This window comes from Polypterus senegalus, chromosome 11 (genome assembly GCF_016835505.1).
Source record: "Polypterus senegalus isolate Bchr_013 chromosome 11, ASM1683550v1, whole genome shotgun sequence".
Lineage (NCBI taxonomy): Eukaryota > Metazoa > Chordata > Cladistia > Polypteriformes > Polypteridae > Polypterus > Polypterus senegalus.
In genome coordinates, this window is record NC_053164.1 from 80,946,645 (window position 1) to 81,159,056 (window position 212,412).

At 38.0% G+C, this 212,412-nt stretch overlaps 3 protein-coding genes and 1 long non-coding RNA gene across 8 annotated transcripts in view; 2 read left to right on the forward strand and 2 right to left on the reverse strand.

The window, feature by feature from the left end:
- Positions 1-5,098: 5,098 nt before the first annotated feature.
- Positions 5,099-25,605, reverse strand: LOC120539259. Its single transcript, XR_005635579.1, has 3 exons — positions 25,329-25,605; positions 18,684-18,756; positions 5,099-5,358 (listed from the first exon to the last, which is right to left on the reverse strand). It is a non-coding gene; the product is annotated as an uncharacterized LOC120539259 (long non-coding RNA).
- Positions 23,369-73,776, forward strand: LOC120539257 (equilibrative nucleoside transporter 2-like). 5 transcript variants are annotated; one of them, XM_039769162.1, is made up of 13 exons: positions 23,369-23,437; positions 48,754-48,821; positions 53,411-53,492; positions 57,480-57,646; positions 57,742-57,881; positions 61,127-61,261; positions 62,633-62,730; positions 63,480-63,555; positions 65,081-65,202; positions 65,931-66,033; positions 67,227-67,312; positions 69,957-70,156; positions 71,465-73,776. In XM_039769162.1, exons 2-13 carry the CDS (start codon positions 48,793-48,795, stop codon positions 71,574-71,576), a joined length of 1,350 nt encoding a protein of 449 aa, XP_039625096.1. In that variant the 5' UTR covers positions 23,369-23,437; positions 48,754-48,792; the 3' UTR covers positions 71,577-73,776. The 5 variants fall into 5 exon arrangements, with proteins under 5 accessions (XP_039625096.1, XP_039625098.1, XP_039625094.1 ...); XM_039769164.1 differs by lacking the exon at positions 23,369-23,437 and adding an exon at positions 25,110-25,256; XM_039769160.1 differs by lacking the exon at positions 23,369-23,437 and adding an exon at positions 32,522-33,005.
- A 7,547-nt stretch (positions 73,777-81,323) lies between these two features.
- Positions 81,324-130,865, reverse strand: LOC120539258 (serine/threonine-protein phosphatase PP1-beta catalytic subunit). The gene is made up of 8 exons (XM_039769165.1): positions 130,590-130,865; positions 95,338-95,469; positions 91,867-92,097; positions 91,449-91,553; positions 90,900-90,971; positions 83,630-83,781; positions 83,405-83,539; positions 81,324-82,334 (listed from the first exon to the last, which is right to left on the reverse strand). The coding sequence occupies exons 1-8, from the start codon at positions 130,639-130,641 to the stop codon at positions 82,230-82,232; spliced, it is 984 nt and encodes a 327-aa protein (XP_039625099.1). The 5' UTR covers positions 130,642-130,865; the 3' UTR covers positions 81,324-82,229.
- Positions 130,866-167,896: 37,031 nt separating this feature from the next.
- Positions 167,897-212,412, forward strand: part of LOC120539260 (putative transcription factor p65 homolog) — a 79,060-nt gene continuing 34,544 nt past the window's right edge. Inside the window, exon 1 of the mRNA XM_039769166.1 lies at positions 167,897-168,087. Within this exon, the coding sequence (XP_039625100.1) occupies positions 168,081-168,087 (7 nt within the window). The 5' untranslated portion in view covers positions 167,897-168,080. The remainder of the gene's footprint in view (positions 168,088-212,412) is intronic.

Below are 212,412 nucleotides of genomic sequence, written 5' to 3' on the forward strand. Positions count from 1 at the left end.
AAAATACTGGTTCTTTAATGACACTTTATGGTTCTTTACTGGGTGTGTGGTTCCTTTTGGAGCTATTGCTTGACCAAGTTTCATTTCATTCTGGGACAGGTTCTTTGCATATGACGTTAGTTCTTTGTGCTTTGAAAAACTTCTTTATGTAGAAAAAATCAATATTTAATATTTGGTAGGCTACCTAGCAGGGCATAAACAGATTAAGAAAACCCAGACTTAGCCTGTGTTACTTTATGCAGCAAGAGTCCTTTTGAATTAACAACCCAACAGTATTACACACATCTGTTACCATCTATTCACGGCTATGCTGTATGGAGCCTGTTACGGATCTAAATAACTGGATGTTCTTTCTGGAACCTTCATGTGGAACCAAATACAGGTCCCCTATGGCAGTGCCATGAAGAACCTTACTCTGGCACCTTTTAGTTCGAAGAGTGTAAACTTTTTTTTCTTTTTTCTTTCAGTTGGTCTGTAATCCAGGTTTAAGCTTGGAAACTGCATTCCTGTCAGGATCAGAACATAATGAGCTCTTTTACTGAGGAAAAAAAAACAGTAAATGCTGATGCAGAACTTAAAAAAAAAAAAAAAAAGTCCCAGGCTGCTGTCTAGACTGTTTTTATAAAAAAAAAAAAAAAATGTTGTCTGATCCTTCTTTACTCCTTCCAGCTAAATGTTTGCCTACCCTCTCCAGTTTCGGTTTGCATCACATCCTCACTGAGATGTTAGTAACTGCTGTCAGACATTTGTTTTTGGGATTTCCGATGCGTTTGCAAAGCCCTAGGTGGCAGCCTGAGAGCTGCAGGGCTAATCACAGCTCGGCCGCCATCCGTGTGGTGTTTGCACGTTTCACCTGTGCTTGAGTGGAGTGTCCTTCCCAAGAAGGACTGCAGTGGGACCCATCCTTTGTAGGGTTTGGTCTTTTTTGTTTATTGACATATTACACAACCAATGAAACGCATCCTTCTATATTCTTGGCCATCTTAATCACAAAGGACCAGGCGTAACTTATAAAAACAATATAAATAAGGAAAAGTAAATATAAATAACAAAGAATTAAAAGTCATTCATTTTCTAACCTACTTAGACCTGAACAGGATTGTGGGAAATGCTGGAGCCTTTCCCAGCTAGCATAGGGCACAAGGCCGTAACAAACCCTGAACAGACCATTGCAAGATGAACACACACACACAGACACAGACACACACACACTATTTAGTATGGCCAATGTCTTTGGACTGTGGGAGGAAACCCACATAGACACGGGGAGAACAGGCAAACTCCATGCAGGGATGACCTGTAACACAAATGCTGGTCTCCTTACTGTGAGGCAGCAGCCCAACCACTGCACCACCCTAGAATTAAAAGTCGTAAAATACAACAAATTATTTAAGGATAAACATTCATTAAAACATATTTCTTAATTCAATTTACCAGTGCTTCAGCAGCTCTTTTCTTCACATACTTCTAGGCAGAGAAATGAGCATTCAAGTCATTTAAAAATCTAAAAAAGAATGAGTAACTTTAAGATACTTACAGTTATGATTTAAAAATCCATCCATCCATTTCCTAACCCGCTGAATCCGAATACAGGGTCACGGGGGTCTGCTGGAGCCAATCCCAGCCAACACAGGGCACAAGGCAGGAACCAACCCTGGGCAGGGTGCCAACCCACCACAGGACACACACAAACACACCCACACACCAAGCACACACTAGGGCCAATTTAGAATCGCCAATCCACCTAACCTGCATGTCTTTGGATTGTGGGAGGAAACCGGAGCGCCCGGAGGAAACCCACGCAGACACGGGAGAACATGCAAACTCCACGCAGGGAGGACCCGGGAAGTGAACCCGGGTCTCCTAACTGCGAGGCAGCAGCGCTACCACCGTGCCGCCCGATTTAAAAATTTGACCTAAAATAATAAAAACATTACCTAAAATGGCCATCTTGTTTGTTTTCTAACATAATCTCTAGAGAAACTGTCAACGTATCACATTTTTTGATATAACCGTTTCTCATACCAGAACTATTTGGAGTAAGTACAAAAGAAAGATAAATGATTGGTTGTTTCAATATCAATACAATATTTCACAATTATTTGCTGTCTTAAAAGTCCCTTACAAGAGTATGTACCTTTTTAAAAGTTTAAATGAATTTGTTTAGATTTTGGAAGAACGGGTAAGTTTGTGAAATATTTCATTTTTAAATGATGCACACTGTTCTCCAGTTAACACAGTGATACAGGATTCTAATTTTAATAAGCCGGACATAATATGTTGTTAATAGGACTGCGCATGAGTTTATCTGACAACAGAATTGCAAATCAAGTCCTGAACTAATAATGAAGGAAGAAAGCAAATTACCTCAACAGAATTTGAAGAAGCACTCGGTGTCATCCTTAGAACTGCAGATGGAATAGCCTTTATAATCAAATCATGTTTGTTTTGACTAACATTACATTTATATTTTGAATTCCTTGAAAAGGCTTAAGATTTCCTTTGTTATCCAGTATTTGCACAAATTCACAGTTCCTTCCAAATATTGTTGTACGACTGTTTGTTTCAGATTATAAACCACCTTTTATTCCAAATTGGGGTATTGTGCCATCCAGAAATGTGAACATACAATGGTTTCCAGTATAATCACGCTTGCTGGTAAAAAGAAGACATGTTAAGAATTAGTCTGTGTATGTTAAAGTCACAAGATAAAAGAAACTGAATTCCTGCAGATTTAGCAAATATTTCTCGGGGAATGTGATACCAAAATGATTCCTGTTAAAAAGCCACTCCATCTTACTTGCACTATTTAGGCATTCAAAGTCTATAGCTGGTAGACCACCATCTTTAAAATCTTTTGATTATTTTTCTTTTCTTTACTCACATAATGCATTTTTCCTCCAAACAATGTTAAATTGAACTTAATTCATTTTTCAAATATTTTTTTGTGAACTAGCTACTAAGTAAGATGCATAGACACATTTTAAGAGGCTTTCTTAAGTAAGTTTGATTTGCTGTGCTATCGATAATAAATCCCTCTGCAACCGAGGATTAAGCTGAGATTTCTGTTTATCAAGTGGACTGCACGTAGTTAATCCTTTGCTCGAATTGGCGTCTTTGGTTTTTATGTACTCCGAGATACTTTATTTTAAAGTGGGTTTCATCAGAATGTTGTAAGCACTGATTCATTCACATTTCATAACATTTCAATTTTTTTTCTTTTCTAATGTTGCTTTAATATGTCTTATGCTGAGGGGTCACAGGGTATTCTTGTCACATGTACATTTATATTATACTGTAGAACACTCTTAAAAATTAACGTGCCAGAGTGATTCTTCAGAGGAGAACCATTTTTGAATGTCAAGAAGACCCATCCACATGAAGGTTCCAGAAAGAACCTTTACATTTGTAACAGCCTCCATACAGGATAGCCATGAATAGATTGTAACAGAATTTTAAAGTATCACTGGGTTGCCGATTTTAAAAGGACTCTTGCTGCATACAGTAACACGGGCTATGTCTGGGTTTTGTTCATCTATTAATGTCCTTCTAGGTATCCTACCAAACAAAGATTTCAGTTTTTTGTACATATTAGGAAGTTTTTCAAAGCACAAAGACCCAACTTCATATGCAGAGAACCCTTCCCAGAAGCAAATTGTGCTTTGTCAATCAATAATTTGAAGAGGAACCACTCAACCCGGTAAAGAACCACAGAGTACCATCAGAGAACCAGTATTTTTAGACATGTGTAGTTTTTTTACCTGTCTTGCTCTTGTCCTGTGTTTTATGAACATGTTGCACATACAACACATTGCTGTTGCCCAGTGCCATGATTAATGAGTTTAACTGCCTTACCCCGAAACTTCTATCTTTCGTCAAAGTTGGAATTATAACAGAATGAAGTGAAAGTATTTCACTGTTGTTTGGTTTTTCCATCAATGTTGAATGTTCTTTGCTCTTTTAAAAAGTGTTTAAATGTCTTTCAGCATTTTTTTTGTTGTGCCTCTTATCTAATCCTTTAGATATGGTGCTCAGGTGGGGCTGGGATTTTCTTAGATCCAAGTGATGTATCATCCAGTCTTCCATCCATTACAAACCCACTTCATTTAACTGAAGATCATGGAAGGCTGCAGCCCATTTGAAGGCAGGGACCAACTCTGGCTGCACATGATCTGATTCCAGAAGTTCTGACCCTGGTAATACTGAAGCACATTTACATGGACATTTTACCCCACACCCCATACAGCAGTGGAGTGAAGGAGAGCTACTTGCTTTTCAGTCAGTTGTCCAGGTCTTGAAAGATTGTCGTAAAAATTCTTGATGTATTCCCACTTGTCGATGGATTGGTTGAGTAAAGTCTTTCATGTTTTATTGTTGGATGGTGTGATAAATAACAGTCACAACACGTTGCAAAGGTTTGGGGTTTAGCCCTGTATAATCTCGGGTATCCAAATTGGTCAAATTGTACTGAAAAAAATACTTCAAACATTAGACCTCAACCATGGTGTGAGGCTCGTTTTTATACAGAGGGCAAAATGGCTACAGGAAATGATGTGGCAGGAAGTTAGCTGCAACCGGAAGTGACGTCATTATAGTGCAGGGGTGGGCAAAGTCATTCCTGGAGGGCCGCAGTGGCTGCAGGATTTTGTTCCAACCCAGTTGCTTATCAAGAAGCATTTTTTGCTTAAGTAAGTCTTCTGTTTCATTTTAGTTGCCTCGCTCATTAGGATTTTGAACCTTTATTGCTTATTTTAGTCTTAAACAGCTGTTCTCTTGGTTTCTAATGGCTTTTTATTAGCTAAGATTCTAATGACAAAAGAAAGCAGCATTTCTCCATTTTGCTTGTTTCAATTTACACCTATGTGTATTGTGCACTATTTAGTTTAATTAAATACTTGGGAGGAAAGTGAAGAGAAAAAAGTGAAAAATAGAATATTATTCATACATTTTAGACTTCATATCATTTAGATGATATCATTAGAAAGAAATAAAAATCTAGGATATGAGAATGGCCTGACATGGCAGAGTTAAAACACTAACAAGCCATGAAATTGAATTATTGGCAAGGATTGTTTTCTAATTAAGGGCTGTTGCAAAAACCTGCAGCCACTGCGGCCCTCCAGGAATGACTTTGCCCACCCCTGTTATAGCGGGACCGGACGTGTTGTCATTGGGATTGGCCAGAAGTGACATCATCAGTGTTGACCGGAAGTCACATCATCCTCACGGGACTGGAAGTGACGTCATCTGCAGAAGACGGAAGTGGTAATGAATCTGAAGGAGTTGTTGTTTTGGAGCCCTTTTCGAGTATTGTTATTGTTGATGGTGATTGTGTGTTATTATTTGTCCTCTTTGGTTCTGTAAAAGTAGAGAAAGAGGCATCAGTACCACAATTTAACCCACTGTCGGACAATGTATCACTCACCACTGGGCTTGTTGACTGCCTCCTAAGCGCACGTGTGTGACAATGGATAATTAGTTTTGGGTTAGTAGGTTCATTTGACTGTACATTTTTCTTTATTGTGCCTGTTATCTCATTCTTTAGATATGGAGCTGGTGTTGGGGTCCTAATCCTGCATGTATGCTGCCATTAGTGTCTGCACTACTGGCTTCTTTGTTTACACAGTAGTCTCTTCTCGGGTTGTTCAGTTCTTTGCTCTTTGTCTTTGGTACAAATTTTTCAGAGTCTGTCCATTAATATTGTAAGTTTGATTAAGTCTGGTTATTATAAAAGTATTTCTTAGTGTTCAAGTATGGGCTTTTGGTTTGAGGATCCCCCATCCCACTTTCGGAGCAGCCTTATCTATTGTTATTCATAGTTTATATTTTTGAAGGTTCAGCTTTATGTTTTGCTTAAAAAATGTTTCCCCTTTTGTACTGCAGTTATGAAAAGTCTATTGGGCTCTTTTACACTTTAAGGGCATTAGATTTTTGCTTTTCTTTTTTGGATTTGTTTTCTTTTTTTAAACTACTCTTTTTGTCAGTTTCTCCTGTAAATTGTGAGACGATGTTTTACTAATGGATAGACAGATTGATTAATTCCTAGCATCATTTGGTATCTGATTGATGGGTTACATACATTTATTTTTAAAATCTTTACAGGTTATGTTAAAGTTTCAAGAGGATTATGAAACTCTAAATCGGTGGGTACCTCTTAGTGTGCCCTGCGCTGGCCTGGTCCCCTGGCCTATGCGGTATGGTTTCTATCACACAGCACAGCTCATGATTACTACATACGCTCACATCGTAGTTACACCAAGTTCCTGCCTATGAAGTGGTGCTGCTGGAGTTTGTAATGGTGTGTGTATTTTGGTCAACTCACTGAATTCCCCTATGAGCCCTTTGACCTCTAAACCTAACAAGGAGATCTGCTCCTTTACTACTCTTTGTCCTCCTCCAAAATGCAAGTGGTCTGACTGGGCAACTAACCAGTAAAGTTCTCTTTTGTTTTGGATGTTTTAGTACAGGGGTGTCCAACTCTGGTCCTGGTGGGCCACAGTGGCTGCAGGTTTTCATTCTAACCATCTTCTTAATTAGTGAGCTGTTTTTGCTGTTGATTAATTTGTTTTGCCTTAATTTTAATTGACGTGACTCAGACCCCTTAGTTGTTTCTTGTTCCTTAATGAGCAGCCAAACAATAATGAGACACAACAGCTGCCATATGACCAGCTAACCTTGAAAATAAAGAAGGATAAAGGTTTTGGTCATGTTGGTCTGCTTAGGTCACCAAAAGTTATATTTCATAGTTTTCTTTTAAACTTTTTTGTATTTTTTTTAATTTAGAACTTTTTGTTTCATGTATTATTAATTTATTTGGTATATACAGTATGTTAGTTTTTATCAAGTGTTATGAATCTTTTTTGTGCTTTTATTTCTTTTGTCCCTTTTCTCTAACATATCTTTGGCCTCCTGTCTTGACAAGGCCTTTTACACTATCCAACTGTGCTACCCTTGATTTATCCTACACTGTGTCAGAACTGGCCTCATGTGCCATCACATGTTTGTATCAACCTGGCAGTGTGTCTCGATAATGAATATTATATAGTACTACTGAGGTGGGCTACCCTTTGAGTGAGATCCTACAGTGTGGCAGAACTGGCCTAAGCTGCCATGGCATATTTCTGATTGCATGTCTCAAGGCAATTCACACAATTTAGATACACCACCCAGTAGCTGACATTTATGGATCACTTGTAATTATGTCTTTTATTAAAATTCACTTGACAGCATTTCCTGATAAAGAAAAATGTGAAAGCTGTCAAGTTTTATTAGATGAATTGATGAAAAATACTATATCATTTATTTAGAAGCATTTTCATATAAAATAAAAAGACCCATCGATTTCTGTTAACTATTAACGCGGCACAAATTGTGGTATCATTTGTTAATACAGTACCACAGACTGACAGATGTAACTATCGATCTGTGCTGCGGTAGGACAATTCAACAAAGCAGGACGAATCGATAGAACACCTGATTAAATCGTGTCCTCCTGTAGAGATTTAAAAAATGGGGACACAAACATGAAAGGAGACTGAAACTCCATTGCAAACAACTGAAAGTGGCAAGCTACAAGAAGTTCAGCCTGCAGAACTCTGAGTCAGACATTTCAGAGGAAACAAAGCTACCTGGATTATCTGAGGTGTGACATGACCGTGATATTTCACCTCATCAAAAATATAGCCTGTACAGCCAGAAATGGCATTTTTGTAGTTGAATTACATTTGTAGCGGCGTGACATGGGACACATTTAGTATGTTTTATTTGCCCTTTTTTCACCAAATAAATTGTTTATCTTAATTGCTGTAGCAAATCAACTGCAACCTCACATTTCTTCCAACAATCTGACCAGACGTTCAAGTGACCTCACTGAATTGGGACAATGAAATGTCACATGTCAGAGCGCCAGACTGAACCATTTCTTGGTAGCAACATCTGCTGTCCTCTAGAGGTGACTTAAGTAAGGAATCAACTTCCAATGGATTAAAACTGTCCTAGGAGTAACTAGAATATCATAGTAATACTAAACAAAATATTAAAAATAAACTTAAAGGGATCATTTACTACAGTTCCTCAGATGACTGTCTCTTCCAGGTCTAGAAGTTGTGTTCCAATCCTAACTGAGTAGAATCACAGGGTCCAGCAGGAAGGAAGATGGTGGAGCCTATCAAATAGTACTTGCACCCAAAGACGGAGAAATTGAGAACCTGAGAAAGTCCTGAAAATTAAGCAAAAAGTCTAAAGAAATGCTGTGAAGCTTGGAAGAGCAATCATTTTTTCCCCCCAAGTTTTTTCTAGAAGATTAACTTCAAATTCTGTTATTGTTTTACAAAAACATTAAAAAATCTGACAAACGACACGTCCATTCAGTCCATCAAGCTTGTTTTTTTGGCTAATCGCTAAGCTGTTCCAATTTCTTATCCAGATACTTCTTTAAGGTTGTTAAGGTTTCTGCTTCTATTACATGTCTTGGTAGTTTGTTCCTGGCTCCCACAACTCTTTAATAATTCTTTGCAGTTATATAGTGCTTTTCTCACTACTCAATGCGCTAAGCAATTGCAGGTTAAGGGCCTTGTTCAAGGGCCCAGCAGAGCATTTTCGGGATTCAAACCAGCAAACTTCTGATTGCCAGTGCAGATCCCTAGCCTCAGTGCCACCGCTCTTTGTGTAAAAAAGTGCTTTTTGGCTTCAGTCTTAAGTGTACTTCACACAGGACTATTAATATCATGTGTAAAGTGAAATTCTTACTTGAATGTGATAAGTCAACATGACATGTTACATAAATATAAAAGTGTTTACTGATTGTTTGTTGGAGTCTTTTGTAACAGTTTAGTAATAATGATGTGTTTGCTTGTTCGTCTGGATTATGTTATTGAACAAAGGAAGTAAAAGCTCTAATAATAATACAGGGATGGCCAATTGCAAACCCATCACTTGGTTCCTGTTTGTTTTGTGACTAAGTCCATTTGAACATCTTGTTAGTTACTATCTTTCACCCTAAATGCAGTTAAGTTAAAATGTAACATTCATTTGCATAATTAGGTTAACAATAAACACAAGACAGGCAAACTTATTAAATTATATATTAATGTGGCCTCTGTTTCAGCTTATGAATCACAGGAATTGAAAAGTTCTGATGGACGCTTTCTTGCAGTTCAGGCTCATTAGTACAACAATAGCAGCTGAGACCTTAGATCTGGATTTAGCGCATTTTCAGCTCAGCACATTTTTTTGCTGCAAATTAATTTCAGAGCCTGAGTTGATCTTCAGGAATACTGTACTAACTAACCCACCACTGTCAACAAGCTTCAGCCGATCCCATGTGCCACTCATTTGTTGCTGTTCAGTGCTCTCCATAATGTTTGGGACACAGACATGTTTTTTTCCTCATTTACTCCTCTATTCCACAGTTTAAAATTACAAGTCAAAACAATTCAGATAGGAGAAAACTGCACATTGCAGCCTTTTAGTTAAGGGTATTTCCATCCATTTTGGTCACACCATGTAGAAGTGACAACACTTTTTCTACACAGTCCCCCCAATTTCAGGGCACCATTATGTTGGGAACATAGCAATGGCAGGTATATTAAAGCAGTCATATTTAGTGCTTTGTCACACATCCCTTGCATTCAATGACCGCTAGAAGTCTGTGAGTCATAGACATCACCAGGTGCTGAGGATCTTCACTGGTGATGTTCTGCAAAGCTTCTAATGTAGCAATCTTCAGCTCCTGCTTGGTTTGGGGGCTTGTCCTCTAAAATTTTGTCTTTAGCATATAGAAGGCATGCTCAATTGGATTTAAATCATATGAGTGACTTGGCCATTCAAGATTTTTCCATTTTATAGCTTTGAAAAACTCACAGTATGTTTGGGACCATTACATTGTTGTAGGATGAAGTGCCATCCGTTGACTTTGGAGACATTTACTGGAACTTGAGCAGATGTTTCTGTACACCTCAGAATTCATTGTCCAACTGTCGTCAGCAGTTCCATCATCAATGAAGATATGAGTGTGCAAGTACCTGTTGCTCCCATACATGCCCAAGCCACAACACCCCAACCACCATGTTTAACAGAGGAGGTGGCATGCTTTGCTTCTTAGGCAGTTCCTTGTCGCCTCCACAGTTTACTCTTGCCATCACTCTGATGCAGGTTCATCTCTGTCTTGTCTGTCCATAAGACTTTTTCCCAGAATTCTGCAGGTTCTTCTAAGTACTTAGTCGCAAACTGTAATCTGACCATCCTGTTTTTGTGACTAACTAGTGGTTTTCATCTTGCAGTGTGACATCTGTATTTCTGTTCTTGAAGTTTTCAGCAGATAGTAGTCGCTGACACATACACATCGGCCTCCTGAAGACTGTTTCTGATCTGTCAGACATGCGTTTGGGGCTTCATCTTTACCATAGTGAGGACTCTTCTGTCATAAGTGGAGATCTACCTTGGCCCACCAGTCCCCTTGTGATCACTGAGTTCAGCAGTACGTTGTTTCTTCTTAATGATATTCTAGACAGTTGATTTAGGTAATACTAAGATTTTACAAATGTCTCATTATGGCTTCTTTGACTTTCATTGGCACAGCTTTTGTCTTACTATTGAACAATGGCAACTACAGGCTCCAAAGGATAGAATCAATGCCATTTATTTTATGCCTGCACTAATGAGGCAATGAAACACACCTAAGTAAACACAAACACCTGTGACGCCAACTGTATCAAACATGATGGTGCCCTGAAATGGGGGACCAAGTAGATATAGTGTTGTCGTTTCCAAATAGTGAGACTGAAATGTGTGAAAATACCCCTAAACGCTGCGATGTTCACTTTAACAATGTCTGAACTGATTGATTTGTAATTTTAGACTATGGAGCAGAGATGGAAATCAAAGAAGAATGTGTCTTTGTCCCAAACATTATGGAGGGCACTGTACCTCACTCTAATTTACGAGTCTTTGCACAATGAGATGAAGAAAACCCTTCAGTGGTCCATGTTTAGGGATTATGATTAAGCAGCTCTCCTGCTTTTAAGCTGCATGTGAGTCACATATTGAATGTTTGCTTAAAAGTTTCCAGAGTTTCACATTATGCCCTTTGCTGAGGAGGTGCATTCCAGTGGTCAATGAGCCCAGTACTTGGAACATTCTATCACCAGTGTGCCATGAATAACTAACTGCTTCACTGAGTTATTTGCATAGCTTGTGGTGCAGCAGCTTGTGACTTATTAATGGCTGAAAATTAAAAGACAGCTTGAAAATGTAAAGGTTTAGTTTACAAATAGTTTAGAGAATTGCTATCTCAGGTCACTGCATCAGCAGATTATCTTAGTTAAAAACCACTTGGATGATCTTACCATCCTTTCATCCAGACATCCATTTACAAACTCCCTTCATTTTACTGAAGGTCATGGGAGGCCGTAGCTCATTTAAAGGGATTAGCCTCAAGGCTGGGACCACCTCTGTCTCTATGTGATCTGATTCCAGAAGTTCAGACCCTGGTGATACTGAAACACATTTACATGGATATTTTGACCACATCCCATACAGCAGTGGAGTGAAGGAGAGCTACTTACTTTTCAGTCGGCTGTCTTGTTTTATGCAAATGTCTTGAAAGTGTGTATTCAATGGACTAGCTGAGTACAGCCTTTCATATTTTATTGTCCTTTTTGGCTACACTCTGTACATGTGACCATTAAGTTGAATTTCAACTTAATTTGCTTCTCAAGATGTTTTCAGCAGAAGCTATCAGTATAGCCACCAGTGTACACTACCGTGATGACAAATATAAAACACAGGCCATTCCCAGATCTGATCTTTTCATGGCTGTCAACATTAACCTGAAAAGGGCATATGGAATATCTAAGCAAGTTTTAATGTATCATTCCAGTGTATTTCTATACATTTTTACCAGCTAGATGCATGTTTCCTGCAGTCTGTTATCTATGTCTCGCTATCTAAAATAAAGACAGGTCCCCTTTACTTTACCTTAAAGACAGAACTCCACTGATTCTCCTGTTTATATTTTTTTTACCTAATTTATAGGCAGGATCAGATTTTGCAAGTGTTATCTTTCTTGGTGGGTTGGTTTTTTTGGTTTTCATTTATTTAGATGTTTGTTTCTCCTATTTTGTCTTTAGTATCAATGACGTCAGACATGTTTTGTTGTTACTGAGGTTGTTGAGCTTGCAGTCACTGTCTCCAGCTGCAGTTGTGTATGAATTGGTGTGTAATGTCCGTTGCCTTCATTTTATATGAGCAGAAGGTTGGTGTTGTTATGTGTCTGCTCTTTAACTAACAGAAGGAAATTCAGATTTTAAACACCTCATGGAACTGACTTTCCTTTACTCTATTTCTTGCCTTGTACTGTAGATGCCAGTCCGACAGCCCACTACAGTCCTTGCCGCCGTCACCATGTTTAGTAAGTGGTATAATCTTGCATTTTACCTTGACAGTTGGCTCTGCGTCTGCACTTGGTGAAGGGTGCTGTGCGAGAAGAAAGTAGTTTGTACTAGTGGATTGTATTTCTGAGTTGGCACTGATAGACTGGCCATCTAGCTCTGTGAAGAGGACCACTTATGGTCTCTTTTGTGTATTTTTACCCCATTTTTTTGACAAGCATTTCATGCCCAACCTACCTGGAAAAAGGTCTGTCTCTGAATTGCCTATCCCAAGATTTTTTTCATTTGTTTCCCTACATCTCTTGATAGGGAGTCAAGGCTGGGGTCTTTCAAAAAAACAGGGCCTGTTAAAGCCCACTGAGACATTCCTTGTGTGATTTTGGGCTTTACAATAAATAAATTGTTGTTTTGCTTTGCTTTGGCCACTCAGAAAAAATATTCTTACCAGAGCAATGTTCTTTACTACTTCATAAAGACACATCCCTTTAGTTCAATAAAGCATGGAAAGTTTGCTCATACAAAATGAATGCAACGTGTATAATTCATATAACAATAAATAATATATTCATTAGAAGGTTTTTGATCATATGAGTTTAATTTTAAAAAATCACACACAATGGTGCAGTCAAACGCGTGTTTTCTTTATCAAATAAACCTGAAGCCTTATTTCTGCAATTTCTGTAATAATAAACCACAGTAACCTGGTGCACATTAATGACAAACCACTTACTCTGCTCTGTTTTTAACCACAGCCAGCTAGGCTTCTCCTTTAAGATAGAACTTTTTATTACAATTTTTTGTGTTCGGATTTGCTGTGTAAACTTTGGCTTCATATTTTTCTCGACTTGCTCCAGTTCCGCCCTAAATGGGTTACCTAATCTACTTATCCTTAGCAGACAAATGTAATCCTAGCATCAAAAGGGACTTTCTTTTGGAATCCAGAATTCAGAAACTTTAGCGCCAGCCAAAAACATCCTGGGGTGTATCAAAAGTCAAGAAGTTGGGGAAAGTGAAGAGACAAAAGTAAAGTTCTGGTTACTCTCAAGCGTGTCTTCTTTACTTTGCCATTGCACTTGCAATCATGAGATTTTGCTCAGCTCTAAAGCCAAAGATGGACACCAGACAAACATAACTATTGCCCAGTTGAACCTGCACCACAGTTTGTGTTCTGGTGCATTGCTTAAATGTGCGAAGGTGTTAACGCCTGTTGCTTTTATTTTAAAGAATTTCTGTGAACAGAATGCAGTAATATACTGTATAAGGGCAAGTCAATAACTGCTTGCACTTTTGTGATAATTTTGTTAGGATTGGTTGTACAGCTTTGTAGAAACATGCCATGTCTGTGGTCACTAAAACCTTGGTCTGTCAATTTCTCTTGTTCTTTGCTAGGGTTAAACATGGCCACCCCATCTGTGCTTGCATCGAGAAGAGCAGTGAGCAGTGATTTGCTGAAGGTGTACTGGGGCTGAAATAGTCCTCAGTGTGTCAGAGTGATGGTGCAGATTTACTCAAAGTCGTCATAGGCTGTGGACGCGGATGGGTGTCCCACTCCTTTTTATTGCTTAACACATGTCCAAGCATTGTTAAACTTCTCAATCCATTCGTAAACACTCGATCCTGGTAAAACACTGTCTCCATATTTTACAGAGACCCTTCTATGACTTTTGGTCCCTTGTGCACCTTCAGACCATAAAAAGCAGATCACTGCTTGCTGCTCCTCTCTGGCAAAAGAGAGATTTTTAGAAAACAACAAGAGAAACTGACTGATCGGGGCTGAAACTTTACCACTATGACTGGAGGCACACAATGTTTCCATGTATGTGGAGAGAAAAGTTGTACAGCCAACTAAAATAAAATTGTTACAAAAATGCGAATGATTATTGACTTGTCTTCATAGCTATTATAGATTTTTGTGACAGAGAAGTAGGTTTGAGGCCAGTCTGCCATCCTTTCCTCTAGTGGTGTTTCTCTCATCTCATCAAGACTATCAGCAAGAGAGGAAAAGGGAGAGAGTGAGAGACATGATTGAAATGATCAGTTACTCCATTATGCAATGAGGTCCTGAAAAGCTCCCAAAATTGACAGAATGGTTGGCTTCTTTTTGTGATTAAGAAAAATGAAAAAGTGTAAGAAACACTCTTAAAAATAAATGTGCCAGAGTGGTTCTTCAGAGCAATGCCATAGGGAAACCATTTTTGGTTCCCTAAAGATCCATCCATCCATGTAAAGGTTCCAGAAAGAACTTTTATTTTTTTTTAGATCCATAACAGACTCCATACACTATTTAGCCATTAATAGGTGGTATAGAAATGTGAAAAACCATTGTGTTGCTGATTTCAAAAGAACTCTTGCTGCATATAGTAACACAGGCTAAGTCAGCCAACCAAACATTAAAAGATTACAGTTATTTTGTATGTATTAAGTTTTTCAAAACACAAAGAACCAACTTCATATGCAAAGAAACCTTCCCAGAATCAAATGTTTTGTCAAGCAATACTGTAGTTCTACAAGGAACCACACAACCCAGTAAAGAACAACAGAGTGCCATTTGAGAACCAGTATTTTTAAGAGTGAAATCATCTGGAAGCCAGATCTCAAATAAAGCTGGCAATTTTTTTTGCCCAAGAATGAAAGAAAATGGTGAAACTTTGAAGATTACACCTAATGAACAGATGCTCAGGAATATAAAGCTGCTGTTTTAAATGTTGGTTTGTGCATTTATTATATATTTATTTACAAATTCAGCATGCTGCAGGACATACGTTAATGCTGCTGCCTCAGAGTCCTACAAGAACAAGATCTTAACCCCTGGTCCATTTGTGGTTTTTGTGGAGTTCCTCTTGTTTTTCTTCTGGAACAATGAGGTTCTATTAGATTTCTTCTAGGTGTCTGTGATATATTACTCCTTATATGCATTATCTGAAAAGAATGCTGCCAAAGCCTCACATTTAGCCAATGATAGTTTGAACATCCACTCCACAAACAGGCAGTGCAGAGGTTAGTCAATGGTTGAAAATAAGACCCTTGGATTTCCTGCACTGCCGTTTATAATTTTGGAGAAGTTGGACTGTCTGTCTGATTGGACAATTGTATTCTATTTAGTAATGTGTGTGTTCAGTATCTCATAAAAGATCATTAATGTACTTTGTCTCCATTTTCTTTCAACCTTATGGCAGTCTCTTTTGAGTTTCCAGACTGCTTTAGTTTTTCACGGCATTATTTTCCTTTGGGACCTACTATGTTGGCTATGACCCTCAGTTTTGCATAGAAATTGTTGATGTATTTACATTGTCTGAAGTATCAGAAGAGGTAGTACAGTCGAATGAACTACAGTAATCACTCCTCGATCGCGGGGGTTGCGTGAAAATCCGCGAAGTAGAAACCATATGTTTGTATGGTTATTTTTATATATTTTAAGCCCTTATAAACTCTCCCACACTGTTAATATTATTAGAGCCCTCTAGACATGAAATAACACCCTTTAGTCAAATGTTTAAACTGTGCTTCATTACAAGACAGAGATGACAGTTCTTTCTCACAATTAAAAGAATGCAAACATCTTCCTCTTCAAAGAATGCGTGTCAGGAGCAGAGAATGTCAGAGAGAGAGAGAGAAAAGCAAACAATCAAAAAATCAATACGTGCTTTTGGGCTTTTAAGTATGCCAAAGCACCGCGATAAAGCAGCATTTTGTAGAGGAGCGTCCGTATCTTCTAGGCAAACAGCCCCTCTTGTCAGGCAGAGAGAGTAAGAGAGATAAGAGAGAAGCAAACAATCAAGCACCGCACAGGAAACATATTGTATATCATTGAGGAGTTTTAGTTAATACTGTATGTAATACATGCTCTGATTGGGTAGCTTCTAAGCCATCCGCCAATAGCGTCCCTTGTATGAAATCAACTGGGCAAACAAAGTGAGGAAGCATGTAACATAAATTAAAAGACCCATTGTCCGCAGAAATCCGTGAACCAGCGAAAAATCCGTGATATATATTTAGATATGCTTACATTTAAAATCCGCAATGGAGTGAAGCCGCGAAAGTCGAAGCGCGATATAGCGAGGGATCACTGTATTAATAATATTAGAAAAGGTAGAGGGAACAAAAAGTCTTCTTAAAACAAATTCCACTTTAGTCTTAGTAATAGGAATTTTAATACATTAAACAAAATACAGTAATGATTGGTTGTGCCAATGTGTAGTATCTGAGTCACATCAATGTTAAGCCCCTTTGGGATAGCAGATCTAACGTGTGCCTGAGTCATATATTGAAGAATGTTAAAAGTGTTCAAAACATCCAAAACTTTAATAGCTTTCCAATCACAATGATTATCTACATGAAAGTTTAAATTACCTTTTAGAAACTAAGAACATAAATCTGAACCTGCATTAATAAATAAGTCATTACATTTTGGCAGATGATAAATGTTTAGTAAAACCCAGCCACAGGGGATGCACAAACCAGTGTGTTTCTTCGTGCTGGTCCAAACCCCGGATAAATTGGGAGGGTACATCAGGAAGGGCATCTGGTGTAAAATTTTGCCAGGTCAATATGCAGACAACAATACAGATTTCCATACCAGATTGGTCGAGGCCCGGGTTAACAATGGCTGCCGCCAGTACTGTGAGCCAACAGGGTGCTGGCGAAACTGGGCTACTGTTGGCCGAAGAAGGGCGAATTATAGATCGTTCTTTGTCTGAACTCTTCTTTCAGATCAGTTTGCCTTGGCTAACCCTAACGGGAGCATACATCCCCAAACTAGGGATGTGAATAAAAAACTGTTTATATGTTTAGCAGATCTGAAGGTAAAACAATGGTTAGCACCTAAGTCGCAGCGCCTCCCTTCCCTACCTTGTCACCCCAATTAAAACGTGATTTACAGATAGAACAAGATTACAGTATAGCAGAATTTCTTAAACTATGGGTCAAAACCCAAATAAATACACAGACATATTTGTGATGGAACGCTACATAATTGTTCAGTAAAATTAACTGAACTTGTCCATACACAAATTCAGTGGTGAGCGATATAACTGCCTTATTTAGCAAACTGTTTATTGTGGTATTAAGCCATCTGAGAGGTAGACTATGAACAACAGCCTTGATGTAGCATGGAGAGAATATAACTCTCACCTGTGTGCACACTGAACAGTTTGCTGCAGGCTGTGATATGGCAGTGATGAGTATTGGCACTACCAAATCTGAGGTCATGATCCTCTCCCAGAAAAGAGAGTCTTGTTCTCTTCAGGTTACAGATAATCAGCTGCCCCCTGTGGAGGAGTTCAGGTACTTTGGGATCTTGTGCACAAGTGAAGGTAGTTGAGATTGACCATTGAATTGATTTTAAAAAAATTGTATCAGAATGAAGCGGTGAAGTGAGAGCTAAATCTGTGAAATAAACAATTGATTTCCTGTACAGTCTGTAACTCCCTCCTCACATGCCCTAGGTAATTACCTACAGAAAAAGAGGGTGAGTACAAGTGGCCAAAATGTGGCTCCTATGCAGGGTTGCTGAGCTGACGCTTGACAGAGTGAGGAACTTAGCGATACAGGAGGACTCTCTTCTCTGGACCCAGGTTAAATGGTCTGGGCATGTAGTTAGAATATCTTGAGAGATGTAGAAGTTAAAAAATCTTGGGGCAAGAGACAACTATAGGGGAAAACAGAAGCTAGAGCTAGACCTCGGCCAAAAAAACAAGAAATTGGAGAGTGCAGAGACAAAAAGTGACAAGAGGGCAAGACCAGAATCAAACTTGGTTGGCTGTGAGTTTGATGTTACCAAGCTGCTCTGATGTCTAGACAGTGGGAGTGATGGTAAGACATACAGCAATTTAAATGGTAGTATAAAACAATAAAAGTGCTTGGAGAAACTTTGAGCTTACCTGTCAATCCAGTTGTCAACTCCTGTATGGAAGTCTTTTACCATAATCTGACTTGATCTATTTTTTCTGCAGTTTTCGTTGCAATATGTGGTGTATATATATATGTCCACTCAGTAACTTAATTTGGTGGGCTCAACCTGCCTCTAAGAATTATTTGAGATTGTGAAGGTCAGGTATGTTGAACTAATCAGGCATCCAGCATCACCACTAGCAAAGCCTTGGCCTTTTATTACATTTTGCAAGGACATTCAGCATCCTGGGCATTGAATTAGTGGATCCGAGTTAACAAAAAGATTATATGATTATGAAAGCCTCTGTCTAATTCCAGTCTTGTTTTTTACATCACATAACAACCATTAGTTTCTGGTTCAAATTTCAAATTAGATCAAATGAGCAATAAACTAAAGTGTTCTACCTGCGAAAGCAGTCCATCTTTGAAGGTTCAGCCCATCCCTTGGGTGTTATGGTCAATCTTTGGTTTCTTCACACTGGAGGTTGCCAAGTTAAAAGAAAGCAAATGCACAGAAGAAGGATTTATATCATTGTATCTGTTCTCCAGAGATCTCATTAAAAAATAGATGTCAATTGCAAAAGCAATTTATTTTTTTTAACACGACTCCAATCTCAAGACAAAAACACATCACAAAAGAAATCCATCAGCTTTACACGTTTGTATTTTACATGCTTTCATTAATGTAATATATGACTATGTGTTACACTGTGCTATGGGAGATGATGCTTAGCCCCTTCAAGGTAAAGTATACATTAGAATATTTTCATACAGGAACAACTGGGGGGAAAAAACGTAATATAAAAATCAAAAACTGCAGAGAATTCTCTTATAGCAGTAATGTGAAGTTTGTAAAGTTCCTTGTGTAGAATTTGAGTCATGACTCCATCACCCTCATCATAACAATACTTGTCATCAGTCACATAATAGGGTTTTGTACCTTTAAGAAGGCCAGCTTCAGAAATTCTCATCTGTCCACTAGGCTTATATGGTTTAAGCAGCACAGACAAATATCCCAGAATGCCATAGCAAAACAGAAGATAATTCGCTATTTGACGTTAAGCAAATGAATACAAGTTAAGTGAAAGATAAAGAAGATGAGAAGGCTCTGTTTCTTTCTGAGACCTAACACAGTACACAAGTAAGAGGTGAGAAAAACGCGTCAGAGCATCTCAACAGCTGATCTAGAGAGATGCAGATTTAGGCACTATTTTATAAATGATGACATTAAACGGTCACACTATCATCTAGGGGTGTCCATCTCCAGTCCTGGAGGGCTATTGTGGCTGCAGGTTTTCCTTCCTTACACTTTCCTAATCGGTGATAAATTTCTTCGGTTTACTTCTTTTCTCTTCATGTTATTTGCTGTGTTTGTTAAGACTCGATCCTCTGAATTAATTCTTTTCTTCCTTAAATGGCAGCCAAACAGAAATGAGATGTTAAGTGAGCCAACGATAGACCGGTTAAGTGAAGGTCTCAAATTCCAAACAGTTTCTTGTTTAGAAGCTAATTCTTGTTGTCAATTAAACCTGTTTTTTAATTCCATGGTTTTTTGCATCTCTCATTCTGCCACAGCAGACATTTCCAAAGCGGTTGATTTTTTTTTACTAAGAGCACCATCAAAATGTTTTGTGGACCTGAGCAGATCATCATTACCAAGAACTTCACCTTTCTATATTTTCATACAGTACATATATGATGGACACAGGTTAGCTCATTATGTGTTGTCTTGATTTGTATTTCATTATTATTTTGCAGCAAATTAAGGAACAAAGAAACAATTGAGGGTTCTGAGTCTTAAGCAACAAGCCACTTACAATTAAGGCAAAAGAAATTATTTAGCAGTGAGAGAGAGACAGAGAGACGTTGGGAGCATGCACTGATACGGCGCATTGCCACACCCACCACATGACAAACCCCCTTAAGATCCCAAATTAAGACCCGAGCGCAACCGTGCAATGGGTGACACCTCAGCACCACACTAGTTTGAATCAAACTGAGGTTTTTATAGTGGCTGGACTAGTCACTAATTAAGAAATGGGTGTAGAAAGAAAACCTGCCAACATGGTAGTCCACCAGGATCAGAGCTGGACACCCTGTGACTTCAAGACTGATCACAAAGATCATATCTCTCTCAAAAATGGCTCATTTCAAAAACATGCCAACTATGCCAATTGAAGGGAAGGCACAAGCTTTTGTTTCTTTAGAAATCAAAACACATGATCAATCCATCACCTGCACCTGCTTTGTTCACTTCAGAGCCTCATGGGCCAGAAGGTGTCCCAGCATCATCACACCCAAGACAGAAACTAACCCTGGATGAGGCACTATTCCATCACAGGGGCCACTTAAGCACATGCCCACACTCACCTATTACAGGACAATTAAAAGTTGCTATTTAGCCTGCATTTACGTCTTAGACGTGTTGGAGGTAAATTAAATTACACAAGGACAACCCCGTAGACACACAGAGAAAGTACAAAGTGCGTACAGGCAGTGGCCGGGCCCAACCTTTGTATAACAATCATGTAAACCAGCAACACTGCCTATTACATAAACATTTCCTCTAGTAAGAAATTGGCCTCTGCCAATCAAATTCACTCTGCAGGAAAGTCCTTAAAAAATGTTATGTTCAATAAGCAAGCTGGACATAACTACATTAAACATAGACGTTTAATGGAGATTTAAGTAGGACTGGAGCACTGTTTAAGAAAGAGGATGTCTATTTCCACACCTTTTTCTTAAATAAAAACAGACTATACATTTAACAATAAAGTTCTGTATTATTACTGTCTTTACTAATTATAAGGATCATTATACATCGATCAGCCACAACATTAAAACCACCTGCCTAATATTGTGCAGATCTCCCTCATGCTACCAAAACGGGTCTGATCTCTTGTGGCATGGACTCCAGGAGACCTCTGAAGGTGTAGTATCTGGCACCATGATGTTAACAGTAGATTTTTTTAATTCCTGTAAGTTGCAAGGTGAGATATCCATGGATTGGACTTGTTTTTCCAGCCTATCCCACAGATACTCGACTGGCTTGAAATCTGGGGAATTTAGATGCCAAGTCAACACCCTGAACTCTTTTTTCATGTTCCTCAATCCATTTCTCAGCAATTTTTCCAGTGTGGCAGGGGGCATTATCCTTCTGGAAATGGTCACTGCCATCAGGTAGTAGTGTTGCCATGAAGGGGTGAACGTGGTCTGCAACAATCTTTAGGTAAGTGGTACTGTATGTGTCAAAGTAACATCCACATGAATGCCAGGACCCAAGGTTTGCCAGGAAAACATTTCCCAGACATAACCACTGCCAACTTGCATTCTTCCCATAGTGCATCCTGCTGCCAACTCTAACCCAGGTAAACAACAGCTGTCCATATGATCTAAAGAAAATGTAATTAATCAGACCAGACCTTCTTCTTCGATTACTTCATGGTCCAGTTCTGATTCTCACAAGCCCATTTGTAAGGCACCTTTGTCGATGTACACGGATCAGTACGAGCACTCTGATTGGTCTGCAGCTACGCAGCCCCTTACACAGCAAGCTACAATGCACTGACACCTTTCTGTCATGGCCAGCATTAAGTTTTTCAGCAATTTGTGCTGCATTAGACTCGAAGGGCTAGCCTTTGTTCCCCATATGCATCAATTAGACTTGGGTGCTCATGAACCACGGTTCACAGGTTGTCTTTCCTATCACCACTTTTGGTAGGTACCGACCTCTGCATACGAGGAACACCCCACAAGACTTGTCACTTTGGAGAAGCTCTGATCCAGTTGGGTAGCTATCACAATTTGGCCCTTATCAAAGTCGCTCAGATCTTTATGATTGCCCATTTTTCCCGCTTCTGAACACATCACCTTCAAGAAATAACTGTTCACTTACTACCTAATCTATCAAACCCCTTGACAGGTTACATTGTGACAAGATAATCAATGTTATTTACTTCACGTGGCAGTTGTTTTGATGTTGTGCCTGATCAGTGCTTATTTCTACATAAACAGTATTTACAGTTGGAAAGGTTAACTTAATCCTTAAATGGACGATGCTCAACAAAAACTGTTATCAAAAATGTTGATTGCTCATAGTACAGAAAAGTTTATTTTTCCAGTCTGCAAGCGAAAAATGAACACACAAAAGAGTTCATTATGTAAGGATTAATTCATTATTGAAACATGAATTAATAAACAGTCTAGAAAGATCTCTATGAACGCTTTATATTTGTACATAATAGTGATTTTTAAAATTTACATTTATTTTAAATATTCAATTGTAATGCTTCATGATGCTAATATAATTAATTTTGTTACCTAATTTCATATAATGAAAAACTGTAAATTTTGAAAAAGGACATTTAATGACAAATTTTCACGTAGTCCATGTCCATCCATCCATTATCCAACCCGCTATATCCTAACTACAGGGTCACGAGGGTCTGCTGGAGCCAATCCCAGCCAACACAGGGCTCGCGCTCGCACACACACACCAAGCACACACTAGGAACAATTTAGAACCGCCAATGCACCCAAACTGCATGTCTTTGGACTGTGGGAGGAAACAGAAGTACCCGGAGAACATGCAAACTCCACGCAGAGAGGACCCGGGTCTCCTAACTGCGAGGCAGCAGCGCTACCCGCTCCGCCACCATTCCGCCCAGGAATCAATGTGCATATTTAAAATCACACAGAATCAACAGACCAGACACACTGAACAGGCAACTACTAATAATTCACTCATTATTTAGCGTTTTTCAAAAATATACCTAATCCTTTAGTGAGTTCCAAAATTAAACAAAATGATCTCACAATCACCCACCCACAAAAAAAAAATAAATGCGGATGACGCACTTAACATAGGCTCCACACTACGATGCCATGAGATACCACTCATGAAGAATAACATTAACATCTAGAAATATTTCCTTGTCCCGATTAATATTTTAGCCCCAAAAAAGTATTTCTGTCCCACTGTATATCGTTGTAAATTTTGAAAGCAGTAAGACACCTGCTCTCACTACCAGGATGTGTCCTGCCGGAAGAGACAAATTGCGCGCGCAATTCGTTTAGTAGAACATACATCCCGTCTATTGTCATTCATTCCGTCATTTATTCTGATTCAGGACGGGAAGACTCTGGCCGAGCTCCTTCAGGTAGGTGTCTCCCGCGCTCTCTATCAAAAGAATTTGGGAAACTGTCTCCCCGAGCTCGACGGATAATAATCGTTATTTATTTATCGCTCTTTAAAGTTTCTTTGCGAAACTGGGGAATGTGCTGTCCAGGTATATGCAATCCAGCATTACATGAGGGTGCACTGAAAGCCCCGGTGAGTTCGCAAGTGCTCCCTTCAAAAAGGCGGCAGGCGAAATCTGTTAGGCTGTCGCTTCTGGAGGACAAATACAAAGGATTGCCAGTTCTGAGTAGTATTGCACTTAAAAGTGCATTCCAGCTGAAAGAAAAAAAATCGGAGCTAGTTAAAAAAATTAAGCACATGTGCTCTAAAAGTGTAATACAAGATGTAATTTATTTTTTTACAAATTTGACATGTTCGCCGATTATTTAATTTTCAATTGCGATCTATTTGTAGTGCTTAAGTCACAACAACAGTGTATGTCCTTTTTGAGCGATTTGTAGTTTGCCACGAAAGGCGCTATATAACACAAGCTTTGAAACGAAGTAATAGTGACAGGACGACTTTGTTTGACTAAACTTTATATGCATGTATTTTTCTAGCAGCAGGAAACTCGTTGAATATAGATTAATATTTAATAAACACCAAGTAACATTGCCGCCTTCCCGGTTCTTCATTTCGATTCGTATTTGGTGTGTCCTGCGCCTTTCGCACTTCATTTACTGTGTAGTTAGCCTGATTGTTAACTCTTTGTTACCCCGTTGTGCCAATAATGCCCAGTCCAGAGCTCTGCTCCTACCTCGTGCCCATTTCAGTCTGGATATGCTCCACTCTCCTGTGATTCCATACTGGAAACGAACGGATCTACGTGGGTGTTTCTTAGTTGCGTTACGCATATGCAATTTATTTCTGTTTCATGACTTACATATGTCATTTGTATTAATAATGTCCATCATGTTGAGATATGTTATTGATAGTCTAATGCATCTGTAAAAAAACTACGGATCCGTACATTTTAATTAAGTTCTAAAGAAGGTCTTCTGAAAAAAAAAATGTTGCGAACTGGGATTTTCTTTTGTCACTGTTAGAGGAAACTGAATGGAATAAAAACCGCTTACTATTTAAAATATATTACTATTAACTGGAGACGAGCTGAATAAAATAGTCATTTTTAACACATAATTTTGAGCGCTGCATTCTTTGTAGAACAGGCGACAGTTTTCTTGCAAGTTCCCGCCACTCGATTGAATTAACAATACGCGTTTTTTTTTGTTTTTTTTTGTGGGGCCAACCCACCATGACGAAAGCGTCCTACGCGCTACTCCGGGCTAGGGTGTGTGATTGTTTAATTTCCGACTTCACACTAGTGTAAAGCCGATTGTATCGCGAGGTGGTTGATAACAATGGCTCGTGGGCCCGGAAGTTAAGCTCATAGGTCAAGTGTCACCTGAGGTTGTTGTCTTACTTTCAAACTGTGTCACTGTTCTGGGTGGTACGTCAGTGTAGACTCGTCTTGTGTGCGCTCTACGTTAAACCGAAGATTCTGCAAGATAGTGAACAAAATAATAAAGCCGAACATTAAAATACGCGCGCTTTCTCAGTGTGGCAAATTAAGCTGCACCTCATGCTGGCGTCCGTCCAACAGACGTGACAGTCAATTTCCTTGTTTAAATCATTCAGGAAAAATATGTAATCGCTTTTATGATTTAAGTAACATGGAGCACGCTGTGTTTTTATGGTTTAAAGTGAAAGAAGATCTTGAAAATATACTGGAATTTTTAGTTTTGTTTTATGCTGATAATTTCATAACCTACGTCTTCCAAAGTCGGTTTACTATGCGCGTAAGTAAGGCTTCAACAAACTTTTTGTATAGCGGTTCTGCCATATGTATCGAAAGTAATTAATGCTTATACCTGCTATGTGTTTTGACTGAGTCAAACTGCATTTTGCTGAGCAGTACAAGGGCAGAGAGTCCAGTCGCTATGACAGCTCGCATCTCAGATATCTCTGGGATTTTCTGTTTTCTCCTCCCGCTTGTCAGTGGCGCATACGCAGTGATAGTGGAGTGGCGCGCGCAGAGTGCGTCATGTGACGCAATGGTGCATACGATTGTTTAATACTTGGCACTTCAGGTTGAACGGATGTTGAAGCGGGTTTAGACAATTGGCAAAAAATTGAATGCCCTTTTGTCGTTTTGCTTTAATATTGATTTTGTGTACTTTTTGAAATATATTAGGATGCCCTATAAAAGCAGTATTCTAATACAAACATTCTATTTGTATTTGTAATATCAAATCATCTTTATATTATCCTATATGTTCCCTGACATACCATATTTTACAATTTTTTTTTATCTTGGTCATCAAGATTGTGTAATATAATTACAGGACCTCTTATCACGGTTTGGAAAGCCCTGAAACACACTGCTCTTAAAAGAAATACAAAACATGGAGAATGCTCCTGCCAGGCTCCCTGTGTGGAGTCTGAATGTTTTCTGTGCCTTTTCTCCAGGTGTTCCATTTTCCTCTCACTGTCCAGAGACATGCAAAGCTAATGTAGTTGGTGTGGGTGGGTGTGTTTGCCCTGCAGTGGGCTCGCTGGGATAGGCTCCAAACTCAAATCCCACCAAAAACACTGGACCTGATTGTCTGGATTACAAAATAATATGACATTTCACAAAGGTTGGAATGATGAAGGGGCTGTACAGTGGTGCAGTGGGTTGAGCGGCCATCTTGCATATCTAGCTTTCTGTGTTTTATGTCTTGTGGTTGTTTGTATGACGTTTGCACGTTCTCATATGTTGTCTTTGATGTACTTTGAATATTGTTTCTTTTTTTTCTCCCACATTCCCAAAACATTCGGATTAGGTTAATTGGTGATTTCAAATCCCACATAAATGTGACTGGGCAAGTGTGTGAGTAGGCCCTGTGATGGCCTGCCAGGATAATCTCTGGCCTTTAGCAATCATGAATTGCAAAAGAAGAAGAAAAACCTTCAATGTCTTGCTAATGAAAAGAGAGCAGTCACTTGTGAGGCATTATAAAGGCATATTGCCATAGATATAAAGGATAATTTGTTGGCTGAAAGTATTCAAAACTAGTGTGTTTTAGAGGATGTTCAGCATTGTTCATAATGTCTTCATTTTTTTATTTGCCACTGTCTCTGGTGAGTTGAGATGAGCGTGTTTTCCATAATTGCATTTGTCTTGATAAGCTTGATGAATTGAAGTTATATTATCAGTCCAGCACACTACAGTGTAAAAAAAAATGCAATGACTATTGCAGAGTTCTAGCACATGTAAAGGGCTCCTAAAAGTCTCATATGGAAACTGGAACTAATCTGCCCCGTCTTCTATATTTTCTTTGTGTTACTTGACCAGTCCAGCTTGGCATTGATGTGGGCCCCCAGTACTTGTGGCAGTGTATCAATCACAGGTATAGAGCTGGGTTGTGCTGTATATTGGTATTGGAATAGTACCGAAAAACCGAAATTTTGAAACGGTATGGTACCCGCATTTGGTGATTTTCAGTCCTGAAAGTAAACCTCATCTTTCCTAAGGTTTTCCATTATTTGCTTCATAACTTTTTGGATACTAGTATTGAAGTTCAAAAACTGGTATTGATACTGAAGTCAAAATTTTAGTTCTGATACAATATTAGCGTAGAGACCCTTTGGTGTAGTAAATGTCCATGATGAGTCCCTTGGTCTTGGTGATGCTGAGTTGCTGACGGTTCCCATTGCGTCAATAAAGATGGTTCCCCTTCTGACTCCTGTATTCTTTCTGTTTCCCCTTGTCAATAACACTTGTTAAGTTCAGAATCATCTGAGAATATTTATAGTCCATGGTGTACAGGGAGAAGGGGAAAAGGAGACAGGACTGTTCCTTGTGGTGCACCAGTGTTCACAATCACATAAGAGACGGTGTCATTGAGCCACACAAACTGGTCTGCTGCAGAGGTGGTCCATTAACCAGGACACCACAGTCTCTTAACAGATTGCCGGATAGTATTGAAGACATGGGGGGGAATATACTGTAATCCTCAGTGCTGCCAGCTTTGTGGAGCGGATAGATAAATGCATCTTCCAAACCAATGTTTGTCCAGTAGGGAAACTGAAGTGGGTCCAAGTGGTCTTTCAAAAGAGAACTTGAAAAGTAGTCTTTTGTAGGTTCTGGGGTGTAAGGGCCACTAGTCTGTAGTCATTAAGTGATGAGGTGCCTGCCTGCCTTCTTTGGAACTGGTAGTAGAGGATACCACAAAGTTGGCCAGCACAGAATATTATGTTTTGAGGTGATGCATGCTGCAGCAGGGGCAATACAACTCTCTAACTTGAGTGGATGAGATTAGGATAAATATGAAATGGAGCACCAATATCATTAAGTCACACACAATCACAAATTAACATTTTTTTTCTGCAAAAGCTGAAGGGTTTAGTAGGACTCCTCTCCTCCCCTCTACAATTTGCCTCAAGGAGTTGTACTGTTCATCCTTTGTTCCTACCTCTGTGAAATATTGCTTAATGTCGAAGTATGCTATTATACTCTAAACAAATTCTAAAAAATGCTAGCATGTTGTTTCTTTATGTGTAGTCATCATGCATTAATATTTTCTAACCTAGTGTCTCCAGTCTCAGGGAAGCTGGTGTTCAGTTCATACTTTATGATTTACTTAATAAGAGTTCCCAGATTTTCCAAAAGCCATTGGAGGATCTGTAGTAGATACTGCTGATGTAAGTAAGTCAAAATCATTATGCGTTTCAAATAATCCCTTATTGTTTAAACGATTGGTAATCTGAATTGGGCATACAACGACTGCAGTGAGTCACATGTTCCATTGCTCTAACAGGATGGTTGAATAAGATACACAAATAAAAGAATGAAAGCAGTTAAAAGAGGCGAGAGAATGTAATTCAGGTGTTTAGGAATACTAAAATGCTGCAAATTGAGTTTCTGCACCCCCATTACCTTTATCAAGTTTGATAACAAATAGAGAGATGGAAAAAAAAAAGATGTTACTTCAATAAAATAGTGAAGAAAAAACACTTGTATGTGTACTTAATGCAAAACCAGTAGTTGATGCTTCAGTCCTGGATATTGTATTGTTGCAGAAGTGGGTTTTGTCTCGGGAATGATATTGTTCAAGAGGCTTTTCTTGGGGTTGGGGAGCTGCTGTAGAAGTTAATTATTTGTGATGAGACCAAATACGTTGTAAGGGCTGGAGGTGGCCTGGACAAATTTTAAGACCTGACTTGCCCTCCATTAATTCTGGACTTGATAGTTTCAAGTGGTTCTTATTACTAATTTTGTGTTTTTGTGTATCCCTATGTGAATAGGTGTGGTGGTGTGTGCAAGGACTGATTCCAACCTAGTGCCCAGTGGTATAATAATAAATAATACATTTTATTTATATAGCGCCTTTCCCATGCTCAAGGCGCTTGACAGAGTTTAAGAAAGAATGGCAGGGTAAACAGTATATAGCATTTGACTAAACCAGATGAATAAATAAAGAAGAGTAAGAAAGTAAATTCCGAGAAAAAGCCTAACAGACAACATAATTGATAAACAGACAGAGAGGTAAACTGAGAGAAGGGTGGTAAAGTCAGGTAGAGCTAAAAGCCTTCCTGAACAGACGTTTTGAGTTGTTTTTTTAAAAGAATTCATAGGCAGACAACATGATTAATAGTTCTATCTAAAGTATCTATCTATCTATCTATCTATCTATCTATCTATCTATCTATCTATCTATCTATCTATCTATCTATCTATCTATCTAATTGATAGTCTAGAACACACACAGGTTACATGAGCTGTGACTCCCTGTTATCCTGAACTCAATAGGGGAGTTAAAAAAAAACAAAAACAGGTGGACTTTCTTTTTTTTTTTTTTTTTAAGACAATCCTATAATGCAGATATTTAAAGCATAGTCTTACCTTTCTGACATGCCAAGAACTCAGAAATTAAAACGATTTAATAAAAAATGTAAATAAAGATCTGTTCATCTGGTTAAGTATTTTTTAGTAGTTAGCATTTAATTATGCAATATGGCCATATTAAAAAAAATATTGCATTGCACACCTGTGTAATTTTTTTAGATACAACTTTTTTGTCCTCAATAAATAAATAGATACATTCATATATAAATAATAAAACTAATACACACTCACTAGTTGCTGAAAAGAAAGAAAGCATGGCTAAGGATAAAACGAGCAGTCATAGTCATTAGCAGTGCATTATAAGGGTGTATTGCCGCTGGTACAAATACTGTAGGCCCCAGTAGCTTTTCCTGACACTCTTCTGCTGAATAATTCGTTACCAGAAAGGACTCAATCCGAGTGTGTCAGAGAGAGGATGCGCATTTGATGAATATACACAAGCCTCGTCTGCAATAGAAATATAATCTTGCTGTACTTCTTCATATGCCCTTGTTGGGCCCCAGTAAATACAAATTATCAGTATATCAGTAATCCAATTGTCTATCAATCAATCAGAATATGGAACCGATGCTGGATGCACATCGAAAAAGCGAACCTTTTATCTGTTGCTCCTCTACACAAATTATCACCTTTTTCAACCCTTAGAACCCACACAATATCTAATCTTTGGAAAATGTCTGGGATTAAAACATGTTTGTGCTTTCCCTTTTCCCTTGTTTGTTTGTTTGTTTTTTTGCCCATGCTCTCTTTCTCTCGGGTGAGAGTTAATTTTGTTTTGTTAGGTTTTGGCTCTTTTTGTTCCTTGTTTCTTTTTTTTTTTTAACTATTTGATTTTGTTTTCTTCTTCTTTTTTTCTAGTTTGACTATGAAGTCATTTGTTGTATAAGTTTATGCAATGTTATTATTTTTATTTTTTCAAATAAAATTAAAAAGAGAGAGAGGATGTGCAACATTGGTCATAATGGTGCTAAGCTTTGTTTTGTTGTCATTGTCTCATTTGGTGCCGTCTCCAGCAGGTCAAGAGTGTGTGCCATAAAGGAGCTTGCCCTTTTAATTAGCTTGTTGCTTTGGTGGACCTCTCTTGAAGTGATGTTTCCAGTTCAGCGCATAACAGCATAGAAGATTGTACTGGCCATCACAGAGTTGTAGAATATGTGAAGGATGTCACCACCCACATTAAAGGAATGCAGTCTCCAAAGAGAAAAAGTGTCTGCCCTCTCCTTTCTTATGCTGTATAGTTCGTATGTGTTACTAAGCCAACTGAGGCATTAATAGACAAGCATACAATTCTTTCAGCGATAATGACCTTAGTAAAATATATAGTGTGTGTAGAATTCCTATATGAAGTAATAGCAGTAAAACCTGCTTTTTTCCTGTCAGACCTGCTTCAGGATTCAGGTAACTGCTGTACCAGTAGCTTTGTTTTGAAGTAGAACTGTCAGATTTTGAACAGGATGTCAGTCCATTGCGGGGTTGTATACTCTTACTCACACCAGGCTAATTTAGAGTTGTCAGTTAATTTAGTAAACACTTGTTTTGTATGTGGGAGAAAAAAACTCTTTTTTTATATGGAGAGAGTGTGCAGAATCCATATAGACTTGCTTTTAATCCAGCATTTGAACACAGAAACTATGTACAAACTCCACATAGACATCGATCAGACCACTACACTGCCATGCTGGCTTGCTCTCTTTCATTCTGTTTAACAAAGTATTTTTGTTAATCAAAAGCTCACATTCTGCTATAAATGCAACTATTTTTTATTTGAGCCAGGTATTCTTTTAAGACTTCCCAGTTATTTTTTATAGTTCAAAACACAGAAAAATAATGTACATGGTGTATGCTTCTGATGTCATACATAATGGAGTACCAATATAGAGGTTTGTTTTTTTTACACTTTTGAACTTTAAGTCGCATATCCCAGCATGGTCAAGTACATATTCTTATAGAAGCTGAACATAAAAATGCAGTTCCTAGAAGACCCCACCACTTTTGAGCTTGAACAGGGTCTATTACCCTGTGTAGGTCTGTGCAGATGGCTTCTTGGCCAGCTCACTATTAAATGGTGATCAGCTGGCAACTAAGCACTGCTCTTTACCCAAGTGCTGAGCATACAGTATATCCTCTGATAAGATGACATGACAACAAAGGCAGTTGTTGACCTTCAGCACAAGGTTTACAAATATCGGGTTCAGGTTTTTTTTTCTGGAACGTGGTTGTATCAAAACCCAGAATTTCCCTTTCTTTATTTGGAATAATCAGCAAAGATGATGTCTTGCAGATTTTGCATTAGACTAATATAAAGAAGTGACATACCATGATGGTGCATTTCATACCAGTGCTATCAGTAACATTGAATAGAGTTCAAATCTCACTTTTCCTTCCTGAAATGCCAATTTGTCTTGAGTTTGTGTGCTCTTTCTCTGTTTATGTAGAGAGGGAACTTTAATTCCTTCCTCATTCAAGTTGTTACGCTGGGCACTTTAAATGGTCATAATGTTAATGCATGGCACTGTGTTCCCCGATGTGTTCAGAGGGTTGATTTCTGACTTATAGGTTCATTCACCATGTACCATGTCAATTTTAAAACCAATTATCCAGTTCAGGGTTGTGTGGAGCCAATAAGTAATCTAGTATTAATGGGTCAAGGTATGATTTGGTGCATAATATAGACCTGTAGACCATTACAAGACAGATGTTTGAGACTTAAAATTATAAAGAATATTAAGGTGTTATAAGGCTATAGTGTCCAGTTGTCAGTTTCACTGCAGTGTTATATAAATGTTGGACTGAAGTTCAGAGTGATCAGATGGTAAATGGCTTCTTTTTCCTGTGTGTTTTAGCTCACCTGTAAGCAGGTGGATAATTTGCATAGTGGCTTGCCTGGGCCTTTCTGACCTTGACCAAACGCGTAATTCTATTCCAGGACGTTATACTGGCAGAGCACCTTCGCTAACCACTGCGCCACCTTGCCGCTGTCTTTGTGTATGCGATGCCCTTCGTGATATGGAGTATTGTTAAGATGTAAATACTCAATAAAAAGAACAAATACTTGACGTGACAAAGACGTTTTATTAGACGCTTGCATTGCAGCTCAGAAACTAGAAGCTACGCTCGTGACTGTGCACTTCATGCGCTTGTTTTTCATATCCAAGTAGTAAAACTGGAGTAAACACAGCAACGACAGGAAGCAGACGTCGTTTAGGCAGTTTTTTGAACGCTGAAATATAATCGTTAATTTCCTTTTTTTCTTCAAGTATTTTTTTTTCTTTTTTGATGGTGGTGACGATTAGTGGATTCGTTTGTTAAAACCCTCAGAAATGTTCAAAATGAACTCGCAGCACGTAGCTAGTTCACATAGAGTCTGCCGTATGATAGTGTAGGCAGGACATGTGCAATCGGCGTGTGGGAGGAACTGACACTAGGGTTTTTTCCCTTCTAACTACGGCTGCCGATCATTTGACAAGGATAAGGCAAGGTAAGCATACGTGCACGTGGTGCGTACTATTTCAAGTACAGTAGGCCTTTGAAGAGAATTCATCAGATCGCCAGAATTGGAGGAGGCCCGAGCCGCATCTGACCGCAGTGGATTGTCTGTTCATACAGGATGCCTGAAGGAGCGAGTTACAATGTCGGTCAAGACATTTTCCCACTAGAGGTGATTATGATATATCTGATGATACAATAGTAAACGCGTGTTGGTTCAATTTAACATGTTTGGTTTTGTTTCTTAGCGCGGCGTACGTAGTCTTTACAAACACGTGCTTCGCGTCTCAGTTCATTGAGTATCTTTGCAGCCGACCACGTGTAATTTACAGGATATTGTTCTATGTGATGTTTATGTGGTTTATTTGCTATCAGCGTCGCTACATAACATTTATACCCGATTAACCAAATGCAGCGTCGCTGTGTGTCGGACCCTTCTTACCAGCATTATGGACGCCGAGAAATCGCGCAGCCCTTTGGATACCCGGCTGGTCCATCGAGTCGCCAGGTCAGCTAAATTAAACGGTTTTTGTTGACACGGCAACTCGGTCCTTTTAAATTTATTACAAGCTCCGGTTTCCTTGTGATTTGTCATGCCCTCTCGTTTTCTTTTCTTTTGTTTTTGGGCAACACACCTTTATTAACAATGTTTTCATTCACTCTCCCTCATAGCATGACTTTCATTCTCATATATGGAAATGGTTTTATAGTTAAACAGGTTCACTTAAGTTGTATTTAAAACAGAGTAAATTCAAGATTCAGGACATCATATTTATATAAAACAGCGGGCGAAAATAACTCCGGAACGAACGTTAAGATTATTGAAACAAAATTGTGCTTTTAATAAGCTAGTTTACAAATTTTGTATTGCTGTTATAATCTGAAAACATTTGCTGAGTAGAACTCCAAGATTCCTCCAATGTTGTTAAAAGTGTACGCAGTGCCTCATTCCGTATACTGTATATTGTAGCGACCCGTGGTTGAGTCTTACAGTTTTCAGAGCCGAACTCAGCCGTGCACTTCCCCCAAGCTGGTCGGCCGGCGGAATGCCAGCGCGATGCACGCAGCTGTACCTAGCTCAATAAGCCAGCGAGCACTCGTGTCCCATACACTGCACGACTCCAAGTGTCTCGGCAATCATTGCTTAGATGAAATCTTAGCAATACACAGCTCTGTCCTGTTGTATCTCTTTATTAGAGCAGATAGTCAGAGAACAAAGCTCAATCTCATTGTATAGCCATTGCCAAGGTCATTAACGAAGCCATCTTTCTCATTGATGGTAACTATTTACAATTTAACAACCCCGGACGGCAATAACCCAAACCCATCCCACCAGTTGAACACAAACACGTACAACAAATTACAACAGGAACAATAATTCGATTGCTTTGCTAATTTAACACAACAGTAAACTTTACATAAATTACCCACAATGCATCATGCCGCCAGCGCTGGCTGCCGGGTCACTACAATATCCATTTAGGTCAGTCAGGAATGATGGGTTTGCATTGGATTGGGCACAGTTTAATTTGGATGGCCTCTTGTCACCCACTCACCAGCCGGAAATGTCCACTTAGAAAATGGATGTATCACTATTTACATATTAAATCATCTATAAAAGAAGGGATGATGTTCCCTTTTTTTAACAAAACATTTACATTCTCAATCAGGTTTTATTCAAAAGGCAGTTGCCAATATTGTATATTAGAACACTGCCAGTTACAGAACTGGAGTATGTTTGTTGTGTGCTTCTAATATGACTAAGCAATATCTTGGTCTTATATTTAATTATGCTAACACTGGACTGAGTGCAAGGTAATTTTATCAATACAGTGCCTGAAGTTGGCAACTAAAAATAATGGACTTTATATGGAGCCTTTGAGGTAGTTTGGCATATAGTTTTGCGATAGAGAAAAGATTAAAACGTCAGATCAGGACTTTCCTGGGCACTTAATTTTAGTTTATTACGTCTTTTAAGTTGACGTTGAAATGGAGCAGAAATCAATGAAGTGAAGCCAGCTTAAGGGTATATACACACACCTTAGTAGTTATTATGTTATAACAAAGGAACAGTTTGCATAGTGTTATCTATTTTCTGATATGCCTAACCAGTTTAGTTTAATGGGGGCTGGTCTCAAAGCTAAAATAAGCCAGAATGTGGTGTCTGCCTGTCGCAGAGAATATGTCAGTGGGGCCAATTTATGAATTGCCAGTTAAAATGTATATGAGTATGAGTTTTTACTTATAGCAGCAACATTACTCGGTGTTGAATTCTTCCTCAGTAAATATACACACAGTTCAAGGAGAAGAAACACTTTGATTGGCTCAGTATCTGTGACTATTAAGTGTGTCTGTATAGGGTGAAGGATTTTTTTTTTTTCCTTGTTTAAGAATACAGTGAATAGTGCCTTTGTAGTATAATGTGAACCAACAATGCAATATGTGTTGTCTTAGCTTGTTGTTAACAATTTTGGTATTGTGTTAAAAATAAGTAAATAATAAAAACTTAGTGAATATACATAGTTCACAAAACCTCATCAAGTTCAAAATTTGGCACGACTTTTATTATAACAATTTGCGTTGCTTAGGCTAGATTGGTATTTTTAACTGTAATGAGAAGATTTTCAGGTAACTATATTTGTAAACAAGGGTCTGAGTCAAGGTTAATGAATTGTAATGTAATTCGGAAAATACAAAAAATACATTAGAAACCAGTTAAAGGGGGTGTCAGCAATTACCATGTCATTTCAAACCAGTTAGAGAGCTTGTGTTTCTCGGAGCTTGACTCACCTTGATGTGGCTTACTTGAGTTTGTTGTGTAGGTTGTATTGGTTTTTTTTTTTTTTTTCTTCAGATACAAAAATTGGATTTTTAGTAATAAAAATATAAACCCTGAACACTAGCACATGTTGATCACATTTACCTGATGCAGGGCTGTGGCAGAACAGGATAGCTGCGCTTAAGGATACTACTGAAGTGCAAACATTTATGTTTTGAGCAGCAGTGCTTACTGTCTGGTGTGTAAAATTAGCAGTGTGACCTTGCTTTATCGGTTTGTTTTATATCAATACTAAACCCCTCCTAAAGATAAAATTATGAAGTACAAAACAAAGGCAGCTCTGCTGATATTTTACTCATGGTTCTAGAAACACTACTGCCAGTAAAAAAACATACATTTACAAATCTGATAGTAGTATTTACATTTTTACCAATTCAAATGGAAATGTTTGTCACAGAACAGATTGATAGCAGTTTTGCTGCTTTACCTTACTAGCTAGCTAGAAGTGTCTATTATTATATTGCTAATAATCTTTGAACAGTTCACACCTTTTATTTTGTGTCATTCAGTAAAAGTATGCTATTATGTTAGTTATATGAAATGATAAGGTTCGTAAAGTGTTATTATTGCTGTATAAAGACCTGGCAAGATGTGATTTCATATCTTATGTGGTTTACAAAAGGTGGCATTTTTCAGACATTGTAAAAATATATTAATGTGTGTCTATCAGAGATTGACTGTTCACACAGTCTGTTTGGAAATAATTATCAGTATGTAGGTACGGAAAGTAGTCAGTGTTAATTTCTTTTCAAGCAGTACCCATCTTTAATCATTTTTGTAAAGAAATCACATTCCGTATAATATACTGTACCCTACATGATTCACAAATTGATTTCAAGACTATAAAAAAGGAAATCCGGTCAAGCAAATAGTTTATTACAGTTAGATAGATACTTTATTAATCCCAAGGGGAAATTCACAGTTAAGAATTTATTCTAAATAATGTGATTAAAATAAAACAATTACTCAATTATGTAACTTGTGTTTAGATCAGACACACCGTACCTCCCAGTCACACCTCTCTAAATGTCTCTTTTGTTACCCATATCGTCGTTGAAGTCACCTATCAGAACTATAGGCCCCTAAGCTGAGTCCATTTCCAGGATACTCTTCAGACAGAGTCAGAGTCCTCCCCTCTGCAACCTTTAGTCACACAGAGGCAGCCCTCTCGTTCTCCAAGACAAACTCCAACATGGCATCGACCTGGCAAGGGCTCAATAAGAAGCCCACTCCTGCCCGATGCTTTTTCCCCAGGCAACTCCAGGGTAAAAGTGAATCCAGTCTCTTTTGAGAGGTTTGGTTCCAGAAGCAAGTGAGAGAGTGGACAAGGGCCCAACTATTTCTGCTTGAAAGTGCTCCATCTTACTCACGAACACCGATTCCTTCTTCAAACCCTGAGAGAGGTGACATTCCATGTCCCAAGTGTCATTTTATATGTCTGTGTTCCGATCCTACAAGACTGTTGCTCAGGTCACATCAAACCCTGCCCTTATTCCTCCTGCAGATGATGGGCCCATAGAAGTCAAAGCTTTTGATTTACCAGTTGATCTATGTCCCTACCCTCACCTATGGACAGGAGCTTTGGGTAATGACCAAAAGAACAGCATTGCAGGTGGCTGAAATGAACTTTTTCAACAGGGTGTCTGAGCTCTACCTTAGAGACAGGTAGAGAAGTACAGACATCTGGAAGAGGCTTGCAGCAGAGCTACTGATTCTCCACATCTCGAGGAGGCAATTGAGGTGGTGACTCCCTGCAGAGGTTTTATGGGCTTGACCAGCTGGGAGGAGGCCTCCACGGAAGATTTGGAGCCAGCTGGGAGGATTTTATCTCCCAGATGGCCTGGGAATGTCTTAACATCCTACAGTATTTTAAGTTGGCAAGTGTGGCTGGGGAAAAGGACATATGAGCTTCACTGTTAAGACTGTTGCCTCTGCAACCTGCTCAGATAAGCAGTGGAAAATTTAATGAATAAATGAAGGTGTGATGTATTAGGTGCGTGGTGATTACTTTTTTAAGTACTTTGAAAAGAAAAATTTCAATTGGATCTATAGACTTGCAAATCCTTTATAATTACATTTTTTTTCCAACAATGGTCTGATAACTAACACTTTTCGGACATCTTAGGAACCGGCAGTCAATAAACATCTGTTGATAATGTTAACAGTCGTTGCTTTTGGAACAGTCATTGAATTTTTCACTATTTTTGTTGAGACTGGGCCTAAATTGTCAACAAGGTAACTTGTTTAATACTAAGTACATGTACAAGTACATTAGTGTACTAATAAACATCATAAAACAATGTGTCATCTCATGTGAAATGAGACTCAACTGAGATTTTGTTAAGTGTTAAACCATTTTGAGTGTTGTTCTCTGGAACTTTAATACAAAAATCCAGCATTTATTTATCCTTTTTACTCATTTGTTCTTTATTTCTTTTTTTTTTCCTTTATTTCACCTTATACAATTTCTCGTATTAGGAATTTGTTAGTTTTCGCATACCCCTTGGGGTCCGAGCGTAGGGTCAGCCATTGTACAACACCCCTCGAGCAATTACAGGTTAAGGGTCTTGCTGAAGGGCCCAGCAGAATATGGCAGTGACAGGGATTCGAACCGCCAACCTTCTGGATACCAGCGCAGATCCTTAGCCTCAGAGCCAAGTATACTCTTTACAAATCAGGTTTCTATAAATAAGAATTTATCTATACTCTGTGACAATACTACCACTACTACTCCTTGTAGCCTGTTTTCAGAATAGATCATTAACGTGTATTTCTTTTTAAGGATTTGGATGTAATGAAGAGCATTTCTTGTAATAATCTTTCAAACCATGTCATTTTTGAATGGTTATTTTTGCATTTATCTTGCAAGTGTTACTTTGTTAATATATCTTTTAAAAATTATATGAGGAACTTCAAGCCAGAGCTGTGCAGGCACGTTTGGCAGTAGTCTAGTTTTTTACACACACACACACACACACACATACTAGTGTGATTTGACTATAAAATTGAAAACGACCTAGGGCTGTCGGTAAGAGTCTTTATATTTAAATTCCTGCTACATAGTGTGCTTTTTACTGTAAAACGTATGTTACATGTTTCTAGGTTTACTGTATTTAATGTGCTCTAATAAAATGTACTATGCTGGATCATCTAGTTGCCACTCTATAAAATTTAAGAGCATTAATTAATGCTTGAAGAAACAAATGGGGACAGCATTTTGTCCCCCCCTCCTCTGGATACAGCCAGTTAAAACTTGTTTGTTGTTTCAGCTGTCATGGGGATTTGGCTTTTAGATTATGGACAGCAGATGTGGTAAGAACTGTCTTTTCCCATAACGTGTCATTCAGTGTTTTACTCAGAATTTGCTGTCATCAGTAAATTGATTTCCTTCCTCATTGACATACAGAAGACAAAAGAGAGGATTTTCTGTATTGAATTTTCTCTCAGTAATGCCGATTGCATCACACCTAATTTATACGGTCTTTGGTTATTGTGAGTTCATTTGTTATTTGATCAGTGCATCTGTTAAGATGTTGCTCTTTCTTCCATGAACATTTTTACTCTTTATAGGCTGGATTACTGAAAGCTACATCATTATGGCTAAATACAGTAGATTATGATTTTGTTCTGTCAAATGCACTTTTAAATGTCTTCTTCATATTATAATTTAACAAAAATGTATGTTTTGGCATTTCTAGTGTGGCCATTTGATTGCTTAGAAGGTGGTCCCTGGGTAATCTGTGCATTGTTCAGAGAGAGATGATCAAAATCCTTAAAAACTGGAATTGTCTTAAATAACCTAATGATACTCTAGGGAATAGAACTAACATTAATTAATGATGTTACTAGCCAGGATAAATAAATATGTATTTGTTAATTGTGAAGATGGTAAAGTCCCTGCTTTGCTATTGTGTATATTTCTTTGATGCTATGCTTTTTAAAAACAAGATTCTAAATTGGAAGCTCAAATATTATGTTAGGAGAAGGTGGGGAATATCGTCAGTTAGTTGACAATAGTAGCCTACCATTTCTTGTTTATTTTGGATGAATAGTACTTTATTGGTCCCATAGGAGAAAGTCCTGTGCTTCAACACCAACAAAGAACATAAAGTTCATGTAGATAGTGTCCATTCAAAGTACAGCATCCCTGTGTTAGTGTATGCGTTATAACTGACAACAGTAAAGACGGGTGTGAGGAGAAGAAGGTATTATACAATGTGATAGCTGTACGCAAAAAAGAGCTTCAGTAATGTATTTCCAGGGTGAAATGAGTTGGTGGCTAAATGTGCTCCTGGACACTGTTCTGGAGAGGATGGGAACTATAAATAATAGTGGCCTATAATTTTGCCATCATCCAGTTTTATTTCACAACCTTCAGTGAGTATAGGGTCAGTAATCTAATTCCGGTGACCGTGCTGATCAATGTATTTTCCTCGCAGGCCACATCCTGGAATAGAACACTGACCACTGTAGATTAGGAGAGCAATAACAGGTTGTCACACCCATTTTAAATAACCTGAACCTCATAAAAATTCAATAAGCAGTATGGTCTTTTGACAAAGGCATTGGATTTTAAATCCCAATAATGCAAATTCATTCCCGGCCTCTCACTCATCTGTCTGTCCCTTAGTAAGTCATTCAATATACCTGTGCTACAACTGCAGACAAACCATTTCAGGCAATTAATGCTTTTACACCAAACAACATACACTGGGAGGTGAGTTGTTTTGCGACATGGCTTAAAACTGTCGAGTTAGATGGGTCGTAGAGAATTAAAGTCATTGTTTTCATGGATGCAGTGTTTATAACTAATGCATATGGCACCTTTTGATTTTTCCACCCTATGTTGCTTCATTTGTGACTCTGCAGCAATGAATTTGTTTAGAAGCTCTTTGGCTGTTCATGACACAGATGTAATTTATAAGTCATAATGGTCATCATACAAAATCAAACACAAAGTTTTAATGGAAAAAGTGTAGCACAATTTCAAGTATAGCAAAATAATTCAGCTCCATGTACTCCAGCAGCTCTTTCTCTCTCTCCAGTCAACATTGTTGTAGTACATGTCTTGACAAACTTTGCCAAAAACCGTATGCATTAAATTTCCCCTCTCCTATTAGTTACAGTATAAGCAGTATGTTAGGTGTATATAATTTAAATGTCCCAAATACTGTGGACACTTATTGTGATGAAACCTCACTAATATGATACGTGCCTTGATTCTTTCAAAACTGATATGGTTTGTTTAATCACAACTGTGGGGGGACTCGTCGTCAAATGGGGAATGGTGCAAAAAATCCAATATTTATCAAAATGGCATTTTCTTAAATCAGAAATACAGACATGGGGCTTAAATGATGACTCACACATATAATAATTCATATTACCAAGTCATTGTAACATGCATTGACGTAACTGACATATCTCAAAAACAATCAATATGATGCACAGACTGTATTTTAGTTCCCATTTAAGTGGCCCAATGCTACATATTTGCAAAGAATAACATTTTTGGTTTTTCAACAATCAATCAACATTTATTTATATAGCACATTTTCATACAAAAAAAATGTAGCTCAAAGTGCTTTTCATCAGTTTAAATCGGCAATGTGTCGACCTGTCGGCCAGTTCCCTTAGAAGTGAGAACAGTATCTTAGCCAAGCTTTACCTAACTGTCAGCTGTGCTGGAAGCCATTAACCGTCCAGTGAGGCACTACATCCAGTTTTTATGTGGTGTGGGTATACATACAAAAAAAACGTTTTGACAACATAAAAAGGCAATTTGCAGCAGTGCCCAGTCCTCAACATAACTGCACTCATTTTGTAATAATGGCACCTAGCAAGAATAAAACTGTATTGTTACCTGTAAGCAGTGAAATTCCATTAATGCACAAGTCCTCTATGATGTGACTGGAAAATGTGGTGTCTCAGCAGCCTACCTCAACCTGAGATTTATTTATTTTGAGCTAAAGTAGCTTTGAAATAGTGCTGGGTGGTATGACCAAAATTCTATATCACGGTATTTTTCTAGATTATCCCAGTTTCACGGTATTCAACGGTATTTTATTCCCATGCATAAGTGGATGTTAACCATATTTTCCACTGCAATTACTAAAGAAGACTGACTAAGAATAACCTATTTCACTGTCATGAGAATTGTACATTGTACAAAAAAAAAACATTTTAATGTGCACCCAAGTATTAATACAGTTTTGCATGGCCCCTTAAAGTGTTACTTTTCAAGGGGGTGGCACCAATGAAGAGAAGGAATCGCACTGCATGACAGATGCAGTCAAAATATACAATATTTTTATTAAACAAATTTTGCAAACAACTTAAACTATAATTTTGACAACATATTTACAACCATCCAAAGAGGCATTTAGACAGTAAAATATCCAGAGGTGCTTTTCAAAAGTTGTATTACACTGAACAGGTCTTAGAAAAGGAATAGTGAATATTTTTTGTAAATCGCCTACACTTTCTGTTAATGTTAACAATCTCTGTCCACTGACACGTTAAATTGACTTTTTAAACAACTTTACCATCATTAAACTGCATAATATTTAAACTAATAAATAATAACAATAAAATAAATAATAGTGCAACTTCCAGTAATAATACTATTACTTCAAGACTTCAAGCCCAGGTGCATTACTCAGTATTCACCAAATAAAAATAAAATAAAACAAGTGCAACTTGGTGAGACATCTTTACTAACTGAACCGTCATTAAGGCAAATTGCATTAATACGAACCTTGCTTCAAGCTAAGCTATATACAAAAATAATAAAACTGCAACTTGCATTTATAATTTGTGGTATAGCCGTATGGAATCTTATCAGGGCCACAGTGAAGGAAAAAAAAAAAAACTATATGTCGAAAATAAAGTTGACATGTTAACTTTATTCTCGACATTTCCACTTTATTCTCGTACTTTATTTTGTCATTAAAGTAGAATGTCGTAAAGATCGATTTTAGGGTGAAATTTAGTTTAATTTACTAGATTTTCTCAAACCCCATCATAAGTTAATGTAGCACATTAAATGCTTTGTGTTGTGTTCCCCGACCCAGTTGTTAATCACTACGCGGTTCTTAAACTGACTTCCTCCACACTAAGAGGAGGCGCTGGCAGTGATCACCACACAGAATCCATTCACTTCGTGATATTCCTGCTCTCTGAAAATTTAGAATGCTAAGATAAATACTTTATCATTTTCAGGATGAAATGCATTAACGCAGGTATTAATCATGGGGGGCACGGTGGCAAACTGGTGAGGAAGGCAGGCTCTATTGTAGGCATGGAGCTGGACAGTTTGACATCTGTGGCAGAGTGACGGGCGCTGAGCAGGCTCCTGTCAAGCATGGAGAATCCACTGAACAGGATCATCTCCAGACAGAGGAGCAGCTTCAGCGACAGACTGCTGTCACCCTCCTGCCCCACTGACAGACTGAAGAGATCGTTCCTCCCCCACAATATGCGACTCTTCAATTCCACCCTGGGGGGTAAACGTTAACATTATACAAAGTTATTGTCTGTTATACCTGCAGTTTTATCACTCTTTAATGTAATATTGTTTTTTATCAATATGCTGCTGCTGGAGTATGTGAATTTCCCCTTGGGATTACTAAAGTATCCATCTATCTATCTATCTATCTATCTATCTATCTATCTATCTATCTATCTATCTATCTATCATGTAGTGCCTTTCACATCTATCTATCTATATTAGCTTCATTAGAAGCAATGTGTTTATTTCAGGCAAGGAAGTAAAAATAAGGTTTTGTTGCCTTTTGTATGTAAGTAAAGAAGCCATTGAATGACTAAAATGCTCGGATACAAACTGTGCTCAGTTAGCAGGTTGTTGGTTATTTGTAAGTTTGTGCCTTTTGTGAATTTTCTGCTCTTAAGAACAAAAAATACATTCATTCTTTTGTTGCCTAATTAGCATTGCGTGCTTTTTGGGGTGGAGGTCAGATTGAGATAACAGCTAGTTAAGGGGCGCACTTAACACACACACACATACTGGCTGAAAATAAGTGAAAATAAATTCAGCAGCATAAAAAAAGTAAAATGTCAACAAGTTAAACTAATTGGGACAGTATTAGAAAAAACATTGATAGCACTTTTTTTTTATTTCTTCTATAGAAAAATGCATTTTTCTTCAGCGGTTTCTGATTAAACACACTTGCAGTCTACACCTGAATGTTTGAAAGTCTCCTTGAAATCTTTGTTCAACTCCCATTAATCTTGAAATCCAGGCACAGTTTACCTCAATATCTAGTTACACCATGGCAACTTGGTGATTCTTGGCAGTGATGAGCTCTAGTAGAGTAAATTTAAAAACAAAAGTCTTCTCGCTTTCATTTTTATAGTTCAGTTGACTCCTTATGGAATACTTGTTAATGATCCATGTTCTCCTTTTCAACGCAGTTGAAGCACAGTGACAAGAAAACTTGTGAAATTTAACCTTGACGTCAGGACGTGTAACAGTGCAGGACTAAGCATTCCATGACTGTACCACCCTGTGCTTTGCATTTGCTGATTTTTCTGGGACATTTATGGTATCAGTTATTTTCTTTAAGGCAGAATAACAGCTAAACAGTTTCATCATTTTTATAAATATCCTATAGATGAAAATGATTTACAGCTGATCATTATACTGCGACTAGTTTTTGTTTCCTGTATTTTAAAGCACATTTTTTTCCTTATACTGTGTTTTTAACATTAAACAGTTATTGATCATAATTGCACTCCTATCTTTTTATGGTTATTTATATTTATATCCTTATTACTGTGGCTGTTCATTACTTGGCAACACTCCTTTCAAAAGCTGGTTACAGTGCTTTTCAGTTAGTGGTCACTATGTTGTTTTTTATTAAACCAATGCTAGTGTAGTAAGAGCTTCTGATGAGACTGCCTAAATGAAAGCACCTAGCCATTGTCTTGTGACCAGAGTCTAAAAGTCACTGTACAGTGTAAATTTAATTTTCTGTATTTTAATCAAGCTACATTCATCTACCTCAAAAAAGGAATAAAGCCTTTTAGAGAAGTGTGCACAAAATCTTGACATTTAAAGGTCTACTGGTGAAACTGACCTACAGCATACATTTTAAAGAAATATTTGAACTCCTCCTAGCTCTCACCATTTTCCCACGTTGGACTGGGCTCGCGTTATAGTGACCTTGCATTAGAACTGCGTGTGGGGCATTTTTTTTTTCCTTTACACATTTTTGTAACAAATTCGTTACAGTCTTCATAGTACGCAATGAAAGTACAGTAATTTACAATATACAATTATTTTGATGAAAACAACTGCACTAAATCTTGCAGCTGTGGCAACGAAGTGTTGAATAAGGGGCACAAAGTTTTTACTAGCTACAGAATCGCAGTTCAAGGTATTCTTCACTATTACTTAACCCATTAAGGAGTTTGTGCATGAAATTCACATATGTTGCGTAGAAAAATATAAGGAACAAGAATTTGAAGAGAAAAAAAAATGTATTACATTCCATTGTTGAGTTATGTGGCGTTCCAATTCCAACTAGGCAAATCCACTTCTTACATTGTACATAACGTATAAAATTACCGGACTGTCGTTAATGGGTTAATGCCTGCAGGGCGCACAAATTGTTGATCTGGGAAACACAAAAACATTCACAACAGACCGGAGGTACCTGATTTGTATCCAGTGAAGCTTAAAACTTTATCACGTCTGCCACAGCTCGGCTTCTGCCTATCTGAATGTAACACTTGTGAAACCGTGGTCCAGGTGTCTGTCTGACTTCTCCGCCCTTATGATGGAGCCATTCAGTCAGTTTTGATTGCCCATTGTTCAGCTGCATTCCCTCAACGTGTTTGTTTCAATGCCGAGATCTCCGAGTTCGTCCCCTTTGTGGCGTCATATTTCAAGTCGGATTTTTGGGAAAAACACACAAAAAAAAACTCTTATCGATAAACTTCGTTTTTAAATGAATATAAATAGCATAGCGAATGCGTTACCCCCATACATTTCGACTGTTTATAGTTAATTTGGTGAGAAACGTCAAAACATGGAGAATTCAAGTAGGTTGTTTTTTCTCCGAATGGTTCGACTGAGACCTCTCATTTCAGAAGGCGTTCACGTGAAACTGCAGCGTCGACTGGGGAAACAAATCGATTTTAAATCCGTAGAAATGACTGACCATTTATAAGGTAATGGTCTTTAGCCATATTCAAAGCAGCAAATGTTTTTCCGGAGGTTTAGTGAACATTGGCCGTTTCTCCCCCTGTAGTTCGTCCAGCGATCCAAATTTTAGGTTGCGTCAGGCAGGTCCCATCGAATGTTCACTCCAGTCGATGGGACTTTCTATCACCGTGAAAGCATGATGGTGTAATTAATACAAAAGTGAAAAGGTCAATGACTTCTTACCACTGAAACACTATTGTCATTCCTGCATTTATATATATATATATATATATATATATATATATATATATATATATATATATTTATATTTATATTTATTTATATTTATATTTATTTATATTTATATATATTTATTGTAGCGACCCGTGGTTGAGTCTTACAGTTTTCAGAGCCGAACTCAGCCGTGCACTTCCCCCAAGCTGGTCGGCCAGCGGAATGCCAGCGCGATGCACGCAGCTGTACCTAGCTCAATAAGCCAGCGAGCACTCGTGTCCCATACACTGCACGACTCCGAGTGTCTCGGCAATCATTGCTTAGATGAAATCTTAGCAATAAACAGCTCTGTCCTGTTATATCTCTTTATTAGAGCAGATAGTCAGAGAACAAAGCTCAAACTCATTGCATAGCCATTGCCAAGGTCATTAACGAAGCCATCTTTCACATTGATGGTAACTATTTACAATTTAACAACCCCGGACGGCAATAACCCAAATCCACCCCACCAGTTGAACACAAACACATACAACAATTACAACAGGAACAATAATTCGATTGCCTTGCTAAATTAACACAACAGTAACTTTTACATAAATTACCCACAATGCATCATGCCGCCAGCGCTGGCTGCCGGGTCATTACTATATATATATATATATATATATATATATATATATATATATAATATTGTGTGTGTATTTATTTGATGCGGCCAGTCAGGATAATTTCTGTGGTGCAGCTATGACAGTTCGAGTCTTATTTTTTTCGTTTGAGTCCCTTATTTACCCCACATTTCCTGTGTGCGCTCGATGTCAAATGAGTCTATAATATGAAACAATCTGTTAAGCAAAATGTTATCATTTAAGTTCAAAAAAGTAAACCAGTCACTCTGTAAATCATCCGCATGTTTGCAAAGATGTTTTAGGAAAGTACAACTATGTGCCTGAGCATACCTATAGAGTTTTGTATGCCGGTTTAATATTTCGTAGAGTCAACTTATGGTGGATGTAAGGCAGAAACCAAATCTAGATTTCGTGGCAATCTGACCGTTTCACGTGGTAGACTTTACAGGTAACTGCTTCCTTTCTTAGAATTAGACAGTGGATTGACCCTTTTACGTTTCCAGATTTTGTTAACCGATGGCACTTTGGCCCTAATGTTAAGGTATCGATAAAATGCATGTTTTGAAAGGCATTAGCTGCCAAGAAGAAAACGACTCCGATTTGGAGCGTTTCAATTTTAACAGGCTTCTTTCCGTTGCAGTGCGGTATAAACCGGTCGCTTCTGTACCTAACCGTGGAACTAAAAAATTTAAGGTGTGTTGATTCTAAGGGAGAAGGAATGAAAATTATCCTAAAAAGGAGGGGCGTAAGATTCCATTTATTTAAGCCTGACTGGTTACTGAAAGGCGAGAGCTACACGTTTCCACCACAGGTCAGCCAGCATAGCGAGTGGGAGGGCGAGAGCTCGGGGTGCGCGCAAGTAAACAATGATGCGACACGGTCCAGCTACACAGTGGCCTTACTGATCGGGCGGCCAGATTCTAGAAATCCAAACGGTAAGTTAAACTTCCGTGGAAAATGCGCGGGTAAACGAAACATCTATTCCTTAGCCAGCGTCATCCTAAAAAAAAAAGAGTTGATACTAAATTGCGGCACTCGGCTCCTTTCTATTTGTTGTACAGTATTTACCCGCATAAATAAGCCCCAGCTTTCTTGCATTGCTCGGCTTTCTTTCTTGTCCAGTTTGTATATTTTACACTGTACATTTTGGTGACTTTTTCTGTCGTACTACACCAGGCTTTTTCGTTAGTTTCTTAATTCTTTGACTTCTGTTTATTGTAAAACGAACATGTTGGGGGGTGAAGAAAGCACAGCGTCTTTGTGTCACTGTCGTATTTCCAGAGAACTGGATTCGAATCCTGGACCGAGCATATCTTGAGTAGGTCTGGACATATTCACAGTGACTGGATGTTTTTCAATTCGCAATGCTCCGGTTTTCCTCCACCGTCCCGAATACATACCAGTCGGGTTGACTGGCCCAGTTTTGAGTGCGCTTGTCCTGCGAAGCGCTGACGCCGCTTGGGGGATCGGCTCCTGCCTTTAGTCTCGATATTTACTGACGGGATGCCAATAATACAGTACCTAACTGCAGAATAGGACGGTTAGGAAACCGGTGATCATTTAAAGGGCTTTTTGAATGTATTGCCTTTTTTGTCACAAAATATAGCTTCATTTCTGTCCACGGTAAACAAAATTAAATGGAGAATTAGGGATCTTGCACATTAGTGAGTGCCCAATAAAGGTGTTTCTGTCTAAAAAAAATTGCCAGTGATCTGGCATTTTGGAAAACAGTTCTTGAATATCTTTTTATTAAGATTATGAGTGTAATGTTGATGAAAACGGGTCATTCAGATAAATTTGTCAATGCCTGTTCTGACTAATTTGTGCAAAATACACAGTGCGCTTTTTAAAATTGTGGGAATCCAATATAATATATTCTTTAATTTTATAATTTGAAACACTTCACTCGTGTCTTCTCATAATACCCATTTGCTTAGTCTGAGCATGTTAGCATTCATTCTTTTCTCATAGCTTATCATATATCTGTTTTAATACGCTGAATACTCCTTGTGTACTGGATGTAAATTGGATTTTTTTTCTTTCTCTTTTACAGACTTGTTTGATCTAGAGTTACAACTAAATCATCTTCATCATGGGTCAAAAAGATGCACCAAAAGACCGGTGAGATAAGTTGACCTTTTTACTGTTCTTTTAAGCATGAAAGGCTTTTATAATTTTTCCTCAGGTATTTGTAAACTATACTGGGCTCAGTGCTGACTGTATTTGCTCCTGTTTTACATAAAGGTAACCCACGCCAAGCTCGGTGTGTGTGTATGTGTGTGTGTGTGTAGTGATTTGTACCAGAAAGCACCCTCTAGCTGTGGCCCCTTTAACGGAATAATACAAAAAAAAAAAAAAAGGTAAATCAAATATTGCGTCTTTGTAGCATGAAACAAAAATAAGTGAATGCTATACAAGGGAGATTAGAATGCAGCAAAGAAAAGAAAATGGCATAATATATATATTGAGATGTCAACCCTGCCCTATTTCTTCCACCAGTGCAGATTTGCCCCAGGTTTGGGCTTCTTACATATCTGGTCTGAATCAAACAAATATTAGGAATTTAACTGGCCCTCAGTGTGAGTAGCAGGCTGAAGCTCCTTCTAGTTGTTCCTCATCACCCATAGCTATAGGAGTCTGAAAGCTTCCCTTCTGCCTGCTTCGTGACTTTAATAGCAGCATCCAAGCTGTCCCAAGAGAGAGAGAGATCACTCTGCTTCATCTTACTAGAATAGAAGAATTGTATTGACCTTTTGTCAGACCACTGAGAACCCACTCATAAGTATATGGTGTGGAAACCGTAGCAGACTATGTGTCAAGTTGATTATTTTAAGTATCATGGGGTAATGGGTAATTTCATGCTAGCTTCCCCTTCTTCTCTTGCCCACTCTCTCTGTCTTGACCTATTGAGGTTATGTTCCTTCGACCAGTGTTTCCCAACCTCGGTTCTGGGGACCCCCCGAGGCTGCAGGTTTTTGTTCCAACCAGCTTCTGTTTTTAATTGGACTCCTGGGCTAATTAAGTGCTGTGGTATTTCCCAAGTTCTGAGTTTTCTAATTTCTATATTGTTCCCAAAACAAAGTTTGGCAAAAAAAAAAAAAAAATGTACCCAGCAGTTATAGGGGAATAATGTATTTGTTTTCCTTTTAACAATATTTTCACTCTGATTTTTATTCTACTTTTCTTGGTGTTCTAATTGTTTAATTAATCCATTATTTACTAATTAGTGGGTCTGATGCTAAAGTACTTGCAGCCTTTGATTATTCAGTGTTGTTTGCCAGAGTGTGTGCTCTGCTCATTTTTAATTGTCATTAGTAAGATACAATGAAGGGGAAAACTGCACAGAGAAAGGGCAAAATATAATGAGTTGAGCATTTAAATCAACAGCAAAAGCAGAAATATTTCTAAATGTCTTCTAAATGTAAAAATCATGCTGCTGCTCTTTTATGAATGTTGAATAAAAGAAAAAATAATACCAGCTAATTAAATGAGATCCGTTCTATCAGGTGTTGTCACTGATTAGGAATCTGGTTGGAACAAAAACCTGCAGCCACAGGGGGTCCCCAGGACCGAGTTTGGGAAACACTGGCAGACAGTTGGTCATATTGTGGCTCCCACTTAACAGCACTCGTATTTTATTTTTCCCAACTATTGCAAATCTACAGTATGTGCTCTTTCTTCTTTATTAGTATATTGCTGTGTTTATGCTTGAGAGCCCCTTTCCAGCTGAGAAACCTGCCACTATTTTTTTTTATGCTGAGGTTCTTTTGTATCAAAGTAGAGTTAATAAGATCATAATTTTAAGTGCAGAATCTGCCAAAAATATACACTGATGGGGTGTATATGTTTGCCATTTTATAAATATGCTATACTTTGTAACAAAATGGAAACCACCCATTTATTGTGAAACTTGCTCCTTCGAGTCCAGAAGTCTCTATGGAATAGGGCAAAAGGCAGAAACCAACCCTGGCAGGCACACCCGCATACTTAATCAAACATTCATTGTTGAGGGTAATTCAGAATGGCAAATTTAAAGTAATATATTTTTGGATCCCACAGGGGATGCACAAACCAGTGTGTTTTTTCCCGCCAGTCCCAATCCCGGATAAATGGGGAGGGTTACGTCAGGAAGGGCATCTGGTGTAAAATTTTGCCAAATCAATATGCGGACAACAATACGGATTTCCATATTGGATCGGTCGAGCAAGCAGAGAGGAGGAAAGTAAAGAGAGCGGAACTGAGGGTAGGAACTTTGAATGTTAGCAGATATGATGGAGAGAAGGAAGGTTGATATATTGTGCGTGCAAGAGACTAAATGGAAGGGGAGTAAGGCCAGGTGGATCGGAAGTGGATTCAAATTGTTCTATCATGGTGTCGATGGGAGGAGAAATGGGGTAGGAGTTATTCTGAAGGAACAGTATGTCAAGAGTGTTTTGGAAGTGAAAAGAATGTCAGGCAGAGTAATGATTATGAAGCTGGAAATTGGAGGTGTGATGATGAATGTTGTTAGTGCATATGCACCGCAAGTTGGGTGTGCGATGGGTGAGAGAGAAGATTTTTGGATTGAATTGGATGAAGTGATGAACAGTTTACCTAAGGGACAGAAAGTGGTGATTGGAGCAGATTTCAGTGGGCATATTGGTTAAGGGAAAAGTGGAGGCAAGGAGCTGATGGGTAGGTATGGTGTCAAGGAGAGGAATGAAGGAGGTCAGAGGATAGTGGATTTTGCCAAACGGATGGACATGGCTGTGGTGAATACGTATTTTAAGATGAGGGAGGAACATAGGGCTCCGTACAAGAGTGGAGGAAGACGCACACAGATAGACTACATCCTATGCAGAAGAGTTGATCTGAAGGAAATTGAAGACTGCAAAGTGGTGGCAGGGGAACATGTATTTAAGCAGCATAGGATGATGGTCTGTAGGATGACGTCTCATCACTTGTCCAATACAGTCCCCACAGTGAAGCATGGCGGTGGCAGCATCATGCTGTGAGGGTGTTTTTCAGCTGCAGGGACAGGACGACAGGTTGCAATCGAGGGAAAGATGAATGTGGCCAAGTACAGGGATATCCTGGACAAAAACCTTCTCCAGAGTGCTAAGGACCTCAGACTAGGCCGAAGGTTTACCTTCCAACAAGACAATGACCCTAAGCACACAGCTAAAATAACGAAGGAGTGGCTTCACAACAACTCTGTGACTGTTCTTGAATGGCCCAGCCAGAGCCCTGACTTAAACCCAATTGAGCATCTCTGGAGAGACCTAAAATGGCTGTCCACCAACGTTTACCATCCAACCTGACAGAACTGGAGAGGATCTGCAAGGAGGAATGGCAGAGGATCCCCAAATCCAGGTGTGAAAAACTTGTTGCATCTTTCCCAAGAAGACTCATGGCTGTATTAGCTCAAAAGGGTGCTTCTACTAAATACTGAGCAAAGGGTCTGAATACTTAGGACCAGGTGATATTTCAGTTTTTCTTTTTTAATAAATCTGCAACAATTAAAAAATTTTTTTTTTGTCAGTCAATATGGGGTGCTGTGTGTACATTAATGTGGAAAAAATTAAATGATTTTAGCAAATGGCTGCACTATAACAAAGAGTGAAAAATTGAAGGGGGTCTGAATACTTTCTGTACCCACTGTGTGTGTGTGTGTATATGTATGTGTATATATATATATATATATATATATATATATATATATATATATAATATACACTATACTATACTATAATTTACATTTACTATATAATGTTTCCATTCATTTCTTGCTGACTTTTTTCAGCACAGAATCATGATGAGCCAGAACTATAACTGGCAGCAGTGAATGTGATTATGTTGCACTGATGTTTCTTTCATGGTATTGTTTTCAGTGCTCATCTTACTACTTTCTACAATTTGGCACAAATTTCATGTCACTTTAATGTGACAGCATTAGTGTTTTTGAAGCATTGTCTTCTTTATTCATCCATCCATTATTTGACATGCATTTTCCAATTCCGAGCCATAGAGAGTCTACTTAACATGTCTGGGCTCAAGGTAGGAACCTGCCTTAGATGAAGCATAAGACCATCATGGAGAGGACCTGTGGATGTACCTACACTTATTTAAACTGGGTGAACTTAGAGTCTTCATTTGACCTAGGAGATGGCTGAGTACTGAAACAAATGCCACAGCAAACTTTATTTAGCCTTGATTCAGGATTGTTTCAAGTACATCCTAATAATACATTTTATTTTTATAGCACTGCTGTGAAAAAAGCCAACGTTTATTAATAGATTTGCTGGGAGATTGTCCTCTTATTGATGTAACAGCAGTGAATGGACATTATTCTACAGAAGAGTACCAAAAAGATGTATTTGACACTTTCACCGTAAAAAATAAGACAAGAAAATGCCATTTTTAGTGCTTGTTTTTATTGTTAAAATATTTTAAATAATTCAAATCTAAGTATTTTGTTTAGCTGCAAAAATTAAAAAATTCAAGAAGTGCCTTGTAGTTGTAATTCTTTTTATATTGATTCCTAAAAAGTAAAATATTTGAGCTGCATTCTAGAACGTGCAGTACTTAATAAAACACGTAGCTGTGCATAATTTGCTTTGTCAGTGGAGTGCGCCTGTTTTGAAGGCCTTGGTGTGCAGTGCATTCGCATCTGTAAACTACAGCAGAGAGGCGTTTCCCTAACTCTCATGTGTTTTGTTTCTGCTCTTCAGCTTTCACTTTGTTGGAGTCATCTTCTTTATTCAAGGTCTTGGTACTCTTCTGCCCTGGAACTTCTTCATAACAGCTATTGGGGTATGTAGAAATATTGAACTATTCCTTGGAGAGCAAGGCTTTTTCTTTATAAAGATCTAGTCCCTTTTCTTTAAAAACAATTGGTTGAGATTCATTTCTTGCGTACTGTATGTGTACACTTTTTTAAAGTCAAATAAACGTCATGTTTTATTTGAATGTTTACAGAATATTCGGTCACTTTCAAGCCCTAATCTTCAGTTGTGTCAGCTTATTAAACAACTGTTGTCACTAAGGGAGGGGATCAGTGCCTCACCCACAAAAATAAGACTTTGACTTGCAAGGTGTTTTAAAAGGATCCTTTTTTTTTCCTCAACATCTCTATTTCTCCTCCTGTGGACACTGGCAGAATGGGCACATGCCACACAGTTAATGTCTACATTTGAGTTGAACACAGGGTTTTACTGCTGAGCGGTAGCTGCTGAAACCACTGTGCCTCCCATAGTCCTAAGAAACGCCCATCCATCTTGTTACCCTCTAATCTAGTTTAGTATGAAATGAAGCTGGTTAAGATCTTTTGCAGCTATGAAGCATGTGGAAGGTAAGACCCAAGAGTGAGTGCTAGTGTGTTGCAGGGTAAGCACATACATACTCGCCAGACCAATTTAGAGACACCAGTCCATATAACGTGGGTTCCTTGGATAACTAGGAGGAAAACCAGCGTACCCAGAAACAAATCTGTCTGGAAGTGCAGATAAATGTTTTAAACTCCCCAAAGACCCAGGATTTCAATCTGGAGACTCTGGAGCTGTGAGGCCATCGAGCGAGCCACTACAGCATTGTGCCATTTTCATTTAAAACAGTACATGCATACGGCTTTTTCATATAACTGACTTGACCGCATTCTTACCTGTATGTAGAGCACAATAATGAGAGTGAGATTTATAGCTGAATAAATACAATACTTGTATTCCCTCATACATTTAATATTTAAAAAAACAAAGGTCAGGTAGTCAAGTTTAAGCAATCTGCTGTTCCCTTCACCACACACAAATACCTGTGGTTCCTTTTTTATGACTTCATCTGAACGTTGTTGAAGTTGATATTCTATTCAAATGAGATTACAGAAAACTGGAAGCAGTCCATTCTTAGCAAAGGGATCACAAAGCAGTTGTTAAATTGAGAAAATTTGTGTATTGCTGCACGTTTATTTTTGATGGAGAAAAGTGCAGGATGTGTGCGGCCCACTACCTAAGCAACTTTAAATGTCTGAAAAAGTTATGTGGCAAAATTTGACTTAAACCTGAGACAGAACTTTTCAAAGTGAAATAAGATGTTTGTTTATTGAGAAAGAAATGGTGACTTGATCATTTCTGACTAGTGAGCCCTGTTGTGTTTAGCTGATGTCGGAGTCTTCCTACAGGATCCTCGTGCTATTTGTACCATATTGAGAGTTTCTTTTCGAAAACAATGTATTGTAAGCACTGCTTAATATTTTACTTGGAATGGAATAATTTAGTATGTACACTATATTGTCTAAGTAAAAATGAGGCGGACACCTAAATGAAGAAAATGTATGTAATGGGATTTTCTTTATATTGTCATTGCACTTGTATGACGTCATGAAGGTGCAATTAATATTCTATAGCACAGAACTACAATTTAAAATTGAATTTTTGTCAGGGCGGTGGAGTTGGTGCAGAAAACCTTCAACTGCAGCTGTAGCGATGCCATTGTGACTTTTTTTTATATTTATTACAGAAGTTACAAACATTGAGTGTCATTATAAACATAAGACAAAACATTTAAAAAAAAAATTAAAAAGAGGCTATATTATCCTCTTTAATAAAAGCCCTGTGTGCGTCCACGTATCCGTGTGTGTGTCTTCTGGTGAAGTCCATGCCCCGCCTATGCGCACAGCACTGTGGACGAACACACGCTGGAAGCTGGGCACACAGTGAATGGCCTTGCCGCGGCAGCGCATAATAAGCAAATAAAGGACAGCATTGCTGGGGAGACGCCACGCATACAATAATCAGCTGCACATCACCACAGATTAAAATACTTGCTGGGGAGACGACAGTCACGATTATCAACTGCACGCCACACATTAAATCAGTTGCTGGGGACACTCTGCTGATTGCCCACTGTTGTGACAGAAAATTAAAGTCAAATTACAGACATCAAAGCTAGGATTACTGTCCGAGAAAATTACAGGCATGTTACGGAAGTACAAACCAGTATTACTGAGAGAGAAATTTAAAGGCACACAATACAGTGATGCATATTACAGCCACATACAAGCCAGTATTACTGTAAAAGAAAATATTACGGACGTATCTACTAACAACATGCCACCCAAAAAAATAAAGGACACGTCAAGTAGGACAAAAGACACAGACAATCAAATCCTATATAAGCAACATCTCCTGGAAGAATGGTCAGCTCAACAAGTAAACATCAACAAAAGAAAGGCTGAAAGACAAAGAAAAATACGAGCAAATAGATCGATTGAACAAAAACAAAATGAGCGTGAGAAAACGCTGAAAGAGAAAGACTCAGAAGAGCAAACCTTAGAAAAAGCTGGCATTTACTCGCCAGAACCAGTATTCAGCCACGGTCAGTTATATGTTGCATTATCAAGAGTTAGACGTTTTCCAGATGTTGTTGTCAAGGTTGTAGATGGTCCTGAACAAGGAAAACTGTTGCCAAACTCGGAATATTTACAAGAAATGTTGTCTATAATATGGGCGGCACGGTGGCGCAGTGGTAGCGCTGCTGCCTCGCAGTTAGGAGACCCAGGTTCGCTTCCCGGGTCCTCCCTGCGTGGAGTTTGCATGTTCTCCCGTGTCTCGTGGGTTTCCTCCGGGCGCTCCGGTTTCCTCCCACAATCCAAAGACATGCAGGTTAGGTGGATTGGCGATTCTAAATTGGCCATAGTGTGTGCTTGGTGTGTGTGTGTGTGTCCTGCGGTGGGTTGGCACCCTGCCCAGGATTGGTTCCTGCCTTGTGCCCTGTGTTGGCTGGGATTGGCTCCAGCAGACCCCCGTGACCCTGTATTCGGATTCAGCGGGTTAGAAAATGGATGGATGGATGTTGTCTATAATGAAATTTTATAGAAAAATTTAATGAGGTAAAAAAATAGAAAATTTTTCCTAAATATCTTCTTCAGATATTGTGTATTACAGATTGTTACAAAGTTTTACACTAAGGCAATATTAATTATACTTACTGTATTGTCATATACGTTTCTATTTTATTTTTATTATTATTTTACTTTAGGCTTCTTGCAAAAATATTTTTCCCATCCCTACCACCTTCGCCGTCATTTCCCCTACTTCTTCATATCTTAAATTATTCTTGAGGCAGATTGAGACTTAACTGCTAGCTTAAGTGAAAAATTAAGGAAAAAGTACTAAATAATTGCAACACAAACACTCAATCAGTTTTAACGTGAAAAGAAAGCGACGAAAGAAGAGAAGAAGCGGGCCGCTAGGGTGGAGAAAAGAAGAGCTGCTCAGGAAAAAGCAATCACATCAACCTCTGAGCAAACAAATGCTAAACGTACAAAGAGAGAGGATGAAAACTAGGAATGCCCAAGTCGAGTGTCATGACAGCATGTTATCGTGCAGAGCGCCGTTACTGGTATCTATATATTCTGTGCACACACATGTATACATATATATATCTCTCTATATCTATCAGGCTAGTGGCTCCCTTTTACCCACATTGACTACTTGAGCTTTGTACCCTCTTTTTAGTTCAGTGTCTCCTATAATATTTTGATTCCTGGTATTCTTTTCCTTTCTTTGGTCTTGTGAGTTAATACCTTGACAGGTTTTCCATTTACTGTCATTAACTGAATTTTGTCAAACACCTTTGGTTGTAGTTCATATATAAAGTAAATGTAATTTTATTGTTTGTTGTTTTTGTTAATGTCTGCTAATCCTTTTAAAAGCAGAAAATAATTTTGCCTTTTTGTCATTTTGCTTTGCTATGCGCTGTTTAGTGTGATAGTTTCTTAAATTTCTTTGTCTTTTGCATTCATAGTACTTTAATGAGCGCTTGAGAAGCAACGTTGTGCATCCCAGTTACAACGGTACAAATGAGACCCACAGTGTTGAGCATGATGAATATCACTTTGGCAACTGGATGACTCTACTAGCTCAGCTGCCATTGCTACTTTTTACCTTTCTCAATTCCTTTTTGTATCAGTGGTAAGTTTCTCCCATGGTCTTTGTTAAAGCCTAATTTACGTTGTTTTTATTTGCCTTAAAAGAATTTGGAATCTGTTTTCTTTAATTTTTTCAAGGATCTCAGAACGCATCCGCATTGCAGGCAGTTTATTATGCATTCTTCTCTGCTTCATCCTGACTGCTGCTTTTGTCAAAATAGACATGGAACCTGGAACGTTCTTCTCTGTGACCATGGCTACAATATGGTTTATTAACTGTAAGTGAATTCTTAATGCACAGTTCTGTAAAGTTTATCTCACTACATGCTATAGGCATTAAATTGTATTTTATTTGTAGTAGCATTCCTTAGGTGTCCTAGCTTATAGGAGTCAAATTCTTGGAAATAGTAGACCTATCCATCATTGTAGCTACAAAAGTGAACATTGTGAAGCCTCCCTGGCGCCTTCAATGCCCACCCCCCAGTTGCAGCCAGTCTGCCATTCGCGTTGTGAAGAGGGGGCTGAACGCACCCCAAGGAGACACGGTCGCTCTTACGAAACCTCTTTTTTTTTACCTCCTCTTTGCTCGATCAGCTGCTGGATTCCCACTGCTGCTGTTCTGCGTGATCTCCATCTCGTGCTGCACTTTGAACATTTAAAAGCCTGTACAGCAGCTGTCCTACTCTTTGTCTTTTATTTCTGGCCCGGGGTGTGGTGACATTTCAAAGCTGGGTCTTAAAGGAAGATGGTAAATGTGAGGAATGTACCTGAGGTTTAGTGTGCCATTAACGCTTTTTCTCGTGTGTACCAAGTAATCCCACAAGGAACCATTCCGTTTTTAAATAGAAGCTTTACACTGATAATGGCCACCTGCATAATTTTTATATAGTACCTTTTGCACTATCAGTAAGTAATACTAGAGTACAACTAATGGAAATCTTCACCTTCAAACTTTTCCTGGTCATGTTTTAATCAGTTTCTTCTTCCTTTACATACATAAAGCCTTAAGGTTTCCATGTATAAATGAAAATTGGCTGAACTAGCCTCATCTGATAATCCATTTGTTCAGCGCCGCCTCTAACATGCAGTACTCTACTGGCTGTCAGTAAAAGGGCAAGCAAGACCGGGTTAGAAAGTCGTCCTGCAGCCGATAACTTTGACATGCCCAACATGTTTCACTTGTGTAAATTGAAGTGGTCTGGCGGCTGCGGTCAGCAAGTCTGACATACCCAATGACTAGAAGTTGTGATATAATGTGACATTGACCTAACTTTATAGCCTGTGGCAATGCTATATCGGATTCTAAAATATTCCCTGTAAATGTAATGCAGTGGGCTAAATGAAGGTCCCTATTGTCACTTAAATACACAATTGTCCTTTGGGATATTTATACATATGCTCTGTGTGTGCCCACCTGTGTTTCCCAACTAGTCTGTAGTTTCCTGTTTTCTTTCTTCTATCCAGCTGGTTAATGCTCCTCTCTTACACACATCTTTCACCTCCTATACTTCTTTCTCCTTACTTTCAGCTTTGACCATTATGGTTTACATCAATAATAACTGTGCTTATTATCAATAACAGCAAAGGCACTAATAGCCCCACATTGGGAATTTCTGGAATGCCTTTCATTTAGTGTTTGGTAATTCTGCTCTCTTAACCTTTCTTGAGCTTTTAGTGACACAGATTGATGGTGTAACTGGTTTAGGGTTGGGTGACAAGTGAGCAGTGCCACTACCGTGCATCTTAATTTGTGTTATTTCATCTTCTCTCTCTTTCTCTCTGTATCCTGCTGTGCTCAGCCGCCCTCCTCTGCAGGCGCAGGCATCCTTTTAGTGCCACCCTTTAATTTCTGCTGCAGAGTTTGGCTGGAGGTTGGGGAAAGGAAAGATTAGGGATGTTTGTTGTTTGTCTGGTCCAATTTTACTTTTTTATGAATTACTTTTTAACTTGTTTTGTATTTCATTTTATGTTGATAAAAACATGATCACACAGTATCTAATATTACTTTTTTGGAAATATCGCTCTTTCTACAGCAGATTGGATGAGAATCCTCTGTTTGTTGCAGATGGCACTGGCAACTTTACATAATTATTCAGTTATAATCCAGTACAGTAATCCCTCCTCGATCGTGGGGGTTGTGTTCCAGAACCCCCGCGATAGATGAAAATCTGCGAAGTAGAAACCATGTGTTTGTATGGTTATTTTTATATATTTTAAGCCCTTATAAACTCTCCCACACTGTTAACATTATTAGAGCCCTCTAGACATGAAATAACACCCTTTAGTCAAAAGTTTAAACTGTGCTCCATGACAAGACAGAGATGACAGTTCTTTCTCACAATTAAAAGAATGCAAATAGATCTTTCTCTTCAAAGAATGTCAGAGAGAGAGAGAGAAAAGCAAACAATCAAAAAATCAATACGTGCTTTTAGGCTTTTAAGTATGCCGAAGCAGCGCGATAAAGCGGCATTTTTTAGAGGAGCGTCCGTATCTTCTAAGCAAACAGCCCCTCTGCTCGCATCTCCTCCGTCAGGCGCAGAGAATGTCAGAGAGTGAGAGAGAGACAGAGAAAAGCAAACAAGCACCACGAAGGAAGCATATCGTATATCATTGAGGAGTTTTATTTAATACGTAATGCATGCTTTGATTGGGTAGCTTCTAAGCCATCCGCCAATAGCGTCCCTTGTATGAAATCAACTGGGCAAACAAAATGAGGAAGCATGTACCTTAAATTAAAAGACACATTGTCTGCAGAAATCCGCGAACCAGTGAAAAATCCGTGATATATATTTAGATATGCTTACATTTAAAATCCGCGATAGAGTGAATCCGCAAAAGTCAAAGCGCGATATAGAGAGGGATCACTGTATATACATCATTTCAGCAATTATCTAGCCTATATATATATTTCACCTTAATTATTTTACTGCTCTTAATTAGGTTTTTGCTCTCCTTGTTTTCTCTAAAGTGTCATCATTTTTTTTGTAGTAAGTAACTTGCTGTTTGGGATGTAAGGAAACTGGATTCTAAATTCATTTTGCCCTTTACATACACGTGTAAACTAATCTCATAGGTTCATATCTTTGTAGCAGTAGGGTATTGTACAATGTTAGCTGTTATGGATACAGCGCGAAGTCAAGCAAAATGACACTTTATATTGGCGAACTGAACAGATTACTATATACCAGCTTTTGAGGCAGCTCAGGCCCCGAAGGCTTGCATATTGTAATCTGTTGAGTTCGCCAATAAGCTTCTCATTCGGTTCATATTTTGAAACGCTTTGGCTACATACATTCTAAATGATTACTTGAATGTTTGGTTTTAAAATAGGTTAATTTGCAAAAATTAAAAGACACTTTTACAACATCTTGAGTTCATAAACATTACCAATAAAGTAATATTGTGGAGCACGTTGGCATTTGTTTAAATGAAACTTTACCTGTATGAAACTGACAGCCACGTTGAGTTCCTGATGTGACTCACTCGGTCACAGCTTGCTGATAAATGCTCCTTTTCTTCTCAGCATTTGGCGCAGTCCTACAAGGCAGTCTGTTTGGGCTGGTGGGATTACTGCCACAGAAGTACAGTACCCTCTTCATGAGTGGCCAAGGCCTTGCTGGGATCTTTGCTGCTTTGGCTATGCTGATAGCCCTTTCACGTAAGTACTTATTTTCTTAATGTGTTTATTTATAAACTCTTCATAATTTTCACATTTTTGAAGCAGAATAACTAGTACAATACAAGATCAAAATTCAAGCTATAGTAAAAAGAAACAATTTTATTTATTTAAGTTCAACAGTTTGTTATAAAGGGTCCTTAGTTCTTTATTAAGATCTAAATTTACTTGCTGTTGGCTGAATGTCCAGTGTGCAGACTTTGATGTCTCATTTTTTTTGTTAGTAAGCTGAACACTGCAAATGGCTTGGTATGAGTGATGATTGCTTGTTTCCGTAGTTTTGATGCGTGTGCTAGATTTATGCCAGGTGCTTATGGTGAAGAGGGCAGTGTGTATGATTTCTACAGTTTGAAGTCTTTTTTGTTGTTGTCATAATGGAGCACCTTTGAAGTTGTCCAGTTCAGCAGAAAAAGAAGGTTTAACTCCAGAGTCCATACCAGGCATAGAGTGCATGTACTTTGTACATTTTCCCTGTGTCTGTGTCTGTTTGAGTTATACCTTAAATATCCCAAAGATATTTCATGTTAGCTTAATGATCACCTCTAAACTGATGTGGTGTGATCACGTGTGTGGAATTGGTACCTGCCTAGGATTGATTCTTGCTTTCTGTTTAATAGGCAATTGGGTTCTAACAACCCTGAACTGAAGAAACAGGTTAGGAAATGGATAGATGGATTGATGAGGAACTGAAATACAAACGGGCATTTTAACATTTTGTGAAAAAAAACCAAACCAAAAACCCCAATGCTGTCATCTTAACTATACCAGTCTCTCATTCAGAATACAAGCTGCAATTCAGCTCGGCCTGTAACTTTTACTGCCAGCCTGGCACATTTTCACTCAACCTTTTAAACATGTTGTGCAAGAATACGCGGTGAATGTGTTAGAAACTGAAGTACAGTATCTTCACTTGTGCAGATATTACCTTTTTGTCTTTCAATGTTCTTCTACTTTTTATCACACTTTTTTATTTAAAAAATACATTTAAATTACTGTGTTCAGCAGGTGCTTTATTAAATTGTGTTTTGGAAAATGAGTTTCTTGTACTTTATACATTTTTACAGAGTACAGAACTTGCTAAATTAAACTTAATGCAACCCATCGGGTAGGGTAAATTGATGCTTTCTTGCGGATAGAAAGCTGCGGTAAAATAAAATGTTCAGTCACTGGGCCAATTTCATTAATATTATTCATACCTCTGGCCAAGTTTAACTGTAAAGAGCAGGAAGTGTAGAAAGGGAAAATAAAGTGGTAAAAAACTCGTACATCCACATGATATCCATGTATGTTTATCATTTTATACTACAGAAATTCCAGAAATGATTTTTTTATATTGTTTGCATTTTTCCCCAGTGGGTACAGACACAAGGACTGCAGCACTGGGATATTTTATAACACCATGCATTGGCACCTTAATTTCAGTATTCACATACTTGATGCTTCCTCATCTGGTAAGTTTAACAAAGAATTGGTGTCGACTGCTCAAATGCTTCTCTTCTGAACAGCTGGTTTTGTGAAAAAAATTGCAAAATTCATTTTTTGAAAAATTGCCTTGGTCTTGGTCATTTAAGTTTACTTTGGCCTCTGCTCATGCTGGAAGACATTTTACAAATGTTAATTTAATGGCCCATTTTTCTGTAATTGGGTGGAAAATGTTTATTTCAATCACTGTGTTTTTTTTTTGTAATTCGAGGCTTCTGTTTTCATAGCCAGTTGCCTTGTCTTGAAACTTTGTAAGTGTTTACTAATGTCTAGGGATAGAGCTGGGACTAGCAAGACACCAAATGTTATGACAAAGAACTGCCCGTTTTATATGAAGGAGTAATGAGCTGCACTATATAATGTACTAAAATTGAATGGAAGCAAGATTAAAAAAAGGTTCAGAATTGCATGTTAAACAAATAATTCAAATTTAAATTAGAAAGAAAGGTAGCCCAGCACACATTCTAAATGAAGATGAGAAAATGGTTGTAGGAATATGCAGGGTAGCTGCTTAAAGGTTTGGCATGTCATGCTGTATTTAGTGCTTAGAGTTTACAGTCTATGGATATGCTTCTGTAAGTAATTTATTTATAATCTGCTTTCAGAATAAAACACAAGCTACAGATCAGATCGATGTTGTTTTCTTCCATGTTTTACCTGTTACCACAAAAGTGAAAAAGAGAAGCAATGCTAATTTCTTTTGTATTTCTTATATTAGGAGTTTTCTTCTTATTACCTGAATAGAAATCACAAATTACATGAATTGGAGACCAAAGATCATCTGCTTCAAACAGGTGAGGGATCCTCAATTAACATGCAAGTGCTTTTGAGGAAAGCAGTAAACATAAACATGTATAGTTATGTGTGTATATAGTTATTTAAAATATATAAAATGTAGGGTGGTCCAGATCTAATTATTCAATTTTCATTATGCTATAACTTAAGTTTATTACACAGAAAATCACCTGAATAATCCCAGACCATCAAAGTGTGCAAACTGACGACATAAAGAATTGTCTTTGCGCCAAACTGGAATCGTCGCCGCATAAATCAAAGTCCTCCAGATGATCTGGATTTGCATAATTAGATCTGGACCACCCTGTTTATATAGGTGGTCCCCAGGTTATGGACATCTGACTTCCAAACGAGGCCGCAACTGCAATGCATGCGCCTCAGTAACTGCCGCTCCGTCATCTTTGGCCTGGGGACGCTACAAGCACCCCCATTCAACAGGCAGCCAACCGAGGCACACTACAGTGCTACCCGCCGCCACCCCGTTCGGCCACAAGCAGGTCACCGCTTGCTGCATTACCAGCCTCCCTCCAAAAACAAACGGGGCAGCCGTGTGTTAGTGAAACCCCTCTCCACTCCATACAGTCAGGAGCAGTAGCTGTGGCGGCGTAGTGGGCGGGCAGCAAACCGCCCCATCAAGCCTCCGTCCTGCACACGAGTGATAGCTGTGGCCCTGGTGACTATGGACCACGGGTCACTGCTTGCCACCGGGAGCTGCCCGAGGGACACTACACTGCACAAGCAGCGAAATCGCCCCCCTCCAGCCACGGCTTGCAGCGTCCCCAGGCCGAAGATGACGGACATACACTATGGGGCTTTGCCCGCCAACCTCCTACCATACCCCCATATATATGACCTGAATATATAATTTGTGACCCTGCATTTATACATTAAATTTATGTGTACACATTTTACTGAATATTCCATCTTAATAATTAAATAAATACCAAGTAGTAAGTCCTTGCCATGTTGGTCTGAGATTTCTGTTCCACAAGCTTTACACATTAGTTTGATTGACCGGTTACGAGCGAGTGTTGGGTGGTGTGCGATTATAACCTGTAGTAGACTAGCAGGTTCAGTTTTTTCCTTTTCACCTCAATTTGGATAAGAGGCTTAGGGCAGTTACTTATTCTGTAGAATCTCTTCATTGCGAGCTGAGACTTGGTCAGGGCTCTTTACATGCATTCTAGAACTGCAGTGGCAGCACTGGGTCACTTAAAAAAAAAACCTGCCATGGACAACACATGAAATTTGTACGTTTTACAGCATTAGTATAGTATATGGTATGAATTTACGAAAATACCACGGAGTTCATTTTTAAGCTTTCAAAGCTCAAACTTTGGATTGATGTCAAAATTTACTGAAGTCTTACTTTGAAAGTTGTAAATGGCAGTGTGAAGTTCTAAGCAGTGACTTGTCTATTGTTGCTAAATGGTGTCATGGCAGAAGGCCTTAAAATGCAAAATATTAAATTTTAAGTAATTTTAAAGGCAATGTGTAACACTTTTTTTTTTTTTCTTTTTAAAGAAAATGGAAAGGAAAATGGCCATGCTAATGGTGGCAAGCAAGCCTATCTCGCACTTGACCAAACTGAGAATGGAGAAGTGAATACGCAGAAAAAGTCTTCTGTATTCCAAGTTCTTAAAAAGGTATAAATTTTGAATTTAATTGGTCCGACTGGTCATAAAAGAGTAGAATCTTAAGTATGGAGGAGCAAAGCTACCATCAGGTTTGTGCAGCAAGGCTCCACTACACCCTGTCTTAAAATAGCTGATAACCGCATGAATTCTGAACAACTAAAGCCATTTTTAATTGGCATGGAATTAAAAATGGCATCTGTTTTATTCTTTCATTGATATTATTTATACTAATATAATAAGTCACACATTTTGAATAGAAGATTAATAAAACAAGAAATCTGCTGATGCCATAACATTCTTGCGTTAGATTCAGCAGCCTTGGTTAACATGCACTTTTATAAAATTTAGTTGCAGAAGGCAAAGAAAAGGAAGGAAAACATTTGCTAGCCTAATATTTATGAACAAAGCCATAATTAATTCGGATTGATGCCGGGTTGCAGTAGGGGACTGGCGCCTATCCGAGTGAACATGGGGTACAAGGTAGAGTCCAGTCCATCACAGGGAAATGTGCACACACACCTCTGAACAAAACATCCAGTATTTATTTGGGAAGTTTTAACAAATCAGGTTTGAGTAGCAGTTAAAAAGAGTCATACATTGTTGACTAGATATTGAAAAAAAAAATACTTTTGACCGCAGTGTGTTGCGAATACATTAAAGTACATTTGTTTACATGCGGACTTATTCACTGTGATGCCTGTAAACATACAGTATGACTTTGTTCTTTCTATCTACAGATAAAGATGATGGCTTTCTGCATCACACTTGTGTTCACAGTGTCCCTCTCTGTATTTCCTGCAGTCACAGCTGATGTTAAGAGTCAATTTGGAGATCCATGGAGTAAGTGTAGTTACTTTTATACCATTACTTTCTTCAGTAAAAAAATAATGATCTATTTGTCTTGCCATATTAGGATGAACCTTAAATTTGGTATCTAGCCCTCTATACCATATGTGGTATACTGCTGCATTCTCCCTTCATGATCTTGTCCTTTAATCTATATATCCTCCAGTCTGTCAGTTTTGTTCAAGAAAATGTCCTGCTGTGATGTCCATTTCCTCCTGCAGCTGCAAAATGTGTTGCTCATTGTGCTAAGATTGCCTGCCCAGTTTGCCCCACACATCACTGGGAGACCCTCTGGTGTATCATTGAAAACGGCTAAGAGGCACCACTCATTGGTGCAGTGAGAGGCAAAAGCAATTGAAAGTAAATGCAAAACCAGGGAGGAGAGGCACTATGTTCTGAGGAAAAAAGGATAAATACTTTCCTTACCGTTCAACAGAGAATATTTTAACCTTTGTCTTGCGAGTGAACCAACCAAAATTCTCCTGCTGCCTAAGTGGGTGCAGTTTACTCAGTTTCTCTTCTTCCTCCAGTGTTGTCCTGGGATGAGAGTCTTAGAAATAATGTCCAAAATGGTGGCTCACTCCGTGGATGAAAGTATGTTTAGAGGTGATAGCTACAGATAAGATGTCCACACTCAGATAAGGAGTTCAGTCATGATTTGAAAACTCCTAAATATTTTAAAACATTGGTATATGTCGCGCCTTGTGTTAGATGAGGTATTGTTCCCGCTCAACAGTAGATACACTGCAACGGTCAGTCTGTCAGAGTAAATGAATGCACAAGGAGTTGATCTTGAGAGAATATCACCCTAGTGATCAGTAAGGGCCAAGTCATGTAAATGGAAAAATCCTGCAAAAGAAGATGGTTGTCTAGCAGATGAACTGACAAATGAAAGAATTCTCAAGACATCCAGTAATTACAATTAATTGGGTCCTTTTGGTAGTTTATATGTGCAAGAGTTATGGAGCATTTGATACCCTTCTAACCCCACCGACCCTTCAGTTTTCTCCAAATGATATGCCAGTTAGTTAAACTGGCAAATCTGAATTGACCCCATGTGTGTTTGTAGTGTGAGAGACTTGAACTGGACCTCCTAAGATCTGGAGATTGTATTGAGTGGGGTCAGTCATTTTCTTCAGTCTTATTTCTTGATTGACATCCACATTTTTTAATTTCTTCACTTCCAGACAAGTATTTCATTCCTGTCTGCTGCTTTCTGGCATTCAATTTGATGGACTGGGCAGGACGATCTGTGACAGTGTGTGTTCGATGGGTGAGTCCTTCATGTAAATGTTTACAATGTGGGTTGTCATGTTTTAGTTTACTTCATTTTTATGAACTATTTTCAAAAGACCAATTTACAGTAATCATGCAGGTTTAATTGAAGAAAAAAAAAATTCTTCAATTTCTTGTTTTTTTCGGTATACTGTATTCTTTTTTTTTTTTTTTTGCATATCCCAACTTACTGAGGAGCAGAGCACAGGGTCAGCAGCTTGTACAGCACCCCTGGATCAGGTGCAGGTTAAGGGCTCAAAGGCCCAACAGAGTAGCATTCCTTTTGCCACTAACAGCAGCAACCTTCAAGTTACCAGCCCAATGCTTTAGCCACAGAGCCACTACACCGGCCAAAAATAGTAACAGAAAATACAAACGCTGCACATTTTACATGGTGATTAAAAAGGAATGTCTTTTAAAATATGTGTAGCTGCAGCCTTGGTTATGTTGAGAATTTATTGTGTTTTCTTTAGATAGTCTTGCCCATAATTAAAACTCTTCCTTAACCCTTGTGCTGGGGAGGATGAGTTTAGATAATTTGGAACTGAATTTCTGTTACTTATTTTTAAAAATGATTTCATGTAATGTTTGAGTAGTTGTTACAGAAGCAAGGAATGAACTACCTTGAAAACAGACATGTATACTGTACAAATGATGGATACATTTACAAATTAATACAGGCACATTGAGAAATTAATGTGACATTGTGCACATTTGAAAAATAAGATGTTATGAGCATATTATGCTTGTCAATTAGGCAGGAATTGTCAGACTGGAAAAATGTAATACAACTTTTTTCCCTATTTTGGCTGTAAATAGACTTGATATTATTACCTGTATAGAATTTACATGATCTTAAAAAGTGTGTTAGGTGCCTTGCATCCATAAGAGGGTGCTAATCGTAATAGTAATTATTGTAAAAATAATAAAGTACAGTAATGTTGAATATGCCTATCAGCCGCATGCTAAATAAAAGACTACTCTTGGGTGTCTCAGGATAATGCACACACTTGGGGTTGGGCCTAGCGCACCGGGACTGTGTCTTGCAGATTGTCACTCACAGACGCAACATTATCTGCTTGACCAGCCATGAGTGTTAAGGGTTTCCTGTTTAGTGTTCCTGCTTCCACAGATGTGCAAGTATGGTCAGGAATTTCTCAGCTGGCTGTGAAGTAGTCTCTTGCGTCACTGAAACCATCGCCCTTTGACGGCGCTCTTTTCTTTTTGTAGGCCTGCTTATACAGCTCGGGTTGTGCTGTCAATTCCTCATTTTTCCACTGTTTTTCCTATGTACTTCCTGAGTAATTTCACTGTCAAATGACTTGAACAGTAGAAGTGCATTTTTAGGTTGCTGGTGGTATTGAAATGTTCATGTACCAGTCATGGCAGTGCTACCTGAGATCAGCCCCAGACTCAGCATGGCAAGTACAGCGGTTTACATCACTACTGCAGTTGGCTCTCAGTTGAGACTGTCTTTGTAGTTAGGAACATCTTTTAACTGCAAATCAAAACTTCAGGCAAATTCATAGCTGCAAATTTATATTTTATTTAGGGGTTGTTAGGACAACTAGAAACCATGTTGTACACACTTTTGCAAATTAACTGAAACAGACTCTGAAAATAAAAATCAGTTTTGCTCAGTTATGAGTAATTACTTGCATCAATACATGATATGACATTCTCAACTCTTAATGCGGTTTGGCATGGAATCCACCAATTTTGAACAGTGTTGGAGGGTTGTGGGGTCTCTGTACCAAACTTCAGTTAGGGACTGAATCATCTTCTCCATGGTTGTGCAGTCCCATTTCCATAAATTCGTTGCTTACAGATAAACCACAAATTTTCACTTGGCTTCAGATCAGAAGAGTTTCCAGGCCACTCCAGTCTGTTCCTTTGATTCTCATTGAAAAATGTCTTCACTTGTTTCGATGTGTAACACGGGGCCACATCTGAAATAACATTTCAGTTCTGGAGCAACTTTTTTGTGGAGAAGTTCATTGTCATTGTATTGTGGTGAGCGCATCATGCCCTGGAATCGGTGCAAGCAACAAATGCCAGAGTACCTGAAGCAACCCCAAAACATCTTCTTTTGAGGGGGTCTCATGTAAACCATGGTCTGTTTCTAAGCAATGACTCCATGGAATGGACTGCACAACAATGGAGGTGATGATTCAGGCCTTGATTCAAGTTTGGTACAGAGACCCCAAAATCATCCAAGACTGTTCAAAATTGATAAATTCCAAGCCAAGAGTCGAGGAGGTCATGTCCTATGTACTAATGTGAGTACCTGAATATTACTCATAATAAGAACATGATTTGTGTTGTTTACAGAGTTTGTTTCAATTAATTTGCACAAGGGTGTAATTTTTACCATAAAAGTTTCATTTAATCTGACCAAAAACAGATCAAGGTAGTATGGCACCTTTTCTTCTCAAAGGACAATTGCCACCTGTCTTTTTGCCGCCTTGTGACTTCATTAATCTTGTGTGAATGCATTATCTAGCCATGCCTTACTGAAGATTTACCGTTTTCCCTCACATATTTAGTTTGGTAGCTCTACTTTCGGCACTCTTTATAACTCTTTATAACGCATTTAAAGCAGGATTTTGGAATTAATTATCACCATGTTTGTCTCTCCTCAGCCTTCGAAGAACAGTTGTTTTTTCCCACTACTTGTTTGTGCGCGCATCGTCTTCATACCTCTGTTAATGCTGTGCAATGTCCAGGAGCGTGCCTATCTCCCAGTGATTTTCCATCATGATGCCGTCTTTGTTATCCTCATGGTGCTCTTCTCTTTCACCAGTGGATATTGTGCCTGCCTCTCCATGTCTTACGCACCTCAGTGAGTACTACTGCTAGGCTTATGCTTGGAGGACACAAGCTGTTTAAATTAAAAAGATGAGAGTTTTTGGAACACATTTTATGTCTTGTCTGTTTCAAATTAAAGTAATATGGCAGTATTTTTAATGATAATTCTGTGACATTACAGAAGGGGAGCTAAAATAGGTTAGGTTTTAACAAATAGGACAGATAAAGCTTCCTGCTATATAAAAGTGCAATATTTCTTCTCTTTCTTTATATATAAAACAAAAAGGTCAAAACGCTCTTGGTTTTGGGTGGTCCGACCCTCTCCTGGTAACAGTGGGCACAAGGCAGGAAGCAGCCCATCAAGAAGCTGTCCATCACAGGCCCCATTCACACTCCCACACTCCAAAGCACCAGTTCACTTTTGTGTTGGAGAATGTGTGAGGAACACTGGGGTACCCAGAACAAAGCCCAAGCAAACGTGGCAGATTAAGTGACTTGCTCAGGGTCACACATTGGCACAGAGGAAGGAATTAAACTGACAGTTTTGTTATTTAGCATCTGACACCTTAGAGGCTACACCTTGCTGTCTTACTACCCAGTTAATATTAGGCTAGAACTTGAGCCCCCAGTGTACTGGATATCTGCTTCCTTCAAATCTTTAAACCTTAACCCCTCTCATGTGAATTTAAATGGCATCCATCCAATCTCTTTATCTAGTTCACGACTACAGTGCCTGCCCTAGGAGGGGAATCTGTGCTGGCTAGTATGCCAGTCTACAACAATGCAAGTGTTTGGAGGAGACGTTTGTAGAGTCCCCACACTAACAACCATGCCATCATACCACTTATCTAACAGCATGCCTTTCACATTTCACTGCCTTTGGCTTCCTTATGCTCAGTAAACTGTATATTGGGGTCAGAAAAAAACCTAGAAATCCAGCTAATGTATCTGAGCTGTGATAGTAAGAAGGTCATGGCTTTGTACCCCGGGTCCTCCCTGCGTGGAGAGCACCTTGAGTTTTCAGAAGAGCACTATCTTAATGGAAAGAATTATTATTACTGCCATATTATTTAGGTCTTGATTTAAGCACCTTTTTGCTTTCAATTTCTAACTCCATATTTGTACTTTGATTTGACTGTATAGTTTCACTTGTTCTGAAAATGTATGATTGCTTTGATGCCTTTGTTTGCATTGTGTGTTATGCACAGATTTACAATAGTGACCTAGAAACCAAGATTACTGTGGCAAAGTGCTCAAATAACTTTAATGTGTTTTATTATGTATGTTCTTTACTGAAAATGTCTTCAATTTTTCTTTTCTTTTTTCTCTTCAATCTCCACAGAATGGTTGAACCACAAGATGTCGAGACGACTGGGGCCTTGATGACCTTCTTTTTGGCATTAGGATTGTCTCTGGGGGCTGCACTCTCATTTCTTCTACGAATGATTGTCTAGAAGTGGAAATATGCAAATCCACTTTTTATATATAAGTTTATTTATTTATTTTATATTTTTCTGTATGCTGCCTAGCAGATGAATCAGAAGATTTTAAAAATCTGTAAAAATCTTCAAGTGAAACATTGAAATTTTAGAATTATGAACAGTAATTTGTTTGAATTTAGTTTTTAAATAGTAAATTGTTTTTGTATGTGCTAGCTTTAGATTTAATTTAATTTAATTTTAGTTTTAACCTACACAAGTTTTTCTCATTTCTTCTGAACCATCTGAGGATGTATACATAATATCAAGTGTTTAGTTTCTCTTTTTCACTTTTGGGGTTGAAAGATCTAGTCATGTAACACAGTATCATTTTGGTTGTTGTAATGGTTATAGATGGGCAAATGTTTCAAATTAAGCATATAGTGTGCTGTACATCATGTCAGAGAGAACTCGACACTGAATGAAGAAATATTTGAACAAGCGCTGCACTGTGGCGTTACTGTGCTGCGGTTTGAACTGTCAGGCCTCTCTCTGCTCAGGGGGGCATCGAAGCTGCAGAGCAGCTGGTCAGCAGCGCCACCTTAGGGTTCAGCTTTTTCTTTTTAGTCCTGTATTTCTCATGTTTGTTAGTCTATTTTTATATATTTTTATTTTAACAGATGGGATCAAACTAAACATAAGGGATTTTAAAGTTTATTTTTGTATTACTTGGTATTGCAAAGCACGTATTGCTCTTTTTATTTATTTTTTTAAATGCATAATTTTTGTTTTACATTCAAATGTTACACTGAAAATCAAAGGGAATCGGGCAGATGGCTTGTAAGGTTAGAATATCCGTCATGGGAGAATTCATGACAGACTTCATGATTTTATGTTTTTTGTACTTATTGGAAATCTATAAAACAGAACAATTGTTTTTCATTTTTGTTAGCAGCTCCTAAAACATCACCACTAATACGTGTTTACCATCCAGACACTCCATTAATGTAAACTCCCATTGTAGACTTACCTAAATTACAATACACACCCTGTTTAATAAAAAGAGAAGCCACACTGAAGTAAAACGGCACGTGAGGATGAAGAGCTGCTGGGTGCTCTCTCTGTCCTTTAGTGTCCCAGCTGGTCTTCATTAGTTGGGAGGCATCTTCTGTGCCTAAACATGGCATAAAAAGGGTATTGGCAGCAAGTACCCAGAGTGCCCTGCTATAGGACAGCACAAGATAGCCAGCCAGTCCCTCCCCCCACATATGCAATACATTAAAGTAGGAATTCTGATTGGAGGGACGAGTTACAGCAAACAATCTGAAAATCCTCTTGATTAATTTTATCTAGCTATCTATCTATCTATCTATCTACAGGTATATACATATATATGTGTATATGTATATTTATAGATAACGCGAGTTCATTCTTTAAAGGAAATACTGTATCAAGTTTGTAAATAATTAATGTAGGAGAGAACAATGTAAATAGTGTGCATTGAGGGTTTTCATTTTTTTTTTTTTTTTTTATGTATCCGTAGCTAAAAAATAATTCTAAAGTTTAGATTGACAGCAATCGTCTCTGCCTAACACATACATATATATATATATATATATATATATATATATGTGACGGGAATTATTTGCTTTCTTGGTTTCTTTTCACTTATGCCACACTTGTGTACCCTACCGAGGCACATGAGGCTGTCCAGCTATTACGCATCACAATGTGCACAAAAGTTCTAGTTACAGACAGCCCCAAACTCCGTAATCTCTGGGTGAAGCCATTCTTCCTTTCTTTTTTTTTTTTTTTTAAATGGCTTCTAGAGGTCATTCTAGCTTCTGCATTCCCTCTAGCTGGCCTCACCCTGAAGATGTAATCCTGTGGCACAACACAGTTTAACAGTTAACAATGTAGTGGGGCACCTGAATGGCAGTCATGCAATAAAAGTGCAACCTGACACCCTTCTAAGCCTTATAGCTGCTGTAGGATGAGTGACTCGTCGAAGTGCCATTATAAAGCACACCGGTGTTAGGATTGTTCCGCTGGACGTGACCCACTCAGTGCTGCACGTGGTCTGACGTCTCGTGAATATACTGTACATCTGAACGCCGAGCTCAGCCTTGTGGTCATTTATCTTGCTTGAGTTGATCGGTCGGAGATTGGTGTTTTTTTTAAATTTCATTTGTCACGTGTTTGCAATCAATAAAACAGGACTTGCTGTTGTAAAGTATCTGCTGTGTCTCTTTATTTCTCATGAGCTCCTGTTTTCCTGTGTTTCTCATTTAAGTGGATATTCTGTACAGTGGGAAGTTTCAGCCAACATGCCATTTCTTTCGTGTAAGTGTCGTGTACCTTTTGTGTGCTGTCTGTATGTTGACTGCTCACTGGACGTTGTCTAAATCGGGCACATGACAGGATCAGTGTTGGACGGTTACTAACATATTGATGGCAGCTTTCAGAACTCAGTACAGGTACCAAAATGGTTCAGAAATAAATAATGGCTACCTCCAAAAGCCAGCTGCGTCGTACTCCAGCCTCCCTGGTTCATCGTGTTGAAGTCTGTATTTTTGTTTTGTGAACTGTACAAAATGGACATTTTTCTACAACTGCAATGGTGAGTTTCATGGGCTTCAATGAGGGGTTGCAGGCATTATTGAAAGGAAAGGTGATGTTTACTTCCGGTACTGAAAATCCCAAATTGCTAACCCCACACCATTTAAAAAATCTGTTTTTCAGTATCGATGACTTGCATCCCTAGTCACGAGGTGTTGATGGGCTCTAAATGTTTCTACTCGATTTCCTAGCAGAGCCATTCCACTTGTGATAAATAACCCTGACATTGTGCTGTGCGGAATGACCAAACACAAGAATGAGAAGTCCACGTGTGGCAGCAGGCATCCAGCTCGTTCACAGAAAATTGCACTATTAGTCCAAAAAAGTGGAATATTAAAGGACTAGATGGCAGTAGACAGGTTTTTTATTCAGTTACACAAATCACTAGATCCTGTGAGCTTCTTAATAAAATCCACACCAAATTCTTATTTAAATAAAAATCCATCATTGTTTTTTGGAAATGTAATTCATACGTTACAATCACAGAGGAGAAAGACAAAGGACTGACAGGGCACAAGAAACATCTAGACTGAGCCGAAGGGATGGTCACTGATTTGCCCAAATTGGGTCAAACATGGCAGATGTTCATATAAAATATAATAATGTAAAGTTTGGCCCAAAACCAGACTTCCTTTCACAGAAAGCTGCAGAAATTCCCAAGACTGCTTAGCCAGATGAGACATCGGTAATCCTAAACAGCTTGGGACATGGAGAGTGGACAGGAGACAGCCAGCTGTGCACAAGGACCATAAATGTTAATGGGAACGACGGCCTGCTATCTAAGGGCCCGTGCTGCAGCAGGTCATAGCCAGGCACTGCTTGATGTGATGACTTACCAAATGGCCCGGAGCCCATGATGTTAGGGAGAAATGTGGGCAGGAGACTCAGGATGTTGTTTTCCTTACTATGATGGAATGGGAAGTGATTATGATTAGCACATAAAAGTAAGCATTCTGTTGGCGTCATCATGTAACATTAATGACCCAGTTTAACTATAGTGCGTATTGGCTGGAAGTCCCATCAGTTCCAGCTTTTGTCTTTCCGTATTATTTTAGTTTGCTTTCTTAATTATGCAATTCACTAATCTGAAGTCGCTCCCACTGTGCCAATGCACATTCAGAACAGAAAACCTGTAAATGGTGTAAGAGCAGCAAGACTTGACTTTACGTGACTTGTAGTCATTGGGGGCGTCAGACTTGCTCATCATGTTGCTGGACCACATCAGTTTACATGACTGAAAATATCTGGGCTTGTCTAATTTGCTAGCTGCGTGCTGAGCTTCCAGCTCAGTTGCCCTTTTTGTGTCATCGATAGTTTTGCTGCCCTCCTCTGTTTGTGAGGTCCAAAACGCCCATGTTCTTTATTCTTGGCCTCCTTTTTTTTGTGGTGCAAGATGAGAAAAAAGAAAAGGCGAGTCGCCAAAGTGGATCACTTCACACTGGCTTAGTGTGTCCAAAAGGAGGAGAAGAGGCACATCTTGGATGTCTGATTTTAATCAAAGAGCGAGTGGCATCTGTAATTGGAGATGCCTTTTTATGTTGGCATTATACCAGAGCAGTAGTAATGCTTGTCAGCTTCACCTTGGCATCACAGATGACTTGTGTTGGTAGACTGTCACTCCTCAATCGAACATTTGAAGAGTTGGGATAAGAACATGCCATTCCACCATCATACAAAGCTCATCAGTCTTATCCACTTAATTCTTCGAACATAACCAAGTCGGGTTTTGAAAGGCCCTAAAGTCCTACTGTCTGTCACACTACTACTGGTAGCTTATTCCACATATCTATGGCTCTCTGTGTAAAGAAAAACATTCTAATGTTTGTGCAAAATTTACCCTTAACGAGTAAAACATGACTGCCCTCTGGTGAACTCGTTCAGTAAAGCTGCTGTTCTTGCCATGTGCTGCTCAATCTTATCCTTAATGAATCCTTCCATTCATTTAGCTTTGATGCAAGTTAAACTTACCGGCCTCTAATTGCTTAGATTTGCCTGGTCACCCTTTTTATATAACAGGATATTTCCCATTTTCCAGTCCTTTGGAATTGCTCCAGTGTGCAGTGACTTTCTAATACGTATTTATATATATATATATATATATATATGTACTTGCTATCCTCCTTAAGAACTCAATGGTAAAGGGTAAATATCTGGTCTTGGTGAATTGTTTGAGTGCGGCCTATTTAATATAAGCAGCACTTCTCCCTCTACAATTTCTAAATCACTCAAATCCTCCGTAGTAGTCCCTGATATTGCTGGGAGGTTATCCACTTCTTCACATGAGACAAGCAATTTAGAGCATCTGCTATTTCACGGTCTGCATTTTGTATTTCCACTTTACTATCCCCGATGAACTTCACCTCCTCCTTGACTGTTCTTTTTCTACTAAAATACTGAAAGAATCTCTTTGGGTCATCTTTTTGCCTTGGCTGCAGCATTCCTCTCCCTAGCTGCCTTTTAGCCTCCCCGATATCCTTTTTGATGGTTGCCCTCATGTGCAATTCACATTGGAATTATTAGTCTGATATGCTGTAGCGGTCTGTTGTTTCTTTTGCAGCCTGTTTTATGGCTACCAAAAGCAGCTTCATTCTGGCTGGGTGCCCCTAACTGCAATAAGAATGCAGTCAAGTGACCTGATTATATTAGGAAACCAGACACACTTGCTGATGGCCTTTTTAAGTTGGCAGAAACCTGTTCTGTTTTTGTATGTGCAAACTGAATGTAGCACCTCGCCGGGCGGTTAATGACTTCCAACAAAACAGGCATGGCAGAAATCCTGTTGACCATTTTCCTGAGAAAGGACAACAGATAGCTGATATAAACGTCTGAGAAAAGAAGTCGTCCTGTGCCTTGAGTACATGTAGGTCCAGAGGACTGGTGCCATAGTATGAGTGAGCAGGGGGCCTTGCACTGGACAGTCACCACACCAACCTTCCTACTGGTCGCTGGGACTTTGGACAAAACAGGTTTAATTGATGCATGGAGTGACATCGTCTACATCCACGCCAGTTCTCATTTAGTTATAAGCAGACCTCCTGTCCACCCAATCTGGATATTCAGCTTGGCTGCCTCTTCCAGGTCATCTACTTGGTGGCAGAATTGCCAGCTGAGTGTTTTAATCTGTCTAAATTTGAGACAGATTAGAACACCCTCTGCTCCAGAAGAAAATATGATTTAACATGATGATTACTGCCGTTTCAAATTTTTTTGCCCCCATTCAATTGGTGACGTAAGCTTGTATCCATCAGTCTTTGCAGCTACTTCATCTGGAGGTGTGAGCAGCAGACAAAGAACAATCCCAAACTTAGGTTTAATATCTTGAGAGTTTAAGGGTCTCACTATGAGCCACATAATTCAGTCAAACTCCATAACATGAGATAGCATCTGGACTCGCAGGTTATGAGCAGGGGCTGTACTGGCACTGGTGTGAAAGACACAGAGCTTATGTGGGACTGACCTTCAAAAGCACCATCTAGGTCTGCCTCATGACTTTGCTCTTTACTAATTTGGAAGTGCCAACCAGAGGCAGGGACACTTTACAGTGCCTTACAGTTGCAGTTTGTTCAGCTGTATAAGAGGGTCACCTCGGTGCACATTCAGGCACTACCCACTGATGATTCTATGGTCCTTCTGGGTGACTTCAACAGTGATGTGAAGATGGAAGTACCCAGAGAGCAGGGATTGGAAAGAAATGCCAGCCTAACATGTACCCAAGTAGTGAATGGCTAATGGAGTTCTATGTAGGTCAAGAACCACCCATCACGAATACCACAGTCAAACCCAAGTCACAAACCTGGAATGTTCAGGTTATAAAGATTCTGTCCCACCTAAAGGAGCAATAAAGAGGCAGCTCCTAACCTGCCCTGATACACCCCACCCTGGACTACAGCAGTTGCTCCTATGTGTACCTGACACTAGTGTGCTTTGAGCCAAAGGTCAATGATGGAGAGTCATGTCCTCTGCCTTTAGATCATATGTTCTTGACCCTCAGATTGAGAGGCTAGGCACCTTGTGAGAAGACATTCAGACAGGCAGAACCAGGAAGAGGGAAACAGAAGTGTGGGGTTGTTGGCAAGGACTAGCAGGTCAAGGCTTCTGTTGAAACCCTCACCTCCCATAGAGCTTCTTCTGCTTTCAATGGTGGCCTGTTCCTGGACATGGTGGAGCTGAACACTCTGGAATCCTCTGAACAACCCCAGGGGTTACAAACTGCTCCATGGACTGTCAGCTGAAGTGTTGTGCCAGGGTTCAATTGCTTCATCACCATTACCAACTGTAGTAGTTCTACCCATTAGGGGCAGTGTGAGGACAGGGCATTACAAGGGGACTCCAACAGACACTCTTGTAGGGTACTTTCTCCACCAAGGTAGTCTAGCCCTTTGTGCCAGTGTACTGCACGTAGGTTTACATGACTGATACTACACACATCAGTTGGGGCCATAGAGGGTGATTTAAATTTAAACTCACTATCGGCTCACAGATAATATCTTGTATCTAAACATCTGCGTGTGTGAGTGTGAGTCTGTCCGGCCCGGCAGTGAGAGGTGGAGTTCGGGTAAAGGCTCCACCTCCAAGGATACACAAGCGAGGCCAGCACAGCGGCAAAACAAAACCTCTGAAGAAAGACCGTCTCTTAGCCGCTAATGCACAAACGATACAAGCATGTTGGCAAAACGAAACCTCCTAGGAGAGAGATGCCCAATTACCTGACATCTCTACATTTCAATTTTTTTTCTGACGATTTCAATAGTTTAAGACCCCGTACGTTTTACAGCACAGGCTTACACAGCTATCTTATATATAAAAGTCTACATGTGGAAGGGAAGGAGTCTGTCTGGCCCGGAAGTGCGACGCTACAGCATGAAGCTCAATGAAAGCCTGTCACCAAAGTGAAATCGGCGAGAACAGAGAAATTCGCTTAGCCACTAATACACAAGCGAGGCGAGCATGTCAGCAAAATGAACCTCGCTTAACCTCTAATGCACAACTGACGCAACTGATTGATTGAAATGCCAGAATCCATGATTTCTAGGAGCCTTGGCTTTTTACAGTATGGGCTTACACAGTTCAAGTATAAAGAAAAATGAACTTCATTGCCTGAGAGTTATACTGGATTAATAGCTAGTAAGCATGCTAGTAATAGCATGTGTGATACACCCGTATCAGTCAAGACACTACATTTGTTCAAGTTGCTGGCTTCCTACTGCTTGGAGTGCATTCACACCATATCTTGCATTCTGTCTCAGCTTCTGTATTCATGTAGAGTACGAGTGAATGCATTACGCATGTGTGTGCACTAAAGTGAATGTTGACGTGGAAAAATTCATCTGCATTAAATCAACATGGCTGCTGCCGATAAATGAACACACAGCACAATACATTCTGGAAGCATTACCGCCGCCAGGATTTAATTCAGGGGGGTGCATAAAGAGATTTTTTCTTTCTACGCTCCCCCAACAAAAACTTTTTTGTATATGTATGTGCCCATTAAATCCCTGCCAATACAGTCGCTATCTCTGAACAGTACAGAGCAGTCAGTTTTTGCATAGATAGATTAACCACTTAAGGCATGACCTAATTTTTAATTTTCTGACAAAAAATCGACTTTTTTTTGTTATCATATGATCACTGGAATATAGTTAAAAATGTAATTGATGTATTCAGTGGCATAGGTAGTGCTTTTTTCCTTAAGTTTTTAATGTAATTTTGTAAGCACTTACATACAGCTAGACCTCTTTTACGCCGGTTAATAGTTCCGATTTCTGGGAGAACAGTACACTTTAGAGAAAAATATTTCAAATAAAATGTGTAGACATTGATAAGTTCTACAACTTTTATGATAAATATTTTCTCTAAAGCACTGTTCTCCATAATCGGAACTATACACCGCGTAAAAGAGATCTAGCTGTACACTATAAGAGGCTACGAAGTTTTATCCGGCTGTTTCCGAGGCACTCAAGATTGGCATGACACTTCCTGCAACAACCTGCAGTATTGAAAGATCTTTTAGCACATTACGGCGCGTCAAAACTTGGAACCGATCTACAATGAGTGACGATAGATTAAGTGGATTATGTATGCTTAGTGTACACAAAAAAAGAATAAATAATTGTCCAAAATTTATCGACAAAGTTGTAGACAAGTTTGGACAACAAAAAAGAAGGCTTGAGATGCTCTTTTAGAAACAAAGTGAATGATTGTTTATGTATAGTTGTAAAATGTAAACGTCTAATTGTAATTTAAAAATTTAAAATAAAAACTATTTTTCGCGTTTTTTCTTATTATTGAAAGATTTATTTTTTTTCTCCATTTCCTTTTTTTTCAAAAGCTAGGGGGGTGCACGTGCACCTACTTGCACCCCCCTGCCGGCGCCCATGTCTGGAAGAAGCACGCTTTTCCACAACACCACCTGCACTACCTCAGGTCCACATCCTCCATCCAGGGTAATTGTTTGAATAGTTCCATGTGACTCTAGGATCAGCACACTTTATGCATGCGAGTGTTCAATGGTGTATTGTTTTTAGTGTCACTATTGTCTCATATACATATTGTCATCTCCTGGAAATGCCTCCATTACATAATTAATCTGCACTGTCTCTGAAAGTTATTCTGGGTCACAGCACATACTGCACACTCAGTAATAAAGCTAATACCACGTTAGGAGATGTCTAGTTGTTGAGTATATCAGACCTGCCAACCAGTTGCTGATCTTGTTATGTAAAATGTCAATCGAAATGAAGGCTAGAGGGGGACATCAGTTTGTAACGTCCAAAACAGCCACATTCCTTATTTCTCAACACAGCATTATAGAAATTGTACCTCCGTAGAGTCTGACTTTATAACTAAAGACAAAACCAGGCTTGTCCGATTTTATCTGAGAGAGTAACTCAGTATGTCACATTAAGTAACTGCCCTGCACAGGCATGTGCCACAGACTTGTTACAATTACTGAAATGAAGGCTAGAGAGAGAAACACAAATAAATATCGCTGGAAAAGTTGCATATCATGACACGTCTTCAAGTGAATACCTGTGGTCTCAGGTCATGAAGCACCCCTACTTTTGTATCACCAACCACAAATATTTTACCCAATGACACCACCTGCATGAGCATTGCTCCTTTTTGAGGGTTCTGGGGCTGTTTATGGAATCTGCTTGAATAAAGTTTTTGAAACATCTAAATACTTTATTATACTGTAATGAGTGAACATATGTAATAAATTAACACCACCCTTTCCACTGATAACAGCAATATTTTCCCAGAAGAAAAATAGTAGGCAAAAACAAATAGTCCACCCATTCCTACAATGAATAAGCTTAAAAAAAGCAAAAAAAGAGTTCATATAAAGGTGGTCAGGAAGAATACTGCTATGATATCAGACATAAGCTGCTCAAGGATGTTCATGGTGTTACTCACTTTGAAGATTCAGAAACCTGTCATGTCACATCCAGGCTTCATATTGAGATAAAAGATGGTGAATTTACACACAAAGCTGTAAGTAGGGTCCAAACATACAGCTAACTTAAAAAAATAACTCTAATCGAAGTAAGTCCATTGGGAGCAAATCCCAATTCAAACCAACTTGTACTTTAGAATGGAAACCTAAAGATATTTAAATCATGCAATACCATTTCATTGGAAATATTTTAAAAAGTACCTAACTTTGTGGTGCTTATTGTTTTCTTCCCTTTTAACATTTGTCAGTACAAAATCTATAATATATGTTCCAAAAGGCAAAAGCCAAAGAACAAAAAGGGAAAAATAAATTATAATGCTGCTGTGTAAGAAAAAAAGTGAAGAAAAATATAAAATGAACACTTCAAATATGGCCACATCTTAATGAACACCGCACATGGGGAACTCTAATCTAATCACAAACGAAACGGAGAGGCACACCTAGGTGAATGTACATTATTTGTTTCATTAACAGCCAGATTGCTTGGTGAAAGTGCAGTTAAGCAGCAAAGTAACTACACAGTTCAAAAATGCAAATTGCTTCTATTGAATTGCTCTTTTCATTGTCATCACCATTGCGTAGACTCCTACAATCTCTTTCTTACATTTGCTCCTTCACCGTTTCTTGGGAGGAGGTGCTGTCCGAGGTGGTGTGACAGGCCGTCCAGAGTTCATACCACCATACTGGTATTTTGCTTTCTTTTCAGAAGGCTTCAGGATCTGAAAAAGTGAAGACAGATTTTACTTCAGAACACAAAACACACAAGGTAAATTGTTAAAATATTTTTTTGAAAAATGCAACACTTGTTAGTATTACTGTAGCTTCACTTATGAAGAAAAAGTTATTTCAACTTTTATTTCTATACTCTTTGGTTACCCACAATATCCTACAGGAAAATATTCAATTTATGATACACATTATATATGCAGATATAGGAGACCGTTACCCCAGGACCAACATTGGAGGAGGGAAAAATAAAGGGCCGTTAAATACGCTGAAGTCAGTCAATTAAAGTGGAGCAATATATTAAAAATGAAAAAATATATCTTAAACATTAACAAATTATTCCTCTGGTGTGCCAAGTCAGCTTCCAAAACACAATTTGTTGAGAATGTGCTTAATATCAGGTAACTAACTCCTAACTAGGGGTGTCACAATACTAGAGTTTTAGTATTCGATACAAATACCAGTGAATTTTACAATACTTAATATTATCTATTCAATAATATAAAAAAAAAAAAGAATAAAAATCTCATTCAATGGCTTTTATTAAAATCCTTCCATTATTTAAGTGAACAATATTGTGCTTGTATTAAAATCTAAAATATATAAATACTGATGTATTCAAGTAGTTGCCCAACAATCATTTAAGTAAAATATTATTAGTATTCACAAACACCAACATGCAATTCAGGGCTTGAATTTTATTGTGCGATTCTGTAGACATGAGAATTCCCCCGGTATTACAACGCTGAATGTTATAATCAGATGGGCTTTGTAAATATAATCATAATGAACTACCCGATTTATCTTATGTGCACATTTTAAATTACTCTGACACTGCTGTAGTCCAATAGATACATATCAGGAAACCTCAACTGAAATTGTCAAAAATTCTATTGATCTCAGGAAAAATGCTGCTCTCCATATATACTGTACAATAAAAAACTGCAAAGAAAGCCCATTAAAATATTTCAGCAGATGCTGTACTAAATTAGATTATGAAATTCTGAAGTTCTTTAAAATTTCATAATCTCAACTGTACATTTTTAACAGAAATCTTGCTCACCTGGAAGGAACACATCAATGTTTCGTCTACACTCATCATTCCTCCTGCATTATCAAACTCCCCGCAGTAATTAGGAGCTGAAAATAATGTGACCAGTTGCCTCTTTGCGAAAAATTCATACCCATCTTCCACTACCTGAAACAATGAACGTTATCAAAATGATCAACTTCTTTGCAAAATGACCAAACATATTACTGCCAGAGTATTAAAGAGAAAAAAAAATACCTGATGAGCTCTGCAAATCAAATCAAGGTCATGTCTATTCAAAAATTTGCTAACCACATCTGCACCAAAAGTAAAAGATACCCCTCGGTCATTCTCTCCCCAGCCTTGCACATCCTTATCTGGGTCAGACCAGAGCAGATCACACAGAAGTCCTGAAACAGATGGGACAGTTGATGAAATCATTATGCCTTTTACACATTACATTTTCTTAAAATACATGAAATGAATATTAGAAAAACACAAACAGTGTGTGTGTGTGTGTGTGTGTGTGTGTGAGAGAGAGAGAAAGAAAAAGAGTATGTTTGGACTACAGGAACCGGGATCCGTCAAGTTGTCTTTAAATTAAAAAACAGCCCAAAAGACAGAATAAGTTAGAACACCATACACACAATTTACAATCTGGGATGGACAGAGAAGCATCTGATGGAAACCAACATTTTGTCCATCAAAGTTTTTCCTGCTTATGGCACTCAAAATGCAACAATCAGGTATTTGCTACGCATTTGTTACCCTCAATTAGTACTTTTCCCCTCCATTTATTCCTTCAAAATGGCCAGAAATTTACAGTATATTTAGGTTAAAAAGATGAGGTTTTATTGTCTACATTTTTGTTTAAATGGCTTTTACAGAAACATACAACGTTGGGGTAATCCATGCATTGTCTTGGGCCACGTGACATGCAAGCAAACATTAAAAGAGAACATGGGAGCTAGAGGTCTGCACAGGCCTGAAATTAAAGCTTGAACCCAACCCAAACCTGAGACCATGTGACCCAACTCGACCCTGCCAAACTGGAGCTAGCAAGTCAGAAGCCAAAACCTGACATCAATGTGCTCATTGACCCCGTATTGCTTTGCATACTGCAATGAGCTCAGTAAATAAAACTACTGTGCAATTAGAACAGTGCTGGTGCTAAGGCGGATGACACCACAAAAAGCAAAAGTCTAAAATGACAGGATACATATTGCTTTACAATATTTACAATAAGAGCTTTGTCAGCTTATTTGCACAGCTTTGCAGTGCACAGTATTGCTTAAGGATAAATTATATGCTATTTGTCTTACCGGTTATCACTGGCAGTGAACAAAGAACTTTTGTTGGTCTTTCAAATGAATGAAACTGTTGGGCAAACTCAGAACTATTTACAGTCATTATGAAGTTATTAATTTAATCAGGAGTTGCGCAGGAACAGAAGTGCACCACTGTTGATGGTTTCAGCCCCGTTCTCTTCTGGTCTATCATTCTGCCTGCTGCACTAAAATTCTAATTACTGCTGCTGCTGTTACTTGAAGGGATGCTTAACACACTGCGGACAAGTCAAGCAAAAAAGAGGGAAAGGATGTTTTGTAGCTTTTTACCAACCCAACACATCCTTCTTATCTTTCATGGTGTGAATATGCTGTGTGTAGTCTTGAACTTTAGCTTTGGTTTAATTCATGTTCACCCATTCCTCAAACTCCATCACTATGGTCACTCTTCTCTTAGCTGCAGGTTCACCAAGTGCTTAGCCACCTGATGTGGAGCTGGCTATCAGACACCTGACCTGTTGGTGAATATCTTCCTGGTGAATATCTTCCCTCTCAATACTGAGAAACATGCCTAACTGGCAGAATTTAAGCCATAAGAATTTAAAAGGTTTGGGCACTGGCTCTATCTTGACCTTTTTTGTTTACCCATTCTAGATGTCTTTTGCGGATTATTGCTTGATGTGGGCTGTCTGTACACACAGGTTTTAAGTCTCTCATGCCATAATATGACAAGATTAAGTGCAGGGTATGAGTCACCTTCCAGTTCCCTCTGAGGCTGCCAAAATGGGGCTTGCCAATTAATAAACTGAAGAGGGGCTACGGCAAAAAAGGTAACCAAGATCGTGATGGTCACTCTTGCCGAGATCCACAGAACCTGTGTGGAACTCACAGAAACTTCAAGAAGGATAACCATCACTGCAATACCCCATCAGTCTGCAGTTTATGACAGAATGGCCAAATAGAAGTCTCTCTTCATTAAAAGACACGTGGAAGCTTGCTTAGAGATTGCAAAAAGGCATAAAAGTGACTCTGGGGCTGTGAGAAACAAAGTTCTCTGATCTGATGAAACCAAGCATAGCACCATGACTGGAGACAACCAGCCACCACTCACTACCTATACAATACCATTCCAACAGTGATGTATGTTGCACTGGCAGCAGCATCATGCTCTGTGGTGGTCTTTCCACAGCAGGAAGTGGGAGACTAGACAGAGCTGAGGGAAAGCTGAAGAGTAAAGTACAGTAATCCCTCCTTGATAATCGGTAATCCCTTCCAGAACCCCCCGCGACAGGTGAAAATCCGCGAAGTAGAAACCATATGTTTGTATGGTTATTTTTATATATTTTAAGCCCTTATAAACTCTCCCACACTGTTTATAAATATTCCCCGCACAGTTATACGGCATAAACCCTTTGTATTCTCTTAGATATTAGGTAAGATTCATTGAAATTATTAATTATGGTTACTCACCAACAATGACACGATGACTTGTCTGATAACAATGAGTTTAATTTTACTGCACAACAAAGGAGAGCATTACAGCCCTTCTAAAGAAGCCTCTTCAGGCGACTGTGTAGCACCACCATTGTTGTTCTTCCTGCAGTCTTCAATCCAAATCCCTAAAGCAGATTCCATCCGGACTACTGCCTACTACGTCCACTTACAACTTGTTTCGCGCCCTGGTTAAAAGGACACTGCGGCCATAAATCTTATATTCTTTTCTTCCTTTTTAAATAAAAAGAATTGTGGACTCATTGTTGCCGTAATGGCGTCCTACAGCGGTGTAGCTTTTCCCTTCCTTCAACATATCCAAAACTTTTACCTTTTCGGCAATTGTTAGCATCCTCCGTTGGCCCTTGGGCACGGCCCCTGAAGCAGTAGCAGGAGCAGATCGTTTTGGAGCTATAATGAAGGGCTTGACTACGCACAAAGATAAACACAAAAGAGCACAAAAGTTAACTCTTTACACAGCGAAACACGTTGATGCTGAATGAGCGAGACGATACTTCCTGGTTAAAGCCGCAGAATCGAATTCAGCGCTCCATCGCTGAGCCATTCAGCACACAGGAACTTAACTGCATGCTCTGATTGGTTAGCTTCTCAGCCATCCGCCAATAGCGTCCCTTGTATGAAATCAACTGGGCAAACCAACTGCGGAAGCATGTACAGGAAGTAAAAAGACCCATTGTCCGCAGAACCCGCGAATCAGCGAAAAATCTGCGTTATATATTTACATATGCTTACATATAAAATCCGCGATAGAGTGAAGCCGCGAAAGTCGAAGCGCGATATAGCGATGGATTACTGTACACACATATCCTTAATGTAAACCTGCTCCAGAGTGACCTGGACTAGAGTCTGTGCCAAAGGTTCGCCTTCCAACAGGACGATGACACCAAGCACAAAACAAAGAAAACACAGGAGTGGCTTTGGGACACCTCTGGGAATTGTTCTTGAATTGCCCAGCCAGAGCCCAAATTTGAACCAAATATCTTTGAAGAGACCTGAAAATAGTTGTCCACTGACAGTTTCCATCCAATATGACAGAGCTTAAAAGAATCTGCAAAGAATCCCCAAATCTGTGCAAAGCTTGTCTCATAACATCTAGAAATACTAAAGGCTGTAATCGTTGCCAAAAGGGCTTCAAATAAGTACAGAGTTAAAGGAACTGTAGACTTGTGTCAATGTAATATTTCAGCTTTTATTGTTTATAATAAATTTGCAAAAACCTAAATCCTGTTTTCACTTTGTCATTTTGAAATATTAAAGTGTTTGATGTGGGAGGAAAAAAATAATTAAAATGATTTAGCACAAGGCTGCAAAACAACTAAATGTGAAAAAAGTTAAGGGTTCTGAATATTTCCAAAATTCACGGTATGTTGGTGTAATTATTTATTGATGCATAGGTATCTTATTAGAAAGAAAAAGAAAAAAAAAAAGGTTTATGCTAGATAACAAAATTAATCTTTTCTGCTCCCATGCAAAACTGCCATAAGCCCAGCAGTGAACTTCAAACAAGCCATGAAAGAGCCGTAACCCCACCTCCTCCCCTCTTCAGAAAAGACAGAACATGCTGTGAAATAATAAAAACAAAACATCTATTACTATTTTACAATGCATTTCTTTCTTCTTGATGGGAGAGGAAAGTGTGAAACATCTGCACAGATACATGGGAAACAAAAAAGGATGTTCCCACTGTGCCTGGAGCTGTGGCGTCAAACAATGGAACTACCCAGCCTCTTTCCACCACTTTGTGGCAAGGCTAGTGTGTGCTAAAAGATTGGAACTCTTGTAGCGCAAAAATCAATATTTCTTTTACGTTTTGCTAGTTTGTGGCAGCTTCTTGAAGTTTTTTTGTGGTATTCGTTCCGTTTGTGTTGTCTGAGGCACTGCTGCCTCACAGCTCAGATTACATATTTGGCTACAATTATCGGTCCATCAAGCCTTTTCCTGGCCCTCAGGGACACTTACAAGACCATTGGAGCTTTAAAAATCTACTCAAAAATTAGTTCAGTTTCTCCTTCCTGTTAACTTCAATGCAGTTTGCGGAGTTCGACAAAGTTATTTATGCGATTTCACCAAACTTGCAGCAAAGCAAATTCAGTGGGATTCTCTTATTATGCAGCACCACATGAACACATTTCTCCCATAACTTTAGATACATTCTTTCGTTTAACTACCTGTTTTAATAGTTTTTTCCTCAGCTTGGACTGAAGAATGACTCTTTTATTTCAAAACCCACCTGAATCTGAGGAACTTGTACCAATAGCAAATAATGCAAAACAAACTTGCTTACTTGTTTGTTAAAATTTCCAAACTATTCGGCATGTTTTGCATGTCATGTCCACAGCCTTTCACAATTGGTTTGCTTGCATCAATTTCACTGTACATACATAAGGCTGTCACCAAGGTCTATATGCTTAACACACTAATTTTATGGCTTTGTTCACACATTAGTAAATTCCCTAAAATGATACGATTGTTGGTCAAGTTTCCTCTGGATACTCAACTCCACTCTCTTGAATTGACTTAAATAAAATTAATATGAGAGGTCCAAAAAGAAAATTTCAAAAGCAAAAGCAGAAAGTCAACAGTTTTTGGGGAATGAGAACAAAAAAAAAAAAAGAAGCAACCAAGCCAATGTGTTCCGCAAAGTAAGGAGAAAACAGAGCAAGATTTCAATAAAACTGCTGGCCACTCTACAGAAGCACCTGTTATATATATCTTGGACATAAGAGAGCCATTTTCCAAGTATTATTTTGAGCTAACTTTACTGCCCTCTTTTGAGTTAAGCCTACACTAGGATGTTATATAGCTGGGCACACATGTCGACACCCAGGGTTTCCTTACGAGTCTGTAGTAAAGTAAAGACATTAATAAGCTTTGCCAATATGCAAGGTTTTCTGTGCCTACTTTGGATATTCATAGACAGGGACTGTACAAAATGTAAAGCTGTTGGCCTTGTCTACAGCACCCTCTTCAATGTAAACAGGAGTGTGGTCTGCCTCCTGCTTCATGTCAACGATCATCTCCTTTGTTTTTTTTGACAGAAACTGTTGCCCTGCCACAACTATTTCACAAGGTAAATTTCTGTAAGCCATCTAATGATTGCGGATGATCAGGCCTGCAATGGTGTTGTCAACACCACACTTTAATGATGGAGACTGAACTGTGTCTGGCCAAAGTCATATATAAACAGGGAGTACTAGATGGGCCTCAGCACGCTACCTTTTAGAGTGCCTGTGTTGAGGAATTAATTCTGCCACTTTCTAATTGGTAGACCCTAGTGCAAGGAGTCTCCAACTCTTGTCCTGTATTGTAAATGTGGCTACAGGTTTTTCAGTCTAACCCTTTTTTTAAAATTAGTGACCATTTTTGCTGCTAAGTAACTTGTTTGCTCTTCATTTTAAATGAATTTTAAGAGTTATACCTCTGAATTGCTTTATTTTTTCTTAAACTGCCTCAAACAGAAATGAGATGTGAAATGAGCCAACAGATGACCAAGTCAGGGTCTCAAACTCCAATCAGTTTCTTAATTAGAAAACAAACTTTGATTGTTAATTAAAAAATAATCAAGGGGTCAGAGTCTTTAATAGCAAGTATATTAAAATCAAGGCAAAATGAAGCTAATTACTAGCAAAAACTTACTAATTAAGACAGGGTTAGAATGAAAACCTGCAGTTACAGTAGCACTCCAGGACTTGAGCTGGAGAAATCAAGATGCATCTAAGTTGCCACTAAATCATTTGACATTCTTTCAGGCTAATTGTTTTTCCAAAAGTCTTTGTCAAAGATTGCCATATTACAGCAACAAAGGCAATGTGATTTTAAACCCAATAAGCAAATAGGACCAATACTGCCTTAGTAAAACTTGTATAAAAATCAAATATTTTACTTGCACATCAGGTCTAATATTTACAGTACATGCAAGGTTTTAATAGGTTTTATTTATACAAGAGTTCTGTAATTCATTAGGAAATGCTTGGACACTCAAGCATGATTGTGGTTCCAAATGGGATTCACCTTTATCAAGAGAAATACAAGGAGGAAAAAACTGAACTATAGTAATCTGCTTTAGCTAGATGTGCATTTATTTAGGAGGCTATTTAACAGAGCAGATGAACACTTAACATATCAGCAATATAAACAGAATGAATTATTCATATGTACACTGTTCCAGCAAAATAAAACTAATCTCAGCTATTACTCTAGTTTTGTAGTCAACCTGTATGATTACCTAATTTCTGTCAATTTTATGTATATTGGAAACTCTTGTATGTGGATTTTTTCTCTTCATTTCACATTCACTTTACTTACTAGTTAACTGTTGTTAACTGCATCAGAAAAACCTATATGCTAAAATTAAATAAAAAGTCCCATGTCAAAATCGATGTGAACAGTTTATGCATGAATTTATTTGAAACAGGTTTAGCTACACTGCTAAAGATTACAGGTCATTGTGACTAGCAAAACCCCTTTTGTAGCTGAAACATCCAGTTAAAAACTTTTATTTTATGAGTTGTCATATTACTTTCATGAAAGGTAAGCCATCAGCTAGATGCAAGAGTTTCCGACATGTGCATGAAATTGATTATGGTGGTTCCAACATTAAATTAAAGAAGACACCAAACTGAATTAAGTGAAGCAATGTTCAAAAATGTAAAATTCAAAATTCTGTCTCTTGCCAAATTCTGCACATGTACATGCTCAGTTAAAAGGCGATACAGTAGTCCATGTCTTACCAGTATCGGGGACATCTGTAGGCCTCATGATCCTACGTATTTGTTCCATTGACTGGAGATCTGGAGACAATCCTGCAGAGGATGACAGCCAAATCTTAAGATATTTTTTAGGTTAGCACATCCATGTGCAATTCCATCATAATGGGAATGAAGTAACTTAAATATAAAGGATACATATCTGTTTTCATTACTGCTATGAAATTATAGCCAAATGTCAGAAGCATGCATATATGATTTAAAAAAAAACAAAACATTTCAATTATATGATACATGTGCTTCAAGAGATAAGAAGTGAGTTTTATATATAATAAAGAATGATTCAGATACTTCAGAAGCTAAAATACAGCACACAGGGAAACACAGAGATTTTCTAATAAATGTTAATAAAGTGGAAAACAACAGTAACTTCCAATTTGAAAAAGCAAAGGTACACTTTAAAAACATGAAATAACATTTTAACCAAAGTTCACTGAGTGTTACACTTTAATTTTTTTTAGTCTGCCACTGAAGGTCATGGTAACGGGTGTTTTTGACATAATAATAGCTCACCTCCATGACAACAGAAGATTTTTTCATCAACAATGGCCGCTATTGGCAAACAGTTGAAGCAGTCCGTAAATGTCTTCCACAGCTTGACGTTGAATCGTTTTTTACCTTCCAGAGAAGTAACATGCACTAGTCAATGATGATATGTAATACTTTACCTATAAAATAAACCTGGATACCTGCACTTATTTTTGGATACATTTGCAGAATTAGCACCTAATCAGAAAAGTATCTCCATTAAAACATATTCAAAATTATTCAGTTTCAGTCTTTCAACATTTTAAACACTATTTTTAAAAGAACACTTGTAATATCAAATTTTTAAATATAAAATGTAGTTTTTCCTTAGGCTTAAATTTGCCAAAAAAAAGGTATGCATAAATTATTCTTTCAACACATATACAAATTTCAAAACACTCACATTCATCATAGAAACCATAGATTCTATTGATGGAGGCACACTCATGATTCCCTCGGAGGAGAAAGAAATTCTCAGGATACTTGATCTTGTACGCAAGAAGTAGACAAATAGTTTCCAGAGACTGCTTTCCTCTGTCTACATAGTCCCCCAAAAATAAGTAATTTGCTTCTGGTGGAAAACCCCCATACTCAAAAAGACGCAACAGATCTGTATATTGTCCGTGGATGTCACCTGGCATTTAGGCAAAGAAAAGAGTTATATACAAAGAAATTTTTAAGGATTAGTACTGCAATCTTATTAAAATAAAGTATACACACACAATCACAAAAAACAAAAACAAAGTTAAATTGATTACAAAAGGTTTCACCACAGTTAATTTTAGGTCCACATCCCAGCCAGCTTTTCTAAGTTAGTTGCCTCCCTAATCCTTATTTGCAGTGCAAAGCACATTACACTGTAGCAAAACAGTTACAAGGCAAAACCAAAATTAACTTACTGCAAATGATTTTTCAAAATAAAAACCTAAAAAGGACGATAAACACCACTTAGTAAGAAGTGAAAAAAATTCTGCTGAAACATTTACTCAATGGTCTGTACTCTGAACTATTGGTCAGGATACCACAAATTCATGTCCGCATCAGGATATAAATACAAAATAAGAAAGTTCAAGATTATGCTCCAATTATAGACATGGAAAAACTCGAGCTCTAGGACCTCATAATTACTATAAAATAACCTCCGATTAACACTTTTCTCATCCTCTCCTGAATCTATCCCAGAGCTTCATTAAAATTATGATTTGATAGTTACTAAAAAAAGTTAAGGGAGGTCTTAAGGGAAGAAACAATTAACAACAGCCAGCAAGCACATTCAAAACAGGTACAAACCAATTCTAACTACTGAATGGTAAATAGTTGTGTAAAGAAAGAGAAAATTCACTTTAAAAATTAGCCTCTTGTCAGTGTACTTAGGGCAGAAAATCTTTAACAGAGACGCCTTACAGATGAATAATACACATTTAGAGAAATGTTGCTAAAGTATACAATACTGGTAATAAAAGGAGAATTAATTTTTTTCCCTAAAATACATATCTGCTTTCTGACAAATGACGTTTAGTACTATATAAATATTTTAAATTTCTTATTTAATTCATTTTTTAAACAGAAAGGAAAAAGTGGAATATACATTTTTGTTATTTTTAGTGTCGAGGAAAAGTCCTTGTAAAGAAAGTATGAAAATCTTTGTGCATCTTCATAAATATACAGAGGACCAGAGTTTTACTGTATCTTCATCCCTTTTATTAATCCACACTCAAACAGTGTTTATTGGCAATATTAATTTATATAAAGTATTAACTGAAGAGGTAGAGAAGGGGAGAGTCACTCCAGAAAATAAACCACAAACGCACACTTCTTTTTAAAAAAAAATAAATAAATAAATAAAAATAAAAAAAATAAAAATTTGATCTGTCAAACAACAGTAGTAATTATTTGCATCGGATTTACATTAAAGTTAGCTCTACTTAAAAATAATGTTTAATATTACAAATTATCTTGATTTGTTCATAGTTGTTCATGTCATTTGAATGCCCAGATGCCCCCTAATTTATTAGTGTTCTTCAATCAGAGTGCTGAAAAAATAATACATGTCTCGCCGACGACTGCCTATTGGACAATATGTTGTATGAAAGGACAGTAAAATATGCCAGGACCCACAGCAGAAGAGTCCTTTACTATGACCAACTTCAAATATGTTATACTGTAATCAGTTTTACTTGTACAAACTATATGGGAATACACAGTAATTTTCATTCCAAACCTGCCCAATCCAATTCAGGGTGACAGGGACCAGACCTTATATTGGCAATTGCCCTGGAATCAAGGTATTAGACCAGTCCAATAGTACATTTTAATATCTGTGCTTAGTATCTTAATATCTGCTAGTTTTGATACAGTAAAAGGTAAACATTTATTAACAAAAACACAAGTATTTAAAAATCATAATTACATTGAAAGTGCTTTAAATACTAGTCTTTTGCAAGCGTTTCCTGTACAACTTACGTGACATGGTAACTTTGTAGTGCTTTAGCTAAAACTAATGCTTGAAGCACTGGACTCTAAACCTCAAGATTTTAAATTTAAATTTTATCAATTCCATCAACAACACTGTTAATATTAACAAGCTTATGTTTGAACAGTAAAAATAAACATTAAATACTGTTATCTGGATAATTAAAGTCACTGTAAATATAGGCGTCAGCCATATAGACAATAATGGAAAGGAATATTCTTTCTTCTTTTAATGTATAAGAGTAACATTTAACATTTACATTGTCAGAGAAACTGATTTTTATTGCTTGTAACCCTATAGAGCACTCCGACATCCACAAGCTCCTGCATTATTTAGACTATTTTTATATCAGATTAAATTGTTACACATTTTGCCACCCAACAACAAACCTGTATTACCAATAAAAAATTGTTCATAAAAGAAGGTTTTTCAGAATGAGGAAGGCTCTTTTTCTAATTGCCACTGATACAGTGGTGAGAAGTCAGACCACTAGTTCATTGGGTTTCATTTTAAAAGCTTTACAGGTATGTTGTTGAACAATTTTGTTCTGGCCTTGGCCTTTTTTCTATCAATTAAATATTCAACTTAGTTGGTAGGATTCATCCCTTTTGATTCTAGCTAAAGTACACCTGTGTTTCTCTGACATACATTCATATACTTCACATATACTTCAGTCACTTAACTTAAGCAAACCTTTAAATCTGTACAACTAGGAGTGGTTACACACAAGCAGATGCTATTGCTTGGGCAGAATTATATGAAATACTTTGAAACGCTAAAAGGCAGCATACAAAGTTGATATTAAGTAACTTTGCATACAGACTGGCATCCAGTCCAGAGCTCCAGGACTCCCTTCTGTATTGTGCTCATTGCTGTACCGAGTGCAAGAAGGTGATGAGAAAGTGCATCATAATAACAGACAAAAAAAACAAATTAAAAAAGGCCAGAAGATGAGCACAAAAATGTATTTGTCAATTAACATTAAAAGAATAATATGACCACATATTAGGAATCAAAAACTAATTAACAAATGTAGCAATATTATTTCTCACTTGGACCATCATTTAAATCTACTTTATGAAGAAAAATGTTCTGAAATGTCTTATGTATTTTAAAAAGCATTCTATGACTTCTGAACTTAACCAGAAGTGAAAGAACAGTTTTATTAGATACACAAATATATTTTATATATCAAATATATTTCACTAGATCGGCAAAAATGCTTACTTTTTACTAGAAAATAATTTTAGTTTTGAATTAACATAATGAGACAATAATGAGTATCTCAAAAAAGGCAACAAGTCCAAGTGATGCTGGATGCTAGTCTTTTACACTTTTGACAGTCCAAGTCACATGATAGATATTAGCTAGCTGAACAAATTTGATCATCACATTTCTTACCACAGATTTTCAGGGGAGCCTCCAGTTCAAGAAGAATAGGCTGACTCAGGAATATTTCTCTTGATTTAATGCACAACCCTCGCACTTCTGCCTCTGTCATCTGAACAATTTTCCCTGGACGACATCCTCTAACTTTATATAAAAAAAAAAAAAGCATAATATTTCTAAAAGATAAATAGCAGATAACTAGATACTTTTTTAGTTGAAGAATGAACAGTCAGCACTTTATTTCAGTAAAATAGTTATGATTAATCAGTTGTGATGAAGCAAAATGCAAAAACTGTCTTACCAAATTTCTTTGGCATTGCCTAAAGCTCCCTGTAACAATGGGTTTAAGAACCAGAATAAAATGGAACACCATTTGAATATATAAAGCTATTGGATATGTGAAGATTTTAAGTAGTAGTCACCACCCTCTATGTTCATCAGCTCATGATGATTCTCACGAATGATTATGGTTTAATCTGGGACCCACGCCTGGAGGTGGAGTTCACCAGTGAACACCTGGTGGTCGGGCTAAAACAATGATGTGGAGCCATGTTGTGGGCTCTTCACCACCTGCAAGATGAAGGGCGAGGGTTGGGTGCAATGCCAGTGTAGGGGCAGGCACAGGTAGCAAAGACACTTAATGTTGCATACAAAATTTAGGGTTAAAATCTTAACAAAAAAAAAAAAATATATATATATATATATATATATATAAATAAATATATATATATATATATTTAAATAGATACTCAAACACAGGTTAAAAATTCTAAATGCTACATGTATGGTTTTGCTTTACGTGTTTTATTACGTATATTTATGCTGTCAGCATTTTTACTAATTTTGTAGTTTATTTGTAAAGCATTAAAGCCTTTTGACTTGTGCATTGTTGCATAAAAAATCCACTTAAACTCTAATGAATTTGACACTTGAAAAAACAGCTGGTCACAAAAACAGAATTTTCTATGCATACAAATTGAGATGATTAAAGAGAAAATAGGCCAGGAACACTTTACAATGCCTATAATGCATACAAGAAATCCAGACAGAAATTGCTTGCAATTGCCATTGTTTAACCACATTAAATGCAGTTTTAAATATGCTCCACCTTCCCCACATCACCCTGCTAGGCTTCGCTTTAGTTCTAGAGCCAAGATGACAAAACATTATTGCTCATCTCTCTTTATACAAATTGAAGCACTCATAAAAGTGAAATCAAATTTGAAAAAAGAACACAGATGCCTGGGCAAGTATTACGACAGGCATACTTAGGAGTCACATGCCAGCCACTTCATTAATGAGGACTGGTAGCTGACTTCATATAGCTTGATCAGGGTTTTACCTGAGGAATAACACATGGCTGAAAATATTGCTTTTTGGGTGGCCTCTCTCTCAAAATGTACTGTACTGGCCACTGTACATGATAATGCAGCTGATGTTGTGGCAACTCTGAAAATCTTGAAAGAGAAGCATAAAGTTGCATCTCACAACTGTCCTGAAGGATTCTCACATCAGCAAGACAGGGGTTGTTTGCAAGACACATTGCAGAATAATTTAAGAAGTGTCAGTTGGCTAGCAGCAAGCTGGAAAAAAAAAACAGCAGCAATTCTGGTCATTAGAGGATATCTTAAAATTACAAGTTAAAGTGCAAGGTCTTGCATTTCAAGCAAAATGGAGAATTCAGCAAGGCTTTCTACCTTGGCTCTCCTCGCAAAGACATACTTGTCTGTCCCTAAAACACCATCACCTTCTGGATCACTTTTTCAGTAACAGGTAATATCGTGGCAAGAAAAGAGCAAGTCTGACTGCAGACCATGTAGACACGCTTACATTCATCTACTGTAATGATAACTTCACTCCTTCGGTCTCCATGGCTCAGGGAAGCCTTGTGTGTCACATACACACATACTTCAGCTGTACTGCTAAGATGTTCTAATCTGCGATAACAGATTCAAACTGTACTACCTTTGTTATCAAATCTTTATTCCTGAACTGAATTTACTTTGATCTATCTTTAAAGATTTTTGGTTTGCATACTTTTTTGCACTTTATTACACAATACAGTGTTGACATACTAAAGAGAGAAGTGCTTAATGTTTGATTTTTGGCATTAATTGTTAGGTATTTTTAATTTTTAATGGAGTAACCCACAATTTTTATTATATTGATCAAGAAGTTAAATATTAGAGTAGTTGACTAATCGAAAAAAATAAATTGGTAGACAAATTAATAAAAACAGTATGACATTTCTTAGTTTACATGCACAATGCTCACCTTCCATAAAACAAAAGTGATCCATGTAAGGAAGGACTACGCTTACAAATATCAATCATTCCTTTGCAGAAGGATTCTGCATACCAGGAAATGGAGGAACACTCGTGTGCCACTAATGTAAAACGGCAGTGCTCTGGTCACTAGAATATTAAAGTGTAAATTACTCTACTTTATTATGATACTTGATTGGACACATGCAGGCAAATATAATTTATATAATCAGAATGCAGTTTAACAAGGAGTCTATGTTGGAATTTTATTTTCACCAAGAAAATAAGGGGTAAAAAGGAGTAAGAGTAGGAGGGAGTGATGTTTAATTACTAAACTTTTATTTTCCTAAAAATTTTTCAACCTCAAAATTGGCTAATATTTTTATTCACATTCCTAGTTCTTACTACAACTTTAGGTCCAAATCCAGAATAGCAGTTGGAAAAAAAAAAATTAGTTGGATATCCTTCTGCCACAGTTTACATTTTACTTATGACAATACACACTAACCATTCAACAACATTATGAAAAGTCTGATCATGAAGATGATGTGCCGAAACAGATTTTATATTAATGGAAAAAACTATTAGCCTTCTTAATGGCTTCTGAACACTGTCTGCATGTTGACAGTGAAGAGTCCACTACAACTCCTAAATCCTTTTTCATATGGTGTACTTTCAATTTTCAAACTTCCCATTGTGCATTCAGATTTAACATTTTAACTACCTACAAGTAATACTTCACATACAGATACATTAAATATCATCTGCCACACAACTACAAAAGCCTGAATGCTGTATAAATCCACCTGCAATAATCCAACAGATTACAGATTACCAGTATCTTCCAATCTAATCATCTTGTTGTTTACATTCCTATCCAAATCACTCAAACACACACACACACACACTTATACATGTATATTTTAATTAAAAACAGCAGCAGCCCTAGCACTCACCCCTGACTGATACCATGCTTAACATTACTAATTTCAGATCAGGTTTCTTGCACCATAACCCTCTGCTTCCTGTGTTTTAGCCAATTCTGCAGCCATCTACACATTACACCCTGAACTCCCACTTCTTTAAGTCTGATGCCCAACCTCTCACTTTATGAAAGTCCTGATAAATAATATCATATACGCTACCTTGATTATATCCTTTTGTTGCCGTATGCGAGTAAAGCATGACCTCCCTCTTCTGAACCCATGCTGACTGTTCAGTGAAACTCCTGTTCCTACCATGTGTTGCTCAAGCTTTTCCTTAATAATTCCTTTAATTAATTTACCTCTGATGCACATTAAGCTTACTGGCCTATAGTTGCTTGCATGTGCCTGATCATCTTTTTTATATAACAGGCTAATATTTGCCATTTTCCAGTACTTCGGAATTTCTACAGTGTGCAGTGACCTCCCAAAAATGTGTCAAGGGTTTATAGATCGTCTCCTAATCGCATGTGTGCGACAGTTCATAGGCTTGAATATGTGTAATTATGAACAACAAGTGAACTCTGCAGTGTACACTTTGCCTCAATTGTGGAGATATCACAGAAGTGTTTGAGAATCTCTCCAAACTTGGCGAAATGCACTGAAGTCATAGGGAACAGGCTTAACTAATCTAAATCTGACTAGGATATAATGGTAAAATCATCTTTAAAGTGTTTCCCTAGACCTCAGGAACATCTGCGAACTATACAGGACCGATTGTGACCAAAAAGGTGACCTGAGCTATGCGGCAGCTGTGCCAAAAACTGTACCACGGTGCCTCCATGAGATCAAAGAAAAAAAAAAAAAAAAAAGAGGTGCGCAAACATATGCCAAAAATATGAAAGTCATTTTATGTTGATTTATGTGAGAAACTCTTGCTTTGTGTGCTTTTCAGAAAACAGCTTGGCAGCAGTTTTCCACCCCCTACACCGCAATAGTGCATAGGGATTGATTGAAGCCACTGGCTCATTCTATTTTTTAAATTCACACTTAAGACTCTCCAAATTGTCTCTGCTAATGCTCTGCAATTTTTCCTTCTATCAAAAAGATAAAAACCATCTTGTAAATAGTAATAAATCTTTTGTTATTGTTTCATAGAGTGTCCGGTGTTTAGTTGTCAGGCTCTTTCAGGGTTTGTTCTCATTCTCCATGTGGCTAATTTCACACACATGGGGCATGCCCCATCTTCTCTTATATTGACATGGAACTCGAAAATCGACCTGCATGTTTGGTGACAAGATGAGATTATTTATGTTGTATACATTTCATAAAAATAAAATTTGAGAACCTGCATTATTTAGTAATCTGTTAAGCTACTATACACTGTATTAATGTACCTTTATTGCTTTACATTTTATAGTATTTGTTTTAATGGAAAATGTAAAACACTTGTACGAATATACTATAGTAGTTCACCAGCTGCCTTAGAACCTTTTGGTTTCTATTAAGTCTGCATGTTCTGGTTATCTCTACAAAAAAGTTCTACTAAGCCAGTTAAATTAATCAGTAAATAATTTGATAAACAATGACCAATCCGAATGCAGCAAATTCGCTGATCAACATTGGTTAATCATTAATGGACCAGGGGTTGGCGATGTCAGATAATTTCAAAAGGGAGTCCCACCCAATGCTCCTGACCTCACTTCCAGCACTCCTGATGTCACTTCCTGCCAAGAACATATGCAAACACCATTTTGTGAAAACATGCTTCAGTTCTGTACTTCGCTCGGTCTGAAAAGACATATTTGCCTTCATCTTTTTCATTAACTTTTTTTTGCAGTCTTTGCGGTTTCTTAACAATATGTACTTCGTAACCTTACCAGGAGCTCACAGAAGAGTATTATCTGGTCCCAGTGATTTGTTTGATTTTAGCCTGTTTTAATCTATGCAATACTTCTTCCAAATAGATCAATATCTCCATTGTAGTCCCTGCTACTACTGGGAGGTTATCCACTTCTTTACACGTGAGGACTTCAGAAAAATGCAAATTTAGAACATCTGCCTGTACTATTCATGATGCACTTCTCCTCCTCCTTGACTATTCTTTACTACTAAATCTCTTTGGATCACCTTTTGCCTGATCTGGAACATTAATCTCTCCGTCTTTTAGCTTCCCCAATATCCTTCTTAATATTTGCCCACATGCTCTCATATGCCCTATGATTTGCATTGGAATTATTAGTCTTATACACCTGGTTTTTCTTTTGCAGCTTCTTTTTCAACTCTTCATTAACACACTGTAGTGCTTTTTTTTTTTTTCTTACCAATTCCAAATTTTTTTTAAACTGACTCGCCTTTAATCGTTCCACATTACTCATCCCCAGTAGATCTGGAATCAGCCTAGTTGCTCCTCTGTGCACTTTTACTAGCGCGTCTATATCTTTTTTCTAACCTGAAGACCACAACTGTAAACAATACTTCAGATAAGGTCTAACCAGTGCATTATAAATACAAAGTATAACATCTTTTGACTTGTACTTCACACACTGCGCTACATAACCTAACGTTTTTAGGTCTGAACTGACATTTATCTCTCTTTAGCCCTGGCATCCCACTGGAACGAAAGACTGAGCTACCTCACAATGGCATGGCTTAGAACAACTGGAAAATGTTGCTGCACGTGTGAAAAATGTAAGATAATACCCAACAAGGATGAATACCACTACTGCCGAGAGTGGGATGTACCGTCAACCCTGGAAATCCCATTAAGTGCCTGGAGATGAGCCTGCTTTGACCAATTTGTGTTAGTAATAGAGAATATTTTTGAAACATCAATCAAGGAGTTCTGCAGACACAACCATAGTGTTTGTCAAATTTGGGCTAAAGTTTGTAAGAAAGCATCACCTGAATATTTACAGTTGCAAGCTATTTTAAAAGAATTGCATTATTTATTGCATTAATAGGTCACATTCTAATAAAACAGATTACTGCTGCCTATGAATTCTTATAAAAAACAACTCAAAACTCATCTGTTCAGGAAGGCTTTCAGCTGTACCTGACTTTATTACCCTCCTCTCAGTTTATCTCTATGTCAAGATGCTCATGTAACCTGTATGTGTGTGCTAAACCATCAATTATGTTGTCTGTTAGGCTTTTTTCTGAATTTACTATTTACTCTTCATTTATTTATTTATCTGGTTTAGTACAATGCTATATCCTGTATACCCTGCTGTTCTTTCTTAAAATCTGTGAAGTGCCCTGATAATGGGAAAGGCGCTATATAAATAAAATGTATTATTATTATGATTATTATGTTAGCTCGTGGTTCCCAGAAGCCTGTTACAAGTGAACAGTCAAAGTCAAACAATTAATAAACACACCATCCTTCAGAACATTTTAGCTTGCATGGACAACAGCTCAGTTTCTGAGCTCCTGTTAGCAGAAAGCACTTTCAGATACTTGACCACAGGAGGGACAACTTGAGACAGTTGTGTAAAAATCATTAGGTTATACATAAAATTGCATAAACTAATAGGAATTTCCCCTTGGGATTAATAAAGTATCTACCTATCTATCTATCTATCTATCTAGGAAGACACCTACACTAGCAGTTTTTTTTCTTAAAGTAATGAGCAGTTATAACTATATTCTCACCAACCAGTCTTTCAAAATTTGCATCCATCTTTGAATTTAAGCTTTGTGCATACAAGCCACATTTAAATAGTTGATGCCCCATTTCCTAGCTCTTCTAAAGAGCAAAATTACACTTGCAAAAGGGTACTTACAAAGCAGTGAGTTCAGCTTAGTGTGGTATATGATATGAATAAAAATTCATGCTCTTAACTTTAAGTCAAGTATGGATGGTGATACCTTTCCACAAACATGTTTTGGCATTATATGCATGTTTTCTAAGTCACTTTGGAGAAATACTGTATGTCTGCTAAGAGAATAAACCTAAATGTATAGACAGTACAGGCTGGTGGCTGGACTTTAACTACCACATTTCCCACCCCCCTCATACTCTGCATTGGTATGAATTAAACTACTTCTGTATGAAAATTGTGTGGTGTTACTCATATCAAGCACAACTTTAAATTAGCTTTTTTTTTTTTGTTTTAGGAAAAAAAAGTACACAATATACATATCAGAATTAAAGGGAAATATGTGGAACCTTACCATATCACCTTATTTGCTTAATCCCACAGTTGATAAAGTGAATAGCAAATACTAAAACAAAACTTCTACCTATATTTAACAATCAACCTCATTTGCTTTTCACAAAGACTAAAAATATAAATTACTCTCAATTTACACAAATCCGTGCATTTTGTGCAAGAAGGATTAGAAAAGGTTGGGAAAGAATACAAATGTGCTTATCAATTATGTTTACATATAATCAAGTAATATTGATATGGTACACTAGACTTAAACAATAAAAACATCTGAATATCAAGATATTTAAAAAGGAGAGAGGCAGAGCGGACAGTAAAACAAACTGTGGATCATTTATAACTGATAAATTACATTTATGGCTGTTAACAGGGTTAGTTCTCCCAAGTGGAAAAAAAAAAAAAAAACTGGTATGGAGTTATGTGCCTTCACACATGACCATATATAGTAATTAATTTGGGAATCCAAAGAAGAACTTCCAGCTACTCAGTTAACATGGAATGACAGGAACTGACAAATGAGAACAGCATTACAAGTTTACAACAGATATCACAATGGTTAAGAATCTGCCTGAATTACTAACATTTATGGAAAAAGATTTCCCTATGTGCAATTTAAAATTACATTCCCACCCCCAGAAAACTAAAAAAGCAAGACTTTCGTCCTCTTTGTCTTTGGGGGAATTAAATTTGAGACAAAACACCCACCTAACTCGTGCGAATATTAAAAGGGATCATTAAAACAGTTAAATATAATTACTCATTTTAGTTTAGTATTATACATGTATAAAAACTAATTTCTTCACTTTTAAACAGAAAAATAATTGTTAAATCAATACTGTCAAAAATCATAATCCAAGGGCCACATGATCATGTGAAATGTGTGCTTTTCATGGCTTCCTTATATTTTCTGTATAATTATGTACACTCCATTGTCTTCAACAACATAAACAGTAAATGTCACAAATGTAGCATTAACACTTTCTTTTTAGCAATAAGTATGTTGCCCCGAGAAGCTTGAATAGCTACACATACTGCATCTGTGAAGGTGAGCTGTGACTGATGCATTACATATTGTGACAACCCTAATGAAAAAGTTCCAAAAGTTTTCTATGACACTCACTTATAACGCAGCATAATATCTGGATTAGAGAAACCTCCAAAACAATAAAATACATGAGCCTTCATTCTGCCTTTCTGTTAGGATTTCTCCTAGTTACGTCTTACCTTTTCTCACCACTCAATGTTTAAAACGCTCATCTCCTTCCGAATGGCAGATAAATCTGCTTTTAAATGCCATTCCTTCCATTTACCTACGTGCAAAGGAGTTCCGTTTAATTTTATTAAATGTTTCCCCTTGTGCTCCAAAACTCCCGTCTTCCACTTCCTACAGTTGGTTGTTTTTTATTTAAAGGCACCATCACTGGTGGAGTAACTTCAGCATCTGGCCACTGTAAAGATTATTAAACTTTACAAAGTTTAAAGCAACCACGTCTTACAGAGCTTCTCATTTCATTCATAAACATTAAAAATGTATAAGTGAACCATCTTGCTTAATTTCTGTTTGCCTCATTCACTCTGCCTCGTTAGCTTTGCTAAATGTAAGAAATTAAAGCCAATACTGTATAACCCTCACTGCTTACTGAATGTAACCATCATATCATCATGTACTGCATGTTCAAAATAAGGTTTTTTTTTTTGTTTTTTTTTTATTTCTGATCTTACAGCTTAACCGTATGTCACTCAATAACATTGGTAGATGTTTGTTTCAGTTTTACCTTAAAAAGAGCAGCCTTATTTTTTTCACTGCAATCTGTACGTGTTACAATACTTACAGCACTACTTGAGGTTTGAAATTCGGCGGCACGGGATTGCGCATATCCTGCAAAGTAGTTCCCATAAACGCTATTTTTTTTTTAATGCGCAGATTTCCCAAAAATATATACTTGGTAAGCACTCTCTTACTTGTTGCAAGAGTAGTCCAAAATAAAAATAATCACTATTTTATAACTATGCCGAATTTACCATTTAGGATTTATTTTTTCTACTGTATACTTTTGGTTAAGGTCGTTGAGCATCAACAACTCTTTTTTTGAGGTCCTCAGAAATCTCCTTTGTTCGTGCCATGATACACTTCCACAAACATGTGTTGTGAAGAGCAGACTTTGATAGATCTCTGTTCTTTAAATAACACAGGGTGCCCACTCACACCTGATTGTCATCCTATTGATTGAAAACACCTGACTCGAATTTCACCTTCAAACTAACTTCTAATCCTTGTGGTTCACATACTTTTGCCACTCACAAATATGTAATATTCAATCATCTTCCTCATTAAATAAATGACCAAGTATAATATTTTTGTCTCATTTGTTTAACTGGTTTCTCTTTATCTACTTTTAGGACTTAAGTGAAAATCTGATGATGTTTTAGGTCATATTTATGAAGAAATATAGGAAATTCTAAAGGGTTCACAAACTTCCAAGCACAACTGTAAATGACTGGCTGATAAATTTGTTTTATAAATTACTGTAAACATCAGAAAAAAATAACCTAAAAAATGCCTGAAATATTAAAATCAAAGTGCTTTTTAAAACTGTGGGATTTTGAACATACTTTCATTCCCTACCACAGTCTGAAATCCTCCTTTGTTAAATTTATTGGGGGATTCCTCCTACTGCTATAAGAATTTACTTAAAACTTTACTGTGTGGTTATTCTGCTAGTCTAAAATATGTCCCAGATGAGAGTGTGTACACTACGAAGGCCATAACCCAAAATTTAATAGTCGATCTTTAAAACTGTAAAACTTTTCAAGCTAGTGTTTAAAGAGGATCATAAATGGACCATTTTTAAGTTTCACATGTAGCATATCATCAAACCGCATGTTTAGCTGCTAGCTTTGGGAGATGCACCACTACTGAGTGTGTCACAGTTCACTCTAATGTTTGAGAACTCCAGATGTTTCAGAGCTTATTTTACACTCTGTATTGTAGAGGATAGAGCAGATTTCTGTTTCACTGGACATGCTCTTGAAAGTCGTCATTAAGTCTGTGGAGTCTATCAAAGAGCAGATGAGGGGAGGCAGTTTACCAATGGTCACCTGAAGCAAATACACCCCTCAACCCCCAAAGCGAACTGAAAATTTATTTTTGAAGAGTCACCCATTCTGTTGACTGGACTCAGTCCTTTAATTTTCATTGATGTCTATTTTGTGGACTTTTTGAATAAAACTGTCTGAACAGGCAAGGTTTACAAAAATGCACCTTTCTCATAACTAGGGAAAGCAGAAAATTTTTCATTCATCTTCAAGGTAAAAAATAAATTCCTCAGTAGGGATGGAATTGCTAACTTTGCTAACAAAATGCATTGTTTCCATATCAGGCCATTATAGCAAAATTAAATATATCTATAAACAGATATCTATGTGGTTAAAAAAATTAAACATGATGTAAGTAAATATTTAAATGCCCCAAAAGCCAACTTAGTAAGTAGTCATCAAGGCTGGTCTAAATCCTAGCTGTTTAACAATGACGTACTTCTTTTTACATGCTAACAGAAAGCAACCCAAGGTGTAAATGTTAATCACTGATTAAATAAAAATTATAACACTTAAATATTCATAATACTAATAAGGCAACATTGTTCAACTAACTGAAATACCAAAACAGAACAGATTAGAATCCTTTAACTTACTGGAATCAATTTGATGAAAAATGTTAGGAATATGTGGACAACTGAGCAAGCATTGTATACTGACACAATAGATCTTTTATATATTTCAAATGAATCACTGAAAATTAGCTATTGCCTAATTCTACTGCCAAGTTAACAACAGATTTTTTTCTTAGAGACAAATTAAAAATGAATAGCTTCTTAGCTGGAAATACCCTTATTTGTGTAAGACCTCCATATAATTTGATTTGCTTAAGCAGTATCAATTAATTTACTATCAAAGAGGTGCAAAACCAGAAGTCACAAACAAAACAAAGACATGTTTTCCAGGACGCTTAGAAGGTCTAATTTTCTACATTAACTGAACCTTTCAAGTTTAGGCTTTCATTATTTTAAAACATGACCTCCAAGGGTTTATGATTTATAATATGTCCATAGGTGGATGGCAAAAATAGAACCCCAAAATCTCAATGTGCAATTCTTTTGCATGTAATAATACAAAAATATATTAAAATTATGCATACCCAACATGCCAATGAACCTGGTGTTATTTTCTTTGTTTTTATATTTCCCCCATTTTAACAATTTCCAGCTCACATAACTTGCAATCTATTTCCACTTAAATGCTCATGGTTTCACTTTCTGGCATCAGAATACATTTCTTAAAACAGACTATAAAATACAGTACATGGGGAAAATACACTAATGAAAAATACTGCTGCTTTAAAATTGATGAAGAATTGCAATATTTTTAATATAAAGGAATCATATTGAAATTTCTGTTAACTAAACATAGTCTCAGTCACTTAGCAGCAAAGAAAACAAAAGCACAAGTTTAGCAAGTCAGTCATTATTTTTGACAGAAAACTCATATTTCATCGTTTAAAGCTTTTTCGGTCCTCTAAGCCAATTCATGTTTCCCCAACAAAAGGTCATTTGAGCAATCTTTAACATTCAACGACAGAGCTGGTTCTTACTCCATATAAAAGATGTGCAAGCCTACAATTACAATGGCTCAGTCAGGCCAAACAGGAACTAGTTGTTGAAAACCATTCTCAAAGCTTTATTGGTACACATCTATATCTGTAAAAGCTTTAGTAGACTGAATTAGTTTAATGTTGGACAATACTCATTTATAATAATATAAAAGGCTTACCAGCAGACTGAACACTTAAAAGCGTTGAATGCAATTTGGAAACTGATCCACAATGAAACTCTGTCAGTAGCCAAAAATTGATTACCCAGTGTAAAATAAAAAAATGCAAAGGAAGGATGGTTAGAGGACTATCACTGCAATAATTTCCTTCATATCTTTTATGTGGGTAAGTTAGCAAATAACTAATGTTTACTTTTGAAGTAAGCTTTATTTAGAGTTCTTTCTTGTATTTGAAACAAATGCTTGTAACCAGTGATTTAATTGTTTTTCTTCTTGGTGCATATGGAAAAGGTAGAATAAGATTCAATACAAGGATACTTGCAGGTAAGACTCTTCACCTAACCTGTTAATAACTTATACAATGAGTGGTTTTATACAGATAACTGTTGGCCACACTTCTTGGACTTTGGTAAATGTACAAGTTCATTACTTTGTGTCTAACAATTGCTCAACTGAATACATATAACACTTGCAATTACTAGCAGTAGTGACATGCCTTTTACTCATATAAAATCTAAAAGAGTGAATCTGAAAAACTGCAGTATCTTGTTTTCATAAAATGCTATTAAGTAGTAGCAATTAAAATAAAAAAATGTGTAATGAACACAACACCACTAAACAATTCATAGGCATCAACAATGAAACCATGATGGACTAATTAGAACTAACATTGTTGTGTCCATCTGTGGTTTCATTAGATTACATGCAGAAACTGTCCAAAACGTTGTCACAGATATAAAAATGCTGCCCTATAAGTGACCCTGGATAAGGCAAAACACTCACAGGCATGTGTCAACATACAAAATTTTCAAGTGCAGTTGCCAGGGCAGAAATGGATCTCAAAACTCTGCATCTGCTAGTCAGCAAGATTAACCACCATGCCAACATGTTTGCTATAATGTATAATTTCACACACTCCAGCTGAAATTTAACACTATGACATATTTTCCCACCTTCACACTAGAGACAGACCAACTTTGTCTTTAAAACCATGGTTATACAAAAAAAAAATCTGATCATGTCCAATGACATAGGTTTAAGTTATTAACCAGCTTCCACCAGAGATAACTGCCAAAGTAATATACCCATAGTTTTTTACCCAGAGATGCCAGTGTGTGTACTAGAATTGCCGGATATTAAAAAAAAAAACAAAAAAAAAAAACACAACAACAACCTCTCAAGGACAGAATATAGTGCATGTTTAGAGATACCAGATTCATATAGACTTCTGTAAGGCTATTAACATGTGTACAGATCAAAAAGTATTTCAAAATTTATTCAGGCAGGGATTTTCAAACATTTCTGAAAAACATGATCAGTAACAACATGGATAATAAGACATGCTATAATGAACCTGAAAAATAATTCAGAGGAACAAAAGGACGAGAATGACAACTACCACAATTACAATTCAGGGATCAAACAACAAAAAAAAAAAAAATTACTATACTTTTAGATGACACCAATGGTAACGATCATGAATAGCATCAGCACATATTTAAATGTCCATTATTAAAAATGGTCGTTTTCTTCCAAAACTTATTCCCCTTTTCACAGCAATTTGAGAGAATTTTTTTTTCTCACCAGAATGTTTATTTTTTTTTTCCTTGTAATTGAGGTCAAGCTCAGAACACTGTGAAAATCAAAGTCTCTTGCACTGTAAGTCCCATGAAGGTCCCATTTTCAAGAGCTGTGCCAATTTTTCCAACAAAAAGACTTGTTTTAGGAAAAGTGCTTCAATATTAGTGTTAATAACAAAAAAGTACACAAGCCTAAGAAATGCTTAAAATAAAAAAGCAATGCAAAAATCATGGATGAATGGTTCTAGGTTTGAATCTCATGCTTGCTTGGTCACTGCATTGGATTTTCCAAGTTCTCTCCATGTCTATGTAAATTTTTTCCCTCTCCTACATTCCCGAAGACATTAAGGCTTTATCAACTGGCAGCTCTAAATAGGCTGTTGTTTGTACGTTTATGTGTGGGTGCAGTCCCTGCAAAATACCATTGACCTTTCTAGGGCTGTTTCTTGCCTTGTGTCCAGCCCTGCTGCAAAAGAAAGCTCAAGTTTGAGCATTTGTGTATGTATGTAATTTACACAAAAAGTTATCTTCCTCATCGTTTAAGATATAACCAATGTAACTAACACAATAAAAGGAAACTAGTTAAATTATCTTATTAGGGCATTGAACGATCACAAGCAACCAGGGCCGCTTCAACTTTCTGAACAGATTCTGCTAGTAGATGGAATTAGGAGAAAACTGCTACATTTTTATATACATCAGAAAATTCCATCACTTGGTGTTTTGATGATTGTTTTGGAATACTGTACTCCTATTCAAGCATCACTTCCCAATACAGGCAGTCCCCGGGTACGTACAAGATAGGGACTGTAGGTTTGTTCTTAAGTTGAATTTGTATGCAAGTCGGAACAGGTACATTATTTGAATAAATGCTGTTGTTGACCAACTGTAACCAAGTGCTCTGCCAATGAATGATGGAGTTTCACCGGTCTCTCACCTTTTTATTATTTCTACTTTAATTTTCCATGGTGATGTTTTTTCTCTTCTTTACTGTATCACCAGCACTTGCATCAGATTTGTGTTTTAGAGACATTGTTGAAGGGTGAAGACAAAAGGTTAAGAGGAGCTCTTCTGCACAGCACTGTACACGCTATCACAGCAGGAAGGCACCCCTCGTCAGCATGTCTGGTGTACTGACGAGACACAACTTCCTGCTATGTACGTAACAGTACAAGCAGACTTGCTGTTGAGAATGAATGGGGGCAGCGAGGGGAGATTCACCACCCGCCCACCACACAGTCACCTCCACTTGCATACAGCATGCTGCCTGCAGTGTTAGCCCACTGAGAGCGAACAGGGTGCGGCCAAAGGTGGGTGTTGAATCGCCCACCGCCACCCCCCATTCAACAGGCAGCCACCCGAGGCACACTACAATGCTGCCACCGCCACCCCATTCAACTTCAATGGCCTCCATTCAGCCACAACCAGGTCACCACTTGCAGCATCACCAGCAGCCCACCGAGAACGAACGGGGAAGCCTTGCGTGGCTGTTTGGTGGGCAGGCAGTAAAACGCCCCCCTCTGCCCCATCCAGTTAGGAGCAGTAGCTGCACCGGCGTGGTGGGCGGGCAGCAAACTGGCCCCCTCCATCCCATCAAGCCTCCGTCCTGCACACGGGCGCTTGCCACGCACCCAGCCACCTACTGAGAATGAATGGGGAATGAATGGTGGAATCACTCGAGGGACACTACACTGTGCAAGCAGAGAAATCACCCCCACCAGCCACCGCTTGCAGCGTCCCCAGGTTGAAGATGACTGAGTGGCAGTTACCGAGGAGCCTGCGTCGCATCCCCCAGACAGATAAAGGAGCAGCTGTGGCCCCGTTCATAAGTCATGTTGGATGTCCGTAACTTGGTACTTGGGGACCACCTGTATTCTACACGTGAAATTTGTTCAGATTAATTTACTGTAATGACCAAGCTTTAATTTTTTATATTATTAAATTTGTACTTTTTGAACACAAATTCACAACATTGTGATTCTTGAATGATCATCAGGATACAAAACATTTCACCTTAGTATCATTCTGAATTTGTTTCTTGTGCTAAGTGGCTTGGCCGACTTGATGCGGGATGCATTTTCTTGCCAATAAATACAAACTTCAGGTCTGTTGATTTATTTTGGAGTGTCTTACCCACATACTTGTCTATTTACTCACACAGTGAAATCCTTTTTCCCCCCCTCAACACTCAGTAGACCAATGTCTTTTCTGCTGCATCAGTTTACCAACAATTGTGTATTTTTGCACCACAACTCATCCACTATATTCCTCTCTGAGAAGTTAACAATAAGCTGTATCTGACTAAATATCCTATTTGCATGTCATTAACACTTGCAGTCAAATAATCCAGAAAGGCTTGAAGGATTTCCTGTTGACCATGATATTGGTATATTAGTTTGAATTACAACAACTTTGTGCTGTTCTCTACAGTGGACCTTAGTTGATGCAGTACTTCTTTCCCTCTTCCATTTCGGATCACCAACATCCTTTGTGAAATATTAACAAGGTAATTAGCATTCATCAGTGATGTTTGAGCAAAATAAATGTCCCAACATTCGGCTCATTCTCAAGGTCACTAAGATCTCTTCTTCAAGCAATGTCAACCAAAATAATGACCGACTAGGTCTTCCCATAAATTTATATAAAAGCTGAAACAGGACAGGATATTCCCTTTTTCTTTTTTAATACAGTATCACAGAACACGCTTTGTAAAAGCACTTATTTTCTATAAAATTTGTACCCCGAGTTATTTAGTGATGCAAAAAGTAAGAAATTTACTACATTTTTAAATACCAGTTTTACAGACTGCATAATTTGATCCCACAGTACATTCTTTACAATGAAATTAAGCAATTAAATACTCACTTTTGTGGAATTTTCACAGATGATAAAAATCTCACACTGCAGTTTAGTTAGCTTACCTAATGTTAAACTTTGGGTAGCCCGATGTGAATGCTACAGCGCAACCTCCTAAAGTTTCTCAACTTAACCATTTCTGCCAGTTAGGGTTAAAGGGAAACTATTAGACTCTTCTTAGCATCTACAAAGCAAACATCAATAAAAGTATGATTTTTACCAGCTACCTTTTTAAACAGTTTTAGCTTCTTGCCACAAGAAAGTCGGATTTGTTTATTTTCTATATCTGTGTTACCTACATTTTGCCACACATTTGTAATTAACTGTATTATATTGCCCACTGGTATTTTTTTCTACCCCAACCCGAGTTACCTAGAAAGCTTACATATTGTAATCTTTTTAGTTAGCCAATAAAAGGTGTCATTTTGCTTGGCTTTTCTCTACATTCATAATGGCTAACACGATACAACACCTTAGTACTTTCTACCCCAACAAATAGTTATTCATGTAGCAGGTTAAACATCCCCCAACTATCTCTTGAAATACTTGGATACTGAAGAACAAAGGTGTGGATTTGTTTCAGATTTCAGAAATCACAGGAATCTCAGTAAATACCTTCAACACTCATTCACACAGTAGAGCTTAGACTGCTTCCTCATGTTAAATCCCAGTATTTCGTTTATGCAATACACATACAAGGGGAGTTCTTCATCTGATATTGGTTCCTCTTCAGCACCAAATCAAAGAAGCACCACTGTAGCTTGTGCTTTCATCCTCTTAAAAGGCAAGAAGTATAGTTATTTCTGCATTTGTGTTAGTGCTTTTCGACAACTGCTATTCAAAAACTGAAGGGTAATGTTTTTGCCTCCAATACAGCCATTGTGTTCCATTTCTGTATGTCTTATGCTCCAAATTAATTTCAGGTATCTAATCAATTGGAGCCGAGATCTTCAGTTATGATACACAAGTCCAATTCCAGGTTATACATTATGAAAGGATGTAGTTAGTAAGGCTGAATTTTTTATTTATAATAGGTTCTCAAATGAAGAACACACACAAACTTTTAACTTGTCTCTTTTGCTAGCAACCCTTTGTTGAAGCACAAGGTAGATTTACACTTTGTCTGATCAAGACAGGAAAGAAGAAACCATCCACAGGACAGGCAAATGCTGAAGTTCTCACATTAATGTGAAATTTGCCTGAACATGAAGTATAAAATCAGCTTTCAAGTTCTCCTGTCTGACAAGTGGGAGGAAAAGAAACATGGTAGCTGTCCATATCGAACAAAAAATACAAATACGCCGCCCCTTAAAATGATGTGTGAAGATTAGATGGCAATCTGTTAAATCTCACAAAGATTACTACAACCAGAGTAAACTGACACTGGCATATGTCAACCAGAAACTTTCAACTCAATCTTAAAATGTTCAAACTGTAATAAACATTATATAAGAAATTCAAATACGAATAGAACAAGTCTTACTTTTGTGCGAGTACTTGATCATACTGATCCAAGACCATGCTTGTAAATACTTGCTTTATATCAAGTAATATCTTCCCTAAAGCTATGGGTAAAAACAAAAATGACTCAACTATAAACCGAACATCCTGTATTAGAATCTCTGCAGTCATGTCAATGTTAGAAGTTTCCATCACTCCTCTCCTCTTACAGAAATAAAAGAGGAACAGTTCATACCCCAACTCCCTTCTCATAAAAGGAATGACAGAGTATTCAGTTTGCCAGATAATAAAAGCAATGCATTATGTGTTGAATCCATTAAAATGGATAAATGGGTAAAACAAAGCATAATACTTAAATGTAAAAAAATTACTTGTTTATCAATCATCACTGTACTTAAAACATGTGGAGAAAATATAATAAAATATTTTCTCCACCTCCACCACACATACCATTTATTTAAACTGCACAATCTATATTTGAAAATATTAAAAAAGTATGGTATCTTCGTGAAATTAAGTAGCGAAGTCTAAACAAAAAAGTGGCATATCTAGTGGTCTACAAATCTGGAACCAACTGCTTAAACAAAACTGATTCGGAGTTAAAAAGACACAAGTCAAAATTCTTTTACTATACGAACTTGTAACATGTCAAATCTCAAAGAATGAGCAAACACCGATCAGTTCAATGTTTTTTTCCTTCATTCACTCATGTTTTTTTTTTTTTTCCTTTTTAAGACACACTTGTTCAGCTACAGGATCTTGGGAAGCTACAGCCAGGCAGGAATATATGTATGCGACTTTCTGTTGCTCTGAATGTGTTAGGTTTCTTAAACCCAGGGATGTGGAGTTGGTACACAAAAACCTTGACTCCTGACTCCAGCTTCTCAATATATGGTATCACTGACACAGACTTTTCTATTTGTAATTAGGTTAATGTATTTACTATGGTTGATTGAAAGTACACAACATACAAGATGCTAGGCATTTCATTACTGCTAATGTGAATCACCAGTCTACTTTTTAACACCCTAATCGGTTAGCAAGATTAGTATGAAAGCTGTAGCCATGCCATTGTGGGGTTTTTATGCTTTTGTATTAAAGAAGTTACAAACATTGAGTAACATTAAAACACAAGACAAACCTTACAAAAGAAGCTATATTTTTTATCAAAAGGCTACAAAGTAAAAAGATATAACATAAACCATTTAAATTCTATAAAAGAAAGTTAGGAAAAATCTGTCGTTATTAGTTCATAAATAGTACATCCCACATAATACAATGAATTCAAAGTTTAAACTTAAAACTAAAAAACTGAACACTCTAAGCAATTAAACAAATGATCATTTTAAAAGATCTAATCTCAGTTGGGTACATAACTCTTCCTTTTCAAGATTAAACATTGTTTGAATACAACATCTGGGAACTGGAACCAAAAAGAAAAAATAAAAAAAAAAACATTAAAATGAGATAATTTTGTATAAGAGTAAAATGTTTATCCATTGTTTTTGGAAAAGGTGCAAAGACAAAAGTCCAAATCCAAATTTCACTAACACCTTGATCTTACAAACAGAATATCTTCTGCGACTTCATCCTTGATAGAAACAAGTAAATTTGAGATGATTAGCTCCAGTGCAGAAAAAAGCAGCGACTTGGGGGGTTGGCTTCCTGTTAAGGTTCTAGCTACAGTATCTCTCTAATAACCTCTGGATAAGTAGGGATGACATCTCCTATAGCCAGTTTCCATGAGTGGTCATACTTTTCCACCTCTTTTAAGCCATTTAAAAAAAAAAAAAAAATCTTGCAGAAATTCTGTATTTTGACATCTACTGGTTGTTTTGCCATGCTTGCGTGGCATCGCTTTGCATATATATCACGTCCTCCCATTGGGATTGAACAGGGCACCAACCACCTTACATCATCTGGTGGATGAACTGCTACAGCCCCACAATATCTGTAGTTGTTCCCTACCTCGTTGACACGGTCATCAATTTCAGTACCTGGGAGGAACACAGGCAGCACATCCAAGCTCTGCTTCAGTCACTATGCGAAGCTGGTCTTCAGACAATTCTGAAAAAAGTGTTTTTTTTTCCCCCTTATACTTACAGTGGCCAGGTATTTGAGATACATGGTTGGTGAAGGGACAGTATAGCCATATTAAACTGGCCCAGTCTGTGAACCAAGCGGCAAGTTCAAGATTTCTTACGGTTAGTGACATACTACTGCTGGTTTGTTCGTCATTTCTCTAAAAGAGCTATGCCCTTGATCTCACAAAAAAGAGGGCTTCCATTATAGTGGTATGGGATGATAATGTGGAATCTGCATTTCATGACCTGCAGCAGGCCCTTACATTAGCACCCATTTTATTTCTCCGTCTTTCGTACTATGGACTGATACTTCAGACACAAGTCTACGCGCTGTGCTGAACCAAAGTGACGATAGTGTCGAACATCCAGTGATTTACCTGAGCCCAAAACTATTAGACTGGTAGACAAGGTATGCAGCAGGGAAACAAGAAGCCCAGACGGAGAGAAAACCTCCTTTGCTATTTACGCTCATCACAGACCATACACCTCTCTAGTGAATAGTTTGCATAAAAAGTCAAGTCCATGCATCATTAGACAGTTCTTGGATCTGCAGTATTTTAATTTCAAAGTTCAACATCACCAATGCTGATGCTCTCTCTTGGGTATATGACCTCTCAGTTCATGCCCCTGGACCCAACAGGGTATTGTCCAGTAGATGTCTGATCCTTTTTTAGATTTGAAGTTGATGGAATGCATGTATTGCTATCTCTTTCAAGTATAGTTTTTAACTTTATTGGTATGAAAGGGCTGCAAGTGTCTTTTTATATTTAATTCTCCTGTAGTTTCATCCCTTTAAGAGCAGCAAAATCAGATATTTGCATGACATACATTTTAACCATTATCTCCTACAATGTAGTGACACGGGATTATCCATCAGCTGTGACTGTAAAAAGTGTTAAAAAACAAATGCTGTCTTTTTTTTTGCCATTATGAATTTTTGCATGAGGTTTAAACTACCATAAATAATTAATATTCTGAAATTTGCAAATAACTAGAATTTAGCCTTCAACATAAATTTAAAAAATAGTTTAACTGAATTAGTATATACTAGCAAAATACCCGCGCTTCACAGCGGCGAAGTACTGCCTTAAAATTTTTATTAAGAAGAAAATTAAACCTATTTAAACTGAGGGAAAATATACCAATAATTATTTGTTAAGGATCTCTTTATATACCACATTGTCAGTTTGGCCCTCCAGTTGTAATATGACCAAGCTGTGCGCTGAGCTTACTCTTGAGCATGCAACATACAGTTGGCCATGTGAAAAGCAATCTTGCCTCAAATCTCACAGCTTGGATTGCTGCTGTCATAACCGGTTTGAGTTTCATGGATTGTTTCAATTATGACAGTATTTGCAGGAATTGTGTTGAAGTGACATTTGGCATCTGTCAAGCGTTGTAAGCAAACAACCAGTTTCATTGATAACTTCACATCCAGCTTTTGAGAGTTTAAACATTCATAAACATCAAAGTGTCCACTACTGAAATCGTCACCTGTGAATCTAAGATGTTTAAGAGGCATTGGCGGTTGTCGAAAGGTGTACAATATTTGGCCATTTCAGTACACTTGAAAGCAACAACAGAACAATTCAGCGGCAGCCATCAACTCACATGCAGAACCACAGGTGAAGGGCTTAAGCATTTCACTCTTATAGTGCTCCTGTGTAGTATAATTGTCTCCTGTACCATCATCAGTCCACACCTTGAACCTGTCCCAGTCATTCAATACATAAGACACAATGTTCCTCCGGATATCAAGAGTGAGCCTGATATGGCTGTGCAATATGTAACACAGAGAATGGAAAAGGTAGGTGGTATCTCCGGGCATGGAAACCACTCGGTAAGTGACAGTTCTTTGATCGATGGTGATCACCTCGATAGACATGTTAATGGGGGTATGGTTGGAATGATAAAGGAAATGGGTACCTGAACAATGTAAAGTAACTCTAAAAATCCATAAGGTCATAAACAGGTTTTCTATGCTCTAACTGCGAAAATATTAGATTTATAAATAAAGAATTCTACTTCGTGGAAATTCATTTTTCTTTCTGGAGCGGATTAACCTCGATAAACGAGGGTTTACCGTAGAACTGTGCGGAGAATATTTATAAACAGTGTGGGATAGTTTCTAAGGGCTTAAAATATATAAAAATAACCATACAAACATATGGTTTCTACTTCGCAGATTTATAAAAATCGCGGGGGGCTCTGGAACGCAACCCCCGTGATCGAGGAGGGATTACTGTATATATATATACTAGCAAAATACCCGCTTACAGGCGGAGAAGTAGTGTGTTAAAGAAGCAATGAAAAAGAAAAGGAAACATTTTGAAAATAACGTAACATGATTGTCAATGTAATTGTTTTGTCACTGTTGTGAGTGATGAGCATTGTTGTCATATATATTTCCACACACACACACACACACACACAAACATATATATATACATATCTATACATGTACACATATATATATATACACACCCACACATATATACATACATATATATCTACATATATACATATACATACACACATACACACACACATATATACACACACAGCTATTTCGTATCAGTGCAATACGCTGCTTGTTAAAACGGATAACTCCCGCTCTTACGTGCAAGTCTGCGTGGATATTATGAACTATCGTATTTGTTCAAGTTCTATTTAAATTTTAAATAGAAGGAATTTTTATTTAGTCGACAGAAATATCTTTGGTAGGAATGGTAAAAACAGACAGGAATATTATTCATGAATAAATCAACTCAAACCTTAAACAACTTATAATATTTTGCTCTCCATAAAAATATATCCTGTCTAAATTATACAAGTTAGAAATACAGTAAACGTTAAAAGAACAAACATTCAAATTTCTTTACTCTTATGTAATTTTATATAAAAAATAAACTTAGATTTTAAATATCCCAAAAGATTTTGCTCTCCATAAAAATATATCCTGTCAAAATTATACAAATTCAAATATGAACATGCTGCATAACAAAACCTGGAAATATAAATAAAATGTGTTCCTTTCAGCAATAACAAATCAAATCATTCAGTTGTCTTTGCTCATATGTCATTTTAGAGCTGGACGCCTGGCATCTTTTTTTGGCAACAAGTTCGTTTCTGTTTGGTGTGAGGTTCTGTGTTGTGGAGATTCTCAGGATGGATTGCAGGTGCTCATCAGTGAGGCGACTCCTGTGTGCTGTTTTGTTAGTCTTTATCACTGAGAAGAGCTTCTCACACAGATATGTGCTACCAAACATGCACAAGGTTCGAGCCGCATGTAGACGGACTTTTTTTGTTCTTCAAAGTCACCAAAGCGCCGTGCAAACTCAGTGCGCTCAGTTTATCAGCAAAGTGCGTATTTGGGAACACCGTAGTGACGACTTGGTTTAACATTACTTGGCAACAGGGAAAGTGGGGCAAGGTGCACTGGTGCATTTGTGTCTCCCATAAAAGCAGCTTCACTTGAAATCACTTTGTGATTGTGCACGGGTAAAACGTCCGCTGAAGTGTCAGATTCTTATTTAATTATGCTGCTTTCTGTATCTTCTGCATTGCATTCAGGTTACCCTGATGTTTTATCTCATAGTGCCGTCTTAGATTAAATTCTGTAATTACAGCCACATTAGCTCCACAAATGAGACACACGGGTTCAGTAAACATATACTCAGCCTCCCATCGGTTTTTAAAGGCTCTATTTTCAGAATCAACTTTTCTCTTCAGCATCGTGTGAGCTAGCTTCGCAATAACTTGTTCGGCAAGGCGGCTGAAGCGCTGCATTATGGGATCTGTAGTTTATTGTGTTACCAGCGCTTCATATACCCGGCTTTAATAACAATAATACAGTATATAAAATGATCTCGGGCGGATATAATTACACCGGGCGGATGTGGCCCGCCCTTGAGTTTGACACATATGGACTAAATAGAACTTGAAAAGATATATTTTTTCAAATGTGATCGCGCAATTCAGATAGAGTTGACGCCACTACAGCCTGCATCCTCCCTCGCTGTTACTTTTTACCGCTCATCTAATGAATACACTGAGTATGGCTTTACCAAAACAATCATTGATGGTGAATAAAGTATCCATTATTCGAGTATGTAGATCGGATATATATATATATATATATATATATATATATATACGCGCGTCTCGCAGCGGAGAAGTAGTGTGTTAAAAAGCTAGAAAAGAAAAGGGAACATTTTAAAAATAACGTAACATGACTGTCAATATACAGTATTTGTTTTGTGAGTGTTACTGAGTGTTGCTGTCATCAAGGATTTGATTATCATTATTTCTTTCAATCAGGTTCGTATTTGTAGGATGTGTTGTGTTCAAGTTACATTCCGTGTTTGTCAATCGCTGTAAAGATGACAGGTTTCATTCATCGATTCGCTTCTTACTGCATCAATAAACAGCTCGTCTTCTTCTTTATCTGAGACCTGACACACTGCATGCACGGGTTTTTTTTACACTGTCTTCCTTTAGCGGGACATTGACTTTTTCCAACGTGTGCTTTGTTTCCGCAGTAGCTGGATTTATGAATATGCTTATCAGACGCTTCATATTTTTTGCTGCCTTTTCAATTGTGTAATTCGGTTTTGTTCAGCTCTTTGGAACTGTTGCTTTTATCTGTGCACTGCGCCAGTTCACGTGAGCCACTCGGTGTACATGCATCGAAGGTTCCCAGCTGTGCTGGTGCCATCTCGTGCTATGTCCATGGCTGTATTTAATGTTACCTTAGTCCTGGCACTTAAAACTTTCTCGCAGTTTCGCTGAGTTTGTGTCAAACACCACCCTGACCATCTCATCTTCCTCTCCATAAACACAGTCCTTCACCCGTGAATATTTAGTGGGAGTTTGCTATTGGATTGCCGCTGACGGACGGCCTTATATGGGCAGGCACTAAATTACAAACGCCAGCGCAGCCTGTCTATGAACTTAATTTAAAGTGTAGGTTTACATCGTGCTTTGTTTCGAGTAGCAGAACTCATGAATATGGTTGTATATGTCACTTTCGCCGCTTCTTATTGTTTAGCTGCCTTCTCAATTATATAATGCATGTTTTCTTCAGCTTTTTGAGGTCTTCCTGGTTTTCTATACTGCGTGATTACGTGGGAGGCGTGATGATGTCACATGAAACTCCGCCCCACGGCGTTCAAGCTCATCTCCATTACAGTAAATGGAAAAAACTGCTTCCAGTTATGACCATTACGCGTAGAATTTCGATATAAAACCTGCCCAACTTTTGTAAGGAAGCTGTAAGGAATGAACCTGCCAAATTTCAGCCTTCCACCCACGGGAAGTTGGAGAATTAGTGATGAGTCAGTGAGTGAGTGAGTGAGTGAGGGCTTTGCTTTTTATTAGTATAGATATCTATACTAATAAAAGGCAAAGCCCTCACTCACTCACTCACTCACTCACTCATCACTAATTCTCCAACTTCCCGTAGGTAGAAGGCTGAAATTTGGCAGGCTCATTCCTTACAGCTTACTTACAAAAGTTGGGCAGGTTTCATTTCGAAATTCTACGCCTAATGGTCATAACTGGAAGGTATTTTTCTCCATTAACTGTAATGGAGTTGAGCTGGAATGACGTGGGGGGTGGAGTTTGTGTGACATCATCACGCCTCCCACGTAATCACGTGAACTGACTGTCAACGCAGTGCGTAGAAAACCAGGAAGACCTCCAAAAGCGCTTAAGAAAACATGCATTATATAATTGAGAAGGCAGCTAAACAATAAGAAGTGAGCGAAAGTGACATATACTACCATATTCATGAGTGCTGCCAGCTCGAAAGAAAGCAAGGTGTAAACCTAAACTTTAAATTAAGTTCATAGACAGGCTACCTGGCGCTTCACATGCCCACAGGTAATGCGGATACAAGTTTAATGAGAGGACGAGGATATAAACGAGAGTTTTGATCACTTTGTAACTAAGTTAAAATTGTAGGTGAAGGGGTGTGCTTATGCAAATTCCGAGACTGTGTTTGTGGGGATTGACAGTTAAGGCGGGTGGGGAGTCACGTCATCATCTCCCTCCCACCTCATTTTGCTCTGAGCTGAGCTCAGCGCTGTCTTCGAAGCAACTTCAGACTGCCACCAAATACTCACAGAAAAATCCACAAGTTAATACACACGCTGTCTCTAGAGTTTCTACACACTGAATCCTCCAGGCACTACTTACAAAAGGTCACATTGACAATCGTGTTACGTTATTTTTAAAATCTTTCCTTTTCTTAGCACAAGCACAGCTGAGAAGCTTCATGCATGTGCTCCATAACGCTTAAAAATAATGCATTTAATCACACTTTGCATTACAAGCAAAGGGGAGCTTTTGTCAATGCATGATTTCCTGGTACACGATTACATTGATCAGCATCCGATTCATTTTACCCTCGCACCACCTTAGTTTGAGAAGAAGTATGAAAAATATGAGGTTAACACAGAAAAACAGATCACCAATTCAAGCTTTATGAATAATCGATTCGCCATCAATAATTGTTTTGGTAAAGCCATCCTCCTTCCATTTTATAATTTTTCCGCCACTAGCCATGATTAAATGAACGGTAAAAAGTAAGAGCAAAGCGAGGGTGACTTATTTAGGCAGGCATATATATGACAGCAACACTCATGACAATGTCAATCATGTTACGTTATTATTAAAATGTTTCCTTTTCTTTTCATTACTTCTTTAACACACTACTTCTCCGCTAGGCGCTGGTATTTTGATATATATATAATATATGAATGACCTCCAAAGAGTGCTGAGACTTTTGATATCATGAACGTGTCTGCAAAAACTGGGGTCTCCTGCCCAGCAAAAGTCGAGCAGCCAGCGCTGCGTGCATAGCTGTGCCGGCCTTTGAGACGCTGACTGCGCTTCTGCCTTAAGTCAAAGTGAGCACTTTTAATTTTTTCATCCTCCCCTGCGCTATAGCCCAGACAAGTGCAAACACGGGACCCCTTTTCTACACCACGGCAAAATAATATTAAGGCGATTCACACTTTCTTTTGCGTATCGATTATCAGGTCCTCACCTCGAATTATGAAGACACGCACACGAGTGGAGGACTGACAGTGCCATCACAGCCGATTAATGGCGGGACGCCTCACCAGTCTACACAAGACCCACCGCGACTGTCCCCAAAAGGCGATCATAACGCCAGCGAACACATCTCTCTATACTATATAAAAGAAAAGGCAACTTTCCTTTCTTTACACCTTTTTCCTTTTATCCCAAACCAAAGCCTTTCTCTTAACACTGCAGAGGACACAAAACTAATTTTCTTTAAATGCCGGTAAGGCACATTACCAGAGGCACAAATTTGAACGTTCACATAGAAAATGTAATTTCAATGTACCTGTACTTCTTAAAACGTTAATGTTTTACTGTTTAATAACTTATAGACTATAATTTATTATTTTTCCCTTGCACTCAGTGACCAAACCTATACACACATACATACAAACATACACACAAGTATATGTATGTGTGTATATATATATATATATATATATATATATATATATATATATATACACACACACACATATAATTTGTGTGTGTGTATCTATGTATGTATGTGTGTGTATATATGATGTTGATAGGTATATATATATATATATATATATATATATATATGAAAACTAACATTATGTTACAATTAACATTTTGTCTGAGTCAGTACATTTTTACCAACTCTGACAGTTCAATAATTGCTTCCAACTTCAGCTCCATAATCCTGCTTACAGCGGTCTCTTCCTCTTAATGGAGATGAACTTTTCTGAAGATTGCGCCCAATTCATTTCTCTAAACATTTTGAAATATTTATATTCAACTTAGATTTCTTAGAACTCACAGTCCATTTCACTAGAACCTGAAAATGATTCTTAAGTCTAAGACCAGGTCTATACTTCACACGACGCATGCTCCAGCAGATGCTACTGCTACGCAAGCGTTTTACGGTTTATATTTGCACGCAGTACTTTACATAAATCTGGAAGATTCCACCAGGTGGCAGTGCAAGATATCATCACGATGAGAACAGGTTCAGCTTTGCTGTGTTGTGAATTGCCTGAAACATCCATTAAATTCCGAGGACACCTTGCCACAATTTCTCTGAAAAAGATGGGTTTTCAATGATTAAATCCATCAAGCCAGGGGTGTGCCCATTCCAACTAGCATCGGGCATGAGGACAAAACAATCCCTGGACAGGGGCATCACCTCATCGCAAGGTGAATACAAGCACACACATACATTAGCACTGCTTTATCATCACCAAATCCCCAAACCATCATGTCTTTGGAAGGGAACCGGAGCACCCTCCAGGAAACCCACCAGAGAAACATGCAAACTCCAGGAAGGGAACACCAGCAATGTGACTCCCTGCGAGACAGCAGCGCTACTGCTCTGCCACCGTGTCGCCGCCATTTGCGTAATTATTAACAATATTCTTTATTTAAACAAAGTTAACGATTTATCTGTAAAAGGTAACATACATACTTTAATGCATTTTATCATCAAGTACAAATCTAAGGATTCTAAATGTGCAGAGAGCTGGAATATCATAAATTTAATGTGTTCTGTGTGGTGATCTATGGTTTCTTGCTGCTGCTGTCAGGTCAGGAGGAAGCCCCAGAAGCACGTAGTGATTAACAACTGGGTCGGTTTTAAGATGATGATTACGACAGTCTACTTTAATAAGTAAATGAGTTTAAAGTAAACTACAAGGTTAAAGTGGACATTTCAAGATTAAAGCCGAAATTTCAATTATGATCACAAAATACATCTTTCTCCATGTTCTTAATTTTTTTCTCTAGGGCTCAAATATGCTGCTGTACATTCTCATGCAACTTTAAAATGTATCGTGTCATTATGTTAGGGCATACGCAACGCTTAAATATAAAAGCACCATGAATGTATTTGTATGTTAGCATTTTGTTTCACCACATAGAACCATTCATTAAACATCAAAGCACACACATTGATCCTGCAGCATCCTCAAAGTGGCTTTCTGTCACATGTAGATAGTAAATTGAGACTCTGACGTCACATTTCAACTTTTATCACACCGCGCACGCCACCAACCCCGCCCACTTTTTGCTGGTACTGCAACTCGCACACGCATCACATTAGCTTCAGAGGACACATCAAATGAACACTGGGAACGTGTGGCAGCCATGATGTGTGCGCATACGCATTTGGCATGAAGTATAAACAAGCCCTAATGCATCAGTGTATTTGTAAATTTAGTGTTTTTTTTTTAAATTGGTAAGAGAATATCAGATGCTCACACATACATTCATATGAAAAGGTTTGGGAACCCCTCTCAGTCTGCAAAATAATTTACTTTCCAAAAAAAAAAAAAAAAAGATAACAGTGGTATGTCTTTCATTTCCTAGGAACATCTGAGTACTGGGGTGTTTTCCAAGCAAAGATTAAATTAAATGTGAAAAACTGGCTGTGCATAAATGTGGGTCCCCTTGTAATTTTGCTTATTTGAATGCATGTCACTGCTCAATACTGACTACTTGCAACACCAAATTGGTTGGACTAGCTCGTTAAGCCTTGAACTTCATAGACAGGTGTGCCTAATCATGAGAAAAGGTATTTAAGGTGGTCAATTGCAAGTTGTGCTTCCCTTTGACTCTCCTCTGAAGAGTGACAGCATGGAATCCTCAAAGCAACTCTCAAATGATCTGAAATCAAAGATTGTTCAGTGTCATGGTTTAGAGGAACGCTACAAAAAGCTATCTCAGAGGTTTAAACTGTCAGTTTCAACTGTAAGGAATGTAATCAGGAAATGGAAAGCCACAAGCACAGTTGCTGTTAAACCCAGGTCTGGCATGCCAAGAAAAAAATACAGGAGCGGCATATGCACAGGATTGTAAGAATGGTTACAGACAACCCACAAATCACCTCCAAAGACCTGCAAGAACATCTTGCTGCAGATTGTGTATCTGTACATCGGTCTACAATTCAACACAATTTGCACAAAGAACATCTGTATGGCAGGGTGATGAAAAAGAAGCACTTTCTGCACTCACACCACAAACAGAGTCGCTTGTTGTATGCAAATGCTCATTTAGACAAGCTAGATTCATTTTTGGAACAAAGTGCTTTGGATGGATGTGACAAAAATTGAGTTATTTGGTCATAACAAAAAGTGCTTTGCATAGTGGAAGAAGAACACTGCATTCCAAGAGAAACACCTGCTGCCTACTGCCAAATTTGGTGGAGGTTCCATCATGCTGTGGGGCTGTGTGGCTAGTTCAGGGACTTGGGCCCTTATTAAAGTCGAGGGTCGGATGAATTCAACCCAATATCAACAAATTCTTCAGGGTAATGTTCAAGCATCAGTCACAAAGTTGAAGTTACGCAGGGGTTGGATATTCCAGCAAGACAATGACCCAAAACACAGTTTGAAATCTACAAAGGCATTCATGCAGAGGGAGAAGTACAATGTTCTGGAATGGCCTTCACAGTCCCTTGACTTGAATATCATAGGCAATCTATGGGATGATTTGAAGCAGGCTGTCCATGCTCGACAGTCATCAAATTTAACTGGAGAAATTTTGTATGGAAGAATGGTCAAAAACACCTCCATCCAGAATCCAGACACTCATCAAAGGCTATAGGAGGCATCTAGAGGATGTTAGATTTGTAAAAGGAGGCTCAACTAAGTATTGATGCAGTATCTCTGTTGGGGTGCCCAAATCTATGCACCTGTCTAATTTTGTTATGATGCATATTGCATATTTTCTGTTAATCCAATAAACTTAATGTCACTGCTGAAATACTACTGTTTCCATAAGGCACGTCATATATTAAAAGTAAGTTGCTACTTTGAAAGCTCAGCCAATGATAAACAAAAATCCAAAGAATTAAGAGGGGTTCCCAAATTTTTTCATGACTTTATATTTAATACTTCATCAAAATGAATCCTTTTAGTAAAATATATTTATCATCTTAATAAATGCAAATATATAGTTCTAAAAAATAAATCACTAAGTATACATTTCATCATATGTTGCAAATAAATCAACTACCAAAAATTCTCTGAACTTTTAAAAATATATTAAAAAGTAAAAGTAATTATATTTGTGTTTACTAATGAATAAAATGGAGTTATGCACTTTAATACATTCTTTTGTATCAAGGTGCCAGACAGTAGCGACATGTTCCATGATGGCTGGACATGCAAGCCAAAATAGGACTACACTCTGTAAATGTGACAATACAGCAACAGCTAAAACAACTACTTAACTACATATTAAAAGTTTAATTAGGATAAGCTTAAAAATGTTTACTTGTGTTAATTCAAGTTTCCTTTTTAATAACTCAGCATTTTTATCTAAAAAAAATTTAATTTTCTATACAGTATAGAAAATATGTTGATTACATTGGAATAAAACATTTCTTTTAATTTTTACATCAGATTCACCAGAGAACACTCTTAATGTAACTTATACCATATTACACAGATTCTGTGCCAGCCTGACCGATCACAATTTTGTACCAAGCAGAACCATTCTAATAAAACACTGCCTAAAAAGGACGCTTCAATTATGTGACTTCTCAGTTGATAGTAGATCTAAAATGTTATCATTTCAGCTTTACAACAAAGCAATTACTGCATCAGCTTCCAGCAAACACACTTGGTAAAAACATGCAGGAATCCTCCAAGAGTGAAGGATGCTAAAAAATATATAGAACATTAGAACTACACTCCAGCTCAAGGATTACTAATTAAAAGAATTCTCTAACTTACTGAAATTTTGCAAGAAACAGTAAGCCTAAGAAATGTACTTATTCATGACTTTTAATGCTGTCTGGCAGACAAATGCTGCACTGGAGTCCATGGTCAAGGTTCACTGGTATTCTCACACAAACGTTTCTAATATGAGAACAGTACTACATTATAACAGTCTTTTTACAATGAAATAACTATACGAGAGTTCTGTTTCTAAAGATGTGTTTAACAAATATTCTTGTACTGTAGAAGGAATAAATGTAAATATATTTTTCATATTGTCTATTTTTCAATGTGTCTACTTTATAAGAGCGCAAATGCAAGGCTGAAGATCACTCAGACATACTTGAGAATTCATGTGTATCTGCTTTATATTATCCAACAAAGAACTGACAATATCGCACTGAGATTGCCTTAAATAGTTCTGTCATGTAAAGCCCCCCAAAATCAGCATTCTTAATAAACGCTGTGAAAATCAGGAGGCACAACAGCCACCCAAATCTGACACAGACGGACACTAGGACAAATCCCAGCACAGCACATGTTTATTTTACAGTGGGAAATGTTTTTCCTTTGTTCCCCACCTGCACAGCACAAAGCACAGTCTATAGCACAACATCAGCACACAGTACTTTATCATCTCTGTCTCTTTCTCCTTCCTCCTCCACTGGCAAGCTTCATTCTCTTCCTCCAGACTCTGGTCCCCTGAATGGAGTGATGCAGCTTCTTTTAAAAAGCACCTGGAAGTGCTCCAGATGTCCTATTATTTCCTTCTGGCAGCACTTCTGGATGTGGCAGAAGTGCTTCAATAAAGGGCTCCACGGTTCTCCTAGTGCCTCCTGGAAGTAACCACGAACCCTAGTGGGGCTGGGCGTCCAAACTTCAAGCCCATGTCACTGTGCCAAGCAAGGGGGCTGCCCTCTGCCGTTCAAGGGTAAGCAACGTCCTGTACATGCTCTCTACCCTGGTCCTTCCCTCAGCAAGGTGTCCCAGCCGGGTAAGAACCCCAGTTGTCTATCACAACACTTATTAAAGCTTTGTATCATCATCTGTCTAAAACTCCCTCATTATGTATGGTCTTGAGGCTTCTTTGTGATCTATATTCTAACTCTCTGATGACCCCGCTGCTTCATCAAAAAGAAATACATTGTCACTTAAACCAGTGCCATCTGGTTTTTTCTATATCATCTTTGTTTGCAGCTATTTTATCCTTTTTTTGCTGAATTCAGTATTTGAATTTACATTTTTCATATACCTAAAACTTTGTTTAATACAATGATAGGCATTTTCACTTGAAAAGACTTGACATTCAGAAAATAGTAACATAATATAAAATGCAGTTCAGGGTCATAGGAAGCCAGGAGGCAATACTGGCAGCATTGAAACAAGGTAGGAAACACGTCAGGATGTGGCGCCAGTCCAACACTGGGCCACACACACACACACACAACACTTACAGATTTTCCTAATAACCTAATATGCATTTTTTGAGATATATAAGGAAAACAGGAGTATGCTGAGAAACAACCTTCTAGGAATGGGATGAATGTGCAAACGCCATACAAGCAGTTCCTGGGCCAGAATCTAAACGCAAGACTCTGATGCTGTAGCATCTGCCATCCTGTCCTTTAACTTGGAACAATTTAGAATTTTATCAATAAAAACAATGTTGGGTGATTAAAAGTGTAAAAATTACCAAATTTGAATTAATGTAACATTGTGTTGCGTTCATAAGACTTACTTATTAACACTTTGAATTATCTTCCAGATAACAGCCAAAGTTACTCCTTTTCAGAAAAAACTGAAAGAAAAATGGGTATCAGCAACATGGGTATGTGGAATGCTGTTTTAATTACAAATATATTTTGATATTTGATTCTTTACAGGTCCGAACCATCTAACAGACCACTCCCTGAGGATTAAAATGATTAATTTCAAGCATAAGCATGTGGGGCATAGTTTTAGACTACTACAAGGTCAGCAGTTATCAATGTTATATTTCTTCTATTACACTACAACTTTCCTGAGGAAGGGGCCTGAACTGCCTCGAAAGCTTGAATATTGTAATCTGTTCCATTAGCCAATAAAAGGTGTCATTTTAATTCACTTCTCAGTACATCTATGACAATCAAGAATTTTTAGACTTTAAACCTTTTAATATGAGGGCACACTTTTTAATATTTTACACATTCAACGCAACTATTGTTATTATGTACTAGAATCTCATGAAGTAAATCGTCCCTTAATGAACAACCTGAATTTTGATGGCTAACGTAAATTCTGACTTCTTCCCCGATAACTTCAGTGCTGTTTTTTAGGCATACTACGCTGGTACTTCAATGAGTCCACATAAATATAACGGTGTAATTTCCTGGTATCTTTCCAGCGTATTAAAAAGGACTACGAGAATAAAGATAACCAAAAGAACACATAAGTTGCAGTGTTTACAGAAGAAGATGGAGATCAAAGCAGACAAGGAATGACATAATTGCGTGCATCCTTCTACATTTTCAAAAACGTTTTAAACTATTGCCCATGCAGGAATATTACCGCAGAAAAAAAACAACACTCAATGCCCACGTTTCTCATATAGTATGATTACAGGTTTTATACCTAGTGTTACTTCTTTAAAATATTGTATGCTTTATTCCAGGATCGCACATATCCATCTTCTTAACCGCTCGTCCTAAAAACGAACGCAGTGCAGAAGACAGTCATCGACGGGACACCCCTTCATCAGTAAGCAAGAAACAATTTTGCAAGGTACGGCGTATTCAGAACGATCGAGACACACACACACACACACATATATATATATATATATATATATATATATATATATATATATATATATATATATATATACATAAAATTTTATTTTTTTCATAACACCCCCAAGGATAAACCGTGTCTAGTGTAGCTTACATCATAAATCTCTATGTATCTCTCTACCTTGACCCAAATTATGTTTTCTTTTGTTAAATTCAAGCAAGGCACGCCATTGGCAGTGGCGTTAAAAGCAGAAAAAGCATCCACGACGTGACCACAAGTGCAAGTTGTTAGGTGGCAACGGCGCAAATGAAAAGGCTAAGTACACACGAGTACAGTAGAGTGCATCAGCATGGAGCCTTAGTGTTATTTTGGCAGGCGGGGACAGGAAGCGCCCGGGACGATCCATCACTAAAGCCCGAGGATTATTAACCGTCCCTTGGCCCGCGCCCGCCCCCCCAACTGCCTCTGCCGAAACCATTCTTAACATGCCTTACGCAAATTCCAGGTAACGAAACGCTCTGAATCTCAATAAGCATGGTAAGCAAAACGCCCCTCACCTTCAAGCAGCCTGGAGATCAACGAATCCACATCCAACTCCCCTTCCGCCATTTCTGCAACTGTTGACGAGCAGCAGAACTCGCAGTCCAAATAAGTCCGTGTCCTCGCGCCGCAGTCGCTGGGAGGAAGGGGGCGGTCGGGCGCGCAGGTCTTTACGCCCGCCAAATTCCGTTCGCCGGGCCTTTGGAACGAACTTGTGTCTCGAAAAGGTAAAGAATGTAAGCGCCTGAAAAATGCAAACGCTCAATAAAAACGATCACATTCACGTATTAACATGATGTTTCCTCTCCTCCATATAGTAAGTTAAAGATAAAAATAAAGATGTGTAAAAAAAGGCTATAATTCATACATAATGTTTTTAGAAAAGGCTCGGGGATTGAAAAAAAGATCTACTCGCGTTTATTGAAATGTGGACATTTAAGAACAAAATGTAACAAGTTGCAGAGTTAAATATATTTGTTATGAAATATGTTGTATGACTAGAGAATGCGAATGAACTTGCTTAGCGAGTCGCACAGCTTGTCCGTTCCGTGTTTCTTACACGCTCTTTCTTTTTGAGTCCAGCGCCTGGCTGGATCGGCTGCTACAGCATTGAGCCTCACACTCTGAAAATTGTATTTGTTAAATTTTATTAAAATTTCATATTGGCAATTCTCCTTAAATTAAGCCCTCCGATACAGCTCATATTTCCGTAATTAAGTGCCAGGTATTTTAGTGAAAATCCCTTCCCAATCAGCAATCCAATTTCCTCCTATTTTAAGAATGTTACCCCCAATCTGAAAAACTAAACTTTTTAAGTATTGTTTAGTAAATTACACATTAAATGCAAGCTGTTTCAAAAATAGGAACAGTGGTCTGTTGTAAAGAAAGGTCCTGTTACTTGTGTGGGTAAATTATACTGCCGTGATAGTTAACTGGATCATCAGACTATAGTTGTACTCAAATATTTTATATAACTCGGATGCGAATCATCTCCAACTTCCATGGGCATCATTGGATGCCATCTGCAAAAGAAGAGCATGTTTTTTGCACTGCATGGAGGACTGTGTCACAAATGAAGGGCACCTTTTGTTATCCAAAACAGGTTAAAATATGTCACTTGATAAACAATCACAAAAAACACAGTGAATCTATTTCTTAACGATATTAAAGTTTAAAAAGTCTGAATTTGTGCATGCCACCCTAATTTGGAATATTCATAAGAAATGTAATGATTTACTTCATGAGGCAGAAGTACATAATAAACAACAATAGTTGCACCAAACATTTCAAATAATGTGTGCTTCAGTCTAATGTTTAAAATTTAAATATACCCAATCATAATTGAAATTTGTCATTTTTCTACCTCTGATAGAGATCCATAGATGGCTAGTAAAGGATCAAAAATAACGTATTTGTAGTCACTGACCTTGAAATAGTCTAAAACGATAACTCCACATGTTTAGGATTAAAATTTGTCATTTTTAACCTTGTGGGAATGTACTTTAGAGGGCTAGAACCACCAGTAAAGAATTAAATAACAAAGAAATATCATATTTGTGATTAACAACCTTAAAATAGCATGACATGATACTCCATATGTCTATATTACAAATCCTAATTTTTTCTAAGTTTTGTGAAAAGGGGTAACTTTGACCCCTCATATCCTGTTAAAGAGTGAACCCCTGGGGTCAGCTCATGTGGCATGCACAAGTTCTTCTGATCTTTTTTGCTTAAGACACCAATTGGTTTACTCCTTATAATAAGTATGTGATTTCCTGCTTAAAATATGGTTCACAAATTACCAAAAAATATGTGTTTTTTCTGGTCCAGAGGGCCAAAAATCCGTGAACTGCACATCCTGCCTAACTAGACATCAAGACTTATTAAATTGTATATCATATATGGGGGTGGCGGTTGTCATACCGGTGAGCCAGAAGGCACAGGACACAAAAAAATCTAAAGTGATTTCAAAGAGTTCATATGTAATTCTTATGAACACAATTAATTTACTGCATATAAATCTCTCATAGGACACAGTTCAAAGGCATGCAGGTTAGGTGGATTGGTGTTGCAGAACAGGCCCATGTGTGTGTGAGCGAGTGTTTGTGTGTGTGTTTTCACCCTAGAATGGAATAGTGCCCCATCTAGGGACTGTCCCCTGTTTTGTACAGGATGTTTGCTGGGATAGACTCCAGCTGCTCAGCGACCCTGCTCTGGATAAGCAGGTTAGGAAGATGGATGAATGGAAGGAAACAGTACTCTATACATGCAAAGGCAGTGTTATATGTTATGATATGAACAGACAATTTCATTTTTAAAATTAACACCTCAAGATAATACACAATCACAATTTCATTTACAACCTAAAAATATTAAAAAGAAACAGTAATCATTGTGTTTAAACTCTTGTTGTGTACTACATTAACTGCTGTTATCTTTACCTTTATCTTGATGCTTTGGGATTTGTCATTATAAATAATAATTATTGTACTGAAATGTACTCAAAAGATTTGATTCTCATCCTATCAAGCTAAAATGACAACTTCACTGGACTCTTCAAGCAAATACTAGCCCTAGATTTGCTTTCGTGCTTAGCTGGAACTGAATCTTGTTAACAAAAACAACAGAAATGTTGTGAACTAATTGATTTCGTATGTTCCATTTATGATAATCATGTTAAAGTTTGCAAATTAAATAAACTTTTCTGACAATTACAACTTTACAACAGTATTTAATGTCTGGGGATTAAATTTAGTAACTGAGCAGGAACTAATTTTTCTTATTAAAAAAAACTAAGTAATTAAAAGTTCTAACAGAGAAACTCTTACCCCACCCCCACACAGGTTTGGCAGCATTCTTGCCAAGTTCAACTGCTGCACGTCTTTACTCTCTTTTAACACTTGCCAGATGGGGCCTCTAGAGCTTCCCATAGCGTAGGGCCTCACTGTGTCTAAATCCCGCCCTGTCGCTAGGCCACGGTACCTACTGCTTTGTCTTTCTTCATTCAGACATTCTCATATTGCCAATGTTTTTATCATATACCAACATAACACTTCAGAAGAGCAAACATTTTTGCAATGTCATTTGCCCTCTGTGTACTGTAATGGCAGTTACTCTCTTCAAGGTATTTCCCAGCCTGTGTTACTGAACTGAAAAAGGTAGGTATAAAACTTTAATTGATAATTGATGATCAGTTTACCTATGCTTGTACAGTATATTTCCTTTAGTTTAACACTCATCTATTCATTTACTGTGTCAGATAATCACATTTCTTTCAGGGGTAAATATTTCTCGACAACAATGAGTATATAATAGGAACTAAAAATAGATAGAGCACCTCTCCCTCATAGGGTAAACTACGGCACAAACCCATATTGTGCCATTTTAGAGACATTAAATAAGCCAGATACTGAAGCGGTGACAGCACAGAGATAACCTTTGTACCACCACGCCTCTTGCCCTACCAAATATAATTGTCTGAAATTGTTTATACACAAAGATTCTATTTAATGCTAGGTAGTGTGGCTTATTAGATAAGAAAATATTATACTATACACTCATCCTTTACCAAACCTATTCATTCCACTTGAAGGTTATGAAAGCCAATCCAAAGCCAATCCCAGAATCATGAAGCACAAGCCAGAAACCAATAATGAACAGAATAGCACTATGTTGCAGATTAGATGATGCACTCAGCACTTGCAGTTTGTATGTTGCTTCAGGTAAAAGCGTCAGCTCTATAAGTCATGAATCTTTTTTCCACACATGCTTAGTACATTAAAGGATGACAAGATCATTTGATGGAAGGTAGCAACCGAACCTGGACAAGTTTCTAGTCATTTTTCAGACACATACACATACACACACATAACAAAAAAGACACAACAGCACAAGCAAAAGCCCAAAGAAGAGTGACTTGGCTGATTCCAGGACTGAGATGTATGAGCTATGAGGAGTATTTGAAGGACAAAACGTTTCAGTTTAAGCAAACAAAAACTGGATATGATGTGATAAAAGTGTTTAAAAGAAATTACTGTACTACAGTGAATCCCAGCTGTTACTTTCAAATAAATCCTGCATGGACAAATTTTGCACAAAGATCATCAAGTTTTTCTTCACAAAAGAACCACAGACACATGAAATAAATTTCTAGTATTGTATAAAGTAGGACTTTAGTGACCTTCTGATCTTGATGTTATTTTGGACAATATAGGTGTTGTCACACACGTGTGCATGGGAGGCAGCTAAAGGGCTTGAGTGAAGGCAGTTCTGAGGCATGCCAGGATGTGGCAGAGTACACTGACTCTTTTTCTCCCTTTCCTGTAGGCCATTCCCGGGAGATTCCACCTGGCTCTCTTGACGTCACTTCCGGGACCGAGCCAATGGAAGTAGACCTTACCAGCTCCGGCCCCTCTGATGTCACATCTGGGCTTGATCCAATGATCGATGAACATGTGCCCGATCCCTATGACCTCACTTCCAGTCTTCCCCTTTAAAAGCCTGCCCTTTTTCCCTTTTCCCTCAGTCTTGTTCTGGACTCAGTTGCATGTACTTCAGTGCTGATTATTTGATAAAAACGACTTTTGCAGCCGGGATACCATATTATATGGGTGGCTGCCCCAAACCTTTATCTGTTTATGTCTCGTTTTTGTGACATTGGCGTAGTCGGCAGGATGGAGAAGTCCTGGAAGAGTAGGGGACAGGACCTGCAACACATCCAGGTGGGAGCGTACCGGGCCGAGTTTCCAGGCGGGGAGGGTGTCCCGTGTTTCACAGTGGCCCAGTACAGGCTCTGCTCCCGGCATGCTCCACTAGGCAACCTAGGCATGTCAGGGAGTGTTCGGGAGGGGCTCACAGAGTTGGGCTGCTTCGGAAGGGGGAGGCAAAGAGGGCTGTTTATGCTCTCTCGGAGGAGAGTGCCCACCTCCCTGTGAAGCCAGAACCTCGATTTCCACCTAGGGGTGCCCCAGACTGGTAGGTGAGTAACCTGAAAAACTGGAGGTTCGACCCAGAGCGGCCGATCCCTCAACAAGCCTGATCCCTGGGGGCAAAGGTAGGGTGGCGGCTACGGAAGCAGGAACTGAAGCCCTCTCAAATAATAGAGCAGGTGGCTTGCTACTTGCTTCTGGACACACTACCCTGGGGCTTCACCCAGCCGGTCTGGGGTAGAGAATTTAAAAACATGGCAGAGCTCATAGAAAGACAAAGGATGGCCTCACAATCTGGGGGAGCTGAACCGTCCTTTGACCAAACTCGTCCCAAAACCTAGCCCCCCCCTGTACAATCTAGAGCTTGTGCCGGCGTCCCCAGGGCCGCGGGCGCGCAAAACACTTGGGAATAAGGTGGAATGCAGGTGGAGGGGGAGGAGGGGTTGGTGTGCTCTGATAAACCCGTTGGCGGTCCCACACACAGGCGCGGTGATCGTTAACGGGTATAAAACGTCTGCTCTGTTCGATACCGGCAGCAACATTTCCATTGTTGCCTGCCGATTTGTGCTACCGCAACAGTGGTTGAAATTTAAAGCCGGTATAACCAGAGTCCACGGGGAAACCTGCTGGTACAGGACCGCCGCTTGTGTTATCAGCTACGGAGGATCAGTTCGGAAATTAACCGTGGCAATCCTCCCTGATCCTCCACATCTGGTGATACTGGGGCGGGACTGACCTGAAATTAAAAGCGGTGAGACACATACCACTCCCGCCCCAAACCTTTATCTGTTTATGTCTCGTTTTTGTGACAGTGTATATAATGGACAAGCTTGTTGGACGGAATGGCTTGTTCTTGCCACAATTGTTCTAATGTTCTAAAATCTAATGTATTAGAGACTTCATACTATGTGTTGATTTGAAGAATTAGTTTGCCTGAGACTACAGTCAGATTCTCACTTTTCTTTTTTACTGTCTTTGTTGATAATATCAGCAACAGTTGTCTAACAAGCCTGTAATCTGTAATGTGTTGAATTGAAACTGTCAGCTATTTGAAAAATGTAAGTGATGTTACATTAATTACTCTCTTGTTTCTTTTCCGTTCAATTGATATTATTTCTGGATGGCACAGTAGGAAACTTTGGTGCCTCAGTCCTCACAGTACTAGGTTTGAATCCCAGCCCAGTCCAAGTCCATTTGAAGTCTGCACATTCTGGTAGTGTCTGTATTTGTATTTATTGTAAGGGTTCTTTGGATTTCTTCTCAAGACCCGGTAACATACATTCTGGATCAAATAGCACTTATAAATTGACATATAAAATGTGTAGAAAATGAAACCCTATTTAGGTTTAGATCTTGCTGTGCACCTGAAGCTGCTTGGATTGGCCTGTACATTCAGTAGTTCAATATTGATATAAGTTGGTATGGAAGTTGAATGAGTGACTATATTGTGTAATGCAATAATAGTGAACATATGTTATCTTGCATGTTATTATTGGCATCTCACATATCTGAAGCATTTTCTGTTGAATATGTAATGGGTAAAGTAACTGTGTAATCTGACTGCTTTCTATTCCTTTTTGTAAGTCCTTTGTCTCAGTTAGTTCAGGTTGGCTGTCGTCTCAGCACACCCTGTTTTCTTTCACTGATGTCCTCAAAGTGAATCTGTGTGGTCTTGAATAATGAATGAAAAACTGCACATCACAAGCTGGGTTGTCATATAAACTGAAGGCCACTGGTTATCCAGTACTAAACCATTTACCTTTGAAGGATATTTTTAGAAGAGAATTTCTTTATGATGAATTCAGTGTAACATGTTTGGAGTTAAGAATAGCATTCTTCCAGACTCCTTGACTCTATGAATAACTGCTACAGAAACAAGTTCTTATCTGTCTTATACATACAGTTGGAGTGCACTAGAGTGTATGAATAAATGTGGGGCCTCTGAAGCAAAAGTTCCATGTGTTAGATTTTCAGGGGAGATAGCAAAGTCTCACTTGGTGAAAAAAGGAACTGAGAAAGAAGTTCTTCTTTTTTTCTGTTTTAATGGGATTTCAGAGTAGAATCAATGGAGGCATCAAATGGAACCAAAAGGAAATAAGTGAATTATTTAGGGTTGAAAACAGGAGCTTTCTGGACGCACTCAAAATGACCTGATATTTGTTATACTGTCATTTAAAGAGCACTAATTGTGTTTAATTTTTAAGACATAGTGATGAAACAGTGGTTAATGTTTTCTCTGGTTTCTTCTTAGATGCTGAAAGCTTGTTTATTAGGTTAACAGGAAACTCTGAAGTGATCAGGTACCATGTTCAGAATTGGATGGCACCTGTGTTACCCACATTAATCTGCAATAGGCTCCTGTGTTTCTGCATTGGATAAAGAGGTGTCAAAGAATAAATGGATTTGCAGATACTTGCTTTTTTTAAAAAAAGAAGAAAAATTCCTTCAAACAACTTCTCTTCGATTTTCTCTTCAAATTAAGCAGGAATGCATGCAGTACAGTTCTAGATATATTTATTTTCTGTTATTAATGGCTTAGGAACTACTGCATTATGTCACTTACATTATTTGGTGGTTATTTCTGTATTTATCACTTTTTAGAACTAATACTTTATCTGACTTATTGCGGAGGTTAGACTGTATTTAAGAAAAACACCACTTTGTTTTATGTCAAATTTATTTGAAATACTTTTTCAGTTTATAAAGAAAAAGTGCTGTATCCACCAATAATAAAAAACAGGAGTAAAACTATTTTATTTATATGAACACTTATTTCATTATTAACAGCTATAAGTATACAAAGAAGTAAGTGCATGCTATTTCAGCTCTATGTTGTTTTCATGTGAAAACATAACTCAACTTAAAATTACATAAATCTGACTTCAGATGGCAAAGAACATGTAATATGTTTTACTTTGACATGATTTATTTCACAAGCAATAAAAAAACATACAGAAGGCAAGTGTGAAAAAGTAACTTGACCCTTTCTGCATTTATATCGGTTAAGAAGGTAATTTTACCCACATGGTAAAGTTTGCTTGATTAACTGAAGGCAAGGACCTTGATAGTAGTAGTGATAATAATGACACATCAGCATAAAATCAAACATTTGGCAGTTGCTGCTCATCTGCTTGGGAAGGTTTATATGTTCATTTGAAATAATCTGAAAGCATTTATGTTATAGTGAGAAGCGTTACTGTATTTACAAATAGACAGGATCTAAGACATTTGAAAGTCTTCCTGAGAATTGGTGCCCCAGAAAATTCACCCTGATTCAATGCTCCAGTAAATCACAAAGAAACCAAACGCTGCTGCATATCCAAGAATTCACAAGCCTCTGTAAACATGCTGAATGTTAGCATTCATAACTCTAACATCAGAAAAGGAGTAAATACAGTATGTATAGTTTAAATTAAAGAGTTACCAGGAGAAAACTCTGTTTCTGTATCAAGAATTACACCTTTGCATAAATTTGCAAGTTGAAACAGATACAAAGATGAAACCAGAGTGGAGTTGTTTTGTTGTTATGAAAAAATGCTGTGTTTTGTGAAAAACTAAACACAGTTTATTACCACAAGAACCTAATAAAACTTTCAAATATGATACTGGAGGGTTGATGATTGGTTGTTTTGCAGCCAAAAAATCTTGATAATTCACATATAATTAGTCTGCTATGGACTCCCACTTTTTCCAAGGTATGCTAGAGGAAAATGTGTGTTCATCTGTCTAACAGGTAAAGCTTGCTTGGAATTGGTCCATGAAACAAAGAAAAGATGTAAGAAACTTATAAACTCACACAGAAAATAATTTACCTGATTGGCAAGTTTGTTTAGATTTTCACATATGGTTTGTGCCTCTTAACTGTTCTTGAATATACTGTATAAAGAAAAAATTAAAATCTATAATGTTGGCCGAAGAAGAAGAAGGAGAAGAAGAGGGGGAGATGTGTCCCGAGGCAGGAGGAGAGGAGGAAAGTAAAGAGAGTGGAACTGAGGGTAGGAACTTTGAATGTTGGCAGTATGGCTGGTAAAGGGAGAGAGTGAGCAGATATGATGGAGAGAAGGAAGGTTGATATATTGTGCGTGCAAGAGACTAAATGGAAGGGGAGTAAGGCCAAGTGGATTGGAGGTGGATTCAAATTGTTCTATCATGGTGTGGATGGGAGGAGAAATGGGGTAGGAGTTATTCTGAAGGAACAGTATGTCAAGAGTGTTTTGGAGGTGAAAAGAGTGTCAGGCAGAGTAATGATTATGAAGCTGGAAATTGGAGGTGTGATGATGAATGTTGTTAGTGCATATGTACCACAAGTTGGGTGTGCAGTGGGTGAGAAAGAAGATTTTTGGAATGAGTTGAATGAAGTGATGAACAGTGTACCCAAGGGACAGAAAGTGGTGATTGGAGCAGATTTCAGTGGGCATGTTGGTGAAGGTAACAATGGAGATGATGGGTAGGTATGGTGTCAAGGAGAAGAATGAAGAAGGATAGTGGATTTTGCCAAAAGAATGGACATGGCTGTGGTGAATACGTATTTTAAGAAGAGGGAGGAACATAGGGTTACGTACAAGAGTGGAGGAAGATGCACACAGGTAGATTACATCCTATGCAGAAGAGTTGATCTAAAGGAGATTGAAGACGGCAAAGTGGTGGCAGGGGAAAGTGTAGTTAAGCAGCATAGGATGGTGGTCTGTAGGATGACTTTGGAGATCAAGAAGAGGAAGAGAGTGAGGGCAGAGCCAAGGATCAAATGGTGGAAGTTGAAAAAGGAAGACTGCAAGGTTGAGTTTAGGGAGGAGGTGAGACAGGCACTGGGTGGCAGTGAAGAGTTACCAGACAGCTGGGAAACTACAGCAGATGTAGTAAGGGTGACAGCAAGAAGGGTGCTTGGCGTGACATCTGGAAAGAGGAAGGAGGAAAAGGAAACCTGGTGGTGGAATGAGGAAATACAGGAGAGTATACAGAGGAAGAGGATGGCAAAGAAGAAGTGGGATAGTCAGAGAGATGCAGAAAGTAGACAAGAGTACAAGGAGATAAGGCAAGGTGAAGAGAGAGGTGGCAAAGGCTAAAGAAAAGGCGTATGATGAGTTGTATGAGAGGTTGGACACTAAGAAGGGAGAAAAGGACCTGTATCAATTGGCTAGACAGAGGGACCAAGCTGGGAAAGATGTGCAGCAGGTTAGTGTGATAAAGGATAAAGATGGAAACGTACTCACAAACGAGGAGAGTGTGTTGAGTAGATGGAAAGAGTACTTTGAGAGGCTGATGAATGAAGAGAACAAGAGAGAAGAGGTTGGATGATGTGGAGATAGTGAATCAAGAAGTGCGATGGATTAACAAGGAGAAAGTAAGGGCAGCTATGAAGAGGATGAAAAAAACGGAAAGGCCGTTGGTCCAGATGACATACCTATGGAAGCATGGAGGTGTTTAGGAGAGATGGCAGTGGAGTTTTAACCAGATTGTTTAATGGAATCTTGGAAAGTGAGAGGATGCCTGAGGAGTGGAGAAGAAGTGTACTGGTGCCGATATTTAAGAATAAGGGGGATGTGCAGGACTGCAGTAACTACAGGGGAATAAAATTGATGAGCCACAGCATGAAGTTATGGGAAGTAGTGGAAGCTAGGTTAAGAAGTGAGGTGATGATTAGTGAGCAGCAGTATGGTTTCATGCCAAGAAAGAGCACCACAGATGCAATGTTTGCTCTGAGGATGTTGATGGAGAAGTTTAGAGAAGGCCAGAAGGAGTTGCATTGTGTCTTTGTGGACCTGGAGAAAGCATATGACAGGGTGCCTCGAGAGGAGCTGTGGTATTGTATGAGGAAGTTGGGAGTGGCAGAGAAGTACGTAACAGTTGTATAGGATATGTACGAGGGAAGTGTGACAGTGGTGAGGTCTGCAGTAGGAGCGAAAGGATGCATTCAGCGTGGAGGTGGGATTACATCAGAGATCAACTGTGAGCCCTTTCTTATTTGCAATGGTGATGGACAGGTTGACAGACGAGATTAGACAGGAGTCCCTGTGGACTATGATGTTTGCTGATGACATTGTGATCTGTAGCGATAGTAGGGAGCAGGTTGAGGAGACCCTGGAGAGATGGAGATATGCTCTACAGAGGAGAGGAATGAAGGTCAGTAGGAACAAGAGAGAATACATATGTGTAAATGAGAGGGAGGTCAGTGGAATGGTGACAATGCAGGGAGTAGAGTTGGAGAAGGTTGATGAGTTTAAATACTTAGGATCAACAGTACAGAGTAATGGGGATTGTGGAAGAGAGTGAAAAAGAGAGTGCAGGTAGGGTGGAATGGGTGGAGAAGAGTGTCAGGAGTAATTTGTGACAGACGGATATCAGCAAGAGTGAAAGGGAAGGTCTACAGGACGGTAGTGAGACCAGCTATGTTATATGGGTTAGAGACGGTGGCACTGACCAGAAAGCAGGAGACAGAGCTGGAGTTAGCAGAGCTAAAGATGGTAAGATTTGCACTGGGTGTGACAAGGATGGATAGGATTAGAAATGAGTACATTAGAGGGTCAGCTCAAGTTGGGCAGTTGGGAAACAAAGTCAGAGAGGCAAGATTGCGTTGGTTTGGACATGTACAGAGGAGAGATGCTGGGTATATTGGGAGAAGGATGCTAAGGAAAGAGCTGCCAGGGAAGAGGAAGAAAGGAAGGCCTAAGCAAAGGTTTATGGATGTGGTGGGAGAGGACATGCAGGTGATGGGTGTAACAGAACAAGATGCAGAGGACAGAAAGATATGGAAGAAGATGATCCGCTGAGGCAAACCCTAGGAGCAGCCGAAAGAAGAAGAAGAATGTGTTGTTTGTGTCATGTGGTTAGATTTACTTAATTTTAGGAATTGGTGAGGACTAGACAATTGTTGATTATTTCCTGATCTGTAAAACTAATTTAAAGTATGGCATATTTACTTTAGCTATGTATGTTGTATGTGAATTAAGTATACTGTACTTTAAAGACTAACACTTTTTTAATTATTTATTTTTGTTCATCACTTTTATAGAATTAGTTCAGCCTTTTAAAATTTTGGAAATAACTTTTTCAACTAATCAATTTAACTGCATAATTACTAATAAAAAAGGGAAGTAAAAATCACTTCAATGTCTTGTGTTCTGGAGATACCGAGGTTAAAAGGTGCAAAGATCCAGCGAAAATGGCAACTTTTAGTGAGGTTCTCCGAGTTTTTATTTTTTTCAAGATATTCATTCATAGAAAATAGACAAGTGGCAGTGCTTTTACTAACAGTTTCTTCTACTTTGCCCGCAGTTCCGAGAAGGCATCTAGAGAATTCAACTAACCCCGCTTCCAAGCGCTGCCCCTTCTAGTCAAGCACCATAAAAGAGGAGGGCTCCTGGAAGATGGTGTGTCATTTGAATGAGTCCTTCATGAAAGATGGAGTTTCTGAGTGACACTACCCTACTCTTGAGTGAGAAATTAAAGCCTTGGGCCAGAGCAGGCTATCATGCAGTTCCTGTTTTTTTCATTTTATATTTTAGATTTTAGAATTCCCTAAGGTCTGTGCCACCAGACACATCTGGTGCAGTTGGCAGAATGGGGGACCAAGATAGTCTAGCAACCTTGCCGATCAGGTGAATGAACCATAGTTTTAAATCACTGCCCAACAGAACAAGCTTGCCAAAGCTAATGCCCAGCAATAAGCCGCTGAAGCTTGGCAGCTAGGTAGGGCCAAGGCCCTGCTCAGGTCTTGGTTGCCTATGTGTGTGGAGACCTTTTTGCTAATTCTTGAGCAAATCGCAGTGCAGCAGTGCTGGCCCAGTAGAGTTTGACTCCTGGCTGCGAGGCTCAGCCCTGCCATGACTGCTGGTTTGAACCTGATCAGCCTGCATGACATTTGAAGACGGATAGCCTGTAGCCTCCACAACCTGATCAGCCTGCATGACATTTGAAGACGGATAGCCTGTAGCCTCCACATGGTAGAGAAGAATGCTTATGATTTGCTTGTTCACAGACACATGGCCCTGTGTGTTGACAATCCCGGGCTGACATAGAAGGCCTGATTGAAACTACCAAGTAGCACATAACTGCTCTACAAAGGAAACAACCCAACGACCAGAGGCACCCCTGAACAACCCAGAAGAAGTGGAGGAAGGTGGTGCGAGTTGATGAGAGCAACTAAGAACAGCTCCTCCCTCTGGTTATATTCACACTTCTGAAGGTGCTGCAGGCCTCCGTGATGTTTTCCATGTCAGGTTGGTGGTTCAAATGCCATTACTGCCAGAAGGGATCCTACTTTGTTGGGCCCTTGAGTAAGGCCCTTAACCTGAAAATTGCTCCAGGGACTCTGTACAATGGCTGACTCTGCACTCTGACCTCCAAAGGTCATGTACAAGGACAGTTTCCCCTTGAGGATTAATGAAGTATATCAAATAAAAAAAAAATGTGCAGCTTATTTGGACCTCAGAAAAGAGGACTGGAAGGAGGAGGAGAAGACCCCTTCTTTCTTCTGTAACATTCTGAAATATGTTGCAGGTTGGCACAAGTCTGGCATTACAACCACAGCCTCAGCGAATTACATCCTGGAGACAGGGTTATAGTGCTAGTACCTACCTCTCATTTCAAGCACTTCACCCACTAGCAAGTATCCTATACAGTGCAAGAGCTGAATGGACTGGTGGATTATCTTGTCTCACAGCCAAAGCCTGCAAGAGTGTATATATCATGTCAGTCTCCTTAAGCCGTAGCCATTGCCTCCATTTTTAGAGTGGTGGACACTAAACCAGGCACGAACCCTGTTGATTGCCCATGACATAATCACACAATTAGGGGTCTTAGTTAAGGAGCAGTTATATCATATCCAGGAGGTAAAACAGGCAGAGGAGGATCTGGAAGTAAAATGCATTTTAGGATTAGGAGTTACTAAGGAAACCCACAGCCCCTGGTGTAGCCTTACTATTTTGGTGCCCAAACCAAACCGAAGTTGTCACTTTTGAAATTAATTTTGTTGGCTTATTCAGGTCTCCCATTTTGATGTCTGTCCTATATCAAGGGGGGAAAGGCCTCCTGGAGTCGGTGGCATGTTTGTATTGATTCAGAGATGGTGACAGACAACATAATGACAACTTAGAACCTTTTTTTTAACAGGTCAAAGAAGAAAGAAATAACTACAGTTCATTAGGAAATCATTACTGAAATTGTCAGCACAAAGTTCATAAACACTAAAAACCCAATAAGATAAAGACATGAACAAGAAATGAGTCCTTTCCTCAAAAGTGTCACAGCCATTTTGATTATGCTATTCCATCCCAGTCTTTGTAATAGAACTTTAGAACAGTCGTGCTATTAACAATGAGGGATCTTGGCATTCACCTGGACAAAGATTCCTTACCTGGCACTGGGATTTATGATTAAATATGACAGTTGGTATTAGGGAAGATCTTTTTTTCTCTTCTCCACTGATACTGAGATGTTAAACAACCGATTTAGAAATGAAAATAAGAAATAATATTGGTATTGTACTGCACCTAAAGCCACAATGCATCCTAGCAGTTTTATCTCCACACCTTTCAGAGTGCATGGCTGCCCATGTCACACTTGCTATTCAGTATAACAATAAAGCAACTGGCAATGGGTATTATGTGTAATACAAATATCAATGGGGACCAACTAGAGCAATAAAACAAAATTATGCTAGAGGCTGATGATATTATAATTAGAGTAATGGATGTCAGACCTGAAATGACTACATAAAAAATATACTCCACCATGTTAGGCTATGAAAGAAGGAAAGCCGGAATATATTAAAGGAATACTATATTACTATTTTTTATTTATTTTTATTTCCTGTTTTACTTACTGCATATAGTTTGCTGTGAAACACTTTCAATATCATGTTTTCATGAAGAATGGAGAGAAAGAAAGTTTATGATATAATAGGAATAGTGACCAATACTGTACAACAGCAAATGATGTGAAAAACATCTATGGAAAAAGAAAAGAAAATCTCATGTTACTTTTGTCCATTTGTCCAAATGTCAGTTATCCAGTTGTATGCTCAAATGTTGTTGAATAGATGCATCAGCATAAAATCAATGAAGATCATAAATAGAAAATGTTTTTTATTTACAATAACCACAATGAGACATTAAGAAGGTTTGGGTCAGCCACCTGTATAATGTGTTCTGGCTGCAAAATGGATTTGAGAATAGATATACAAATTTTTCCAGATCGAAGTCCACAACTAAACTGCCAGTACAGAGACAAGATGGCCGCTTTAAAGGTCAGTGTAGGAAATGACGTCATCATAGGAGGGGCCGGAAGTGATGTCATCAGAGGCGGGTCTGCAAGGGATCGAGAAAGATGGTTAGTACACCTTGCCACCCCCTGGTCAAATGTGGAATTGCCATTATTCAGGCCCTTTAGTTGACTTCTACTCGTACGTGTGTGTCAATTCCCACAATACTGTGCTTTTGAATTGAAGATCCGCAACTCTCCATCATTCATTGGTGTAACGACTAGCAGCTATTCAGTATTATTTTTAATGTAAGGACCAGGAGATAACCATCATCAGGAAAACAAAACAAGGTCGGCACTGGAGGATCAAAGAAAACAAATTGTCAAAACCAAAATGTAAACTGAAAGAACAGTAGTCAAAAGAAAGTTGCAAAGGTCAGTATCAAAGTCAGAAATAAAGTTGCATAAATCACAAAGTTTTTATCCAGTTTAAGATAACAAATAAGGTTTCACCATGATCCTTTATACTGTTGCGCGATGTGACATGATCAATAGCACACTTCCTAAAAGATCATAAGAAATTGCTGTGGCCATGGAACATGCTAAACTCTCAGACATGGTGGCGTCCATTAATGAAACAGAACACCATCAAAAATGATACTAAAAATTGCTAGCTTTGAAATGAGGCAGTAATTCATAACACTAATAGAAGAATTAGATTCATTGTGTTTTAAAACCCCAAAAACAAGATAGTTTGAATTTTTACCAATAAACAAAAACCAAGGAAAAAAGATAGAACTTTTTTTGTTCCCATGGAAAAATTTGGCCTTTTACAGAAGCTCTTTCCTGACACACTTCTGCTGAATAATATGTTGACTGAAAATCCTCAGTGATGGTGTTCCCGAGACAAGGTGTGCAGCATTGTTCAAAATGGCACTCAGTTTTGTTTTAATTCTCTCATTTGCTATGACCTTGGAGGTGTCAAGAGTGTGTCTTATAACTGAGCTTACCCTTTTAATTTGCCTGTCAGTTTGGTGGGCTTCTCTTGAAGTGATATTACCAGCCCAGCTCCACACAGTGTAGAAAATCACACTGGCCATCACAGAGTTGTAAAAAATGTGAAGGATGTTACTCCTCACATTTAAGGAACACATTATCCCAAGAAAAAAGAGCCTGTTCTGCTCTTCCTTATATAGTTCCTTTGTGTTCCAAGACCAGTCCAACATGTCATTACAAGTAGCATTTGCCTTTGTACAATATTTGTCACTATTGGCTCTTATTATATCATTAAGTTTTTTTTTCTCTCTATTCTGTAGAAAACATGTCATTACGAATTCTCAGCCACCACTACAAACTACATGGGGAATGTAAAATATTAAAATAATATATTTTTTGAGTAGAGTATTACATTAAATCATTCTGCTGAATCTTGAGTAGAGAAGGTAGGTCAGAACCCCATGGATAGACCTGGCTTTAATATTTTGTGGAGAATAAATGGGAAAAGAAAGAGGCAATCGAGGGAATAGCTGACGAGGTGTTGGGAGGTAAAAGGAAGAATAGAAATGAATGTCACAATGAAGAATGTGATAGTGTTTAAAGAAAGAAATGTTAACAAGACTGAATTTTCTTAATAGAAGCTGAAGGGCATACACAGAGAATTTTAGCTTGCTAATGTCATGACTCGTTACATTTTCTTGCTTTAAATGCATTTTTATGGCAGTATTGTGTGGGTTACTAAAGCTTTCTAAGGTCAGATAACACACATATGTTATTTGTTTCTCATTTTTTACTATAGAGAAAACTGTAATGTTTTTATTTACCATACCTCCATGTTGTTTTCTTGCCAGCACCTCCATTTTGTGGTTCGCTGCAACAGTGGTTTTGATGTTGCTCATTGTGACATTGTTAATACAACGCTTTATAAGCCAGTGCTTCCTGGGGAACAAATGTTTAAGTTCATGGTAATACTCTAAAAATTTATTAAAGTCTATTTGTCTGTGAATATACTTAGTTATCTAGTTTTGTGCTTTGTTTCTTTAACTGAGATTCTTGCTTAACTTGCTAAAAACACCTTTTAATATTAATTGGAAACATGGGTGAAAATAACTAAAACCTTTAGTTATTCTGTCTTCACTTGTGGGCAAATCAGACCAATCTGATGAATAGACAGAGTCCTACAGAGAGCATTTACATTATTTGAGCCCAATCCCAATGTAACGCAGCAAAATAGATGACTATAAATATCTTCAGGTCAAGCATTATGTATATACAGTACCAAGAATGGTCAAATTAATTTGTTTAGCAGCTTACAAGGAGAGGATGTTAAACTGAATTATTCAGTATATAAGATGAAATTCTTCTTGTTAAGATTTTGAAGAATAAATTTACATCCATCCATTATCCAACCCGCCATATCCTATCTACAGGGTCATGGGGGTGTGCTGGAGCCAATCCCAGCCATATTTGCAACAATTTGTGGAAAATTTGAGAATATATTTAAATATAAGAGGAAAGGGGAAAATTAAGTTATGTTGGTTTATTACTGTCTTAATGACTTTGTGTATAGCTATTTCTGTGAACTGTATGAAACCAATGAGCCATCCCCCTTTAAGATTTTACTACCCAGAATGTTAGATTGGGTTTACTTTACTGTATTATCATTCAAACTATACAACAAGGAGTGCACTCCTGAACATAACTGTGTCTCTCCAGGCTCAATGTACAAACACAAACACAGAGACAAGTGCACATTATACAACAACAGATAGATAGATAGATAGATAGATAGATAGATAGATAGATAGATAGATAGATAGATAGATAGATAGATAGATAGATAGATAGATAGATAGATAGATAGATACTTTATTAATCCCAAGGGAAAATTCACATAATAGACTTTAGAATAGAATAATAGAATTTTAGAAGCGGTGAGATTCTGAATATAGTTGTTCAAGCATTGATGGACAACATTGATGGACTGAAAGCCAGAAGTCTACGTGACCATCATCATCAGGTCCTTCCATGAAAATCCTAAATACAAAGAGGACGGTTTGACTTATGTTAGGTAGATTGCCCAGAGGGGACTGGGAGGTCTCTTGGTCTGGAACCCCTACAGATTTTATTTTTTTCTCCAGCCTTTGGAGTTTTTTTTTGTTTTTTCTGTCCACCCTGGCCATCGGACCTTACTCTTATTCTATGTTAATTAATGTTGACTTATGTTTATCTTTTATTGTGTCTTCTATTTCTCTATTCATTTTGTAAAGCACTTTGAGCTACATTTTTTTGTATGAATATGTGCTATATAAATAAATGTTGATTGATTGATTGATTGATTGAAGCAGTCTGTGTGTTCAGGAATCTACAGTCCCAGTAGGTCAGCATGTAGTTTGTTGTTAGTGGCAGCAGTCTGATAGCCAGTGGGACAAAACTCCTGCTCAGTCTGGCAGTCTTGCACCGCATATTTTGGTGGCGTTTTCCAGAGGGCAAAAGTTTGAACAGGTCATGGGTCGTGGGTGCGATCTCTGACAATCTTAGTATCTCTCCTATGGCAGCGTGACAAGTACAGATCATGTATACATAGGAGAGTGGTTCAGATGATTTCTTCTGCCGTCTTCACCACTCACTGGAAGGACTTCTGATCTGAAACAGTGTAGCTGCCATACCAGACTGTGAGGCTACTGGTCAAGATACTCTCTATAGCATCTCTGTAGAATGTTGTGAGGACGAGAAGGGGGAGGTTTACTCTTCTCATCCATCACAGAAAGTGAAGGCGCTGCTGTGCTGTCTTGACAAAGAAGGTGGTATTTGTATTTCATGTCAGATCATCCATGATGTGCACCCCCAGGAACTTGGTGCTTATTTTTGACTCCACAGTGATGTCATGGAATGTAATGGAGTATGTGCCATGTGTTTCCTCCTGAAGTCAACAATGATCTCCTTCATCTTGTTGACATTCAGTGACAGGTTGCTGTTGTCACATTAGACAACATATTCATTCACTTCCTTTCTGTAGGCAGAGTCATCATTCTTGCTCATGAGGTCCACCACCATTGTGTTGTCTACAAATATGATGATATGAATCGAGTCATACCTGGCTTAACAGTCACAAGTCATGAAAGTGAACAACAGAAGGCTCAGAACACAGCCCTGGGGGACTGCAGTGTTCATGATGATCATCTCAGAGATGTTTTTTTCCAACAGTCTGTCTGTGAGGAAGTTCAATATCCAGTTGCATAATAGGGTGTTGGTGCCTAGTGGGTCAGGTTTTCTTACCATGTTCTGGCAGGTTAACTGTATTAAAAACAGAGCTAAAGTCAATAAAGAACAGCCACAAATAACTGTTATTATAACTTATTTTCCAGATGGCCATGGTCAGATAGGTGGTTGAGTGGTTCAACCTGATTGATAAGTCGATGCTGGCTCTGGCCCTGTGCTATTCTGCTGGGAGGGAAAACAGGAAGAAGCCATGCCCTGTCTTGTGGTAGCTCAGTGGTGGCATAAGTGAGTGAGAAAGAACCTGTACTTTAATTAGTTCAAGCTGGAGAGGCGAATAACTGATTTCAGATCTGTTAACAAGCATTTAAACAAATAAGAGGTGCCTCTGCATGCACAACTAATAATTAATACTCTGATTATTTTTAAAAAAATGTGTTCAGAAAAAAGTCAGAAAGTGCATACAAATACATTACACCAGTATTTATTGAAACCTTCAGAATTTTTAATTTTAGTTTAATAGATTTTTCTTCCTACTGGAAAAAAATCCTTCTAATGAATGGGAAGAAAATGTTATCCATGTTTTACACTTTCTCTTCTTCATATGAGAGAGACTCAATGAAATCTTTATGGACATCCTGGAGCCAGAATAAGGGATTCTGTAGGATGAGGATGCTTAGAAAATTATTGTAATGACCCGGGGGACTGCCATAAATGAAGGACTGAAATTAGACACAGTTAGTGAGTTGCCCAGTGGCTATGCATCAGGTATGATGGAGCCTAGCAGCAAAGAGAGGTATTCTCTAAGTGCTTCAAACATAATAAACAAAAGCATGTGGGGTATTGTTTTAGACTATTTCAAGGTCAGTGATCATGAATTTCTGAACCTTTAGTATGGATCTATCCTTCTATGGACCTCAATCAGAGGGTGAAAAATGACACATTTCTATTACAATTAAGAATATTTAGACTAACCATTTAAATTGAAGCATGCATCCATCCATCCATTATCCAACCTGCTATATCCTAACACAGAGTCACGGGGGTCTGCTGGAACCAGTCCTATTTTCATATTTCAAACATTTGACACAAGTATCCTTGTTTATTATGTACTTTTACCTCATGAAGTAAATCACAACATTTATTATAAACACCCTGAATTGATGTGACTTACACTAATTCAGACTTTTTGTTTATAATGCACCTCCTGGATCTGGGCATGGGTGAGTCCTTGAAAAACTGGGGTACGGAAATTATTACTTTTGCAACCTACTGGAAGATGTGCTATAGAATCTCCAATTAAAGTTGCAGTATGTTGATATTGCATAATTAAGACTGCAAAATTAAAGCATATCAATTTATATTTTTGTGTTTTTCTATGCATGAAATAATAATAATTCCTCCATTTCAATAGAGCATAAGTATAGTTGTAAGAAAATGTTTGTGACCTCTTTGAAATGTTTGAATTGCTGCATGAATGGCTAAAAATATAATCTGGTCATGTTATAAGTAATAACAATAAATAAAGATGGCTTAACTAAATAAACAAAACATGCAAATTGTGAATTGTCACATTTTAAATTAATATCTTGTTGAGTATCATATCAGTGTTCAATATTTTAACAAGATTTACCCAAATCATTATTTTCAGCTATAATTTGATTTGTTTTGCAATTCTTTGATGTTGATATGCAAGTAATCTTATCAGCTGATCCACTGTTGCAGTTCCTGTTAATATTACTTGATTTCAAGAATTACATTGGATTTTACTTTGGAGGCTTTAATTCAGTGAAAGCTATAATATAGTTTACTGTTGACATTGGAGTTCTTTGAGAAATTGGCTTTGCTCCTTGTTCATGTTTATCAGAAAATTTCAGTCAGCAAGTACCTTTTATTCATTTGAATCATACGAATCATCATTTACAGTACAGTATGAAAGTAAATTGATTTAATATTACATTTACTATTATGCATTATATGTTTATAAATACAATGGTTTCACTTATAAAAGTAAGTTTTAACAATTCCGTACCATAATATGTCATATACGATTCAGCTACTACTATGGTTTCAAAATACATCCATTAATCCATTTTCAAACCTGCTTTGTCTGGTTTGGGGTTTTGTTGGGCAGAACAAAGAGTAGTAACTAACCCTGAACAAGATGCTGTAAGGACTTGACTGCAGAAATCAGGGTCACTGCAGAGTAGGGATGGATTCAGAACTGAGGAGCAACATGGTAAGGAACACAAAGCGATCCCTCGTGACACTAGGAGAAGCAGGATCCTAAATGAACTCATGCTGGATCACACTGTCCTTCAACAGGACATGTTGTTCTGCCCCTTTAAGGCCAATATATTGTCTTGGATTGTAGGAACTTCAGTCGCCATTAGATGAACCTCTAGCCTGATGCCCCAGGTGCTACTGGAAACCAGCTTCTAACTGGAAGTAATTCTGAAGGGGCCAGAAGTACAAACAGGCTCTTCCAGATGGAAAGCATAGAGTCGGTAAAAGTAAAATGGCATACACTAAACTGTAATGTACACTGTAAAAAAAAATATATTAAATTTATAGTAAAAAAACTGTCAGCTGGGATCACCAGAATTTTACCGTAAAAAAGAAAGTGACAATATTTTTTGGTCTATGGTAAACTTTAAAAAAAATGTTACATTTACAGTAAAATACTGACAGCTGGGTTGCCAAAATTTTACTGTAATAAAAAAAGGTGACCACATTTTTAAGTCTACACTATAATTTTGTAGTAAAAACTACTTGTTCTTTGCAACGCTTTCCAACAGAAGGGAATGTTTAACCATAACCAGAAACTCATTTTGTGTAATAAATATGACAATCAATAAACAATTTGTATTGCCACGGTCAAACCCCAGTACAAAGTTTGCATCAGTAAAATAACGACAACCAACACCCAGCATGTACCATTTAATTATACATATTGGAAACAATGCAATGTTTAAGAAAGTTATGGCACGTTGTCTACTGGGGAAGTAAAGTTTTCTTTTGTGGTGTATGGTGTCCTACTTATCGAATACAACCCACTATAAATCTGCTTCCATAATCTCAAAAAACCTTCAGCACGCAGGGAAAAATAAGTTTGCTGCCTTAGTTTTAAGTTTTTTTCTCTACTATTCAAAGGTATGCGGTTCACCAGGAACGATATTGTGAAAAGGGGCGTGTCCTTATGCAAATATCGTAACCGGTTTTACTGAAACAGTGATTTACCGTTTTATTACATTTTACGGTTGTTTACCTTCGCTATTTAACAGTTTTACACTGTAAAATTAACAGATTTTTTCAGTGTAACTGTAATGTATCAATAAACGGTATTTAGCATATTTTGAAGGTAGAAAAACATCGATTTTACAGAACTTGGCTGTAAAAAATAATGAAATGTATTGTTAAAGATATACATGTAATTTTCAGTAGAACATAAGGTAACTTTCCTTTTTTTCAGAAAAGGTATTTTACTTTCACCATTTACAGTATTTTTACCGTTAAATTTACTGACATTTTTACAGTGTCGCTAACTGACAAGGATATGTGATGTAGCCAGGAGTCAGACATTAAATACAGAAAAGGATCAATACCAGGAGATCAAAAATATGTGCGTAAAAGCCAAAATGAGAGCCAAAAGTAGTAGTCAAATATGACAGAAGCAAAACCTCGTTTATTTTTGATACATTGGTTTACTTGCTGTTATTTCTGGGTGTGAGCATGGCTGAGGAGCACCCTCTACAGGGCACAATGCCATTATGCTTTAATCACACATTTTATACATAGAAACTTCAAAAAACTGATTTAAGGAGAAAATGCCATAAGCATTTCAGCGATCAACAGTTTGGGTCTATCATTCAATAAAGAATTATCCACAAAATTCTCCCATTACCTTACAGGGATATAAATCCCAAGACCCAACACTACCTGTCATCTTTGGTTGCTCTGGATAAACCTCCCAGTCAGGTTAGATCTTCTGCCACTGACCTTCATCAATTTTGAGGTCCTGATAACAATCCTGCATTACAGAACACTGTCCCCAGCAAGGGTTAACGATAACTAAAATCAAAACTAAAACTATAATTAAAAAAACATTTTAGTAAACTGAAATAAAATAATTAACAAGACTGAATTGAAAAACTAAAACTAAACGAAACTATTAAAGTAGCTGGAAAGGAAAACTGAAATAAAATAATAATTTACTAAACATATTTTTAGTTTACGTTTTTTAATTCATTTTCTTGCTGTTAGTTTTTAACCCTAATAACTTTTAACTCTAAAACTGAAAGCCATCCACCACGAGCCGCCCGCACGTATTCATCCGGTGAACGGGAGCTGGTGACGGAGGGCGGCTGTTCACACAGCATTTGCGGTGACAGAGCGAGCTGAATAGGCGTGTAAAGCGTGTGGAGTTGAAAGCGATTTACTTGTCATCTTTCTTTGCACGTGTTGTATATCAACATGCAATTCAAACGCCTGAAATCGTAATGTGCTGGTCAACAAAAACGTTACCGTATGGACAGAAAAATCACGAGTGAGTAACATTTCAGTTTATTTCTCAGGTGCCTACTTTTAAAAAAATTCGACCTTGACATTTTGATGAATCTTGACGTTTTAGAACTCCCCGAGTCCGAAAATACAGTTTTTTGGAATTATGTCTGTGTGTGCGTGCATGCGCGCGCGTGTGTGTATAAACACGATACCTCAAAAACGCAACTAGATAGATGGATGAAATCTGGCATGGGGTTGTTACACCAGAATTGTTGATCAGTATTAACTTTTGGGCCAAATCCATTAACCTGAAGCGGTACTTTACCTGAACACATACTGGATTTTTTTTATTCATGCAGCTGTATTCATGCAGTCCATTTTATTCAACTTTACTTTTATAATGATTGTTCAGTATATTAATTTGATTTGATTTGTTGTCGATGGTTCTTTATTGTACATAATATAATCATTGTCTTGCGGTTTATTCCTTAAATATCCATCCCCATATCAGAGTACACGAGAAAGTCTAGGACTACTCCAGATTTTTGAAAATAAAACGACACTGATCGAGAGACTGACAATGTCAACATACAAGATCAGCATTTTGTTAAAGCTGACCAATCACTATTTCTTTAAAAACATCGTTTAACAATGAAGCAATGCAAACTTTGTAAAATCCCTGAATTGGCAACGTGTCTACTGAACTACAGGTAGGTGGGGGAAGCGAATCTGCCAATTGGTGAAAAGCTAAACATACTAATTTGTTTTTGTATTTACACTATATATATTCATTTATCTTTTATAGTTCATATTCACAGCTCAAAAACCAGATATTGTGACAATAATCCAGTAACAGAATTATGCTTTAAAATATTTATTTTTTCAATGTTTCTCTCACTCTCTCAAAACAGATAGTTGAAATATCATATTCATTTTGTTCTTAACATCAGCCATATCATACATATTGCACACCAAGGAGTTTTCCAGCCTTGCATACAAACTTGCTTGGGTAGGCTCCAGGTTCCTGTGATCCTGCTCGGGATAAACAGGTTTAGATAATGTATAGATTGTTCTTAATCTCAGATTTGGTCTCTGTCGTTTTGTGCCTGTCCATATACCTATTACCTGCTATTGCTCTGCTCATTATGGGTTTATTGTTCTTATGGTGGGCTTTTCAAGTCTCACTGCCCTAACCTTCACACTACATGCTTGTTTTTCTTTGTTTCCATCAATACAGCTAGGTGGGGTCTGCACACTCATTCAAGCCTAAGACCCCTGTTCTTCCTTAACCCCCGTGATTTTCATGGTTACACCTGTCAGGGCACAGTAGAATCTCTTTTCTTATTTTTTTATATCTTTCCAGGCCTGCAGGTGCAAAATTCTGGCTATAAATTGTTTGTGCCTGAGACCAATATGGCTGGTAGAAAATAACAAAGCTCAGTGTTTGAGATTTTTGAATGAAATATTGAAGGCATTCATTATAAGCACTTTGTTGTTGGAGCATGATATGTTGTGTACTGTAGACATTTAGAGTAAAAAACTCTCACACCTTAAAATTCACCTAAAGTTCATTACAAATTGGCCCATTCTGGGCAATAAAAGGAAAAGACAAAAGTGCCAACAGTCAGCGCAGATTTGTTCAGCACAAATGGCATAAAGATATTTTAAAAATTATAAAATTGTGTAAAATTGTTCATATTCAGTACTTGGTTTTGATTATGCTTGTTTTTATCAGACAAAAGCAAAACCAAATAGTAAAGTGTGTTGTGTAGTGCAGCCAGCTTCCACTAACATTAAATTCATATTATATCCAAACCCGTTAAGTGTATAGTTCTGTCTCATTGTGACACAAAAACTAAACTCCATAGTAGCTCTTTAACCATACTATAATTACTAAAACTAAAATTGAAACTAATATATATAAAAATAAAATAAAAATGTCTTTGTAAAATAAAAACTAAACTAAAACTAAAAATACATGATGAAGGAAAACTAAAACTAAACTAAATTTCCTAGTAAGGTCAGAAAAAATATAGAAATAAAAATTAATATAAAAAGGCAAAACTATAATAACCTTGGTCCCCAGATCTGGTCCATCCCCAGCCATATCCTACTTTGACAAGCTAAGAAAAACTTACCTCTTCAGTCTTAAATAGAAAAGGGTCTGTGAGACCTAATTCAGGTCATCAAAATGCTCAAAGGCATTGGTAAATGCAGAAGAATTCTTCCAGTTAATAGTCCACCCATCTGTACATTCATTTTAAACTCCATTAATTCAATTCAAAAGGCACGATGGAGGCAGCCTATCATGGAGATATCAAGAACAAGGCAGGAACCACATAAACACTCACCAGGATACGATCTGAACCAGTGTCCTTGGGATGAGGTATATGTGACAACTACACGTCCACCACGCCTGTCATGAAACAATAGTGCCTTGTTAAATACTTGTATCATAAAAAAACAGACACTACTGTATTTACAAATGAATTATGAGAACTGAATATTTTTAACCAGTGCTTGCTTTGAGGTAGTGCTCACTCTTATGGAGTTGAATGCTTTTTACCAAGAACTGAATATTTTTAACCAGTGCTTGCTTTGAGGTAGTGCTCACTCTTATGGAGTTGAATGCTTTTTACCAAAAAGACAACACTCTTCTTTTGGCTACAGAGGACTGAGAGGGCCAGTCTTCATACTGGCCTTTTGCTAGTTGGCTAGTCTCCTGTATCTGCAGTTAAAAAAATGCAACAAGTGTGCTGCCCTCTAGTGTTCAGTAGAGTCCTCTGGGCTCTATTCAATTTAATTCAATTCATTTTATTCTTATGAAGGCCTTTGGGAATCTCTTAACAAGTGTACCATGGTAAACTGAAGAATACAGAAATCATGCAACATTTACAGTATACAGATGTAAGCACACAAATCTGTTTAGGTACACAGCTCAACCTACTAGAAAGATCCATATACTTTGAACTGAGGAGTCCCAAAGGTGGAATTTAGGAAACTTCAATTTAGTAAATTAGTTTTTTTTTTTGAATAATACATTCATATGTTCATTTCTAAGGGGTCTGTGATCTCTTAAGCCTGGATTCCCTACTCAGGGGTGAGGAAGAGCTTCCAAGAAGAGACTTCATCTTGGGCACGGGGAGGACAAACCAACATGACACTTGCTCTATGAAGTACATTTGATGACACCTAGACATCAGGCTTTACCAACCTTTTTCAGCACCTTTGCTCCATTTGCTGTCGACAAGAGACATTTCCTGTACCATTTCCAAACATAATTCCTGAACTAACTCCTCTGCATAAAATTGACAATCCTGATCATCAAATTACTTGTGTGAATAGTTTCTGAGTTTTGCAAATACATGTATGATGTGGTGAACACAAGTTATCATAAAAAAGTAATTTTAATCAGCTGTGATAACCAAAGAGGTTTTCACTCTTGCCAGGTATTCATCATTCATCCTCCTCTGAACAAATCCAGGCCGTCTCCATTTTATAGTCGGTTTGCATGCCTCATTTGTTTATTCATTTCAGCCTGAGCACAATTTATGTGGCTGCTATCCTCTGTGGCGTATACTCTCTTTTTCTAATTAAAGACAGCCTCTTGTCCTTTTGTTACTCTAAACTTAAAGCAGAACACATTTGTTTTCTTTCAAGGCATTATTATCTCCTCACAGAAGATTGCCTGTCACATCCTTGACAAACTCATCAAAGGAGGCATTAGTGAAAAACCTCATGTGCACTAAATGTTTTTTTTTATTAAATTAATAACTATGACTCTAGACATGTAGGCTGACTATGTCTTGGCATCATTAGGGGCTACAGAGAGTGCAAATCAGTGGTCTCCAATGGAAGGTAGTAGTGGATGCAAATTTTGTTAATGTTGACAAAATATTTTTAATTATAGGTTTACATAGATTACAGCTTTTCAATCCTCTCATTGTGTTGCTTTAAATATTTCAAAAAGTGTAGATTTTCTTTTATGATGCCCATCTGTGAGGAGGGATGTTAGGGGTCCATGGCAGTGTGCTACTTTTCTTTAAAAGCAGTGAGACTCAGGCACTGTGGGTTTAAGCGCAACTGAGGATCTGGGCTGCCGCAGGTGTTCGGTTTGATTGTTCAAATTGCCAGCTGTTCCATGTCGGTACTCCATGGATTGCAATTAAGGCGCTGTGCCCACAGTCGCCTGAGTATGACAGGAGTAGGATCTGAACAGAAGAACAAAAAGAACAAAACCCAGAGAAAAGGCAATTATCGAGTCAGGGAAAGGTAAATGGTGGAGGATGAGTTGGGTAGTGTCAGACTGCAGATCAGTTAATGGGGATCAGGACAGAGGGAGGAGAAAGAAGGAGGTACAGGAGGTGGCAGAGCTCACAGTAGCTGCAGGGCTGAAAAGGCAGAGCTGGTGAGAGTGAGAAAAAGTGGGATCTGAGAGGGAGCATGGCACTCTGGGACATGTGAAGAACCATGGATGTGGCCGCTATAGGTCTGCGGGTATTGTCAGAGGTGGAGGATTGAGGGGGATGCATCTGGGTGAGTCAGTGGGACCAAAAACAAGTTTGTAAGAGCAACATTTGTACTTTTACTTTTCCATTTGGATTTTAACTTTTTTATTGGATTTTTTTTAACCTCTACGAATAACACCATGTTTATCTGGATTATTTATGGATTATTTATTGAGTATTTTTAATAGAAGAAACTTGCACTGCACTTTTAAACACATTGTTTTGAACATTGGTTGTGGAAATAAGAGAATTAAACACTTTGTACCTTACTTCTTGTTGTGATGTGTCCTCATTGCTTGGCTGATTCTAAGATATTACTATCGATGTGCCCAGATTCAAGGGAGAATGCAAGCAGTGGGCACCTGCGCCATCAGTAAACAGTTTTGGGGACTGCAGCAAATTAGTATTCCCATTGCTTCTCTGTTTTCTCAAATTCCTTTCCAAATACTTTATCAAAACAATTACTTTATGATCTACATGCATATGTGCAAATTAAATTAGATTAGCTAGCCATGGGTTCACAGGTAATTCACAACTGATTTCTAACTGCCAGCTGGTTAAAAAAAGAAACAACTATAATGAGTAAGGATAAAGAGTTAAGGGTAGAATAAGCAATTGATGATTCTCTACTTTAATAAGCAAGTCACAATAACATCACATTCTCATATCCACTGAATCCAATTAGAAGATTTGACAAACAAGAGGAGACCATTCAGTCCAGTGAGCTTGTTTGTTCAGCTAATAGCTAAGCTGTCCCAACATATCATCCAGATACTTCTTAAATGTTGTCATTGTTTCTTCTTGAACTTCATGTCTCAACAGTTTGTTCCAGATTGCCACAATTCTTTGAGGAAAGAAGTGCTTCCTGGCTCCAGTCTTAAATGCACTTCCCCTTCATTTCTTTTGGTTTGCTCGAGCACGTGATTCACTGTTAGGCCAAATGAACTTGGGGGAATCTACTTTATCAATGCCTTTGAGGATTTTGAAGACCTGGATTAGATCCCCACGCTGTCTCCTCCACTTGAGACTAAAGAGGTTTAATGCTCTGAGTCTGTCAGAGTAGGACATGTCCTTAAGTCCTGGGATGTACTCAGTTGATCACAGATTCACAGTTTCAAGTGCTGCTGTCTTTTTTGGTACTGTGGTTACGAAAACTGCACAAAATACTCCAGGTGTGGTCTTTCTAGTAGTGCATTATGTAGTCTGAGCATAACTACCCCTGATTTGTATTCAACAATTTTAATAATATAGCCTAACATTTTATTTACCTTTTTAGTCATTGTGTCAACATAATCCCTAAATCCTTTTCAGAGGTTGCTTCCTGTAGGACATCATCTCCATTCTTTTGCCCACATCTAGCACTATTCTACATTAAACTGTATTTTTCAGTCTTTTTGAATTATTTTTCTTGGCTACTCAGTATCTGCTGTCCCCCCAATATTAGTATGATCTGCAAATTTTACAAATACATTTTCACAAATTTACTAACTATACCAGAATCAATTTTATTAAAATAAATGAGAAAAAGTTCAGTCCAAAAACAAATCCCTGATGGACTTCACTGAAGACCTCACTCCATATGGAGTATTCTTATCTTATCTGTGCTCTTAGTTTTAAGTCAGTTAATCAACTAGAGATCCAATTGTGTAAATTACATCTGATGCCTACAGCTTCTTGTTTCAGAATTCATTTTTGGTATGGTACTGTATCAAAGGCCTTTTGAAAGTCTATGTAAATTCAGGGTTGGAGGGGCATAACCTGCAAGGACAGTACTGGGTGTCAAGTGGGAAACATCCCTTGACAGGCTTCCATTCCAGCACTGGAAGACTAACACACTCCAACACTTATACTGAGACAATTTTAATTCACCAAATAATCAAGACAGTGCCTCCTTGGAGATGTACAATAGGTGGAAATCCTGCGCATTCACTGGAAGAGCAAGCAAATACCACAAAGCCAACAACCAGGGACAGAATTCAAATTTAAAACACAGCACTGGCCACCGGGCCATCCACACAAGTGCCTACACTTTACTTTTAATTCACACATTAACTAGAATAAGAACCTACAACCATTGCAGGTCCCTAGGACTGAGACTTATTTTTTTATCAGTTACTCCTAATTGGATCAGCTCAATCCTACTATTTACTAAAATTACCAGATGGCCAGATCTATCCAGCCATTAACAGTTATGTGACATGAGAACATTCACTGGAGTGCTGCTACTATTCAACATAGGAAAGTCTGGAATCTGCAGCTGTTGGGTGTCATAATTCAAATTCAAATTTCCCTAAGATTACATTTTTCAGTTTCACATTTTGCCAATAGGAAGGAAGGTGTCTTGTTTGTCAGTACAGAGCTGTAGCCTTGAGGTCTGCATGTGGTATTGGCATCACAGGGGAGCACGCCTTTCAGCAAATCAGGACATGGACTTAAAAAAGGGAATTTGTTTAATTGCTGACTCATGGTTGTGTGATGAAGATCCTAGGACAATCCTAGCAGAATTGGGTGCCAAGAAGGAAAAACTACTTCCTTTAATAAGTATAAGTATACTATAAAATCTTATTCGCCTTCTTGATTGCTTAAGTCTTAATTTTGTCCAGGTCCATCTGTAATGACTCAGCTGATTCTACTGTAGATTACTTTCACAGAAAAATTCAGAAAAATGTACATTTAAGCATTCACAATTTCACTTTGTGTACAGTATTTTAGTTTCCCTTACCGTTACTACTATGCTTTACCTTAGTTTTTCTCAAACCTATTTCCAGATGGTTTTAAGAACTGGATACAAAGAATCAAGAACGGGGTGAACATCTAATTGCATTTTAACACAGTCTCATTTATTATGGCCCTGGAAAGTGACAGTGCGTTACAGGTTGGCCAAAAATGCCAGGAATAATTTCACAGTACTCTACACATGTAACAATAGTACTACAACTACCTTTACAACTCTAAACTGAGTGCCAATCCACCACACGGCACATTCATTTGCACACCCACTTTCACGCCTATTGTATTAACTCACAAAAAGGAGTAAATGAAAAATAAGGAAGAGAATTGTAGTTAGTGACATCAAAAAACATCAAACTGGGAGATAATGTGACCAAGAATCAAAATCAAAATAAGAACCAATTTGGAGTAGTAATCTGGCTAATACACGCCTCAGGTAAGGTCAGGTCAGGTCAAGTTGGTGAGCATGTACTGGTACAATGCGTTGCTGCACCTACCACACTATGAAAAAGCTTGGGATTCCAGTTGGCAACCCCCCAGACAGACACATTGTCCAGTCCCAACCTCCAGAAATGATTATCTGTCTGCTGCAGTCAGTTGTTATGTGGTCATCCCCTTGGCCTGGTCCAGCCACTCAACAATAAGCATCCTATGAGCCTGATCACCCTCAGGGAATTGAGCTACATGGTCATAGTGCTGCAACTGACGCTCTGTCACAATGCAGGTGATGTGCCTCATTCAGCAGTCCATGATCAACTGCTTGTTTCACTCTATGTCAAACCAGTGCTACCCATGGATTCTCCAAAGAGACACAGTACCAAAGCAGTCCAGTCCTTGTCTCAGGTCACTGGATAGCGTCCATGTCTCACAACCATATAGCAAAACTGGAAGCACCAGAACTCTAAAGACTTGGAACTTTGTCCTTTTGCAAAGAAATCGGGAGAGCAACACACCCTTTTCCAGTGACCTCATGACACCCCATGCTCACCCAATCCATCTACTGACTTCATAGGAAAAGTCACCAGAGTGATGAATGTCGCTGCCAAGGTAAGTAAGCCTCTCAACAAGGTTAACATTGTCTTTGCAGATAGACACACTGATCTGATGGCTGTGCAAAACAGGTCATTAAAGGCATAGATCTTGGTTTTTATCCAGGACACTCACAAGCCCAGATACTCAGACTCTTCACTAAGTCTCGTGAGAGCCCAGATTAGAGCCACCATTGACTCTGCGATGATCACAGCAACATTGGCGAAGATGAGATCAGTGAATCTTTCTTCACCAACAGATGCTCCACAGCCACTGGACCCCACAACTCTGCCAAACACCCAGTCCGTGCAAGCACTGAACAAAGTCTCAGGATATCCCACAGGGCAGTTCAATCAACTGAGTTGAACATTATGAAAATGGACAAAAGCTGAAAAGAAACTCTGCCGATATTTGAGTTTGTGGTTGTTGAGAACCCTCAATGCCAGGATGTGGTTGACGGTAGACATTTTAGGCATAAAACCAGACTGCTCCAGTCGCTGGTAGGTGAGCAAGTGATCATGGATCTTATTGAGGATGACCGTAGCATCCCCCTGTAGTTTCCCCAATCCACCCTTCTCTTTCCAGATAGGGATGACAAGTCCCATTTTCTACTCAGTTGGGATGATGCCTGTCTCCCAAATGGAAGCAAAGATTGCTTGCAATACCAGGAGGATAGCCTTACCACCAGCCTGGATAAGTTCACCCCGAATACCACATATCCCTGCAGCCTTCCCTAACCTCAGCTGGCTCACCACTTGTGCAATCTGAGTGAGATTGGGTGGTTCACAGCTAACTGGAGGATTAACCTCAAGAACCGTAGACCCAGGGATGTCCAACGTCCTAGCCAGGGGATCAGCTTTAAACAGCTGCTCAAAGAAGCCATCCCAGTGGTTCACAACTGCAGTGTCATCTGTAAGGATCACTCCATCACCCACCCTGACTGCGACTCTTCGAAAAACAGATTTGGATGTTCATAATGCTTTGATACTTTTGTAAGTGGGTCGCTACACCATTGATGGTGTGCCGCATGCTCATTGATTCCTCTAACAAATGCCTCCTCATCTGCCCTCAGACCCCTCACAGCCATCCTTCTCAGTCCCCAGTACAGACCAGAGCTGCCATCAAGCCGCGTGCTGTGACTCCTCTCAATAATTTCCAGGGTGCCTTGCAAATTAAATACCTCCTTTTGGAAACATTGGTGACACCAAGACAACCCTCAGCAACCATCAGGGTCTTGTCAAAGTTGGTCTCCCATATTACATTTAGACACATTACAGTCACACCCAAGTCTGCAGGTTCCTCACACAAACTGCATGTAAACTCATTAGAAACAGCCTGATCTTGAAGTCTGGCCAGGTCCAGCATTATTCTCCTCATAGGTAGTAGCCTACTGGACCTAACCTGTATCTTCAGAGTAGCAACAGTAAGTCTGTGGTCAGAATTCACAAAATGAGCACTTCTGTAGACCCTGCAGTTCTGTAGGAGCCTCCAGCGTCTGCCCATGAGGATGTGATCAATCACCTTCACTGCATCATCAGAATTGGAGTACCAAGTTCAATGATGTGGCTCAAGGCACTAGAACCAGGATTCAGTGATCCGCAGTCCCCAACCTTTTACAAAGTCAAGGAACATGGAGCCACTTTCACCACAGTTGCCAGATCCATGGGGACTGACACAATCCTCATAGCCAGCCCTGTCACAGCCAGTGGTCGTATTGAAGTCACCCAGGACCACAGGAGTGTCACCTTATGGGCACCTATCTACCACCAAGCAAAGTTACAAATAGAATGTCTCCCTCACTGAGACCACTCATTGTGATAAGAGCATACACTGAGGCAACAGACAAGGCACCCCGAGAGTGTCTTAACCTGAGTCTCATAATCTGCTTGTTGAAAGGAGTGACATCGGACACCATCCGAAGTAGCTGATCTACCAGACCAACAGTGACTCCCTGAGTATGACAGCCATCAGAGAATCCAGACCAATTAAAGTTTAGCCACTTACAGAAATCTGGTGAGTCCCAGGTCTGCATACCTCAAAGAGTACCATTACTGAAATGCGGACTTTACAAAGTTCTTCCGACAGCAGAGAAAGATGATCATCATACCAGAAAGACAGCGGGAGATGCTTCAGCGCCACACCAGGTCCAATCCCCAAAAGTAGAGCTACTCTCACAGAGAGCAGACTGGAGTGCCATTCCTGCCACCAATCATCAAGTTTTCCCTGCAAGTTGGTGGACTATTTTCAGGGCTGGATGCAGTTTGACGTCATAACCAGGACAAGGACAATACATGTTTGTGGGACGTGAAAAAAAAACTATAGTATCAAGAGATGCAGACAAAAAAAGCACATACTCTACCCAGGTAGTCTGTGTTAATAACCTGACTTGAGAAATTATAATGTGGGTGTGAACTTCACAATTTTAACAGGAAACCAATACCCAGATTATGCATCAGGCATACTGGCAAATTTTCAGAGTTCCTCATCCATGTTCAATAAATTGTAATGACACTGAAATGGTGGGAATGAGTCACCACCTCATGCTAGCTATGAGTTGGCATGCTCAAAAAATGGGAATCCTGCAAAATCACATAAGAATTCTAAACTGTGTAACAACAGAGAATAGTCCTTTTAAGTATAGTGAACTACCCAAAAATGTGCAATGCAAAAACGAAAATCTACTTACCTCCTGCTGCTGGTGCTACATTGTTGTCAGAAGTGGGATGAGGATAAGACCTACTGTCAGATCTAGTAAAGCTCTGAGAGCTGTAGGAGCCTGAAATTGATCTTCTGGGCTCTACTAAGGAGTTGCTGGAGAATTTTGATGCTGAGTTCTGGAATCTGGAATGCCATTTGCAGAATTAGTAGAGAGAGAAAGACAGCTGAGAGACTGTTACCTCTGCAGCTCAACCACTGCTTCTCCAATGTTCTGGGTTTGTGGTTGCTGGCGGAGCTTATGGCTCATGGAGCTGGGAAAAAGTATGGCAGATTGAGTTGCCAGTGATCCCAGGTGAGCAGTGTGAAGAAGGGCCAGAAGTAAAACTGCACAGACAATGAGCAAGGCATACTGCAGAGGTGTTACAGAGCAGCAGTGGAGAAAGTCTCAAAAACTGTGATCTGGACCTGGAATCCCCATTTGCAGCATCAGTTCAGTGAAGGAAGACAGCCATGAGATTGATCTGTACTATTTCGATGGATAGAGCAGGAGATTTAAATGGAGAGACTGAGAGAATAACATGATTAAAAAACTAAGCTGAAGGCAAAACCAAAAGTCAAGGATCAACTGTCAAAATTCATAAAACAAAACTAAAATTTAAGGTCTCATTTTTCAAACAGGAATCAAATACCAAAACACCAAAGGGAGAATTGCACATAATTGCCTTTAAGTTTATCCAATCTTGGATACTTTGGTACTTAGGAGGAACAACCTTTAAATTCTCGTCTTGGATTATTTTACTGACACATACTCCTGGTGCACGATGGGAGTAGTATTGCGGCAATGGGCAACATAAAAGTCTCAAAATGGCAGGGTCTGTTACTAACACTAGATGACATTGAAAAAAATGTTATCAAATGAACTATATCACCACAAAGAAGACCAGTGTTTAACACCTCTGCTGTACCACTAGATGCTGCAGCTCTCAACATCCCTGCTGTGCCTCCTGACAATGAAGCATTCAAGACCCCTGTTAATATGCCTTTGTCACTAGCCACACTGCTGCAACTGAAATGAAGTTCACCCCACAATTTTGAAGTGTCTGTGCACTGTTACACGGAGTTCAAAGTGGTCGCTGGTGACAAAGACTTTGAAAGGAGGGCTATGTAACAGTGTTGACAAGTTGCATTAGCCTGGGGATGAGTCAAGTATTCTAAGACCTGACATTCCATCATTGAAATTAATAACTTCACAGCCAGCTGCAGGGGAGTCTAGAAATATGGCAATCCTGCAAAGTCGCAAATGAATTCCAGCTAGTGTGGCAACGATGAGTAGTCTTTTTAAGGACAGCAAGCTACCCAAAAACAGCGTTATAAAGAACAAAGAATCTTTAATTCCACTTGGTGCCAGCTATACCGTATATGTCTTAACATATCACTAATGCATTTAAAATACACTCAAACAGGACCCAGATATGATTATGGGGGTCTTAACTATTGCCTCTAGTAGCATCTGTCTCTGAGTATCTATTGGACATGGAGTAAATGAGTATTTACACTTTTAATTCTTAGTCAATTTAAGTCATGGGAAAAATAATAAATCCACCATATGGCCTTAGGGGCGAGATCTGTCCATGACCTACCTACCTAACCCTGCAGGCATTGATCATCATTTTTTGTCTATATCGCCTTTATTTTCAAATCATTAAAACAGCCAATCCGCTTCCTTTGCATGTCAATTTCCTACCACTAGAGTGCGCTGGCTCATGCGGAATTGTATTAATAGGTAAGGAGATAACTTCACGTGTCCACATTTACCTGTTATTTTTGTTAATTTTTAAAAACTGTTAAAAATATTTTATTACAGTTATTCAATACAATATTGTCAAATGTACCATTTTAACATTGTATCCTTACAAAATATACATAATACAAAATATTTAGAGAATAGCATAATGCCAGGGGAATATTCTCATATATAAATAAACTGTATATATACTTATTAAATACATTTATATTTGGATAACAAATGTAATGGCTTAATTGTCTTACTGTTTGAATGCTGTGATAAGAGTATATAAAAGAAATAAGGTCATCAATAAAAATATCATACATTTACCTATTTATGGAAAAATCACACATACTACTGTGCCATGGAGATTAACTTTTTATACAATTTATACAAGACAGTGCAGTGAAACTTTTTAAAGTGAGGCCGTACATTTGTGCCCTGTTACGAATTTCTTTCACTTGCGGTTGTTGACCACAGCGTTGTTTTGTTTACTTGCAGCTACGGAGCGTAACATTTTAAGATGTAAAATACTGAATGATCGGTACGATTTTTCCCTCCAGGTTCGTCAGCGCGTTTAATTGTATTTTTAACAATACCTAAAAAACAAATTAGACACGAACCATGGACGTTTCTCGTTTTATTAACTGTGGAGAACTGGACGAGCCCGTCCTCTTTTACTGTACTGCTGCAATCCCGCCGAGGCGCCAGAGTTCTCATAAATGACGTCATATTTGCATTTCCGGGTGAAACTGTCCGCCAGCCTCGCCTTGTCTTAACTTGCAACTGTGGTGGAGGAGGAGGAGGAGAACAGCCGGGTCGGTCGATTGGGTGACTACGGTGATCTAAGAGTGATCGCTCACAACAAAGTTATATTTCTGTAGCGGCGTGCTTTTTAGTGGCACGGATTGCGCTTTGGAGCTTAAAGTGATTTGTAAGAAGCAAGGAGACACAATGGATCGTAAGTATGGTCAAAGTTTTTCTCCGCCGCAGTTGTCCTGTTGTTGTTGTTTTTTTTTTTTTCTTTCCTCTCCTCCCTGGGGGAACCCCCGCGTTTGAATCGGAAATGTATATTGGTATTTGTGTACTTAGGACATTTAAGGAAGTGGGGGTGCAAACTGACATGAAGACTTAAGTTTTGTTGCTCGTGACTGGTGGCGCAGTTTGAAATCGTGATTTATTTATTTTTGGTTGCTGTTATTTCGGCGGTGCCTGACGCATGCATGTTGCGAGCAGGCCTGGTGTCCTGACCGGGCCTCGTGCAGCCCCGCCCCGCATAGTTGCTGGCCGTCTCGGGGCTCATTTATGTGCTGCAGGCAAGTGTGGAGCCTGCATGCTGTGTCACTTGTCTTGGGCAGGATCCACCAGGGTGCAGCTAAACGGCTTTACGACTACGCCGCCAATTGTTTCACAATTTAGACAATAAATGGGGCATGTCTGACAGTCATTTTGAGCGAATTGGGGGTATATTACAGTTTATGCTAGGTTTCCAATAATAATAAAAAACAGGTGAGTTTCAAGGGTCTACACATATGGGCGTGGACTGTTCTCGGCATGCACAGGTTTCCCAGATGGGCGTGTTGCGTTTATGGGCGTCTTTAAAGTGGTAAAGTGTGAGTAAATGTGCCCCAATGCCCCGTCCGGGTTTTGTTCCAATTTTGTGGTCAGGGCTTTAGAAGCTATCTGTGACTTGATATGACTAAGCGGCTAGAGAATGAATGTGTGGAATACAATATGTGTCATAATTTAGGCATCGGATAACACTATCAAATGGGGGGGAAAACACAAGAATAACAAATGGGCACTTTCTAGCTTCAAGATTTCTTTATTTTTCAATTAGTTTAAGAGGCGAGACGGTTCTTGAAGGGTTTCAGAGTTATCAAGTACAGTACTTGGCAGGTTATTTACTTAATGAATCAAGTGGCATTGGTCAGTCTTCAGCAGACGTGCAGCGCAAACGCCATTGCTATGGTGTAACAAAGTGGCAGAATAAACAAGACTTTTGGTCCGATTAAAGTGGACTCTCAACAGATTAGGGTGTCGGCGAAGACTGCACAATAGAAAACCCAGGAGCGGGTAGGCGGCGAATAGGCCGAGCTCTCCATGACTGTGACTTATACAAAAAAAGTAATATTTAAAAGAGGTAATTGGAAAGGCATTGATATTAGGTGTAAAGAATAATCTTGTTCAAGAGGAGATTTGGAGTATTGGATTCAGCAGACTAGTATTTGTACAGCAAGAAAACTGTTGGAATTGCGTTTTAAGCCACTTTCACATATTGAGTTAAATCAAACTCATGTAAAACCTCTCAGGAATTCAGTAGGATTTGCCATGTCACAACTATAGGGACAGTCCAAAAATTTGCTGGATTGATTGTCCTCACATGTGACAGTCCCAGGTTGGGGGTATCTGGACGTTGTGAATTTAAAAAAAAAAAAAATTTTTTTAAATCTACAAGAAGTTGGATGGTGATGAGCATTAGTTAAGTAACTACTTTACATAATATCTTTATCTATAAAGCATAATATTTCTGCTTTGGTTTGTTACAAATTGTTTTCACAGTTCTGTGAAAAGTGGCCTAAATATTTACAAATATAAAACACAAAATCATTGATGGCATTCGCCACCCAAATATAAAACACAAAATCATTGATGGCATTTGCCACCTTCACATCAGTATTTATTAGATGCATCTTTGGTAGCTGTCATAGCGTTGAGTCTGCATGCACAGGTCTCTGTCAGCTTTGCACATTGTAACACTGCAACTTTTCTCCAAGCAGTTGAAACTCTGCCTGGTTTTTTTAGGGATAGTGAGCGAACAGAATCGGATTTAATTGAATTGAGACCGTTGCCCGTGTTTAACAAGTGTTACATATTTACTCCTAGGAACTGCACTAAATGTCTGACTATGATAGCAAATGGTCCTACCACAGAGTAGGACATGAGAAGTAGTTATGAAGGAGTAGGATGCCATGTTTTAGAATAAATGACGTCATGTTTTTTACTACACCCCGAGCTACGAAATGGTACTCATTATGATGTTTTATAGTCTTTTCTGGCATGAATGCAAAGGTTTCACTACAAAAATAATCAAAGTAAGGAGGAGGAGAAAAACATTAGAAGGTAGAATATTGCACTAATCTGCAGAAATTGCGCCAATTCTTAAAATCAATAATAATATTGTATATTTGTATTGATGGGAAACAAATCCCCCAAGACGCAGATCCCTTGCAGTCTGCACCAGGTTTTCTTCCAGGATTTCTCTGTTTTGCTGCATTTACTTTGCACTTTACCCTCACAAGCCTTCTGGGACCTGATGCAGAGAGCACCATTCCTCCCAAAATTCCCGCAAAGCATTATGGAGGCATCCCTATGGTTTTCGTATGTTTATGATCAGTGTACCTAAATGGAGTTTAATCTGATGACCAGAAAGACCAATTTTGGTCTCATCAGATCATAGAACCTTCTTCAATGTGACGTCATAGCCTCCCACATGTCTTCTGAGACACTCTATACTAGATGTCTTGTGCATTTTTTTTGCCTCTCTCCTATAAAGCTGTGACTAGTGAAGCACTTGGGCCCCAGCTATTGTATCAACAGTCTCTCCAGTCTAAGTCATTGTAGCTTGAAACTCCTTCAGATTTGAAACTATCATCTTCCATAGTTGATAATAATATATTTTATTTATATTGCATCTTTTGTTGTCTTCTTGCCTGATCATTTGATTCTTGTGGATGACTTACTCTGGCTGTGCCATACTATTTCCATTCCTAAATGCTTGATTTTAGCTGGTCTACAAAGGGCATTCTGTGATATTTTCTCATATGCCTTTAGTGACCTCTTGGGCACAGCCATCAGCAGTGTTTGCGGAGGAAGTGTCAACAGTGTTAAGAGGTTTACATACCTCAGCAGTGACATTCTTGTCTCTGCTGACTTTATCTATGAAATCAGTAAATGGATTGGTAGAGCATGGGTAGGGGGTCATGAGGTTGCTGGAAAGGGGTGTGTGTCACTCCCGACATCTTTACAAAAGGAAGAAGGTCAAAGTCTTTAGAGTCCTGTTTCCTGTGTTGCTATATGGTTGCAAGACATGGATGCTACCCAGTGAACTGAGACGAGGACTGGACTCCTTTGGTAGTGTGTCTCTTCAGAGAATTCTTGGGTGCCGCTGATTTGACTTTGTCGAATGAGCAGTTGCTCACCGAGTCCCGAATGAGGCCTATTACCTGCATTGTGTCAGTTATGGCACTGTGGACATGTGGTGTGATTCCCTGAGGATGATCCAGTTTGGACCATCCCAAGTGGACATCCATGTAACATCTTGCTGCAGTGGATAGATGCCCTTTTTCAGAGGGTGGGACTGGACCATATGTCTACCTTGGGGGTTGCCAACCAGGATCCCCAGGTGCTTCGTTGTGTGGTGGGTGCAGTAACACGCTGTATCATTGCACGCTTCCCAACCTGACCTGACCTTAGTTATCTGAGAACTCAAATATGTTGGGGTGCCCAAACTTCTCTATGGTACTCCTTTCCTTTTTTTCACTGTACAATTGTGAAAAACAAAAACAAGACACTAATCTTTCATAAAGCGCTGAAAAGAAATGTGTTATCTTTAACTTAATGCCTTTTGGTGATCAGTTCATCTTCTGCTTACTTATCTATTCATAGTAACAGACATTTTAAGTAAGGGTGCCCAAACCTTTGCATGCCATTATACAGGTAGTCCCCAGGTTACGGACATCTGACTTACGACTTACAAACGAGGCCACGGCTGCAATGATTGCGCCTCTGTAACTGCCTCTCCATCATCTTCGGCCTGGGGATGCTGCAAACGGTGGCTGGAGGGGGGCGATTTTGCTGCTTGTGCAGTGTAGTGTCCCTCGGGCGGCTCCTGTGGCAAGCGGTGTCCATGGTCACCGGGGCCACAGCTATCACTCGTGTGCAGGATGATGGTTCGCTGCCCGCCCACTATGCCGCCGCAGCTACTGCTCCTGACTGGACGCAGGCTGGATGGAGCGGAGGGGGGTGTTTCACTGCCTGCCCAGCACACACGGCTGGTAATGCTGCAAGCGCTGACCCGGTTGTGGCTGAATGGAGGCCGTTGAGGGTGAACGGGGCAGCGGGGGTAGCATTGTAGTGTGTCTCGGATAGTTGCCTGTTGACTTGGGGTTGGGGGATTCACTACCCGCCATGCGCGTTCTCGGTGGGCGGACGCTGCAGGCCGCATACTGTAGTGGAGGTGACTGTGTGGTGGGCGAGAGATGAACCACCCCCGCCGCCCCAAGTCATTCTTAATAGCAAGCCTGCTTGTACTGTTACACACATAGCAGGAAGTTGTCTCTTGTCAGTACATCAGACGTATAGACGACGGGTGCCTTCCTGCTGTGGATAGCGTGGACAGTGCTGTGCAGAAGAGCTCATCTGAACCTTTTGTTTTCACCCTTCAACAATGTCTCTGAAACACAAATCTGATGCAAGTGCTGGTGATACAGGAAAGAAGAGAAAAACCATCACCATTGAAAATAAAGTAGAAATAATAAAAAGGTCAGAGAGAGGTGAAACTCCATCATTCATTAGCAGAGCACTTGGGTACAGTCGGTCAACAATAGCATTTATTAAAATAATGTACATGTTCCAACTTACATACAAATTCAACTTAAGTACAAACCTACAGTCCCCATCTCGTACATAACCTGGGGACTACCTGTATAGTAGTGTGTTAGATTTTTGTTCTTGCTTGTATGTTGCACAGTTCACCTTAAATCAGAGCAGTTAAGTGCAATTATGGTTAGTATTTGCATTCATACTGTATTAAGAGGAAACATCTGTTGCTCTCATTATAATATTTTTGTTGGTCTTTGTGAAAATTTTTGCCAAGTAAATCCTCTAGGCCACTTAGATATGGTTTACTCATTTTACTTACACGGTTTGATCTCTGTAATATTTGCACTAGTGATTTCAGTTTTTTTGTATTGTTTTTACTTTTTTCGGTATTAAGTAACAATAGTAAGACCTGTTTTCCTTGAATTAGTTGTTTCCATTAATATCATAAGTAAACAACAATTAATATCGTATTCATAAGAGCGAGCCAGATCTAGTACAATATGACTTCACAAAACATTTTTGAAGGATGCAAAATATTACCTACTTAATTGTTATTACTAAAATCCTACAAAATATAGATATACAATTTTTTGTTAATATTTCACACCAGTATTAGGGGAACATTCAAGCGCCACATGGACAATGACTGGGCAAGGCATTTGAACCCAGAGTCCTGGATATGTGATGCAACAGTTCTGACCAAAAACTGCAGTCAAAAGTGAATGAAATTCAACAAGAGAAGCTGAAAAAGGCAGATCCAAATGCAATGCATCAAAGATTCAGCCATGTACAGTACTGTTTTCTTACTGTTCCTGAATCCTGAATAAAGCCTGGTTTACAGTGCAAGAGTACAGCATGTCATCTGCTTAAGTTTTGCTTTCTTTGCACTAAAGGACACTGCTCCTTTTCCCTGTAAAAGATGCTTGTATTTCCTAACATGAACACAGCTGTGAAATTGATGGCAAAGAGCTGTTTCCAAAGGGATTCTGATTTAATAATGTCTACCTTTGCTCAGAAGAAAAGTAGCTCACTTATTCTAAAGCCTATGCAAATTATAGAATTTTTTAACTAGGTGATCCTGAGAAACAAACCTTGATGCTTCTTAGTAAAAACTCTTATGCTAGTCAAATACAAATGTTTATTCAGTAAATCTTATGAGGGGTCATTTGCTTGATTGCGCGCTGCAGTGATGTTTTATCTTGTTGATGCTGCTAAACTACAGTTAATATACACATGGGCAGAGATCGTACATCCTTGAATCATTCAAGTTTGCGATGAGGGGAATAATGTTGGATTGAGTTTCCAGAGCTATTAACTCCAGCTTAGTTCACACATAACAATTTACCATTCAGGTCCAGGGATCTCCTTTGTGTCACAAACCATAAGCTCTTAATTTAACTGAATATATTTTTAGGGCATGTGGTGAGGGGCAAGGACGCTGTGCGATATATATCACCTTTACTATTGCAGTAGAAGTCAGAAGTCAACCGTGAGCAGAGGGATTTATTTATTTATTTATTTTTGGTCATCTAGATAAAGCTGCTACTTACTGACTTGTAGGCTTACAGGTTCATGACCAGCCTCTCCATGTGAGGAGCAGAAAAGGAGGCAAGTGACTTCTTCACAGTAATGTAACAATACAGTTGTGGGCACTGCTGCCTCACAGCTCCATAGTCCTAGCAGTTTAAATCCCATCCTGCGTGGAATTTGCTTGTATCCTGTGTAGAGTTTTCTTTTTCCCCAAAGGTTCTCCGTTTTTCTCCCAAACTACAAAGTTGTCCACCTTAACTGGCAGCTCTAAATTAGTTGAATGTAGATATGTGTATGAGTTTGCAAACCCGTCAAGACATTTTAGCAAACGTTTAATACATTAATTTTATCCATGCTTTAAATAAAGAATTGTTGATGTGTCAATAAAGTTATCATTTTTAAAATGTTTTGTTTAAACAAGCTGTTTTATGCTGTAATATTAGTTACTGTATATAAGTAAATGTAAATATGCTGAGTGCCATACGTACATGATTTTCCAAGTAACAAAGTTTAACCACTGACTTCTTGCCCTGATGTCATTATACAGCATGGTTGCCTTTAGCTATAACATTTTATTCTACATTTTCTCACTGAGTGTGTTTACATGTTTAAAAATAAATATCACTGTAACTACTGCTTGGCGGTATAACCAAAGTTCTATATCACGGTATTTTTCAAAATTATACCGGTTTCACGGTATTTGACAGTATTTTTTTCCCCATGCATGACTGGATGTTAACCACATTTTCCACTGCAATTACTACAGAAGACTGGCTAAGAATAACCTATTCCACTGTCATGAGAATTGTACATTGTACAGAAAACATTTTAATGTGCACACAAGTATTAATACAGGTTTGCATGGCCCCATAAAGTGATAGTTTTCAAGGGGGTGGCACCAATGAAAAGAAGGAATTGCACTGCATGACAGATGCAGTCAAAATATAGAACATTTTTATTTGAACAAATTTTGCAAACAACTTAAAGTAAAATTTTGACAACTTATTTTCAACCATCCAAAGAGGCATTTAGACTTAGTAAAATATCCAGAGGTGCTTTTCAAAAGTTGTATTACACTGAACATGTCTTAGAAAGGGAATAAATAGTAAATATTTTTTATAAACCAACTACACTTTCTGTTAATGTTAACAATCTCTGTCCACTGACACATTAAAGTGACCTTTTAAACAACTTTACCATCATTAAACTGCATAATATTTAAACTAATAAATAATAACAATAAAATAAATAATAGTGCAACTTCCAGTAATAATACTATTACTTCAAGACTTTAAGCCCAGGTGCATTACACAGTATTCACCAAATAAAAATTAAATAAAACAAGTGCAACTTGGTGATGACATCTTTACCAACTGAAACATCATTTAGGCAAATTGCACTAATATGGACCTTGCTTCAAGCTAAGCTATATACATAAATAAAACTGCAACTTGCAATTATAATGCTATCTGTGGTATAGCCCTACGGAATCGTATTAGGGCCATGGTGAAGAAAAAGGAATACGGACACGGGGAAGAAAAAAAAAAATATATGTTGAGAATAAAGTCAACATGTTGACTTTATTCGCGACATTTCCACTTTAATCTTGACGCTTATGTTGAGATTAAAGTCGACATTTCCACTTTATTCTCGTAGTTTATTTTATAATTAAAGTAGAATGTCGTAAACTACACTTCACCCTAAAATCAATGTTTAATTTACTGGATTTTCTCAAACCCCGTCATAAGTTTATGTAGCACATTAAATGCTTTGTGTTGTGTTCCCCGACCCAGTTGTTAATCACTACGCGCTTCTTAAACTGACTTCCTCCGCACTAAGAGGAGGCGCTGGCAGCGATCACTGCAAAGAATACATTCACTTCATGATATTCCTGCTCTCTGAAAATTTAGAATGCTAAGATAAATACTTGATATCATTTTCAGGATGAAATGAATTAAAGCAGGTATTGTATTAAACATGCATGGTAGTGTGGCAGTAGTGCTGCTCCCTCGCAGTAAGGGATCCCCAGGTGTATGTTCAGTGTTGAGAACTTTATGGCAGGTGTGACGAGGCTCCAAAAAACTGGATGTATGAATGGGTATCGCACAGGTTTAACTTCAATATTGTGTAAATGTTGGGTTTGTGATGTGGTGGTTGGAGACCATTCAATGGATGTTCTTCCGAGTGGGCTTTCTTTATTGCTTGCGTGCTGTCTCTGTCTCACGTACCAAACCCTCAGCTCCTATCCTTCCTTTTTCTTTCTCCACATAACCAATCACCATATGATAAATGTCTTTGTTAAATTAAACCTTGTTATAAACTTAGACCACAGAGTGTTCAGAACTTTTAAAAAAATCTTCGTTATACATGTTTAAATATGCCATCCATTCCGGATTGCGCCTATCCCAGCAAACATTATGTGCGAGGCAGGAGCAAATTCTGAATGCCAGCACATCGCAGGGTGAATACGAGCAAAACATACACTAGCAGGGTCAATATAGCATAACAAAACCCTGCATCCTAAATGACTTTGAAAGGAAACTGAAGCACGCTGAGTAAACCCACCAGAAAAACATGCAAATTCAAAGCAAGAAACACCCGGGACCCTATTGCTGCGAGGCAGCTGTGCAGCCTCCACGCCACCGTGCCCCCACATGATTAATAGATGCTTTAATGCATTTCATCATGAAAATTATATCAATTATTTATCTTGGTATTCTAAATGTTCAGGGAGCAGGAATATCATGAAGTGAATGAATTCTGTGCGGTGATCACTGCCAGCGCCGCCTCAGTACAAGAGGAAGTCAGTTTAAGAAGCACATACCGATTTAACATGGCTCGGGGAACACTTAACACAAAGCATTTAATGTGCTAAATAACTTATGATAGGGTTTGAGAAAATCTAGTAAATTAATTATTCATTTTACGATGAAGTTTAGTTTACGATTACTGTATCTACTTTAATGACAAATTACGAGAATAAAGTCAACATGTCGACTTTAATCTCATCATAAACAGCGAGAATAAAGTAGAAATGTCGAGAATAAAGTCAACATGTCATCACACTATTACACAATACCCAGGTACATTACACACTATTGGAAAAAAATAAAACAAGTACAACTTGGCTTGCAGTACTATCCAGTAGTATAGAAACAGTATTCACAGATTTGAACACGATGGTCCACATCCGACCTTTTAAAACCAAAGTATTTCCAGGCAACGGACGTGACTCCTTTTTTTCGGCAAAAGTTTTTCTGTGTCATCATGTTCAACTTTATCATCTGCTGCAGCTTCAGTTTTGGAATGTTCTCCATCCGTTTTCACCATGCAATACCTCCACTACTGCATGTACTCTGTTGCATGCCTGTTTAGCGGTACAGTAGTGAAAAAGAGCCCCTGCGCAATACTTCCACTAACGCATGTACTCCGTGGTGCCACCACCATGCTTCACTGTAGGGATGGTATTGGCCTGGTGATGAGCAGTGCCTGGTTTCCTCCAAACGTGACGCCTGGCATTCACACCAAAGAGTGCAATCTTTGTCTCATCAGACCAGAGAATTTTGTTTCTCATGGTCTGAGAGTCCTTCAGGTGCTTTTTGGCAAACTCCAGGCGGGCTGCCATATGCCTTTTACTAAGAAGTGGCTTCCGTCTGGCCACTCTACCATACAGGCCTGATTGGTGGATTGCTGCAGAGATGGTTGTCCTTCTGGAAGGTTCTCCTCTCTCCACAGAGGACCTCTGGAGCTCTGACAGAGTGACCATCGGGTTCTTGGTCACCTCCCTGACTAAGGCCCTTCTCCCCTGATCACTCAGTTTAGATGGCCGGCCAGCTCTAGGAAGAGTCCTGGTGGTTTCGAACTTCTTTCAGTTATGGATGATGGAGGCCACTGTGCTCATTGGGACAAAGCAGCAGAACTTTTTCTGTAACCTTCCCCAGATTTGTGCCTCGAGACAATCCTGTCTCAGAGGTCTACAGACAATTCCTTTGACTTCATGCTTGGTTTGTGCTCTGACATGAACTGTCAACTGTGGGCCTTATATAGACAGGTGTGTGCCTTTCCAAATCATGTCCAATCAACTGAATTTACCACAGGTGGACTCCAATTAAGCTGCAGAAACATCTCAAGGATGATCAGGGGAAACAGGATGCACCTGAGCTCAATTGTTGAGCTTCATGGCAAAGGCTGTGAATACTTATGTACATGTGCTTTCTCAATTTTTTTATTTTTAATAAATTTGCAAAAACCTCAAACTTTTTTCACATTGTCATTATGGGGTGTTGTGTGTGTAGAAGTCTGAGGAAAAAAATGAATTTAATCCATTTTGGAATAAGGCTGTAACATAACAAAATGTGAAAAAAGTGATGCACTGTGAATACTTTCCGGATGCTATATATTCTTTTTTTATTTTGCCCCTTGGCTCAGGCTTGGTGGGAGAGGGTGGAATTGAGAGGGTTGGGTTTCTTGTCCTGTTTGCTTTTGTTTATATCCTGCCTATTGGCCTGTAAAGCTAAAGACCTTCCTTCCTATGTGGCATGACTTCCTATGTGTACAGTGATTTTGTGAATTCTTTTGCAAGGTGTAACACTTTCATTTTGCGACAAGTTCAGTTTGACACCCATTGCTGACTTAGTTATATAGATGATTCAATATCCAGTTTGAACCAAATGTAGTAATGCCAACAGAGGCATGTTGCATCACTTTGTTTAGTCTGAACAAAATTAAAACGAGGCAGTGTGACTTTTTGATAATTTGTGAGTTGAGCATCTGTCAAGGAAAAGTGGTACTTACTGTTGTTGGTTATAAAGTAATCAAAAATTAACATTATGAGATGTGCATTTCTCTGTAGTGGTTGTGTTCTATATAAGGTGAAGCTTATTGCATTGAGATCCCAACTGAAGAACAAGAAAACAAGAGCCAGTTGTTGTGCTTAGGGTAGGCTGCAGTCATTTTTTAAGCCATTTAGTACAGAACAGGGCTGGGGGTCTGCTGATATCACAGCTAGCACGAAATGCAATTATTTATTTACCAATAGTGACTGGCAACACAGCTGCATTTCATATATAGTTACTTCTATTGATCTTTTAAAGTTGCTTGGGCTGATATTCCCCATAAAAGACAGCATTTAAATGAAAAAAACAATGACACATATAAGCTACTCTAGGTAGGAACTCCTGTTTGCTACTGAAAAGACCTGATCTGAAGAACTGGTCTCGGGTAACAATACATTATATTCATTTTAGTTTTGTTTTTTGATCTTGCATTGTTTGCAGAATGATCTTGTAATTGCATTTGGGTAAAAACTGCTGCCCACTGTTGCAATTGAGACAGGGAAATACAAGAGATGAAAAAAAGAAGTTTAAGAACCAGATAAAGTCATAGCTAGTAGGCAGGACACAGTCAACATAACCAAAATAAACCATCCAAATTGTACAGGAAAACACAAAAACAAAATCCTAGTCAAAGTAATTATTGCAGAGGTCCTAATGTGGGCTTGATTTCTTTAGCCCTTCTCTGGCTCTGAGTTTGTTTGTATATCTTTGTTCCAATGCTTGGATGCATGCTGTTGGGTGCTACCCTCAAGGCCGAACATGAGCACACAGCATGTCACAAATCTTAGTATCATGTGACTGGCAACAGACATAGCAACTATAAACAATATGGCTATGATCATGCAAAGAGCTACAGAATATTGTCAGCCAAACGAAAACAGTAAGACATAAATTGTTGTTGCCAGAAAGAGGATATAAATGCACAAAAATAAATGTGAAGGGATGTCTACCATGTGTATTCACCAGAGATATGTTATTAAAAATTTAATAACCTTGTTACATAATATGAATTTGATAATGTTTAACAAGTCTATAGTAAGAAGGTTTAGCATGTTTGAGTTTACTCATTCACATTTAATACAAGAAAGTTGACACCGTAATTGTCACTGACTAATGATGTTAAGGTATTACATCAAAACCCCAGGGAGATTCTTCAAGAAAGAAATTGCAGTCTAGCTGACAGAGAATTTAGGTTGCATAATACAGTGAGGTTGTGGAATGGTTGAATGGCTATGTAAGAGCTTTGTGGTGAAGCCTTTTCCTAGTTATATAGAATACTGCTCGTCAATCGTGCCCCTCAGGTCGACCTTCGTACTAACCTAGTCCTCGCCATCTAAGGGAAGTTGCATGCACCCCATTGCGTCAAAGGCAACATAGTCGCCCAAGTATGGCTAGGGGGAAGTAATCATTACAAGATTCCCGTAGATGATTAATATGCAGCCAGGGAGGCATTCAATGGTATGCGGCCAGGGAGGCACTCATAAAGGAAACCAGCCAGGAACGTCTCAACAGTCAGTGGTCAAAGAGACCCTTCGGTGGTCAAGAAGACCATAGTCTGGAACTTGTTATGGTACTACTTCTTACCCAATCCTCTATATAAAATATGGTTAAATCATATGGATGGAGTTTTGTGTAGGCCTACTGCATTACATCCTTATTGAGACGGTGATAAGCAAATAGGAGTTAGCAGTAGGTCAAGGACAAAGTACATGATTTGGCTTTCACTGAATAGTATATTTTACACTGTATTTGGCCAAGGTTTCCATTATTGTCCTTCTAAATGAAAAGCATTGGCTCTATTAGTCTTTTTTTCTTTAGTTTAGAGATACAAAAAGATCCTCCTAGCTTTCCTTTTAATATAATGTTTTTTATGTAATTGGTATTGTATTTCAGCATTTTTTATGTTGGTATTTCATCTTCTTTTAGCTTATCCTCCCTTAGTGCATTTACATGCACATCAATAACCTGATTATTCACAGAAACCTGATTTTCTAAATAGCCATGTAAACCCTTATTCTGGTTAGAGGAATTGGGTTATTGGCCAGTAAGAAACCTAGTTAGCAGAGGCAGCATGCATTACTTAGTCCATTTACTTTGTAAAATAATGAGAAACCTAATGTATATTTTATTGAAGTAAAAATTCTTGTGTTATTTCAGCAGCAGTACAGTAGGTGTAACGCACGAAGCATACGTATCAAGACTTTTGTAGGTTCAATTGCAGAGCCAAGCACAAAAAAAGAGTTTGCTGCATGTAATCTGGTTACAGAATCTAATAAGTAAAGCATCAATTTGACTAAACAAATTCATAAAACACAAGAAAATTATCACAGGGCTCATGCTTCTTTTTGGATTCATGGTGTCTGATGATGACATTTCACTCTTTATTTGCACCGTTTAATGACATTGTAGCGTTTTGCCTAAGGAGAACTCCAGAAGTTTACTTGCACATGTAAACACAGATTTTTAAGAAAACAGACTTCTGCCTTATCCGGGTTATTCACCTTAAACTGAATATGTGGGTGCATTAAACACACTTAATTGCCTTTTACATGCTTTATGCAAACATCCTTACCTTCTCTGGTAAACGTCTTACTGTAAACTTGTCAGTAAATGCTAAAGGTGACTGTCCTGCCACTTTTCCACTAGCATCCGCAACCAGGATGAGCCAAGTTATAGTTGATAGAAGTTGTATAATATGTTGGCATAGTTAATTCCTCCGTTGTACATGAAATTGCTATGAAAAGTCATTATTGATGTCATGTTCACTGATTGCTTTCAGACTGTGCCCCATAGGATTTCATGGATTATTATTATTTTTTTTTTTTTTAAATATGAAGTATAAATCTGTGTGGGGTTGCCATTTTAAACATTTTCTCTTTTATATTGTGCATTTTATAATCTTCACAACCTTAAATTATAATACTACATAATATTATTTAATGCACTTAATCCAATTAACAGTTGCATTTGGCTGAAGCCCAGCCAACAGCACTTAGTATGCGGATGCTGACAGAGTCCATTGGAGGGCCCACTCGTGTACACAACCGCACAGATCCCATTTAGAGTTGCAAGATAACCTTAGCTGCATTCATGTTTTAAAGATTTTTCATCATTTCTCAGCCAACATGACCATATTGAAGGTGCATGCCTTTTAACTTACAAGCATTACTGTACATTCACTGACTGATTTGCAATGTTAGAGTAGCATGCATGAGAATTGGACTTCGATGTTTTATAATATAAAAATAAATTATAAGTTAAAGCTGAAAAACTGCAAACTCTTTCATATCAATGATGCACTGTTGTGGTTTGCTTGCTTCTGCGCAGGAATTGCTAGTCCTGCAAATGTCTCGCTTCCTCTTGACTACAAAGGCCCTGCTCTGTTTCGCATCAAGTTGAAAGTTAGCCATTCACTAGTACATAGGATGACTAAAATTAGCATCAATTGTCAATACTTTTCTTTTTCTGTCTCATTCTTTTGAAATTGGTTGACTGAAAAACAAATTGCAGCCTATGTTTTTGGCCACATTATATGGGCTTATAAAGATGTAGTAATGGAGTAATAAATTGTTTGCTTTGGTAAAGCAGCAATGTAGTGCAAATCCAGAATAACTTGTTCTGTTTTGAGTATACTGTAGTTTCACTTTCCATTTTCTTTGATCCTTCCTATAGCCTTAACCATATAATTCATCTGTTTGTTGCAGATGTCAGACATTTGCTCTGTATATTCTGTCAAGATTGATAAAGGTCAGAGAATACAGGTTATATGTTTATTTCAGCTCAAAGATTTTTGTTTTATAGGGATTTGTATTTGATTCATTTGAAATCAGCTGCCATTGCTAGCTTCTTATATGACTTGTACTACAAGCCAGGTGTGCGTGTGTGTGTGTGTGTGTGTGTGTGTGTGTGTCTGTGTCTCATAGCTAACCTGATACATAGCAGTTCTAAAGGTGTAGTTTCTCCACAGGCAAATTTAACAGGCACAGAGGATATCAGCATGGTGAATATATATATACAGTAAAGATCTTTTGTTCTCTTGTTACATTTGGTTCAGGAACATAAATATGGTAAAAGAAACTTGATGAATGTTAGGGATAAATATAAAAAAGTGTGTGTTGGAAACATGTATCGCAAATAATTCCCAGACAGAAATTGGCTGAGAGATCAGGGCAGTTGTATGAACAATATTTTCAAATATTAATGGAGCCCTCGCAACATTTTATAGTACATGCAGTATTTTGGTATGTTTATCAAGTGCATAAGAGTTTACAAAAATCATAATAATGGACGATTACTGTTCCTGTGAAACAAAAATATTAGCAACCAATGCCCAATCCACAGAAATGCAAGTCTTGTTCACATTGGCAGCCTCTAAGAATTTCACAGTACATGTGACAATAAATGTTTCATGGTTATCCTTTTCTCCTTCATTGATGGGGGACTTGTCTAACTGGAAAAACCATTTAAAAATGTTTATACTTTTGTGTTGCAAGTGCAACGTCAGAATAAGTGTTTAGTACTACAGGAATCAAACAGAAGAATTTAACAGTTAGATGGATATTATAATGTAATCTTTCTGGCTGGTGACAATCCTATAACATGACCAGCCATTTTATAATATCTTGTAGTAGCCACCTTATGTGTGTGTGTTTGATTGATATGTCTCGGCTCCATCCCTTTTGGTATGGGATTTGTAAAAGCAGTGCTAATGGTAATGTACCATCTGTTGGAATGGAAAATGCAGTGCATTTTATTATTACATGCAATAGGGCTGCAACAATTAATTGTCATAAACTATAATAACCGATAATTAAAAACATTGGCAACGATCAATTTCATTGAATTGCACTATGCTGAGCACGTTGTGCTGTGCAATTGTGTCTTTGCTTCATTCAGTTGTGAACGCATTTGAAAAAAGACAGATGATAAGCGAGTGCCAGAAAAGACTGTGCGACCTAAGAGTTTAGGAGCACAGAAAAAAAGGTTGTGAATTGCAAAATGTGTAGATCTGACCTTGCGTATCATGACAGCACAATGGAGATGCACAAACATTTGAGCAGGAAACATACCATTACAGACTCTATGGAGGAGGAGGACTCTCCGTCATCTGAATAAGTTGAATATTATTTCAGCGTTATGTGATACAGATATATGAACACAGTGTGAGATAGGCCAACCATAATGACATGACTTTCGGTTTATAGTGAGGATTAATTCAAGTGATAGTCCAGCCCTCTACAATGTGAATAAAACACTAGAATATGCGACAGAGTATGTGTCATTAGGCACTGGTTAGTAAACTTTCAGACTTTCGCTTGCCATACTTGGATGTTTTGTGTTTATTTATTTATTTATTGATGTGGTCACTCTGCTAAATTGTGGTGCTGCATTACACACTTGCAAACATGTGTAACATTAAGGGTTTGTGTGGTTTAATTAGATTCTAAATACAGGGGCCAAATTGTGAGTTTAGTTAAAAACTGTTGATTTTAAGGAAATTTTGTGGATGTGTGTGTGTTCATTGCACAGCCATATCTGCTACTGTGTTTTATTTCTATTTATTTTCAGTGTATTATTATATAAATGTAGATATTTTGCTTAAAATATCTACAAGTTCATTTTTTTTAAATTATGTTTCTGAAAATTTTACACAAACCTGTTTATTTGATGAAAGGTTTCATTTATATGTTCACTTTCAAATGATTTTTTTTATAATTCAACCAACCAATCAATTGATTATGAAAATAATTGTTAGTTGCAGTCCTACAATGTAATAAATAATGCACTACAAAAATTAATGCTGAATATATCAAGGTCTACAGTGATGATTTAAATTTTAACCTGCCTTAAAAAGGTAGCACAACAAGTAATAATAATTCTGTTTTAACTAATAAGCTTAAATTAATAAGAATTTATTAGTGTGTGTTTTGTAGCACTGTTGGGTAATTTGTGAAATTTTTGGGAGTCGGAGAGGAGCTGTCTGTTTCTGGGTGTGTGAACCTCTGATTAAAGTGTTCATCTTCTACTGCCTGAGTGTGAGGTACTGTGTGTGTTTCCAGGCATATTTGTCAACACTGAAAGGGGGCTGCAGCATGAATATACAGTCTCAGATGTGTAAAGTGGGAAAATGTTGTAAAGCAGGAATGCGCTCAAAAATAATGTCATGAATGGTTTTTATTAATAAAAAAAAAAAAAAAAACTTCCTGCAGGTTAGATGCATTGGCGATCCTAAATTGTCCCTAGTGTGTGTTTGGTGTGTGAGAGTGTGTGTGCCCTGCGGTGGGCTGGTACCCTGCCCAGGGATTTTTTCCTGCCTTGCATCCTGTGCTGGCTAGGAATGGCTCCAGCAGACCCCCGTGACCCTGTGTTAGGATATAGCAGGTTGGAGAATGACTGACTGACTTCCTGGAATATGCCATAAACAGAAAAAAAAATGGAATCAATATCTGATGTGACAATCCTATGCCTTAAAAACAGCAGCAATTCTTGGGCCATCTTGCAGTGCGGTTTCGAAAAGGTACTCATGTGGTTGGTTGTTCCAAGGCTTTTGAAGACTTTGTCTCACTTGCCTCTTGGCTCTGCAAGTACACCCAGATTGGCTTGATAATGCTGAAATCATGGCTCTTTGGGGGCATACTGTCTGTTGCAGGATTCCCTGTTCCTCTTTTAGCTCTAGACAGTTTGTGGTTTTTGGCTGTGTGTTTGGGGTCATTGTCATGCTGCAGAATCTGGAGGCTTCCCTGACGGTACTGCATTATAAAGAAGAATCTGCCTATACTTTTTAGCAGTAAGGAGGCCATCAACTTTGAGCATATAACCAACACAGTTTGCTGAAATGCTGCCTCAAACCGGCTGGGAACATTCACTGTGCTTCTCTGTTGGCAGCAGACTTTCATCCATATACTATTCTCTAGCCCTTCAGTAGACAAATTACCTTCTGTCTGAGCCAACAATTTTAAATTTTGAGTCCAGATCAGCTGCTGTCATTTTGCTGTGTTTTGTCTCATTTGGATTTATTTCCACCTCTAAGGAAACCTTTTTGGTCACTACTTTTCCATGAAGATAATTTCTGATAGGACTACTCAAGACTGTCGATGAATGTTCCAGGGTCCCAGTGTCTTCTGGCAGTTCAACACTGATAGTGATGCTGGACATATATCTATTTCAAAAGGGAAGTGAGCTTCAGAAGACTTTGGACAGAACGTCTGGAAACAACTGTCTGACGCACCATTTCTGCTTGGGAGAGACCTTTGATAATGCTGGATGGCTACCTTGTGTCTTGTGGCTTGCTCACTTCTCCCTTGATATATGTTTTGCAGATTAAACCACCACATCAGCTACAACCTCTTCTTTCCGGTATGGTTGTTCATTGCCCAGTTTTATTCCCTCTACACTGCTGCTTGTTTTGTCTAATCATTTTGGATCAACCTACGTGTAATGTAATTGATCATTAGTACCTGTTGCTTATTTGCTTAATCAGGCACTGGACTATATGCCAACAAATAATTTGGTGGTCTACTGCTATGTTAGTAAGGACATTCACATTTTTTAACTGTATTGCGTCAAATTTTGCAAAAGAATGTGCTCTTTTTTTATTGATTGTAAGTCAAATGTTTTGTGAATTATCTAAACTAGCTACAATTTTTGTGCAGTACTGTATATAGATGTAATTAAGTTGACCTTGAACATGGGGGAAACCAAAACAATTGTGATAACAGCAAAACCTGTTATATAAAAAAACGGAAATAACTTAACAATTGTAGATAGAAATCATTGCTGTGAAATGGGTAAGAAGGCCATAAGCAAAGAAACCCACAAACCAGAAAGATAGAGACAGTAGAAACGTGAAGTAAACAAGTATCAACATCAAATACAAGTAAGAATAAACATCTTACTTAAAATATGAATTCAACAAAAATAGAATTTTCTTGAATGAATGACTATAGAAAAGTGTAAACAGTACATTAAATTTGAATATTGTTTGCTCCAATACTCCTTCAAAGGCATATTTAATATCAAATGCGTCAGTAATGCACAACTCTGCTCTTTTTATGTTATGCCTTGGATATTCCATGGTGGTTTTGCCACTATACTAACCCTTACCTTGCATTTTTTTTACACTCTTTGAGTAGTGACTTGATCCCACTTCAGTTCAATGTGCCTTTTTGCACATGCTTCAAATATCTCCGAGTAGACGGTGTATTTCTTCTTTTTCTGCCTTTATTTTTCTTAAATCCATCCAGACAATTTGAACCATGTCCTTAAATGTTGAATAATTTTAAGTTGACTAGTAAGATTGGTTTGTTGTCAGCCTCCAGTGCTCATAGATATTTTAGCCAGTTGCTCAGCAGTTTATTTTAATTGCCTCTCTGTAAAGCAGATGATTTTAGGCTATTTAATCTACCTTGGATGTAATACTTGATACTAAGGTGAATACGTTTAACATAATGAAGCTCTGAAGCTCTTACAAAGAGTTAAGTTTAAGGATCTGGTCAGATATTGACACTGGAGTAGAACGGGCATATCCATGTAGGCTGAAATGAATGGGGCTGAACAGAAAGAACAGGGTATCCAGAAGTGAAGCAATGTTCAGTGTGCATGGGAAATGCAATAAAGAAAGGACCATATTAAAATACTGGTCAAATAAAAAGCATTCCAAAAAATGTTTGAAGTCACCTCCAAGTGAGTCTGTGAAGATGCAACTGTTCATTCATTTATGAGATTTGGCTCTATAAGCTGCATTTATGGAGAAAACCATTCATTAATTAAAAGCAAAACTGACATGGCTTGACATCACAAGAAAGACAGCTGCCTTATAATAAACATCCTTTATTTAAAGCATGGCTACCCAATGGGTTAACCCCCAGGAGGCAACAGGCAAAATGGAATTAGCAGAGGGTCAAGAAGGAATTGTATTTTTTTAACACCTGAATAAAAAAAAATCTTTTTTGCTTTAATTAGATATCTGTCCTTAAAATGCCCCTTTTTGAAGCTTTACATACACAATCCTGGTGATCCCCATCATTCTTCTACCAAAAACATGTTATACCTTGTTGCTGCATGACAGTAATGAATGATATACTGTAAGAAGTCTGGAAAGAGAATTGAGTGGTATTGTTCCTCATACTTAGACTACACAGGGCCAGAGCAGATTCAATAATGGAGTCTAAAACAGATCAGAAGATTTCACAGCAAAACAGAAGCCAGGAACTCAAAATCATTGCAAAAACTAAAGCACATTAGAACTTTAAAAATTTGAAAAACACCTTTAAATCAAAATGTGAAAGATTACCCAACTAAACTGTTTATTATGCTCGGCCTTCAACAGTGAATGCAACATCACCAAATACATAAGTTCTGCAGTTACAAGCTGTTTGGCAAAAGCAAACTGACAAATCTTGACTTCAACCTAAAGGGAGGGTAATGGCCATTGTAACTCATTCCTTGTCATCTTTCTGTCTGTTGATATTCAACTATTACCTAAAACTCTAATCATTTTAGATCTGTCCTCCCCTTCCCTTACCAGCAGAACGTTTATCTGTTTAGGAACTCTTGCTGCTAAACTACTTGCTTCACATTGGAAATCCCCTTGCACTGCCACTAACAATAGTTGGGTGTGTAAAGTTTATTTTATTACATATGGAGTTATGTGCATCTAATTGTAACAATGCATCCATGAAAACCATTGAGGGCTGGTGTAGCGCTTGTTCAGTTCTTTAAATGCTGGGTGTTGGCTGGTCACTGGTGCTACTGTTGGTTCCATGCTTCACGACTTTGAATGGGGATGGTGTCATCAGAGTATTCTGTTATAAAGGTTGAAAGGGGGGTATGGCCTGATGTGCTGAACAGAATTTTTAAAATAGCATATTGGCATAAGAGATGAATCTGGTATTTTGCAGTTTACCTTGAAGAGGGAAAGTGAGGTAGCATCAGGGGACCCTGTGGCATAAATGATTTTGTACTCGGAATATTTCTTATGAGCACTTGTGTGGTTGACATTTACATGTTTTAACAGCAAATATGGTTGTCTTAAAATTTATTTCATAATTTCCTGGTAGCCAGTGTAGTTTTTTGCCATTTTGTTTTGAACATGCTGTACTCTTTGTAACATTTTTGTGGCATTCATTAAAAGAATCAAATCTATCTGTTTTTTGTTTGTTTTTCTCTTTGGTTGAATGAATGCTTAGTCCTCAGAGTAATTTATGGTTTAGCTGAAGGATGAGTCATTATTAAAGATAAAAATATATATATTGTGAACGCTGGCCCGGACACAGACAGACGGACATCGCTTTTGCACCCAACACACGTTTATTTACAATATTTACAAGTTATTTACGTGCACACAAACCCCAGTGCCTCCAGCACCAATCCCCCTCAATCCAGGCCTCACAGTCCTTTGTGCCTTCCTGGCCGCCTCCAGTCCTCTCTCTCCAGCTCCGTCTCTCTTCCACCCGACTTACGCCCTCGACTGAAGGGAGGCGGGCCCTTCAATAGGAACCCAGATGGGCTCCAACTGCTTCCCGGCACTCCTCCGCAGACACGCCCCAGTGTGGTGGAAGTGCCTGGCGGTGGCCACGGTTCCCTACAGGGCTGGGCTTCCAAGCCCTCTACCCGTGGCCCCCAACGTAACCAGGGTTACGGTACAAGCCCTCCTCCGGTTCTCCTGGGCGTCATATATATATATAAATTTTTTTTTTTTTTTTTTAGAGTGATTGTTGTGTTCATTACTTTCAAGAATTGGTGAGCAGCAATTCATCACTCAAACTAACTTAAGCCAAGCTTCCAGAATGATGGTCTCACCAATTTAATGTAATGAGAACGACTTAATGATAGATTAGGGCTGCAGAGGACACAGTTATGATTACTTAGATTTAAAGGAGAAAGGACCTCATGTTTTCAAATAAAGTGATTTTTATATTGGTAATGATTATGTCAAGAATGGCTTTATCTGTAGTAGTATTCTAAACCACCAGATGAAATAAGTTATCTAGACCAATCCCATGAACATTCAGATGACTAAAAATTCCGAAAATGACTGCTTCATTATTTAGAGTGAAGTAAATCAGATGAAGACTGTAAATCTTCAAATGTTATTCTGGTGTGAGGATTGAGCTACATAATGCATGACACAGTGTCCAATTTAAATAAAAGTGTTGAGTTTGTGTGGTCATATTCAGTAAACTTCATCAATGAATATTCCTAGTTTAGCTTAATAGGATTGATGGGAACTGTTGTGCTGAATTGTGTGTTTAAGTTAAAATGGTTCAAATCTATACTGTATATATACGGTGGAATGCAAATGTTTGGGGACCCTTGCTTAAAATGACTGTTACTATGAATAGTTTAGTGAACATAAAATGATCTGAACACCAAAAGGAATAAAGTTAAAGATATTTTAAGGACGATTACATTTTTATTTCCCTCATTCACAGGTACAAAATCACAAAAAATGAAAAGGGCAAACATTTCAGCACCCAACATGATTTAATACTTAGTAAACCCCCGTTTGGCAAGTATCAGAGCTTATCAACGCTTTTTGTAGCCAGCCGAGAATCTTTCAGTTATTACCTGGAGTGTTTTCACCCATTTGTCCTTGCAAAAGGCTCCTAATTCTGCAAGATTCTTAGGTCGTCTTGCATGCACTGCTCTTTTGAGATCTTACAACAGATTTTCAATGAAAACAATTGGCATCCTCCTCTTGAGGTTATTTCATTGTAGATTTTAAGCTGTGTTTTGGATCATTATCTTACTGTAGGACCCATCCTCTATTTAACTTCAACTTTTTTTAAGATGGTGTGATGTTTGCTTCCAGAATTTGCTGGTATTTATTTGAACCCATTCTTCCCTCTTCCAATGACATTTTCCCTGCTGCGACTGGCTACAACACAAGCCCAAAGCATTATCGATCCAACCCCAAGCTTAACAGTTGGAGACTTGTTCTTTTCCTGGAATTTGACACCCATTTTTATCCAAACATACCTTTGCACATTGCGGCCAAAACATTCTACTCTGACTTCATCAGTTCACAGGACTTGTTTCCAAAATGTATCAGGCTTCAGGCACTGAATTTTATGGCAAGGATGCAGGAAAGGTTTTCCTCTGCTGACTCTACCATTAAGGTCATATTTGTTCAGGTGTCACTGTACAGCAGAACAGTATACCACCGCTCAAGAGTCTTCTAAATATTCCTGAAGGTCTTTTACAGTAATACAAAACTTATTATTTGTCCTTCTAACAATCCGATGAGCGGTTCTTTCAGAAATTTTTCTGGGACTTGAGGCGTCAGCTTGACTTCCACCATTACTGTTAACTGCCATTTCTTAAAAACATGGCGTACTGAAAAAACAGCTTCCTGAAAATGCTTCTTGCTTTATAAGCATCAATTAATTTATTTTTCAGAGAGCTAGACAGCTGCTTAAAGGAGCCCATGCTCATTGTTGGAACAAGGTTTGAGGAGTAAGAGAATTTATACAGCTTTGCATTTTGCATTACCTTGGATTTCCTAACCATGACTGTAAACAATCCATAGCCCTAATGAACAAATGAAGGTCTGAGACCTTGGCAAGAGTTATCTGAGACCTTAATCTTTTGCATAGTGTTCCTTTCCTTTTTCTCACTGTACATGCAATTGTGCAAAACAAAGACTATATACTAATCTTGTATACTGTAGAATGCTGAAAAGAGATCTCATCTTTATCCCTTTTGGAGATCAGTTCATCTTCTGGTCATTTAACTATTCATAGTAACAGACATTTTAAGCAAGGGCGCCTAAACGTTTGCATGCCACTATAATGCAAAATTGACCCGCTCACTTATCAACAAAAACACAATTTTCTGTTAAGTTAAAATGCTGAAATGTGGCAGGACTGTACATCTAGAATAGTAGGCATCTGCTAAGAAAGGACATTTCAGTTTATCAATATTTAGGAATAAAACATAAAAACAAATTACCCCATAAGGATATTCATCAGTAATAATGCTATAGAGAGTGGGGTCTTCTTTGGTAGTGTGTCCTTTTTTCCTGCTCAATGCTGATAAGTGATCGTGCAGAGACATGGGGCTTGCCATTCATGCAAATAAATGGTGCAAGTAGAAGAGTGCCACAAACAAGCTTGTGGTAAATAAAGAAGGACAGCTGTCTTACACAGGGAAAAAAGAGACAAGGTGGGGAGCTGGGTGGAATATAAACTGTGAATTGGACGAAGTTAGGTGAAGCTCAAAAATAGCGTCCTTAGCAAAGGGCTTCCTTGGGTACTCGCAGTACTGCAAATTTTGTCAGCTTTTTTTTTTTTTTTTTAATTTGCCTTATACAATTTCTTGTATTAGGAATTAGTTAGTTTTCGCATACCCTTTTGAGGTCAGAGCGCAGGGTCAGCCATTGTACAGTGCCCTTTAAACACTTGACCAGCTCATTAAATGAGTCCTCCTCAGACAGAGCACAGAGGAGATGGACAGTATATACAGTATATTTAACCCACATTATTTCTTTTCACCTGTTTGTTTCTGTACATTGCTTTAAATTTTCAGTTCTTTGCATAGGCCATATGCCAGGCTGTAAACATGAGTTTTGTATGTAATAAACTAAAGTAAACCATGATTCAGTATATATTGCTTTTGATGTAAACAGTAAAAAACTTTGTAAAGGTACTATGCTACAGATGAAACCTTTGCATTTAATTTTGATTGAAGCTACAATTTGTACAGAACGTGTTACATGGTGAAATTACATTTATACACAGAATTCCTGTTATTCCTATAATTAACTGTTTAAAAGAATACAGTTTTCTCTTAAATTGTGTTTTGCTTTGTTTTTTGTGATGACCTTGAATAGTACTTCTGATACGTCTCATTAACCCTCGACACTTTAAGCGAGGCCAATTGTATTTTTCCTTGTTGATCAGCACAAGCAAGTACTCTGTATGTATATAAGTATTTTTTAAAAAAAGGCAAGAAGTCTGGTTTGGTTGCTTTAGAAATTTTTGTTGGCAAATTTATATCTGAGTCAAAAATCACCCCCTAGTTCCTCAGAGCTGACCTATTAGCAGTCTTAAATCTTTAAGGAAAGCTTTTAAGTTCTAACCGACTTGAGCAGGTCAGGTAAGTTGTGATATTTGAGAAGGAGTCTGGAGTATGTAATTGAGGACTCTGCCAGGGTTGAGATTATATACAGATTGAGGTGCTGTGGGACAGGACCATTTAAAACTAAAGTAATGGCATGGGTAATGAATGCAGGTTGCTGCGCCAGTGCAATTATATGGACACCACAGTAGGGTAAGTCTTGTGAGTAAGTGGCTACAGGCAGAAGGGAAAGAAAATGCATCCTGTTGGAAATGTGTCCTATTCCCCAAAGAGAACCTAGATGACCCACTGTTGTTTTTTTTTTTTTTTATTGAAAAAAGTGATTTACCACTATTATGCTTGTAATGTGTGTGGGTGCAGGACTTCAGGTGCCACTAGGTCTAGATGTGACCCTGAAGTAATTGGTAGTCATACTGTAGTTGGGTGTGAGCCACATGCTGCATTCATATATCATCAGAAATTTCAGAGAATCTGGGGAGAAATGCAAGGTCACTGTTGGTCTGCTACTTAATCTGCAAAAAATCAATTAAGGATAAGCTATTTTTTGTGAAACTTTTAGAGCTAACTAAACAAGTTGGATATTGTGTTGCTCCAAATACAACTCAACCACATAAATGTTATTCTGGCAGACTAGGGCTTATTTTTGTATTTTATACAGTTGACTTAGATGAAAGGTTAGTGCTACCTCAGAACTCAGAAAATTCAGATAGCATTTCTTTTTCTCCAAATTGTGATTCTTGGAGCACAAACTCGAAATAAAGCAGCGCTGTCAAACTCTGATCCTGCAGAGACGCAGTCACTTCCTTAATTAGTAACCAGTTACTGCTGTTAATAGAGCAGGCATCTTACTATTAATTGACATGTTTTTTAAGATTCAGAGCTCTTAATTGTTTTTTTGTTTTCAGTTAACCAGCTAACTCTGGTGTCTCAGCTCTTGGAAGAACTGCCATTTTCAATACGTCAAGTTTCTTAATAAGAAGCCAATTGTTACTGTTAACAAAATCCGCTATTTACCTCCATGATTTGTAAATGTCTTCATTCTGCCACACCAGAAATTTCCAAAAGTGCTGATTTTATTTTCTCTAAGAGCACTATTGAAATGTTTTGATGACTTTAACAGACATGACAACAGATAGGATGGATTGAAAGGTTCAAATGGGATGAAATTCATTAAATATCTGTTGGCTGCCTTTACATCCGATTGTGTATTGCTACTTTGTAAGTAAAAAAAGAAATGAAGGTTGTGAATCTAAAAAAGCAACTTAGTTAAAATTAAGGCAAATGTTATCTAATACGAATGAAGAATGTGGCTGAAGTGAAGGCTTGCAGCCACCCATGCCTTAGAGAGCATTTAAACTGGCAGGAGTTAGAGTGTGCTCAGTGCATGGAGCTAGGGGATGTAGATAAGCCACCCCATGGACACCCAAGGGAATTATCCTGTGTAGTTACGACATGTAAGGCTCCAGGTACAGTTTGTTGTTTTCTCTTAGTATTTTGTACTTTTATTTGCACTTTGCCTAACTCTTCATGTATGTATTCTTAATAATACATCTCTTTTGTTTGTATTTTGGACGTCTTGACATTATTATGGGTTTGGGGTTGGCTTTAGAACTTCCCCTGTAATCCACAGATGTAAATAACCACGTACTGCCTGCAAAGACTGCAAGAAGCAAAAATAATTTTTGTTAATTATGTAGCTTTGCAACAGTTCCTCAATATGTGTAATTTGTAGAAAGGTATCAGCCAAGTCATGTCCCCTGCATTGTGATCTTTCGTGGTCTGCATTAGAAATGTGGTGTTTTGGTCGATAGTGATGCTGCCTCGCAGGACTCCATTCCCAGTTATTCCTTATTCTGATAATACTTCCAGATACTTAATGATTTTGATGGAACTGCAGAAAACATGAGAAGTGGCCCTCTCAGTGTTTTTAAGCAGGTTTAAACACTCCACGTGACCTTTGTGAAGAGACATGACTAAAAGCACCAATTTCAGCTTTGTTTTCTGTCTTATTTTGTTTATGAACATTTGACCTACAGCAGAAATGTGAAGTGGTTTGATGTTGCTACCTCATAATATTAAGGTGAGATAAAAGACTTTAAATATGAGAACAAATCTGGACATTGAAAAGCAAAACTAACGCACATTCACTGTTTATTTACTATTCTTAAAGTGAAGTTTTTTTAGATTCATATTTTAAATGAATGAAAAGTTAGGGCTATTCCAAATACTTGAGAATACTTAAGAATTTTGGACTAAACAATGAACTGAATAATGCTTAAGCTTGCCCATCTATAACTTATGACAGGGGACCCAAAAATAACAAGATTTTTTTCTGGAGGCTGGAGGGGCGTTAGTTCCGATGTTTGCCAGCTAGGTGCGTGTACTAGACTTCCCTCTGCATCATTTGACTAAGCGGTGTCCTTAGGGAAAGGTCAATAAGGTCAGTGTAATTTTTTTTTTCTTGTGCCTCTGTTACCGTCATCGTCGATTTTGTGATGGCATACTTGAAAGAATACCATGTTGTATCAAGTTCTGTTTCCTTTTAGGGAAAACAGCAGCAGAAGCTGTCACAATGCTTCGAGAGGCTTTCAAAGAAAAATATTTCTGCCAGGCAAGGGTTTTTACCTTAAAGTGCTCAAACGATTGCGTGGTGCATTGAGGAGAAAACGACCCGAATTGCAGCAATCAAGTGAGTGGCTTCTGCATCATGACAATGCTCCCGCCCAAACAGCTTAGAATGTGTGGCTGTTTCTCACGAAAAACGGGATGACATCGGTCTTTCCCCAGAAACAGACCTTGCACCCTGCGATTTTTTTTTCTTATTTCAAAGAATGAAGAGGGACCTTAAAGGGAAGCATTTTCAGGGTGTAGAGGAGGTCAAGAAGCAAACGATGGAGGCACTGAAGGCTATCACTTTGCAAGAGTTTCAGAACTGTTGTGAACAATGGAAAAAGTGGTGGGACAAGTGTATTGTGTCTCAGGGAGAGTATTTTTAGGGTGATTAAGTTTTGGAAAATATTCAGAGAAATATACAATGTAAAAAAAATAAAAATACTCATTGTTTTTGGTTTCCCACCTCGTATACACACTCGCACACACCAGTGACACAGTCCACATATGTGTTATCTAACGTAAGGTGATCTTTGGTTGGTTGTAATTTGCCTTATTTCTATTTCTTTGTGGTGTGCTATCTGGAATGAATTTTATGTGCCAACCTCAGTTGATATTATCTGAAGTAAATAGAAACCTAATGGGGAAAAATATGACATGGTGCCCGTGCCCAATGCACGAGTACTACTTTAGCCTTTCCTGGTACTGTTTCTTTTTATTTTTTTATTTTTTGGATTATAACTTATTAATAACTGCATTTTATCTGTTTGTAGTGGTACTGTTTAGTTTAAATTCTATCTGTGGGCATTCCAGTAATAACCTATACTTAAATTTCACACTGTTTTGATTTATACTTTGGTTATTAAATGGTACTACCAGGAAACAAGCAAAGCACATTTGTGAGAAGTGAAAGAAAACTCTGACCTGATGGCCTGTGTTTGCCATTGTGGGCATTCCCCTTACCAGTGCTGCCAAGCCTTTGTGGTTTGATCTGATGCTGAAGGATTGACTAATTAAGCCAGGTTTCTTAAGACTTTCTGGAGTTAGTATTGCCGGGCAGGACATGATCTTTCTCTCCATGTTTAGCAATACAATGGTTGCAAAGACAGAAATTGTTGCTCAAGTATGTAGCAGGGTTTAACTGATTTCATGAGGCCAGTTTTTCAGATCCACAGGTCCTTGAACTTTTCACATTTTACTGTGCTGGTTTCTTAAAGATTTATAATTTAACTTATTATTTCTGTTGATTTTATTATATCAAATTATTCATTTTAAAATAGAACTTATTAAAAAAATATTGTTAAATACTATATACAGTATGCGAGTCTTTTGGAATTGGCATGTATGGCATTTTACATCCACTTATCAGTATTTTAACCTTCCTTCTAAATAAACTCAAGCTCTACCAAGTGTTTGGCTCTATTCTTTCATTCATGTCACAAACTTATGACTTTGGATGGCGCTTTCAGTAGTTCACTGAAGTATGTTTATTTTATTTTATGCCTATTTTCTGCTTTCTTGCAGATGGTATAGCATGTTTAATAGTGTTATATCTGTACTAAAATTTTTACTTCAGTTACTTGCACGTCACACAATTGCATGCCTCATTTTGCACATTTTAGACCATACAAATGGATATTGGATGTGGGTATTGTGCAACACAAGTTGTGCAAGACTTTTTCCCCCATGGACATTTTACACTTTGTTTAGCACTGATCCTCTATCAACATCCTGTTTATATATTCAATATTTAATTTCTCCACAAAAACATGAAATAAAAAAATCTTTCTCAGCCCCTACTCCAAGCTACATGGAGTAAGTAAGATTGGAAAAAAAAAAATTTGGATAGAGTATTCTTTTAAGAAAGCACTTTCTTGACCTACAAACACAGACATCTCTCCTCATGTCCTTATAAAACTGTAGGATTTCATTAACACACACAATCCTTCTATCAAGCCATACAAATATTCATCTCTTATCAAACCTTTTTGCAATCTCAATGTGAAGACTGCGATTCCCATCACACTCTGCAGTGGACAATTTCATCAATGTGGAGTTTTATTTTCATTTTACTCTTCCTTTTATTTTGTACACCCACTTAACAGTAACTGCCACCTGCGTTATCTTGCCATGACAAATGACTAGCCAGTGTTACCTGGTTTTTGAGGTAAACAAAATACAGACGGAATTTAAAAAAAAAAAAAAAGGCACATTACAGGATGGACCTATACCACAATAGAACAGAATGGACCCCAATTTCTTCTATAGCTCACATACCCACTCATTTTTTTTAAAATGTGATGGAAATAAACCAACAGAAAGCAGTGGTTTTCATTGAGTAAAAGTGATTACTATCTTTTTTTTTTTTTTTGGGGGGGGGTAGGTAATTATTTATTCAAACCTAATGTATGACTGACTACATGCCAGTTTTCCCCTTTTGTGTGGACTTTTCAGCCAGTGTATTTTTTTCTATACAATACTTGCAATGAATTGTCTTTAAGCTACCTGTGTAACATTTATGAATACTACTATTGCCTGTGTCCTCTACTTCCCCCTTTACACAGCTGCTAGAACACACAGTACCTTTAGCCTGTTCATTTTTACCGTTTTTAATGTTTCATCTCATTCTTACATTCCTTCATCTTTGTGTTTTCCATGATCTTTTCTTTCTTTCATTTTGGACTTCCACATTACACCAACTCTAAGTGCTTTTTTCATTCCATTTTATTTGAAGACCACACAAGCAGATACACAGTGTCAACAACTCCTTATATTTGCTATCCATTATAGCCTCTGTTGTTACTCCTCGATGACATGGTGCTTGTGAGTCTAAATTTCATATTTAAATTTATTGTTATAATGGTGGACTACCCGAGAACTCAATTTATGAATCAGAGCTGATGATTTTATATTGAAGCTTCTGCCATGTTATGTTAGTAGTGTCGTCTTTTGTAGTGTCGCCGAAACTAAGAAAGGAAGGTCCATTTAGTTTTTCCAGACTGCAAAATGTTTCCTTCATTTCCGGAAAATCCTCTTACTGGTTTTTGTTTACTTTAAAAGTGTTCAGAAAAGACTGTCTTGATGCAAAGCTTCTTCCTTGCCTGCATACAAAGCGAGACAGATTTGCTGAGAACTTGGGATGGTATTTGAATTGCACTAATGCAGTTGTTGGAGAGAAGGCTGTGACTCCTTTAAATTTTCTGTTAGCCCTTTGACGATAGTCTCCTTCTTCCTGCTTGGGCAGATTTTGTTGATCTTGACACTGTCTTGTTTGAACTCTTAATATTCTTTTCATTATGATTTGTGAGGTTTTCAGGATCCTTGAACATTTTTATACCCATTGCCAGATCTGTGTCTGTCCATGAGAGCTTTTAATGATTTGGTTGAGTATTTGATATGAGGTATGCTTCCCATTTGGTGAAAGTTTCAGGAACTGTTAAAGTTATACAATCCAATGTGTGAATTGCTCAGTTTAACAAAGGTACCCAAGTACACTTGAATTACTTTTTATATTTTATTATTTTTGCTCTCTACTGGTATATCCAGTGTTCTTGGGTGCACTTCACACACTGATGGATACAACATCAGATATATTCACTCCGCTAGCCATGCTAAAAATGTTGAGTCCCCTTGAAAGTCAAAACTCGCAGAACATTATTGAGCTTGACAATTTAATATCCTGACTTCAGTCCCACATCTGTCCTGTCTTCTCAGTGCCTGACAACAAACTATTCAGCTTACACCTTTCAACCACCATTATACAATAGGTCCCCGCCAGGGGAAGAAGGTGCCTTACTTTACTCAGTTGGCTATCTTGAGTAGTGTTAACCTCCAGCGTGTCTTCAGGCATTCATTGGGGCAGCATGCGTCATATTTTATGTTCTTTTCTGAGAATAGAGAAAACCCACGTCTAAGGCACCTACAGCTCCTGATCCCCTCTCTGGTGGTTTTCCTTGTGCTCCTAGTGGTTATGTCAGGAATGGACTGATCTGTCCATTCAGATCCTCAGAGTGCTGTGTTAAGATATTCAGATCTGACTGTTCAGACTCAATCAACTGGTTCATATCACTGAGTCTGTAGAAACTGAAAATGTGAACTCTAAACAGAAAAGGCAGATCGTGTCTTTGGTGATGTACTTCAGCAAGGCTAAAGGGAAGTATATATTTTTTTTGTATTGTTTTAGAGGAAACTAGTGTAACCAGAATTTGTTAGGTATTAAGAAAGTAAAACAATGTTTGGGAGAATGTTTGCTGACATGGCTAAAAAGAGCCACACAGGATAATATCTGGAGTGCCAAAAAAATAAAGCTTTAAAGATAAAAAAAAAAAAAAACATTCAGAGGTTAACCTACAGATCCTGGCACAGCTCTTCAGCAACATGTCCCTTCCTCCCAGGGCTCCTCTCTGGCATCCAGATGCTTTGCAGTGGCGTCAAAGAAACCACAACTGTGAATAATGAGGCCGCTGTCCACATTGTTGCTGTTACATATTAAACAATGATGAATTGATCTCAAATTTAGAAATACTAGGTAATAAAGGCAAGAAATATGCTCTTTCTTGCTTTGATGCAGCTACTTTTTGACTTCACCCACGTTGTCCTTTGTGTATATCTGTTGCTTCAGAGCATTACCGTTACATAAACGGGGGATTGGATTTACTTTTCATGAAAACGACATTACAGATACCAAAAATTCAAAGATAACCTTTTTATTTTGTTAAACCCTAATTTATGTGCATGTCTACTTCTGAATTGATATGGTTACTCTGTACTTCTATGTATCTTATTTTTGATTCATTTTCCCCATTCCCTTGTGTTATTTTTTACTCTGTTTCAAAGCTGTTGGGTTGTGATATGTAGATTAACATACAATTGCTGCTTACACTGCCTACTCTGGGTCATGTCAATCTGGAGTTCACATGCTCTCCCGATGAGCCAGTGGGATTTTCTGTGGTACTCTAGTTTTCCTCAAACCTCTCAAAGTTGAGCATGTTGCAAATCTAAAATGGTGCTATGAAGGTGTGCTTGAATAAACCATGATTGACTAGCTCCCTGTCAGACTTGTTGCGTGGTTGGGATAGTCTTTCACTACCACAACAGCCCTGAATTAGGCTAAATGAGTATGAGAATGTAGTGTACAAATTTCCTATGTACTGTAAGGTACTTAATTTTTTACATTTATGCAGCTAGTGTAAAAACAATGGGCGTTTTATACGGTAAGATAGTAACCAGCATATTGCCCCTTCCTTTATTTTGTGTGTACTCGTATTTCTTAATGTATTATAACAGAAATGAAATTCTAGATTAATGCCTGCTGCTGTTGCTGCTTGGGCAGCACTTGGGATCAAATGGCAGCCTTTATGTGCATGTTTCCACCATTCACCAGGTGCAAGTATGGTATGTTCCTTTTTATCGCAGTCCTGCCACACAAAAGTGGTGCATGAAAGGGGCAATATAGTATTATTTTTCCAGATTATGAATCGGATGCCATTTAAAGATATGAAAGATAAGTCTCTAAAGCCACTACTGTAACACCTTGACGTGGCATTTTCTTATATGTCAAACATGGAGGGAGAAAATAACACTAGGTTCTCCAGATCAGCTAAGTCAGCTCTAGCATTCATATGTTGGGAGAAGTAGGGTCAAGAAATACAGTAGTCTGTGGTGTTGTCTCATACACATTTCATATGTGTTATTTTTATTAGTTTAAAATTCTGGCTACTGCATAATTTCTGTTATATTGCAATTTTAGGAATGTTAACTCCTATTTATTTCAGTTTCCCTTCATGTATATATGTACTATATGTAATGACTGCTTTTGTATCAAGTGTTTTAATATATTTTCATAGCAATGTTCCAGGACTGACTCAGTATTTGCATAACTATACTGTCTGGCCTGGTCTACAATAAATTGCAGACTATTGGTCTAGCGTTTAAATTAAAGTGCATAAGTATCAGCAGGCCTCTCATCTAAAGAGCTTATGCAGTACTCACAGCAGAGATGCATGAAACCACACTAATTATAATTATTTAATTTGCTAATGCAAAATTCTTCTTCATTTTTAGAGCCTCTCATCTTTAAGTGAGATTTGTTTTTGCAATTGATGATTGACATGCTGTTGTAATTGCTTTGAATGCTGTTGAAGAGTTTTACTATTTTGTTTCTTTTCCTTGTGGCATTTGCCACCAAGTCTGAGAATTTTAAATTCTTCAAATTCATGTGCACATCATAATTATATCACTATGCTGTCTACTGCATGCTTCTTTGTCAGTTACATTTCTTATTCTTGTACGCTTTGCTGGTGTTTCTCTTTCATGTGTTGCGATTTGATAATGATTTTTCACATAGCTTTATTCATATTTGACACCACTGATTGCTTTAAACATGCTTTACAATATGGTCAGAGTGCTAATTTGAAAGCTCTTTTCCTTTAATTTTAACTAAACTGGTCACAAATGGAAGCAATTTTCCTTTAGTTGTGGCTGCCAGATGGACATAATTCTACTTTTTTTGTGCCTTATTTATAGGTGTTAATACAATTTGTCATTTATTTACACACACTTATTTCTGCACTCATTTTGCAACATTGAGGACAGATTAACAGAATATTTAACTGACTCAAATGCAATTACTATTTCCTTTATCATTCTTTTTTTCTCCCAGGGTATTTCTTCCTTTATTAGGTTATAGTGTCTTGATTTTCATTTCACCATGTGTTTTTGAGTTATGAATGAATTTATGAATTTATGCTGTTACCTGAGCCCATCTTTTGGCTTATTTTTCCTTTAAAGATGTACAGTTCAATGCAAAAGTTTGGACAGTCTTGGCCAAATTGCATATTTTGTTGACATCTGAAGTGTAAAAAAAAAAAAAAAAAGTAAACTTGGATCACAATCTAATACTTTCAAATAAACACCACTCTTTTAATTCAAAGTTACAGTTTATTTGATAAACTGACAAAATATTTTGAAAAATATAAGAGTAAATGTGGCATTTGCAAAGTTTTGGCACACTTTCAGTGCTGAGGTCTCAAAACAGGTTGTTAGTCAGGTATGGCTTAGTTTATTAACTGTTAGTTTGCTCAAGGATTGTCATTAGGAATTAGCAGCTGATAGGAATTCCATAACCTAATCAATTCTTTGTCTCTTCAAACAAACTTGTGTAGCACTCGGCAAACATGGGCTGTAGTATGCAACTAACTGAAGTTCTGAAAAATTATTGTCTACAAAGTAGGGAGAGGCTATAAAAAGATAAAGTGATATCAGCTAGCATTTTCCACATTTCACAATTAAGAAAAGGTAGTTAAGGGGTACTATGGAAGTCGAGGCAAGATCTGGAAGACCAACAAAACTGACAGAGCACTCATATACTGTGCAGGAAAGCCAAGAATGACCCTGCCAAATGACTGCAAGAAACCTGCAGGCAGGTTTAGTTGAGGAAGAAGTGGTGGTGCACTTCTCCATTCTGCAGTGTAACTTACATGGACATGGCCTTCATGGAAAAGTCATCAGAAGGAAACCATACCTGTAATCACATCACAAAAAATATCTGCATAAGATGTAGGCACTTGGAACAGATGAGCAGATGAAGTTAAAGTCAGTCTTTTTGCGACAGCCACTAAATTTTTGTTTGGAGAGATAAACGATTTGAAGAAAGGAACAGCTTGCAAAATGTGATGTACGAGGTGGATCTATTATACTTTGGGGTTAAATGGCAGCTAGCGGTAAACATTGTATGAGGAAGGAATAAATTCTATCAAATGTCATCAGATCCTCAAGGAGAATGTCAATCAGTCAGGAAACTGAAGCTGAAAAGAAAGATGGCTTCAATAGAAAGACAGCAATCCACTATAAGGTTCTCAAGAAACAAAAGGTGAATGTTTTGGAATGGCCATCATAGCCTCCAGACTTGAACATCTTGGGTAGATTTTAAACTTTCTGTGCACACAAGACAACCCAAGAATATCTCACAGCTGGATGCCAATCTCCAAGGAAGAATGAGGAAAAATTTCTAATAGAAGAATTCAAAGACTCTTAGTTGGCTACAAAAACTCTGACAAGACATGATTTTTGCCAAAAGGGTGTTACTAAGTTCTAAATTAGTTGAGTGCCCAAACATTTATTTATTTATTTATTTATTTATTTAAATTTTTCGGTTCACAAAATAATCCTTAACTGTACTGTACATTAACATTTTAATAAAAAAGTTGTTTGTTTGCTGTAAACATTTTGTTATTTTATACTATTTTATATTTATGGAAATGTTAAAAAATGTGTAATTAGGCCAGGGATGTCCAAACTTTTGCATGGAATTGTATATTCATAAATACACAGCTGTCTGCTTTTAAATGTATATGTAAGCAGATGCTCCTTTGTCATCATATAACAGAAACTAACTGTTAGTTTTCTGCATTTTCCTAATTGCACACTATAAACTCTGAAGTTTTTTTTTTTTAATTAGTTTAAACCGCTGGCTTAGATTCGTTTGTTATTGGTATTAAATTAGTTTAACTAATAAAATTACAAGTTTTTGTAATAGACATGCAGTGATATTGGCACCGTCATATTTATTAGCTGATGTTCCTTCTAGCATATGTATATATTATGATGTGATATTTCCCAGTTATTTAGAAGTACCATAATTAATAAACTCCAGTAAGCCCAGTAAACAAATCATGTTTGTTGACACTGTTAGCATCAGTGTCTGTTTCGTAACATTTGTGGCAAATGTGTGGCAAAACTTGCTTAGAGGTAAAGTGTGAATATGTGAAAGAGCCCTTGTTGGAGTTGAACAGTGTTTAATGAACTGGTTGGAACATAGGGCATTGGCCAGACTGGACACTCTGAGACAGAGATGAATAACTTGTGACAATGACCAAATACTGACGTTCTGTTGATGCATATTTTTCCTTCTGTACTTTTTCTTTTTAAAAGAGATGCAGGGATAATAATGGTAATGTAAAAAAAAAAAAACACAGTAGTTTTTATTCAGTCTATTATTGTTTACATTTTCTTTTTTCTATAGCAAACGTTGGACAAGTGGACCAAACTAGGGCTAGAAAGAATCTTTGCTAAAGATACTTGGTTTTAATTTTGTTAATCTTTACCAATTTAGAGTTTCCTGTGAGCAGAATTCATTCCTGGACGTAGAGCTAAGATGTTTATTTAGTTTAGCAAAATTATTAATAATAGATTGACGCTGTGCCTATTTGCATTCCTGAGATTCCTTCCTTGGCGCCTAGGGAACACTTATTCACCCTGTCATGGCACAATCATTTGGGCAGTTGCTTACTCGGATTTCTTTGAAATGCCAGATTAAACATTATGGTATAAAATGGGCTAGCTTTTTTTTTTTTTTTAATTAGTATTATTCTTGAACAATTATGATGCAACTGTTTACTAAATCTCAAAACAAATATTGAGGCATAGATTTCTCAGGCTTATTTCCTCTCTCCTGCTACTGCATCTTTATTTATTTATTTAAGTGGCTTCAATCTCGATCAGCCATGCTATGTTGTCAAAGTCACTTGTCCTTCATGGGATTTTTAGTTGTACCAGTGATGTCCAATTTCAGATCTACATGATTTGCTAGTTGGGTATATTAAATTGTATGAGATTATTGAAGTTTTTTTCATTGTTCACACAATACATTTTTGAAGCGAAGGGATCCTCTCCATAGGAACTGCCAGCTTCTCATGTGAAGCAGAATAAATCTTCTAAAAGGTGGTGAAAATGCTGCATTTCTTATTCATCTCCTACTCCATTTCAGGCTTATTAGTAGGTAAAGCCTTTCCGTGCAGAACTTTATCCAAGATAGGTAATAAGCGTGAATAGGGTGCCAGCCCATTGCAAAGCACACTCATAAATATATTTGGCTATATATTGCCACTTTAGTGATATTGATTACCTTTGCTTATGTGTCAAGAGATATGGAGTCCGGTATTGACATATGGGATAAGCATAGTCTTAAAGGAGTGCTCACCTCAAATATTATACTTTTATATGTTACTGACCACATGCAGTTTGAGGTGGTGCATGAGAAGAAAATGTAATCTCATGGTTTTGTGGAGAAAGGGCATAACAAAGCTTCTGCTGGAACAGGACTCAATAGTGACCAATTGTGTACTAGTTCCAGTTTTCTAGCAGAAAATAGAGAGGTTTTACACATTGTGAATATACAATGGGGTGACTTGACATTTGGGTTATATGACACAAGTAACGTGAGATTTTTTTTTTTGACATTTTTGATTATTGTTTGCTCTTGTTCTTTTAATGTTCATAGTCTCTTCATTCAAGGGAATTCTTTTAGAACATTTTTAATTTCTTCCATTGGCAGCAGTTTTCATTTATTTTAGATTTTTAAATTGCTGGTATCCACAATGTTTAGTTCTGTACTGCTAAGATGGGAAACCCATCAACAATTTAAATAGTGAAATGCTAAAAACTGTACATTTTTACATAAATATGGGTCATTTTGTGCTTTTGTTATTTAACTGGCTTTTCTTTTCTTTACAATGATTTATATTTAAAGGACATTTGGCAATATTGGAACCCGCACTCCAACCAGCTACTCCAGTAACAGGATTTAGATAAGAATGTGAAAGTCATGGGCTGCGTCCACGCCACACTACTTCAGTTTTATTTAAAAACATAATTTTTAAGTAAAATGGAAACAAATGACATCTTTTTAAACACAAACATGCTAGTGTTGGTGGGGCTGTAGTTTATAGTGTGTTTGAGCATTATATTTCCACATGACAATGCTTGAAAACTACACATTTTATATCATGCACTTTCTTTTCCTGTAACATTGCAGAGACCAAATTGAACCCAAATGCTCAAATTAAATGTGGACAAAGCACTTGGAATGGGAATCACTGCAGGCAAACATCCACATTACTATGAAGAAAGTCCTCATACGATGTGGTGCTTCCTCACTGCTCCAGAGTCTTGCCTTTGACATTTGACTTGATCATTGTCTGTAAGGTATAAACAGGTCTTAGGCATATGTGTGTGTATGTTTCTTTTCCTCTGGGTATTCTGCAGTTCTGTCACATATCTCCATGATCATTGATTAGGCCCTCTAAGATGTTATGCTGTGAGTGAGTGTGTCGCCCTCTTCTTCAATTTGAAAATTGATGGGTGGTTGGATCATTGACCTGTAAAAGAGGTTTTTTTTACATACCTAATTTTTCATTTTAATATTTGTATGTCTGCCCTATATTCTCCCATCACAATGACTTAAGTCTATTTTGAGCCAAATTCATGCTTTGTTTCATTGCAAAATGAGATACTACAGTAATCCCTCGCTATATTGCGCTTTGACTTTCGCGGTTTCGCTCTATCGCGGATTTTATATGAAAGCATAACTAAATATATAACGCAGATTTTTCGCTGCTTCGCGGGTTCTGCGGACAATGTGTCTTTTTACTTCCTGTACATGCTTCCTCAGTTGAATTTGCCCAGTTGATTTCATACAAGGGACGCTATTGGCGGATGACTGAGAAGCTAACCAATCAGAGCATGCAGTTAAGTTCCTGCTTGCTGAATGCAATGTTAACCAGGAAGTCTCGTCTCGCTCATTCAGCATCAACGTGTTTCGCTGTGTAAAGAGTTGTGCTCTTTTGTGTTTATCTTTGTGCATAGTCAAGCCCTTCATCATGGCTCCAAAATGATCTGCTACTGCTTCAGGGGCCGTGCCCAAGCGCAAACGGAAGATGTTAACGATTGCCGAAAAGGTAAACGTTTTGGATTTGTTGAAGGCTATGATTCTTTTTATTGAAAAAGTAGGAAAGGTATATAAGAACTACGGCCGCAGTGTCCTTTTAACCAGGGTGCAAAACAAGTTGTAAGTGGATGTAATAAGGCAGTAGTCTGGATGGAATCTGCTTTAGGGATTTGGATTGAAGACTGCCAGAAGAAGAACAACGGCAGTGCTACACAATCGCCTGAAGTGGCTCCTTTAAGGGCTGTAACGCTCTCCTTTGTTGTGCAGTAAAATAAAACTCATTGTTATCGGACAAGTCATCGTGTCATTGTTGGTGAGTAACCATAATTAATTTTCTACTTACAGTGCTTAGTACATGTACGTACGTTTAGTGTCACTGTACACACACATTTACTGTATACTATTTTTGTTGCATTGTACGTATTTATTGCTGGTGGCCTGTCTATTGTAATGGCTGTAACATGTGATATCGGAGACACTCAATATCTTTAAAATAATATTTAGGTTTTACTGTATATAAACAGTGTGTTTATATACATAATTTCAATGAATCTTACCTAATATCTAAGAGAATACAAAGGGATTATGCTGTATAACTCTGCGGGGAATATTTATAAACAGTGTGGGTGAGTTTATAAGGGCTTAAAATATATAAAAACCACCATAGAAACATATGGTTTCTACTTTGCGGATTTTCACCTATCGCGGGGGGGTCTGGAACGCAACCCCCGCGATCGAGGAGGGATTACTGTACAGTATGTAACTCTTTCATTATCATCTATCAAACAATTTGATTTACTCTTTGCACAAAAAATATTACTAGTATTAATTTGATTAATGAGAAACTTAATAGAGAGAAATATTTTGGAATCAAAATTTTAGGGGCTTTACAACCTTTTATCTAGACTGCATGGCTTCAGTATTATCACATTACCCAATTTGAAAGCACTGCCTACACATAATTGATTTTTGTGTTTGCTGGAATACTGGGTGTGACCTGTGATGCTACATTTGGTTAACCATTACTAGGATTGATCTTACCTGCAATGAGGAAGTAGTATCTTTTGGTTCTCTCTTTTGGGGCATTTTTATTAAATTTGCAAACAATAAACAGATGATTTAATAATGACACAAGGCTCTGATGTTAGTGGTTCTCCACTCTGATCAGAGAGTTCAAAATCATCAACTGATTAACTGGTTGACTGTTTTTAATTTGTGTGCAGTGAGGAAAAATGAGAAAATACTGTGTACTGCATGAAGATTAGTTTTGTTCCTTATGTTAGATGTATTTAATGGCTAATGAATGTTACTAGAAATGAATTATTGATTGGTATTGCTCAATCCTCCAAAGATTATTTGAGTAATCTGCAAAGGGTGGAACAACTAAATTGATTGCATCAGAAATTATATTAAAAGTTTTGTTTTAGTGTGGGAGGGAGATTGAACACCATGAACCACCCTGACCAATACGTGTACAATTAAAGATCTGTGCAGCCTCACTTAAGGATTAATCAAATATCTTGTGTATATGTCTGTCTGTCTTTCATATTCAGTTTGTGACAATGGCAAAGGATGTATCATATTTTTGACATATAATTGGGTTAACCTATTGTTATTGAGTAAGTGGGTTTGTTTACATGGTTATTCATAAGGTAGTGTAGTAGGTAGGTAAACACGAATACTTAGTTTTGAGAGAACTTTGGTGCGTCAAAGTTTTCATTGTATGTGTTGTTCTATTATTTCTTATATGAAGAGACACATCCTGTCCTTTTTGATTGATATGCTCACATGAATACAGACATGTAGAGGAATTCAAAAATGGACATCGGTGGCAGCGGCTTGCATCAATACATATGTTCTCATTTAAATTACTGCACATAAGAATTTTAAGCAATATTTTTTGGAAAGGCATTTTAATTGGCTAAAGTTGTAGATAAGCTGGTTGAACATCTCTTCAGGCAAATTTTTAAAAAGCTGTCAGAGTATCTTTTTGATATAGCTAGGTAATATAGGACAAAGTGAGCATGGCATTTGGGGCACACCAGGCCTGTAAGGCAGCATATTTAGCAGACATTCAGCTGCACTTTCACCTAAACTAAGTGACAGAACTCCAGCTTGTATTAGCATCTACCTGGACTTCATCTGATAACAAAGGTATAGATCAGATGTTGAGCTTGCATCTTTCCTGAGGCTCCTCCAGGCCAGAACATGCAAAATGGACTCAAGCAAGAGAGAACAAAGACATATAATTCAAGGAATGACAACTAGGGTGGACAGCAGAACTTGCCTATGAGAAGACCTGATTTTGTTACTAGAAGTGACTTTAATCCAAACATGAGAGGTTCCACCTTTCTTTATAGACTAGTTGGACGCATCCCATTTCAGTATATTCAGAGAGAAGCACTCTCACAAACTCCCTGGAAATTCTCTTGGGTGCATTTTTTTTTTTTTTGTCCCAGGGGAAAACTGTGCCCTAACTCTCCAAAATGACTGAAACCCTCGAAACGTAAAAGCTAAGAGCTGCCCTTCCTTTGGGAGCTAAAGCTGCAAAATATCTTTTTGTGAGCCTGAGAGCAAACATCCAGTTTACCAAGCTAAACACTGAGTCAGTCTGAAGACTTGAGAAGTAGCCATTATATCAGTAATGACTACTGTACTTCATTCTTCAAAAGTTATCCAAAGCCTCCAAATCTTACAGTTCTGTTATTTTCTTCACCTCTGCTATCAGAGCAGTCAGGTTTGGTCCCTTGCACTATGGTAATCCACCTGTCTTCTCGTTTTAACATGGAAAGACTTTCTTGAATGTCAGAAACTTCAGTTTCCTAAAACTCAGGAGTTTGTGGGGATGGACCAAATAACAATGTTTTATTTTTATGTAAGGAGTTGTTTCGGCTGTTAATCCTAGCACCACAGCAGAAATTGGGAGGCTGTGTGTACCTTTTAACTATGTCTTTCCAGATGCTGAGGGCAAGAACACCCCTTAAGTTGGAATTTATTGCCAGGTTGACAAAGGAGACAAAAAGTACAGATAAGAGGAAAATGTTCCACATGGAGCAAAGTCATTAGTGGAGTCCCTCAAGGGGTCTGTCATAGGACATAACTTTTTCCGATTTATATTAATGACATGGATTCTGGTATAGTTAGTAAACCTGTCAAATTCACAGATGACACTAAAACTGGAGGGATTGCAGACACTGAGGAGGCAGCAGAAATAATTCAAAATTACCTGGACAACTTTCAGAACGGGGCAAACACCTGGAAAATCCAGTTTAATGTACAAAAGTGCAAAGGAACATCAATTATAAATACAATATGTGAGACACTGTCATGCAGGAAGCAACTTCTGAAAAGAGTTTAAGTGTTTATGTTGGCGCAACATTTTCATTAACTAAGCAATGTGCAGAAGCAATTAAAAAAGGCAAATAAAATGGTATCTTATATTATAAAAGCTGTTGAATTTAAGTTGAGGGGCATTATGCTCAAACTATATAATGCAGTGGTAAGACCACATCTGTAGTATTGTGTAAAGTTCTGGTCACCACAGTACAAGAAAGATATAGCAGCATGATGTGAAGGTGTGCAAAGGAGAGCAACCAAATGCATCAAGGGACTTAAGGACATGTCGTACTCTGACAGACTTGTCTTGAGCAGAGGAGACTGTGTGAGGACATAATCCATGTATTTAAAGTCCTCAAAGGCATTACTAAAGTTGATCCAGCAGCATTCTTTCAGCTTAAGGGTGACTGACATACTCAAAGACACCAGTGGACAATGAGGGGTAGTACATTTAAAACTGAAGCCAAGAAGCACTTCATAACGTAAGGAGTTCTTGGACTCTGGAAACAAACTGCAAAGACATTTAGTTGAAGCAGAAACCTTGACAACCTTTAAGAAAAATCTGGATGAGATATTGGAACAGGTTTGATGGAATGTATGGTCTCCTCTTGTTTGTCAAATTTCTTATGTTCTTATTTACACAGTACAATTAAATTCCTTTGCCATGTTTTCCACACACCAGTGACAGTAAGACAGGACCGTCAGCAGACAGTTAGAACATCACAGATGGTTACTACCATAGTAAACAAAGGAGGATTTATCTGAGGAACTTGTGTCTGCATCAAGAAGTGTTAAATAGCTCTTAACTGTTTCAGTAGAAAAGGGGAGCTAGAACTGTGTCTATAAACAATTGTGATATTTTTGGAGTTTATATTTTTAAATAACACATTGACAGAGGTCACAAAGTCATTTCCATTTCCCTTCTAATCGGTGAAATGTTATTGTAACACTCCTCCACTTAAAAGGAGGCAGATGTTAGCTACTTGATTGTGCTGTAGTTTAGCAAACATCTCAGCATGTGGTGCAGAGCAACTTTAACAATGTTGCTTATGGTAATAGTAACCTTTTGGTTTGTTTTTTTTTTTTTTTTTTCCAAACACACTGTACATATTTTAAAATAGCTACTCAGTTGTGCTTAGTTGTTTCCTAATAAACTGTATAAATGTTAAGTATGAAATGTTGGTGCTGGGGTACCATGTTGTGAAATTAACATTTATTTGTTGACTGTAGATCGGAAACCGTTTTATAGTTGCTTGTATGCAACAGATGCAGAGTTATTTGTTTTGACTGTAACACAACGTGCTAACCTACCATACCAAACCTCATAATTCTCTGGCATGGGTTCTCACATATCACTGGCATGTTTCTTGCCTGTGTATTCAGCTCTGTACATTTTACACCAAACTGTCTTCTTAAATCTATGTGACATTATGTGACTTTCTCATCAATTTTCAGTTGTAGCCTACATTTATATAATCTTAGCGAGTTGGTGGTACGCCACCGAGATGATCAGTTGTCTAATGTGACATGCCCAACAACTCAGTCCAACTAGTTTGCAACTCATCCC

Coding starts and splice junctions, on each gene's coding strand:
- LOC120539257 (XM_039769162.1), top strand. CDS start 48,793: ATGGGTCAAAAAGATGCACCAAAAGACCG. Junction 57,647..57,741: donor AATTCCTTTTTGTATCAGTG/GTAAGTTTCTCC, acceptor AATTTTTTCAAG/GATCTCAGAACGCATCCGCA. Junction 70,157..71,464: donor TCCATGTCTTACGCACCTCA/GTGAGTACTACT, acceptor CAATCTCCACAG/AATGGTTGAACCACAAGATG.
- LOC120539258 (XM_039769165.1), bottom strand. CDS start 130,641: ATGGCGGAAGGGGAGTTGGATGTGGATTCGTTGATCTCCAGGCTGCTT. Junction 83,782..90,899: donor TACAGATGTCCCCGATACTG/GTAAGACATGGA, acceptor CATCTGTTTCAG/GACTTCTGTGTGATCTGCTC. Junction 82,335..83,404: donor CATTGATGTGTTCCTTCCAG/GTGAGCAAGATT, acceptor TCACTTTTTCAG/ATCCTGAAGCCTTCTGAAAA.